General features: G+C 49.8%; 10 protein-coding genes, 1 long non-coding RNA gene, 1 other non-coding gene and 3 pseudogenes across 46 annotated transcripts; 9 read left to right on the top strand and 6 right to left on the bottom strand.

Annotated features, from left to right (window-relative positions):
- The first annotated feature begins 6,302 nt into the window (after positions 1 to 6,302).
- On the top strand, positions 6,303 to 7,356 carry LOC109691848 (phosphoethanolamine/phosphocholine phosphatase-like; annotated as a pseudogene).
- Positions 7,357 to 16,289: 8,933 nt separating this feature from the next.
- Positions 16,290 to 21,255, top strand: LOC141417886 (cell adhesion molecule CEACAM21-like; annotated as a pseudogene).
- Positions 21,256 to 26,794: 5,539 nt separating this feature from the next.
- On the top strand, positions 26,795 to 41,950 carry LOC109691847 (cell adhesion molecule CEACAM6-like). Its single transcript, XM_074057325.1, has 6 exons — positions 26,795 to 26,979; positions 27,856 to 28,215; positions 34,779 to 35,057; positions 35,553 to 35,807; positions 38,275 to 38,392; positions 40,610 to 41,950. Exons 1-6 carry the CDS (start codon positions 26,916 to 26,918, stop codon positions 40,617 to 40,619), a joined length of 1,086 nt encoding a protein of 361 aa, XP_073913426.1. The 5' UTR covers positions 26,795 to 26,915; the 3' UTR covers positions 40,620 to 41,950.
- Positions 41,951 to 43,799: 1,849 nt separating this feature from the next.
- Positions 43,800 to 43,872, bottom strand: Trnav-aac (transfer RNA valine (anticodon AAC)). The gene has a single exon. It is a non-coding gene; the product is annotated as a tRNA-Val (tRNA).
- A 19,460-nt stretch (positions 43,873 to 63,332) lies between these two features.
- Ceacam1 (CEA cell adhesion molecule 1) lies at positions 63,333 to 82,190 on the top strand. Of its 5 annotated transcripts, none has more exons than XM_020172112.2 (9): positions 63,346 to 63,659; positions 64,502 to 64,861; positions 68,350 to 68,628; positions 69,128 to 69,382; positions 70,746 to 71,024; positions 76,820 to 76,946; positions 77,739 to 77,791; positions 78,437 to 78,468; positions 80,100 to 82,190. In XM_020172112.2, the coding sequence occupies exons 1-9, from the start codon at positions 63,596 to 63,598 to the stop codon at positions 80,217 to 80,219; spliced, it is 1,569 nt and encodes a 522-aa protein (XP_020027701.1). In that variant the 5' UTR covers positions 63,346 to 63,595; the 3' UTR covers positions 80,220 to 82,190. The 5 variants fall into 5 exon arrangements, 4 of the variants coding, with proteins under 4 accessions (XP_020027705.1, XP_020027701.1, XP_073913425.1 ...); XR_012442530.1 differs by lacking the exon at positions 80,100 to 82,190 and adding an exon at positions 77,897 to 78,080 and having other exon boundaries at positions 63,349 to 63,659; positions 78,437 to 78,452; XM_020172114.2 differs by lacking the exon at positions 77,739 to 77,791 and having other exon boundaries at positions 63,353 to 63,659.
- A 1,963-nt stretch (positions 82,191 to 84,153) lies between these two features.
- Positions 84,154 to 146,781, bottom strand: LOC109691873 (uncharacterized). 2 transcript variants are annotated; one of them, XR_012442532.1, is made up of 7 exons: positions 145,435 to 146,781; positions 109,794 to 109,983; positions 101,263 to 101,348; positions 100,570 to 100,673; positions 98,080 to 98,213; positions 86,728 to 86,838; positions 84,154 to 84,331 (listed from the first exon to the last, which is right to left on the bottom strand). It is a non-coding gene; the product is annotated as an uncharacterized lncRNA (long non-coding RNA). The 2 variants fall into 2 exon arrangements; XR_012442531.1 differs by lacking the exon at positions 145,435 to 146,781 and adding an exon at positions 124,193 to 124,252.
- Cxcl17 (C-X-C motif chemokine ligand 17) lies at positions 87,653 to 142,648 on the top strand. 2 transcript variants are annotated; one of them, XM_074057327.1, is made up of 4 exons: positions 87,653 to 88,222; positions 140,141 to 140,221; positions 140,860 to 140,958; positions 142,420 to 142,648. In XM_074057327.1, the coding sequence occupies exons 1-4, from the start codon at positions 88,207 to 88,209 to the stop codon at positions 142,515 to 142,517; spliced, it is 294 nt and encodes a 97-aa protein (XP_073913428.1). In that variant the 5' UTR covers positions 87,653 to 88,206; the 3' UTR covers positions 142,518 to 142,648. The 2 variants fall into 2 exon arrangements, with proteins under 2 accessions (XP_073913428.1, XP_073913427.1); XM_074057326.1 differs by lacking the exon at positions 87,653 to 88,222 and adding an exon at positions 129,776 to 129,997.
- On the top strand, positions 144,218 to 144,964 carry LOC141418171 (hormone-sensitive lipase-like; annotated as a pseudogene).
- Positions 146,486 to 162,692, top strand: Lipe (lipase E, hormone sensitive type). Of its 7 annotated transcripts, XM_074057322.1 has the most exons (11): positions 146,943 to 147,050; positions 152,295 to 152,415; positions 154,085 to 154,620; positions 156,750 to 156,840; positions 156,958 to 157,103; positions 157,305 to 157,490; positions 157,619 to 157,913; positions 159,187 to 159,414; positions 159,652 to 159,828; positions 161,468 to 161,868; positions 162,198 to 162,692. In XM_074057322.1, the coding sequence occupies exons 3-11, from the start codon at positions 154,105 to 154,107 to the stop codon at positions 162,405 to 162,407; spliced, it is 2,250 nt and encodes a 749-aa protein (XP_073913423.1). In that variant the 5' UTR covers positions 146,943 to 147,050; positions 152,295 to 152,415; positions 154,085 to 154,104; the 3' UTR covers positions 162,408 to 162,692. The 7 variants fall into 7 exon arrangements, with proteins under 7 accessions (XP_073913421.1, XP_020027671.2, XP_020027667.2 ...); XM_074057320.1 differs by lacking the exons at positions 146,943 to 147,050; positions 152,295 to 152,415 and adding an exon at positions 146,486 to 146,610; XM_020172082.2 differs by lacking the exon at positions 152,295 to 152,415 and having other exon boundaries at positions 146,885 to 147,050; positions 161,444 to 161,868.
- A 10,251-nt stretch (positions 162,693 to 172,943) lies between these two features.
- Cnfn (cornifelin) lies at positions 172,944 to 175,211 on the top strand. 3 transcript variants are annotated; one of them, XM_074057290.1, is made up of 5 exons: positions 172,944 to 173,062; positions 173,668 to 173,789; positions 174,244 to 174,354; positions 174,757 to 174,893; positions 174,988 to 175,211. In XM_074057290.1, the coding sequence occupies exons 2-5, from the start codon at positions 173,753 to 173,755 to the stop codon at positions 175,075 to 175,077; spliced, it is 375 nt and encodes a 124-aa protein (XP_073913391.1). In that variant the 5' UTR covers positions 172,944 to 173,062; positions 173,668 to 173,752; the 3' UTR covers positions 175,078 to 175,211. The 3 variants fall into 3 exon arrangements, with proteins under 3 accessions (XP_073913391.1, XP_020027666.1, XP_020027665.1); XM_020172076.2 differs by having other exon boundaries at positions 172,953 to 173,062; positions 173,607 to 173,789; XM_020172077.2 differs by lacking the exon at positions 173,668 to 173,789 and having other exon boundaries at positions 172,951 to 173,062.
- A 27-nt stretch (positions 175,212 to 175,238) lies between these two features.
- Megf8 (multiple EGF like domains 8) lies at positions 175,239 to 220,857 on the bottom strand. Of its 4 annotated transcripts, XM_074057284.1 has the most exons (43): positions 219,882 to 220,857; positions 213,539 to 213,702; positions 213,156 to 213,362; positions 212,328 to 212,508; positions 212,158 to 212,246; positions 211,205 to 211,620; positions 210,385 to 210,530; positions 210,138 to 210,260; positions 208,659 to 208,813; positions 208,255 to 208,374; positions 207,750 to 207,894; positions 207,504 to 207,667; positions 206,306 to 206,506; positions 205,768 to 205,968; positions 205,024 to 205,260; positions 203,776 to 203,894; positions 203,563 to 203,694; positions 203,357 to 203,470; positions 202,818 to 203,066; positions 202,167 to 202,366; positions 201,628 to 201,838; positions 201,282 to 201,531; positions 200,525 to 200,657; positions 198,293 to 198,540; positions 198,102 to 198,212; positions 197,847 to 197,965; positions 197,309 to 197,516; positions 196,576 to 196,756; positions 195,936 to 196,099; positions 195,057 to 195,201; positions 193,499 to 193,730; positions 192,341 to 192,464; positions 191,929 to 192,142; positions 191,346 to 191,560; positions 187,458 to 187,665; positions 187,133 to 187,292; positions 186,519 to 186,711; positions 185,755 to 185,925; positions 185,387 to 185,517; positions 184,815 to 184,947; positions 181,634 to 182,461; positions 177,619 to 177,826; positions 175,239 to 176,472 (listed from the first exon to the last, which is right to left on the bottom strand). In XM_074057284.1, exons 1-43 carry the CDS (start codon positions 220,060 to 220,062, stop codon positions 176,288 to 176,290), a joined length of 8,316 nt encoding a protein of 2,771 aa, XP_073913385.1. In that variant the 5' UTR covers positions 220,063 to 220,857; the 3' UTR covers positions 175,239 to 176,287. The 4 variants fall into 4 exon arrangements, with proteins under 4 accessions (XP_073913385.1, XP_020027700.2, XP_073913386.1 ...); XM_020172111.2 differs by lacking the exons at positions 175,239 to 176,472; positions 177,619 to 177,826 and having other exon boundaries at positions 179,613 to 182,461; positions 219,882 to 220,856; XM_074057285.1 differs by lacking the exons at positions 175,239 to 176,472; positions 177,619 to 177,826; positions 205,024 to 205,260 and having other exon boundaries at positions 179,613 to 182,461; positions 219,882 to 220,856.
- A 417-nt stretch (positions 220,858 to 221,274) lies between these two features.
- Tmem145 (transmembrane protein 145) lies at positions 221,275 to 229,790 on the bottom strand. Of its 4 annotated transcripts, none has more exons than XM_020172075.2 (15): positions 229,617 to 229,790; positions 228,812 to 228,886; positions 228,629 to 228,706; positions 228,460 to 228,546; positions 228,262 to 228,363; positions 228,078 to 228,162; positions 227,895 to 227,966; positions 227,718 to 227,786; positions 227,286 to 227,366; positions 227,111 to 227,189; positions 226,885 to 226,978; positions 226,041 to 226,213; positions 224,821 to 224,941; positions 222,534 to 222,740; positions 221,275 to 222,038 (listed from the first exon to the last, which is right to left on the bottom strand). In XM_020172075.2, exons 1-15 carry the CDS (start codon positions 229,734 to 229,736, stop codon positions 221,790 to 221,792), a joined length of 1,692 nt encoding a protein of 563 aa, XP_020027664.1. In that variant the 5' UTR covers positions 229,737 to 229,790; the 3' UTR covers positions 221,275 to 221,789. The 4 variants fall into 4 exon arrangements, with proteins under 4 accessions (XP_020027664.1, XP_073913390.1, XP_073913388.1 ...); XM_074057289.1 differs by having other exon boundaries at positions 221,276 to 221,578; XM_074057287.1 differs by having other exon boundaries at positions 221,937 to 222,038; positions 222,153 to 222,740.
- A 2,853-nt stretch (positions 229,791 to 232,643) lies between these two features.
- Prr19 (proline rich 19) lies at positions 232,644 to 233,869 on the bottom strand. The gene is made up of 2 exons (XM_020172072.2): positions 233,200 to 233,869; positions 232,644 to 233,113 (listed from the first exon to the last, which is right to left on the bottom strand). The coding sequence occupies exons 1-2, from the start codon at positions 233,807 to 233,809 to the stop codon at positions 232,644 to 232,646; spliced, it is 1,080 nt and encodes a 359-aa protein (XP_020027661.2). The 5' UTR covers positions 233,810 to 233,869.
- A 2,637-nt stretch (positions 233,870 to 236,506) lies between these two features.
- Positions 236,507 to 239,939, top strand: Pafah1b3 (platelet activating factor acetylhydrolase 1b catalytic subunit 3). Of its 2 annotated transcripts, XM_074057282.1 has the most exons (6): positions 236,507 to 236,634; positions 236,854 to 237,111; positions 237,291 to 237,380; positions 238,288 to 238,404; positions 238,484 to 238,606; positions 239,614 to 239,939. In XM_074057282.1, exons 2-6 carry the CDS (start codon positions 237,034 to 237,036, stop codon positions 239,899 to 239,901), a joined length of 696 nt encoding a protein of 231 aa, XP_073913383.1. In that variant the 5' UTR covers positions 236,507 to 236,634; positions 236,854 to 237,033; the 3' UTR covers positions 239,902 to 239,939. The 2 variants fall into 2 exon arrangements, with proteins under 2 accessions (XP_073913383.1, XP_020027663.1); XM_020172074.2 differs by lacking the exon at positions 236,507 to 236,634 and having other exon boundaries at positions 236,733 to 237,111.
- A 995-nt stretch (positions 239,940 to 240,934) lies between these two features.
- Positions 240,935 to 267,901, bottom strand: Cic (capicua transcriptional repressor). Of its 14 annotated transcripts, none has more exons than XM_020172102.2 (21): positions 267,765 to 267,901; positions 261,852 to 264,650; positions 250,217 to 250,366; positions 249,906 to 250,140; positions 249,690 to 249,819; positions 249,403 to 249,585; positions 249,157 to 249,322; positions 248,128 to 248,330; positions 247,813 to 248,038; positions 247,300 to 247,403; positions 245,819 to 247,058; positions 245,536 to 245,723; positions 244,538 to 244,659; positions 244,280 to 244,446; positions 243,887 to 244,177; positions 243,462 to 243,787; positions 242,923 to 243,170; positions 242,669 to 242,823; positions 242,455 to 242,586; positions 242,105 to 242,236; positions 240,935 to 241,943 (listed from the first exon to the last, which is right to left on the bottom strand). In XM_020172102.2, the coding sequence occupies exons 2-21, from the start codon at positions 264,637 to 264,639 to the stop codon at positions 241,576 to 241,578; spliced, it is 7,554 nt and encodes a 2,517-aa protein (XP_020027691.1). In that variant the 5' UTR covers positions 264,640 to 264,650; positions 267,765 to 267,901; the 3' UTR covers positions 240,935 to 241,575. The 14 variants fall into 14 exon arrangements, with proteins under 14 accessions (XP_020027691.1, XP_020027690.1, XP_020027694.1 ...); XM_020172101.2 differs by lacking the exon at positions 267,765 to 267,901 and adding an exon at positions 266,980 to 267,103; XM_020172105.2 differs by lacking the exon at positions 267,765 to 267,901 and adding an exon at positions 266,980 to 267,103 and having other exon boundaries at positions 242,669 to 242,820.
- Positions 267,902 to 280,174: the final 12,273 nt, after the last annotated feature.

The raw sequence follows: 280,174 nt of genomic DNA, 5'->3' as shown, positions 1-280,174 counted from the left end.
TATAATGTAGGGGATGAACTTCTCTCTACTCTAGTCCATCACTCTGTGTTTGTATGTTTATGACAGTACCATCCTGCTTTGATTCCCATAGCTTTGCAGTGCATCTGAAATCAGCAAGTGTGAGACATCCATCTGTGCTCTCCTTTCTCATGCTGTTTTAGCTATTTGTGGTCCCTTGACATTCCATAGGAACTTTAGGATGGCTTTTTTGATTTCTGCTCTCTCCAAAAAGTATCAGTGAAGTTTTGAGAAGGATAGCACTGCATCCTAGCAATAATGAGTCCTTCAATCTATGAACATGGGGGCCTTTCCATTCGTTAATGTTGGCTTTTTTTTTTTTCACCAATGTTATGGAATTTTTAGACTATGAATGTTCTGCCTACTTGGTTAACTTGATTCCTAAATATTTTATTATCTTTGAAACCATGATAAATGGAATGGTTTCTTAATGTCATTTTGAGATGGTTAGTGTACAGAAATGCAAATGATTTGGGGTGTGATTTTACACACTGAAATTTCACTGAATTAGTAGTAACAATTGTTTTGTGGGTGTTTAGGTGCTTAATGTATAAAATCATGCTGTATGTATATAGACACAGTTTTTCTTTCTTTTAAAAAATTTTAAAGAGTGATGTGAAAATGTATTTCTTTTCTTTGTCTAATTGTTCTGATTAGGACTTCCAGCCTTGCCTTAAATAAAAGCAGCACCTTGCCTTGTTCCTGGACTTAGAGTAAAAGTTTTCAGCATTTCACCACTGAGTATTAAGATACTCACACATGCCCTTTCTTATGTTGAGGTAATTTCCCTGATTCCTGAGAGTGCCAATCTTTTGCTAAATCCACAACTGCTTTCCCCTAGAGAGATTCCTTCACTGTGACATTTAATCCCCAGGCCAGGAAGTAAAAATCTCATTGGATTGAGAAATCCTGTAGATTGGAACTTCTCCAGCTACTAAGGTCATGAGAACTAGTCCAGACTGCCTTTGTTCCCTAATAAATTAATTAACAAAGAGTAAATGTCTTCCAACCTATGTAAATTTTCCCTGGCCCTAGAGTCGGGCAGGGCTGCCAAGCCAGCTTTCCTCAATATACAAGGAAGTTATAAGGAGCAGGGTCTGATATTGTATAAATGCACAAAAGTTTTAGATGAAGGTCACACCAAAGTTTACAGGACAGAAATTCTACCTGACAGTAAAGCTATAGGACACACAAGCTGAGAAGTGGCTCTGTTAAGGCAATGGTGTAGTCTGTGATCAGAAGACTTCCAGATTCTTTGTGATCCATGTAGAAGAATCCATGGTAGGACACATGGGTACAAATGGAGTTTATTAAAAGTTAGGGAAGGGAAATACAAAAGGGAGTGTAGTGGGCCCAGGTGGAATCTGGAGGCAGAAAGAGCATGCTTCTCTTTCCCAGGTGCTTTTAAAACTTAATTTATGGGAAGCAAGGAACCAGGTGATTCCCATCCAATAATCAATGAATGGGGCAGGGCATGGGTGGTCCCTGGGCCAGGTGAGGGTGGTCCAAGCCATCTCTGAGCCAGGGTGTGGACAGCCTGCATACACATCTGTAATTGAATAGAAGGCTCAGAGAAAGAGAGGAATATTCAATCTGAAATATATTAAGTCATATTTTTCCATGAGATCTGAACTTTCCCTAACTCTAGCCTGCCTCAGTTCCTGGTGTGGATCCTACAGAGATGTCAGGGGTCACCATAAGGGGACCTGAGGTCAGAGGGAGATTCAGTCCTCTCCTCAGAAATCATCACCTGAACAATGACACACAACCTCTTCAAGAGTCGGGTCCATCCTCTGCCACCTCACACAGCTCACTGTGGCCCTGAGAGCTGCCTGAGATTCTGAAGAAGAGGCCCAGGCCTCAGGCCACTCTCAGTCAGTCCTCTCTTCTGTGTGTCCACAGAGTCAGTGACATGGCCCTCCATTCCAGCCACCAACACCACAATCACAGAGTAGGAATCCATGGTACTGACCTGCCTCTCAGACAACACTGGAATCTCCATTCGGTGGATCTTTAATGACCAGAGTCTATGGCTCACAGAGAGGATGACATTGTCTCAGGACAACAGCTTTCTCAGCATAGACCCCATCAGGAGGGAGGACACCAGGGAGTATCAGTGTGAGGTCTCCAACCCCATCAGTTCCAGCAAGAGTGACCCCCTTGCACTGGCCACGAGCTATGAGTGACCCTCAACCCCCCCATAAGTTAAACCCTAAGTCAAATTTTTCTCCTTATCAAAGCAGTGGCTGTGATTCTCTTTATAAAGTTACTGTGACTGATCAGTGACGTATGTGGAGAGTGGATTCTGAGAAGCCTACAAGAACTGGACATAAGCAAGGTGAGATGCAGCTCAGCTGCTTTTCCTAAGATGTTTATCTGTAGGATGAGATTGGCACAGCCCCAGCCACAGAAGAGGAAAATGCAGAACAGCTGCTTCTCCTAAGTTGATTACATTCAGAGAAGCAGGAATGCAGATTTCTCCTGTTACAATGTCACACCCCTCCCTGAGAACCACTGCCCCACCCTGTTTCCCACTGTATATAAAAGACTCACTGAAGGAGGACAGGGGTGGGGGAAGTTGGGGGTTGGGGGGCTGACTTGTACTGAGTCAACAAATGCTCAAAATCTTGACCTGATGTCATTGTTGTTGGCTTATGGTCCTAATCAACACTGGTCTCACTTTTCGTTGGTTTCCCTATTGTGAGGGTGAATTGCGCTGTTACGGGGCTATGATCATACATGGGGCAGGTGGTCCAATGACCCTGTCTAGAGAGTCAGCAGCTCTTGCCCTTCCCTAAGTGTGGGCTGCTCCTGCTTCTGACCTGAGCAGAGGCAGTAGATTGGAGGACGGCCATGCAGATGGTAACAGCACAGATGAAATGCTCTACCCACAATCACCCATCCATGCAAGCCTGGGCAGACTCAGTCTGCAGCACTCAGTGGGTTGTGGGCCCCTGGATGCCCATCAGCTGCCTCCTCCCTCCTCCAGCAATAGGAGCCACTCCCCAAGTCTGCCTGCCAGAACCCTCCCCGCCATGTTCTTTCACTGTCTGACCCTGCAGGAAGGTCCGACCTCCCTGCAAGGAGACCCAGCTCCCCACAGACAGTGCATCCTGCTGAGGTGGGGAGGGAGGATCACACTCCCAGTCTCCTGGGTTCTGACTCTGGGATGACCATGAAGCCCAGAGCCTGCTCCTTTGGGCCCTGATGGAATCTGGGACATGGTGGCTGTCACACCTCTTCTGGCCCTTTCATTGATGGCTCTGCTTGAAACACCTGGGAGGACCTGGCTCCCCATGTACAAGGTCTAATCTGGAAGGTTTTATGGCAGTCCTTCCCTGACCCATGTACACAGATCCTAAGTGATAGAGCCTTTAGGGACCCAGGGCTCATGGTCATTTCCTCCAGTGGCCACACATAGGCATCTGTGTGCTGAGTGTCCATCCACCATGCCCGGACACTTCCTTCTTCTCAGTTAACCAGGCCCTGGCTTTGGTTCCAAGTCACCAGTACATGTCCTCACACTCTCCCCATGAGGTTCCTCCCTGGGGTCCCTGGTGCCTGTCCCAGGAGCTTCACCCTGAGCAGATCTGAATACTGCCTGAGGATGGGGCTGGGCAGGGAAAGCAGCTGCATTTGTCTCAGGGATGACCAGGGTCACAGGGCTCAAGGAGGGGCGTGTGCGCCCCTAGTGGTCACTTCCTGCCAAGTGCAAAGGGGCCAGGAGAGAGAGGACAGGGGAGGGACAAAGGGCACCTTCAGATGATGGAACTGAAGGTGTAAGAGGAGGGGGCTGAAGTGGGGGAGTGGTGGGAGGGTTAGGGAGCAGCCGGGTGAGGGACACTCAGGAGAAGCTGGGGAGGGGCACAGCAGGACTCCAATCTGTAATCCACTGACATTTGTGGCTGGTCATTCTTGAAATGGGGCTGTCTGTGTGTTGTGGGGTGCTTAGCACCATTTGGGCACTGCACCCACTAAGTGCCAGTAGGACTCCCCGCCCAGGTGTGATAACCAGGTGTCTCCACACACTGCCAAATGCACCTACAGTTAAAGGCCCATGGCTGGGACTCCCTGGTCTACACTGACCTCCAGTAACGACTCAGCAGATGAAATCCTTCCCCTCTTGGCAGAAGACCAGGGTAGGAGGGGTAGAGGCTGGCGTTTCCCACACCTGTGAAGATGGCTTGTCACTCATCAGTCACTTGCAGTCCCAGGAGAGGCCCATTTAGAGGGGATGGTCATGTGGCAGCTGCACCTCAACAGCGTGGGGAGGGGGCGGTTTCAAGGGTCTGGAACACACTGGTGACCCCTGCTGGGTTACATTACAAAATATAAAAAAAAATGTGGACATGGGGAATTCTGTAGACGGGGAAGAGGAAGTGCATGATGTGACCCCACCCATGGCCCCAGACAGTCCCCGGGGCGTCCTCGCCACCTTAGGGGGCATGTGAGCCATGAATGCAGAGTCAGTTCTCTCTGTGGGAAGAAATGTCTTCTTAAGAGGAAAAGCCCAGGGCTGGCAGAGTAGATCAAGTGGTAGAATACCTGCCTAGCAAGCATGAGGTCCTGAGTTCAAACCCCAGTGCCACCAGAAAAAGAAAAAAAAAAAAAAGGAAAAGCTCAACACAGGAGTTTCCCTTCACTTCAGAATTGCATATATTGGATCATTCCTTAACTGGGAATCTACTCTAAAATCCAATTTAGTGGCTGGACACAGTTAGCATAATGGTCCCCTCTCTCCAGGAACAATCAGCACCTGATGTCCGGCTCTGCTCCCACTCTGAACTACAGGGCCTTTGCTGCTCCCTCACTGAGAGGAGGTGGGAGGGCTGTTTTTAGGGTCCTCACTCTTCCCTGTCACCTCTCAGACTCTCAGAAATTCTATTGCCAGTTCTTGGCTTTGTTGGTTATATTAGTGAAGACCATTCCTTATTGTTTTTGTGGTGGTGGCAGTTGTGGTATTGGTGATGGTGGAGGGAGTTGTGCTGGAGCAGGGAGTTGGTGATATGACAGTGGTTGTGGTGGTGGTGGCAGTTTTAGTGGTGGTGTGGTGATGGTAATTGTGGTGGCCGTGGTGGTGGCATGCTGGTGGTATTGGTGATGGCTGTGGTGGTTGTGATGGAAATGGTGGCGGTGGTGGTTGTGATGGTGATGGTGGTGGTGGTGGTGGCGGTGGTGGTTGTGATGGTGATGGTGGTGGTGATGGTGGTGGCTGTGGTGGTCAGGATTGAGCCCACGGCCTCAGGCATGCTAAACAAGCATTCTGTCACCCTGACTCCTTAATATTTTGAGACAGACACTGGCTTAGTTGCCCAGGCTGTGCAGGGGAGGTCCATGCAGGTGGAGGAACTCAGCATGCACATGTCCCAAGGCCGGGCAGCAGGTCAGTTAAGACAAGAGGGCCCCTGAGGTCTCTGACTCCCAGTCCTTGAGCTGTCTATGACCAAACACTGCGGCTTAGTTCACTTGAGAAATTCTGGGCTCTTCCACACCCAATGCAGGTGCTCCACATTCCCTGAGGGCCATCTTCTCTCTGTTATCTGCATAACCAAGTCACCATCACAAGTAACAACTCTGACCCCATTGAAGACCACTGGCACTACCCACAAGGCTGGAGTCTGCAGTCTTCTGGAAAGGGCGTGGAGGAAGTTGATCCCCAGCATTCCCCAGGTGCAAGTGAATCCCAGTCCTCGCGTGAGCCTCCCATGGTGGGATGGTAATCCAGCTCCTTTGTCTGACCTTCACCACTACTCCTCACCTCTCGCATTGGCATCTTGGGTAGAGCGGCTGGACTGACATCTTGGAACCCTTAGGAGTTGGGCCTCTGGCCTAGGACTCTGGTTACATCAAGTCTTATATTGGGGGTGCTGCGGAGGGTCCCGCAGCACCTGCAGCATTGCTACAACTCCGACTCCTGCACCCCGCCATTTAAAGAGGGGATGGGAGGAGGACAGGTGGAAGAGGTGTCGCAGACGCACATCATCCACCGTCCCTCGGACCTTTGGGACTGGAGGGACTCAGGAGCTGGAGCCCAGAAATCCGGGAGTGGATAAGACACCCCCCCCCCATTCTCTTAAGCATCCCTTTCTCCATCCTGTGTCCAATAACTTAATCAGCGGAGCGCCCCACTCCTCACACTCCCCCCTCAGCCGGGACAGATCTTTGCCGCTGCCGCCTCTACCCTGCAGGAGAAGCTCAGAGTCTCTGTCCCCTTCTCTCAGAAGGGCTCTTGCAGACCACCCAGAATTTGAAAACTCAGGACAAAGTTGCTGGAGAATCTCGGGATGGCCGTGCAGGGCGCGCCACGTTTTCTCCCTACCTTGGACGTGGACGAGATCCTTGTAGAAGAAGACAGCGATGACTCGATCGCGCGTGCTGGGTCACCTACCGCGATGGCTTCGTCAGCGAGTACTTAGCGCGTTCTGAGTACCTGGGTAAGCAGGGCGTGCGACCGCGGGACCTGCGCGCCGTCTACGAGGCCATCCCCCTGTGGCCGGACATGGACGACTTGCAGTTTGAGGCCAAACAGGCTCCTGCTTCGAGGTCGGTCTCGTTTCAGATGCCAACACCTTCGGTGTGCAGAGCTCCCTGTGTGCCGTGGGTCACCTCGGCCTGTTCCGCGGTATCCTTAGCATCCAGTGGGCGCCCGATGCCAGGGAATTGCTGATGCTGCGACCGTCCCCCACACACAGCTGCGCGCCGCTGCCCGCCACCATGTGCAAGGGCAAGGTGCTCAGCGCCTACCTGCGCGCGCGGGCCCGCGACCGGGTGCACTTCCAATGCCAATTCTACATGGGTGGCAGCGCCAACGACTTTTGTCCCCTGGGGCTACTGGCAGGCGGCGACGTGGTCTTCCCGCACCGCGGCTATCCCATGCACTACCCCATCCTGCAGGTGCAGAAGGCCGGCTGCTTGCGCGCCAGCCTGCTGCGCTGGGAAAGAGCCCGGGACGCGCGCCCGCATCCGCAGCAGGTGCTGAAGCTGCGCTGCGAACGGCCGCCTGCAGGGGGCGCTCGGGCCGACGAGCGGAGGACCAGGCATGGGGTGGGGGGCCGGAGGAGGGCGGGAAAGAGAAACCTAGTTTTGCTGTTCCCTATTCCCTTTCGCTTCGCCTTGTCCCTTCGGAGATTTCTGGATTTCGTTCATTTGGAGGCTGGGAGCGGGGTTCGGAGCCGTTCCCTATCTATGCATTTAACCCGGCTCGGCTGCCTCCCCAGTTCCACCGCGATCAGTTCTGGATTCTGGTGCGCTTACCTTGGAAGGCAGCAGAACGAGGAGGAAGGGGCTCCTTGGCAGGTGAAAGAAGGATCATCTCCCATTGCTTTACTGCTGCCTTGAGCTGCGGGACCTCCCCTCCCCCACTCTTCCCTGGTCCTAACGCCCAGAGAGGAGGCAGCACTGCTCCCAACCCAGACAGAGCACATCCCTGCAGCAGCTGCTCATACAGAGGGCTCCCACGACAGGCCAAGTGCCCTCAATGCCACCCTGCACCAGGGTGTGGAATCTGAAGTCTGAGGCCCTAGACGATGGTAATGAGTTTGACAGGGACATCTAAGGGGAACCTGCAGTTCCAAACTCAGAAGCCTGGACCTACAAAACAGGAATACACCCTCCCATTTCTTGTTAAATCCCAAATCCCCACAGCACGAACTCCCACCCCCTAGATTATCAAGGTCTCTCATTTTCTGGACAGCTCCCCATCACCAGACAACTTGCAGACACATGGGGTGGCTGACAGTAGTCCCTGCCTACTTCCCTTGCTCAGCTGGGGCCATCCTGGGGTATAACTGACAATCAGGAGTCAGCACCTTATATCTTATAGCTGAACAGGAGGACAGAACTCTGTCTCCAGCTTCCCTAGGGACAGGGGAGAACTGAGGACCACTCTGAAGACCTGGAGGTGTCACACAGAGCTGCACAAGATGATGGGGACAAAGTGCTGGTGAAAAACTGAGGGTCTCAGACAGAGAGGAGGCTGCAGCTGGGAGCTTAGGATCAGAACTGAGGCACCTCAGCTGGAAGCACTGAAAGGGGAAGTTCTCGAATGTTGGCCAGATGAGGCTAGATTCTCACAGGAGTCATTTGCTCACAGGCTCAGCCTGCAGGGCTCAGCAGACTGAGCCCCATCAACAAGCCACACCCACCTACAGGAATGGTGGCCACTTGGATAACCGGCCTGTACAACTTACCTGTCTTCCTCCACTCTCTGTCTATACTGCATAGACTGATAGGGGACAAGACAGAAAAGCGTCCAGGACATAGCCCGTGCTCCCAGATCATGTGGCCTGGGAAGAGCTTCTGTCCTGGGAGGAGGCTCAGCTCAGAGGCAGGAAGGACAGCAGAGCTGACCCTGAGCAGCCCTGCTTGGGAACTGTACTGGAGTTGAGCTCTTCTCCAGAGAGAGAGGACAGAACAGGTGGCAGATACCATGGAGCTGCTCTTGACCACTCCCCAGAGTCCACATCCCCTGGCAGGGGCTCCTGCTCACAGTGAGGGGATGATTCCCTGGGAGTGGGCAGGAGGAGGGGAGCACAGAGACTTAATGAGGTTCCCTGGGGAGGACAAGACCTTGAGAGGGGACACAGGGCTTCTGTTGTAGTCTGAGGGGAGAGAACACACAAGAGGGACAGAAGCTCAGCCACAGGAAGCTTTCTGAACTGCTATTGGTAAGGGGGAGGAAAAGCTCAGTTGTTCCCTATTCCAAATTAATCTTCATTGGCCATGCATTTTGAAAATTGATGTTGACAACTACTTCAGGTGACTTCCATAAAACCACAACTGGAGCATTAAAATTTCTCCTTAGCACCCAACCTCAGAAATTGGCAAATAACACTTGAACACACAGCACCTTGGGAACGCTAGTTCATCACCCACAGGAACGTGAGCCTGTTCCAGGCACTGGGCTGCAACAAAGATCAGAGCAGGCCTTGTCCTCACACAGCTCTCCTGGTGGGAATAAGAAGACAGAAGCAGGAACATCCAGAAGGTGAGGTCAGGGAGTGACAAGAGCCACAAGGACAGAGCAGGGAGAGGTGAGAAAGTGAAGACCCAGGGTCTCCAGAGGAGGAGGGTCAGCTGAGTGTCAGCAGGAGCATGAGGGCAGTGAGGAGTGAGCTGTGCAGACATCTGGGAAGAGTGTTCCATACAGAGGAAGTGACAAGTTCGGGGCAGTGAAGGAATGCAGGTCATTCCTCAATCAAGTAGGAGCCGTATGCACGTGCGCGCACACACACACACACACCTCAGTCCCACAAAGAAAAAGAAAAAGACATCTGCTTGGAACCCAGGCTCCATCTTCCTTCAATATGAATATCTCAATATTGATGGATTTCTCTCCCCTCCTCTTAGTTTCACCTTTAACTTTCTGGAACTGGCCCACCATTGAAACGGTGCCAGCCAATGCTGCTGAAGGAAGTGACGTTCTTCTACGAGGCCACAATCTGCCAAAGAAACTCTACAACATTCGCTGGTCCAAAAGAGAAGAAAAAGTAACAAGCCATCAAATTGCAGAATATGTGACAGCCACTCAAAAAAGCAAATGTGGGCCTGCGTACAGTGGCTAAGAGACAATATACCTCAATGGGTCCCTGATATTCAGGAACGTCACCCAGGAGGACACAGGCGCCTACAAACCTATAACCTAGACCTTCAGAGTGAGGAAGCATGTGGACAATTCCATGCACACCATGAGTGATTCTCTGTGACCTCTAGGTGCTGGGTGGAGTTAATTCCACTTGACACACAGGTCTGCCAGGCCTGCACTGTGCTATCTCCCCTCTGCATTATGTCCCCTGCTTGGGGTTTGAGCATTGAGGACAGGACACACATGGTAAAGACAAATTTCAAAAGATGAGAAACCTGAATCCACCCTGCAGAGGGGATGGTCTGATGGGTAGCTCAGTCCTCAGGGCCTTCCCTATGACTGTGGTCCAGAAGAGCACCTCATATGACTCATGTAGTGCCTGGGATCCCCCTGGGATCCTCACAGACAAGTTCATCCACAGGAAGCCCCTGTTCCAGGCTTCTGACTAGATTTTGGCCTCCTGGGAAGGACTGTCTGGTGGCAATCAATTATCCACTGTTCCAAGTCATGGCTCCTGGAGCTGGTGATCAGCTGAGGCTCAGCCCCAAAGCCACATCTGGAAAGTCACAAAGCAGAATCTTTCATCTAAGACTTGGTGTAGTGAGCGCAGAGGGACGCTACCCAGGTCGTTACTCCACTGCCCTGGGGACCATGGAGATTCGGTAAGGGGGTCAGTGTCTCAAAATGGAAAATTGGGAGAAAGATGTTCCTGGCAGCACCTCTTCCAGAAGGGACCATGACCAGGGCACTGCCCTGTAATCATGTGAGGACGGAGGCTGTTTGTTGGGGCTGCTCCTCTGCCAAGCTTCGGGTCAGATACTGACTGTTTTCAGGATAATCCACAGAACAGCTGGCAGCTGAATACCATTTTCCCACGCCGCTGAAGGAAAACTGAAAGGCAGGGTGACACGGTCACCAAATCAGGGTCACACGAACAGGTGACAGGGCAGTCACACAGCACCTGTCACAGCCACAGCTCCTGCTCTGCTCATCCAAGGGAGACTTCTTAGGGTTCTGTGGACCCTGTGGTCACCCATTGGTTCAAATCCCTTCTTCTTACCCTAAGTTCAGAGGAGTGAGGAAAATGGGGAGCTAGTCAGTTTTTATTCTGCACAAAGCCACCTGCCTCCACTTTCAGCTCAGTGCTGGGAACATTCATCCCCATATTTGCTAAACCACAGCTCCCCTGCTCACTGGACTTCAAGTCTAGCATTTGTTTTCTGAAATGTTGGTGTCACTCCCACAGTAGTGTAAAGAAAAGGATTTTGTTTCCCCTCCCCACAATTCAGTCTGCCACCAGTGCAGAGTCCAGCATTGAACAAGGTTTCCATGGCCCCTTGATGGAGGAGGAAGCAGTGAAGAGTTGATCCTCATTAGTCCTTATCCTACACACACATGGGTCTCAGATTAGACAAGGTGACTGCTCTTGCATTCATTGCTTATTGAGACTGTGACAAATTGCCACAACTCAGTGACATAAAACTATAAAAATCACCATGTCCACAGGGAACAGTCCATTCCTCGCCTTTTCCAGCCTCTAGCAGCACCTGCTTTCCTGGGCTGGAGCCCCTTCCTTCACCATGAAGCCAGCATGGAGGCATCCTGGAGATCCCGTGCTCTGACCCATCCTCACACCTGCTGCTCCTTCCTCGACTCTCCTGCTTCCCTCTCACTTCTAAGGAAAGGACTCTGCAATTGCTTTGTACCTGCAGCATATGGGAGGGACCTGTTCACCTCTTCCTGTGACATTGGAACAGAGGTTGGGCATTGTTAGATAATTGTTAAAATACTGTTACTGATAAGGCTTGTGTAAGCACGTTTTTGGAAGGTGCTTTGTCCCACTAGAAGACCAGTCACCATGACTACCACTTCAGTACAGGCTGGGGGAGTAAGCACTTCAGTCCCAAGAGAAGAGCCATGATTGGTGCAAACACAATCCTTCATTTGCATAATGGGCTGTACAATTATTGGTGCAAATATGAGGAGACTGCTGTGATTGGTGCAGACACCACTGTCCCCTCCCTTTTCTGGCTATATAAGCAGGCTGCTCACTCACTTTTTGAGCAACTGGGAGGGATTCTTCTCCCTTTGCTGCTTCTTTTCCTGCCTGTTGTAACATCAGGTCCCAATAAAGACTTTCCAGTGTTTGACCACGTTTGCTAAACTGGTAACAGGAAGAAAAAGCAGAGAAGCAGCAGAGCTGCCAAGCTGAGTGGTTCGGACAAAACTGATCAGCGCCATAGAGGTAACTACGGTCTGGCAGCAGAATATCTGTGGGCACTGGAGAAGGGAAAACTGATGACTGATTGGGACCCTATGGCAGACAGACCCCTCCACCACAGGGGCTGTAGAACTTAAGACCCTGAAAGCTGTGGGGTCCCCTAGCTGCCAGGGCCCTTAGACCTGAACTCTGAGGCCCAAACCCTGTGCCACCACCCTATCTATGAAAGGCCAAGGGCTGACTGCCACTGTCCACTGTCATCTGTGCCACCACCTGTAAATACCGACAAGGACCCAGAACAACGAGAGGAGCGTCTTATCTGCCCACGATTGCTCTCTGGGTAGAGCAAGAGAACCCGACCAGCTGGTTTGTGATATACCCATCTGTGAAACTTCAAGAACCTCCCAACCTCATGAACCTTAGTGTAATCCGTAGAGTGTCCTTCCCCATGTCACATGTTCACAGGCTCTGGGGAAGAGGGTGTGGATATCTTTGAAGGGAATTGCTCTGTCCACCACATTTCTCAATGTCATTTTGTCATCCTCTTTCACTAACAACTAGATGGAGTCATCCGGACTTGATGTCAGCTCCTGTAATGATGCCCACAGCACGTTCCCGCAACTGAGAAGGAAGCAGGGGCACACAATGCCCCAACACCCTTCCCGCTCCACCTTCTCAGTGGTTCTAAGGCTCAGCTGTCAGGATTGCAGGTGTGACTCAAGCGGTAGAGCACCTGCTTTATAAGTGCAAAGCCCCGAGTTCAAACTCCAGTCTCACCAAAACAAACAGACAACAAACACTGGGAGATCCCAGTTCACCTGTCCTTAGATAGCTGGCGGTCGTCAGCACCATGGACAGTGTCTCAGGGCCTCTGGTTCCCAGGTCTGCAGCCGGGAGGAGGCAGTGAGGAGGGACTGCAGGAAAAGCCATCCTTTTCTCCCCTACCCAAGAAAGATGCTGTGAGGCTTTTTACAGGGAAGATCAGAGCCTCCTCTGATTCAATCTTGTGCGTCTTCTGCACATGGAGGGACAATAAGGTTGTTGACACAGCCATTGTACCTTCACACCTGGCCACTCTGAGTGTGGCCTGGGGGAGGCTGAGAGTCTGCTGCAGACTCATGGTGAGTGTTTCTGTCCCACAGACTCACTCACAGGGGCTGGGTGTGTGGCTCAGGGGTAGAGCGCTTGCCTATCATAGCGCTTGCCACCAGCAGTGTCAAATAAACAAGCAAACAAATCCCTACCACTCATCTACCACTTATCTCTGTCTGCCACACTGAGGGAATTTCTCAAGATCAAGTTCTGGCCCCAGTGCCTGACCTTGGAACAACCTTAGCACCCTGTGAGCACGAATCCTGCTCCCTGGGCCCCAGCTGTGCCTTGGGTTCAGTCCATTCAGGGTCCCTGCAGGTTTCATACTCACACCTCCCAGTCACCCTGTGTCAGGGTCACCTGTGTGCTCAGGAGGCTTTCCCTCCCTTGGATGGGAGCTTATCCCTCCACACATCCCTGGTCTGAGCAGTCACGAGGGGACTCTGCACCCTGTCCTGGCACCCACTGTCTGTCCTGGGTCCCCCTCATCATCAACTCTGGGCATAGGCTCAGCTTCGACAGGTGGAGGTGAGGCTCTGTCTTCCCAGGCGCCCTTCTATTTCCTACCACATGAACCTGCTCACCCATGCGACCCTTCCCTCAACGGGTACCTTGTGCTCTGGGTCCCTGGACACTTGTCTCCACATCATGCAAACTTCAGAACAGTGACACCCGCTTGCCCCCACCCAAGGCATGTAACTGACCAGAATCACCAGGGAAGACACTGAGGTTCCACACACCTGAGGCCTCAGTGTGCAGGAGCATCCTAGTCCCTTTCTTGCCTCCCTAGAGATCTGTGGTCCCCACAGGCTTCCTGGGACCCCCAGTCCCTTCTGCAGACCACCTCAGATCCACACTGAGCCCCTGCAGGAAGAAGCACTGGGGGAATCAGCAGGCACTAGAACATTCCACCATCAAGAACCCCTCTGAGGCCTCCCCTCCTCATGTCTGTGACAGGGACAGACACACAACACATCTCACAACCTGGCTTCCAAGGTCAATCCCAGGCTGCTTTGCTCCCTAACTTCCTTGCTGCTCTTTCTCCAGGAAGGCAGGTTCCAGCTGCTGGGTCATTGCTGGGGTGGCCTCTCCTCCTTCCAGGAGCCCAAGCCTACTATCAGTCTGCTTTGAGAACAAAACCCTGAGCCCCTCGGAGACACCTCACACCTCACCTGACACACCCCATCCTGCACAAGTCACACTGTGCTTCCTGGTCCTCAACTTTCCCCTGAGTGTATCCAGGGAGAGGGGCTCATGGCTGAGGCCAGATTGCAGAGTGATTAAACAGTAGTTAAAGAAAGGAAGAGGCAGAGCAGTCCCTGCATCACTGCTCTGCATGGTTGTCACCCTGTGTCAACCCAGGGAAATAAAATAGGAAAATAAAAAAGGAAATAAAAAGAAAACCCCACACTTCCAGCAAGCATTTCTTTCTGATCACCTTTTTTTCCTGTGGGCAACACCAAACCCACATGGTTACCCCAGATGTAAGGCTCCAACATCTGGGTGTGGATAGGTGAACAAACCTCAAACACCATCACTTGTTAATTTACAAACACTCCACTTTCTGCAGATGGTATTTCATTGCCACCAAACAAGACACCAAATGCTGTCAGCAAGACAGTCAGGGAAGGTGGGAACACCTCCCTCATTCCTTTACATCTCAGGTGAAAATAAACAGAAACAAACGTAAGGATAACTCAGAAGGTGAAAGAGTCCTGTGAATTCCTGATAATTCAGTCACTCTGGCCCAAATTGCCCATTAGAGATGCTCCCAAGGCCATGGAGAAGATGGACTCCTTGCATCCTTCCTGACACCTCTTCTGTCCAGGTAAGGATGCAAGTCAGAGCACAGAGAGACACAGTACACTGAGTCACGTGAACCTGGCATCATCTGCTTTTGGTGTGGGAGCTCAGACATCCTTAGCAAATCCTGTCATAACCTCACCCAGGATAGTTGATTGCAAGCTGATGGGAGCCAATGACCCTTCTGTCCCCATCCTGGGACACCTCTTGAGTCCCCTGCATAGGGAGGATAGTGTGAGTCACAGCCCACTAAGAGCTAGATTATGCATGGCTGGGGGAGGGGTGCTCAACATGATCTCTCCCAACTTGGATGGCTCTGACAGGAAACGCAGAGCAAAAGGACCCTGATTTCAAGCAGAATCCAGAGCAATTCCTGTGCTTCTGGGGGGGTGGGGAGGTTATGAGGTGTGATGATGCCTCTGACCTGGTCCTCTGTAAGGGAGTCCCCGATGGGGTCTGAGAGGATCCACGCGTTCCCAGATACAGTGAGGCCCAGACGCCCTGGGGATGGAGAGGATGGAGAAGCCCCAGAGCAGGAGGAGGAGGCTGAGAGCCCCTCACCAGCCCTGGTTTCAGGACTCAGATGGCTCTGAGGTCACTGGGGTGGGGGAGGGGTGGAGCGCTGTGGCTCACGTGAGGACACAGGGACATTCATCCTGCCCCTCTCCTCTTCACATTCACTCCAGCCAAGCCCTGGAGTCCCCAGTACTGCAGACACAGCTTGGCCCAACACAGACCACAGGCCTGGGTTTATGACAACCAATGAGAAGCTCAGAAAAGAGTTTAGTTGGGATGTTGAAAATTACAGACAGATCGTGACTCACTGTTAAAATTATGTGTGAATTTGATAAATGCTTAAGGATGAAGTTGCATAAATTCCTTTTCCTGTGTCGGCTGTCTGCACTTTCCTCACTGTCCACCAGAGGGCGGCAGCCTGGGCTGCTGACCTTTTATCAGTGCCCACAGTCCAGCAGGGCCTGACCCTCTCCAGCTAGGCCTCAGCCTACATCCCCCTTGTTCTCCAGTCCTCACCTCCATGGCCTCTGTCCACTCCACCCTGAAGGCCATCCTGTGCAGGCAGCTCTGCTCCCTGTATCCTTAGTCCTTCCCAGGGGAATGTCCAATAGTTCAGGTCTCAGTCAAAGGGGCCCTTAAGAAGCGGGGGGGAGGTTTCTCCATAGGACCAGCACAGGCCCTGGTGTCCCCACACTGTCCCTCCCGCCCCTCTCTCAGCCGTAATTAACTGCCTCCCTTCTTAAGCCTTGCTTCTCACAGTGTGGTCGGTGCAGGGTGGTGGGGGGTGGGGGTGGGGGGTGGGAGGGCAGGGGCTGAAACCTAAGGCAAAGGAAAGGAGAGGACAGGAGGCAGGACTGAGAAGGGAGGGGACAGAGAGGTATCCTGGACACAGACCCCGCCTCCACACCATGTGAACCTGGGCAGTGCTCCCGCCCTAGGTGGAGGCTCAGCTCAGAGGGAGGAAAGACAGCAGAGGTGACCCCCGAGCAGCCCTGCTTTGGTTCTGAAGCTGAAACTGTTCACCACATAGGGGGGACAGAGAAGGCAGCAGACATCATGGAGACCCCCTCAGCCCCTTCCCACAGAGGGCATGTCCCCTGGCAGGGGCTCCTGCTCACAGGTGAGGGGATGATTCCCTGGGAGTGGGTAGAAGGAGAAGAGCACAGACACTGGCTGGGGTCTTCTGGAGGTGTTCAAGACCCTGAGAAGGGACACAGGGCTTCTGTTTCAAGCCTGAGTTGACAGGAAAGAAAGAGGGACAAAGGCTCAGGCACAGGAAATTCTCACTGGACTGGAATTGTTAAGGAGAAGGAAAAGCTTGAGTTTTCCCTATTCCAAGTTAATCTTCACTGGCCACTACATTTTGAAAATTGATGTTGACAACTACCTCAGGTGACTCTCAAAGAAAAACAGCACTGGGCATTAATCCTGTCCTTAGCCACCAATCTCAGAAGTTGGAAAATAACCCCTGGACATGCAGAGTTCTGGGAACATGGTTCATTCACCCACAGGAACCTGAGCCTGTTCCAGGCACTGGGTTACAACAAAGATCAGACCAGGCCCTGTCCTCATGGAGCTCCCAGGATGCCCTGAGTGTGAGCAGAGATGTGAGGACAGCGAGGGGTGAGCTGTGCAGACACCTGAAAAGAGTATCCACAAAGAGGAAGTGACACATTCAGGAGCAGTGAAGGAATGGAGGGTTGAAGATGCTAGTGTGTGTACACACACAGACACACAGACACACAGACACACAGACACACCCCAGTGCTAGGGATGCAGACACCTTCTCAGGATGCAGGGCTTCATCTTTCACTCCAATACTATAAAGGTCTTGACATTGATGAATTTTTCTTTCCTCCTTCCTAGCCTCCCTTTTAACCTTCTGGAACCCACTGACCACTGCTTAACTCACTATTGAATCGGTGCCAGCCCATGCTGCTAAAGGGAGTGACGTTCTTCTACGTGTCCGCAATCGACCAGAGAACGTTAGAAGTTATAGCTGGCACAAAGGGGCAGCAGGATTGGACAGCCATCAAATTGCAGTACGTATAATGGACCCTCACAGAATCGCCCCAGGGCCCAAATACAGTGGTCGGGAGACGAGATACCCCAATGGATCCCTGCTTGTCCAGAACGTCAAGCAGGAGGACGCAGGATTCTACGCCCTATGAGCCTTAACGAGGGCTCTCTGGGCTCAACAAGCATCTGGAGAGCTCCGTGTGTACTGAGTGGTTCTCTGTGACCTCTGGGTGGTGAGGACTGTCACTGTGCCTACTTCTCCCCTTCCTGCATTATATCCCACGTTGGGGTCTGAACATCAGGGGCAGGATGCACACATTGGAACAAACACCTATAGATCCAAATTACTTTCTGACATTGACTGCAGAGAGAACGATGGTCTGATGGGTAACTCAGTGCAGGGAGCTCATCCCAGCCCACCCCCCACATCCCTCCCCATGAATGTGCCCCTGAGAATGACCCCCCTAGGCCCTTATGCTCTCCATGCTAAGTCAGTGCCCTGCAATCCTCACAGACAAGCTCAGTTCTGGGAAGCCCTGCCCCACTCTTTGGTCTCAGGCTCCTGAATCCAGATGACCATGGGGCCTGTGGGTTGGGTCTTGACCCCCTAGGCAGAGCTCACAGGGGGCAAAGACTGATTACTTGCCAAGTCCCAAGATTCCTAGATTGTGCCCTAGGTAGGGCTGAGCTCCCTAACACCATATCTGAGCAAAGCAGAGCACAGAGAGCCCTTGGCCTGAGATTCATCAAGGACAGAACACACGGACAGATGCTGCAGGCCACTAACTCCCCCAGGGTTCAAAAAATAATAGATGCCAACTATTTGAGTGCTCCTCAAACTTTCGGTCAGGTGTCACAACTCTTCTAAGGTTAACTTACACATAACCTGAAGCCGATAATCACTTATCCTGCTTCATTGAGGGGAAACTTAGGAACAATGCCACAGAGTCACTGATTGAAGGTCACACAGCCCATGCTTGCAAATCAGAGTCAAACCAGGTCTGTCTGCCACCATAGCCCCATCCTCCCCTCCACCCTCAAGGCATCATTAGGTGTCCAAGGACCCCAAGAAGGGTTGTTGGTTCTGCTCTTCCACAGCTCCATAGTGGGAGGAAAAGGCTTAAGTTCCTCCCTCCCCCTCTGTACCCTGTACACATCACAACACAAATTTAACCAATTTCAGTGTCTCTTGAAGGAGGGGGAATGAACAAATAATCCCAATCCCTTCAGAGACTGGGATGTGGTTCAAATTCTTAGGAACTCTGGCCATACAGGATCCATGACCCCTCACCCCACAGGAGCCCAAGACCCATGTGACAGACCTTTCACTGTTTTCTAGAGTAATATTCCTGCCAGCAACAGATCAGACCGTTGGGTAGTAAGAATAACATCCACTCATGCTTCTTGAAGTTCTATTTCAGATTTTCCCAATGTATGTGGTCCAGGAGGCCACATTTCATTTAACAGTCTTGAGGTGGAGGTGTAGCTCACTGGTAGAGCTCCTGTCTTGCAAGTGTCCCAACTGTTCCACATTCTCCCCAGCCTTGGCTGTTTAATGTTGAGGTCATTGCTGTTTTCATAGCAGCCATCCTGATTGATGCAGAGGCAGATCACTATGGCTCTGATCTCACTCCCTAGCAATTAACGATGTTGAGATCTTTCCCTGTATGTCACCATTTGTTTGTATATATTCCTTGGAAAAAAAATCGATTTTAGCCATTCACCTATTTTTAGTTGTGTTGTTTTGGTTTTATAGTCCTTGAGTTGCAGGAATATTCTGTATATCAACCCTCTATCACATATAGGACTTGCAAATGTTTTCTCTTATTTTGTAGCTTGTCTTTCACTCTATTTGATGAACAGAAAACTTTGATTTTAATGAAAACCATTTTATCTTTTTCTTTTTTTTGCATGTGCAATCATATCCACAATTTCTTCTCAATTTCACTGTCATAGAGTTTTTCCTCTGTATTTTCTTCTAAGAGTTTTATAATTTTAGGCCTTATGTTTAGATCTGTGATTTAGTTTGGATTAATTTTTATATGTGGGGTGTAACTTCAGTCTTTGAATGTGGATAGCCAGTTTTCCAACAGCATTTGTCCTTTCCCTCATTAAATAGTCTTGGTGCCCTCATTAAAATCCTTTGATCATCAAAGCAAGCATTTATTTGGGGAGCTCTAGTCTGCTAGACTTTTCTACATGTCTATATTTGTGTCAGCGCAATAGTATTTTGACTTCCTACAGCCTTGCAGTGCCTTTGAAACCAGCGAGTGTGAGACCTCCGTCTGTGTTCTCCTTTTTCATATTGTTTTGTCTATTCACAGCCCCTTGACATTCCTATGGAAGTTTAGGATGGATTTTTCTATTTCTGCAAGAAAAAAGTCATCTTTAGATCTTTAGATTGCTTTGGTTAGTCCTGGCATCTTAGCAATAACCAGTATTTCAATCCACGACCATAGAGTACCTTTCATCTGTTTGTGTCTGCCTGCTCTTCTTTCAACAATGTTATGTAGTCTTTAGATTATGAGTATGTTTGCCTCCTTAATTTAAGTTTATTCCTAAAGGTTTTATTCTTCTTGATAAGCAGAATTGTTTCTTCATTTCATTTTGTCATTGTTGCTAGTGTATAGAAGTACAAATGATTTTTAGGGTGTTAGCTTTGTATACTGAAACTGCTAAATTTATTAGTTCTAGTAATTATTTGGTAGGATTTCTGGGTGTTCTACAGAAAATCATGTTGTGTGTGTACAGAGAGAGTTTTTCTTCTTTTTACCACTTTAGATAATTTTTACTTTTTTTCTTCATCTAATTGTCTGACTGGGACTTCCAGTCTTATGTTGAATAAAAGTGGTGAAAGCAGCACCTTGTCTTGTTCCTGGTCTTAGAGTAAAAGCTTTCAGTGTTTCACCACTGAGTAGTATGACAACACTGTCAGCTTCTCACATATGACCTTTCTTGGTGTTGATATGACTTCCCTGGATGCCTGGGGATGCCAGTCTTTTGTTAAAAATGTGAGCACTTCTCTCTATGGTGTTTCCTTCACTGTGACCAATTCACAGGCCAGGAAGTGAAAGTCCTATAAGATTGAGAAATCCTTAGATTGGAACCTCTCCAGCTACTAAAGTTATGAGAACTAGTTGAGCTGCCTTTGTTCCCTAATAATTGATTTAACAAAGAGGGAACGTCTTCCTCATTTATGTAAATCTTCCCTCACCCCAGAGACGACAGGGCTGCCAAGCAAGCTGTCATTTAACATACACAGAAGGACATGTGAGGCACAGGGTTTAATATTTTATAACATCACAAAAGGTTTATAAAAGGATCACACAGAAGGTTCTAGGAAAGAAATTCTACCTGACAATGCTGAACACATGAGCTGAGAAACAGTTCCTGGTGTGGATTCCAAAGAGAGATCCAGGGGACCAGTCAGGGGTCACTGAGTGATCTGAGTGGATGCCTGAGAAACAGTTCCTGGTGTGGATTCCAAAGAGAGATCCAGGGGACCAGTCAGGGGTCACTGAGTGATCTGAGTGGATGCCGCAGCCTCTCCCCACAGATGTCACTTCAACAAAGACACACAACTTCCTCAGAGGGCTGGGCCCATCCTCTGCCACCTTACATAGCTCACTGTGTCCCTGAGAGCTGCCTGAGATCTCTGAGGAAGGAGCGTGGTCCAGGCCTCAGAACACACTCAATCAGTCTCCTCCTGTTTGTCCACAGAGCCAGTGACATGGCCTTCCATCCAAGCCACCAACAGCACAGTCACAAAATAGGAATCCGTGGTCCTGACCTGCCTCTCAGCTGACACTGGAATCTCCATTCGATAGACCTTCAATGGCCAGAGCCGGCTGCTCACAGAGAAGATGATGCCATCTCAGGACAACAGAAACCTCAGCATAGACCCCGTCAGGAGAGAGGACGCTGGGGGTATCAGTGTGAGGTCTCCAATTTGGCCTTTTCCAGCAAGAGTGACCCCTTTTTACTGGCCAGTAGCTGTGAGTGATTCAGCCCCTCCTATGAGTTAAACCCTAAATCAGGTTTTTCTCCTTTTCCAATCAGTGGTTGTGATTCTCTGACTTTATAAAGCTTTTGTGAATAATCGGTGAAATGAGGTAGAAAGTCCTGGTATCCAAATGTGTATTGAATCAATAAATGCAAATAGCCTTGAACTGGTATTGCCATTATTGTTGGCTTAAGGTCTTATTCAACCAGGTCCCAAACAACACCAAGTTGGTTTGAGTTGAGCCATGTCTAATGGGGTAATCTGTGATCCCACGGGGGGGGGGGGGCTGTGATCATGTGTGGGGCAGGTGAACCAGTGATCCTCACTAGGTGTCAGCAGCTCTTGTTCTCCCCCAGCTGGAAGTCGGTGGAAGCTGCATCTGAAAGCAAAGGAGCAGACTGCAGGACGGCCATGTGAGTGGTAACAACACAGATGACATGCATGCACACAGTGCGTCTGTCCTCATGGTCCTGGGCAGAGTTGGGAGGGGAAGGGTTTGGACAGCACAGGTGTCAAGCTGACACCTTGGATCAGGGGAGACCAATGAGTGAAGGGACAGTGTTGAGGGAGGTTCCCACTCACAGCTGCAGATCCCACGAAACCTCAGCCTACATGAGAGTGTCTTCTTGAAGGCTGGTGTGAATAAGAGACACAAGACTTCTATGGCAAGAGGGACACTCGGAGCCTAACACAGTAAGAAGCCCCGAAAGCACACGTTCTCTCCTGCTTTGGGACCTCACCGTCACCCTACAGGGATGCTCCCAGGCATACCTGCTAATGGCTGAATCATATCAAGGTGAACTTCAAAGCCCCAAACATGTCTACCCTGCATACCTGCACCAGCCCCTATAGGCCTCGCCCTCCTAGACCAGCAAACCACACACACACACACACACACCCCTCAGGGGACCTGCAGGATCTGGACAGTGCCAGGCAGGCATCAGAAGCAAACACAATGACTTACACCATATCCTCGGCTATCAGCTCGGAGCCCTCTGTGAGGGCCCCATGGATCCTCACAGACAATCTCAACACTGGAAGTCCCTGCACCAAACCTCTGTCTCTGATTTCTGACTCCAGATGACCCGGAGAAACTTGGGGCCAGAGTTGGAATTTGGCCTCCTATTTGGGCTGACAAGGAGCCGTGATTTCCTGCCTGTCTGAATCTTGTAGCTCTGGGAACTGGTCACCAGCGGGTGCACTGCCCTGAGAGCCACTTCTGGGCAAGAACATCTGGGCCTCCCCTCTCCTGAGACTCGGTGTGACAGCACAGGTGGACAGCTGCCCCAGGCCATTAGCCAAATGTCCTGATGAGATGTGAGCCTCCACAGGAAGGCCAGTGTCCCAGAGGGGAGGAGGTGCTGTTGATGTGAGGCTCCTCTAGACCAAGCTCAGTGACTGTGAGCTCATTCCTTTTTGTCCTGGTGAGTGTGGGAGAGGTTGGAATCGAATCCAAGGCCTCAGCTATGCTAGGCAAGTGTTGTCTTCCTACCCCACAACACTTATTTTAATATTTTGAGACATCCCAGGCTGTTCTTCACCTTGCAATCCTTTGCCTCAGCCCTCTGAGTAACTGGGATTACAGGTGTGCACACCATGCATTGTGGTCTGACCTCTAATTTTGTCCTTTGCCCATCCTAAGATTGTCACAAATCCGAGAGGAGCCCCTCTCTGTGTGTGATTTTGAGGAACATGTTCTCAGGGACAGTTTCCTTCAGTGCTCTACCTGGGGCCATCACTGTGACCAGCAGCATCTGGATACTTTGGAAGGGCTCTGCGGAGTCTGAGATGGAAATGTGTCTCTCCACATCTATTGTCCCAGCCACACAGGCGGGCCTGAGGCTCAGCAGTGCCCTGGTCCCTGTTCTGCCCACAGAATCCCATGGTGGAAGCTGCACTGAAGGACCCCTCCCAGGTAGGTGTCCCATCCTCTGTGTGTCACCAGAGTCCTAGATTCCCATGACTTCAGAACCACTTCTGGTTCTGAACATTTTTGGACATTTGGGACAAAGATAATTAAAAGTTACCCGCAATCCTCCATGTAGTAGTGTCATGGATCAATAGTTGGATTGAAAATCACCAGTGCTCTGGGAGAGGAAACCCGGACTCAGTGTCTCATCCCAGTTACAGGACACACTCGGCCTCTCACTCTGCCACTTGTCATTGTGATATCACAGAGCACACGGCCCAGAGAAATGTACATTGTAAGGAACCTTAGTAGATAGCAGAAGATGACATAGAAGATGATGTTGATCTCTCAGCTGTGGGAGATATTTCAAATCTCAGGACGCCGACCCTCTCCAACATGGATAACGAGAGTATCACATGGCGTAGAACTGGGGGTTGTTATTGACAGGAAAAAAATCCACGACATCAACAGGAAAAAAAATCTTCCCTCCCTTCTTAAATAGAGGAAATAATTTAAGGAAAGACCAAAATATTCCAGTGATCAAGGTTAATGGTGCGGTTTGCATAGGTTTCAGGTGACCCCGGGGTCCACTGGGAATGAAGGCTTGGGGTACACTCTGGTGGATTGAGAAGTGGATAACTTGAGTGCTGAGGTCCAGTGATGGGTCCTCAGGTCACTGGAGGCACACTGTCAGAAAGGAACGTGGAAGCCGGCTTCTCTCTTCTGCTGCCGATGCATACGTCCCTCCTTGGTTGTTCCTTCACACACTTTCACCATGACTACCCATGTCACGAGGTGATATAAAAAAGTTCACGCTCTTGGAGCCTGCACTATGCTGTTTGTGCTTTTACCCCCACAACTCTGAGTAAAGGAAACCTCTTTTTCTTTAAAAAAAAAATTAACTCAAATCAGCGAGATAACAATGCTACAAAAACTCTTGGAACAAAACATAAATCTTCATGACCTTGAATTTGGTAATGGATTCCCAAAGATATCACAAAAGTATAAACCACAGAAGAAAAATAGGGAAGCTTTATTTTATCAAGATTAGAAACTTTTGTGTATCAGAGGATATTACCAAGAAAGTAAAAAAAAAAAAATCCTTCCAAATGGGAGAAGTGTTTGAAAATCATATTTGTTTCATGTTTGTTTTTGTGGGACTGGGGTTTGAACACAAGGCTTTGTGCTTAGAAAGCAGGTTTTCTCAAAGCAGGCGCTCTACCACTTGAGCCACACCTCCAGTCCATTTTGCTCTGGCTATTTTGGAGATGGGGTCTCGAGAACTATTTGCCTGAGGTGGCCTTGAACTGTGATCCTCCCCATCTCTGCCTCCCTTGTAGCGAGGATTACAGGTGTGAGCCACCAGCGCCCAGCTGAGTTTGGTGTTTATGATGCATAACAAAGTGTACAACTCAGCAACAACAGAAGAACCTAACTTTTAAATGGGCAGAGGACTTGAACAGCCTTGTCTGCAAAGAAGATGTACAAATGGACTGTAAGTAGAGGAATAGACGCTCAGTGTCACAGATCACAATGGAAATTCGAATCAAAGTGACAGTGAGCTCTCCTGCACACCACAGCGTTTGTGTAACAGTTTTTAACAAAAGTTACTAACGAGCCTGGGAAGGTGTGGAAAATCGGCCTCCGTGCTTCATTTGGGGAACAGGAAACGCTGCAGGCACTGTGGGAAACACTTAGGCAGTGCCTAGCAGGGCCTCAGGGTGACCTGTGCCCAGTGTCCCACTGCTGGGTACAAACTCAGTAACAAGTGACATTTGCAGTCCAGTGTCACTGCAGCCACCTTCACAACATACAATCTGTGCAACACCCCTGTGTCCATCAACACATACCCAGATAATCAAACGGATATCTCCATATTAACCAGCCATGAGAAAATAAAGTTCCAATGCATGCTACATGTGCTAAATAAATGTGCTAAAATAAATGACATTCATTGTATAATTCCACTTAATAGCCAGAATATACAAATACATAGACAGGAAGTAGATTCCAGGTTACTGGCAGCTGGGGGAGGGGGTCATGAGGAGTTACTGCTTAATAACTATGGAGCTTTTGTTCTGGTGATAAGAAATTCTAGAAATAATAGTAATTGTTGTACACTTCAATGTAATTAATAGCATTTATTCATATACTTAAGTGGCTAAAATAGCATATTTCATGCTATATATTTTATACATCTAGTATATTTTAAATAATTGTTCACAATGTTTAGGGAAGAAGTATGGAATACACTCACCCTAGTCAGATAATCTTCGGATCCATCCTGAAAATCCAAGGACGCAGAGTCTCAACAGCCAACTGTGGGCTCTACCCCAGGCTGCTGCTCTCTCCCTGAAGTCTCAGGAGACACTTCCCTGGACTTTTTCCTGAAGCCTCGGGGACACATGGCTCCTCCTGAGGCCACTAATCCCCTGGGTCCACAGTTCTCCTGCCTCTGGGTCAGGGGCCCCAGGACAATGCCTGTACTGTCCGTAGCTCACTTTGCACCGGATGGAGTCAGGCAGCCTGGGGGCCTGCAGAGAACAGGACTCAGAATGACCATCTCTGCAGTGGTCACAGCCCACTTGTGCCCATCTTTTGGAGTCCGATCACCATCCCATCTGCAGTCAGACTCTGGCCGCAGGTCTCTTCATGACCTCCAGGGGGCGACGTCAGAGCACACAGGCAACACTCAGCATTTAAACCCCTGAGACATGAACTTGGCTTTGACTCAGCAGGGGGAGATGCAGCCTGACTTCCATCCCTTGCTCCAACAGACTCTACTGGGTCCCTCCCACGTGTGTGCCCTGTCCTGCCCGTTCATTCCTGGGCCTTCGGGGACTCTGCTCTGCCAGGTGTCCCTGTGCAGCCCCCTCCCTCCTGGCATCACCCATGAGGAAAGCAGGGTGACCCCAGAAGAGTCAGCTGGGCAGAGGACAGAGTCCACTCAGAACAGTCAGAGAGGTCACGGACAGAACTGAATCACAGCTCAGCCCACACAGAGAGAGGAAGACTCCCCCCGGACAACTCCCCCTGAGGACATGGAGCCGATGGCCACCCAAATTCTCACCAACCACCACAGTCCTCTCTTCCAGGACACACAGGTAATCTGAAGGTACACACCCAGCACCTGGAGCTCCTTCTGAGGCAACTGCTCTTAGGTCTCTGTCCCTAGATCCTCCACCAGACCAGAATGGTGACACAGACATAAAGGACAGGTCCCCCTCAACAGTCATCATTCAGCTGGCCCCTTTCCTGCCCCCAGAGCCTCATCTGTCACCTTCCTGCTTGGGTCAATTCTACCTTTCCAGTGCATTTCTTCCAGAACATGGGGAAGACCAGGTGCCCAGCTGGGTTTTTGTGTCACAAAAGGAAACATTCCCTGAGATTGGACACCCATGGGGCTCCCTGTGTAGTGCTAATGCCCCAAGACCAGGACAGAGCAGAGTTCACTGTTGGGGTGAGGAAGACAGGGGAACCCATCAGTATTACTTCTCATAGTGTGATCAGGTGACAGAAACCTAACAAAAAGGAAGGGGAAGGACAGGAGGCAGGACTGACGACAGAGGGGACAGAAGGGATTCCTGGGCACAACCCATCTCAGTCCATGTGATCTGGGAAGAGCTTCTATCTTGGGGGGATCAGCTCAGCAGGAGAAAGGTCAGGAGAGCTGTCCCCTTGGGCGGTCCTGCTTGGGAACTGTACTGGAGTTGAGCTCTTCTCCAGAGAGGGAGAGCAGGTGGCAGACACCATGGAGCCACCCTTGGCCACTCCCCACAGAGTCCACATCCCCTGGCAAGGGCTCCTGCTCACAGGTGAGGTGATGATTTCCTGAGAGTGGGCAGGAGTGGGGGGGCAAATACTCACTGGAGTTTTCTTGGAAGGACAAGACCATGAGAGGAGACACAGGGCTTTTGTTTATAGCCTGAAGGAAGAAGACGCAAAGAGGGACAAAGGCTCAGCCACAGGAAACTCTTAGTGAGCTGGAATTAGCAAGGGGGGAAGGAGTTGGTGTCAATTAGTCATCACTGGCCACTATATTTTGAAAGTTGATGTCAGCAACTATGTTAGGGTGACTCTCCAAAGAAAAAAACAACTGGGACATTAAACATTGTCCTTAGCCACCGATCTCAGAAACAAAAACAAAACACAACAAAAAAAACTGTATATGCAGGGCCCTGGGAACTCTAGTTCCTCACCCACAGGAACCTGAGCCTGCTCCAGGCACTGGGTTACAACAAAGATCAGAGCAGGCCTGGTTCCCACACAGCTCTCCTTCTAGTGGCAGAGAACCATGCAGCAAGGACATCCAGAAGGTGAGGTCAGGGAGTGACAAGAGCCACAGGGACAGAGCAGGGAGAGGTGAGAAAGTGAAGACCCAGGGTGTCATGGAAGGCATCTCCCCAGGGTGCATGAGTGTGAGCAGGGATGTGAGGGAGAAGAAGGGTGAACGGTGCAGACATCTGGGAAGAGTGTTCCACACAGAGGAAGTGACAAGGTTAGGGGCAGTGAAGGAATGGAGGTCACGCTGCTGACCAGTGCCCTAGGAGACACTCATGCTCCACACACACACACAGCAAGCACACGTACTCTGCCAGACTGGGGGAGAGACACCTGATCAGGGCCCAATGCAGAGGTCCATCCAATATGGAGGTCACAATACTAATGGATTTCTCTCTCTTCCCTCTTAGTCTCACTTTTAACCTTCTGGAACTTGCCCACCACTGCCCAAGTCACCATTGAATCAGTGCCAGCTGATGCTGCAGAAGGCAGTGACGTTCTTCTACGTGTCCACAATTCTCCAGAGAACCTTCGAGCATATTACTGGTACAAAGGGAAACGTGCAGTCGAGAGCCAGCTAATTGCACTGTATGTGATAGCCACTCAACACACTCGGCCAGGGTCTGTGTACAGCGGTAGAGAGAAGATATACCCCGATGCATCCCTGCTGTTCCAGAATGTCACCAAGAAGGACACGGGATTCTACACCCTACGAACCTTAACTATGGATCTTCATGAAGAACTTGCATCTGTGCAGCTCCATGTGTACGGTGAGTGATTCTCTTTGACCTCTGGGTGCTGGGTTGGGTTAATTCCACTCCACACATACAAGTCTGCCAGACCTGCACTGTTACAACCTCTCCTCTATACTGTGTCCCCTGGTTGGGGTTTGAGCATTGAGTGCAGGACGCACACAGTGGAGACAAACTTCAACAGATCAGAATTCTCAAGTGAATCCACCCTGCAGAGAGGATTGTCTGACAGGGCCCCTATGGCCCTTGCCACCAATGTGGCCCTGAGAAAGACCAAGTAGCACTCTGGCAGGGCTTGGCTGAGGAGGCCTGCATGGATCCTCACAGACAATCTCAACACTGGAAGTCCCTGCACCAAACCTGTCTCTGACTCCTGATTCCAGATGACCCGGGGAAACTTGGGGTCAGGGTTGGAATTTGGCCTCCTATTTGGGCTGACAAGGAGCTGTGATTTCCGGCCTGTCTGAATCTTGTAGCTCTGGGAAGTGGGCACCAGGAGGTGCACTGCCCTGAGAGCCACATCTGGGCAAGAACATCTGGGCCTCCCCTCTCCTGAGACTCGGTGTGACAGCACAGGTGGACAGCTGCCCCAGGCCATTAGCCAAATGTCCTGATGAACTGTGAGCCTCCACAGGAAGGCCAGTGTCCCAGAGGGGAGGAGGTGCTGTTGATGTGGGGCTCCTCTGGACTAAGCTCAGTGACTGTGATCATTTCTAGGGTAATTCGCAGGCAGTGTGCTAGCCAGATACTATTTGCCATGTGTCCTGTGGAAGGGAAACTGAGGCACAGAAATAAAGTCGCTGAATGAGGGTCTCACAGAGCAATGGTGGCAGGTCAGAGGCCCAGGGTGTCTGTGTCCAGACACAGCCGCCCCCTCCTCCCTGGAGGCCACATTAGGGTCTGGGCCCAGAGAGGAGCTGGTGGCTCAGGTGCTTTCATCTCAGAGTTTAGCAGCTTGGAGGGAGGAGGAGTCTGGGCTGGGGAGGGAGAGCAGACAGACAATTAGTCGAATGTCGGGGCCTTTCCACTCAGGCAACAGAGCCACACTCTTCCTGGGTGGACTTGATGGTGTTTCCCGGAGCTCTGGCTGTCACTCCCCTGGAGGGCAGAGAAGAGGATTTTGTTTTCTCACTCCCCACTGTGCCCTGCAACCAGCGCAGGGCCCAATGTATAGCCAACTCTCAACTGTCTCTTGATGCAGGAGGGAAGGAATGAACAGTGAGTGAGTGGATAGATGGATGGATAAATGGATGGATGGATAAATGGATGGATGGATGGATGGATGGCTGAGAACCTCTTCAGAGACTAGAGCCTCCATGCAGAGTCCTAGAAGGTTCTGCCTATACTTTGCGCCCTGTCACTCCTGGAAGCTGAGATCCTTGTTCCATCCCTCTGACCATTTGCTTTTATGGCTACCCCAAGAGTCACATCACACGATGACCCTTGGCAACTGAGCTGGGGGAGGGTTCACGGTTGGGCTAGTTCAGTCTTGAGTCTATGGCCTCTTAGGCTCTTAGCCTTTGCAGTCACTGTAACCTCTATTGCTGTCGTGTGTGTTTTGGGTTCTCTCTGATGCCTCCCTGCCCCTCATCTTCCTTCCCTCTCATTCAGGTGAGACTGCCCTTGCCCAGCCCAACTTGCTGCCCCCTTACCTTCCCCAGGCTAATGGCTGACTGTCCTGTCCCCTTCCTGCTAACACCTTGGGCCAAGCCTACCTTCCAGGACAATAGTAAAGGGCACAGAAATCAGTCAGAGAAGCTGCCCATGTGAGGCTCCAATGTCCCTCACTGTGTAGGAGCCTCTGCTGTGTCCCTGTCCAGGGCTCTTTCCTCCATGCCAGTGACACCTGGAGGTGGCCATGAGGCAGGGATGAGCAGCTCCTCTGTCCAATCTGAAGAACGGAACTGCAGGCCCCAGAGCGCCAGGCCCCTCCATGGTTTTACTACTGACTTCATCCTGGTCCCAGCGTGGGGCTCGCAGTCCTCCACGGGTTCCTGGGAAGAAGCCTCCCCAAGGGGGAAGTGGTTCCACTGGTGCCGTCTGATGGGCTTATTGCATATCCCACACCACCTCTGTCCCCTAGTGACACCATTGTCACAAGATGGGACCTCCCACAAGGTGAGATGTACCAACCACCATCATTACAATCAGTCCCTGCCTCATTTGGAAGAATTTGATACAACTCTAGCTGCAATTCCCAGGGTCAAAAAGAGAAGAAAGAAAGCATTTCACACACCTGTGTCGGGCTCCTCCCACCTTGCCTGACTCCACAGCAGTTGGGGACCTGGACCTTCCTCTAATTTACTAACATGACCTATAACACTTCTCTAAATGTGACATTTTCCTCTTTTCATTTAGCCACATCAGAGAGGTCCCCTCTGACCAGTTCTGTCCCCCCACAGGACTTACAGTTCTCTCTACGCAGAGAGCTGATTTCAAATAAACTTTAATACTTGCCTTTGATTATAATGTGACCCACGGGGCCTCAGAGCTCACAGTGAGACCTTGGGTGCTCTCGGGAGAAATAGTCCTTTAAAAAATTGGTCTTGGCAAAGGAGCTAAAAATATACGATGGAGAAAAGACAGCCTCTTCAACAAAAACTGCTGGGAAAACTGGTTAGCAGTCTGCAAAAAACTGAAACTAGATCCATGTATATCACCCTATACCAAGATTAACTCAAAATGGATCAAGGATCTTAATATCAGACCACAAACTCTAAAGTTGATACAGGAAAGAGTAGGAAATACTCTGGAGTTAGTAGGTATAGGCAAGAACTTTCTCAACGAAACCCCAGCAGCACAGCAACTAAGAGATAGCATAGGTAAATGGGACCTCATAAAACTAAAAAGCTTCTGATCATCAAAAGAAATGGTCTCTAAACTGAAGAGATCACCCTCAGAGTGGGAGAAAATATTTGCCAACTACACATCAGACAAAGGACTGATAACCAGAATATATAGGGAACTTAAAAAACTAAATTCTCCCAAAACTAATGAACCAATAAAGAAATGGGCAAGTGAACTAAACAGAACTTTCTCAAAAGAAGAAATTCAAATGGCCAAAAATAACATGAAAAAATGCTCACCATCTCTAGCAATAAAGGAAATGCAAATTAAAACCAAGCTAAGATTCCACCTCACCCCTGTTAGAATAGCCATCATCAGCAACACCACCAACAACAGGTGTTGGCGAGGAAGCGGGGGAAAAAGGAACCCTCTTACACTGTTGGTGGGAATGTAAACTAGTACAACCACTCTGGAAAAAAAATTGGAGGCTTCTTAAAAATCTAAACATTGATCTACCATTTGATCCAGTAATACCACTCTTGGGGATATACCCAAAAGACTGTGACACAGGTTACTCCAGAGGCACCTGCACACCCATGTTTATTGCGGCACTATTCACAATAGCCAAGTTATGGAAACAGCCAAGATGCCCCACCACTGACGAATGGATTAAGAAAATGTGGTATCTATACACAATGGAATTTTATGCAGCCATGAAGAAGAACGAAATGTTATCATTCGCTGGTAAATGGATGGAATTGGAGACCATCATTCTGAGTGAGGTTAGCCTGGCCCAAAAGACCAAAAATTGTATGTTCTCCCTCATATGTGGACATTAGATCAAGGGCAAACACAACAATGGGATTGGACTTTGAGCACATGATAAAAGCAGAGCACACAAGGGAGGGGTGAGGATAGGTAAGACACCTAAAAAATTAGCTAGCATTTGTTGCCCTCAACGCAGAGAAACTAAATCAGATACCTTAAAAGCAATTGAGGCCAATAGGAGAAGGGGACCAGGAACTAAGAAAAGATTAGATCAAAAAGAATTAACCTAGAAGGTAACACACACGCACAGGAAATCAATGTGAGTCAATGCCCTGTATAGCTATCCTTATCTCAACCAGCAAAAACCCTTGTCCCTTCCTATTATTGCTTATACTCTCTCTACAACAAAATTAGAGATAAGGGCAAAATAGTTTCTGTCGGGTATTGAGGGGGTGGGGGGAGAGGGAGGGGGTGGGGGCCGGGGGAGAAATGACCCAAGCTTTGTATGCACATATAAATAATAAAACAATAAAAAAATTGGTCTTGGATCATATGTGTTAATGATATATTGAAGTTTGTTTTTCTTTGTTCTTTTCTTCATACTGAAGAAATTTACCTTCTCAAGTTTCTACCCCAGATCTGTAATCCTAGCTGATCAGAAGAATCACGGTTTGAAGGCAGCCTGGGCATCAGGATCAGCGTTTGAGGAAGTTGGTGCTTTCCACATCCCGCCAGTTAGTTCTGTGTTTGAGAACATCCCCTCAGATGGCAGGGGTGCACTGCCATGGGGCTTCCCCTGAGTCTCTAGCCTCTTCTTGGGCAACTGTGTCTGTGCTGCGGTGGCTTGCTGTGGGATCTGACCTAGAAGATGGCTGGACCAGGGTTCCAACTGGAACATGAAGGAGCAAGAGCTTCAAGCTGTAAAGCATTAACTCCTTCCCAGGCCCTCAGCCTGAAGCAGGGCCTTGTGCCCTGGTGTCTGGGCTGCAGCCTTTGGTGCTGGCATGCAGTCACCATGCCACAGCAATTTGAATTTCTTCTTTCCAGTTGTGAAGGGTGCAGGGGCAGGTGTTCCACTGTCTTGGGACTCTGGATCCCTTCGCTAGTGACGTTTTTCATCACTCATTTAGTTAGGAAGCCTATGAGCAACTGTATATTGTTCTAGGTGTTAGACTTCTGGAACTGTGTACCAGCTTGAAGCTGGCAGACACAACCCAGTTGTGGACAAACAGAAGAGGGTGGGCACTTTATGATTTAACCCAAGACTCTTCTGCCTCTGTCATTGGTTCTCATGAAGAGTCCCCTGAAATGACAGAAAAAAAGCAATCAATTCCAGAAAATTCAGAGACAATGGAGGTGCCGGGTGCCCCTCTCAGGACCTGACATGGGAAGCCAAGGAGCAGATCTGGTAATTACCTAAGGAATTTGTAGAGTCCTGGCCAGTCCCAGGTTGGCAGAGTCTTCCATGTCAACACCAACGTCACCTGAAGGGTTTTGAAAGTGAATTTGTACCCACTTTGGAGCAGAAACTGAAACAGGATCTTTAGAGTTGGGTGGCTGTGGCTCACATCTATAACCCTAGCTGATCAGAAAGGTTTGAAAGCAGCCTGGGCAAATAGTTTGAGAGACCCTAACGTGAAAAAAAAAAAAATTAAAAAAAAAAACACGCGAAAAAAAAGGATGGATTGGCTCAAGGTGTAGGCCCTTAGTTCAAACCCCAGTATCACAAAAAAGTCCTTGAGGAAGCTGGGCTTGCCCACTCAGTCTTGCAACTCCAGGGCTCTGAAGATGCCTTGAAACCACTCACCACAGGCCACTCCATATCGGGCTGTGTGCTGATGCCAGGCATGAAGCTTCATTCAGAAATCAGAATCACCGCACAGCTTTGAAAGTGAATAGCCAAGCACTCACAGTCCAAATACATCAAAGAGACAGAAAGGAAGGAACGCAGGCATCCAAGGCCTGCAGGAGAGAATGGTGCCTGTCACTGCAGCCCTGGGTCATCAGAGAGAGCTGCAGAAATACCCCGTCCCCACCCCCACCCCCGCCAGTGATTGTTTGGGCACTAGAGAAACTGACAGTGACTGGTTGCCAAATGATGAGGAGCTGGGAGAAGTGAAAGCAGGGGACCTTCCTGTACAGAATATGTGCAGGCCTCACACTTGCTAGGCAGGCGCTCTATCACTTGAACCACTCCCCCGGCTCTGTTTTGTGTTGGGTATTTTTGAGATAGGGTCTCTCGAGCTATTTGCCTGGGCTGGCTTAAAACCTTGATCCTCTGATCTGCCTCCTGAGTAGCTAAGATTATAGGGCCTCACCTGCACAACAGGAGAGGAGGACAATAAAGACCAAGGAATGAAAAGATTCTTCTCTAAAGCCTGTCTGTGCCCCTCACTCTTACCTAGACGATTCTTTGGAGTCATACTTTGAATTTTAGGGGTCCCTGGCTTATGTCAGTCACCACCAAACACTTGAGCAGAACTCTCCAACCTTGTGGCCCCAGCATGACCACTAAGCCAAATACTGGACTTGCTGCAGGTCTCCTGTGTGTGACTTCTACTTACACACCTCATCCTCAGGCCAGACACTGGGGACTTCTTGGGGTTTGAGAACAGTGGGAAATACATCATGAAAGCAAAGTCAAAGAGGACACAACCCAGGCTGAGCAGGGGAAGTCTGGGCAAGTGGAGGAACTGAGAACCCACAGGTCCTGAGGCTAGGGAAGCAGTGAGCCAGTGAGGACCAGGAGAGCCACCAAGGGTTTCTGACTTTGGGTCCTTGATCTGTCTATAACCAAACTCTGTAGTTTAGTTCACACATGCAAAAGTCTATGCTTTTCCACAAAAGCACAGGTGGCCCCGATTCTTTGAGCACTTGGGTCCTCAGGCGTCTGCTGTAGTACTCTTGGCTGGGACTCAGGTTGGCTGGGAGGTGAGAGAGGCTGGCACTGATAGAAAAAAAGGACTTTGCAGCAATCACAGTGATTTCAGTGATCACAGGACATCTTTTATTTGTTCTCTACACAGCGGAGTTAGACAAACCCTTCATCACAAGCGACAACTCCAGCCCCATGGAGGGCAAGGACTCTGTAGCACTAACGTGTGAGCCTGAGACTCCAGACACAACCTACCTGTGGTGGATAAATGGCCGCAGAGCTCCAGACAGTGACAGGCTAGAGCTGTCCAAGGACAACAGGACGCTCACTTTACTCAGAGTCACAAGAAATGACACTGGAAACTATGAGTGTGGAACCTGGAACCCAGTGAGCGCCAACCAAAGTGACCCTGTCACCCTGAATGTTCTCTGTGAGTAACTCTATTTCCCCATGGCCCTGGCTGCCAGCCTCAATACACAGGGCCAGAGACAACGCCACTCAGTCCCTCTGAGGTCCCAGTACACAGTCCCTCATCCCTGGGCACCTAGACTGACCATATTGTCCTGCCCCAGGCCTATCCAGGCAGCCCAGCCCTAAGCCAAAGGGGTAGAGGGTTGCTCCTGCCTAGAGAGGCTGGGGTCACCATCTGTGATAGAGAAACTGGAGAGGTCTTAGATTTGTCATCAGTGAATGGAGGAGGATCAGTTGGGGTATTTTTCTGTGAGTGCTGTGCTGGGATGAATCCCAGGGCCTCGTGCGTGCTGGTTAAGTGCCCTATCACTGAGCTGTATTCCCAGCTCTGATTGAGACTTTTTAAAAACAAGGTTGGTGACATGGCTCAGAGAGATGTTGTGGCCTTCTGCAGCTCAGGAGCTTCCTTTTCCCTCTGATGACATCACATGTGGCTTCTTTCTCTTTCCTCCAGATGGCCCAGACTCCCCCATCACATCCCCTCCAGTCTCACATTTCCATCCAGGGGACAACGTCAGCCTCTCCTGCCATGCAGCCTCTAACCCACCTGCACAGTATTCCTGGCTTTTCAATAAGAGGCCCCAGTCATTCACACAAGAGCTCTTTATCCCCAGTGTCACTGCAAATAATAGCGGATCCTACACCTGCCTCGTCCACAACTCTGCCACTGGCCTCAGTAGGACCACAGTCAAGAATATTCTAGTCCTTGGTAAGTGGATCCCTGGAACATGAGTGCCAAGCTCTGGGGTAGAGGCCTGGGTTTTCTGGAAAGAACAGGAAGAAGTTAGTTCTTAGCCTGTGACCAAAGACACAAGCAAATCCCAGGCCTCCCCTGAGCCTCCAGCTCCATCCCAAAGCCTCTCTCCTCTCCTTGCTTCTCTCATTTCTCATGGCAGATCTGGGGTCCAGCCTGGAATGTGGGAAGGGGATTCTCCAAGACCCATAGAGCCCCCAGCTCCAGGCTTGCAGGGGTGCCAGGAGGATGGAAGAAGTGCCCTTAAAGTCAAGTAACTTCCTTCTGTCACTACCTCACTGTTTCTTTTGTAACCTCTGTGTTTTCTTTTACCTCCTTCTTCATCTTCAACTAATACCCAGAGCTTTGGAACATACTCAGACTGCTTTTCCCCAAATGAGAGGAGGAAACCCCATCATATGGGGGACAAGCAGCTCAGAGCTCTGTTCCTGTCCCACCAGGTGAAGGCTCTGCTCTGATTCCATGTGAAATGGGTTGGTTTGGGGTGAAGAAATGTCCCCAAGAGGTCTGCTCATGAATCTGGTTAAATTGTGAGCCCAATCAATGCCAGAGCTCCCCTGGCTCAGGTGTAGGGAAAGGAGGAAACTGAGTCTCATAGACGATGCCTCTGAGCTGTGTCCTGACTCTGAGGTCCCAGCTGTACAGCGCTCTGGACACCAGCACATGTGAGCTGCCTGGACAACCATGAGGAAACACTTCTGTTGAGAACAGGGAGCTTCACTATGGAATCCCTGCGTGGGAGGGAAGGCAGTGCCGAGGTGAATATTGATAGAAGGTGGGATGAGCAGCCAGTGCCGAGGTGAATATTGATAGAAGGTGGGATGAGCAGCCATTGTCAGCACTGTGTCCACCTTTCTAGAGATTTCCTTCATCGTGATATTCTCTTGGTAGGGACAGGAAATCCATTTCCTTGCTAACTGACAAATCATTTAGAGTATACCTTCACCATGCCTTCAGGTCAGGATGACTGACATGGGCCGTCCTCAACCCCTAATAAATGATTAAACAGGAAGCAAATGTTTCACTGACCCCACAGATGGCTACTGTTCATAGTCCATCCTTCCCATGAAACATGGGAGCATAGACCAGAAATGGGGACTTAATCTTTTATAAAGTATCTCCCCAAAAAACTTGTGTTGAAACACAACAGTGATCTGAAGTGCCCAGTGCAAGGTGAGTGGATCCTGAGGGCTCTACCACCATGAACAGAGCCCTGCTGCTGACCCAGGAGTGGGCCAGTTAGCGAGCATGTAGGTTCATCATGAAGGGATGAGGTTCTCCCCTTCCCTCCTCTCTCTCACACAAGTCCTCCTCGTGGGATGTCTTCCCAATCTGTGATGCAGCAAGAGGCCCTCAGGAGATGCAGCCCTTGATCTCGGACTTCCCAAACTCCAGTCCTATGACATTCTGTTATAGCAGCACAGAATGAACTCAGACCATCATAAAATTCTAGAATATGAAGACATGTGAACACGTGAGGAAAATTTCCCCTGATGAGGATGTGGGACCCATGGACTGAGAAGAGATTTCCCATATGAATCCTACAGAGACATCTAAGGGACCATTCCGGGGTCACCCTGGGTGATCTGAGGTCAGATGAGGTGCATTCTTCCTTACAGATCATCACCCACACAAGACACCCAACCTTGCAATGAGTAGGGCCATCTAAGGGTCACCTTTCACAGCTCACTGTGGCACCTAGAACTGGAGGAATGTCTGAGAAAGGAGCCAGGCCCTGGCCCCACTCAACCCCTGAGCCTCAGTTTCCTCATCTGTGAAATTATAACACAAAGCCTGGCTCTTCAAGTTGTTGTGGGGACGTTTATTGGACCAATGGCATTAAAGTCCTTATCACAGGGCCTGCAGGGTCACGGCGCAGGCAGTGCTATCGCTGGTAACACTTCCATGAACTTGGTGTTAGCTGGTGAGTCAGGCAGACCTGGGTGAGCATGTTACTGTATCACTGACCAGTGGGTGACCTGGGTTGTTTATTTACACACATGGTGTCAGATCCTAATCTGCACAATGGAGTGACATCCGCTGTTCCTGATGGGGACGGAAGGATGAGATGAGATGTAGGGAAAGTGACTTCCAATCGCTTACTATCTTGAGCCTGGTGCTGACCAGTTAGGACCTGTCCTCCAGGACTGTCATAGGAGGGAGAAGAGAAAGCAGAGGAAGAGGCACTAACAGGAACGTGACAGAGTGTGGTACAGGTTGCAGGAGGGGGAACATGAGAGTTAGAGCAAGTTCAGGTTTCAAAACAGAAAATGAAGCAACTGCCGACAGCCGCAGAGTCGGAGGACATGGTGATGACAACACTCTCGGACCTTTAGTGACAAATTTTCTGGTCCCTTTCCTGCAAGGTACCTTGTGGCTCTTCTGGACACAGTTCTCCCTTTTTCTTTTCTCTCTACGGCAGCAGGAAAGGCTTCAGGCCTCTCTGTGAGGACCATCGCAGCCATTGTGACCGGAGCTGTGCTCGGTGTGGTTCTGGTGGTTGCAGTGACCTGTTTCCTGCTCCTCAGAAGGACTGGCAGGTATTGAGGGCTCTCCCCACTTGACCCCACCTGGGGTTGACCAGAGTGGAGACCTTGGGTTCTGGACCTGGCTCCTGTCCCCCAACCTCCCATGGAAGCTTTCCCCTGTTCCACCAGCTCCTCCTCACCAGCTGTTGGCCCTGGGCTGCTCCTCAACTGCTTCCTCCTCTGTAAATGACACAACTAGGGACCCAGCCGGCCTAGTTCCTCACATAGCAAGCCTGCAGTGCTACCTGGGGAGGGCTTGCTCAGCAAACACCCCCTCCTCTGTGTATTTCACCCACCAGCTGGGGAGGGGTCACAGCCCAGGAGGTGGTACTGACTAGGGTCACACAGGGTGAGTGGAGGGCCCTGGACAGGCTGGGTGGGGTCAGTGCCCCCATGGCTGCTGAGTTACACACACCTTCCAATATGTGATGTGGGAGTGCCCAGGCCCAGCCAGGATTGTGGGTTCTGAATGTCTTGTCTCTTGCCAAGAAGCTCAGAGAGCTAAGACTCACACCTTAGCACCTTCTTGCCTGAGCAGAGGGTCTGACCACAGCAGGGACACCAAGGTCAGGGAGAATCCTGATGCATGTGGCTCCCCCAGGGTCCCACGCACAAGTCTGGCCCTCTCTCCCTCCCAGACCTGGACCCTTCCACTAAGTCAAACCCTCAGGTTGCCTTCTTTCCTGGGCCCTCAGTCCCTTTCCTGGGTCCTGTGTCAGTGTGTCCTGCGTCTGCATCTGCATCTGCCTGAGGAATCAGGACCTTCCCCTCTGTCCCAGGACAGAAGTCAATTCTTAAGGCCTTTCCTCTGCTCCCTGCTTCTGGAAGACCGCCCCCCTCCATCAACAGACTGATGGGGAGACATCTGCAAATGTCCCCTTGGACGTGGGGTGGCCATTTTGTCCCCCTCAGACTCCAGAACTATGACGTCTCCCTGCACCCTCATAAATACACCTGGCCTTTCCTAGGACTCACGTCTAGCATAGTCTCAGAGAGCACCAGCCCTCTGTGTCCACCCCTGGTGAATCCCCTTGAGCCCTGATGTCCCCAGAGCTCCCAGGCCTGTCCCACACTGTCCACTCTAGCAGTCACCTCTCTGCCCCAGGGCCTTGACCCTTTCCTTGGAGCATCATAAAGGGATCTCATAAAACACTCAGCACAGTGAACCCCAACGGACAGGTCAACCCAGACCTGTGGGATCCAGGTCATGGTCACCTCCTCAGCCTCACTTGCCCACTTGGCCCCTGACATGGCTGAAGGGTCTCTCCCAGGGAGATGCTTAACTCCCCTGAGGCTCTTAGAGTTGAGGACCCCCCCATATCCTCCTGCAGGAGGAGCCTAGCCCTCCTCACACCCTCCTGCTAATTCCTGTCTCTGCCTCCAGGTCATTGTACCTTGGACAAATCAGCCTGTTAAGCCTGTCACCTCCCTTTTCACTCAGGGTCCCAGCTGTGCAGGCTGAAGGCAGGGCACTGTCACCCCAGCACAGCACAGACCCATTTCTCCTAGGGCCAGGAATGGCTAGCCAAATTGGGGCCTGTCTTTAGGGGCAGGACCACCCTTGCCTTGCCCTGGGACCATGCTGCATGTCTCTGTCCATCTGAGGGACTCTTGGAGTTCAGTAGATGCAGAGTTGTGCTGGGAGCATCAGTTGGGGGTCCTGTGATAATGAGGGTGCAGGATAGGTACAGGCAGGATGGGCTGTCCATCTGAGAATGGAGGCTGGTGCTCAGGAGGCAGAGCTGGTCACTCCTGAGGGGACATGAGGAAGACACAGGGGAGTAAGTTCTACCAGTCAGAGACCAGAAATTTCCAGGCCCAGCCTGGTACCTGCTCCCTGGGGTCTCAGCCTCAATGGCCCTCCTTCCTTCTCATCTGCTATCTGTCCTCTCCCAAACACAGGCCCCTCTCCCTGGCCCTGGGGCAGCCCTTCCCATGTGTGAGGTGAGTGTGGGAGATGACTATTCTGTTCCCACAGGTCCAAGATGGACCACCTGTGGGACCTAGGACCTGCTATACCCTATACCTGGCTGAGCTTTGAAATTCAGGAAACAGCAGTGAAAGGGGGATGAGGGGATGGTGAGCAGAAAACAGAGGGACCTGGGGACTGGAGCCCTGAGCACAGCCAGGCCAGGGCAGAAAGCAGCTGTAGGTGTAGCAGGCCTGGAGACTCTGGACCCTGTTCTGAGAAGGGCACAGGGCTCAGATGCCTCTCTATTCACTTTACAGGAATTACTGAAATGTGACATGAACATTTACGATGGGATCATCCATGTGGCTTCTTACTTTCCTCCAGAAACTGCTGCTTATGGGTCTGGCCCTGGGTGGTAGCCCAGAGGTGGAGACTGAGCCTTGGGGAGACTATGACTTGGAAAGGGAGGGGAGGAGGTCCATCCTGGGTTTATAGAGACCCAGACAGACTGACCAGGATTCTGGATGGGCCAGACCAAAGCCACCTGTCCCCCTGAGATGAGAAGGAGGGATTCCAGGGAGAGTGAACGGCCCACTAGTGGTCACTTGGAAGAGCTGAATAAAGAGACCCTTCCCTCACTGGCTCTTTCTGTTCTCATGGGAACTTCTCTGAGCAGAAAATCACCTGAAATTCCAGGCTGGCTCTCTCCTGTGTCACGCAGGGGAGGAATTATCTCTAAGTTGTTCCCACAGTCTCTCTTCCCAGGACTGTGGGAAGAGCTGGGAGGTAGGAGCCAGGGTGAAGGCTGGGGTCTATGTACAGGGAGGAGTAAAATTTACAAGACTCCTGCAGCCAGCAGAGCTCAGGGGTCCCCACACTCCAGGTGCCCCTCACACCTCACCTGACCCACCCCACCGTGCCCTAGTCACACCTGTGCTCCCCAGTCCTCAACATTCCCCTGAGCGTAGCCAGGAAGAAGTGCTCACAGCAAGTTTCAGGCTCATGGCAGAAGTGGCAGAGATGCCATCAGCTTCTTTTTGTCCCTGCTCAAGTGGGCTCTGCATGGTTATGAACAAGGACATACTAAGAAAACCTCACAACTTTAGGTGAATATTTCTTTCTGATCACCTCTTTAACCTGTAGGCAACACGACTACCCCAGATAGGGCAGTGTTCATTTTACTCCAGGGAAAAGGAGCATGAAGTCTCTTCAGCTGAAACAAAACAGCAACGCCCACAAAGCCATCAAAGATCAACTCATTCCAACTACACGCAGCTCTTCCAGAGGACAGGAGCAATAAAGAATGTCATTCACAGGTTGCTCCAGAGGCACCTGCACACCCATGTTTATTGCAGCACTATTCACAATAGCCAAGTTATGGAAGCAGCCAAGATGCCCCACCACTGACGAATGGATTAAGAAAATGTGGTATCTATACACAATGGAATTCTATGCAGCCATGAAGAAGAACGAAATGTTATCATTCGCTGGTAAATGATGGAATTGGAGAACATCATTCTGAGTGAGGTTAGCCTGGCCCAAAAGACCAAAAATCGTATGTTCTCCCTCATATGTGGACATTAGATCAAGGGCAAACACAACAAGGGGATTGGACTTTGAGCACATGATAAAAGCGAGAGCACACAAGGGAGGGGTGAGGATAGGTAAGACACCTAAAAAACTAGCTAGCATTTGTTGCCCTTAACGCAGAGAAACTAAAGCAGATACCTTAAAGCAACTGAGGCCAATAGGAAAAGGGGAACAGGTACTAGAGAAAAGGTTAGATCAAAAAGAATTAACCTAGAAGGTAACACCCATGCACAGGAAATCAATGTGAGTCAATGCCCTGTATAGCTATCCTTATCTCAACCAGCAAAAACCCTTGTCCCTTCCTGTTATTGCTTATACTCTCTCTACAACAAAATTAGAAATAAGGGCAAAATAGTTTCTGCTGGGTATTGAGGGGGTGGGGGGGAGAGTGAGGGGGTGGAGTGGGTGGTAAGGGAGGGGGTGGGGGCAGGGGGGAGAAATGACCCAAGCCTTGTATGCACATATGAATAATACAAGAAAAAAGAAAAAAGAATGTCATTAACTCTTTTATGTGGACTTAGCCTCTTCCTGTCACAGCCACTCCAGGGAAGAATGAGGAAGTAAAACTGCAGGTCCATCTCAGAACAAAGAGGGAAATCCCTAAATAAAATGAATTCCATAATTAATGTCTTGACTGGTTCCCCAAGAATGCAGAAGAATTTAACACCTGAACATCAGTCATTGCCTTTGAGGAAACTAACAGGTTAACTAGAAAAATATAATTATCAGAAGAGAAACCAAAAGTCCTTTGATTCATGTCCACTTGTGATTTAGATAATAGAGAAATCAATGACAAACTATGAAAAGAAGGGAACGCCTTCTAAAAACCATTAAATAAAATTTGTGGGAGGTCATTGATTTGGACTAGACCCCTATATAGGCCTAACAGAACAATCCAATATGGAGTCACTTATGGTAAACGAAACTAATGAATTTAGGAGGATTCCCTCATCACCAATGGCTGAGTTTCTGTTGGTTTCGGTAACTGAGCATTAGACCGCATGGCATTGGTGAGGCACAGCCAAGGCAAAGCCCTTGAGCTCCACACCTCACTTCTGTCTCCATACCTCACTTCCGTTTCCTACCCATGAATTCTGCTGGACCACACTTCAGGCCCAGAATTCATTGAACCTGTTCTGGTTCTGATGGCTGCCCAATTCTAGAAGCATAATAAAAGCCAGTGACTATCTTTAATCAAATCTATTGTAATCCTTTCTTTTGACAAAACCTACAGCAAACATCAGACTTCCTAGGAATCACTAAAAGACTATCTGATATCTACATTTGACTCCAAGCTGCTGGGCTCAACCTCTTACAGAAGCTGTCTCTTGGCCACCGTATGAGGATAGCACAAGGGCAGGAGGGGACCCATCTGACATCCAGACACTGTAGAAGCTGAGGTCAGACTCACAGCAAGACTCTGAGTGGGGTTAGAGATTCCTGAGGAAACCAGGGGCTAAAGGAAAACAGGTTCCAGGCTTTGACCTGGGGCCCATCCTTATGGGAAGCCAGTGTTCTGGACCTTTTCTTTGGGTGACTCTGAATTGACCGTGGGTGTGTGACTGCATGTACACACGAGGTTCCCTGAATACACCAGAGTTAAAGGGGCCAACGAGGGGACACTCTTGTTGTGGCTGTTTGGAAGAAAGTGAGGACAACTGCTGAGCCTCCTATGGGGTGGGCAGAACCAACCTGATCACTCCCTCTACAGTCCATCTATCAGCTTCTCCAAGTCTCATGGCCATGACTAAGGTAAATGGGGGACTAGGACTTGCTCCCCTTCTAGTGGATGGAGCTGCAAGATCAGTGGCACAGGTATAGATGATGACTATCCAACACAGGGACAAAGAGAAGTGGTCCAACCTACAACATGAACCATTTACTATAAGTACAAGAGCTGCGCCTCAAATTTCTTTTTGGCAGCACTGGGGTTTGAACTCAGGGCCTCATACTTGTTAGGCAGGTGCTCTACCACTGGAGCTACTCTGCCAGTCTTTTTTTGTGATGGTTTTTTTCAAGATAGGATCCTTGAATTATTTGCCAGGGGTTGAGCTTTGGGCTGTGATCCTCCTGATCTCTGTCTCCTGGGTAGCTAGGATTACAGGTGTGAGCCACCAGTGCCCGGCTTCCTCCTGGAGTTCTTGCACTTTAATATATGTTTGTTGAATGAGTCTCAGACTCTCTCACCCTGAGATTGCACTTGTGTCTGGGTGCCATCACACAAATGAACACACACACACCCACACACACACTCTCTCTCATCTCAAGGGACCTGCTGTATCCTAGACAGCACCAGGCAGGTACCAGAAGCGTACAGAAAATGACCTGGGTGATGCCCAGGGTGCACACCCCAGAAAGCTCTGGGATGACTAGATGGGGTTGGAGTTCAAAAGGGCTGGGACCTGCTGGAGGTTGGGGCAGCAGGGAGCTGGGTCCTGATGCCCAAGGAGGAAGGAGCACAATTTCCAACCCAGTGCACATCTCTGCAGCAGCTGCTCATACAAAGTCCCCAAGGCCAGACTGATGTTGCCCTCCAATGTCGCCTTGCAGCAGAGTGTAGAATCTGAAGTCTGTGGCCCAAGACAATGGCAATGGCACTGACAGGGACATCCAAGGGGAACCTGCGGTTCCAAACATTGAAGCCTGGGCCCACAAAACAGGAACACACCTTCCCATTTCCTGTTAAATCCCAAGTTCCCACAGCACGAACTCCCACCCCCTAGATTATCAAGGTCTCTCATTTCTGTGACCTCCAAGGTGACCTGCAGACACACAGGGTGGCTGAAGGAAGTCCCTGCTTCCTTCCCTTACTCAGCTGGGGCCACCTCCTGGGGGATGACTGAAAATCAGGAGTCAGGAGATGAGAGCTGGCCCACAGCTGATCAAAACGTCTGGCCACTCACTGACCATGCAGGGGACAGGGTTGAGCTGTTGGCCACTTTGAACCGAGGAGTGTCCAGAGAGGCAGGCAGTCACACCGATCTGCACAGGGTGATGGGGGACAAAGTGCTGGCGAGGACTGAGGGCCTCAGATGTGAGGGGACGCTGCAGCTGGGAGCTCAGGAACAGAACTGAAGGCAGGATGAAGCAGGATTCTCAAAGGGCCCTCTCCGCCCACACACTCAGCCTGCAGGGCTCAGCTGCCCACTCCGCTCTCCAGGAATGGTGGCTGCTCCTTACACCCACCTGCCAGAACCCACCTGCACTCCTTCACTATCTGACCTGCAGGAAGGTCCCAGATCCTCGTTTGCCCTGCAAGGAGGCCATGTGGAGACCCAGCTCCCCACAGACAACCAGCAGTGTGTCCAGCTGAGGTGGGAAGGGAAGACCACACACACACAGCCTCCTGGGTCCTGTCTGGGGGGTGACTGTGAAGCCCAGCACACACCTGCTCGCTCAGGCCCTGATGGAATCTGGGACACAGTGGCCGTCTCATCCCTCCGACCCTCCCAGGTAAGGGCACTGCTTAAGTACTTGGGAAGACCTGGCTCCCACTGTACAAGGAGCTGTCTGGAATGTTCCACAGCAGTCCTGAACGGTCCAGGTACACAGATCCTAAATGACAAAGCCTTTAGGGACACAGGCTTATGGCCTTTTCTCACAGTGGCTACACAGAAGCAGGAGCATCTGTGTGTTTAGTGTCCAGCCACTGGGCCTAGAATCTTCCTCCTCCCCAGTGACCTGGGCCCTGGTGTTGGTTCCATGTCGCCTGTCTACGTCCTCATACCCTCCCCACAAGGTTCTTCCCTGGGGTCCCTGGTGCCTGTCCCAGGAGCTTCACCCTGAGCAGATCTGAATACTGCCTGAGGATGGGGCTGGGCAGGGAAAGCAGCTGCTTTTGTCTCAGGGATGACCAGGGTCACAGGGCTCAAGGAGGGGCGTGTGCGCCCCCTAGTGGTCGCTTCCTGCCAAGTGCAAAGGGGCCAGGAGAGGGGCCAGGAAGAGAGGGCTGACCTCCTGAAGGTGAACAGGAGAGGGCCGAGACTGGGGAGTGGTGGGAGGGATGGGAAGTAGCTGGGGAGGGGGGGTTGCTCCAAATGAAGCTCGAGAGAGGCACGTAGCAATCCAATCTCCTCTCCACTGACATTTGTGGCTGGACGTCCTTGCTGCGGGACTGTCTGTGTGTTGTGGGGTGCTTGGTACCTTTTGGGCACTCTACCAACTAAAGACTGGTAGGATTTCTTCCCCCAGGGGTAATAGTCAATAATGTCTCCACACATTTCCAAATGTTCCCTACCTGTCAAAGTGCCCACGAAGGCAGAGTCAATTCTCTCCGTAGGAAGAAATGTCTTTTTTGTAGGAAAAGTGCAGCCGGGCACTGGTGGTTCATGCCTGTAATCCCAGCTACTTGGAGGCTGAGATCAAGAGGATGGCAGTTCAAGGCCACCCTGGGCAAATAGTTCATGTGACACCCATCTCCAAAATAATTAGACCAAAAATGGACTGGCAGTGTGGCTCAAGCAGTAGAGCATGTGATTTGCAAACACGAAGCCCTGAGTGCATACCCCAGTCCCACCAAAAAAAATAAAATAAAATAAAAAAGAGAAGAAGTACAACATGAGAGTTTCCTTTCCTTTATGGTCAGAATTGCAGACTTTTGGATCATTCTGTAAGTGGGAATCCACCCCAAATAGGTCTAGTGACTGGGCAGATTTGTGTCACCCACAACCAACAACCAGGAGGCTAGTAGAGCCTGATGCCTGACCCTAGGCTCTGCTCTGAACCACAAGGGCCTTTGCTGCTCCCTCACTAGGTAGGGATAGGAGAGAGATGGCCTTACCTTTCCCCATCACCTCTGACTCTGGAAATTTTGTTACATTCTGGATTTGATACTTGCTCCATTCCTTTCTGTTGTGTGTAGGTTGTGTGTGAGGTTGTGCGTAGATCAAACCCAGGACCTAATTTGGCCAGGGTAGTCTCAAACTGTACTCCTCCAGATCTCAGCCTCCCAAGTAGCTAGGATTATATGTGTGAGCTACTATCGCCCAGCCACACTTGCTAGACAAGTGCTACCACCCTACCCCATTTCCTTTATTTTAGTATTTTGAAACAGGGTCTCACTTATTTCCCAAGGCTGTCCTCGACCATGCAATTCTCTTGCAAAATGTGGCATTCACAAGGATTCTAGAAGGATGAAACATGCATCCCAGTTATTAGTGCTGTTTTCTTCAAAGAGCATCTATTTCACAGTGAAGCAGTGTCTCTTCACCATCCACCGTGCTGTGGCCTGCTGGGAATTACTCTGTTCTTCCCTTTTAAATCCAGGACATGACAGAGGTGGCTTAGGGGCCTCTCCCCAGCCCACCACGGCCTGGCTGTGGGTGCAGGAGAGCAAGGAGTCTATTTCCCTGGTCCTCCAGTGAGTGGGGATGCTCCCCAGGATGTCTCAGCCCACAAGGTACCTGACTGGTGAGAGTGGGTCTGGCATTCTGAGTGTCCTGCACTCTTTCAGTGACTGGATCCCAACCAGAGCCAGACCTCTGCCTTCTTTGCCTTGGTCCACATTCACAGACTTAGGGAGCCCCCACAGGAAAGGAGCCCCCTGTGCTCAGCTCTCATAGGCACTGCCTGGGCACCCAAGCGCCTGAACTCTGGGTCTCCTTCCCAGACCATGTAATCACCTCCCAAGATGCCCCCAACTGGGACCATCCTGGCATGATTTGTCCACCCCTTGGTGACACCCATGAGGCAAGTCTTCACTGTTGGAACATCCCATGATGTGACTGTTTTTGTCTGCTGAAAGCAGTGTGGGTTCAGGGACCGTCACCCCCACCACCCCGCTCTGCAAGGCTTCCTCCCTTGGAGGGGTACTCAGACCCCTGTGCCAGGGACACTGAGCTGAAACCTCAGGCCACGGGGAAATGAGACACCAGGTGTGACCAGGCACCACTTTGTTGAGAGCCCATGGTGAAACTAGGAGGAGGCACAGGAGCGTGGAAGGCGTGAGCGATGGATCCCCGAGCAGAAGTGGGCAGCTCCCTCCCTGTGCCCAGGCTGGGCCTCTGAACAGATTCCTCCTTCCTGCAGGAAGAGACCAACCGGGCCTGACATACACCAATCCCTGTCTACCACAGGCTGCTGCAGGGACAGCACCAGCCCAGGGCCACATCTTCAGCCGGGAGCTTGTGGAACACCCACGGCCTTACCCTCCCTCCAGTCCTGTTAGAAATAGCTTTAAGATATCGGGGTGTCACAAGACAGATGATGCAACTCAGAAGTCAACAGGCAAGGCAAAATTTACTTCTGCAGAAGGGTGCACACCAGGAGGTCTGGGAGGTGTGCACAGGGGGCGGGAGGTCCACAAGAGTTTTATCCGATGCCATGCTGTCCCTCCCCCGCTCCTGGACTGGGCAGGTTTGGGGCTCACAGTCTACATGGTTGGCTAATTAAGAAGGGGCCAGGTTAGGAGGGGGCTTTGGGAACAAAGAAGTTTAAAAGTTCAGAGAAGCAATAACTGGTTTTGGTTATCAGCTCCGGAACCAGGGCATCTAGCTGAATTCTTGCCCTGGCCCAGCTGAGGATAACAACCCTTTGTTCTTAACAGAAAGTTTTATCACATTGAGCAGAGTCATGGTGGTTACTGATTAAATCCTTTGGCAGAAAAGATCCAGCCTAAGCTGATTCTCACAGTCCACAGCAGGACACACCGACACCTTTGTGACCCACTGCTTACCGTCCACGCTGGCTCCTGAGTCAGGCTTTCCAGGCTCGGCTGGATCCCAGCTGCCTTCGCCAGCTGAGCCCCACTGCTGCCTGCACGGGTTGCGCACATACCAGGCCACCTCCTCCAGCTCCAGCTCACAGGTGGCACAAGCCCCCAGTCCCCGGAGGATAACAAGGAGAGATAAAGGGGTAGGGACACACATAACCCCATCAGCAAACCTTGCCCCCAGACCTCAGGAGCCCATCAGCAGAGGACTCACTGCCTCCATCGTGTGTGTGTTGCGACAGCTGGATAACCATATGCATGAGATGAATTTTGGGGAACTCCTCACTCACTGCATTCAAAAATAACTCAAAGTAGACAGGGAGTCAAATGTAAGTGCTGAATTCATTTTCTTAAAATCCTTTTCGAAGAATACATAGTGGTAAACTTTCATGACCTTGGATTTGTCCATGGATTCTTAGATGAACAACAAAAAGAAACTGATAAATTGTCTTTTATGAAGATTAAAAATTTTCAGACTGGAGGTATGGCTCAAGTGGTAGAGCATCTGCTTTGTGAACCCAAAGCCCTGAGTTCAAACCCCAGTCCCACCAAAAAAAATCCAAAAAAGATTAAAATTTTTCTATCAATGTATATGATCAAGAAAGTGAGAAAACCACCAACAGAATGGGAAAATGTTTGCAAATCATATATATGAAAAAGGTTTCATGTACATGATCTATAAAAAAGAAACTACCAGCCAGGTGCTGGTGGCTCACACCTGTAATCCCAGCTACTCAGGAGGCAGAGATCAGAAGGATCTCGGTTCGAAGCCAGCACAGGGCAAATAGTTTGTGAGACCCTATCTAAAAAAAAAAAAAACTCATCACAAAAAAGCACTAGTAGAGTGGTTCGAGGTGTAGGCTGTGAGTTCAAGTCCCAGGACCACAGAAAACTACTATAATTGAGCAGCAAAAAGACAAACGGCTTAATTTTAAAATGGGCAAAGCACAAGGGGAATGAAAATCAAAACTGCATTAAGACTCCAACCCACCCCAGTAGGAATGGCTGTCACCAAGAAAACAACCAGCCAATGTTGGTGAGGATGTGGGAAAGGAAGCCAGTCCACTGTTGGTAGGAATGGGAACCAGTGCAGCTGTTCCAGAAATCAGTATGGAGGCTCCTCGAAAAGTAATAAAACTGCCATAAGATCCAGCTATACCACTTCTGGGTGCATATCCAAAAGAATCAAAGTCAGCTTACAATAGAGACACCCGAACACCCACGCATATTGCAGCACGACTCACAAAAGCCAGGTTATGGAGTCAGTCTAGATGCCCATCAACAGACGGATAGATAATATACACCTAACACAGTTCTATTCAGCAGAAGGAAGAACAAAATTAGGACTGGGAGCATGGCTCAAGTGGGGCAAGACCCTGAGTTCAAATCCCAGTGTGAAGGAGGAAGAAGAAGAGAAGGAAGAGAAGGAGAAAATTATGCCATTTGCGGGAAAATGGGTGGAAGTGGAGATCATTGAGTTAAGCAAAAAAGGCCAGACTCAGAAAGGCGAGTGTCACATGTTTAGGGGCAGGGAGGACATGAAAGTAAAAGAGTGGCTCTTAGGAATGTGGAAGGAGATGAGCAAGGCGAGGGATAACAGAGGTCACGGGGGCGTAAGTATGACCAAAGAACACCATATGAATGTATGAATGTGCCATAACGAAACCCACACTTTGTACCATGAGTATATGCTGATTAAAAAATAAAAATTAGATATGTCTCCAAAGAGGATGTGCAAATAGTCAATAAATGCAGGAAAAAGGTGCTCAATGCCATTAATCATTACAGAAACATAAATGAAAGTCACCGTGAGATCCCACTCCACACCTACAAGGGTTGCTATAACAGTTTTTAACAAAAGTTATTAACGAGCACGGGGGAGGATGTGGAGAAATCGGCCTCTGTGCTTCACTTGGGGAACAGGAAATGCTGCAGGCGCTGTGGGAAACACTTGGGCAGTGCCTAGCAGAGCCTCAGAGTGACCACATGCCTAGCGTCCCGCTGCTGGGTACAAACTCAGTAACAAGTGACCCTTGCAGTCCAGTGTCACTGCAGCCTTCGTCATAACATAACAGGCACGGTGTGAGACACTCAAGTGTCCCACACCACATGAGGAGATAGCAAATGTCACCCGTGTGTACACTCCAGTATTAATCGGCCATAAAAATAAAGTTATGACCCATGTTATAACATGGGTAAGAATTGTGCTTAATGAAATAAGCAAAAATGCAAAAAAAAAAAAAAGCATTCATTCCACTTAAGTAAAATATCCAGAAAATACAAATCCATGGACAGGAAGTAGATTCCAGGAACCTGAGACTGGGTGGGAGATCGTGATGAGGTATTGCTAATGGCTGTAGAGTTTTTGTTCAAGTGATGAAAATTTCTAGAAATAGTGGTAGGGGCACAATGTTTGAATGGAATTAATAGAATTGATTTATACATTTCACATTATACATTTTAAAGACTTTGGGGAAGATGTGTAGAGCACACCCACCCTAGTCAGCTGGTCTCTGAATCCCTTGTGAAAGATCCAAGGGTGTAGGCTCCCCAGCCGAGTGCAGACGCAGCCCAGGCTGCCCTCAAGAGACACTTTCCTGAGCTGTCCTTAACTAACTCGGGGTTACATGGCTTCTCCTGGAGCCGCTCATCTACAGTTCTCCTGACTCTGGACCAGGGGTCCCAGGACACCTCCCGTCCTCTCCCTGCACTGGATGGAGTTGGGAAGCCTAGGTATATGCAGGTAACAAGACATGGGGTGATGGGCCCTGCACCCTAAAAGTGAGAGCCCCCCCATGCTCAGCGTCAGGGCGCTCACACCCTGACAGCTTAGTCAGCACCCCATCTGCAGTTCTCCTCATGACCTCCAGGGGGCGACGTCCGAGCACACAGGCAACACTCAGCATTTAAACCCCTGAGACATGAACTTGGCTTTGACTCAGCAGGGGGAGATGCAGCCTGACTTCCATCCCTTGCTCCAACAGACTCTACCGGGTCCCTCCCACGTGTGTGCCCTGTCCTGCCCGTTCATTCCTGGGCCTCGGAGACCCTGCTCTGCCAGATGTCCCTGTGCAGCCCCCTCTCTCCTGAGCATCACCTATGGGGAAAGCAGGGTGACCCTAGAAGAGTCAGCTGGGCAGAGGACAGAGGCCACCCAGAACAGTTAGGGATGTCATGGGCAAGCACCCAGAGATGGAGAAGCTCCCTGATACCTTATCCTAGGATAATTGGTCCATGGCCAACGGACCTCCACCACTACGGTCCTCTCTGGGACACACAGGTCACCTGCCACTACTTCTGAGACAACTGATCCTGGGTCTCTGTCTCTGGATCAGGGGCCAGGCTGGTGACACAGATGGAGGGGTGGGTTGCCCTTGCTATTCATCACTCACATGGCCCCTTTCTATCTCCAAGAGTCTCATCTAGCGTCTTCCTGCTGGGAGTAAATCCCACCTCCCAGAGCATTTGCGAATAGAGGGAAGACCAGATATCCAGTTGGATTTCTATGTCACAAAAGGAAACATTCCCCTAGGTTTGGGGACTTGTGTTTGTTGACAGCCCCAAGATGAGGACATAGCAGGTTCAGCAGTAAGGTGAGCTGGTCATACTATCAAAGACAGGGAACCCACTGGCCTTGCTTTCTACAGCGTGATCTGGGGGATTGAAAATTAACAAAAAGGAAGGCAGGGAGGGATAGGACTGAGAGGGGAGGGGACAAAGGCGTCCTGAATACAGACCCTACTCCCATTCCATGTGACACTGAGGAGACCTTCTGCCCTGGGTGGAGGCTCAGCTCCGAGGGAGGAAGGACAGCAGAGCTGACACCTAGCGCAGTCCTGCTTGGGAGTGAATCTAGAGCAGAAGCTCTGCTCCACAGAGGGAGACAGCGCAGACGGCACACACCATGGAGACCCCCTCCGCGCCTCCCAGCAAAATGGGCGACACCTGGCAGAGGCTCCTGCTCCCGACAGGGGATGATTCCCTGGGAGTGGGGAGGAGGAGGGGATCACAGTCACTGGCAGGTGCCTACTGGGAATGATAAGACCCTGAGAGCAGACACCAACCTCTGTATGGAGCCCTGAGGGGAGAGGACACAAAAGAGGGACAGAGGCTCAGTCACAAGAAACTCAGTGAACTAGAACAGTAAAGGATGAGAAGCTCTGTTATTCCTTCTTCCAAGTTAATCATTGCAGACCACTATAATTTGAAAATGAACATTAACAATGATATCAGGGTGACTTTTTAAAGAGAACACCACTGGGGCATTAAACATTGTCCTTAGCCACCAACCTCAGAAGTTGGCAAATAAACCCTGGACATGAAGGACCATGGGGACACTGGCTCATTCAGCCACAGGAACCTGAGCCTGCTCCAGGCACTGGGTTACAACAAAGATCAGAGCAGGTCTTGTCCTCACACAGCTCTCCTTCTAGTGGCAGGAGCACAGCGCAGCAAGGACATCCAGAAGATGAGGTCAGGGAGTGACAAGAGCCACAGGGACAGAGCAGGGAGAGGTGAGAAAGTGAAGGTCGAGGGTCTCCAAAAGAGGGGGTCAGGCAAGGCATCTCTCCAGGGTGCCCTGAGTGTGAGCAGGGACGTGAGGGCATTGAGGGGTGAGCCGTGCAGACACCTGGGAAGAGTTCAGGGGCAGTGAAAGAATGGAGGTCATGCTGCTGACCTCCCTTTAGGAGACCTGAGTGCGCGCGCACACACACACACACACACACACACATAGACAGACAGACAGACACAGACACTGAAGCTTGAAGACACTTGCCCAGGGCCCAAAGCTTCACTTACCCTCTCTACAAAGGTCCCGATATTGATGGGTTTCTCTCTCCTCGCAGCCTCCCTTTTGGCCTTCTGGGGCCTGTGCACCGCCGCCCAACTCACCATTGAATCAGTGCCATTCAATGCCGTTGAGGGGAAGGATGTCCTTCTACTTGTCCACAACACTCGAGAGAATCTTCTAGTCTATCGCTGGTTCAAAGGGGAAAGGGCAGTTAAAAGCTTTGGAATTGCAACCTATGCAATGACCACTCAGGTAAACACGCCAGGGCCAGCACACAGTGGCCAAGAGACAGTGTACCCCAATGGATCCCTGCTCTTCCAGACGTCACTCAAAATGACTCGGGATTTTACACCCTACAAACCATGAACCCAGATCTTGGGAGTGAAGAAGCATCCGGACAGCTCCATGTGTACTGTGAGTGATTCCCTGTGACCTCTGGGTGCTGGTGGGGTTAATGCCACTTCACTCAGGGCAGTCATGCCCAGCTGTCCCTTCCTTCTGCTCTGCGTTGTGTCCCTACATTGGGGTTTGAGCATTGAGTGCAGGATACACATGCAGTGGAGACAAACTTCAAAAGATGGGAATCTTTCACCTGAATCCTGCTGATGGGTAGCTCAGTCTCTGCCTAACCCCCAAGACCCCACCATGAACCTGGCCCTGAGAAGGCCCCTGTAGAACCAGGTCAGGGCCTTGCTGAGGGCCCCGTGGGATCCTCAGAGCAGCTCAGCCCCAGAAAGTGTCTGTCCCAGGCTTCGGACTCCAGGCGATCCTGGTGAGCTTGTGGCCAGTGATGGGTTTTGGTCTCCTGACCAGGACTGACTGGGAACCACAGTTGTCAGGCTGTCCAGATCTCATAGCTCCCAGAACTGGTCATCAGCAGGGAACAGAACCAAAAGACACATCTGAGCCAGGGCAGAGTCCCATCTTTACCTGAGACTCGGTGTGGGCAGCAGAGATGGACAAATTCCCAAGGCCATTAGCCAACTGTCCTGGGGGACTTAAGAGACTCCACAGGGAGGTCAGCATCTCCAGTTGGAAGAAGAAGAAGAGACCTCATCCACTGGAGTTCAGGCTGAGGGACACACTCCTGGGGACACACTCCTGGTGACACAGTGCAGCATATGCTGTCATTTTCAGCAGCTCTCCATACCAAGTTCAGGTCAGGTGATTGTGAATGTTTTAAGGTGTTTCATAGACAATGTGGCAAGCAGATATCAAAGACAAACCTGCTTGCAGAGTCCTACAAGGTTCTGTCCACAGCTGCTCCCTGTCTCTCCTGGAGGCTGGGATTCTTTATTATATTTTATTTTATGATTCATATGTGCATACAAGGCTTGGGTCATTTCTCCCCCCTGCCCCCCCTCCCTTACCACTCACTCCTCCCCCTCCCTCTCCCCCCACACCCCCTCAATACCCAGCAGAAACTATTTTGCCCTTATTTCTAATTTTGTTGTAGAGAGAGTATAAGCAATAATAGGAAGGAGCAAGGGTTTTTGCTGGTTGAGATAAGGATAGCTATACAGGGAGTTGACTCGCATTGATTTCCTGTGCATGTGTGTTACCTTCTAGATTAATTCTTTTTGATCTAACCTTTTCTCTAGTTCCTGGTCCCCTTTTCCTATTGGCCTCAGTTGCTTTTAAGGTATCTGCTTTAGTTTCTCTGCTTTAAAGGCAACAAATGCTAGCTAGTTTTTTAGGTGTCTTACCTATCCTCACCCCTCCCTTGTGTGCTCTCGCTTTTATCATGTGCTCAAAGTCCAATCCCATTGTTGTGTTTGCCCTTGATCTAATGTCCACATATGAGGGAGAACATACGATTTTTGGTCTTTTGGGCCAGGCTAACCTCACTCAGAATGATGTTCTCCAATTCCATCCATTTACCTGTGAATGATAACATTTCGTTCTTCTTCATGGCTGCATAAAATTCCATTGTGTATAAACACCAATTTTCTTAATCCATTGGTCAGAAATGGGGCATCTTGGCTGTTTCCATAACTTGGCTATTATGAAAAGTGCTGCAATAAACATGGGTGTGCAGGTGCCTCTGGAGTAACCTGTGTCAGTCTTTTGGGTATATCCCCAAGGGTGGTATTGCTGGACCAAATGGTAGATCAATGTCTAGCTTTTTAAGTAGCCTCCAAATTTTTTTCCAGAGTGGTTGTACTAGTTTACATTCCCACCAGCAGTGTAAGAGAGTTCCTTTTTCCTGCATCCTCACCAACACCTGTTGATCGTTGTGTTGCTGATGATGGCTATTCTAACAGGGGTGAGGTGCAATCTTAGCGTGGTTTTAATTTGCATCTCCTTTATTGCTAGAGATGGTGAGCATTTTTTCATGTGTTTTTTTGGCCATTTGAATTTCTTCTTTTGAGAAAGTTCTGTTTAGTTCACTTGCCCATTTCTTTATTGGTTCATTAGTTTTGGGAGAATTTAGTTTTTTAAGTTCCTTATATATTCTGGTTATCAGTCCTTTGTCTGATGTGTAGTTGGCAAATATTTTCTCCCACTCTGTGGGTGGTCTTTTCAGTTTAGAGACCATTTCTTTTGATGAACAGAAGCTTTTTAGTTTTATGAGGTCCCATTTATCTATGCTATCTCATAGTTGCTGTGCTGCTGGGGTTCCGTTGAGAAAGTTCTTACCTATACCTATTAACTCCAGAGTATTTCCTACTCTTTCCTGTATCAACTTTAGAGTTTGTGGTCTGATATTAAGATCCTTGATCCATTTTGAGTTAATACTGGTATAGGGTGATATACATGGATCTAGTTTCAGTTTTTTGCAGACTGCTAACCAGTTTTCCCAGCAGTTTTTGTTGAAGAGGCTGCTTTTTCTCAATTGTATATTTTTAGCTCCTTTGTCAAAGACAAGTTGGTTATAGTTGTGTGGCTTCATATCTGGGTCCTCTATTCTGGTCCACTGGTCTTCATGTCTGTTTTTGTGCCAGTACCATGCTGTTTTTATCGTTATTGCTTTGTAATATAGTTTGAAGTCAGGTATTGTGATACCTCCAGCATTGTTCTTTTGACTGAGTATTGCCTTGGCTATTCGTGGCCTCTTGTGTTTCCATATAAATTTCATGGTAGATTTTTCAATCTCTTTAATGAATGTCATTGGAATTTTGATGGGAATTGCATTAAACATGTAGATTACTTTTGGGAGTATAGACATTTTTACTATGTTGATTCTACTAATCCATGAACATGGGAGATCTCTCCACTTTCTATAGTCTTCCTCAATCTCTTTCTTCAGAATGTATAGTTTTCCTTGTAGAGGTCTTTCACATCTTTTGTTAGGTTTACACCTAGGTATTTGATTTTTTTTGAGGCTATTGTAAATGGAATTGTTTTCATACATTCTTTTTCAGTTTGCTCATTGTTAATGTATAGAAATGCTAATGATTTTTTTATGTTTTTTTATGTTATATCCTGCTACCTTGCTGTAGCTATTGATGGTGTCTATGAGCTTCTGAGTAGAGTTTTTTGGGTCTTTAAGGTATAGGATCATGTCGTCTGCAAATAGGGATATTTTGACAGTTTCTTTACCTATTTGTATTCCTTTTATTCCTTCTTCTTGCCTAATTGCTCTGGCTAGGAATTCCAGTACTATGTTGAATAGGAGTGGAGATAGTGGGCATCCTTGTCTAGTTCCTGATTTTAGAGGGAATGGTTTCAGTTTTTCTCCTTTAAGTATAATGCTGGCTGTAGGTTTGTCATATATAGCTTTTATAATGTTGAGGTACTTTCCTTCTATTCCTAGTTTTCTTAGAGCTTTTATCATGAAATGGTGTTGGATCTTATCAAAGGCTTTTTCTGCATCTATTGAGATGATCAAGTGGTTTTTGTCTTTGCTTCTGTTAATGTGGTTTATTACGTTTATTGATTTTCGTATGTTGAACCACCCCTGCATTCCTGGGATGAAGCCTACTTGGTCATGGTGAATAATCTTTTTGATGTGTTGCTGAATTCGGTTTGCCATTATTTTGTTGAGGGTTTTTGCATCAATGTTCATTAAGGAGATTGGCCTATAGTTCTCCTTTTTGGAGGTGTCTTTGCCTGGTTTGGGATAAGTGTAATACTGGCTTCATAAAATGTGTTATGCAGTTTTCCTTCCCCTTATATTTCATGGAACAGTTTAAGGAGGGTTGGTATCAGTTCTTCTTTAAAGGTCTGATAGAATTCAGCAGAGAATCCATCAGGTCCTGGATTTTTCTTTTTGGGGAGACTCTTGATTGCTGCTTCAATTTCATTTTGTGTTATAGATCTATTCAGGTGATTAATTTCCTCTTGGTTCAGTTTTGGATGATCATATGTATCTAGAAATCTGTCCATTTCTTTAAGATTTTCAAATTTGTTTGAATATAGGTTCTCAAAGTAGTCTCTGATGATTTCCTGGACTTCCATGGTGTTTGTTGTTATCTCCACTTTTGCATTCCTGATTCTACTAATTTGGGTTTTTTCTCTCCTCATTTTAGTCAGGTTTGCCAGGGGTCTATCAATCTTGTTTATTTTTTCAAAGAACCAACTTTTTGTTTCATTAATTCTTTGTATGGTTTTTTTGGTTTCTATTTCACTGATTTCAGCTCTTATTTTTATTATTTCTCTCCTTCTATTTGTTTTGGGATTTGCTTGTTCTTGTTTTTCTAGGAGTTTGAGATGTATCATTAGGTCATTGATTTGAGATCTTTCAGTCTTTTTAATATATGCACTCATGGCTATAAACTTTCCTCGCAGGACTGCCTTTGCTGTGTCCCATAGGTTTCAGTAGGTTATGTTTTCATTTTCATTGAGTTCCAGGAACTTTTTAATTTCCTCTTTTATTTCATTGATGATCCATTCTTCATTAAGTAATGAGTTATTTAGTTTCTAGCTGTTTGCATGTTTTTTGTCTTTACTTTTGTTGTTGAGTTCTACTTTTACTGCATTGTGGTCAGATAGTATGCACGGTATAATTTCTATTTTCTTATATTTGCTGAGGCTTGCTTTGTGCCCTAGGATATGATCTATTTTAGAGAATGTTCCATGGGCTGCTGAGAAGAATGTATATTGTGTAGAAGTTGGATGAAATGTTCTGTAGACATCTAGTAGGTCCATTTGATCTATGGTATGTTTTAGATCTAGGATTTCTTTATTGATGTTTTGTTTGGATGACCTATCTATTGATGATAATGGGGTGTTAAAGTCTCCCACAACCACTGTGTTGGCGCTTATATATGCCTTTAGGTCCTTCAGGGTATGTTTGATGAAATTGGGTGCATTGACATTGGGTGCATATAGGTTGATAATTGTTATTTCCTTTTGGTCTATTTCCCCTTTTATTAGTATGGAATGTTCTTCTTTATCTCGTTTGATCAATGTAGGTTTGAAGTCTACTTTGTCAGAGATAAGTATTGCTACTCCTGCCTGTTTTCAGGGGCCATTGGCTTGGTAAATCTTCTTCCAGAGGCTGGGATTCTTGTTCCATCCCTCTGACCACCTGCTCCTAAGGACCCTCCAGGAGCCACATCACATAGTGACCCAGAGTAACTGGGATGTGGGAAGGTTCCAAGGTTTGGCTGAAACCCTTTCCCTCTTGACAGAAGAACTCAGTGTGAGAGGGGTAGAGACTGGCATCTTCCACACCTGTGAAAATGGCTTGTCACTTGCAGTCTCAGGAGCGACATGTTCACAGGTGATGGTCTCATGGCCACTGAACTTCAACAGCAGGAGGGAGTGGGCTTTCCAAGGGTCTGTAACAAACACTGGACGATAACCACTGGGTTACGTTACATGAACCCACCACCATGACCCTGGACAGTCCCTGGAATGGCCTCATCACATTAGGAGGTGTTCGAGTCCTGAAGGCAGAGTCAGTTTTCTCCGTAGGAAGAAATATCTTTTGAAGAGGAAAAGTGCAGCACATAAAAATGTCCCTTTATGTTTAATATTGCATGCTTTTATATCATTCCTGAAGTAAGACCATCCACAACAGACCTAGTGACTAGACAGAGTTGGGGTCATGCCCCCCCCGACCATGGTCTGGCAATACTTGCTGCCCAGCTCTGGGTTACACCGAGAACCCACAGGACCTTCACAGCTTCCTCCCTGGGGGAGGAAATAGGGGTGTTTTCATGGTCCTGCGTTTTCCCTCTCACCTCTCAGATTCTGTGCAGTTCTGCCGCCCACTTTTGAATTTGATATTTGTATTAGTGAAGTCTGTTCGTTTTTGTTATGGTGATGGTGATGATGGTGACAGCAAAGGTGTGCTCAGACCCCTGCACCAGGGACACTGGGCAGAGGCCTCCGGCAATGGGAAATGGGAGAGAAGGTGGTGACCAGGTGCCATGTCCTTGACAGCCCAAGGAGGTGCCGGGAGTGTGGAGGCCATGGGAAATGGAGCCCCTGATGAGAAGTCGGCAGCTCCAACCCTGTGATCATACCCAACCTCTGAACAGATTCCTCCCTCCTGCAGTGACAGTGTCTGAAAGGATAAGTACAGCCATCCCTGTCTAGCATGACCTGCTTAGGGACAGCACCAGCCCAGGGCCATGTCCTCAGATGATGAGCAGAGAGCACACAAGGAACACCCAGGGCCTTCCCCTACCTCCAGTCCACAGCAGCAGACACCTGTGTCGCCCACTCGTCTCTGAGGATGCCCATCCGCCACCCCTTGGCTCTTTCCAGGCCCAGCTGGGCCCCAGCTACATTCACCCTGCTGATTCCTCCTGCTGCCCATATGGTCATGAATCTGCCAGGCCACCAGCTCCAATTCATAGGTGAGCCAAGCCCTGGACCCCAGAGGATAAATCAGAAAATAAATGTATACTATAGCCAATAGAGATGCAGCTCCAATGAGAAATAAAGGGGAGGAGCATCAAAACCATTGAAAGCCACTATGCTACATTAAACATGAGATAAACCACAATAGCCAACAGTCTTGAAAAAAAAAAAAAGAACACAAGTGGAGACTCTCTTACTTGGACACTTTCAACAATGCCACAGTAATCAGAATGCTGTGGATTTGGGTTCACGTACAGACCATCTACATACAAAGGATTAGAATTGAAAGTCCAGAAATAAACCCTCACCATTTTTAGTCATTACCTTTGACAAGTGGGTCTGGAGAATTTAATGGGTGGATAAGAAAGTTTGCAATTAATGGTCCTGAGGCAGGCTAAAATTAGGGAAGTAAATTACACTTCAGATTGGCCATGCCCTGGCTCAGGGACCGCCCTCACCTGGCAGGGGAACTGCCTGTGCCTTCCCCACTCACTGATTATGGGATGGGAATCTCCTGGTTCCTCACTGCCTCCTGATCCCACCTGGGCCCCACCATACTCCCCTTTTGTATTTCCTTCCCTAACTTTTAATTAACTCCATTTATACCCACGTGTCCTGCCATGGATTCTTCCATACAGGACACAAAGAATTTGGAAGTCTTCTGATCACAGACTCCACCGCCACTGCCAACAGTTCTGGGGTCGCTGGGTAACGAAATACAAAGGAATGCATTTTTGGAACTTATTCTGATTATATTTAAAAAATTAACTCAAAACAAATCAATGTGTGAAATGTAAGTGCTACACCCGTCAAAAATAAAAACAAAAACCGTGTAGGAGGTGTAGCTCAAGTGGTATAGTGACTGCCTAGCAAGTGCGAAGTCTAGACTTTCAAACCCCAATACCGCAAAAAAAAAAACCAAAAACGTTTAGAACAAAACATAAGGGTAAATCTTCATTACCTTGAATTTAGCAATGGATTGCAAAAAAACAAACAATAAAAGAAAAATAGTAATGGCTAATAAGTACAGTAATAACTTGTATTTTATCAAGATTAATAACATTTGTATATCAAAGGATATCAAAGTAAGTAGGAGAAAATACTTGGGAACCGTACATGTGGTGTGGTTTCACATCCAGAATATACAAGAACTGTACGACTCATCAACAAAAGACAATCTAATTTTTAAATGGGCAGAGGACTTGAAGTTGTCTTAGAGAAGATGTACGAATGACCACTAAGCAGAGGGAAAGACACTCAGTGTCACTGGCCATGATGGAATTGCAAACCAAAGTGACAGTGAGCTCTCCTGCACACCACAGCGTTTGTGTAGCAGTTTTTAACAAAAGTTCCTAACGAGCCTGGGAGGGTGTGGAGAATCGGCCTCTGTGCTTCACTTGGGGAACAGAAAACGCTGCAGGTGCTGTGGGAAACACTTAGGCAGTGCCTAGCAGAGCCTCAGAGTGATCTGTGCCCAGCACCCCGCTGCTGGGTACAAACTCAGTAACAAGTGACCCTTGCAGTCCAGTGTCACTGCAGCCTCGTTCACGACATGCAATCTGTGCAACAGTCCCGTGTCCATCAACAGATGAATATGTGGATAAACCTGGCGCATCAATACACTGGAAAGGCAAGCAACCACAGAAAATAAAGTCCCCTGCATGCCACAGCGCAGGTAAGCCTGAAATATTTTTAAGAAAGAAACCAATTGGCACGTGTTTGCATAATTTCATTTTCATGCAATGCCTAGAATAGGCAAATTCATAGAGACAGGAAGTAGCTTAGAGGTTTGCAGAGACTGGGGGTCATGAGTAGTTTGAGTTTTAGTTCAGGTGAAGAGTAGTAGTACTACAGGTGAATGAAGCTAGTGATATTTCTTTGTATACTTCAAATAATAATAGCACTTTTGTTATAAATATTTTACAACAATTCTTAAAGTCCTTAGGGAAGATTTATAAAACATCCACTCTGGTCAGATAATCTTAATACCAATTTGCAGACCCCTCAGGACATTTTGGGCAAAGAGATCCAAGGATTTAGAGACAAGAGACTGACTTGCCAAGAGCTCATGGTGCCCCTAAAGCCAGCACCCTCTCCCTTAAGTCTCAAGAGACTTCCCTTTGAAACCTCAGGAGCAGGTGAGTCTTCTTGAGTCTGCTCAACCCTGGGTCCACAGTTCTCCCGACTCCAGACCAGAAGTCCGGGGGTCCACTCTCATCCTCTGCTAGACTCGCCCAGCACCGGATGGAGTCAGGCACCCTGGGGAGCCACAGTAAACAGGACCCAGGATGATGGGCCCTGCAGTCTGCAGGTCAGATCCCATCCTTGACCAGGAGTCAGGGCAGCTCACACCAGTTGGAGCCTGGCCACTGACTGCAGGTCTCCTGATGACCTCCAGGGGGCGACGTCAGAGCACACAGGCAACACTCAGCAAAGTAAATCCCTGAGACATGAACTTGGCTTTAACTCAGCAAGGGGAGATGCAGCCTGACTTCCATCCCTTGCTCCAACAGACTCTACTGGGTCCCTCCCACGTGTGTGCCCTGTCCTGCCTGTTCATTCCTGGGCCCTGGGGACTCTGCTCCGCCAGGTATCCCTGTGCAGCCCCCTCCCTCCTGGCATCACCCACGAGGAAAGCAGGGTGACCCCAGAAGAGTCAGTTGGGCAGAGGACAGAGTCCACTCAGAACAGTCAGAGAGGTCACGGACAGAACTGAATCACAGCTCAGCCCACACAGAGAGAGGAAGACTCCCCCCGGACAACTCCCCATGAGGACATGGAGCCGATGGCCACCCAAATTCTCACCAACCACCACAGTCCTCTCTTCCAGGACACACAGGTAATCTGAAGGTACACACCCAGCACCTGGAGCTCCTTCTGAGGCAACTGCTCTTAGGTCTCTGTCCCTAGATCCTCCACCAGACCAGAATGGTGACATGAAGATAGAGGACAGGTCCCCCTCAACAGTCATCATTCAGCTGGCCCCTTTCCTGCCCCCAGAGCCTCATCTGTCACCTTCCTGCTTGGGTCAATTCTACCTTTCCAGTGCTTTAGAGAACACAGGGATGACTGACTGTTCAGGTTACAAAGGAAAACACTCCCCTGGATTTGGGGACCACAGCTCCTCTGTGGAACTCACAGTCCCACAGACAGCATGCAACTGAGTTTCACACTGGTTATTCTCTCAGGAGACAGGAAAATCCACCAGTCTTGCGTCTCAAAAGTGTGCTCTGAGATACTGAAACAGAGCATAGAGGAAAGGAAGAACCAGAGGCGGGACCGAAGCTTACTGGACGCAGGCCCCGCCCCCAGCCCACGTGATTCTGGGAAGAACTCCTGCCCTGGGAGGAGGCTCAGCTCAGAGGGAGGAAGAAGAGCGGAGCTGACACCCTGAGCAGCTGAGGGAGCGGTTCTGAAGTCAAAGCTCTGCTCCACAGAAGACAGTTAGCAGACACCATGGAACCACCCTCAGCCCCTCCTTGCAGAGTGAGCGTCCCCTGGCAGGGGCTCCTGCTCTCAGGTGAGGGGACAATTCCCTGGGAGTGAGTGGGAGGAGGGGATCACAGAGACTGGCTGGGGTATCCTGGGGAGGACAAAACCCTGAGGAGGGAACAAGGACTTCTGTTTGGAGCCTGAGGGGAGAGGACACAAAAGAGGGGCAGAAGACCAGCCACAGGACATTCAGTGAGCTGGAATTGGTGACCAGGGAAGGGAACCTCGGTTCTTCCTTATTCCAAGTTAATCTTCACTGGCCACTGCATTTTGAAAATTGTTACTAACAACTATGGCAGAGTGACTGTCCAAATAAAAACACCCCAGGGGCGTTAACCATGGTTCATAGTCACCAACTTCAGAAATTGGCAGATAAACCCTGTTCATGCAGGGCCCTGGGAACGTGGCTCATTCAGCCCCAGACTGGGCTGCAACAAAGACCAGAGCAGGCCCTGTCCTCACACAGCTCTCCTTCTAGTGGCAGGAGAACCATGCAGCAAGCACACCCAGAAGGTGAGGTCAGGGAGTGACAAGAGCCACAGGGACAGAGCAGGGAGAGGTGAGAAAGTGAAGACCCAGGGTCTCCAGAGGAGGAGGGTCAGCTGAGTGTGAGCAGGGATGTGAATGCAGTGAGGGGTGAGCCATGCAGACATCTGGGAAGAGTGTTCCACACAGAGGAAGTGACAAGGTCAGGGGCAGTGAAGGAATGAGGTCACGCTGCTGACCTCGACCCTTTAGGAGAGGAGAGTACACACACACACACCCACACACACACACACACCCAGGCTAGGGATGCTCAAGACCCAGGCTCCATCTTTCCAAGCATACTTAGGTCTTAATATTGATGGATTTCTCTCTCTTCCCTCCTAGTCTCACTTTTAACCTTCTGGAACCTGCCCACCACTGCCCAACTCACCATTGAATCAGTGCCAGCCAATGCTGTAGAAGGCAGTGATGTTCTTCTACTTGCCCACAATTTGCCAGAGAACCTTCAAGGTTATTACTGGTACAAAGGGGAAAGTGCCATGGACAACCAGCAAATTGCACTGTATGTGATAGCCACTCAAGAAACTAGGCCAGGGTCTGTGTACAGCGGTAGAGAGAAGATATACCCCAATGGATCCCTGCTGTTCCAGAATGTCACCCAAAATGACACGGGATTCTACACCCTACAAACCTTAAATATAAGTCTTCATAAAGAACTTGCATCTGTGCAGCTCCACGTGTACGGTGAGTGATTCTCTGTGACCTCTGGGTGCTGGGTGGGGTTGATTCCACTCCACACATACAAGTCCTCCACGCCTGCACTGTGCCGACCTCCTCCTGCATCGTGTCCCCTAGTTGGGGTTTGAGCATTGAGTGCAGGACACACACAGTGGAGACAAACTTCAATAGATCAGAATTCTCACCTGAATCCACCCTGCAGAGAGGACGGTCTGATGGGTAACTCAGTCTGTCCCAGGCCCTGTCATCAATGTGGCCCTGAAAAGACTCTGTAGGACTCAGGCAGGGTCTGGCTAAGGACCCCCTGGAATCCTCACACACAAACTCAGCCCTGGGAAGTCCCTGCACCAAGCCCCTGTCTCTGACTCCTGACTCCAGGTGACCTGGGGAAACTTGAGGCCAGGGTTGGAATTTGGCCTCCTATTTGGGCTGACGAGAGCCACATCTGGGCAAGGATATTTGGGCATCCCCCTCTCCTGAGACTCGGTGTGACAGCACAGGTGGACAGCTGCCCCAGGCCATTAGCCAAATGTCCTGATGAGCTGTGAGCCTCCACAGGAAGGCCAGTGTCCCAGAGGGGAGGAGATGCTATTGATGTGAGGCTCCTCTAGACCAAGCTCAGTGACTGTGATCATTTCTAGGGTAATTCACAGGCAGTGTGCTAGCCAGATACCATTTGCCATGTGTCCTGTGGAAAGGAAACTGAGGCACAGAAATACAGTTGCTGAATCAGGGTCTCACAGACCATGGGTGACAGATCAGAGGCCCAGGGTGTCTATCTCCAGCCACAGCCTCCCCCTCCTCCCTGGAGGCCGCATTAGGGGTCTGGGCCCAGAGAGGAGCAGGTGGCTCAGGTGCTTTCATCTCAGGCTTCAGCAGCTTGGAGGGAGGAGGAGTCTGGGCTGGGGAAGGAGAGCAGATGGACAATTAGTCAGTTTTTACTCTGGACTAAATCAGCTGTTTCAACAGAATGTCAGGGCCTTTCTGCTCAGGCAGCCGAGACACTCCCTCCCTGGGTGGACTTGCAGTGGTGTTTCCTGGTGCTCTGGCTGTCACTCCCCCTGGAGGGTAAAGGAGAGAACTTTGCTGTCTCACTCCCCACTGTGCCCTGCACCAGCACAGGCTAACATGCAGCCAACTGTCAATTGTTTTGTTATGTAGGAGAGAAGTGGATGGCTAGCTGGCTGGCTGGATGGCTAGAACCTCTGGCTCTGCAGAGACTAGAGCCTGCATGCAGAGTCCTAGAGTTCTGCCCACACTTGCTCCTGTCACTACCAGAGGCTGAGACCCTTGTTCCATCCCTCAGCCACCTGCTCCTAAGGCCACCCCAGGGGCCACATCACATGGTGACCCTGGAATTGGGAAGGTTCTCAGAAATTCACTAGAGGCAGCCTGGAGGCTCTTGGTCCCTGTAACTGCAATGGCTCTCTCTGAAACTTCCTTGTCCCTTCTCTTCCTCATTCCAGGTGGGACTTGTGCCTGCCCCGCTTGCTGCTCCCTTACCTTCCCCAGACTAATGGCTGACTGAGCTGTTCCTTCCTGCTTAATACCTGAGGCCAGACCCACCATCCTGGGCAATAAATGGGCTCAGAAATAGAAATTAGTCAGAGCAGCTGCCTATGTGAGACTCCATCACCAGCCAGTGTCCTACAAGTTCAAGGAGTCTCCACTGTGTCCTCATCCAGGCCCCCTTTTCCCATGCTGCTGACATATGGAAAAGGCCAAGGCCAAGAGACAGGGTCAAGTAATTCCTTCTTGCTCTGACTCCGTCCTGGTCCCAGTGTGGGACTCGCAATCCTCCAGGGGTTCCTGGGAGCCTCCCCAAGGGGAAGGTGCCTCTGTCAGTGTTGTCTGATGAACTTACTGTGTATCACACACGGGTGTGCCCTAGTGACACCAGTGGCACAAGTTGGGACCTCCCACAAGGTGAGATGTGTCAGTCACTGTCATTTCAATTAGACACTCCCTGATTTGCAGGAATATGATAAATCTCTAGGTGTGATTTCTGGAGTGAAAAGAAAAGGAAGAATGTATTTCACACACCTGTGACAGGCTCCACAGCATTTGGGGACCTGGACTTTCTCTAATTTACTAATATGACATATAGCACTTCTCCAAATTTGAATTTTCCATTTATTTGTCCTTTTATTTACCAATACTTCAGACTTCCCCTCTCACCCTTCTGTCTTCCAGCAAGTCTTACAGCTCTCTCTACACAGAGAGCTGCTGATTTCAATCAACCTTCTATCTTGGATCCTAATGTGATCTGCAGGACTTAGGTCAGACTGAGACGTCTCATGCTCTGTAAAGATATATTTCCTCAGCCAGGTGCTGGTGGCTCATGCCTGTAATCCTAGCTACTTGGGAGGCAGAGATCAGGAGGATCACAGTTTGAGGACAGCTGTGGCAAATAGTTCATGAGACCCTATCTCAAAAAAACCCATCACAAAAAAGGGCTGGTGGGGTGGCTCCAGGTGGAGCCCTGAGTTCAAACCCCAGTGCCAAAAAGAAGGAAGGAAGGAAAGAAGGAAGAAGGAAGGAAGGAAGGAAGGAAGGCTGGCTCCTCACTTATAAGGGAAATTTCATTGAGAAAAAGAAATATTCCTCTCCACTGGCCTTAGATACAGGGTATTAACAACAATTTTCTCATTCAAAAGAAATTTAGCATCACAAATTTCTATCCCAGATCTGTCAAATACACATGGGGCATGAGGTCCTGATTTGCAGCATTTCATTCTCCCCAAGTTTGGCCAGCCAGTTTTGCATTTGCAAACATCCGCCTGCATTGCAGGCAGAGCCTCAGGGCCGTCACCTGCCCTCTGTAGTGGGACCAAAGATCAAGGAGTGAACGTGATCCCTGTTCCCACACCTGTCTGTCCCCTTCACCCTTTTCTAGGTCATTCCTTGGTCTCGTGCTTTACCTTTTAGGGGTTCCTGGCCCATGTCAGTCATATCAAACACCTGAGCAGAATTGTGCAACCTGTGGCCCCAGCCTGATCACAGCCAAATGCTGGGGTTGCTCCTGGTCTGTTTGTATGACTTCTACCCACACACCTGGTCCACATGCCAGGCCATGGGGCCTCCTAGGAGTTTACACACCTGGAAGTCCATCAAGACCCTTCTGTACAACAGCCTTGAAAAACAAGGTCTCAGAGGACACAGTCCAGGCTGAGCAGGGGAGGTCTGTGCAGCTGGAGGGACTCAGAACCCTCAGGTCCCAATGGCAGGCAGGCAGCGGGTCAGTGAGGACCAGGAGATGCCCTATGAGTGGTGTATCTTAGTTCGCACCTGAGAGAGTGTGCTCTTCTCACACACAGCTCAGGTGGCCCCATGTTCTCTGAGCACCCAGGTCCTCAGACATCAACAAGAAACCACCAGGTTCTTTAAGGACTCAGGTTGGCTGGGAAGTGAGAGAGACTAATTCTGATAGAAAAAGGGCTTTTGAGGCATCACAGGTACCACACAGGGCAATCTTCTTTCTGTTATCTGCACAGCGGAGTTACCCAAACCCTTCATCACAAGCAACAACTCCAGCCCCTTGGAGGGTGAGGACTCTGTAGCATTAATGTGTGAGCCTGAGACTCAGGACACAACCTACCTGTGGTGGATAAATGGTCACAGCCTTCTAGAGAGTGACAGGCTGAAGCTGTCTGAGAGCAACAGGACGCTCACTTTACTCAATGTCACAAGGAATGACACAGGACCTTTCGAGTGTGGAACCTGGAATCCAGTGAGTGCCAATCGAAGTGACCCTGTCACCCTGAATGTTCTCTGTGAGTAACTGTATTTCTCTATGGCCCTGACTGCCAGCCCCAATACACAGGGCCATAGGCCCAGCCACTCAGTCCCTCTCAGGGCCAAGTACACAGTCCCTCACCCCTGGGCACCCAGGTCAGACATGCTGACTTGCCCCAGGCCCATCCAGACAGCCCAGCCTTGAGGAAAGGAAGGTGGGAATAGCTGCTCCTGGCTGGAGAGGCTTGGGTTACTTCTGTGACAGACAAAGCATGTCTGAGACCCAGGCTCAGTGAACAGAGCGGGAGGCGGTAGAGCTGAGACATTTTAATCTGTGTATTTTGCTGGGATGAATCCCAGGGCCTCGTGCGTGCTGGTTAAGTGCCCTATCACTGAGCTGTATTCCCAGCTCTGATTGAGACTTTTTAAAAACAAGGTTGGTGACATGGCTCAGAGAGATGTTGTCGCCTTCTGCAGATCAGCAGCTTCTTTTTCCCTCTGATGACATCACATGTGGCTTTATTCTGTTTGCTCCAGATGGCCCGGACTCCCCCATCATATCCCCCTCAGACTCATATTTCGGTGCAGGGACCAACCTCAACCTCTCCTGCCAAGCGGCCTCTAACCCAACAGCACAATATTCTTGGCTTTTCAATGAGTGGCCCCAGTCATCCACACAAGAGCTCTTTATCCCCAACATCACTACAAATAATAGCGGATCCTACACCTGCCTCGTCCACAACTCTGCCACTGGCGTCAATAGGACCACAGTCAAGAACATTACAGTCCTTGGTAAGTGGATCCCTGGAACAGTAGCACCAAGCCCTGGAGTGGAGTCTTTTGGTTTTGTGCAAAGAGCAAGAAGAAGCTCACCCCAGCCTGTGTCCACAGTCATTAGCAAATCCCAGGCCTCCCCTGAGCCTCCAGCTCCATCCTTGAGCCTTTCTCCTTTCCCTGCTTCTCTCGTTTCTCATGGCAGATCTGGGGTCCTTCCTGGACTATGGAGAGGTAGTTCTTCCAACCCCACAAAGCCCCAGATTACGAAAGGGCTTCTCAGGGAGAGAGAGGAAGGGACCTTAAGGTCAGGTAGCTTCTCTGTGTTACTAACCCGTTCTGTCATCTCGCTGTTGTCATTTACCTCCTTTATCTCTACGAGGAGCACAATTTGAAGCACGCTCATACTGCTTTTCCTCAAATGTAAGGAGGAAACCCCTCAGATAGAACTCTGCTCCTGCCTCTGCCTCTCGCCCACTTGGTGACGGGCTCTGCTCTTGAGTCCCTCTCGAGTGGGAGGAGTCGGCTGGAGAATGTACCTGAGAGCCCTGTTGTGAATCTGGCAAAATTGTGAAGCCAACCAGTGCTAGAGCCTCCATGGGTCAGGTGCGGGGAAATGAGAAAAGAGCCAGCCTTGGCCATGTCTCTTGAGCTGTGTCCTGGCTCTGAAAGTCCAGCTGTATAAGAATGTAGACCTGTGATGCACCATGGAGAACCATGAGTGACAGCCACTTGGGGAACAGGAAGCTTTATGGTGGAGTCCCTGCGACAGGAGAAAGGGTAGTGCTGGAGTGTATGTTTTCAGGGAGGGTAATAGTGCTGGCCTTTTGTCAATACTGTGACCATTCACTTCTACAGATTTCCTTCATTGTGATATTTCATCTACAGGCCAGGAAATAAAAGTCCTCTTCAAACAGAAATTATTTAGTTTGGAATTTCTCCAGATGTTAAGGTCATGAAGACTAGCTAGGCCATCTTAATTTCCTGACAAAGGATTTAATGAAAAGGGAACACCTTCCCTGCTACTTTATTATGGAGGATTCTTGGTTTTTTAATAGTCACAGAAATCACTAGCAAAGAGTTGCACAAAAGTCAATGGAAAATTTTCTGATGAGGAGGTATTGGCACTTGGCACATGTAGGCTAAGAAGAGGCTCCTGCTGTGGAATCTGCAGACACAGACGGGGTCCAGTCAGGAGTCACCCTGTGTGATCTAGGGTCAACAGTAGTTACGAATCATTTCCTGAATCATACCACCTCTGCAGAGAATCAGGCCAACTCCTGTGGTTCCTCCACCTTCCATTGTGGGACCAAGGGCTGGCTAAGACCTCTGAGTTAAGACTACTCTCTCTCATTTGGCCCTCCTCTCTGTTTGTCTTCAGAGTTGGTGACAAAGCCTTCCATCAACACCACCACCAACACCACAGTCACAGAGCAGGGATCCGTGGTCCTGATCTGTGTGTCATATGACACTGGAATCTCCATTCGGTGGATCTTCAATAACCAGAGTCTGCGGCTCACGGAGAGGATGACACTGTCCGAGGGCAACAGCACCCTCAGCATAGACCCTGTCAGGAGAGAGGACGATGGGGAGTACCAGTGTGAGGTCTACAACATGGTCAGTTCCAGAAGGAGTGACTCCATCAGGCTGGCTGTGATCTGTGAGTGGTCCATCCTGTCCTCCTATATATTACTGGGGGATTTCTTTTCTAATGGTGTTCAAAATGGATAAAAGCCACAGGGAAAAGAATGTCAATTAAGAGACCAATATACAGCTAAGAATGGTGGCACAGGCCTGAAATACTTGGAAGCTACTTGGAAGGAGGAGGCAGGAGGATTGTGGTTTGAGGTCACCCCAGGCAAAATGACCGAGACCCTATCTCAAATAAATGAATAAATGGATTTCAAAAAATAGACTGGGGGTGTGGCTCAAGAATTAGAGCACTTGCCTAGCAAGCATGAGGCCCCAGTTCAAGCCCCAGTGCACACACACACACACACACACACACACACACTACACCACACCACACCACACTAATAAAGCCAGATATAGTGGTACATCCCTATAATCTCAGCATTCAAAAGGCTGAGGTAGGAGGATCATGAGTTCAAGGTCAGGCTGGGGTTCACAGTGAATTCCATGGATATGCAGGGCTGACTGTATTGAGTTTTTTCTATTCTCAGTAGTCTGGCTGGCATTTACTGTGTAACTTTGCGCAAGATTCTTTTTGTTTTTCTCTTAACATTTGGTTTTTGGTATGAGGTTAAAATATGTATAACATAAGATTTGCCAAAATGGTCTAAAGTATACATTCTTTAGTGGCACCAAGTAGAGTCACATTGTTGTTTAACCATCACCACCATCCAGTTCTAAAACCTTTTATCTTACCACACTAAACCTTTATCCCCCATTAATCATTAACTCCTGTTCCACCCCCACCAGCCCCTTGTAACCTCCATTCTCCTTTCTGTCTCTATGAATTTCACCTTTAGACCTCTCAGATACATGGAATCATGTGGCATTTGTCCCTTTGGTCTGGTTTACTTCATTTAGCATAACATCTTCCAGGTTCATCCAGGTTGTAGCATATATGAAATTTTTGTTCCTTTACTTTTTACTCTTTAAGACAATAATATTCTATTGTATGACTGTCATTTTGCTATTCATTCATTCACTCATCAATGGATTTTTGGGTTGTTTCTGCCTTTTGGCTATTGTGAATAAGCCTGCTATGAAGATATGCAAATATCCATTCAAATCTTTCTTTGCTTTCTTCTGGGTACATACCTAGAATTATCGGGTCAAACTGACAGTTCTTGTTTAGTTTTTTGAGGAACTGCTATGCCGTGTTTCACAGTGGCTATCCCATTTTACAGTCCCACTTCGCAATGTGTAAGAATTCCAATTTCAGCTGTGCGCATATTTCATGCCTGTAATCCTAGCTACTCAGGGGGCAGAGATCAGGAGGATCTCAGTTCAAAGCCAGCCCTGGGCAAATAGTTCAAGAGACCCTATTTTGAAAATACCCAACATAAAAAAGGGCTGATGGAGTGGCTCCAGTGGTAGAGTGCCTGCCTAGCAAGCCTGAGGCCCTGAGTTCAAACCCTAGCACTGCCAAATGAGTTCCAATTTCTCTACATCCTCAAAAGCACTTGTTTTCTGGTTTTTGTTGTTTTGTGATAGCCACCATTATGGATGTGAAGTGGAGTTTCACTGTAGTTTGATTTGCATTTCCCTTACGGTTAGTGATGTCCATTGTCTTGTCACTGTGCTTATTACCATTTGTATACCTTTTTTTTCTTTTTGTTTTAGGCAATACTGGGGTTTGAACTCAGGGTCTCACTCTTGCTACATCAGCACTCTATCACTTGAGCCAAGTCCCCAGCCCTCTATTTTTATCTTTTTTGGAGAAATGGCTATTCAAGTCCTTTCCTTATTTTTTAATTTGGGTGTTTGCGTTTCTAGTTGTTACTGTTGTTGGGTTGTGGAAGTTCTTTATGTGCTCTGGACATTAACCCCTTATCAAGTACACTATTTGCAAATATTTTTTCCCTCTTCCTCGAATATATTTCCCTGTTTTCCATTCTGGATTTTCTTTTATTTTTATTTATTTGTTTTTTTTTTATGGTACTGGGACTTGATCTCAGAGCCTTCACCTTGAGCCACTCCACCGGCCCATTTTTGTGAAGGATTTTTCGAGATTGGGTCTCGCTATTTGCCTGGGCTGGCTTTGAACTGTGATCCTGTTGATCTCTGCCTCCTGAGTAGCTAGGATTACAGGTGTGAGCCACCAGCACCTGGCTCTAAACTTTCTTGATAATGTCCTTCATATGTTATTATTAATTGTTTTAAATTAACATCATAATTACTATCTGCATTTTGGAGATACAATATGATATTTTGATATCTGTATACACTGTGGAATGATTAACCAAGCCAATTAACATATTCGTTATCTCTCTTATCTACCATTTTTATAGTAATACACTTGAAATTTACTGTTATTTTTGCCCTCTTTTTTTTTTTTTTTTTTTTTTTTTTTTAGTGGCATTGGAGTTTGAACTCAGGGCCTCACGCTTGCTAAGCAGACGCTCTACCATTTGAGCCACTCTGTCAGCCATACTCTGTTATTTTTGACATATACATTCATCGACTATAACCATCCTGCTGCAATAGATCTCAAAACTTTATTCCTAGCTGGGCATCGGTGGCTCACTCCTGTATCCTAGCTACTTGGGAGACTGAGATTGGGAGGATCCAGGTTCAAGGCCAACCCTGGGCAAATAGTTCTCCAGACCCCCATCTCCAAAATAACCAGAGCAAAATGGACTGGAGGTGTGGCTCAAGCAGTAGAGCGCCTGCTTTGCCAGCACAAAGACCTGAGTTCAAACTCCAGTCTGACACACACACACAAAAAAACCTTATTCCTCTTGTTTGTTTGAAACTTTGTACCCTGACCAACTCCCCTTTCTCTCCCTCTCCCACAGTCAGCACTCTGTCTCTAGCAACCATCGTGTACTTCTGTAAATTCAGCTTTTTAGATTCTACATGTAAGTGTGATCATGCAGTATTTCTCTTCCTATTCCTGGTTCATTTCACTTAGCATAATATCCTCCAGGTTCGCCCACACGGTCACAATTTCCTTCTTTTTTAAGGATGAACATCTGACTTCTATTGTGCATGCATCCCACCTTTTTACCATTCATCCATTGATGGACACTTAGTTTCCATACTGGCTACAGTGAATAAGGCTGCAACCAACATGGTAATCTAGTTATCTCTAACAGATTATTTCAATCCTGGATATATCCAGGAGTGGAATTACTGGATGAGGTGGTTGATAATGTTTTTAATTTTCATAAGGTCCAACTTATCTGTTTTGTTGTTGTTGCCTGTGCTTTTGGTATCATAGCCAAGAAATCATTGCCAAACCTAAAGAAGCCCTATGTTTTCCTCTAAAAGTTTTATAGTGTAGCTCCTACATTTAGGTCTTTGAGCCACTTCTGGTTAATCCTTGTATATGTTAAGTAAAAGTTCGGCTTTATTCTTTTGCGTCAATATCCAATTTTCCCAACATGGTTTGCAGAAGACTATCCTTTCCCCTGCTGAACAGTCTTAGCACCCTTGTTGAAAATCATTTGGCCACGGGGGTGCAAACAGGTAAGAAGGAATAATGTTCTGCAGGACAGCAGGGTACCTGGGCTTGACAACAATTAGTTCTATATTTCAAAATAGCTAATTGGGCTGGTGATGTGGCTTAGGCAGTAGTGTGCCTGCCTAGAAAGCTCAAGACCCTAAGTTGAAATCCCAGTACCACCACACACAAAAAAAGCTAGCAGAGATGATTTTGAATTTTTCCAACACAAAGAAATGATAAATGAAGTGATGGATATGGCCAACTGACCTTGTCTGATTGTTATACATTATAATAATAGTATGAATTAAAACATCATACTATACCCATTTAAACACATGCATTTATTATGTATCAATTACACTTTTTAAATTTAAGTCATTTACTGGGGGCTGGGTGAAGTGGCTTTAAGTGGTAGAGCTTCTGCCTGGAAGTGTGAAGCCCTGATTCCAAACCCTACTACTACCAAAGAATCCTTATTATTCTGAAGAATTGATAGTAAAGTCTCCAGTTTCACTTCTGGTTTTAGTAATTTGAATCATCTCTTTTTCTCAGCTAATCTAGTAGAAAGTTGTCAATGCAGTTAATTTATTTTGAACAACCAATTTTTTGTTTCATTGATTTTCTTTACTGTTTTATTTATCTTCCCTGTAATCTCTGTTTCCCTCCTTCTGCTAGCTTTGGATCATTTGGTTTTTTTTCCATATCTTTAAGTTGTAAAGATAGATTGTTGGATTTGAGTTCTTTTTTTTCAGGAAAGGGGGTAATTGGGGTTGGAACTCAGGGTCTATACCTTGAGCCACAACACAAGTCCTTTTGTGTGTGTTAGGTATTGTTGAGATAGGGTCTCATGAACTATTTGCCCTAGCTGGCTTTGAACCGTAATCCTCCTGACCTCTGCCTCATGAGTAGCTAGGATTATAGGCATGAGCTACTGGTGCCCAGCAAGTTCTTCTTTTTTAAAATATAACCATTTACACTTACAAGTTACTTGTCCAAGATTCTTAACTTTGAGCCTCACATTCCTCAACTGAAAATTACAATGAGAATACTTGCTTCATGGTATTGTTTTAAAGATTTTAATGTAACACTCAATTTATACTTTAACAAAATGCTGAAGGAAATATTTCATAAATGTTAGCTGCTGTTATTACCATTATCAGCCTGGAAGTCAGGTAGCCAGATCACCTATTGGCCATATAAATTTAAGTGTTTAAATCTCAGATTTTTCATCTGTAAGATGGAAAAATGTCCACCTGACAGGGTTGTTGTATAGACCAAATATGATACATGTCACACATAGAAAGGACTTAGCATAGGACCTGGCACAGAGTAAGTACTCCATAATAGTAGCCACCATTAGCATTAATCACCAGCCTTGAGTTGACTGGTAAAGGCTAGGCCCTCATTGGTTGCAGCTAAAATAAAGAAGAAATCAATGCAAAAGGTGTGTAAATGGGGGAGGGGAAAAGAGGAAGAATTGTACAAAAGATAAAACCACTGGGACGTGGTATTAACTAAAGGTGGGAGAGGAAAAATGCAGTTAAGTGCAAACTTTCAAGCCTGGTGGTTCAGTTTTCATCTGAGATGAAGCCACGATGGCATTAGGCATGCAAGATATTAATTGGGGAAAACGCCTGTGAGGAAAAGTAGGACAGAAGTGGAAGAAGCCTGGGAGAGCCCTGAGGCCACAGTGCAGATCCAAACCTTGTGAAGGCAAAAGAGAGGGAAAGAAGGTTTAGGTTGCAGTGCAGTTCTAAGAGTTTCTGCAATGTTGGTGGTGAGTTCTTGAGCCAAGCTCACTGATCAGAAGAAAACATGTCTTCCAGAACTGGGCTTGCTTTCATACCTGCTGGGAGTAAAGGGAATTGTGGTTTCTATGCAAAGGAGGTATTGAATTTAGAGTGCACTAGCCTGGGCCTTCTGTCAAGTCCTTGCCACAGGAGACCCGAAAGGCACATATATTCATGGCTGTCAGAACTGGGATGCTGAGAAAAGGATGAAACCATGAAAAAACAGGAAATTATAACACAAAAATAGCAATCATCTTTTCTCACATTTCCAAAGCCTGCAAATGACTACATAAAGGCCAGAATGGAATTGAGGCAAACACAGAGAATGAGGGAAAAATTGTGAGGATACACTCTGCTGGTCACCTCACACCTCATCTCACCTAATCAGCCTTCCCACAGAAAATACGTTCCTTAAAGAAGCTAGTACAAACTACTTCATGCTGAGAGTTGTTTCCCAGGGCCTCCTCACTAAAAAATAAATAAATAAATACGTTCACCTTCATTTCTTCTCTTTTCTTTCCATGACAGATGACCCAACAACAGCAAGTTCTGGCCTCTCAGCTGGGGCCATTGCTGGCATTGTGGTTGGAGTTGTGGCCGGGGTGGCTCTGATAGTGGCCCTGGCACATTTCCTGTTTTTCAGGAAAACTAGCGGGTATGATGGCCTTTCCTCTTCTTCTGTTTTCTCCAATGCTAACTGGCATGCTCGGGAGAGGGAAAGGACTTCCTAACCTCCATTTCTGGACTGGATCTCCTCCTTCCTTTTCCTAAACTCCTGCTTCTCAGCACTAATTCCTCTGGGTCTTCAGGCTCCCTGCCTTCGTGCTCCCAGTACCCCAGTACCTCACTGTGTCTTGGACATGGTTATTCCACACCCATCTATTTTAGAGCAACAATGCAATTATGCTTCTCTGTCCCCCAGTCAGGAAGCCAAGGTTTAAGAAGGAAAACAAATGAGAAAAATGAAAAGAGCAGTAAGAGAAAGCTGTTGACCACAGCAGCAGGAGGGAGGGAGGGACAGGGCAGGAAGAGAAGCTACAAAAAAAAGAAACATCAAAGTCCTTTTAGACAATAAATAAAATGAAGAGGGAAAAAAACAAAATCTTCCTGTGGAATACATCGAAGTGTTAAGGTGCAGAAGCAGTCAAAAAGAAGACACCTGTAGGGATGGAGATGTAGCACAGTGATAGAGTGCTTGCCCAGGCTGGATCCCCTACACTAGAGGAAAAATATAAACCAAACAAGGACATCCACCTAACAGAAAAGGAGCAAACACTAGAAGGGATCACGATGAGAATGAAGAATTAGGTACTGAGAGGAAAGGCATGAATGAACATCAAGGACATCAAGGAGTGCTGAGGCATTTTGCTGACAGTGTCCTTCCTGACTCAGGGATCAAAGGTCCTGTGCTTGGGAATAGCAGTCACAGTGTCTGATATTTATTTAGGGCAAGCAACCAGCGCGATCTCACAGAGCACAAACCCTCAGCCTCCAACCACAGTAAGTAAAGCCACTCATCCAGTGAGAAAGGGTATGTTCCACCATGTGCCCTGCCCTGGCAGCGAATCCTGGATTCATAAACCACTCCCTCCTGATTTCTTACAGAGGGGATCTCCACTTCCTAAACCAAAGTGGGCATGGGTCCTTGCACCCTTCCTAGCCACAGAAGAGTCCCCTGAGACAGCCTCATTCCACCTAGGCTAGGCAGGCCTGAGTGAACCACCAGGAGCCGTTTCCTCATCCTTACTCCTCCCCTCCTGCCTGTTATGGCCGTGGGCATTCTCCCTTGGTGAGACCTTCCTTGTCTTTTGGGTGCTCTGGGCGCTGTGGGCCTCAATGCCCCTATTGCCATTCATTAGAGCATGTTGCTGAAAAAAACATCTGCTCAAGAAATCAAGGCCTTGTGAACTAGTAGAAACCTTCAGAGGTGGACTGAGGTCTCTGGTGGCTCTATCCCTGCCTCTCCTTGGTACCAATGTGCTGGGTCTGGACTGCAAATTCAGAGGGAAGCAAATTCCTTACGTGATCATGGGCCTCCTTCCCCAACCACCACTACCTGCTACCTCCTTGAGCTAGATATCACAAGGCCTTAAATCAGCTTTGCATTTCCATGGGTTGGTGACAACTCTTCTTTTGCTTCTCCAGGTCTGGGCACTTCTGACAACTCTCCTAACAAGGTAAGCACAGCCGATTTCACTGGCTCATTTTGTCATGGAAAAGTCTCTAGAGAGAATGGATTATACTTGAAGACACAAATGTGAGGTCAAGTTCTCACATTGGATCTGAGTTCTCCAATGTAGCAACAAGCAACATGTAGTCACTCCCATGAGTCTACCCTCATAGCAAGAATGTATAAGTTCAGATTGTCCCCATCCCATGCTTAAATCCTAGCTGAGACTCTTTGTAATGTGGCAATTTTTTTTTTTTTGGTGGCACTGGGGTTTGAACTCAGGCTCTCACACTTGCTAGGCAAGCATTCTACCACTTGAGCCACTCTGCCAGCCCTGTAACATAACCTCTTTATCCTCTTTTATCACCTATAAAATGGACATTCTGCTTACTTCAAAAAGAGGTTGAAGGGAATTAAATGAGTAGCATACTTAAAGTACCCAGTACAGTGCCTAAAACAAAGAGGGCAGGACACATTCTCCTTAGGCTACTTCAATCTGACTCTGCTTACCTTCAAAGGTCAATTTGCTGGGGTTTTCTTTTATTTTATTAAAAAGTTACTTTACAAAATTTTTCCCATCTTAACCTTTCAACAGAGTTGGTGGAGTGGCTCAAGTGGTTAGCAAGTATGAGCCTAGCAAGTGTGAGCCCCTGAGTTCAAGCCTCAGTGCCACCAACAAAAATGGGGCGGGGAGCGGGGGAAGAAAACCAATTAACTTTTCAATAGAGTATACATATATACTAAAAGTGCTTAAATAATTAGGTATGCTTTCACAACGTGTGTGAACTTTCACAAGTTGATCACACTCATAAGGAGTACCCAAATCAAGATTACATGAGTTGGGTGTGGTGGTACACACCTGTAATCCCACCACTTGGGAGGCAGAGGCAGGAGGACCATGAGGTCAGCCTGGGCTATGTAGCAAGACCCTGTGTCAAAAAAAAAAGAACTCTTCTAGTCACTTCTTTATGAATATCCTTATGTGCATCTGACTTTTTTCATTCAGTGTTGTTCTGTGGGATTCATACACTGTCATATATAGTTGTGGTTTGTTTATTCTCATTGCTGTATTATTGTATTCCATGATAACAGCACCATAGTCTGTCTCTTCTCGTGACCATTTATCAGGATGTCAACACTCTGAGAATGAGTAACAAAACATCCTTTTCCAAAGCTATGTGTTTTTTTTTTATCACAGAAAACATTTATTTTATACTTATTGAAACAGTGCTTTTAAAGTTAAACAGATTTTTATCACACCTATCTTGTGCAGACTAAAGAATGTATGAAACAAATTGGTTAAGTTCATATAACTTCATACTCTTCTGAATCACTTTTCAAATCACAGTCAAGGATGTCTGCATTTTCCCATACATGGCCCTCGGTGTCAAGAGAACTGGTGATGCAGCATTTCTTGAAAGAGTGCTCCAACCCTGCCTTCTGTCTAATGGCAGTGGGAAGCTTTGGATAAAACGCTGCTTGATGTCTTAATGACAATCCTGCTCAACACATGAATCGGTCACACCAGACAAAGCTATGTGTTTCAAAGGACTGGCAGCACAGTGATGCTGGATCACACCAGCCAAGGAGAGGTCTGCCCTTGATACTGATTTAACTGATCACGCTCTGACTTTTTAGGTGGATGAAGTTTCATATTCTTCCCTGATCTTCAATACCCGGGAACCCAAACAACCAATTCCAGCCTTGTCAGTCTCAACAGCTGCAGAAACAGTTTATTTAGAAGTGAAAAGGAAATAATGCAACCTGCCCTGCTTGCTGCATTATGGTGTATTCGAAGTCTCTCATCCCCACCCCTACTGGGAGATAATCTTTACCCTCAGAGGAAAGGTGAAGGAGATCCGCCACCCTCCACCTGCCCAATGGGACACCTCCAGGCTGCAGCCCTTCCCTTCAATGTCAATATATAAAAAGGTGCATTCGGAGTAACGGAGCTGACTTTTGGACAGTTACCAGAAGCTACCTGCTCTCCCTCTCTCCCAACCTAGACTGGTTTTGAATTTACCTATTCAGGGCATACTCATTCCTTACCTCCCTCCCATGTCCTATCAAAGTCTATAACTTGAGCTGGGCACCGCTGGCTCACACCTGTAATCCTAGCTACTCAGGAGGCAGAGATTAGGAAGTATTTGCCCTGGGCAAATACTTCTGGAGACCCTAATTTGAAAAAACCCTTCACAAGAAAGGGGCTGGTGGAGTGGCTCAAGGTATAGGCTCTGAGTTCAAGCCCCAGTACTGTAACAAACAAACAAACAAAAAAACCCTTGAGGGTTATGTCCTTTTCCAGTTACGTGCATGTGCCAGAAAAAAAGAACATAAAAGCAGTAATGGATTTTCCATTCTCTCCAAAGCCCAGTGTGAATCCATCACACACAGGAAAATTAAGTCTATCTAATAGTGCATGGGAAAGTCTACACTGTCAGGTTGCCCACTTGTGGCATCAGGGTATAAGCACCTTACTGCTTGGCCAGAATACAGCCTAAGTCCTTTGGCAAGCCTGTGCCCAGAGAACCCACTGAAGCAACTAGGAAAAGTATTTGCATAGGCAATCCCTAATGCAAAAGTGCATGCTCATCTTTGACATCTGTTATTTATTCTTGGAAGTGACCAGAAAAGGAGAGATTACAGCCTTGAGGGAAGCCAGCTTTTCATAGACACAGTCTGCTGGGAACTTGGGAAAGGATAAGAGAGATACCCTTCATAGATTTCTGTTAAAGAACATTGAGCTGGATGTGGTAACTTACATATGTAGGCAGGAGGATTGTGAACTTAAGGCCAGCCTGAGCTACATAGCAAGAAATACATACACACACACACACACACACTTACACTTGGAGGTATTGGGCTTTTCCACTTTTCTGAGACATTCCACCATTTTAATTTTTGTAACTGCTTGCTTATTCGAAAGGGTTATTTTACTTAGTTTAGCTGTGTGAGCCAATCTGTGTAAGGTGAAAGCCACCAAAATACCCCAGGTCTCCTTGGCCAGGGGCCTCTCAAGGCTTTTTGTCAACAACAGCTCCAAATAGACAATAACAAGAGGCTTTCCTTATCTGTGTCAGAAATGGACCTAACTCAGTTTCTGGGCATCTTGGACCAGTCACCAGCTATCCTGTCCCATGCTGCTGCCTCTGCATTTTCTACCCGTCTGCCCCCGTGGTCTCACTAAACCTTGGCCTCTGCTAGGAGGTCCCTCCCTGCTAGATCCTTGCAGGAAGACAAGTGGAAGTGCTCTAAAGGGAATGCAATAGCTCCTATCGATGGCCTAGAAAGCTGTACTGGTGCTAATGCCCTCAAGAACTGAGTAAGAGTGAAGGCATAAGTGGGGGCTAGCCTAGGCTTTCTGAACAGCCCCTAAAACCTGTCTTTTCTCCAGTGGGTCTATGAGTCCCAGTGTGTCCTAGAATAAAAAAAGGACAAGAGAAGGAATGCCTTCTGCTACAGAGATGGAATGTCTTTGGGGCTGTTAAGCAATGGTTTTATTTGATATTGACTCATGCTATAACCTAACAGGCCTCTTCCAAGAGAATTCTTTGGGAGTTCTCCTACTCAGGTACCTCTTTCAGGGATTTTTATCCCTGACACAGAATGTATATACTTTCCCTCCTCTGTGCTGTGCTCAGTTATTTAATTTTGCCTGGCTAAGGGCACTTGGGAATTATTTGTAAAATTCGCTCTATATTTATAATAAAAAGTACATATCAGACATCATTATGGTGCTTCGTGGCTGATACTGCTTTAGACAACATCTTCTTTACAGGCAGAAGAAAACTTCCATGGGGAGTTAGAGTAAGCATATTCCTAAGTCTACAAGTATCTGATTTAGTGATCAGAGATGTGGTAAACTCATTTGCAGATCAGTTAACAAAGTGAGTATATCTGAGCAATAGGCCACGGTTCCTACCTTCCTGCAAAAGAACTGCTTATCCCCCTCAAGGAGAGAAGACAGATTGAGGAGGAAAAGCTGGCCACCAGCGCTGGCGCAGTTGCTCAAGAGGTAAGAGCACCTGCCTGGCAAGTGTGAGCCCCTGAGTTCAAACCCCCCCCCAGTACTGCCAATAAATAAATAAATAGCCAGGCACTTTATTCTAGCTACTCAGGATGCAGAGATCTGGAGGATCGCTGTTAGAAGCCAACCTGGGCAAATACTTCACGAGACACTATCTTGGAAAAAAACCAACACAAAACAGGGCTGGTGGAGTGGCTCAAGTGGTACAGCACCTGCCTAGCAAGCATGAGGCCCTGAGTTCAAACCCTAGTACCACAAAGAAAAAAAATATCTCTAGCCTCTTCACAAGGGTTTCCACAGGTTCCATCATATAGAACTCTCCCTAGCACCATTTGTCTCTTCCTTAACAGTTTCTTTCTTCTGCCCTCTTGCAGAGGTGACCTGAACAACCTTGATGTGTTAATTCCACCATGTATTAACCTATTATCTCATTTTCCTCACTTACAATCAATGGAAGTGCACGTGCTGTTTTTCCCTTCCCTCATCCCCTGTTCCTACACACCCAAGACCACCAGAACCAGTGTAAAGACAGTATTCATTGCTTGGCCAAATTCAAATTATTCTCACCGTCCTTCCTCACACTTTAATTTTACATCACTTAAGACCACAGACAACTTTTTCTTTCTGGGGTCCTCTCCTTCCATCTCCCACCTAAGTGTTGCCCCCCAACACCAGAGTTAACACTCAGATGCTTCATGTCTCACTCCACTCATCCTCTCCCCAGCTTCAAGGACCTCTCTACAGATAGTTCCTACATCTACATGTCTAGCCCCTGTTACTTCTCAGAACTTGTGACACCCACATGCAAATATCAAAAATCTCTTCTCAGTTACTCCTTATTTAACCCGGCTCTCTCCCTCAGCTCACTCATTCATCTCAGTGGCCACTGAAGTTTCCCCCAGTCACTGCTCTGCTGTTTCTCAGATTCACTGAATTATCAAGGTCCATTATGGTTTTTTTTTTTTTTTGGCTTTGTTTTGTTTTAACATCTATCAGTTGTGTTGTCCTGTATTCCCACAATCTAACTGACCCAGGCCTTCAACACCTGTGGGAAGTACTGTTTAACTTCTTTCTCTGGTCTTCTACTGAAATCTTTCACACAACTACCTATCACCTTCCTAAAAACGAGTTCACTCTCCTACTCAAGAATCTGCAGTGACCTATTAGTTCAAAATTCTTCCTTTTTTGGGGGGTACTGGAGCTTGAACTCAGGGCCTCACACTTGCTAGGCGGGTGCTCTACCACTTGAGCCATTCCGCCAATACTTATTTCAATTTTTAAAGATAAAATAAGGTGTGGCTAATTCAATCTATCAGATACAAAGCATGAGTACTCATATTCTATGGTGGCAAAATAAATTACCACAAATTTAGCACAAACTTAATAGTGCTCATTTTTTAGTTTCCAGAATTCAGTTCTTTGCAATCAGAGGTTGAGGTCCATTGATCTGATGGCCAGTAGGGACCACTCTCTACTACTAGATGACACTCCAAGGGCCCATGACCCCCTCCAGTTCAGCAGTGGTGAACCTCCCTCCCACACTTCTAATAGCTCTGATTTCCTCTTCTGAAACCAGCCAGAGAAAACGCTCTGCTTTTGAAAGGCTTTTGTGATTAGATGAGGCCCACTCAGATCAATCAAGAGGGGACTCTTGATTAACTCAACTGATTTGTAACCTTTATTATATCTCCAAAATCCTGATTGCCAGGCAAGGTGACATAACCATGGACATGAGGCAATGTTGTGTCTGATTCAGTTCCAGGAGTCAAAGGTGGTCTTGGAATTCTGCATACCACAGTGCCACATGAAGCTGTTCTTGCTCTTGCTCCTCTAGGTGCTTGTTCTGCAGAAGAGACAAAGAAGCCAAACAAACACGGCTGGTGTAACTTAACATGAGATAAAAGACTATTATTAGTCTGTTGTAGCTGCTGGACTGGATGAATTAAACAGTGGAATTTTTTTTTTTCAGTGCTGGGGATGGAACCCAGAGCCTTGCAAAAATGCTAGGCAAGTGCTCTACCACTGAACCACACACCTCCAATCCCAGCCCTAACAACTGAAATTGATTTCTCACAGTTCTGGAGGTCCAAGGTCAAAGTATCAGTAGATTTGGTTTCTTCACTTCTTTCTTTTCAGACAAGTTTTTTTTTTTTTTTTTTCAGTACTGGGGCTTGAACTCAGGTCCTACACCTTGAGCCACTCCACCAGCCCTTTATTGTCTCATGAACTAGCTGCCGGGTTGGCTTCAAACCACGATCCCCCTGATCTCTGCCTCCTGAGTAGCTAGAATTACAGGCGTGAGCCACCAGCACCTGGCTTCAGAGAAGTCTTAATCAAATTTATTTTTAACTGATACACAAAAACATAAGGATTCTACATATTAATGGGTGCCATCTGATGTTTTGACACATGCATGCATTATGTGATGTTTAAACATATCCATGTCCTCAAACGTTATCATTTCTTTGTGGTAAAAACATTCAAAATCCTTTAGTCTAGCTTTTTTTGCTTTCTAGCTTCTTCAGATGTGTAAAATTATCATTATTCACATTCTATTGTACAGATGGCTGCCTGCTGGTGAGTCCTTGGGTGGTCTCTTCCCTGCACATGCACACCTCGTGTTTCTGTGTGTGTCTAAATTTCTTCTTCTTATAAGGACACCAGTCCAAATGGATTAGGGCCGACCCTGAGGGCCTTGTTTAACTTTATCACTTTTAACTGTCTATTTCCAAATACAGCCACATTCTGATGAACTGAGGAGTAAAGTTTCAACATAAGAATTTTTAGGAGCCAGGCATGGTGGTGCATAGCTAAAATCCCAGCACTCAGGAGGCTGAGGCAGGAGGAACTCAAGTTGAAAGTCAGTATGGGCTACATAGTAAGAGAGATCCTGTCTCAAAAAAATAAAATAAAATAAAAGGGGGAGGGACACAATTCAACCCATGATAGACAAAAATAGAAACAAGAAAGCAAGGACTCCTTTCCTTCCAGACTGTAAATGTGTGAGCCACAGATATACTCACAGTACTCTAGCCTTTAGCAATATTCACATACACTGATAGTAGCTAGCATTTAAGTTAGTCCCCGAAAAAGTAAAATTATTGGAAGTTGAAAGGCATCTCAAGAAATGAAATAAAAATCAGCCAGGGTCTTTTATAAACTTCTGGTGAATTATTCACTTGGCAAACATTATGGACTTATTATATGTCAAACACCAAACTAAGTGTTGAGAACATGAACAGAACCTGATTCAAACAACCCTATTATTAGAGAGACAGAGAGAGAGATAAAGAAACAGAAAGAAAGAAAAAGAGAGAGGAAAGAAAGAAAGAGGAAGCTGCACACCAGTGGCCTCACACCTGTAATCCTACCTACTCAGGAGGCAGGGATCAGGAGGATCGTGATTTGAAGCCAACCAAAGCAAATGGTTCGTGAGACCCTATCTCAAAAAAAGCCATTACAAAAATTAGGGCTGGCAGAGTGGTTCAAGGTGAAGGCCCTGAGTTCAAGCACCAGTACCACAAAAAGAAAGAAAGAAAAACGAAGGAAAGGACAAAGGAGGTAACCAAAGAACAAAGGAAGAAAAAGAAAAGGAAAAAATACAAATAAATGAATAAAAATAAAACAAGAAAAAGGAAAAGAAATGAAGAGCAGGCGTGAAGTAATTGCAGAAACTTGATCATTGACTAGATATTTCATGACATTAAGTATTCATTTTTTGAGTGTAACAATGATACTGTGATTACATTTTCTAAAGAGCCCTTATATTTTAGTAGTACAGCTGAAATATCTATGGATGAAACAATTTGGTGTCTAGGATTTACTATAAAATGATCCAGGTTTGGAGAGAGGGATACAAAGTGGAAGTAGAGTTGAAATAAAATTGGCCTGAAATGTACGAGTACATGTAAAATCATTGGCTCTACTTTTGTAACTATTAGAAATATTCCAAGAAAATAAAAAGTCCTTGCTCTCTAGAAGCTTATAACACAAGCAGAAAGGCTTTCCAATAAATAGAATGCAACACAGTTAAACGAAATAAATGTGAAGTGCCATGCGAGCTCCAAGGACAGAGAGTGCCCCAGGACAGGCGGACATGTCACCAAAGAGTCCCTCTCTGACCAGAGTCTTTAAGCAAGAGCATCCCAGGCCAAAGGGCAGAGAAGCAGGTAGAAGCCATGAAGTCAGGTGGGAAGTGGCAGAGCTTCCGCCCCTTCTGGATGACTTACTTGCACCCACCTTAGTTAAGTGTACAGGTTCCATAGCCAGACCACCTGTCCTGCTCCTGAGTCCCAGCTGGGAAACCTCAGTCAGGCTCTGTGCAATGTCTCTGCACCTCAGATTCTTTACCTATAAAACAGAGATCATAACCATATATACTTCCCAAGGCTGGTGTCATGAGTCAAGAAGTTAATTCATGTGTAAGCGCTTAGAAGCTATTTGGCAAGCAATAATGTTAGTTATTAGCAGTGGTAGTGGTATCTGAGCCCGTGACACAGAACCACACGTTTTGAAAATCTCAACGAATTTCCATTTGCTATGAATCTGGTTTTTTTTTTAAGGCTGCAAACTTATAGAGACTAGATCTAATTTATCTCTATAGTCCCAAAATAGCGTAAGGACGTGCCCATAATAGGCTTTGACTGGGCAATTCTTTCAGGTGGCAGTGGAGGGCCCACCAACAGCCTCTGTGTGACCTCTTTATTTCCAGGTTATACCCTCCATTTCTGCAAATTTTTTTGCGTACTGGGGTTTGAACTCAGGGCCTCATACTTGCTAGACAGGTGCTCTACCACTTGAGCCACTCTGCCACAGTCCTTTTTTTATGTTGGGTATTTTCAAAATATGGTCTCTGAACTATTTGCCCAGACTGACTCCGAACCTGAATTCTCCTGATCGCTGCCTTCTGAGTAGCTAGGATTGTAGGCGTGAGCCACCAGTGCCCGGCTCATTTCTGCAATTCTTGGGCTTCAGTTAGCTCCCATCTGTGTTCTGCCTTCTCCCTTACTCTGCACTGGGATGCTCACTCACTAGCTATGCTCTCTGCTCCCTTCCCTGGCAGGTTTGCCTATCCCCATGGGTATTATATTGGCTAAACAACATCTGTATCACTTATTGTACAATTAATGAAGGCTGAAAGAAGGCTGGATTTCTAGACCATTGGCCCTATCCATACCCTTTCGGGAGAAGTAGAAAGCTATGGAAAAGAAAAAAAAAACAGATAAGATTCAGCCCCAGCTCTGAGGACATCCTGCAGACATTTTTGTGCAATCAGCTAATACTTCTCTGTGGCATTCTAGAGTTCAGAACCAGTTAGGAAGGAGAAACAGACATGGTGAGCAGGGGCCCAGCTTGCTGTGAATATTTGCTTTGCAAATTTCAGAGTTTCTTTTCTCCCCACTAGCAGACATCCTCACTTCAAAAGCAGACTTAGAGAGACAGCACTTGAAGACTCAGAGTCTGAGAACAGAGAAGATACAAAACCACAGACAATCTAAAGTTGAAGTAGGGGCTCAGAGGAAGTTCCCCTCTGTACAAAATGCCCTCTGCCCTGAGCTGGGACATGGGCTGGCATATAAATCTGGTCTCCCCAAGAGTGGGAATTACCAGTAAATCATTAACCAACTTTATCCAGGAGCAGAAGAAAACAGAAACCTCTGAAGACCTCTCCCCCTACCCATTCTCCTGAAGTTATCTCTGAGAAGATGATTCACAGCTATGCCCTCACCTCCAGGTATAAGTGTTCTTTACTATGAAAAAATAAATGTGGGGGAGGGGATCAAAAAGCAGAAATAGGACACTGGAGAAAACAGACTGAAAGGGCAGCCTGGCATGCCTTGTTTAAAGGTCAAAGTCTCGTGAAGCATGCCAGGCCCCTTCCCTGCCTGGGCTGTGCGTGACCTGATGTTAGTTAGCCTTGCTCCATATTTGGAGCCCCACCAGAACCCAGCATTTTCCCTGCTTGGTGCTACAGCAAGGAAGAAAAGGGGAGTTGGGTACCAGAAAGCCAGTAAGTATGGAGGAGTATGCACCCTAAAAATACTAAAGTGTGATTATAAGGAAACGGATTTTCTTTGTTTTGCTTTTCTTTTCCCTTCTCTTCTTTTCCAGTACTAGGGTTTGAACTCAGGGCTTCGCACTGAGCCACACCCCCAAGCCTGAAATTGTCTTTCTTATAGCTCTCAGACTGGTCTTGAAAGTAACTTTACATAAGTGACCAAAACATTTTGAGTAATGACAGAACTTTTGGAATTAAGTGTATATTTATTTCCAGGAAAACTACTTTTAGGAAGCCCATATTTATCTGGTTATGGTATATTGTAAAACGAATCCTATCCCCATTCCTATAACTCACAAGTCTCACAACTTTATTATATTAACTTACATAGGACTGAGAAACAGTCCAATATCAGAAGGAGCTGGAGGAGGCCAACTCCCTCAGTAGGGGCTTTCCTGGCAGACCCCATCCACCAGCCTTGTTGGGTGCAAGGGAGTGGTGTTGGCATGAAAATGGACAGAAACACTCAAAGTTCTCCCACTTCCATTTGAACCCAAGGAGAGCACTACTGCTTTTGTTTATTTATTTATTTATTTATTGGTGGCACTGGGGTTTGAACTCAGGGCCTCACACTTGCTAGGCAGGGGCTCTACCACTTGAGTCACTCCACCAGCCTTTCTTTGTGATGGGTTTTGGTTTTTTGGTTTTTGTTTTTTGAGATAGGGTTTCTCCAACTATTTGCCCAGAGCTGGCTTTGAATCTCAGTTCTCCAATGCTCCTGATCTCTGCCTCCCGAGCAGCTAGGATTACAAGCGTGAGCCCCGTGCCCGGCTAGGCAAAGTAATTTCATTAATGCCAATTCTTCAAAGAGCCAGATGGAAAAGTGCTTATAGTTAAATTAGCAAATCAAGAGCAAGAGGTATGAGTGCTTAGTGTGTCTGTGAGCATATTACGTAAAGCTGAGCAACCTTTGTTCTTTTTGGGAAATTATTTTTATTACTGTATATTACTGTACAAAGTGAAGGGCTTCATTGTGACATTTCCATAGATGCATATGACCCACTTTGATCTTATTCACCTCCTCTATTACTTGTTCTTATCCCTACTTCCCCACCCAATTTTTTTTTTTAATTTTCTTGCTATTTCTTAGGTTTTGGACTCAGGGCATTGCACTTACTAGGCAGGCATACTACCTCTTGCTAAGAGCACTAGCACTCTTGTATTTTTGGCAATATTGGGGTTTGAACTCAGGGCCTACACCTTGAGCCACTCCCCAGCCCTTTTTTGTGATGGGTTTTTTAAGTTAGGGTCTCACGAACTATTTGCCCAGGCTGGTTTCGAACTGTGATCCTCCTGATCTCTAGCTCCTGATTAGCTAGGATTACAGGCACAAGTCACTGTACTTGTCCCACCACCCCCTTTTTTCTTTTTTATAAATCTAGATTTCACATATGAGACAGAACATTCAGTCTTTGTCTTTCCAAGTCTGGTTTATTTTGCTTAACATTGAGATATCCAGTTCCACCTATTTTCCTATAAATGACATAATTTCATTCTTCTTTATGGCTGAATATTCCATTGTATACACAAACACATATACATATACACAAATATATATATACATATACACACACATACATATATATATATATGTCATATTTCTTTCTCCATTCCTTTGTTGATGGGCACCTAGGTTGATTCTATAATTTGGCTATTATGACTAGTGCTGCAACAAACATTGGTGCACCAACCTCTGTTCTGTTCTTAAGAATATTAAGGCCATATGACCCAGCAATTGCACTTCTAGGTATATACCTAAAAGAATTGAAAACGCATGTCCCTACAAAAACTTGTCCACAGCAGGTGTAGCAGTGCAGGACTGTACTTGAGAGGCTGAGGCAGGAGGATCAGGAGTTTGAGGCCAGCTTAGGCTGCATAGAGAGTTCCAGGCCAGCCTGTGCTACAATGTGAGACCTTGTCTCAAAAAATAAATAAATAGGGATAGTAGAATGGCTCAGGTAATAGAGTACCACCTGCCTAGCAAGCATGAGGCCCTGAATTCAAACCCCAGCACTGCCAAAAAAAAAAAAAAAAGGAAATAAGTAAATAAATAAATGCTTATTCACAAAATTATTTGTAATAGCTGAAAGTGGAAACAACTCAAATGTCCATCAGCTGATGAATAGATGAACAGGAGCCAGGAGCTGTTGGTTCACCCTGTAATCCTAGCTACTTGGAAGGCTGAGATCTGGAGGCTCACAGTTAAAGTCCTGCCCAGACAAGTAGTTCTGGAGACCCCATCTCCAAAATAATCAGAGCAAAATGGAACAGAGATGTGGCTCAATCAGTAGAGCACCAACTTTGCAAGTGTGAAACCGAGTTCAAACCCTGTCCCACCAAAAAGAAAAAAAGAAAAAGATGAACAAAATATGGTATATCCATACAATGAATATTATTTGGCAATAAAAGATAATCCAGGTGTGGTGGCACACTTGTGACCCTAGCATTTGGGAGGCTGAGGCAAAAGGATGGAGAATTTGAGAACAGCCCCTGGGGCTACATAGTGATGCTCTGTCTCAAAAAAAAGGGAGGGAGGGAGGGAGGAAGGAAGGAGGACTGATACATGACATTGACATGGATGATCATTATTCTAGATGAAAGAATACAGTCACAGTTGGGCACCAGTGGTTCACACCTGTCATCACAGCTACTCCGGAGACAGAGATCAGGAGGGTGGAGGTTCGAAGCCAACTCCGGCAACTAGTTCTCAAGACCCTATCTCAATAAAACCCATCATAAAAAAGGGCTGGTGGAGTGGCTCAAGGTGTAAACCCTGAGTTCAAACTCCAGAACTGCAAAAAAATACAGTCACCAAGAACACATGTCATATGATTCCATTTATATGAAATACCAGAATGGGCCAATCCTTAGAGACAGAATGTAGATTGTAGCCTCCAGGAGCTGGAGGGAGAAACACGGAAAGCAGGGTGGAATGGACTGGAATGAAGAATGAGTACTGATGGGTATGAGGGTTCATGCTGGGTGAGGAAAATGTTCTGAAGCTGACAGTGATGATAGTTACACAACTCTGCGTATACTACAAACCATCCAATTATACATGTTGTGGAATATGAATGAAATCTCAATAAGGCTGTTCTAAAAAGGAAAAATAATCTGAAAGTCCGTATAAGAGCTCTGCCAGTCAGTTGGAGTTTAGATTTAGCTATAATCCCACAAAACCATTAAGACCCATATCAAGCCAACCCTGGCAAATAGTTCACAAGACCCTATCTTGAAAAAACCCATCACAAAAAAAGGGCTGGCTCAAGGTATAGGCCTTGAATTCAAATCCCAGTACCTAAAAAAAAAGTGTGGCCTGGGTTTGGGGTATTAGCACAGGATCACAAAAGTGATGTTTAAAGCACACAGTGCAAGAATGGAGGTGGAATCCAGATGCTGGTGACTCATGTCTGCAATCCTAGCTACTTGGGAGGCTAAAATCAGGAGGATCTAGGTTTAAGGCCAGCCTGGACAAATAATTTGAGAGACCCATCTCCAAAATAACCCGGTCAAAATAGACTGGAAGTATGGTTCAAGTGTTAAAGCACCTGCTTTGTAAGCACAAAGCCCTGAGTTCAAACTTGAGTCCCACCAAAAAAAAAAAAAAAAAAAAAAAAAAAAACGGCTGAGATGAGCAGGATTGGCAAGGATGAAACAGAGAAGACTGAGGTCTTTTAAATTTGTAACAAGACAGGGCTGGTGGAGTGGCTCAAGTGGTAAAGCACCTGCCTAGCAAGTGTGAGGCCCTGAATTCAAACCCCAATGCTGCCAAAAAAAAAAAAGTTGCTAAAATTGGACCATATGGACAATAGAAACCCACTAAAACGATTTCATAATGAATAACAGGATCAGAATTTTATTTCATAAGACTACTAGCTGTACTGTGGACAATGAATTCATGAAATTAAATTGAAGGCAGGAAAAGAAGTCAGACACCATTGCAGTGATCTAGAAAAGGAAATCCTGATTTAATAGTATGAGAAGATTGAAAAAAGGAGTGGTCAGGCCAGAGAGCTATTTAGTGGTAGCACTGTCTAGCCTGACTGACTAGATGAGAGAGTGAAAAAGGAAGTATCCAAGGATCATGGCCAGGTTTCTGGCATGAATCACTAGGGTACCATCCACTGACATAAAAAATTCTTTTAAGGAATCAGGTTGGCTGGGCGCCTATGGCTCACGCTTATAATCCTAGCCTCAGGAGGCTGATCTCTATCAGGAGGATCATGGTTCAAAGCCAGTCCCATACAAACAGTTAGAGACTATCTCAAAAACACCCAACATGAAAAAGGGCTGGCAGAGTGGCACAAGTGGTAGAGTGCCTGCCTAGCAGCATGAGGCCCTGAGTTTAAACCCTGGTATTGCCCCCTTCCCCCCAAAGAAAGCATTGGTTGGAGGTGGGAGAAATTCAGTTTTCAGTCATGTTGCATATTCAAAAGCAGATGTCCAACTGAGAGTTGGGATTCACCTCTCAAGAGAGATGAGCCATTCGTCAAATACGGATTTAAGCTGAGATCACAGAGGGCTCAGTGAGCATACAAAGTAGAAAGATGACAGAGGACAGAATCTCAAAGACCACTGACATTTAAGGGATGGGAACATAAGGAAAGGTGGCAACCAGAACTGAGAGATGCAAGAGGAGCCCACACAGTGGGGGTCAGAGCAGCAACTCCAGAGGGAGCAATGGCACAGGGTCAAGTGCTCTGTGACATCAGGTGAAATGAAAGTGAGAAGCTTTACTGTATTTTGAGGCAGCTCACCATTGGGGATCTTGGTAAGAACAGTTTCTGATGCACAACAGGGGAAAAAAATCTACTCTAGAAGGCTGAGGAGTCGATGGCGATAAGGAAGTGGAGATGGTGACTACAAATCCTTTGAAGAAGTTTGTCTATAAAAGGGAAAAGAGTGATGGGGGCAAGCCAGTACGATAAATAGAGTTCAAAAAAAGGGGTATTTCTAGCAGGCACCAGTGGCTTACACCTTTAATCCTAGCTGCTCAGGAGGCAGAGATCAAGAGGATCGCTGTTTGAAGCCAGCCCCAGGCAAACAGTTTTCTCGAACTTATCTCAAAAATACCCCACACAAAAAAGGGCTGATGGAGTGGCTCAAGTGGTAAACTGCCTGCCTAGCAAGTGTGAGACCTTGGGCTCAAACCCTAGTGCCCCGTGAGAAAGATTTAAGTATATTTCAATATTAAAGTTTGAAATAGATGCAGGGGTTTGTAGTTTCTATTATAATTGTGATCTTTCTTAAATACTTCCCCTCCTTTTTTTGTAAGAAATCAGAAAGGAAAGTTCTATAGGAAGACATGCTAGTACACGGGATTTCAGCCAGAGGAGCAGCTTCATACAGCCTCAATTTACTAACATCTCCAAGACGGTGCCTCTAACACCTCCACTAAACTCTGCTCACCAGCAGCTCTGTTCTCTACTAAATGGCACACATAGGATTAAAACAAGATTCATGGGCTAGGGTGTGGCTCAAGGAGTATAGTACCTGCCTAGCAAGCACAAGTCCCTGAGTTCAAAACCCAGTATCAAGCAGACAAACAAAAAGTCTCCTGATTTTGTTTATCTACATTTTATTTGTTTTATTTTTAACTAGGGGTTGAACCAAGGACTCAGCATGCCAGGAAAGCACTCTACCACTTGAGCCATGCCCCCAAACCCTTTTGTTTGTTTTGTTTGTTGTCTTTGAGGTAGGTCTCCCTAACTTTGCCCAGCCAACCTCAAACTTTCAATCCTCCTGCCTGCCTCTGTCTCTTCAGTAGATGGGATTATAGGCATGTGCTGTCACACCTGGCTTAAAACTATTGATTTCTTGTCATTTTTTGAACAGATTACATTCTTCTAAAATGGACCTTTCTGCTGGGCACCAATGGCTCACGCCTGTAATCCTAGCTACTCAAGAGGCAGAGATCTTGGGGCTCGTAGTTCAAAGCCAGGCTGGGCAAATAGTTCTAAGAGACCCTATCCCGAAAAACTCTTCACAAAAATAGGGCTGGTGTAGTGGCTCAAGGTAAAGGCCCTGAGTTCAAGCCCCAGTACTGCAAAAAAAAAAAAAAAAGAAAAAAGAAAAAAACAAATGGATAAGCAAATGGGTTTTCCTCTATCCTCTCCTCCTCCTTCTTCTTTTCTTCTTCTTCTCCTTCTTCTTTTTGTTATGTTTTGTTTTGTTTTTTGAAACGGGTCTATGTAGCCCAGGCTGGCCAGGAACTAGGCAGCCTCCTGCCTCCACCTCTCTCCTTAGTGCTGGCATTACAGGTGTGCTGCTTCTTCCTTTAGCAGCACTGCAACCTCCAGAGCTACTTCTGTGGCAGTGCCTTTTCCTTATTGGTTCAGGGAAGCTGGAGTTTCAGAGATGGGAGAGGCTTTCAAGAATTGGTCCAGCAGCAAGTACTGAGGTTTGAACTCAGGGCCTTCACCTTGAGCCACTCCACCAGCCCTATTTTTTGATGCATTTTTTCCAGATAGGGTCTTGCAAACTGTTTGCTAGGGCTGGCTTCGAACCTCAATCCTCCTGATCTCTGCCACCTAAGTAGCTAGGATTACAGGCATGAGCCACTGGCACCTGGCTATCCTACTTTATTAAGCTGCTTGATATTTCATCCAATTCACTCAGCAAATGATTCTGAGGTTAAAGAGCTTTCAGCAGATTGCTTTCCCACAGCTACTGAGCTGCACCCTCCTTCCCTAAATCAGGAGCTCTGAAGAAGTAGAACTGAGAAAAACAAGGAAAATTGGGGACCTTAGTGAGGAACAAGGTGGGCCTGAGTACAGTATTAGGGTAGAAGGCTAAGGGTAACATCAAATTCCTATGTGCCTGAAATCTTGCAAAAAAAGAAGAGATCAGATAAAAGGAGTTCAGAAGATTTAAAATGAGGGAGTTGGGGGGGAGAGATGGGGGCTTGGAAGATTAAGCATCATTTTTGGGTTTTGTTTTGTTTTGTTTTGGCAGCAGTGGGGTTTGAAGTCAAGGCTTCATGCTAGGCAGTGCTCTACCATTTGAGCCACTCCACCAGCCCTATCTTGTGCTGGGTATTTTCATTAGGGTCTCATGAACTATTTGCCGGCGCTGGCTTTGAACTGAAATCCTTCTGATCTCTGCCTTATGAGTAGCTAGGATTACAGGTGTGAGTCACAGGTGCCCAGCTATAAGAATCGTTTTTAGAGTGTGCCTCATGTTCATGTAGGCCAGGTGTATTTCTAAAATTCAGAACCTCAGTGTTAATCAGGACTCTGTGTGTGTGTGTGTGTGTGTGTGTGTGTGTGTGTGTGTGTGTGTGTGTGTGTGTGTGTTTATACAAACAGATTCGTTATAAGGAATGGTCTCACATGGTCAGGGGGCTAATGAGTCTCAAGATCTTCAAAGTGAGTCAGCTCACCTGCATCATGAAGAGCTGGAAGTAGAGTTCCAGTCTGAAGGCTGCAGGCTCAAAACCCAGCAAGACCTGATGTTTCAGCTTGAGTCTGAAGTCAGGCAAAAAATCAATACATATGCAGGCCTTCAGACAGGAGAAACTCTTACTCAGGGGAGAGTCGCCCTAAGCCTTCCACTGATTGGATGAGCCCTGCCCACATGAGGGATATCAATCTATTTTGCTCAGTGTAACCATTTAAACCTTTTTTTTTTTTTTGCGGTGCTGGGGTTTGAACTCAGGGCCTACACCTTGAGCCACTCCATCAGACCTTTTTTTGTGAAGTTTTTTCAAGATATGGTCTCATGAACTATTTGCCCGGGCTGGCTTCAAGCCCTAATCCTCCTGGTCCTGCCTCCTGAGTAGCTAGGATTACAGGCATGAGCCACTGCACCTGGCTCCCATTTAAATCTTAATCTCACTCAAAAGTAGCTACTCAGGAGGCAGATATCAGGAAGCTCAAAGCTGGCCAGGCAGATGGTTTGAAAGATCCTGTCTTGAAAATACCCAACACCGTGGTACAGTGGCTCAAGAGGTAGAGTGCCTGCCTAACAAGCATGAAGTCCTGAGTTCAAACCCCAGCACCACCAAAAACAAACAAACAAAAAAACCCTGAAGAAATACCCACAATAATGTTTGACCAAAATTTGGGCACTTCATGTCCTGGTCACATTTACACATAAGTACAGTTCAGCCAGCTCATTCATTCAAGATTTACAAAGCCCTGAGCATTTGACATGGTGTATTTCATGGGTATTTGTATACTATAAAATACCCACAGTTAAATTATGTGTGATTACTTCCTTACTTCTAGTGGGAGTAAGAACAATAGCTCACATCCAATACTAAGAAGGCAGCAGGAAGTACTATGAGGGTTTAAAGACTGTTTAGAGGGGAGACGATTTCTTCACAGGGTTTCAGGAAAAGAGTATTCCAGCAGGGAATGGAAGGGTGATGGTAACAGCATAGTACAGGATGGTATTCCTAATGAAGAAATTAAACAAACTACACGGCACACATGTACTTTGAGTATAGTTTAAAGTGTGTGAGAAGGAATGAAGGCTGTTCGTACAATGGTGGGTGTCAAAAGGAATCCAGAACTTTCCAATCCCCCGACACATCTTTCTAAGAACCTACAAATTGTGGGCAGAACCTCTCTGAAACTGTTTCAGTTCAACTTCTTGAATTTCTGAGAAGTAACCTACTTCCCATTCCACTAACTTCTCCCATCTTCTTAGGCCTTAGATGTGCCCCGCACCCCTGTGAGGCTGTTGATTTAAAAGGCATTGAGAGGCACTGGTGGTTCACGCCAGTACGCATAGCTACTCAGGAGGCAGAGATCAGGAGGATTGCTGTTTGAAGCCAGCCCAGGCAAACAGTTCATGAAACCCTATTTCAAAAAAACCCATCACAAAAAAGGGCTGGTGGAGTGGCTCAAAGTGTTGGCCCTGAGTTCAAACCCCAATACCACAAAAAAATAAAATAAAATAAAAGGTGTCTGGGGGATGATCCAAGTACCTAATCAACACAACGTATTTCATGAAACACATTTCCAGTACAACATTAAATTTCAAATTCATGAAACAAATATCTATCATTCTCTTCTGTGAGTAATCCACTCCAGTAAGTGCAAGGAATACAAAAATAAATCAAAGTACATTTTCTGCCCTGAAGGAACCCTCTGCCAACCCTCCTCATAAGATGGAGAGGGTTGCTGGACAGGGTGGCTCACATCTATAATCCCACCTACTCAGGAGGCACAGAATGGGAGAATGGCAGTTGAAGGCCAGTTCAGACAAAAAGTTATTGAGGCCTCCATCTCACAAGCAAGCTTGGCATAATGGGCCACACATCCCAAATCTGGGCAAAAGGCATGAGACCCCATCTGAAAAATAACTAAACCAAAAAGGGCTAGTGGCCTGGTTCAGATGGCAGAGTGCCTGCTTAGCAAGCTGGTGGCCCTGATTCCAAACCTCAGTACTGTCTCCCTCACACACACAAAAAAAGATGGAAAGCGTCTGGGGTATCTTGAGAATGGCTATATAAATATATCTTCCATCAGTTCCATTCTGTGAGGCATTTTTACTTGATTTGTGAGCAAAGGAAAAAGGATACCCACCTTAGCTTCAAACAGCACCCAGCCACAGCTAGCACCAGTCACAGCATGACAGCTAGGCTGCACGTAGTTTTGGGAGATGGAACAGAAATCCCAGAGAAGGAAGCTCCTGTCACGGCTGACTCAACCCACTGCACCTGTAGGCAATTTAGCCCTAGTGTCAGTTTATTTCCCCCAATTCATAGAGATTCAATCTGTCCTGCACTGTCACAATGAAAATGTCCCCTAAAGCAAATTTGATTATGCCAATGTCCTAAATTAAAATCTACATGTGGTTCTCTATGACCTTGAAGATAAAATCCAAACTTGCTTTTTAATTGCTGTATATTAATCAGTGCATATTAATTGTTCATTATCACATTCACATACATGCACACAATTGGCTTTGATCATGTTCAGTCCTCCCTTGCTCTCTCATCCCCCTCTCTCCTCCCCTTTTCCCTCTCCCTTAAACCTGTCTAGTATCCTCCCTCTAGTTCATGTCCTCATTTTTGCTTTTCTTCCCTCTAAACTTCCACAAATGAGAGAAAATAAACTTGTCTTTGTGGAGCTGGCTTATCTCACTTAACACAAGAACCACCAGTTCCATACATTTTCTAGGAAATTACATAATTTCATTCTTACTGGCTGAGTAAAACTCCATTGTGTATGTAAGCCACATTTTCTTTATCCATTCGTCCATTACTGGCACCTAGGCTAATTCCGTAATTTGGCTGCCGTGAATAGTGCTGTGATAAATGTGTACACATGTATTCTATAGTAAGCTGACTAGTTCTTTTGGGTGTATATCCAGGTATGGTATGGCTGGATCACATGGGAATTCTATTTTGAATTTTTTGAGAAAACTTTATACTGATTTCCATAGTCACTAGATTAATTTACATTCCCATCAGCACCCAGCTATAAAGAATTTCTAGAGGAGACACATATGAAAGAGCTAAAGGCTTTTTTCTTTTTTTTTTGGTGGTGCTGGGGTTTGAACTCAGGGCTTTGTGCTTGCTAGGCAGGTGCTCTAACACTTGAGCTACACCTCCATCCCACTAAATGCTTATTAAGAAAATGAACCCCAGTGCCTCAAAAAAAAAGAAAATGAACAAATGCATGTTTGAACTAATGAATGAATGAGTGGTATCAAACATTTACTGGAATCAATCCATGAGACACGCGGAAAAGTTAATTAAATCAATATTTAAAAAACAGATGTGACCAGGCACCAGTGGCTCATGCTTGTCATCCTAGCTACTCAGGAGGCAGCGATCAGGTGGATCATGGTTCAAAGACAGCCTGAGCAAATAGTTTGGGAGAAGCTATCTCAAAAAAACCCATCACAAAAAAAGGACTGGTGGAGTTCCCAGTACAGCAAATAAGTGAATAAATTAAAACCAGATGTGTTTGAAGCCTTTCTGAGCTACATAAAAGCCGGGAATATATCTGGGGGCATGGGTTTGGGTAGAGTGCCTGCCAAGCAAGCACAAGGACCTGAGTTCAAACCCCAATTCTGAAAAAAAAAAGGTGGGTACAGAGCTTCAAGTCTATAATCCCAGCACCTGGGAGGCTGATGTGGGAGGATGCAAATTTAAGTCTGGTCCTGGGTTCAGAGTGAGACTGTCTCAGAAAAGGAAAAAAAGTCAATATTTATTACACTCCTATAATGTAAATAGCATCTCACAAGACACTAACAAAAACCACTTTTATGTTGTTTCCAGAGGAGTGTGCAAAATTAGATATGAATTCAGATAAATAATAAGGTGTGACAACACTGCAATAGGTGCAGGTAAGTCATAAAAGGGCCCAGGATGGCCAGGCTTCATCCATCACCTGGTGTCTAGCATTGCTCTCCTACTGCAGTAGTTAGGTTGGCTTAGATAAGAATGAATCCTCTCTACTTACTTCAGCCAAGATGACTGTAATTTTTAAGTGGGAACTAGTAACAAGCATAAGTAAAAAAGAGAAACAAAAGAATCTTTCACAAAGGCAGACATTTTCCACCTCGAATAACTGAAGCCTAACTGCAGTGATCCTCAGTGTGGAGACTACCGGCCTAGGGCTGACTTCCTCAGACTTTAGATTCAGCCCCTCAGGCCCCTAATCTGCTCCCAACAGGCCAGGCCTATAGACTTCTCACTCCAGGTTTCTAGACCTCAGTAAATGTTTGTAAACTCAGCATGTTTGCACAAACCCCTGGCTTAACTCAGCAGGTCCTGACCTCTGGCAGAAGAGAACCTTCCCCTTTCTGACTTCTATATTGGCTCCAGAACTTCAGCCTGACCTAAGCATACTCTGTAGCAACCCCACCTACAAACTACTCATATTTTAAGGCCTTGGAATTTCTTCTGCTGCCCAAAACTCACGTTTTCTTTCTGTTTTTGTTTGTTTGTTTTGTGATGCTGGGGATCAAACCTAGGGCCTCTTGCATGCTAAGTAAGCATTTACCACTAGACCCCAAGACCCAGTGCGTCTTAAAAAAAAAAATTCTTTGTTTTTAATATACACCTCAGTCTTTAGGGTTTCTTAATGGTTGTCACAAAAGGCAACATCTGAATTGGGCTCCAACAGCAAGTTCCATCTTCCCAAGGTGTTCCTCCCATCCACTCTTGCTGGAATAGAAAACAGTTTCATTTCTGGTGTCAAAACCCTTTAACCATCTCCTATGCCAGTGGGAGTGCAAATCATCATAACAGCTTATGGGAAAGAATTTGGTAATATTTATCAAGAGCCCAAGTAACTCCATTGACTAAATTAACTATTAGCTTTCAGAAATACAGCCTAGAGAAATAATTAGAAATGTAAAACAAACTTAATGCAACAACCATGCAATATTTACAAGAGGAAAAATGGAAACAAACCAGATGAAATAGTATGGCTATATAGCCCAGGCACAGCATGGGAAATTAAGTAAACTATGAATCATCTACTATAAGTTGAGCACCTTTAATTTAAAAAATTGGAAATCTGAAATGCTCCAAAATCCCAGACTTTTTAAGTGCCAATGTGATGCCAAAAGTAAAAGATTTTACACTTGACCTTATGAAAGATCACAGACAGAACATAGGGCACAACAGATTCTCAGCATGAAGACCCTCTCAGCCCCCTTCAGCTGCAATAGAGCTTTTCCACACATGCTCACATTTCCCCATGCAAACCACAGCAGGTACCCCATGGTGCCCCACATGGAGCTAGACCCACCTGCATTACTCCTGGTGTGTTTTTCTTAATCTCTCTTCCATAAAGACATTGTTGAAAATGTCAAAAATGCCTACAGATAGGCACCCCTGTGGGTAACAGTGAAAGGAAAAGAAGTATTTGTGTTAATCTAGAGCATAGAAAGTTAAGCTGTTAAAGAAACTGGACAGCCACGTAAGTGTGAAACATGTCACAGGAGAGTATGGTATGGGAATAATCAACAGATCCTTTTAGATATTTTAAATGTTTGGGGGGACTTTTTTGGTGGGACTAGGACTTGAATTCAGGGCTATGCACTTGCAAATCAGGCACTGTACTACTTAAGCCACACCTCCAATCCAGAATAATCATCAGATATGGCCTGAAGAAACACAAACTAGAAACTCTATGCTTAAAGTGATGAACCGAAGTTAATGAAAAATAGAAAAACACTAAATGAAGCTAAAACTGAAGGTTTCAATTGTGTATTTGAAAGGGTGATTCCTCAGCATGATAGTGACTGCAAGTCCTTACTGGTGTGCTAATCACAAATATTATCACAGTGAGTTGAAAATTGAAGGAAACTATGATTACTCAACAAACTGGTTGCAAAAATTTAAGGAAATACACAGCATTAAACTTTTCTTTTTTTTCTTTTTTTTTTTTGCAGTGCTGGGGTTTGAACTTAGGACCTCTCACGAGGCAGGTGTTCTACCACTTGAATCACTCCACCATCCTTTTTTGTGGTAGTTATTTTGAGACAGGCTGGCCTGGACCACAGTCCTATTTGTGCTTCCCAGTGTAGCGGGGATGGCAGGCATATGCCACCATGCCCAGCCCATTGGTTGAAATAGGGTCTCAAGAACTTTTTGCCCAGGCTGTCCTCAAACAGCAATCCTCTCAATCTTCACCTCCCAAATAGCTAGGATTACAGGCATAAACTACCACACCTGGCATGCAGTATTAAACTTTAAAAGATCTGTGATGACAAGTTTGTACAATTTTGTATTGGTACAACAGCTACTCTATTGATTATAAAGCATCAGAGAAATTCATTGACAAGTTTGCCAAAGTCATTGTTGATGAAAATCTGATACCACCATTCCTCTGTGTTCTGGCCATCATGATTAACTGGCTGCTCTGCCACGCCCTGTCTGCATGATGGACTTATACTCTGAAACCCTTCTTCTCTTTGTGTGTCACTTTGCTTCTGTGGACTGACATCTAAGAATAAAAAACCTGTGTGTACAAGAATGAAGATGTAATGAGTTGATGGGGTTTTCTCTCTTTATACATTTATACTTCACTATGTCTTATGAAAAGCCCATGAAGGAATCATTTATCCTGCAGCTCTACACGTGAGAAAAAATAGATGATGCTTGTCTTTTTTGAGTCTGGCTTATTTCACTTAACATGATGATGGGTTTTGTTCTTTATTACTGAAGGAAGCATCATTGTGTATGTGTGTGTCATTCTCTTTACACATTCATCTGATGATGGGCAGAGGACAAGTAGGCTGATTCCAGGATTTGGCTATTGTAAGTAGTGCTGCAATTAACATGGTGTGCAAGTGAAAACATAAAAAAGAAAGTAAATCTGGTACTAGGACAAGTGGATAATGACTGATGAAATGATGAAATGTCACTGTTTGTCATTATTGTTCCAGAAAGACATTGACTACAGCTAATTCCCATAGGAATTAAGGCTGTTGGGATTCACTAATAAGTGAAAACTTCTGTGACAGCCTTTATCACCCAAAAGCTTGTGTCCTTGCTGTCTTAAGGGAAAGAATTCTTACCAATCCATCTTTTTAAAAATTTATTTCTTTATATATATTTTTGCAATACTGAAGTTTGAACTCAAGTCCTCACTCTTGCTAGGCAGGCGCTCTACCACCTGAGTTGCTCCACGAGGCCCCAATCTATCATTAATGCTAACAAAAATACGTGGGTCACCAGAGAGAGCTTTTCTGACTGACTAGTGCTCACTGCAGGGAAGGTGGTCTAGAGAATACTGCAAGACTTCATTACTCTTTGGTAACTGTTCCACTCATCATCCAGCTGAAATTCTCATCAAAAAGAATGCTTATGGGACTGGAGGTGTGGTTCAAGCAGTATACCTGCCTAGCCTGAGTTCAAACTCCAGAACCACCAAAAAAATAAAAAATAACTAATGTTTATGTCATGAACTTTCTCCCAAATGTGACTTCATGAATCCAGCTCTGTGACTGGACTATCCGTACTCAATGAGAGTAAGTATACAAACACTGTCTTGAGCAGCACACTAGCAACAGTGAACAGAGGATGCCATACACGCTGTCTTTCCAATGATTGGACAACCTCTGGTCTTCGTCTATGCTTAGTGATGCTAATGAATAAAGAGGTCTTTCATTTTAAAGATTTAGTATGTCAGGTGGGAAGAAAATTATGTCTGTCCTCCTTACATATGAAAAAAGTATACCTTCGGAGTCTGTCAGGAGGCTGGAAGAAGTAGTTATCAAAGTTTTTGTCACCAGTAATGAGGCTCCTGGGCTAGGAGTGCAGCTCAGTGGTAGAGCACTTACCTCACATGTGTAAGGCCCTGGATTCCATCCCCAGCACCACACACACACACACACACACACACACACACACACACACACAATTATGGGGTTCCAACTGTTCATTCCTTGACCAATGATGAAATAGATGAAATAGTTCTGAATCAAGGTGATTGTGATAATAGTGACAATGAAGATGACATTAACACTATATGAAAAGTAGCTAGAAGATGACATGGTGAAAATGTATGATCAGTTTGTTGAATGACTAGAGTAGCAAGCAGTCATAAAAGAACAAGTAATCATGTCAGTTTATAAAATAAGAGAGAATGCTTGTGGCTCACACCTGTAATCCTAGCTATTCCAGAGGCAGAGATCAGGAGGATCATGGTTCAAGGCCAGCCTGGGCAAATAATTCTCAAGATCCTATTTCGAAAAACCCTTTACAAAAAAAAAAAAAAGGACTAGCAGAGTAGCTCAAGGTGTAGGCCCCAGGTTCAAATCTCAGTACCACAAAAAAAAAAAAAGTCCCTCCAGCATAATGCCACCTTATCCCTAGAGGACCTACTTCTGATACAGTCCATCACTGTATCTTTTTATTTTTGGCAGTACTGGGGTTTGTAGTCAGGGCCTACACCATGAGCCAGCCCTATTTTTCTGAACGGTTTTTTCCCATAGGGTCTCGCAAACTATTTGCCCAGGCTGGCTTCAAACCTCAGTCCTCCTGATCTCTGCCTCCTGAGTAGCTAGGATTACAGGCGTGAGCCACCAGCACCTAGTCCTCATTGTATCTTAAAAGAAAAACAGAAGCCAAAACCGAACATAATAGGTAGAGACTGACAGCGGCCTGTTTGCTGTCACCGGTGTTTAGCAGAGAATACAGGCTTTTCAGATGACACTACTATGCTGTTTACTTACCTTAAAAGCATTGTTTGTTCACGCTGTTGACGGTGTGCCATATTTTTACTGCTAGGTACTTACATGTGGACAAGTATAAGAAAATGATTGATTATCAGTAGTGTATAAACTCAGGGTCAGGAATGGTGAAGCAGGCACCAGTGGCTCACGCCTACAATCCTAGCTATTTGGGAGGCTGAGATCAAGAGGATCATGGTTCCAGCTCAATGGGGCAAATAGTTCTCAAGACCCCATGTCCAAAATAACCAGAGCAAAATGGACCAGAGGTGTGGCTCAAGTGGTAGAGCATCTGCTTTGTAAGTGTGAAGCTCTGAGTTTAAACCCCAATCCCACCAAAAAAACAAAAGAATGATAGCAATACCAAACAACCACAGACCTTCCACATGGGTGACAGATAGTGACATTTGCTTTCTGACAGTTCAATATAAACACTTTGTTTCATGCACAAAATTAATAAAGGGCTGGCAGAGTTGCTCAAGTGGTAGAGCACCTGCCTAGCAAGCATGAGGCACTAAGTTCAATCCCTTGTACCAGAAAAAAAAAAATAATTAAAATTAAAAATATTTGCATAGCCAGGCATGGTGGCTCATGCCTGCAATCCCAGCTACTCAGGAGGTAGAAATCAGGAGGGTCACAGCTCAAAGCCAGCTCCAGCAAATAGTTCTTGAGACCCTATCTTGAAAAAACCCATCATAAAAATAGGGCTGGTAGAGTGGCTCAATATGTAGGCCCTAAGTTCAAACCCCAGTACCACAAAAAAAAATTTTTTTTAAGTAGCAGGCTATTTGTATAATGCATATGTGAAATGCAAATGAATTTCTTGGACTCTGTCCCATCCCCAAAATACCTTATCATGTATATGCAAACATTCCAAAATAAAAAAAATCAGAAGCATTTTGGGTCCCAAGTATTTCAGATAGGGATACTCAGTCCATAATATAATGTTATACAGTCACTTTAAAAATGTTTGTTGTGCTGGTTGAGTGGCTCAAGCAGTAAGAGTACCTGCTCAGCAAGCATGAGCCCCTGAGCTCAAATCCCAGTACCACCAAAAATTAAAAAAAAAAAAAAAAGTTTATTGCCAGTAGGGTGCAAGGGGCTCACACCTGTAATCTAGCTACTCAGGAGGCAGAGATCAGGAGGATCACAGTTCGAAGCCAGCCTGAGCAAATAGTTCATGAGACCCTATCTGGAAAATAACCATCACAAAACAGGGCTGGTGGAAGTGGCTCAAGCGGTAGAATGCCTGCTGAGCAAGCATGAGGCTCTGAGTTTAAATCCCAGTACCGCAAAAAAAAAAAAAAAAAAAAAAGTTTGTTAACTCAGTACCACTACCACCACAAAAACAATGGTTTCTTAAAAGGGGCCAAGGGTGTAGCTCAGTGGTACATATTGCCTAGCAAGTATGAGGCCCTGGGTTCAGGCCATTCAGTTCAAACACCAAATACAAAGTTTGTAAAAAAAATAATAATAATTAATTAATAATATGAGAAAATTCTCATAACTAGTGAAAAATCAGTATACTAAGTTATATACAGGCCAGGCACTGGTGGCTCACACCTGTCATCCTAACTACTTAGGAGGCAGAGATCAGGAGGATGGCGGTTGATGCCAGCCCAGGCAAATAGTTCACAAGATCCTATCTCATGATAGGGTAGAAGGGCTGAAGGTGAAGGCCCTGAGTTCAAGCCCCAGTACTGCAAAATAATCATCATCATCATCATCTTGTATCTTAGAACCACAGACCATTTAGCTAGAGAAACCTCTACAACCACATGGTCTAAACTTCTTACTTAAAAGTGAGGGATCCAAGGCAGGGAGAAATTAAGAGAATAAGTCATCAGATCAAGGTCATAATACCAATGTCATTCTACTCTTCAAAAACGTTCCAATAAATTCCAAGCTCCTTAGTGTAGCATAAGCCCATCGAAACCTGGTGTCAACCTACCTATTAAACTTCATCTGTCCTTGCTCTCCCCAAAGCCCCTGGGTTCTGACCTCACTGGTTTCTCTGGACCCCTAAACTCATGCCATTGGTCTCCTTGTGATGTTTTCCTGGAGGGCCCCTCCCCTATCCTCTCCCCATCCACTCGTGCAGGGTTCACTGGTTCAGGAAGGCTTCCCAGAGCAGCTTAGCCCCTAGGGCAGCTCTCCTGCCTCCAAACTGCCAAAGCTCTTGCTGCCTTTGATACATGTTGGCCAATGGTATGCTACATGCACTCCCAGTATTGTGATTTACCTGTTTACCTGCCATATTACAGCTCACCCCATCTAGAGTGTAACATCCTCAAAAGGAAGGGACTGTGGTTTCTATTTCTCTACGGTCCCCAGCTGCACCTAACTGTGACTGTGAACATCTACTAAGCCCTGAAGTATGTAACTTGCTGTTCTAGGAGTTTTGTGCATGTTAATTCATACGATTCTCACAAATTTCCCACAGATGAAAAACTGAGGTGCAAAGAAGATGAATACACTGTCCAGGTCACACAACTAAAAAGTGGCACATGATGGGAATTCTTAGACACAAACCATAATGCCTGTAACTCAACCAGTGCCTTGAAGGGAGCAGATATGCCAGAACTGCTCACTGACTGACCGGCCCATTCCCAGGACAAGGCAGAGAGCCAAGGTACACACAACAAGGAAAACAACAAGCTTGACGCTTGCTTCCTGTGAAGCCCATGACTGGGTTTCCCCAGATCCTTGCAGGGTCTTCTTAGCTTCCTGGCACTGACCTTTCACTCCAGGCCAGTTTAGGCAGCAGCCCCACTCTGCTGCACAGTCAGCTGATCTGGGATCCCTGACTAAATGTGTAAGATGTTAGGAGTAAAAAGCCAGATTCTCTGAAGCAAGAGTCAGAAAAATTATTCTTGAGCAACTAGTTTGTAATGAGGGAGGCCCAGTTTCAGCTATTGTTTTTCTTTCGGGGCCTGTCGGGCAACTCTGGAATCAAAGGAACAAGACTTTTGCTAATAAACCCTATCTAACAGAGCTGGACTGGAAGAAGCCCTGGCACCTTGCAAAGCCCAGGTCAGTGGCAGGACTCATCTCTCTCCTGCCTTGCCCTGTCCTAGGGCCACGTTTTCCACATGCCACGCACGCATCAGCTTGTCTTAGAAGGCAGGCTTCTCTACGCTGGTGGCAATAGCTACCATGACTGAGTGACAACTGTTTGTCAAGCACTATACCAGGTGCTTTAACTGTCTTTCTCAGTTAATCCTTGTCAACATACCATGGACTACACAGTCAAGTGCCATAATTAGGGGACACAGGCTCCAGGGCCAAACTACCCATCTTCTGAATTCTAACTCTGCCACCTATGGTTGAGAATTAACCAGATAAATAAGTGTCAAATGCTCAATACGTGTTAGCTATTATTATCACTGCTATGTGGGTGTCAACTCCATTTCAGATATAGAGCAACTGAGGCTTAGAGAGTTTAAGTCAATCATCCAAGGTCACATACTCGGTAAAGGACAAAGCTGATTTAAGTCCAGATCTAGTCTGCCTAACTCCAAAGGCCCTGAACACACAGTGGTTGGACTATCCCCCACCCCCACCTCCAAGGCTGAAGTGTACTTAGGGAGCAGCTGGTCAGAGTTACAACAGGACTCAGGTTATAACCAAGTTCCCAGGGTTGTCCTGGAGAAGCGGAAATGCGTAGGTCCCAGGGCCAACATGAAGAATGTGAGGACTGGAAAATCATTATTCTACCCTCAGCAATTTTGTCCAAATGATATCAGGCTAAAATGAACACCAAAGGCACTATTGAAGGAGGAAAGAAGTCACAAAAGGGCATCACTAAGCTTAGAATGGAGAAGTCCCAGCCATGCTGCATAGGTACCTTGGTGCAGTAGAGGGGACATGAGATTAGTGTGTAAGCCTCAGACAAAACTTGGTTAGTCTGAGCATGTCTTGTGCATCTTTCTCCCTGCCCCACCCTGAGCTACTGCCCAACATCCTTATCTAAACACAGTAAAGTAATTGTAGGTCCATAGAGACAATCTGCAAGGCCCAAATTGCCCTGCCTCTCCTACTAATGCCATCTTACTGCTAATGTTCTTCAGAACAGCTATTAGATCTGGTTTTAAACCCCCACCTCTGCCCCCACCCAGGAACCACTCCTTGCTTTCTCCGGGAGAGCTCATGAACACTTGCATCTTGTGGAGATAAGGGACAAAGCGAAAGACAATGACAGATGCCATCCCTACTGTGTTTCCTGGCACAGAATTTCCTAAGGAGCCCAGTTCCTCCTTTCCATGATCACTGTGCTCCTGAAAGGGAGTGTGAGAGAGGCACCAACTGTCTTCCTGTTCCGTTCTCCTTGATTGGCCTCTGCAGCGTCTCATCTCCCTGTCTGGTTTTGGGAGACCCCAAAGACTTACTAGTGGTATGTAGGCACTAATAGCTTAGAACTAAGTGAATTGGCCCCCACAAAGCCTTGTTCAAGAATATGCAAGCTCCCTGGGTGCCAGTGGCTCACACCTGCAAGCCTAGTTACTCAGGAGGCAGAGAAGAGGAAGATCACTGTTCAAAGCCAGCTTAGGCAACTAGCTTAGGCAGATAGTTCACAGGACCTTGTCTTGAAAATACCCAACACAAAACAGGGCTGGTAGAGTGGCTCAAGTGGTAGAGCACCTGCCTAAGTACCACCAAAAAAGAAAGAAAAGAAAGCAAGAAAGAAAATACAAACTTTTGACTAGGGGGTAGCTCAAGTGGTAAGGTCCCAAGTTCAAATTCAAGTACTGCAAAAAAAAAAAAAAAAAGAAAAGACAAACTATTAGGACCTGAGGACAAGGATCTTATTTCATTTATCTTTACAAATTCAGCAGCTGGTTGGTATACAACAAATAGCATATACCTATGTCATATACCTACCAGCTACTTAATTTTTTTTCCAAAACATTTCCTATGTCTATTACTGAACCAACCTACTAATCCAAAGCATTAAAAACAAAGATAAAACAGACTCCCAATAAAACATGTCCAGCTGCCCAGTGATGATATTTTCAAATTGATATGATAAATGATGATGACCTTGATATGATTAAAAAAAAAACATGTGTACCATATTGTGTACAATTCTTTACAGACCCACCTTGGTTATTCTCCAGTGTCTCCTCTGGGAGCTGTACCTGATTGTATTACCAGTTTTCAGGAATCACTTCATCCTGAAGACTTGTGAGAGGACATGATAAAGGCTGGTGGGTAGCTCAGTAGTAGAACACACTCTTAGCGTCTGTGAGGCCCTGGGTTCAATCTCCAGTGATGGAAAAAAGAGGAGGCACCTGCAGCAGAGAAGGAAGTAAGGAACAAAGTCAAGTGCGCACAACACAATGGAAAAGTGGAAAAGAGGAAGAGTAGAGAAGAATGGAACTATTTTTTGGGGGGAGGAGAGCTGAGGATTGAACAAACCCAGGGCCTTGCACATCCTTAGCAAGCACTATACCCCTGAGCTACACCCCCAGCCCTAGTGACACTATTTTTAAAGGTCAAAATGCCTAAATATCAGTTAGAAACAAAACACTAATCTGACCAGTTTCCTGTTTTCAACTTGTCTCTGATCTTCCCAGAATAGGATTATACCCCTATCTCAGAAACTCTTTTCTTTTTTTCTTTGTTTTTGGCAGTACTGGTGTTTGAACTCAGGGCCTTCCGCTTGCTAAGCAGGCACTCTACCACCTGATCCACTCCACCATTCCTTCTCAGAAATGCTCCAAGCTGGGCACTGGTTGCTCCTAGCTACTCAGGAGGCAGAGATCAGGAAGATCACAATTGGAAACCAGTCTTGGGCAAATAGTTCCAAAGACCCAATCTTAAAAATACCCAACACAAAAAAAGGGGCTGGTGGAGTGGCTCAAGTGGTGGAACACCTGCCTAGCAAGCATGAGGCCCTGAATTCAAGCCCCAATACTGTCAAAAAAAAAAAAAAACAGTAATAAATACAAAACAAATTTTAAAAAGAAACTCTCCAATCCTCTTGTCGAACTCACAAATCCAAGGGTGGTAGCTGGTGATGACTAAATAGTCAACACCCAGTTTCTGCGACCTGACCTCACAGTGTTCAGGAAGGTTTGGGTTTCACCCTTCACCTTCACCTTCCCAACCCCTCATGTGACACACCCAAGAATAAAGAAAGGTGGATTAAGGAAAGTGCTAACATTTTATCATCCTCTGACAGCACAATTACCAGCAGGTTACACACAAAACGCAGAAATATAGAGTAAACCTGGCTCCTGAATCATTTCCTGTCAGCATCAACTTCAACTGATTCCACACTCTGATGCATATGTGCACACCCACACAACAGCAATACACTTGTACACACTCATTACATGCACCCTAAACGCCTAAGTGGCTGTGACATAAAAGACTTTAGGACACTGAATGGATTCACATATGTGTTATAGGAGCTCCCCAAACAATATTAACCAGCATAAGAATATAACCCCCTTCCGTGAATTTGATCAAAGCACATTATATGCATATATGCATATCACAATGAAACCCCTTTGTACAATTAATAGGTACCAATTAAAAAATCAAAAGAAGAACCTGAGCACTGGTGGCTCATGCCTGTAATCCTAGCAAGGCAGGAGGCAGAGATCAGGAGGATTGCAGTTCGAAACCAGTCCTGGGCAAATAGTTTGAGAGACCATATCTTCACAAAACCCAACAAAAAAGGACTGGTGGAATGATTCAAGTGGTAAGAGTGCCTGTCTAGCAAGTGTGAGACCCTGAGTTCAAAGTCCCCAAAAAATAAACAAAAAAATATAACTCCCACCTCACAGTAAATGAGTGCTGGGAGCTAGCATGCACACTTCTCTCTGTGCCCTGTGTGTTCCACTGGATTCAAGGGGAAAGGGAAAATATCAGATACCATGATGGCTGTGAAAAGAATTTCCTACTATTTGTTTCAAGGGAACCACAGGCAGGAAACAGTCAGGAAATTTACCAAAACAGTCATCACCTACTCCAGACTGTTAATATGATATTCAGGAGTAGGCCACATAAGAAGCTGGCGATCAGAAAGGAAAGTCACAACAGTACCAAACTGAGCACTGGCAGCGAACCTGCCAGTGGGGCTCCTGGCTTTGGAGGCCGCCCTCTGCATAACACAGCAGGCATCTTCAGCCCAGTGAAACGCAGAGCTGTCAGTGAAGAGACATGATTTCAGCTCATAACCTGCTTGTTTGAGGGGGAGGAGGAAGGTAGCCACATGTGACAAAAAAAGAAGCATTCGGTGCTCTGCCGCACCTGCCCCTGCCTCCCTGCTGCTAACCACAGAATTGGAACTTGAAAGCAAGAAGGAACATGAAAGATGAACTCGCTCAAAGCCAGCAATTTACAGATGAGAAAACTCAGTCTGGTGTGGCAAGTGACTTTGTCAGAACAACAAAGGAAGTTGGTAGCTCAGCTGTCACAGACCTCCCCTCACTTCTGGATCTCCCTGAAGCCAGAGTGTACGAACATCTCAGAAAGTAAACTGCCGTCCTCATCCAAAAGTGGGGACTCTTCCCTACTGGGCCATCCCTTCAAACTGCTAGTGGGTGAGGTAGAAGGAGAAAGAGTCCTATTTCCTCTTGCCTCTTAACACTGCCTAGCTCTGAAAAGAGAGGACATGAAAGACAGCTGCTGCAGGTGACAGGATCTCCACCTCACACCTCAGGCTTCATGGACTCACTATTCTCCACCCAACTCCCTCTGCAGCTCCCACTCTGAGAATCAGCTAAACGTCACGTGGAGCTCCACCTCTGCTGTAGAGGGTCCAGTGAAGTAGAGTGACCTGAGAGGAGACTCAACTGACTGCCCCTCTCCAGTGCTCATCCCCCACTGAGCACCAACCCACTCAGAGGTTCCATCTCCTCCCCCCACCCAACCCCACCCAGGTGGTAAGCCCCCCTGGGGACAGGGAGAGAAGTGAAACCCATCCCTGAGGGGAATGGGTGGGGACAGGGTATGAGAGGGACAGAAACAAATGAAGGGTGAAAGGAAAATGTGAATCAGAGACGTTGTCTCAAAATGGTTCCTCTCACTGGTAGAGTGGCTCAAATGGTAGAGCGCCTGCCTAGCAAGCATGAGGCCCTGAGTTCAAGTCCCAGTACCACAGAAAGCAAAAAAAGAAAAAAAAAGTCTTCTCTCACATTAAGGCCTGTGGGATTTCATCCACTCTCAGTCCTCCCAACCTGAGCCTTGAAAGAGCTCAGAGAAAGAAAGAGACCTCACAGAGGAGTAAGACCCCCTCAGTTGTGGGGGCCAGAGAAGCCAAGATTCCCCTGCCTTCCAAAATGCAGTCAGCCAGCCAATCTGTAGGCCTCAACCATCAGTGTTGAGAACTTTTGCTTTCCTGACCCAAGGTGAGGTCTACAGATCTTACCCTCACTTCCTACAATCTTTCTGCTGTTGACCTGGAGTCTACCTGAGCAGCATTCTATGTCTTAAGACAAAATGAAAAAAACAAACAAAGGTAGAATTACTGAGCTATGCAGAACTTCTAAGGGTTAAAAGACCCCCAGGAGCTTACCTTCAAATTCTGGCTCTAGCACACAGGCTACAAGGCCCTCAGCTAATGAGTATACCTTAGTTCCCTCTTCTGTAAAATGGGTCTTATCAAAGTACCCACCCGCCATTGTGAGGATCAAATGAGGTAATAGTGGTTTAGTACATGGCCTGGAAGTCAAAGGCATGCAATATTTGTTGGCTATTAGTATTTTACATTGTAATATAGACAATATTACAATTTTCCTGCCAAGAAATTGAATAGGCCAAGTAATTTTATTTTTGTTTATTTTTTTAGTATACTGGGTTTTGAACTCAGGGTCTTGCCTTTGCTAGGCAGGCACTCTACTGCTTGTGCCATGTCCTCAGCCCTTTTTGCTTTACTTATTTTTCTAATAGGGTCTCACACCATGATTCTCCTATTTAACGTTTCCTGAGTAGCTGGGTTTAGGGGCACGTGCCACAATGCCCAGTTTTTATTGGTTAAGATGGGATCTTGCAAACTTTTCTGCCCAGGCTGGCTTTGAACCTCAATCCTACCAATCTCTGCCTCTTGAGTAACTAGGATTGCAGATCTGACCCACCACATCCAGCTTAGGCCAAGCAATTTTAAGCTGTCAGAAGTCTTCCCAGCAGATTTTAGACCTACTAACCAACTTTTAGTTTCATCATTCTTAGTGACCTCTTTACCCTTCTGGTCTCACTCCTCCCCTTCTGACACATGAACACAGTGTTCTCAATAGAACTTTTCATTTGTACTGTGCTTTTCATGGTTTGTAATGAGTGTCAACATTTTTATAGAAGGTATTTTAACCTGCCCCCAAAGTCTTTCCTTTTTCTGCCTCTCTCCTTCTTGATTCAAAGGCCCTCAGTTTCCAAGAGTTCCTAGTAACTAATATGTGACCCCCAGGCTAAGAATATCTGACCAAAACCCTGAAAAATCACTGTGGATCAATAGAAAAAAGGCTGGACCAAGATCACACAGCCATGTGCCTTGTGATAGAGGAGGCTAATCCTACAATTCTTGCAGAGCCAGAGACCTTCTGGGCTCACCCTCTTCTCCTCCTTGCCCTCCACTGCTCCTAGCTCCCTCAGCCTCCTGGAGCTTCAGCTGAGTTCTTCCCACTGCCCATGTGATAGCTCCACAAGGATAGCCCACAGGTGTCTAAACATACCCCAAACATAGTTTAGCATCTCTTTATCCCAGGGCTAAAGACATCTGAGCCACCCCAGAGCCTGAATCAGAGCCACCTTCAGGCCCTACCCCACCACCTCCTCTTCCCCTCTGGTCAGTCAAACACCTGCCAATTTTCAAGTGACCCTTGCTGCACTCTGCTCTTCATACCCTCTGTTCTCCCAGCTCAGGTCAGTCTCTCAGGGGAACTCTCCACAGATACAGTTCCTTCAACAAACCAGCTACCAGGACCAGCATGTGTCCTGAAACCCAGATCTGATCAGCCCACTTTCCACTTAAAGCCCCTTCTGATACTACACTCACAAGGTTCAGACTCCTAAATCTGAGCATCAAGACTTTCATGATCTGGTGAGACTCTACCCTTCCCGCTACCAAAGAGACTCAGAATATAAGAGCTAGCCAAAAATATCTACCCACTCTACTTGCCTAAAAGATCACTGACAGCATCATCCTCAAAAGGAGACATGAGACCTAAGAGTTGGTCCCCTCTTAGATGGACATTAGCCAAATTGATTTTATCTGTGGGTAGATCCTTGGGGCCAGAAGGGATAATACAGATTTTTTTCCTGCATTACTGGGGTTTGAACTCAGGGCCTCACGCTTGCTAAGGAAGTGCTCTACCACTTGAGCCACTCCACCAGCCCTTTTTTGTAATGGGTATTTTCAAGATAGGGTCTCCCAAACTATTTGCCTACAGCTGGCTTCAAACCATTATCCTCCTGATCTCTGCCTCCCAAGTAGCTAGGATTACAGGTGTGAGCCACTGGCACCCAGTGGGATCATACAGATTTCATTGAGGAAGAACAAAGAAACTGCACCACTAGAGCCTTCAAGCTTCAGGGATTGAGTTCATCTAGTCACATCTCATTTTGTAGAAGGCACAGGTAAGGCCTAGAGAGACAAATCTACTTATTCAAGATCACAGCTCAGTCACCAGCATCAGGACCCAGGTCCTAGCCCACAATTCTGTTCCTTCTGCCAATAAACTTCGAAGATTCTCTCATGTACAACTGTCTAGGATTCCCACAAGTTTCCCTTTTTGCTGAACACAGCTCAGGACTCCCTCCTCCCCACCCCCACAAGCCTGTAGGCTTTAAGATGACCTAAAAGGAACAGAACAGGAAGGCATGAGCTTTGGAACGGGTTCAGGTTGGAACTCCAGGGGCCAAACACAAGGCCTTTTGACTATAGAAAAAAATAGGCCCATTGTTTCAGTGGGTGGAACCAAACCATACCAGGAGCTGGGAAAGCAGTTTCTTTGTGCCCAGAGATGAGGACTTGGCCCTATATTAGGGTGGGTAGGAGGGAGAGGAGAAAGGAACATGCACTTTAAGAAAACAGAGGTGATTGCAAACAGTTCTTACCCCTGAGTTTGGTTTGATTGGGTTTTTTTCTTCACTTAGTGCTCTATATGGCTTAAGTCCCCCAGGATCTAGGAGGGCTGGGAAAAGGTGTGGCTTCCTGGAGTTTAGAGGCTCAAGAAGAGATTTAGGTGGTTCCATTATGAGGCTATTCGAGAAAAAAGCCACTGTATCATTTCCCTAAGTGCTAATGAAAGAACAAAATAAAAACCTCAAAGCAAAGCACCCCCACACACACATACATCCAAGGAAACAAATCCTCCTCCAGCAAAATATAAGGCACCTATCAGGGGATTGGAGCCCTGCTCCCCTCAGTACTGCAAGAAACAGTAGAATGTTATAAACAGTAAAAACTGAGCCTTAAACAATAAAGATTTCATGAGAACTTTCTCCCCTACCACCAAGTCTGGAGGTCACTTGATATTGATTCCAGGTTGCCAGAGTGTCCCCGTTCACCCCATAAAAAGTTGCTGACCAGCCAGGTGCAGTGGCTCACATCTGTAATCTCAGATACTCAGGAGGTGAAGATTGGGAGGATGGTGGTTCAAAGCCAGCCCAAGCAAAAAATTAACTAGACCCCATCTCAATCAACAAGCTGGGCATGGTGGTACATCCCTGTGTGCCTATGATCCCAGTTATTCAGGAGGCTGTAGGTAGGAGGACAATCATCTGAGGCTGCCCTGGGCAAAAGTGCAAGACTGTAGCTGAAATAACTAAAATAAATGAAGCAAAACAAGAAGAAAAAGGAGGAAGAGAAGGAGGAAAGAAGAAAGAGCTGGGGGACCAAAGGACAATATCTAGCTTACCGTCAGGACAAGGTCCTCCCTTCCTGCTTTACACAAGCTATCCTTCTTCCTGCCTTTGCATAAATTGTGCCTTTACCTGTAACGTCCTTCCTTCCTTTGGCCTGCCTTTAGCAAATTCATCCGTAAGCTCAAACAGCACGCTGTCTTGGAGTTCTGCAAGGGGCTCACGAGGTACACTGAACACAACTCTGTGACACAACGGCATGATGATCTTTTTAATTTTTTTTGCTGGGGATTGAACCCAGGGCCTCATTTAATTTTTTTATCTTTGAAAATTAAGATATATAATGTAAAAAGAAGATAACTATTTCCCATAGTCTACTTTCTACCTATAATCTAGACTTAATCATTTTTCAACATTTTGGCTTATTTCTGCAGTCTCTTTTTCTGTGGGACAGTCTGTAGCCTCCTGGAACACAAAGACTACCTACATCTTTTTTCCCAGTCCTCACACTTCTGGAGGTCTGAGTGCAAAATGGGTCTCGCTAGGCCAAATCAAGGCATTAGCAGGACAGTAATCCTCCCAGAGGTTTGAGAGGTGAATCTGCCTCCTTGCCTGATGAAGCTTCTAGGCTCATTCCTTGGCTCATGGCCCTCTTCCATTTTCAAAGCCAGCAACAGCCAGTGGATTACTTTAAGATATACTCTCACACCCCATCATCTGTCCCAGACTCTCCTGCCTCCCTCTTTCACTCACAAAGACCCTTGTGATTATTTTGGGCCCATCCAGATAATCCAGATTGATCTCCCATCCCAAGATCCTAACTTCATCACATCTACAAAGTCCTTTTTGCCAAACAAAATAACATTCACAGATTCCAGGTGATGTGAGATGGACATTTTAAGGAGGCTATTATCCTGCCTAACACAGAAACTTTTTATAAACTTCAACCATTACAAAAATTCACTTTACCTTCCTTTTCTGTCTTTCACCTGTCTGTCTGATAAAGAAGCAAGAAGATTAACTCTGAGGCAAAACACACTAGCCATGCCTGGATGTCTTGAACCTGTCACTTCATCTCCTTCAGCCTCATTTCTCATCTGAAACACAAGGCTAACTCTTAACTGCAACAGAAAATGACAGTAAAAACGTTAAGACAAGTAGGGTACTAAACACAGTGCCTAATGCACAATGATCCTCAGTAAGTGTCCTTTCGTGCATTCCTCTCACCATCCCATTTTCTCTCCCCTTTGGCCATTTTTCTCTCTTGTCTTCAGATGCTTATTCAGTCTAACCTACCATTTAGCAGAGAGAGCCGATTCTCCTGTGATTCTGCTTTAGCGTTCTTGTGACAGTCTACTATTTACCCAAGGCAACCCTCTATATTTATAGGAAGAGAACTGTTTTTAAAAAAGAAGTGCTTTTTATGTTCAAATAAAACTTACACATGCTTCCTCCATACCAGTACCAACTATGCTCGGGACATTCATTCATTTCCTTATTAAAGTCTTCTTTGGTCATTCTCTTTACATGTTTTGAATAAAGACAGTACAGACACAAAAATCAGGAGCTGGGCCACAATAAGGAATTCCCTTAGCAAGGAGAAAGCTATTTGCAGAACATTCCCTGAGGCCTGTTTCTAGCTTGGCCTTCAGCGAAGCCATTTGACTCTAGGATACTTTCCTAGACCTCCAGAAGATGATAACTGTGATAGAAGCCACAACTGGTCCAGCTACCCCTGCTGTTGGGTAAAGTATTTTCATAGAATGTTGTGCATCTTTCCACTCCTGGAACTTAAGCATCCCCCTGCCATTTTCATCTCCAACAGACCTACCAGGGTCCTGGCTGCAAAATACCACCCCATCCTAGATAACCAGGATGGTACCTTTGCCTATTCCCATAATTACAATCATTCACACTTAGTCAGCATCATTGCATGCCAGTTACTATCCTAAGGGCTTTACAGATAGCCATAGTCCTCAAAAAAATTCTGTGAATGTTATCATCCCCACTTTACAATTTAAAATGGCTGAGGCAGGAGGTTAAGGGATGTACCCAATGTGACATAACTCTGTAATTTAACTTCATCCCCCATCAATTTGGGCAGCTATCCCAAGAGTTCTGAGATCTGTGAACAAAATCCACCTTCCGGGATGATTTTTGTCTCCTCTACTTTTGGGTTTGACAGTCAGCATTTTGTTTTCTGTCCTACCCTTTACCTGGGCACGTGTTCCCTAACACCACACTCACAATTTCACAGCCTTCATAAAACATGGTTTCTATGAACCTCACTGCCTTTTAGGAAAAGGCAGGGCCAGGTTCCCAGTTCTCATAAAAAGTCATTTTTACTGATCTGTCAACTATTTGCACAGCCATGCTCTGGCCACAAAAGGGGTCCAGGGAAAGAGAATATAATAAGGAAGTAGAAAGAGGGAGCGTCCCTGGAACAGTCACAAAAGGGAGGAGATTCTAAATCCAGAAACAGTAATAAAACACACCCAGTGCTTGTGTCCTTTGTACAATGCCAGCCCCACCTGTCTCTTTCCATGCCTGTTGGCATCCAACTTCCTTCTCAGCAGTCCCTCCTGGCCTCACTTTCATAGGCCAATAGTAGAGGTCTAGAAGCTGGGACCAGCCTGAGTGAACACTGAGCTGGAGGGGTGGTAGAGGCAGGCAAAAGGAAAGGAGGAAAGACTCTGACTCACCTATGTACACATCCCTGGGCAGGGAAGGGATTAATGAAGGTTTAAGGAGTTGCACTTCCTCCATGCTGTCTGACTGACAGCACAGGAGTGGGTGTGGAAAGCATCACAATCCTCTCCCATTTAGATACTCACTGTCCCTCCTTTCTGCTGACTGTAACCCCTCTGTTGGGTTACATTCCTCTCTCTATGGGTCACTTGTTTACTGAATTGTATTTCAGGAAAAGAAATTTCAGTTGGATTCCTTAAAGACCCAAGCATTCCATTCAGTTCAAGAGTGTCTGTCATCTTATCTTAGTGATGATCAGGCATAAAAAAAAATTTTAAAAGCTTACACCATTCGGGGGGAACACTGAACTATAAAAAGTACAAAGGAAAGAGCTCACTTTGTGCTGGAGACCTGTATATTTGCACCTCACATATAGCTCACTCTAGTCCGATCTTCCAAGAAGTCAATTAATGAGCTGGCAGAGTGACTCAAGTGGTAGAGCACCTGACTAGCAAGTGTGAGGCCCTGAGTTCAAAACTCTGTAACACCAAAAAAAAAAAGAAAAAAGCAAATTAACTTGTCCCTTAGAACTGGTAAAAAGTAGAACCAGGATTTAGATTCATGTTATTTCTGAATCTAATGTTCATGTTTTCACTTACCCGAATTCAAAGAAAGGAAAGATGATGGCTTTTAACGGAAATAATTATAAAAGGCCTGACCTGAAGTGGATCTTTAGGAAGGTGAACAGGAAGGCAAGAATATTGTAGGGAAAAGGAAAAGAATTACAAGTTCAGACATGAGAAAATAAAATGTGGGTCAGGCCCAACTGTGCAGGTCAAGAGAGTAGAATGGGGTCATGCCATGCCTTGAATGGCAGCCTAAGGAATTTGAACTTCATCTTACAGATGACAGGAGTAAGTGGAAAGCTTTGTAGAAGCTTTGGCTAGACAGCATTTTCAGAAAGATAATAATATTAGATAAGATAACATAGAGAAGTGGTTTCTAACTTGGGCAATTCATTAAAATTACCTAGAAGCTTGCTTACTTGCTTGCTTTTTAAAATATTCAGTCTTGAAATAATTTCATATCCTCAAAAAAGTCATAGTGCCCGTGTACTTTTCACTCAACTTTCCCAAATACTAAAATTTCAGAGCTCTACAACACGATCATCAAAATCAATACATTATCATTGATACCTGACAAGGAGCTGTCTATAGCCCTTGCTCAAAATCTGTCTACCTTCCCACTAATGTCCCTTTTCCTGAACCAGGATCCAACCTAGGATCACACATCGCATTTAGTTGTTTTGTCTCTCTTAGTCTCCTTTGAGGCTTCCCAGCCCCCACAGTTTAGGAGATGGATCCCAGGACCTCCTGCATGGTAGGCAAGTGTGGTACCACTGAGCTACATCCCCAGGCTCCTTAGTCACCTTTTGTGTGTGTGTGGTACTAGGGTTTGAACTTAGGGCCTACCTACACCTTGAGCCACTTCACCAGCCTTTTTTTCTGATGAGTTTTTTTGAGATTGGGTCTCATGAACTATTTGCCCAGGCTGGCTTTGAACCATGATCCTCCTGATCTCTGCCAACTAGGATTACAAATGTGAGCCACTGGCCCTGGCCTTAGTCATCTTTAATCTGGGATGGCTCCTCAAACGGTTCCTCTTTTATCTCATGACCTCAACATTGTTTGTTTTCGTTGTTTCACTATACAGACCAGGCTGTCCTGAAACTTCAGATTCTCTTGTCTCAGCTTCCCAAGTGATTACAGGCATGCACAACCATACCTACTGACCTTAACATTTTTGAAGCTGGACTTATCTAATAAACTCTCACAATTAAACTCAAGATATGCATTCTTGGCAGGAATAACTCAGAAGTGATTCTGTACCTTCTCAGTCCACCATAGGAGGAGGCCCAGGACATCCCTCATTGCTGGTCATGTTAACCTTGAGCACTTGGTTAAAGTTCCTCCACCATAAAATGGCTATTTTACTTGGAAGCATTCTTTTGCGTGTGTGTGTGTTGGACTGGGGTTTGAACTCAGGGCTTCATCCTTGCAAAGCACGTGCTCTATTGTTTGAGCCACACCTCCAGTTCATTTTGCTCTGGTTATTTTGGAGACAGGGTCTTGTGAACTATTTACCCAGGCTGACCTAGAACCATGATCCTCTTGATCTCAGTCTATCACGTAGCTGGGATTACAAGCATGAGTCACCAGTGCCCATTTTGGAAGTGTTCTTAAACTACCAATGTCTAGGCCAAAGCTTAGACCTTAGACCAATCAATGAGAATCTTTTGGGGTCAGGCACAGGCTTCTTTTCTTTTTTCCTCTCCTTATTTTTGGCAGTATTGGGAGATTGAACTCAGGGTCTCACACTTACTAGGCAGGTGCTCAGCCACTCTGCCACGCCATTTTTGTGTTGGGTATTTTTGAAATACACAAAGTTTCAAAAGGTATTTGTCTGGGCTGCCTCCAGGGCAGGTGTTAAAAGCCCTGGATTCTATCCAGCATCCAGGCCTAGAAACCAACAGTGAAGATTAGAATCCTGGTGATCAGCAAGAAAGCCATTCCTTGGGGCTCTCGTTTTCAAAGAACATCCAGTTCCAGGCACATCTGGACTTTGGCATGGACTCATGGTAGGAGAAAGGAAGCAAAAATCCCCTGATTAGGAAAGTGATAGGTTAGCAGACTGCTGTCCAATAAAAAAAAAAAAAGAAAAGGCAGGATGCTTAAGTGCCAGCCTTCCTGATCTATTTTCTTTTCTTTTTTTTTTTCTCCTGATCTATTTTCTATCTAAACCTCAAGGAAACCTTTGCTGCAGTGAAAGCATAGACCATATAATTTTACTATCCTAAGCCTGACACGAGCTCCCAATTGTCACTGACAAGGAGAGAATAATAAATATCCAACTACACATGCCAACAAGCACACTTCTGGGTTGAATTAATAATCCACAGAATCCAGGTCAGACGTACACGCTTCCCTTAAACAATTCTGCCCTCACCACTTGGTCTTTCATCCTGAATCTCTTTTCAAGCAAGAGGGTAAGGACCTGCTATAAATTTATGAAATAGGAAAGTGTACACATCTCCTGTAACTGGACTGTTGAAGTAACAAGATACTATCTTCAACTTCCTTACATTATTATCTTGCAGTTGCCATAAAGAATTTCATCAGAACTCCAATTTGACCAAAATCCAGAGGGAGGAAGTACTCTGACCAGGGTTGACCCTAAGGTCTTCACATGGTCTGGCAATGCTCATACAGAAAGAGCAACTAGGAGGCAATAATTTTCTAACACTCAGAAAGTACTAAAAGAAGCTGAGCACCAGTGACTCATGCCTGTAATCCCAGCTACTTGGGAGGCTGAGAATGGGAGGGTTGCAGTTCGAGGCCAGCCCAGGCAAATAGCTCTCAAGACCCCATCTCCAAAATAACCAGAGCAAAATGGACTAGAGGTGTGGCTCAAAAGGTAGAGCACCTGCTTTGCAAGCATGAAGCCCTGAGTTCAAATCCCAGTCCCACCAAAAAAAGTACTAAAAGAGAATTAATTGTTATCCCTCAAAAATCACATAGCCAATAACCTTCAAGCATCTCTATGGAGTCTTACTGAGAAGGTTGGCACAGAATTGCTAATGCATGGGTGAAATAATTCATAAAACAATGAAGTCAAATGGGTCAGGAAGGCTAGGAACGTTTTCACAAAAAGCAGCAGGATTCAGGTCAGGCCTTTGAATGGTTAGATCATAGGGAAACGGAGATAAAGAGAGGCATAGCAAAAGGCACCTAGGTATTGGGTACCATTGTGGACACTGACCTTTTTTTTGGTGGTACTGGGGTTTGAACTCAGGGCCTCAATGCTTGCTAGGCTTGTGCTCTGTCACTTGGGCCACTCCACCAGCCCTTTTCTGTGATGGGTTTTTTTCAAGGTAGGGTCTCGTGAACTATTTGGCCCATATGGTGTCAAACTGCGATCCTCCTGATCTCTGCCTCCCGTGTAGCTAGGATGACAGGCATGAGCCACTGGGGTGCAGCTGTGGATGCAGATTTTGAAGGCAATCTCAATCTCAAGAATGAGAGTGGTTTGAATGTCATTTCTCTTATGCATCTCAGGAATGGCGATCCTCAGGAAGCTGAAGTGATTTGCCGAGACTGGTAGTGGGTCTGCAATTAGAAACTGGGTATGTCTAACTCCACGGCCCAGGCCATTGCCACCATACAGGAGGACTGAATGCAGTATGTTTAGGAAACAGGAAGAAGCAGGGATAGCTACTGCAGAAAGATATTGTTAAGTAACAGGGAAGTTGGGTAAGCTTGCTAAAAGTGGGACCATATGTTGTGGGGCCATTAAAAACAAGACAGAGACATTTGAACTTGATCTTGTGATAACAAAAGATACTTTGAAGGGTTTGAGTGAGGGAGTAACCAAAGTGACACCTTGAGCAAAGACCGAAGAGGATGGTGAGAATGGAAGTTCTGAGTTCCTAAACAAAAGAGATACCACTAATAATGAAGCATACTCAGGGGGTGGAGGCAAGAAGATCACACACTGGGCAACACAGCCAGACAAAACAAACAGACAAAAAAGCCAGAAGCCAGCGGCTCACGCCTGTAATCCTTGCCACTTGGGAGGCAGAAACCAGGAGGATGGCAGTTCGAAGTCAGCTGAGACAAATGGTTTATGAGATGCTACACAAAAATCCCCAACACAAAAAAGGGCTGGCAGAGTGGCTCAAATGGTAGCGCGCCTAGAGCATCTGCCTAGTAAGCATGAGGCCCTGAGTTCAAATCCCAGTATCACAAAAAAAAGAGAGAGAGGAAAAGAGAAAGAAAAAGAGACAAAGGCAGAATCTCAAGTCCCACCAGAAGAACCAGAATCTGTACACATAACCATTAAAGTTTAAGAAGCACTTCTCTAAAATCCCTTCCAGTTCTAAAACATCAGTTATTTCATACTCATCTCAAGTCTGTAACTTTACAAGAGAATGTTTTAAAAGTTTACCTGTTCTTATTTGCGTGCCTTTCCTTTTGCTTAGTCCTAACAGCCCCTCTTAGATTTGCCCACTTCCTGGTAGAGTTCTTAGAAAACACCAGTGAGGCAGGTCTGCCACCTTGTGACCATGGTCAGTAAATACACCTAATTCTACCATTCTCACTAGTAAAGGAGGGGAAGGGTTAAATCCAAGTCACAGACAGATGAGAGAATCACAACACACAATGACTGCAAGTGACTCAGAAACAGCTCAGCTAGCATCACAGAGCAGTGTCACATTCCAAAGGGCAGTTTTTATTATAATATTCAATAATGTGCTTCCAAGCCAAGCTCTGACTTTATAACACTGTGACAGAGCCAGGTGCTGGTGGCTTACGCCTGTAATCCTAACTACTTGGGAGGCTGAGATCTGGAGGATCACAGTTCAAGGCTAGCCCAGGAGACTCCATCTCTAAAATAACCAGAGCAAAAAGGCCTGGAGGTGTGGTTCAAGTGGCAGAGCACCTGCTTTGCAAGCTCAAAGCCCCAAGTTCAATCCCCAGTCCCATAAAAAAAAAAAAAGACTCACTGTGACAGATATTTTCAGATATCCAGCTCAGGCCTCAACTCTGCCATTATCTGTGCGATTTTCCAGGAGACTTCCTTTACTGTAACAATCCTTTTTCATCTTGAGCCAAAATGTGTCTGATACATCCTCAGCAATCCTAGTCCTGCTCTCCAGAGACACCAAAGTAAGCCTAATACCTTACATATAACAACATAACAACCACCATGCTCGCCCCCTCCCATTTTCCCTCAGCCATTTCTCAAATGACATAACCTGAAGTCCCTATGACTCTCCTGTCATTTTCCTATGGGCTTGTGAAGTGTGAAACCACGGTGGAAACTTTGAACTCTAGGAGTGTTCTAACCAGAGCAGAAGAGCCACAAACTACCATTTCCCCATGCTACGGTGGAAACTTTGAACTCTAGGAGTGTTCTAACCAGAGCAGAAGAGCCACAAACTACCATTTCCCCATGCTGGCACCATGCTTATTCTTAGAAAGCTGGACTCCACAGCAGCTGATGAAGGTATACCTGTGCCTGTGTAGTGTAGGTACTTTGGTAGTTTGAACTCAGGGTCTCACATTTGCTAGGCAGGCACTCAACCACTTGAGCCACTCCACCAGCCCTTTTTTTTGTGCTGGATATTTACAAGATCAGGTCTCCAGAACTATTTGCCTAGGCTGACTTCGAACCTCAATTCTCCTGATCGCTGTGTTCCAAGTAACTAGTATTACAGGCGTGAGCCATGGACACCCAGCTCAGTTTTATTTTTAAAGAAGTATTTATGGGTACCTGTTGTGCACTGTGCATGGAGTGACAAAGAGGAATCAGACCTGCCCCTCTGCTCTAGGATGTGGAGGAAACTCATGTCAAAGCCAGACCACTACAGTTCAGTGAGAAATAGAACAGATGTAAAACAATGTATTTGTTGACCCGTTTCATCAATCCCTATGAAAAACCTTCCACTCTTGGTTTTCTGGGCTCAGTTCCCCTCATTTCAAGCTCAAGGGGAAAAAAAAGATAATGTAAATGTCTCAGATGGTCTTTTTCACAGTCACAGGTGGATTAGGCATTTTCCCCTGACTATTCAAGTGGATGCAGGCTCCCACTTCATTCTGGATGTGCTCGTTCTCCTTCCAGGGCTCAGTACATTTGCGTAAGCAGTAGCTAGGTGACTTCATACCGACAGAAAATCTAGAAAGTTAGGAAACTTGTGTTTTACTCCTGTGGTTTTGCGGCTAACAGACTGATGGTGGTGAAGTAATCATATAACTTCCCTATATTTCCACTTCTGCCAAGTTAGAGCATGTGGAGCAGATCTCCAGATGTCTGTGGATTGTGAGAGCATCAAACATTAACTCTTCTCGGCATCTGCCATTGAGCATATTCCAGGCACACATCAGGTACTCCAAGATCAATGTATTTGTGTGAGTAAATGACTGTCAGCAGAGCCAGATGAAGCACGGAATCAATCAGCAGATGTTTTATAATTCTGCCAAGTATACTGCAGAAGGGGGGAAAGCAGATATCCACGGCAGAATGGTGTTTTCTTCCTACTTCCCCCTTTCTCCTTCCTCTGCCTTTGCAAGTCAGGTACTGGGCTGGGTTTGAACTCAGGGCCTCATGCTTGCTAGGTAGGTGCTTAACCACTTGAGCCACTCTGCCAGCCCCAAAAGACTCTTTTTTTTTTTTTTCATTTTTCTTTTATTATTCATATGTGCATACAAGGCTTGGTTCATTTCTCCCCCCTGCCCCCACCCCCTCCCTTACCACCCACTCCACCCCCTCCCACTCCCCCCCCTCAATACCCAGCAGAAACTATTTTGCCCTTATCTCTAATTTTGTTGTAGAGAGAGTATAAGCAATAATAGGAAGGAACAAGGGGTTTTGCTGGTTGAGATAAGGATAGCTATACAGGGCATTGACTCACATTGATTTCCTGTGCATGGGTGTTACCTTTTAGGTTAATTCTTTTTGATCTAACCTTTTCCAAAAGACTCTTGATACAATGTTCCTGGGAAGGACTATAAGAAGTCCTCAGCTGGGCACTGGTAGCTCATACCTGTAATCCTAGCTACTCAGGAGGATACTGGTACCAAGCCAGTCTGGGCAAATAGCTTGCAAGACCCTGTCTTGAAAATACCCAGCACAAAAAAAGGGCTGTTGGAATGGCTCAAGTGGGAGAGTACCTGCCTAGAAAGCATAAGGCCTTGAGTTAAAACCCCAGTACTGAAAAAAAAAGTCTTCAATATTGTAAGAGAAAAGTCTATTTGTTCTAAGGGTGGGTTTTTTTCTCCTTTCTTTTCTTAAGGGTGTTTTGTATCAATGAACGTGCGGGACCCAAAGCTCTCTTCTATGATACATCCCACCCATGTTCGTGAAGAAAGAAACCAGACAGTGAACTAGAAGGCAGCCAGGATGTGCCTTCATTCTGAAGGCATGGGGAAACATGCTGAAGGACCCAGAGGAGGGTCTGATTTGGTGCTCCCTGATTCTGCAGTAGCCTCAGCAGAACCTATGACCAGCTTGGTTGGGAGAGAAAAGCAGGCATACCACACTCCTTGTACACGTGCGGCCATTTATCAGAAAGATTTTCTTTCTTCCTTTTTTTTGGTGGTCATCGGGTTTGAACTCAGAGTCTCATGCTTGCCAGGCAGGTGCTTTACTCTTGAGCTACTCCGCCAGCCCAAGATTTTCTTTCTTCTAATGAGTTGCACATCAGGGCATATTAAAGGGTTACGAAGTTATCATTCAATTCAACAAATATTTGTAGAGCACTCCCACAGTGCCAGGCCATACATGAGTCCAAAAAATACAAAACTGAACAATGAACCCCCGCCCTGAAAGATCCCATTCAGTCAGCTCCATACTACAACACTCTGCACTGCCCTCCTGTCTTGCCCTCCACTAATCCATGTTCTACCCAACCTGGGAGACATAAGCTCAAGTTCCACCAAATGTGGTGGTTCACACCAGTAATCTCAGAACTCAGGGCAGGGGGTGGCGGGGGGGAACTCAGGCAGGAGGATCTGAGTTCAAGCCCAGCTGGGCTACATAGCAAGACCCTGTCAAGCAAAGTTCCACCTAATCCAGAGTCCCTCTCAGTACCAGTGAGCTTCCGCCATCTTTGAAAATTGTCTCCACTTATATGTCAAGGTTTATGTCATCTAAGTGCATATCATTCCCCCTGGTTAGACTTCAGCCTCTTGAAAACAAAGACAATTTTAAGAATTTTCCCAAAAGAAGCCACATCAGTGGTTTGTATCAGGCCAAGCCCAGATCAAGACCAAGTCTTCAACCTGAGGACAGTTTTCACTGCCTAGCACATCTCTCCAGCACAGTAATAGGCCACAATAATTTGAAAACTGAGATGATAAGAATGGCTGAACAAAAAATCTAAAAAGATTTGACTCAACCGTACCTCATCCCTTGTTTTAGGGGACGAAAGTCATTACCATCTTTTCTCACTCCTAGCTAGAGGCTTCCAAGAAGGACTTCCTTGTTAACTGGCCCTTCAGCCTCCACAAATATCACCCAGCATTCAAGTTCAGCCTCTCTTCTTTCTTTTGACACATTCCTAAAGTCTCTGAAATGGGCACCAAGTTTAGTAAGTGCTGATGTTCCATACCTATTATAGTTTGGTCTTGAATGCCCCCCAAAGGCTTATGAGCTACAGGCTGGGTCACCAGCCTATGGCACTACTTATAGGTGGTAGAACCTTTACTGGTAGAAGGAAGTTAGGTCATTGGGAAGGGGAGGTGTCCTTGAAGGAGATATTGGGACCCTGTCCCATTCCTGTGTCTTCCGTGCATTCTGACTGCAATGAACTGGGCAGTTTTTTCTACCATGTACTTCTGCCTCACCACAAGCCCCAAAACAACAGGGCAAACCAACCATGGACTGAAACCTCCAAAACTGTGAGCCAAAACAAACTTTTCCTCCTTGTGAGCTGATTATCTCAGGGATTTTGTGAGTGACGGAAAGCCAGCTAACACAATGACCCTTGCTGTTTACTATAAGTATTATTAACTTTCTTCTTTTGCTGGGAGCAGTTCCAAACAAGGTCTGGAGCCCCAGCAACCTGGGAAAACACTTTTTAAGGGCTCCTTCCCTTCTGGAACCTTCTGGCGCCTATGTTTTTCAAACCCATTTGGAGCTGAAGCCCTGAAGGTATTCCACCAACCCAGTTTCCACAAGGAAGCATGGTTTTACCTGGGGGCAGTGTTTGGGGCAAAGGAGAACTGCCTAGGTTTTTGTTTGTTTGTTTTGGTAGCACTGGGGGTTTGAACTCAAAGCCTCACACTTGCTAGGCAGGAGCTTTTACCACCTGAGCCATTCCACCAGCCCTTTCTTGTGATGGGTTTTCTCAAGATAGGGTCTCCATGAACTATTTGCCTGGGGCTGGCCTCAAACAGCAATCCTCCTGCTTAGCTAGGATTTACAAGTGTTAGCCACCAGCAGCTGGCCTACCTAGTTTTTGTTGCTATTGTTGTTGGTTTGATTTTGAGACAAGTTGTCACTATGTAGCCCAGGCTGGCCTTGAACTTGCAATCCTCCTGCCTCCACCTCCTGAGTGCTAGGATTACAGATATGTGCCACCATGCCCAGAACTCTTCTTGATCCTGCTCTGCTTCCACCTTACATGGCTACAGAATTGGAGGGGACTGCAGACAAAATGAGGATAGAGCACTACCCAGACAACACTATTATTGCTGATACTTTGCCAAGGATAGAAATGAGGACAGAGGAGAAATAGATATGTCATCCTCTCTTCTGCCAACCCTTAGCAACCACTTTCTTGTCACAGTCACTGAAAGACAGAAGAAATTCAAATGAGAAAAAAAGTCTAAAGAAAGAAATCATAACTCATTATGGGGTAGGAAGGCAAGAAGGAGGATGGCAGGGAACAAATCCTGCTGCCAAGTTATCAGTCACCTCTTATGCTCTTAAGAATGTAGCACTTTGTTTGTTTTGCATGACCAGTTTTACCTCCCAAATTCCTGTAAAGCACTTGGTCCAACCTGTTACCTAACAAAGCCAACGTCATCTTACCTGTTCTTACACTCTAATGGGAACCTTGGCCTGTGATTAGCCACCAAGCCGAGTACCCCACCTGAGGCATTGGAAGCCTCTAACTGAGGCTGCTCCATACACTCTTCAAGCAACTGTCAACAGTGCCCAAAGCCACAATGAAGGTTCTACTCTTTTCCTTTCTCCTGTTGCTGCTACTCATGCTTGTGTCAACTGTCTCTAGCAGCCCAAATCCAGGTAAGTGAGGTTAATTTTCTATGAAAGGGAAAAGAGGGGCAGAAAATGTAGCAAAACAGACCACACATGCATCAAAATGTAATGCCTTTAGCTGCAAGAATTTAGGGCAAGTTAGCCTTTCTCAGTGCCAGTTTTCTCATTTATAAAAAAGAGAAACAGGCCAGGTGTGGTGGCTTAAGTCTGTAATCCTAGCTATCTGGGAGACAGAGATCAGGAGGATCGTGGTTCAAGGCAGCCTGAAAAAAGTTCTCAAGACCCTATCTCAAACAATGGCTGGGCACAGTAGTTCATGTCTGTCATCCCCAGCTACATGGGGAAGCACAAATAGGAAGATCGAAGTCAGGGCCAGCCTGGGCATAAAATGAGACCCTATTAACTAAAGCAAAAGAACTGGGGGCATGGCTCAAGTGATAGAGCGCCTGCCTAGCAAGCATGAAGCCCTGAGTTCATTTCCCAGCACAGTCCCTTCCATAATGAGGAAACAGTACTTACACCCAAAGAGTTAAAAGAGATAGTGTATTTGGCAGTGTCTACAACTGTAGTTTGCAAAATATACACAAAGGGCCAGGGATGTGGTTCGGTGGTACAGCACTTGTCTAGCAGTGTGAGGCCCTGGGTTCAACTCCCAGCACCACAAGGAAATACACACACACACAGGAAGCTCAACAAAGATTTTCCCCTTCCTTTCCCAAAGAGCAATGAATTTCCACAAGGCCCAACTAGGTTGTGGTGATGGGAAGCTACTGAAGGCAAATGTATGTACACACAAGGTAAAAAAGTTTTTAAAAAGCTACATACATATGTAATATATATATATATGTAATATATTTGGCAGTACTGGTCTTTGAACTCAGGGCTTCATGCTTGCTAGGCAGGCATTCTATCACTTGAGTCACACTGACAGCCCTTTTGTGTGATGAGTTTTTTCAAGATACAGTCTGGAGAACTATTTGCCAGGGCTGGCTTTAAACCATGATCCTCCTGATCTCTACCTTCTGAGTAGCTGGGATTATAGTTGTGAGCCACGGGTGCTCAGCTCGCAACTATATTCTTGATAGTGCACCAGACATGCCAAATGGTAATGTAATGAAGTAGACATACTCATACTGGGTAGTGTCCATATGGAAGCTTTAACCATACCAAGCCCTGTGGTAACAACTCACTTTTTGGGAAGCAGATCTTTGGTAAGCGGTTCCAAACTTGCTTCAGTTTTCACTGCAGCCAAATGGCCCAGGCCTTTGCAAAACAACTGCACAGAATAAAGCCTACCCACATGTATTTTTCTACTTCAGTTCATCATCCCCCAGGGGCTACTTTGAGGTGAAATAGCTTGTTGCGCACTCAGTATCAACTTGGTCGTAAAATCAGAAGTTCAAATTTCTCCTACTTTTTTTTTTGGCAGAACTGGGATTTGAACTCATGGCCTCATGCTTGCTAAGCAGCCTCTCCTACTTTTTTTGTTTGTTGAGAGAATCTCGAGCTGTAGCCCATTCTGGCCTTGAATACAATCCTTCTGTCTTAGCCTCCCAAATGCTAGGATTACAGGTATGTTCCCAGCTCCAAGTTCTCCTCCTTGGTAGAAAGTACCCTCTGGAAGCTGCTGAGTCCCACATCTCTAAGGCCCAGACCACCACTCTGGAAGAAAAGGCTTTTCCATGACTGTGACAGACACCAACGCCAGAGTCCTCAGCCTGGATTCAAAGCTTTATCCCCTACCTGCCATTCCAGTCTACCCCCCATATCCACTAACAAATATTATATGTTCCACCCACACTGGACTGCTATTTCTTGAACAGAGCCTCTGTTTTCCTACCAGATCAACTTTGCTCACACATCCAGTTCAAATACCACCTCTTCCCCACAGCCTCTCAATCTCTCCCACAAGCAAACATGAGCTCAGCCCTAACTGGACTCTCCTTTTTTATTTATCACAGTCTGCCTCATACTGAAAACATGTGTGCCTTTCCACCCCTGCCCTTCTAGACTGTAGCCTCCTTGGTGGCCCAGACTGGTGTACTGTATCCATATCTGCCACACTATTCAGACATATTTAATAAATATTAGCTAAGTTCTCAGATTTTGAAGTTCAAAATGATGCCATTTTAAGACTCTACACCAGGGTTTGATAGCAACTCACCTGACATTTGGGAGCCGCTTGGTGCATTGTAAGATGGTCAGCAGAAACCACCTGGCCTCTGTTCACTAGATGCCAATAGTAGACCCCTATCTCCTCACCCTGCCCCCAAGTCAAGAAAGCTAAAGATAGGCTGTGTGCAGTGGCTCACGCCTGCAATTCTAGCTATTCGGGAGGCAGAGATCAGGAGATCGAGGTTAGAAGCCAGCCTCAGCAAATAGTTCAAGAGACCCTATTTCAAAACTGCCCAACACACACACACACACACACACACACACACACACACAAAAGGACTGGTGAAGTGGCTCAAGTGGTAGAACACCCACCTAGTAAACATGAGGCCCTGAGTTTAAACCCCAGTACTGCCAGGAAAAAAAAAAGGGACAAAGAAAGAAAAAAGAAAAGAAAGAAAGCTAAAAATAGCTCCAGACATGCCAAGTGTGCCCAGGGGGACAACTCCCAGTGGAGAACCATAGTTCTATACCAATAGCTCTCAAACCTGGCTACACACTTAGACTCACCCAGACATCTAGACCCAGCCTTGAAGTCAGGGGGACCTAGATCCAAACCCTAACTCTACAAGTGATCTAACTTTTTTGATCCTCAAGTTTATTATCTTAAAATGAATAAAATACCACTTATCACAGACTTGAGAACAGCAAATGATCCAGTTGGGCGCCAATGGCTCACATCTGTAATCCCAGCTACTTGGGAGGTTGAGATTGGGAGGATCACAGTTCAAGGCCAGCTGGAGAAAATAGTTCAGAAGATCCCATCTCCAAAATAACCACGGCGAAATGGACTAGTGTGTGGCTCAAGTGGTAGAGCGCCTACTTTGCAAGTGTGAAACCCTGAGTGCAAACCCTAGTCCCACCAAAACAAAACAAAACAAAACAAAAAAGAGTAAATGATCTATAACGGGCACCTAGAACGGGTTCAATAGATGGACCAAGTGCAACTTGTCAAACAGTTCCCAAAGTACTAGGGCAAGGAACTTGTGACAGCACGCTGCCATCAGGTGGCCCTGTCACAAATTGCATGGGATAGGCAGTGGCCGTGGGCAAGCTTGCTTCCCAGCAAAGCAGTCTCACCATGCCCACTAAGTCTGAGCCAATTCGTGACCAGAAGGAAAGACACCCTCCACCCTCCAAAGCAATTCTCAAGATAAAATCTGATCTTTATCTCTTAAAATAAACATAGCCGTGCTCAATACGCTTTTCAGTGGGAAATGGGCAAAAAAGAAATGGATGAAAATAAATGATAACATTATGAAGTGAATCACTTATAATAATAAATTAGCCATTACTTATAATATTACTTAATCATAAAATTACTTATAACAATAGCTGGTATGTGTTAGGAACTCCTACACTGCAGGTATTGTTCTAAGCACTACACAGATACGGTATGATCTCATTTTGAAATCTATTGTTTGCCAGGCACCATGGCTCACACCTGTAATCCTAGCTACTCAGGAGGCAGAGATTAGGAGGATCATGGTTCAAAGCCAGCCTCGGCAAAACAGTTCACAAGACCCTCTCTGGAAAAAACCCATCACAAAAAAAAGGGCTGATGGAGTGGCTCAAGATGTAGGCCCTGAGTTAAAACCCCAGTACTGAAAAACAAACAAACAAACAAACAAAAAATATATATAATTTATTCTAACTTGCTATTTTTCATACTTTCAGAAATATTGTAAATACTCAAAGTTCCAGTATATTCTTCGTGAAGTTTTTTTCAATAACATCTTACATAACCAGAATGCAATAATGTTGACTAATTCGCAAACATTCCCATTTTGCTGATCATCCATCCCATGAATGTCCTTTTTCTAGTGCAGATTCCAATCCAGGATTCCACACTGAAGAAAACTGTGATATCTCCTTAGTCTTCTCCACTCCGGGGTAGTTTCTCAGTATTTCCTTGTCTTTCGTGACCTTAATACTAAATAGAGAACTGGTTTTATCCTGTAGAATGTACCTGATTTGGTCTGTCTGAAGCTTGGTCATGGTTAAGTTCAAGTTATGCATTTGGGCAAGAATACCACAGAAGTGATGTGTTCTCAGTATGACACATCAAGAGGCCTAGGATGTCACTCTCTCCTTACTGGTGATGTTAACTGGTTAAGGTAGTATCGGCCAGTTTTCTCTACTGTAAATTTCTTATTTTCTCCTTATAATTAATAAGTATCCCGTGCAGAGATACTTTGAGACCAGGCAAAACCCTGCTTCTTCTCATCATATTTTACCCATTAACTTTTATAATCCATTAATAATTCTTTTTTTGGTGATACTGGGGTTTGAACTCAGGTTTTCACGCTTGTTAGGCAGGTGCTCTACCAGCCCTTTTTTGTGATGGGTATTTTCAAGATAAGATCCCGTAAAATATTTGCCCAGGATGGCTTTGAACATTCATCCTCCTGAACTCTGCCTTCTGAGTGGCTAGAATGACAGGCATGAGCCACAGGCACGTGGTTCATTAATGATTCTTACCTATAACTATTATACCCTGGTATTAGTCAAATGGTGATTTTCTATTTCTTTCTTTTTTTTTGGTGGTTTAGGGTTTGAACTTATATGGCCTGATGCTTACCAGGCAGGCATTCTACCACTTGAGCCATGCCCCTAGCCCAGTTTTCTATTTTATTTTTCCATGCTGGGGTTTGAACTCAGGGCCTACATCTTGAGTCACTCCACCAGTCCTTTTTTGAGATGGGTTTTTCTCGAGATAGGGTTTTGCGAACTATTTGCCCAAGCTGGCTTCAAACCATGATCCCCCTGAATCTCTGCCTCCTGAGTAGCGACTGAGTACATTCGTGAGCACCGGCACCCAGCCCAGTTTTCTATTTATTGACTAGAATTCTACTCTAAGAGAGACTCCTCCTTTTTCATTTATCTACATCGGTATGGACTTATAATCCATTCTTCTCATTATTTATTATGCTGCTCATATTGTTCCTAAGCTGGCCACTGGATGTTCCTTCAAGTTGGTTTCTGTGATGTTGTAATATCACTATAGTTTTCTTCTGAGTAGTTCCTTACTTTCTGACACTACAAGATGTTCCAGGCTCATACTAGAGTTTTCTGCTCCAGCCCTGGAATCAGCCACTTCTCCAGGGATTCCTGGTTCCTTTCTTGGGAGAATAAAAAACCACTGGAGCTGGACTCACTTTGCTAAATCGATGCCATTGCTACTCCAACCTCTGGTGGATAGAGCTGAGAAATACACGCACAGGAACAGGAACAGAACTATTTCTGCACATCATGCAGAAAAAGTTCAGCAACTTGTGCAACTTAGCAGAGCAAAGATGCAGAAGAACTGGGAAATCACAATAATGACAGCTGTACTGTAAGTCCTAACAAGTGGAAGTAATTTCTTTCCACATACCTGTCAGCACAAAGTCACAAGCCTAAGATTCCAGCATAAGAACTAGCTTTAAATAATAACCAGAAGTCCACAGCAACAAACACTGTGAGCACTGGGCACTCACAGTAGTTCATTTGTTCCTCACGATTCTGCAAGGCAGATATTACTATCCTCATTTTCCAAATCAGGAAATCAAAGATCAAACAAGCAAGTGAATTGTCCGAGACTGCATAGTTAAGTGACAGAGCCACTAGGTAACCCCCTGTCTATCTGTATATAAAGATCAGCTAATCAGTCAACTAATCAGATGTCAGTCAACTATTTTATTTACTTATTTATTTCTCAGTACTGGGATTTGAACTCAGGGCCCACACCTTGCACCACTCCACCAACCCTTTTTTGTGAAGGTTTTTTTTTCGAGATAGGGTCCTTTGAACTATTTGTCCCGGCCGGCTTTGAACCATGATCCTCCACCTCCTGAGTAGCTAGGATTATAAGCGTGAGCCACTGGTGCCTGGCTTCAACTAATTTTAGGTGGAACATAAATTTACTGTTTTTTTTTTATTTAATAGCTGTATGTTCATCTTAATGCACCTTAGGAAAAAAATCTAAGCATGCCTCAAATCTGTAATTTTATAGATCATATCACACAAGATAAGGCTGTTTCATAAAATATGAGGTGTATGAGGTGAACAATTGTAGAGGTGGTATAATCTGTAGAAAAAAATCTAAAGACAGTCCACAAACATCTGAGTTTTGGAAGAATAGTACTATAGTCCCTGCAGCTTCATTTCAGGGTCACCTAGGGCTGCAGAAAAAATATCTCACACCTGGGTTTAATCCTAAATGTATCACCCTTACTTCTGTAAACTTGGGCATTTCATTTGTTCTCTCAGGCCTTAGTTTCCCCATCTGAAAATAAAGGAAACAGTGATTTAATTAACATAGCACTTTGAAAAGCAGTTTGATAAAGACACTGAGAAACAAAAAAACTGTTCTTAACCTTTGAACAAATAATTCCACTTTGAGAGCACTCTCCGAGAGAGAGAGAGAGAGAGAGAGAGAGAGAGAGAGAGAGAGAGAGAGTTTTTATTTTCTTTCCCAAGAAAATAATCCAAAATTTGGAAATAGTTATAAGAATGAAGAACTTCATTTTTATGGTCGGTCTAAATATTCAGCAATGGAAGGACAGTTAAATAATGTGGAATGCATTTACTTTTGGGGAGTAATATGCAGTCACTTAAAATGGTTCATGAAGATGTCACAGCAATATGCTTTAAGAGGTAGAGGAAAACCAGGCACTGGTGGCTCACGCCTATAATCCCAGATACTCAGGAGGCAGAGATCAGGAGGATCATGGTTCAAAGCCAGCCCAGGAAAATAGTTTGCAAGACCCTATCTCAAAAGTACCCATCACAAAAAGGGTTGATGGGGAGGCTCAAGTGCTAGAGCACCTGCCTAACAAGTGTGAGGCCCTGAGTTCAAACCCCAGTGCCACCAAAAAAAAAAGAATAAGAAGAAGGGGAAAAAAAGAGAAATCTTCTCACATACTGTTGCTATCAAGAGATAAAGAAAACCAAATACAGGTAATAAAAATGCCAAAATACCAATAGTAATAATGAGTTATTTGTTGTGCTTTCTCCAATGTGGTTGTATTACAGTTAGAATAAAAAAAAAACTTCTCAATTAAAATTCAACCAAATAATCTACAAGATTTCTTCCAGCTCTAGTATTCTTCAGCCTTTCTCTGGAATGAGGAGAGGTCACATAAGAGTAAAATTGTAGAAAAAAATTAGATGGCAGGGGTCATGCCTGTCTAAATTATTGTAACAGTGCTCAAAACAACCCAGAAGAACATCTGAAAACTAGTGCTGGGCAAGTGATGCAACAGCTACCATCTGTGTGGCAGAAAGGGCGAGAGGCTGGGAAATAGGAGGTCCGAATAGAACCAGCTGATCTCCAAGGGCCTTCTTGTGCACCCAATTTACTGAAGAAACACTTACCAAACGCCTCCCTTGTGCCAGGACCTATGAGCTGAATGACTACTGAACTATGGGTTCTGAAACCGACAAACAACAAGGGTTTTATTTTAGCTTGCTTGGACTGTCATAACAAAATACCAGACAGGGTAACTTACACAATGAAAATTTTATTTTCTCACAGTTCTGGAGGCTGGAAATACAGGATCAAAGTATCAGCAGGCCACGCATTGGTGGCTCATGCCTATAATCCTAGCTACTTAGGACACAGAGATCAGGAGGATCATGGTTCGAAGCCAGCCCTGGCAAATAGTTCGGGAGACCCTATCTTGAAAAACCTATCACAAAAAATGGCTAGTGGAGTGGCTCAAGGTGTAGGCCCTGAGTTCAAACCCCATTCTGCAAAAGGTGTCAGCAGGTTTAGTCTGTTCAAGGCCTTTCCCCTTGGCTTCCAAATGGTTGCTGTCTTAGTGTGAGCTGCTATAATAAAGAGCCATCCACAGGTGGCTTAGATACAATAGAAACTTATTTCTCATAGTTTTGTAGACAGCATTTCTGAGATCGGAGTGTCAGCATGATTGAGTTCTGGCAAGGGTTGTCTTCTGGATTGCAGATAGCCAACATCTCCTTGTATCTTGACTTGGTGAAAAAAAGAATGAGAGAATTCTCTGGTGTCCCTATTATAAGGGCACGAATCTCATTCACAAGACTCTACGTTCATGACCTAATTACCTCCAAAAGCCCTACCTCCTAACACTACCACTTTGGGGGTTAGGATTTTAACATATAGATTTTAGGGGCACAAGAACATTCAGTTCATAACTGTTGTCTTGACTTGGGGTATGGCTCAAGTGGTAGAGCACTTGCCTAGCAAGTGTGAGGCCCTGAGTTCAAATTCCAGTACTGCCATAACAGTTGTCTTCTCCTCATATCCTCATATGGTTGTTCCTCTGTGTGTGCATATCCTTGGGGTGTTTTTTTGTTTTGTTATGTTTTTTTGCAGTATTGGGGCTTGAATTCAGGGCCTACACCTTGAGCCATTCCACCAGCCCTTTTTTTTTTTTCTCTCTCTCTTTTTCTTTTTTTTCTTTTTTTGTGATAAGGTTTTTTTTCCGAGATAGGGTCTCACATACTATTTGCCCGGGCTGGCTTCAAACTGAGATCCTCCTGATCCCTGCTTCCTGAGTAGCTAGGATTACAGGCATGGACTGGGGTATTTTGTATGTGTCCAAAGATCATTTTCTTACAAGGACATCAGTCAGATTGGATTAGAGCCCATCAAAACAGCCTAATTTTAACTTAATCACTTCTATAAAGGCCCTATCTCCAAATATAGTCATTCTGAAGTAATGGAAGTTAGGGCTTCACCATGTGAATTTTGGAGGATACAGTTCAGTCCATAACAGATTTCAAGTAATGAACTATAACTGCAATAACTGTTTGAATAAAATGGGAACCACATGAAGGCATAATTGATTTTGACAGGAAATACCAGGAACATAGGAGGTGTCATCTGGGCTCAGTTTCAGCTTGACTACTTCCGGTCTACAAGCCTTCATCTTTGATTATCATAGAAATAGTTTAGAACTGGACATGGTGATGGGTGCTTGTAGTCCCAACTACTCAGGAGGCTGACACAAGAGGATATCTTGAGCCCAGCCTAATTCGAGCTATACAGTAAGACCCTGTCTCCAAACATATATATTATATATCACAATACAGAGACAAGACCCCGGCATGGTGGTGCATGCCTGTAATTCCAGTTTCTTGAGAGGCTGAAGCAGAAGGATCACAAATGCCAGGGCTTGGAAAACTTAGCAAGAGCCTATCTCAACATAAAATCATAAAAAAATTTTTAAAGGCTGAGAGAGTAGCTTGATGGTAAAGTACATTCCTAATATTCACAAGACCCTGGGTTCAATCACCACCGGAAAAAAAATGGAGATAAGATAGAGTCAGATAATAAAGTGGCTTGGATAGAGACTAAAAGGGGAGTATATTTGTTCCAGAGGAACAAATGCAAATACCATCTTCTTAGTAGTTAAACTGGGATTGTGGATTCAAACACAACAACATGGAGGTCAGGTGGAAATTCTGATTTATAGAATAATCTGCTCCTTGCTCTCATCCATTAAGTCATGAGGACTTTAATGTGTAGGGGGAGAGGGTTACAGTCTTGACAACCCACACTCTATCCTCACTTCCATCCAAAAGCCATTCTTTTTCCACTTATCTTCAGCTAAACTTTTCTCTTTTTTTGGTGGTACTGGGGTTTGAACTCAGGGCCTCACACTTGCTAGGTAGGTGCTCTACACTTAAGTCACCCTGCCAGCTCCTTTCTGTGTTGTTTACTTTTGAGATAGGGTCTCTCAAACTATTTACCCGGGCTGGCTTTGAACCACCATCCTCCTGATCTTTGCCTCCTGAGTAGCTAGGATTACAGTGAGCCAATGCTTCTGGCTCCCAGTCAAACTTTTCTTTAGAGCACATTTTGAATCTCAGTTCCTTATCCATTTAAAATTCTCCTCTCTAGAAAAGCCCTAGATCCCCAAAGTGAAAAGGAAGGAGAAATGGAATTGTCCTGGCCTAGGTAGCACTAGGGACCTTTGGGGTGGGTGGAGACTTCCTTTCCAGTGCCTGGAATGACCTGTTTCCTTCCGACAGGGGTCGCAAGAGGCCAAAGGAACCAACGCCAAGTTTCTGGGAGGTGGCTCCCAGTAGGCAGCCAAGAATGTGAGTGCAAAGGTCAGTAATTCAGCATCAACAGGACAACAGTAACAATGCCAACCTGAGCCCAGCTCTGTCCCTTGAGCCCCTGGAACCAGTGCAGATGCTATCTGAGCTGACCCCCCAGCCCACCACACACAGCACCAATGCCTGCTTCCTTCCTGAGTCTGAGGCAAGAACTAGGGTCCTCCTTCTCCAAGGTCTACAAGGTCTAGGTGAGAGCCAGCTGTCCCTTCCCCCTTTATCCTTTTCCCAAAAAAACTCAGGCTGGAGCTGCCTTCCCAAAGGATTTGTACTTTTTCCTGGCCTTTCAAAAACATCCTGGATCCTCTTATCAGCTTTATTATACTCAAAGGAAAGACCAAAGCAGAGTGATAAAATGGCTTGCTCAAGGTAAAGCTAAAATAACATCTTGGTCTTACTCTTCATTCTTTGGTCTCCCCAATGATACCCCCATAGTCTCTCTAACCCTGACACTGGAAGTCCTGGGGCTCATGCAGCTGTATGTCTCCACTGTTTGGGGTTGACCCCTTTCCCATCCCGTTGCAATGTGAAAGAGAAACCAAAAGGCACAGAAGATGACAAGTAAAGCCCTGCCCAACTCCCCATCCTCAAACACACTATCCTCCTGTCTAAGCAGCCACCTGTTATTTCAGATTGGTTCCTGAGAGCCCCTAAAAGAAAACTCATGACAGTGCCCAGGCTGCAGGAGAAGTGTCCCTGTGATCACTCAAAAGGCAATGTGAAGAAAAACAGTAAGTCTTGAGAGAATGACCTTCCTTAAACCAGAGTCACTCCTGTGCAATCACTAGGGAGGAAGCAGAGGTTGAAAACAGACAAGAGAAATGAAATGAACACTAGGAAAACCACACATTTTAACACTCCTTTTCTTTTCTTTTGGCAGCACCAGGAGATTGAAATCAGAGCCTCACACTTTCTAGGCAGGCACTCTATCATTTGCGCCATTCTACCAGCCCTTTTATGTGATGGGTTTTTTCAAGATAGGGTCTCTCAAACTATTTGTGTGAGACTGGCTTCAAATTGCAATCCTCCTGATCTCTGCCTCCTGAGTAGCTAGGATTATAGGCGTCAGCCACCCAGACCAGCTCAGCCCTTTCTATTCAATGTCAATTTGTGGGAAAATAGGAGTCAGAAGAGCAGGGTACAATTATTCTGACACTAGAGATGTTTAGCCAAATTCCTAGATTCCAGAACTTAGTACTTATCAAAGTGGAAGGAGACAAGGCTGTTGGGACCTCATTATTGATTACTGAAGATGACACCTGTATCAATGTCAAACAGAATTTTACTTCTTCCTAATCTAACAGGGGTGTGTGTGTGTGTGTGTGTGTGTGTAAAGCAGGGAAGTTTATTGAGATAGAAAAATAGGAAACAATAGAGCTCCCACAGCTGGGAGATATCCCAAGAGAGGGTTCAATCTAGCAGTTGTTTTTTGGTTTTTGTTTTTTTGGGGGTTTTGGTAGCACAGGGGCTTAAACTCAGGGCCTTACGCTTTCTAAGCAGGAGCTCTACCACTTGAGCCACTCTGCCAGTCCATATTTGTGTTGGGTATTTTTTTGAGATAGGGTCTTGAGAACTATTTGCCCCAGGCTGGCTTCGAACCTCAATTCTCCTGATCTCTGCCTCCTGAGTAGCTAGGATTACAGGTATGAGTTACCTGTATCCAGCTCATTTTTGTTTTTTAAACTATTACATGTTTTTACCTACCAAAAGCTTTGGAAGAATATGAAGCAAACTATTAACAGTGGTTGGCTCTGGAGAGTATGGAGTAAATGTAGAGATGGTAGGAAGTCTTTTATTTTCTACTGGGTTTACTTTTCTTATTTTAATCTTTTCCACAGGATAAGTGTTACTCATATAATTTTAAAAGCTCTCATAAAAACTAAAATTTAAGCCAGGCACCAGTGTCTCATGCCTATAATCCTAGCTACTTGGGAGGCTGAGATCAGGAGGATTGAAGTTTGAGGTGAGCCTGGGCAAATAGTTCTTAAGACCCCATCTCCAAAATAACTAGAGCAAAATGGACTGGAGGTGTGGCTCAAGTGGTAGAGTACCTGCTTTGCAAGCATGAAGCCCTGAGTTCAAACTCCAGGTCTGCTCAAAATAATAATAATAATAACAATAATAATAATAATAATAATAATAAAATTAAAAACTGTTTTAACACTATCCTCCCCCCTTTATTTGCCCTCTAGGACACGGAAGACACCACAGGAAGCCAAACAAACACTCCAAAGCCTGCCAGCAATTTCTCAAACGATGTCAACTAGCAAGCTTTGCTCTGCCCTTATAGAAGTTCTGAGAGCCCACTTTTCCAATTATATACTCAGTCAAGGGGCAGCAGGCACCCCTAGAGTATTTCATATGCTCCCCACTCCCTGTCTGCACCTCCAAATCATTCCAATGCTCTCAAAAGCCATTTTCCCCAACATCATATTGATTATTACTTCTTCTACTGCCTTCTTCTCCTGTCCAGTCTTTTCCTGTGTCCACTCCTCATGCAGGCTTAAGCTTAATTACCTAAGGTCTAAGTTGACCTTAAATACAATCAGGAAAGTAGCAAACAGAAGCCAATAAATGTTTTTTAAACATAATAGGCCAAAATCAATTCTTTCAAATTGGGATCTGACAATTCACATTCAACCCAGAACATTCCTTTTACCCTGTTCTCTCCAAAGTCAAACTAGATTGTACACATACTTCTCTCTTCCACAACCTTCACTTTCCACTCTTTTTTCTTTTTGGTTGTAGTGGGATTTGAACTCAAGGACTTATGCTTGTGAGGCAAATGCTCTCCCACTTGAGCCACTCTGCCAGCCCCACTTTTTACTCTCTCATTCAACAAATCTTTCTGAGGTAAGAGTTAGGTAGAGCAAAGAAAGCAAGTAAAGCAATGAATCCAACATTGTCTCATTAAAAATAGGTTTTTAGGGCTGGCAGAATGGCTCAAGTGGTAAAGCGCCTGCCTAGCAAGTGTGAAGCCCTGAGTTCAAACCCCAGTACCACCAAAAATAAAAATAGGTTTTTCAAAAATTGTCCATTTTTTACCACGTAGGCAACCTTCAGTATGATTACTGTCATTGCCACCAGTCACCATCAATAGTCACTGGTTTTGTGGGTTTCCAGTATAGTACAGAATATATGCAGAACCACAGCTCAAGGCTAGAAAGATGGTGTGGAGGCCCTCAAGTGCCATTCAAGACAGCTTTGAACTATAAAAATTGAAGGACTTTTTTTTTTGTAGTACTGGAATTTGAACTCAGGGCCTCTTCTGTGAGCCACTCCACCAGCCCTTTTTTGTGATGGGTTTTTTCAAGATAGGGTCTCAAGAGCTATTTGCTCAGGCTGGCTTCAAACGGTGATCCTCCTGATCTGCCACCCGCCAGGTTTTTTTTTTGTTTTTTTTTTTTTTATCATGGGTATGAAATGATAAGAGTAACAATGTAAGGAGATTAAACTGGCAACCAGTTTTCTGAATCAATAAAGAGGAAAAAAATTATTATAAGTATAGAAACTGCCTCCCCCTATCCCTTTCCTCAAACATTAGAAGGGGAGACAAAAAAAGGGGGAGAGGGGACCTTCATCCAGAGTCTGGCGTGTGTCCTCCCATATGAAACAGAAGACTAAATTAAGAAGCTTGCCTTATGAGAGGGGTCATTGCATTTTAACTGAGTGCTGAGTTGGGTGGGGTCCTATTTATGACACAAGAGGGCAAGCCCCTCCCTTCTGGGAAGAGAGTGCTGGGCACACAACCTCCTCCTATTTATAATCCCTCCCCTCAAGGTAGGAAGCACAGAGTGCAGCAAGTGGCACAGGTGTTGGGGGAATAGCAGTGATCAACCCAGCTGCCTTAAGGAAGACCAGGGATGCCAGGATGAAAGATTGGAGTCCAAAGAGAAATGCCATGATGAAAGATCTGTGAAGAGGGAAGCCTGGTGGAGGTGCACAAGGATGATGCCTGGAAGATCAACATGTTCCATGACAGAAGCAATGATGGATCCAGTTTCAACGTCAGTAACTAGACCAGAATGGGAACCTGAGGCATACCAGAGACCTATAATCCAGCCAGAGCCTGAGTCAGAAAAGACACCCACAGGCCAACCAAGACCAGAGGCTCAGCAGGGATTCAATACCCAACAGAAGCCTGCATCACAGCAAAGACCCCTCACTCAGCAGAAGCCCATTGTCCAACATGAAGCTAAATATCAGCAGGAACCTATAGCACAACAATCTGCTGTGCACCAGGAATTTCTTGCCCCACAGGAGTCTGTGCCACAGCAATTACCCTCCATCCACAATGTGCACTCAGAACAGCAAGAAGGTGCCTCCCAGCAGGGACCTGGGCCAGGGACAGTGTTTACAACTCAACAGGAACCAGAATTGAGAGAGAGACTTGTAGCCCGTCAGGATCAGTAGACCCATCTCTAGCTCAACAAGAAGTTGGATCCATACCTACAGCCCAAGGTATACCTGGACCCAAAAAGGGACCATCTACCCAGATTAAATCTACATCATCAAAGGGACCTGAACAGTCAGACCTTACAGCCCAACCAACACCTCCAGTCCAGGATGTCAAATCTAAACAGGGATTTTCAACCCAGGGGGGATTTCTAACCAGAATGCACGAAGTGTTCACCCAGCGATCATCCCAAGAGGGGAAGACATTTTTTGAATGGGTCACAGATTTTGATACAGAATCAGATGTGAATTCATCTTCAGAGACAAATCCTCTAGTTGTAGGGGATAGAACAGTGACCCCAGGAGTGAAGCCAGAATTCCCAAAGAAACCTAGTTATGAAGTGATGTCAGGATATGACAGGCTTTCAGGAAGAAAGCCAGCACCCAGAATCACAAAAACAACCAGGACACAGGTGAGTCTGAACCTGGAGGGATGGAGCCTCCCAGGGACAGTTATTCATTCATTCATTTATTCATTCATTCAACAAGATAAGGGGATATTGAAAGTTCAAGGGCAGCCTGGGCTACATAGGGAGACCCTATCTTAAAAACAAAACAAACAAAAAAAAAAAAAAAGAAAAAGAAAGAAATACTAAGAATTTACTGTAAACCAGATCAGCTCAGGTCACCCTCCAACAACCCTGTGAGATAAAGATCAACATCCCCAGTGAACAGATAAGGAGGATGAGGCATAAAGATAAAGAAGGATCTTGCACAAGACCAGGGCAACCAATGCTCAGTGTGGACCTTACCCTCCTGAGTGTCCGTGTAGACAAGCCCAACATCTGGGTCATTCACAACTTCTGCTGCCAGGAGGTCATTTGCTCCCCTGTCAGCAGCTTCCATAGTCACTCAGTTCAGCAAGGCAAAGCGGCCTTGGGAGCTGCATTCTGGGGAAGGAGGAGCCTGGGAGAGCGCAAGGTCAAGGATGGAGGGAAGGAAAGGCTGGGAGCAGCATCAGAGGGTGGCAGGCCCAAGGTTCTGGCTCTTCCTGGGGTTCCTCTGCTGCCCTTGGGGTGCAGGCTCCAGCTGTGGGGCACTGGGCCCTGATCCTCCTTTTCTAGGCTCCTAATCTCTGCCGTGGAGAGGGGGGCAAGCAAGTCTTATCCATGGAATTGGGAGGCTACTTGTTGAAGTATTCTGAGGGAGCAAAACAGTGCACCCCCAATTCTGAAGTTGAAGGCATCCATAAGTCTGGAGGGTGGGTTCTGGTGGTCTCTGTGCTCAGGAACTTGTCCCTTCCAGAAAGTCTGGGCTGTCCCCTCAGAGCAGAGGAGAGAGCAAGACCTCTCGGTGCCAGGGCTGGTTGTGTGCTTTTCAAGGAAGAAGGAGAGGTTCGAGGCGTGCTTTTTCCAGTGCAGAGGGTGAAGAAGACCTCTTTTCTAGGCCTCCACAACCCAGTCCCAAGAAACGCTCATATCATCCCTAAGCAAGTGAGACTGCCTGTCAGCAGGTGCCATGAGGGGCAGTTGGCTGTGTGCGCATGCGCGAGCCTCGAGCGTCTTCTGTTTCCCGCCTTTTCCCTGGCACGCAAGCTCCCGCTACTTCCTTTGCTCTCCTTCCCCACAGTCCAAAACCGGAAGCTTGCGGGCAGGGGTTGAAAATTATCCTTCTCTCCTCGCTTTCTTTCATTCTTAGGGAGGAGGGAGAGGATGGGGAGAAAAGAGCCTGAATAATAGAATTAAAAAAAAAAAAGGGAGGGGGAGCGAAGAAAGAACTGAAGGGGGGAGAGGCGGGGCTTCCTCTTCTAACGGTTCCCAGGTACAGCCACGCCTCCGAGGCTGGCCCCGCCCCGACTTTAAGTAGCCTGAGGTTCTATGCCGCCCCGCGCCCCAGGTAGAGGCTGCAGGGCACCGGCACCGGCTTTCCCCCCACCTCTTCCCGGCGGGAGCACTGGGCAGCGTTCTAGGGAATCCCTCCGTGGGAAGGTGAGTGGGATAGCGAGGCTGAGCACCATCACGGGAAGATTGGGGCTTTCCCTGTTGGGGTGCTCCCGCTCCGGGGGTTCTCTCCATTTGTCCTGTCTGCTGGACGCTTTTTGCCGCCTCCAGGCTGCATTTTTGTTGACCGCGGTCCCTTTAATGCGAGCGGCGGGGAGGGGCCAAGCTTTCAATCCCAGCGGTTGGGGGCGGAACCCAGAGGAAAACAAGCTCGGGATTGGATGATATGGGGGCCGGCGGTGGTGTGTAGTAACGATTGGCTAAAGGGGCGGGGCCTAGCTGCTGGAATTGGGCCCAGCGCCGGCACCGCGGAGAATTGATGGAGTCAGCTGGGTTATCGGGGCCCACTGGGGCCCCGGCCTCGAAGAAGGCCAAAGAGCGGTCGAAGAGCCGCAGTCGTCGGCGGTGGCAAAAAGGCAAGGCCAAAGGTGAGCCGGCAGCGGCCCGGAAGGAACCTTGCACATCCTGTGGGGCACTCGGGACTGAGTGGATTGACCCACTGCCACGAGAAGGGCGGGAGGGGGGGAGCCCGTGGAGTGGCCCATTGCAGCCCTGCGTGGGGACGATCCATTGTGAGAAGGGGGTGATGTGCATAGGGATTACCGGACGCCCCAGTCCCGCCGTCTTGGGAGCAGAGTCCGGAATGCGAGTTTCTTGAACCGGGGTTCCCGCTCGGGTTCCGTATTCGCAGCGTGACCAAGGGCAACTGTTGCTATCAGTGTTTTCTGCCTGGGCAACTGTTCGAGTGGCGATTTTCAGGTCTCCAGCGCTCTTGAGACAATAATGGGGATGGGGTTTAGCAGCTGTTGCCGATAAGAGGAAATTTAGGGGTGCGTCAGGACCAGGTAGGAGGAAGAGGTGCCCTGTAGTGAAGAATGTTGTGGGGCCAGTGCAGCTCCTCACATCTCCCACCTCCCACCCTCAGTTAATCCATCCATTCATTCATTGTCAGCCCACCTGCCTCAGCCCAGCTCCACTGGGGCTTTGCTTCCTGACACCACCACCCCCACCCATTCCAGGACAAGGGAGCTCAGGGTGGGCTTGGGACCTTCAAACCCTCCCTTAGGAGAAGGGAAGACTGTTACCTGGGTTCCCTAGATCTCAGAAGATGAGAAAGACTGCCAGCCCAACAGAGATGTAAGCATCAGGCAAAGGCAGTCTTCGCTCAGTCTGGATGAGGACCTGTGGGAAGTTCCTATGCAGGGAAAAACTCATTCCTCCTGCCCCACCCTTCATCATTAGCACAGAGTAGAACTGTAGTTGGCTCCAGAGCCCATGCACAGGCTCCCACAGGCTCAAATTGGAGTCTGAGAGCACTACCACTCACACAGGACAATGAACCTCACAATAGGACAACATACCCTGAAAGCAGTACAGACCATGGTAAAGAGCCTGGGTATCAAAGACCCATTTCCTCAGGATGTGTACTGTGACACCCTAGGCAACAGGCTTCCTCTTTTCCCTGCCTCCATTTTCTAAGCTCAAAAGGGATTTGGTAAGAGGAATTATCCAACATGTAGGGCTGTTGTAAGGTTCAAAGGAGTGGAGAGGGTTCAGTGCACAACAAGCCCTCAGGAGAGATGGACATGGTTATTGCTGTTAGTCCCCCCAGTGAGCTCCCTAAGAGTGGGGTTGTGTCTACCTTGATTACCCTACAGTGCTAGAGCATAGAATGCCAGAAGCATAGGCACTCAGATATTTATTGGATTAATAAGTGAAGGAATGTGTGAACTATAACACTGGAATATTAATAATCACACTTCCTTTAAGGTTATTCATGAGGAGTCAGAAACAATCTGCTTGGGTAGGGCTCCCTGCACAAGGTCCAGACAGTCCTATTCACAAACGCTTGAACCTACTTACCCCCAAAGGCTCATTCCCCTGAGCTCTGTGATTCTCTTTGTCATTTCCTGAGACCCTCCCTGGTGCCAGGCCTCAGATTAGTGAATCAGTTCCCACCCCTGCCCCAAGGGCATCCAGACTGGCCGGAGCTCTCCTTATTATCAGTTTGATCTTGCCAGTAACTTGATGAGCTAGGGTCATTATTATCACCCTGTTTCCCAGATGAGGCACTGAGCCACCTGGGTTTCCTTACTTGGCCAGTGCAGGCAGAGAAATGACTGCCCTCAGCCTTCTCTGGGCAGGGAGTGTGTGAATTGGCAACCACTGTATGCCTCAACCTTGATTCTGGACCCAGAAAGCTCCAGTTGTAGAATCATTCATCAGACATTCACTGAACCCCTAGTGGTGTCAGGACTGGGCTCTTGGTGGCGAGCAGGACAAACTTATTAATTAAATAAGACGATTGTAAACTGTGATACAACACAGGGAAAATCCTGAGAAAATGAAAGAAGGAGGTTTCCCAAGAAGTTGGTACTGGACCGAAGGATGGGCAGGTATTAACTTGAGCAGGTGGGCAGGGAGGACAGATAAGACAACATGAGCAAAGACCTCAAGGCAATAAGGAAGCAGCACGTGACATTAAAGAGGACTCTTAGGGCAGGAGGGCAGAGGGTAACAGGAAGCCAGGGTGGGCAGGGTAAGGGAGGGGGGCAATGCTGGTTTGGAGTTTTTTGTTTTGTTTTGTTTGAGGGGGGTAGGGGTTGCCAGTAAAGCGGTTTGAATTCAGAGCCTTACAATTGCTAGGCAGGTGCTCTACCACTTGAGCCAGTCCATTAGCCTTTTTTTGTGTGTTGGTTTTTTTTCGAGATAGGGTCTCAAGAACTATTTGCCTGGCTCTGACATCAAACCACAATCTTCTTAATCTTTACCTCCCTAGTAGCTACAATTACAGGCATGAGCCACCAGGGAGCACCGGGTTAGAATTTGGAGCTTTGTCCTCCGAGTAAAGCAGGGAGACGTTGAAGGATTGGGAGTGAGTTCAGCTATATTTTAGAAAGATCCTCTGGCTGCTATGCAGAGAACAGATTGAAATGAGAGGCACACACAGAGCATTACAGTCATCCAGATGAGGACACTACAGTATGGACCAGGGAGGAGGCAGAGAAGGTGGGAGAAGGACCAGGTTGTCAAGGTTCCTAGGGGCCAGAGTAGACGGAACTGGGTGATGGACTAAATTGGGGGGGGGGGGGGAGAAGTGGCCAAGATGACCTAGGGAGTCATCTAGAACAAATGGGGAGAGATCTGTTACACACACACACACACACACACACACACACAAACCTATGTATACATTCACACATATACAAACACCTGCTCACACAAAACTCACCAGCCAAGAGAAAAAGATACATTCAGATGCTAAGGAACATATTTAGACCATTACACAGCATACAAATCACACACCTTCAGACACCAAGAAAAATAAAAGTATATTTGCCCTGCTATGTCCCCATGGACCTAAGTCCAGGCCAGATCTAGCTGTCCAGTAGCTTTTCAGGGCAAAAGCCTGAGGCCCAGTCAGCTGGGCACCCCCCTACTGGGCCCTCTCAGTCCTACCTTTGTCCCATTCATGCCATGTTCACCCATAGTCCCAGTAGGAGTGCCTTTGTCCCAGTGCCCTCTGCCTGGGATTCTTAGCAAGTTCTGGCAACCTCAGCATCCCTTTCTCCTGGCTCCAGGCAGGCAGACTTCAGGGAGCTGCCTGGAGGAGGGCAAGGGGCAGAGCCCTACAATCACTAAAACCTGCGATCTAGCCCCTTCCCTACCACCTTCTTTTGGAGATGTCCTCTCTTCTCACCTTTATAAAGACCCCTACCCTTTTCCATATGTAGGGAGTGGATGGTATCCCAGCACAGTGAACTATGAAGGGTAAGTGGCAGATACAGGGTGCCCAGTGTGGGAAGTGAATGAGACCGGGTTTAGAAAATGGGAAATCACTGTGCCAGATAAAATTGATTTACCAAGTGCACCAGGCACTGCCCAAGAGCTGAATAAAACAGAAGGCCCTGCCCTCTGGGAGCCTAGAATGTAGTGGGGAGACAGCAAACAACATCAGTGGAAAATTGTATGGTGTGTTAGATAGTGACAAGTGCTACACAGAAAAAATAACCCACCTTCTCAGCAAGGCCAAGTAAGCCCACAGAGCAAACTGTGTACATAAAATGTCTCCCTGGGCTGGGGGTACAACTCAGTGGTGAAGTACATCTTTAGCATGCATGAGACCCTGGGTTCCATCCCTAGCATCACAAGAAAGGAGGGAGTGGGGAGGGAACAAATGCCACCCATGAGGTGCTGCTTATAATGCAGCTTGCCCACCCTGAATGGACAGAATGGCCAAGTACAGTTTTCAAATGAAGTCAGACTCATCCAGGATCATCTATCGAATAGCTTGGGCCCGTGTCCCATTGTCCTAGCCACCAAGCTTAACTGCCTCCTAGGCCCTGGTCTGTCCATCTGTCCATTTGTTTTCTGGCTCTGGGAAGGGACAGCCCACTCCCAAACTCCCATCTACCCCCTTTGGCCCCCACTCTACCTCTTCATGTATTTGTGGAACACCTACCATGTGGGTCCTCTTGGGGATGACACAGGGACCAACACAGAGGACTCACCTACAGCCAGACAAATGATGCTGAGGCCTCAGGGCCCCTCATTTACATAGGTCCCTTTCAAAGTCCTATACCAAATTTTCTATTTGTAATTTTGAGTTCTTCCTGAAGAGCCGTAGCCACTTAGCTTATAAGCTGTGTTGCTCCATGCCACCAAGTTCTGTCCTGGAGGAGACAAACAAGAAACATAGTTAAATGTGCAATTGCAAATGCCAGGAAAGAAGAACTAAGCATTGAGGAGAAAATAATGGGTGGGGTGCACATCTTACATGGGGAGAGGTTATAGGGAGCATCCCAAGCTGAGGCCTGAAGGGTGAGAAAGAGTTAGCAAGGAGTATGTGGAATGCACAGGTAAAGTGTCTCTCTGAGCCTCAGTTTGCTCATATGTGACATAGAAGTGACAGTCACAGGCTGGGCTGTCTTAGGGTAAGTGGCAGATACAAGATGCCCACTGTGGGAGCACCAGTCAGTAGGAACTGTGGCTTGGGACCGTAGTTAAACATGGTTGTGCCCTTAATCGGCTTTTGTTCTCCCAGGAGGGAGAAAAAGGGTGGCCACCTCCTGTCTCCCCTAACAGCTGGGGACACCTGTGCCAGGGCCAGTCAGGGAGCGGGAGCTGAGATCATTGGGACTTTGGCTCTCTAATCCACTCTGGGGAGAGGGAGGGTAGCCTGGCTGGGTGAAAGGGGACAGTGAATTTACGGACTGAGGCTGGGACCCCTTGGTTTTGAGAGAGAAAAGGACTGGGGCCTAGACCCCTGGGTCTGAGGGAGAGAAGCTGTGGCCTGAACCTCTGAGTCTGAGAGAAAAAGGTCTGGGGCCTGGACTCCTGGGTCTGAAGGAGGAGGGTTGGAACCTAAAATTCTGGGTCTGATGAAGAAGAGGCTGGGGTCTGAATCCCGGATTGAGGGAAGAAGGACTGGGGCCTGGACTCCCGGCTCTGTGGTAGGAGGGCTGGGCCTGGTCCTGACTCTGAGGTAGGAGGACTGAGGCCTATCCCTGGCTGAGGTAGGAGGGCTGGAGCCTGGATTCATGAGTTCTAAGGAAAAGGAGCCTGAGACAAGGACTCCCAGTTGAACTGGGCTAGGAGCAGGCAGGAGGGGCAGAGAGTTGGGCTCTGTGCTCTGTTTACAGCATACGGTTCTCACTGTCCTTTCTGGATAGGAGGTGGAGCCTGGGCACACTGGCCCCTCCTGCAGTTTATTGCCCCAAGCTGCTACTGGCACTAGCCTCAGACCAGCAGTCTCAGCCCAGAGAGCTCCAGCTCTGAAGAAGCCCGGGAGGGGTGAGTGCCTGGCCAGCTGAGTTATAGGAATGGCCGCTGCTGGCCCCCGGGACCTGGAAGGGAGAAGAGAAACTCTCTTTCCAGGGGAATGGGAGGCCATAAATCCAGAAGTCAGGCAGAGTGCTGGACTTTGGAAGAGAAGGGTTCCTCTGATAGATAGTTGTATCCGCACCAAGGGGGCAAGAGCAACTTGTCTAGGCCCTGGGTAATGGCCATCACGGGGGACCCTGAGCATGGGGAGTCAGGCATAGCTTGAGGCATGTTTGAGGGTCAGAGCTAGAGGCCCAGCCTCCAGAGTCCCAGAAGGGAGCCCAGCATAAGTTGGCACTCTGGACCCAGAGATCTGGGTTAGAATTGGCTCTGCCACTCAGTGCAACTTTCAGCTCCTTACTTAGCCACTCTGAGCCTTAGTTTCCCGCCCGCCCCCCCATAAAGTGGGGATACTAGCAGTAACAGAGACTTGAACTAAGCATTCTGAGTCTCAGAGGGCTCCTGTACTATCTGCACAAATACACAGAAAGCCTCAGCCCAGGGTCTAGTCAACAGCAGTGATGTATACCGCCATTCCGGGCATGCAATCTAAGCAAGTGGACAGGCCTGAAGGCCAAGGGACCACATAGAGGAAAGGTGATGCTGACTGTGGGGGCCACAGAGGAAAGGGGAATGAGTCATTTGTGAAGTAAGGCTGGAATTACAAACTCCTGGGTTCAGAAGGAGAGCTGTGCAGGGGAGCAGGGTCCTGGATGATGGGATTCAGTGGGCTGGAAGAACTCCTTCAAATATTACTGGAGGGGAAGGGTCTTTGGGCCACACCTGGGCCCAAGAAGGAAAGATGGGATGTGGCTTGGACTCTCGGGTCCTGAGAGAAGGATTGGCTGGGTATCCAGACTTTTCAGAACCAAAAAGGAGTCCTGGACCCAGGAGAGTGAACTCTTTTGATGCCTGAATTCAAATGGACAGGAGGAAAAGGAAGGGAAAAGGAGGAGGAAGGGAAGGGGAAAGAAAGGAAAGGAAAGAAGGAAGGGTAGGCCAGCTCCTGGGCATGGGGGAGATGCAACAGCTAGGCACCAGATCCACGAGGCTCAGGCGAATGTCTGGACTCCTCGGTGCGAGAAGGAGGGGAAGGGCAGTGACAGCAGGCTGCCAAGTCCCCATAGAAAGAATAGGGGGACTGGAGGTGTGATTCATGAGGTAGAGCAACTGCTTTTCAAGTGCGAAGCCTTGAGTTCAAACCCCAATACCATCAAAAAAAAGAAAAGAAAAAGAAAGAGTAGGAATTCCTGGGTCCCTGAAGAGAAGGGGTCTGGTCCTGGGCTCCTGGGTCTGAGAGTGGAGGAGACTGAGGGATGGAGCTCCTGAGAAGGGAGAAAGGCATAGGGGACTTGGACTCTTGGGTCCTGAGGAAGGAAGGTGACATAGCCTCAGACTCCTGAATCCTGGAAACAAGGGGGTAACCTCCTGGGTCAGAGTCTGAAGGGGGTGGGGGCTAGGATCAAACCCCTGAACCTGAGGAAGGAGGGGATAGGGCTTGGGCTTCTGGGCCTGAAGTGGGAGGGGACCCAGGTCAAACATTTGAGCCTGAGGGAGGAGAAACAGGGCCTAGATCCTGGGTCCAGCCGAGCAAGGGGTGATCTAGCCCTGCCTTATAGGCCTCCTCACCTGCCCACAGCCTCACGATTATTGCACAGCATGGACCTGCGCACAATGACACAGTCGCTGGTGACTCTGGCAGAGGACAACATGGCCTTCTTCTCAAGCCAAGGCCCTGGAGAGACAGCACGGCGGCTGTTGGGCGTCTTTTCAGGTATACGGGAGCAGGCGCTGGGACTGGAGCCAACCCTGGGCCGCCTGCTGAGCGTGGCACACCTCTTTGACCTGGACACAGAGACTCCAGCCAATGGGTACCGCAGCTTGGTGCACACTGCCCGCTGCTGCCTGGCACACCTGCTACACAAATCCCGCTACGTGGCCTCCAACCGCCGCAGCATCTTCTTCCGCACCAGCCACAACCTGGCTGAACTTGAGGCCTACTTGGCTGCTCTCACCCAGCTCCGTGCTCTGGCCTACTACGCACAGCACCTGCTGGCCATCAACCAGCCAGGGGGGCTCTTCTTCGAGGGCGATGAGAGGCTCACCGCTGAATTTCTGAGCGAGTATGTCACACTCCATAAAGGCTGCTTCTATGGCCGCTGCCTGGGCTTCCAGGTGAGTCCCCTGCCCCACGTCCCTCTGGGCCACAGTGAAGGCACTGGTGGCCCGTAACCTGACCCAGTGGCATGGTAGGATAACCACCATGGCCAGTGTTACTGGATTCAGGAAATAGCTAAGAGAAGTTGTAGGAGCTCAGAGCTAGACTGCAGTCTCAAACTCATGGCCCTGGACTATGTTGTAAGAAATCTTTCTACCAGTATCTCCACCACTCTTTGTCATCAGGACACCCAGTCACACTTTCATGTCACCTGCCTGGCCTTCGAAGTCACTTGAGTTTGGGCTCCCTAGGCAGGTGGTCAGTATTGCTCTCCAAGCTCTGTTGTGCATGACTGCGCCCCCTTGTCCTTGCTGGAGTCCAGGGACGGAGGGAGGGTGCCAGTCCATAGCTGCAGACTGGGACCTGGGCTTTTTTTACTCACACTGCTGTAGAATCACAGGATTTCCAGGCAGCCCTCAGGGGAAGGCCATGAGCCCATCAGAGTTGGTGAAGTGAGGAGGACCTAGTTGTGGTTTCTCTTCTCCCTGAACTAGACATCCTGACCCTATTGTGTCTCGTACCCTCTGTCTATCCCAAACCACCTCAGAGATGCAGCTCATCAACACATGGAAAATGAGACAGGCTTGAAGGTCCTCACACTTGGATAAAAGTGATTTGAGGACTCAGAAAATCGGGGGACTTTGGGGCATCAGACTCAGAACCCCCGTCTGGGGTCACTGCCAGCCTGACAGCCCCTACTGGCCGCATCCCCAGCCAGGAGTATGTGGAGCTGTGTGACCCTATGGTCCCTCCCATCCTCTCTGGTCCTCCTTTCCACCTCAGTGACAAAGGCGCATCTTTTGGCCTTCCCATCCCACCTAGGCTTTCCCTGTGGGCCACTGCTCCCCAGCAGCTCAGTCCTGGTTTTCCTGGGAACCTCTCCTCACCCAAGCTGAGCCCATAAATACTGACTTACTCCAGCAGGACCAGCCAGCAACTCTTCATGTCCTGGCAGTGACATTGGAGTCATAAGAGAGCCCAGGCCGCCTGAACCAGTAGCCCAGTCACAATGGCCAGGAATCTCCATGCTCTCTGGTCTGCTGGGCACCCAGCCAGGAACAGGGGCATGGCCGTATGCCAGCTTCTGTCTGCGGGCCCCAGCTCCACTGTAGTGGAGGACAGCCTCCCCACTCTATGTCAGCCCCCAAAAGGGTAGAGGCCTCCACCTCTTAGTCACTGCTCAGCCCCTGCTCCAGCCAAAAGTCTAGCATGCTGTAGAACCTTGGCTAGTGTTTGCTGAATGAACCAAAAGAGAACCCAGCTGGCCCCTTGCCTTGGCCTCCTGCAGCCTAGTTTTCCCTAATGCTATGTCCCCATTGTCTTCCTAACTGCTTATCCACTCTCTCCTGCCTGCCATGTGTTTCCCCATTCCTCTGTGACAGCCATCTGTCCCCATCTCTAGGCTTTAGTCCCCCATCTGGCTATCTTTCTGCCTCAAGATCTCAGTACCTATCTGGCTATCTCTGACCACATCCCCATTGCCATCTTCCTGCTGCCCCTTAACTGACAACCATGGTCTGCCTGATGTTTTTGTCCTCTCTCTAGCTTTGAGGAAATACCTGTGTCCTTACTTCCAGCTCAAAGCCTCCAGTGGCTCTCCCCCACATGCAATGTAAAATCCAGATTCATGAGCCTGGGCCCTGCATGAGGCCCCCTTGCTTCTCTGACCTCCCCTGCCCTTCTCCCCCACTCACTCTGCTTCAGCCACACATCCCCTCTCCCCCGCCCAGCTGTCTTCGCTACCCATGCCTGGCACTGCCACCTCAGCTTTTGTACTTGATCTGCCTTCTGCTGGCACCCATGCTCTCAAATCCCTCGTGCAGACCTGGCCAAGGAGCCTGACCCCTGCTTATCACTGTGCCCCCCCCCCAACCTACTGTCTTTTCCTTCCAATCACTGGTCATCTCTGGCTATTTATTTGATTAGGATGTCCCTTTCCTTTGTGGACATCAGGCCCAGCACATCGTAGGAGCTCAAGGAATGCTTACTGAGTGAATGTGCCTTCCCCACACATCTCTGCCCTTTATGCCTGCCCTGTCCACATCCCTCTTGTGGGCAGGCAGGTGACACAAGCCTCTCTCCATAGTTCACACCTGCCATCCGGCCGTTCCTGCAAACCATCTCCATTGGGCTGGTGTCCTTCGGGGAGCACTATAAACGTAATGAGGCAGGCCTCGGTGAGTGCCCACTGGCCCAGCCCTGCCCACAGCTTCCCTTCACCTCTCATCCCTCTTTCCCAGCCCTGCTGAACAGCCTGACCTGCAGGTCTCCCTGACACCCCTCCTGACCTCCAGGTGTGACCGCCAGCTCCCTCTTCACCAGTGGCCGCTTCGCCATCGACCCAGAACTACGTGGGACTGAATTTGAGCGGGTCATACAGAACCTGGATGTACACTTCTGGAAAGCCTTCTGGAACATCACCGAGATCGAAGTGCTGTCGGTGAGCACCAGGCCCCGTGAGAGCCCCATCTAGCTACAGATGGGGACACCGAGCCCCAGAGACCCATCTGAAGACAGCCTGTCACTGCAGGGCCCCAGGCCCAGGGACAGCACATGACAGAAAAGACTGTAGAAGGGGAGGTGTGTGGAGTGATCCCCCAGGCCACCCCTCCGCAGCACCCCTTCTGTTTCCTCCCACCAGTCTCTAGCCAACATGGCCTCAACCACGGTGAGGGTAAGCCGCCTGCTCAGTCTGCCACCTGAAGCCTTTGAGATGCCACTGACCTCGGACCCCAAACTTACAGTCACCATCTCCCCTCCCTTGGCCCACACGGGCCCCGGGCCAGTGTTTGTCAGGCTTATCTCCTATGACCTGCGGGAAGGACAGGTAGGACCCCAGCATCAGCCAGGAGCAGGGGTACCCCCAGCCCAGCATCCCCTTCCTCCCTCCGCCTGCAGAGGGACAAGGCCCAAGCAGGCCCACCCCAGCCTTGCCTCCTGCCTCCGCATCCCCAGGACAGCGAGGAGCTCAGCAGCCTGGTGAAGTCCGAGGGCCCGTGGAGCCTGGAACTTCGGCCACGACCCCAACAGGTGCCCCGCTCACGGTTCCTGGTAGTGCACATCCACGGCGGTGGCTTTGTGGCCCAGACCTCCAAATCCCATGAGCCCTACCTCAAGAGCTGGGCCCATGAGCTGGGAGCTCCCATCATCTCCATCGACTACTCTCTGGCCCCAGAGGCCCCGTTCCCCCGTGCCCTGGAAGAGTGCTTCTTCGCCTACTGCTGGGCCGTCAAGCACTGTGCCATGCTTGGTGAGCCCAGGCCCCCACTGCCAGGCTCCTGCTCCCACCTCTTCTCCCCTAGTGAACCAACCTCCCAGCCCATCACAGGGACATGAGTCCCCTCTTCCCTCAAGCCTCTTCCTGCCCCTTGACCCTGCCAACCTTTACCTCCTGCCTCTGCAGCCCTGCCACCCACTCACTTCACTGCTGCCAACCTTCCACTTCAGCTACTTCATCTTCGTCTTGACCTCCACCTAAGCCTCCAGCGCCTCCACTCCGCAGCTGTCCTCCCTCTCTCCTATCCCCCACCCCCTTTATTTGTGTACTGAGGATTGAATGGGCAAGGGCTCTATAACTTGAGTCACAGCCCTAGCTCTCTTGTTTGTATTTTTGTTTTTGAGGTAGGGTCTTGCTCACTTAGCCCAGACTGGCCTCAAACTTAAGCTCCTCCTGTTTCTGCCTCCCAAGTAGTTGGGACTACAGGTATGTACCACCACACCCCACTAATGGTCTCTTCTTTCCTCCCTGGCTGCCTTCTGCCTGCTGTCCCCACACTGCCAGTCTCCTGGCACATGTGTCCACGTTCACAGGTCCTCAAACCTCTTCTAATGCCAGCATCTCCAGAGGACACAGGAACAGAGCAGTGTGTGGCCATTCTGGGATGCTGGGTCTTGGGCCAGCCATCTGCACTGTCAGTCTGAACCCTGCCCTTTGGTGTCTCAGCCTGATGCCTCTCCCTTGGGAAACAGGCCCTGAGCTCCCTTCCCCATCACCTGTCCTTGCTGTTGCCTTCCAGCTTCCCCTACTTTCCCAGCATTTTTTGGTATTTGGGGCCTCTCCATGTCCTGTGTCTTCCTGATCCTCTGACCACTCTCTACCACATGGGTCCAAATCTGTATTTTAGAGTTTGCCAGTCTCTAAAATAGCAGTCTTGACCAGGCATGGTGGTGCACAGCTGTAATCCCAGCTACTTAGGATGCAAAGACAGGAGGATAGAGGATTTAAGACTAGCCAGGACATACTTAGCAAGACCCTGTCTCAAAAACAAAATATAAATAAGAGAGGGTGGAGGTGTGACTCAAGTAGTAGCGTGCTTGCCTAGCAGGTGTCAAGGCCCTGGGTTCAATCCCCGGTACCGCAAAATGAATAAAAATAGTTTTGAAATAACAGTCTGCTCGATCTTGCAGAACCCCACAGCCTCTCTTTGAGAGCCCAGTTCTTCTAGCCCAGAACTTGAGTCTCCTTCCTCCCAAGTCTCCTGCCCCTGCCAGGCTGTGACCAAGCCCTTCTCCCCCAAAACTAGGTTCAACAGGGGAGCGGATATGCCTTGCAGGGGACAGTGCAGGTGGGAACCTCTGCCTCACCGTGTCCCTTCGGGCAGCAGCCTTCGGGGTGCGGGTACCAGATGGCATCATGGCGGCCTACCCAGTCACAACGTTGCAGTCCACTGCCTCTCCCTCCCGCCTTCTGAGCATCATGGACCCACTGCTGCCCCTCAGCGTGCTCTCCAAATGTGTCAGCGCCTACTCAGGTGAGGCCCACATGCTGGGCAGGGGAGCCAGGGTGCCTGGACACCTTGGGTGTGTCAGGGACATGCACTGGGCCCAGTCCTCAAGCCTGAGGGAGGAGGGGCTGGGCAGGGGAATCTGAGACTTGTACCTTTTGAAGAAGTCAGCCATCCCTGGGAGCACAGATGCCTGTGGTTGTGGCTGTTGGGACTGGGCCTAAAAAGGGAGAAGACCAGCTCAGCTCCCACTACATCCTGCAGGTTCAGAGACAGAAGACTACTCGGACCCAGACCAGAAGGCACTGGGCATGATGGGGCTGGTGCGACGTGACACATCCCTGCTCCTCAGAGACCTCCGCCTGGGTGCCTCCTCCTGGCTCAACTCCTTCCTGGAGCTGAGTGGGCGCAAGTCGCAGAAGTCCTCAGTTTCTATAGCAGGTGAGTGACGGCCTGTCCCCAAGGCACCCAGACAAGGTGGCCTGGAGAGATGGCCTGGCATAGCACAAGTCCCAGGGGAGGAAAAAGACTGAGCCCTGGGGCACACGAAGCAGAAAACATCTTCCTGGCTGGCTCTACCCTATAATCATCCCTGTTCCTACCACAAGGCCTCAGTATACCACAACAGTCCACATGCTAGAAATTTCAGGACTTGTGGTCCCCTGGGGTCATCTCAGAGTCCCAGGAACTGCTTGCCAAACAGCTTTCCCCTTCCCTGTATCCTGGGAAATGACCCAGAGATGTGGCAATCATACTGATTTTCAACCCCAAGAACTCCACCCAAGTCCCATGGGACCTGAGGCGGGTCCAGCCCTTCCACAGATTTGACAGAGGCACAAAGGGCTTGTATCTGAAAGTGGCCAGGTGGGGAGATCAGCTGATTGGACAGACCTAGGGAAGTAGGCATTCCCAGCTGTGGGTAGTGGCAGAATACTCAGGCAGCAAAAATCATTTCTGTCCAGGGAGCCACGTTTTCCCACCGTAACACATGCAATTCAACTCATTTTATATCTCTAAGCAGATCCACAGGATTTGTTGTTGTTGTTTGTTTTTTGTGGTAGTGGGGTTTGAACTCAGAGCCTATACCTTGAGCCACTCCACCAGCCCTAACTCCTCCCTAGTAGCTAGGATTACAGGCCTGAGCCACCAGCACTGGGCAGTATTTTTTTTTCTTTTTTGGCAATACTAAGGATTGAACCCAGGGACTTGCAATGGCTCTCCCATTTGAGTCACACCCCCAACTTTTTTGTTTGCATTTTGTCTTCGAGACAGGGTCTTGCTAGCTTTGCCCAGACTGTCCTAGAACTTGTGATCTTGCCTCTGCCTCTCAAGTAGTTGGGATTAAGTATTTTCTGAATAATAAGAATTACAGAAGCTGGGCTCTAGTGGTTCATGCCTATAATCCTAGTTAATTGGGAAGCTGAGATCAGGAGGATTGTGGTTTGAGGCCAGCCTGGGCAAATAGTCCATGAGACCCCATCTCCAAAATAACCAGAGCAAAATGGACTGGAGGTGTGGCTCAAGCAGTTGAGCGCCTGCTTTGCAAGCATAAAGCCATGAGTTCAAACCACTTCCACCAAAAAAATAAATAAATAAAAATAATTACACATTCAGGATTGGGGGCATGGCTGTACTGGGCTGGTACAGTGGCTCAAGTGGTAACAGGACCTGCTTAGCAAGCATGAGGCCCTGAGTGCCACCAAAAAAAAAACAAAACAAAACAAAAAATTATCCCAATCAAGCATATTTTATTTTAAATTAAGTTTTCAGTTATGAGATTTTCAGGCAGATGCAAAAAAAAAATAATTAGAAGGCAGTTGAGCCACAAGAACCATTGAGCACTGGAGGATTCCCTGTATGAGAAAGATGGCGGGTGCAGCCCCTGGAAGCACACACTCCAGTCTAGCTCCTCACCACTTATCAGTTACTTCCCCGTCACTTGGGTGATACAGCTGATACAGCGCCTGTTCCCCAGGCCTGGGTACCTCCTGTGACCTTCCCTTTCTGCCATCCATACACCCCACCAGCAGTCAGGCTCATTCGTGGTCCCATTCAGCCCCTAAGTCTGTCCCTCCCACAGAGCCTATGCGGAGGAGCGTGTCTGAAGCTGCCCTGGCCCAGCCAGAGGGCCCGCAGGGCACAGACTCCCTCAAGGCCCTAAAGGACTTGAGCCTGAAGGGCAGCTCCGAGACGTCGGACACCCCTGACATGTCACTGTCCGTGGAGACACTTGGCCCCTCCACTCCCTCCGATGTCAACTTCTTTCTGCGACCTGAGGATTCACAGGAGACACAGTTGCTGAACACCAAGGACAGAGGCCCGGCTGTGAGCTTGTTCCCAGAAGGTTTCCAACCACGGCGCTCCAGCCAAGGGGCCATCCGCATCCCCCTCTACTCCTCTCCCATCGTCAAGAATCCCTTCATGTCACCTCTGCTGGCGCCTGACAGCATGCTGAAGACCCTGCCACCCCTGCATATCGTGGTGAGTGAGGGGCAGGGATGGTGAAGCTAGGAGGCACGAGGGCTGCAGCGCAGGGGCCCCTGGGAAGAGGGAGTTGGCCAGGCCTGAGGGGACAGGTGTGCCACCAGGAAAGGCAGTACCTGGGGCCAGGAGGACAGAGGGAGTCCAGGCTGCCGTTGTCATTTGAAATTTTGTTGAACACCAAGGGGTGGAGGCAGCGGGCTTGGAGAGCAGGGCGGGAACCGGACAAAGGCCAGGGCATCCAGTTAAACTCATTCTCTCCTTCCCACACGGCCACCTCTTCCTCCATTCTGTCCCCGGCCTCTGTCCACCCTCATCGCGCCCTCCAGGCGTGCGCTCTGGACCCCATGCTGGACGACTCGGTCATGTTCGCGCGCCGACTGCGCAGCCTGGGCCAGCCGGTGACGCTGCGCGTGGTGGAGGACCTGCCGCACGGCTTCCTGAGCCTGGCGTCGCTGTGCCGGGAGACGCGGCAGGCCGCGGGGCAGTGCGTGGAGCGCATCCGCCTCATCCTCACGCCGCCCGCCGCGCCGCGCTGAGCCGCCGGCCCGCGCGGGGACGGGGGGCTTGCGGGGGCGACACTAAAGACCTCTTGCTCGCATGTGCGCTGGCCTCCGTGATGAATGCGCTCCAGGCTCGTCCGGGTGGGCGGGAGGGGGCGGGCTGTGCCTTAAGTCGGGACAGGGAAGGGGGCGGGGCCGGGGGGGCGCGCTCACCGCCCACGGAGACCGTGGCGCCTGCACTCCGCCACTGTCTTCTATGCTGCTGCGACCGACCAGCTGCGGCAGGTCGGCTTGTCTTCTGTAAATAAAAGTATTTAAGTAGTTTGTCTGTTCACGTGGCGGGGCACTTGCCCAGCAGGGGGCAGCATCGGACTCGAGCTATTGGGAACTGGAAACCCGGGGCGCGCCGACCTGGGTTCTTGGGGAAAGGGGCCATACTAACTGAGACCACCTCCCCCTCAACAAATCCAGGTATGGTGCCCGAGGATGCTGGGTTCAGCTCCTCTCCTTGAAGTCCCCACTCTCCTACTTCCAGTGAAAGGTCACTTCCTTTCATCAAGGAAAAAAAATGTCTTGGGTCCCAAAGGTGCCAGTGACCCAAACTATCCACAGAACTGGAGAAAGTTAGCAGGAAACCACAAACAAACTGGTCGCCCCAAATCCTGAAAGTGCAGGTTCTGCCCATCTGTGACAGTCCCTCCACCAACTCTGGAGGCCTGGCCCCTTGTAGGTCCTGGGGTTAGAGTGAAATGGTTCAAACCCCGGGCCTGCTCTCAGAACCTTCTGGTCCTGGGTTCAGTGGTTCTGTGGGGTGGCTGTCAGGAGCGCTTCACAGAGGAAGTGATCAGCCTTAAAGGAGGAGCACAAACTTGCTAGGCAGAAAAACATGCCAGGCTATGACAGCGTGTAGGGAGTGAGCAAGGCCTCAGTTCCAGTTCAAGTGTAAAGTAAGGAGTGACTACATGAGACTGCAGCAGATCCTACAAGGCCTGGAGTACAATTTCAGCTATGGCTATAGTTCTATGGGAAGCCATAGAAGGACTCAAGCAGAAAAGAGCTAGGGACGGTTCTATGGGAAGCCATAGAAGGACTCAAGCAGAAAAGAGCTAGGGATGGGGTCAATTCCAGGTGCTGAAGGGCAGTGCCTGCTGGGACATTGGGGGGTGAACTGAAAGGGACCATCTGGAGCCCTGGAGGCAAAGAAAGGGGCTAGGGACAAGGGAAGGCAAAGTCAGTATTGGGACAGAGGCCTTGAGGGTAGAGGTGCAGGCAGAGCATCCCATAGCCATAACTGAGGTTGCAAGAATAAGATTTAGGTTAGGGATGAGGTTACAGGAGAGCAAGGTGACAAGGATGATAGTTGGGTCTGACCAGGGGAACAGGTGGACAGTGATGCTATCTGTTCACTGAGAGGAGACATATGTATATGAGGGAGTGGGGGGGGAGGGGTGATGCTCAGAGCTGTTTCTGGATGAGACACTCCAAAGGACCATAGGAGAGCAATGTGGGTGATCGCTTCTGGTTGGAGCCAAGGTACTGGAACCTTTCCAGAAAGAGTGAACAGGTGGGAGTAGAGGAGGGCCAGAACAGAGCCCTGACACCCCTGTGGAGGGGTGAGGAGTGGGAGGCCAGTGCTAGAGAAGGAAGAAGCAAACCAGAAAAGAGAAGGTTGTAAAGTGAAGGGAGTTTCAGTGGAACTTCGTGGTCCATGACAGATGAGGACTGAAATGTTATTCTCAGGCCTCAGCAATGAGCAGATGGCCTAGGGGAACCTTGTCCAGAGCTCTTATAGAACCATGAGAGATGGGAAGCCAGATGTGGTGGGCTGAAGAGGCAGTGGAAGGTAAGGGACTGAGCCACTGGGTACCACAAGTCTGTAGCGGTAAAAGGGATGACAGTTAATTCATGCCCAGGTGTGGTGGTGCACACCTGTAATCCCAGCCATGCAGAAGGCATAGGTAGAAGTGCAGTTTGAGGCAAAAAAACAAGACCCAGATGGGAGCCCATGGCTCACGCCTGTAATCCTAGCTACTCAGGAGGCACAGATCAGGAGGATCGATGCTTGAAGCCAGCCTGGGCAAATAGTTTGAGAAACCCTATCTCAAAAAAACTCTTCACAAAAAAGGGCTGGTGGAGTGGCTCAAGGTGTAGGCCCTGAGTTCAAGCCCCAGTTCTGAAAAAAAAAAAAAAATCCACAAGACCCTAGCTGTAAAAAAAACTAAAGCAAATAAAAGGCCTGGGGGGGTGTTAGAATGCCTGCCTAGCAAGTTTGAGGCCCTGAGTTCAAATCCCAGTACCATTAAAGGAAAAAAATGGTAATTCCTGATTGCTTTGATGCAGGGTTGTGTGTGTTTAGAGGTGATGGAACATGTTTTAGTGGTGTCAGAAAGGGAGAAACCGAAGACACAAAAGCACAAAAGAGCAGTTTTTGTGTGGGGGTGGGAGAAGTCCTCATTCACCTGGTAAGTGTGTCCATCTGTCTGTTCTCTCCCTCCCCCACTCCTTCCTCTCTCTCTCTGTCTCTCTCTCTCTCTCTCCTTTTTCTTTTGGTTTTTTGAGACAATGTCTTACTGTGTAGCAAGCTGGCCTCAAGATTTCCATTCTGTTGGGATTTGAAGCCAGCCCAGGCAAATAGTTTGTGAAACTCTACCTCAAAAATACCCAACACAAAAAAGGGCTAGCAGAGTGGTTTAAGAGGCCCCTGAGTTCAAGCCCCAGTAACTATCCCCCCCAAAACAATACATAAAGATCTCAATTCTCCTGTCCCCACTTTCCAAATGCTGAGATTACAGAGTTCTAAGTCAAGGACCTTTCAATGGGGGATGGAGCCATGGCCCAGAATTCCAAGGACCCAGATCCACACACAGCTCCCCATCTTGCTCCCAGGGACCCCTAGCTCATCTCTGTCAAACCTCCTCTTTTCCGTTCCCATCTCAGTGATAGCAGCCTAAGATGGACAAGCGTTCTGGATCTTGTCCCGTACCTTCATGCCATACCCCATCAACCCCATCTCCTGTTCTTTGCCTCCTGAATCTCAGCCTTTTCCCTTCAGCCTCATCCCTGATCCAGGCTCCACCCTCTCCTGCCAGGCCCAGACCAGAGCCGCCTCCTAGGCTATTTAGGTTTTTGATTTCATTCTTCCAGCTCTGACCCGGCCCACCCCTGCTCTAACCCAGTACATGGCTACTCAACTACCCTTACCACCAGGGGAAATTCCAAGCTCTACGGTCCTGCCTCTGCCCACCTCCTCTCTCCTTCCAGTCTTACAGCGCCCCTCTTGGTGACATGATGGGCCACCTGGCCACCTGCACACAGTAATGCTCCTGCATCACCTTTTCACCTTTGCCTGGCATCTGGTGCTCATCCAAGATCCAGCTCCAATGGCCCCTCCTCTGGAAATCCTTTCCCTACCGGAACAACCCCAAAAATCTGTCGTATTGTCCCTGCCCCTTCACACCCCAGTCTGACCCGGGCTCCTCCAGGGCCATGCCCGGGTCTGACTCATCTCGGTCTCCACCATGGCCCAGAACCAGGCCTGGCACACCGGAAGCCTCGGGAAATGTTTAAGCAATGGGTTGCTGAGGGAGTGAACGGTGAGTGAGCGACTATACACGGGAATCGTGAGTGAGGGAATGAGCGCAGGAAGGGCTGGACAGATGGACGAGCAGGACAGGCAGGGGAAGATGAGAATCAGGCTTCGGGTGGGACGAAAGGATGGATCGTGCATCCCTGGACTCAGTTCTCCAATAAAGCAAAATGCGTTCTGAGCGCTTCCCTTCATCACAAGCCCCTCTGCTTCCCGTCAGAGCTACGTCCAGAACCCCAATACCGGTCATTCTGGAAAGGGCTTTACCCAGCCAGACCCGCAGAACTGGCTGCCTTGCGAGCCCCTCTTGCGCCTCTGCGGAGTCAACTTGGATGTTGACTCGGCAGGTTCTCCATCTATTGGCGGACTGGCAGAGACTGGCGTCTCCCAGACCCTATTGCCGTCCGACTTGGGTTGAGGCTCCGCCCTCCCGGGAAAGCGCCTTGAGTGGACTGCGGATGTTTATTGGCTGGATGACAGTGATTGACGTCATGGGCATCTTATCGCAGCTAGATCCCGGATGCGTGCTTCGCGTGCCAGCCCCGCCTCTGGGAAGACGGAAGGAATCGTGCTGCGGGCAGGAAGGCCATGAGTAGGGTACTCGGCGATGCTCTTCTGAGCTGTTTGCTAACCTGACCTTTGGGTCTTGAGTAGGAACTTGAGCCCAGACTCCTTGATCCGGAAGGAGCAGGGACTTAGAACCCGAGGGAAGGATTGGGGACTTCTGGGTCTGAGGGACGAGACGGCTGGGAACCTCAGAGGTTGGAGCTGAGTTCAGGAAGATCCTGAACTCCTGGATTCCGAGTCACTGGCCTGCCCAGGGATGACAGATTTGGGGTTCAGGATGTTATGAGTCTATTTATGGGATTGGAACCAGCCTTGCCCCCAGGCGTCTGTTCCGAGTCGAGAGGTGGAGCCCTGACTGGAGATCGAGAGGGAAGAAAAGGAACTCAGAAGGGGAGGAGACTTGAGACTGACGTGGAGACAGCAAGGAAAACATAGTATCAGTGGGGAGATAAAAGTAATAAAACAATAATTATAGCTCTCTTGAACTGAATTTACTGTGGCCTGGGTTCTTTGCTAATCATTTTATGTAATTGTTTCATGTCTTCCTCATCTCAGTGCTAAGAGATTGGATTATTATTATTATTATCCCCGTTTTACAAGTGAGAAAATTGAGGTCCAGTGCAGGAGAATCAAGGTATAGATGTAAAAAAGAAGATAACGGACGTAAAGAGACAGGAGAAGCCAAAACACAGATGAAGGCAAAGAGATAAACAGGCAGACAAGGAGATAAACACAGGCCCAGAAAGGTCAGACGAAAGGAGAGAGTCAGAGTTGAGATTCCTGGGAGAGGTGCTGGGTCCTAGGGGAGGCAGGACCAAGGATGGGGACTTCCACATATTTCCTCCCTGACTCCATGATCCCGGCTTGTCCAACCTTTTTCTTGCTATGGGGTTGGGATCAAAAATAGTGATTAGGACAAGGTAGGTATGTCATTAGCCATTAGGAGATGATAAGAAAATGATTCATGGGGGCGCCCCCAACCTGGGAGGGGCCTTTCCCTTGCAGACTTTGTTCTTTGACCTGGACAGATGAGGCCTCAGGGCTGATGGGGACAAGCAAGGCCCTCCCTCTTCCTCCCCATCTCCTCACCTCCGTCACTCAGACCCGTCACTGCATTCTGGTCCATCATGGACACAGGGGGGCCACCCTGGGACAACAACAGCTTCCTGGTGGGCCTTCCTCTCTCTGGATTGCTCTCCTTTACCCTAGATCTTGAACTGATGCCCCGTCCAGGCCCTGACACGTCACAGGAGTTCAGCAAATGCATATGGGATGGATGGACAAACATCCACATCTTTCCATACAGCTTTTCCTCTGTCCCTCCCCCACCATCTCCCTCTGTGTCACCATCACATTTCTCAGCCTCTCCCTGGCCTCACAGTCTCCTCTTACCTCCCCTTTCACTCTTGTGTTTCTCCTAAAGCCACTGAGCCACCATCCCATTGGGAAGAAACTGAGGTTCATTTTGGAAGAAGTCAGCCTCCCAGGGTCACCTGTGGGACATGGAGTTGCCTGGGGGCTGAGAACGGGTTTCTTAAGGCTCCAAACACAGGCATTCTCTCAGCACCTCAGAGTTGGAAATACAAGATCACACTCAATACATGCCCTTCATAGCATGTGTTGAGTGTGATCTATTTTGGGGGTTTTTGGGTTTTTTGGTGATTTATTGATTTTCTTTCCTTTTTTTTTTTTTTTTTTTGCTGTACTGAAGTTTGAACTCAGGGCCTACACCTTGAGCCACTTCACCAGCCCTTTTTTTTTGTGATGGGTAATTTTTTTATCTTTTTTTTTTAGGGGTGCTGATGTTTGAACTCAGGGCCTCACACTTGCTAGGAAGGCACTCTATCATCTGAGCCACTCTGCCAGCCCTGTGATGGGTATTTTTGAGACAGGGTCTCGTAAACTATTTGCCCAGGCTGGCTTCGAACCACAATCCTCCTGATCTCTGCCTCCTGAGTAGCTAGGATTACAGGCATAAGCCACCAGCGCCCAGCTATTGGGTTTTTTGTTTTCTTGTTTTGGTGGTACTGGGGTTTGAACTCAGGTCTTCATGCTTGCAAAGTAGGCGCTCTGCCAGTGGAAGCCACACATCCCAGCCCGTGATCTGCTTTTGTACCCACATAATCAGGTACACACAGATCGCAATTATAATTGCATCTGAGCACAAACAAAAATGAAAGCACACAATCCTAGAATTGTGTGCAACGATAGAAATATCCACATGCAAAACAGACACCCCAGCTACTCAGTGATATGCCCAGCCACTGATAAGCCAGTGATCCAGTCCCTGCTAAAAAGAGCATGAGCAAAGGTGCATGGTTTTGTTTACTACTGTATCCCCAGTACCTAGCAGAACACATCATAACCATCGCCATCACAAGCAAAATGTTTCCTACAGAGTACAGTGGCTTACATCTGTAATCTCACCTACTCAGGAGGCAGAGATTCAGAGGATCAGGGTTCAAGGCCAGCCCAGACAAAAAGTTAGTGAGACCCCCCCCAACCCCATCTCAACTAATATGCTAGGTGTGGTGGTACACACCTGTCATCCCAGTACACAGGAGAGGTAAATAGGAGGACTGAAGTCCAGGCTGGCCCGAGCATAAAAGTGAGACCCTATTGGAAAAAATAACTAAAGCAGAAAGGTTGAGCGAATTTGGCTCAAGTGGTAGAACACCTGTCTAGCAAAGGCAGGCCCCTGAGCTCAAAACCTCAGTGCTGTCAAAAAAAAAGTGTGCCTTTTAGCCAGGTGCTAGTGGTTCACGCCTGTAATCCTAGCTATTCAGGAAGCAGAAATCAGGAGGATCACGGTTCAAAGCAGCCTGGGAAAATAGTTTTCGAGACCCTATCTTGAAAAACCCATCACAAAAAAGGGCTGGTGCAGTGGCTCAAAGTATAGGCCCTGAGTTCAAACCCCTATACGGTAAAATAAATAAATAATTTAATTAATTAAATAAATTTAATATTAGCCACAATTCTAAACTCTTCACATGAATTAATTCAACTCACTTAACATTCTCAACAACTCTATTTGTAACAACCCATTTTACAGATGGGAAAATTGTGGTGCAGAGAAATTTGGTGACTTGCCCAAGGTTTTGGAGTCAGTAAGAAGCAGTAAGGATTCGAACCCAAGATTTCTGGCTCCAAAGCATATCACATACAGGTCCCCATCCGTAAATAATTGCTGCCTTCATCCAGTCAAAGCCACATTAATAGAACATTCCTAAACAGGCATCCAACACGATACACAAGTAGAAACATCCTTCACGCGTGTCACACTGCAGACCACAGAAGAAGAGACGGATGTGACAGTCCCCACAGTCACACAACCACACACAGAGATACAACATAACTAAACCAGACACAGTGACACACCCAAAGCTCCCTGTGTCCCTCCTGTTCTTCTAGGCAGGCCCTCAAGGAAACAGTAGGTTTAGAATGGAAAAGGGGGCCATACTTGTCTGCTTAGCCAGACCGGTTCCACCAGGGCCAGTGGATGGGATGGCACAACCTGCCTTATGAAATTCAAGTTGGGCAACTGGGCTTAGAGGTGGATGTCTGGATTCTGGGGAGAGAGGGGCTGGAAGCTTGGACTCTAGGGTGCTGAGGGAGCAGCGGGCTGGACACCTCCCCCCCAACCCAATGTTAGGGACAGGAGGAAGGGGACTGGAACCTGGACTCCTGAGTTTTGGGGAAACAAGACCACAACCCTGAATTCCTCTCTGTTTAAAAATAGGGTTCCAGATTTGGCAAATAAAAATATAAGAAGGCCAGGCACCGGTGGCTCACGCCTGTAATCCTAGCTGCTCTGGAGGATCAAGATTCAAAGCCAGCCACGGCAAATAGTTTGAGAGACTAGCTCAAAAAACAACTTGTCACAAAAATAGGTCTGGTGAGTGGCTCAAGGTGTAGGCCCTGAGTTTAACCCCCAGTACCATTTAAAAAAAAAAATTACAAGAAGTACATTCAATTTGAATTTCAGATAATTAATTAATTATTTTTACAGGCTGGGGATGGAACCCAAGGTCTCACACGTGCTAGAGCTTCCTTTCCAGCCCTCTTTTTTTTTGTTGGGGAGGGGTACTGGGGTTTGAACTCAGGGCTTGATAATTGCTAGGCAGGCACTCTACCACTTGAGCCACTCCACCAGTCCTTTATTGTGTTGGGGTTTTTTGAGATAGGGTCTCTCAAACTATGTGCATGGGACTAGCTTCAAATTGCAATCCTCCTGATCTCTGCCTCCTGAGTAGCTAGGATTACAGGCATGAGCCACCAGCAGCTGGCTCCATTTTTCATTTTGACACAGGGCCTAACTAAGTTGCCCAGGCTGTCCTTGAACTTGCAAACCTCTTGCCTCAGTTTCCAAAGTGCTGGTATAAGTATATACCACCATGCCCGGCCCCCAAATGTCTTTTTAGTGTAAGTGTGTTCATGGAACATACTAACGCTAAAAATATATTCATTATTTATCTGAAATTCCATTTGAACCAAGCATCCTATATACTATCTGACAATCCCATTTGAAGGAGACAAAACCCAGATGCCCAGTGGCTGGGACAGGGCACTCCTCAGTCCATCAGGCCTGCTTCTTCCTGCTCCCTGTTCTCCTCAGCCCCAAGAAGGCAACCTCAAAGCAGCCCTGGTTTTGTTATCTACATGAGTAGCTGTATCTAACTGGGGCCCCCAGGCTGTATCAGGAGCAGAAACTTAGTTAGATTATCATCTTGGAAGCCCTGGGGTCCTCAGATCTGACTGGCCGGTGAGTCACCTGCAGCCTATAGTCTTGCCAGCTGGGGGGAAGGCTTCCGGTGGCTGCCTCCATGGGGCAAACCTGGAGAGCGGGAGAGATGAGAGAAAACCTGAGAGACTCCAGGACACACAGACACAGAGCTGAGGAGTAGAAAAACCAAGAGAAATGGGGAGATGGATCCAGAGATCTGCAGAGACGAAGGGATGAGGAAAAACGAGACAAAGATACAGAAATGAGGGGAAGGCTGTCACATACGCAGGCTACCACACAAGTGACAGACATGCACAGGCAAGATGAAGAGCACTGCCCCCATAGGTCTGGGGACAGAGAGAGCCAGCCACCTGGATGGTGCCAGAGACCAAGGCGTGGGTCCTGGTGTGTTGGGCGTTGGGGAGGAAAGCTGTGATCCCAGGCCAGCAGGTGAACCACTGCTGTCACCCCATATCCATACCCAGTGGAGTGATGACACCACCTTCTCTACAGGTGACACCCAAATTTTCTGTGCCTCCTACATTTTTGGGGTGACACCCGTGCTGGGGACCTCACCCAGCTCTAATGCCGCTTCCCCATTGAGTCACCTCCAACCCCGTCAGGCCTGTTGGGGGGAAACTTTGGTGAATCAGGCATCCAATCCCCAGCTCCTTCCCTGGAGTCCAGCAGTTCAGACTCTGAGGACCCAGGGATGCACAGCCTAGCCTAGGTGACTCAGGGGTCAAGGCCCCAGTCTCCTCCTTCAGACTCAGGCGTCCAGACCCTACTCCTCCTTCCTCAGGCCCAGAATTCCAGAGACCCTCAGCCCTCCTCTCTCAGACCCAGGGGCCAGACCCCAGCCCTCCTCCCTCAGACCCTGGGGTCCAGGCCATCTTCTTCCCATCTTCTGTTTTATCAAGCCCCAGACACATCCCTGACCTTCAGTTCACTTCTCAGTCCTAGCATCTTCCCTTCCCAATTCGGAGTAGAGCGATTCCCCACTGGAATTGCTCCCCAGAACACACTGCACACACGGCCTGATCCTGGAGAAGTGGCCAGGTCTAAGCCTGAGGAGGGAGTCTCTAAGGGCGCTCCGCTCTGTGCTCCCTCCTGCACCACCCTACCTGCCCGTCCTCTCCTCTCCCCTTTCCTGATCCTCTGCTGCACTGACTCCACCTGCCCTCCTCCTCTTTCCCTCTCTGGGCTTCTCCTCTCCCAGTCCTGGCTTCCCTTTTGGTTATTTCTTCCCAGATCTTTAAGCCTCTTGGTCTCTCGGCATCTTTCGTCATCTCTGTTTTCCTGTCTCTCTTTGTCTCCGAATCTCCTTCTCACTCCCTCCCTCCCATTCGCCACTTCCCTGCCTCTCTGCTGTCTCCTTGTCCCCTACTCCCTCCCCATCTCTGTTTCACCCTCTTTAGGTCTCAGCAGGAGGACCCAGCCGCACCCCTCACCTTCCCTCTATCCCCACCTGTCTGTCTCTATCTCTTCCAACTCCAGTTTCTCTCTCCATCCCCATGTCCTCATCCTGACCCCCTGATCCCCCCACCCCCCACCCAACCGGCACACACACACTATTTCCTCGTCCTGGGAGGTGAGGCTAGGGAGAAGTGGGGGTTGGGGAATGGAAAGGGAGGGCGGGAAATCCCAGTGGGGGGAAGAGGGTCAGCCAGACCGGCTTGGCTCCCTGAGCACCTCTGTCAGAGCCCCGCCCTCAGCCCAGTGGCCTGGCCCATATAAGCAGCTCCTAGCCTGAGATTGAGAACTCAGTGCCGTGTCACCCACATCTGTCTCCACCACCACACCGTGGGCCTGCAGGTAGGAGCACCTCCCTTCCTAAAGCCTTCTGCTTTGATGCCGGGCACCTCCTCTCTGTTTTCCCTCCACTCCACCCCACTCACATCTGTTTCACCTCTTTGACAGTCTGTCTTTTCAGAGTCCTGAGTCCTGCCTTCTCAACCTGAGTGGCACTGGATTGATTTTGGCAAGCCCGAGGCTCAGCATCCCCTCTTTTAGCCTCCTTAGCTTGGACCACTAGACGTGTGGCATTTCTCTTCACCTCTCGGAGCCTTGCTGTTCCTTCTGTGAAATGGGCTAACAGAGGAGTCAAAGTGCTGGGTGCTTGTGGCATTACTGGCAGCATGCACCTCTGTGGGCACCTGGCTCTGAGCTCTCTCTCCTTGTCTCTGCTTATTTCTGTCTCTTGCTCTCTTTCTCTCTCTCTCCAGCTCTGCCTATGCTCTGAGGGATTCCTCTGGGGTGTGTCGGGCAGCTTTAAAGAGATGGGCGAGTTTCTCGCCCCCACCCTACCCATCCCAGATTGATTCCAGCCAGCAGGCTGACTTGGCCTCTTTCTCCCCAGCTCCCCTCCCCCAGACAGCCCAGTGTCCCAGTGCCCCAGTCCCTTACCCTCCCCTCCCCAGTATCCAGCGTCCCTTGGACAGACTCCGCCGCTGTTACTGCAGCCACCTCCGTCGTCCACACCGCCACCTCCTCAGGGCCAGCGAAATGCAGTATGAGATGCACGACACCGTGAAAGGCAAAGGTGGGACAGCTGGATGGACCAGCGGCCCTCCCGGGACCCGGAACCTGTCTGCCTCCCTCCCCTGGGCACCCTGGCTTTGAAGAGAAATGGCACCTGTTTCCACCCCAGAGACCCCTGAAATGCTGGAACCCAGCATCCCAAGCCCAGATGTGCAGGAGGAGGCAGCATGTCCAGGCCCTGCCCAGATGTGATGCTCACCTTCCTCCAACCTGCAGGAGTCCCCCAACCCCAACCCCAGCGCAACCAGATGTGGATTTAGCAGCGGCAACAGGGACAGACTGGGGTGTTAATCCCCAGATGTGGCAGAAGCGAAAGGGGAGGTGGAGTGGTGTCCTTCAGTGGGCAGCCTGGTGGCCCTGCCCAGACTGCTAGGCAGAGGAAAGAGTGGCAGGAGCACTGGGACCCAAGAGGCCCTGCCAGGCTGCTTGATGACCCTCTCCTTTCACCTCCGCAGCCATGTCCTACCCAGTGACCAGTCAGCCCCAATGCGCCAGCACCTGCTACCAGACCCAGCTCAGTGACTGGCACACGGGCCTCACGGACTGCTGCAACGACATGCCCGTCTGTGAGTGATAGGAGAGGGGCGGTAGGGAGAGAAGATCACCTCCACCCCGTCCTTGACCCTCCCTACGAATCCTACCTCACTTCCCTTCTTTGGATACTCAATTCCCATTCTCTAACCCTCTTCCCTGCCTGGGACCCCAACTGACCCCAACCCTGACCTCACACTTTCCAACACGCGACCTCCCCTTTCCTCGCTGTGACCCCCTTCCTCCACCCTGATTCTCCTGGGCTTGGGACCTCTTCTTCATTTCCTCCACCGCGGCCTTCCGCCTGGGACCCTCACCAAATCGGGCCACACTCCCCTCTCCCAGCCACGCCCCTCTGCCAGCCACGCTCCCCGCGGCGGATGAGGCCGCAGGCGCCCTCGGCCCGGCGCCTGAGCTTCACGTCCTTCTCCGCCCAGGTCTGTGCGGCACTTTCGCCCCGCTGTGCCTCGCCTGTCGCATCTCCGACGACTTCGGCGAGTGCTGCTGCACGCCCTACCTGCCCGGAGGCCTGCACTCTTTACGCACCGGCATGCGCGAGCGCTACCGCATCCAGGTGCGCGCCGCCGGGGACCGCAGGGGCAAGGGGCTGGGGAGTGGCCTCCTGGGACTCCAAGCGGGGCTCCTGACCTCTCTCTCCCACCCTCTAGGGCTCCATCGGGCACGACTGGGCGGCCCTCACCTTTTGTCTGCCCTGCGCCCTCTGTCAAATGGCGCGGGAACTGAAGATACGAGAGTAAAGACATTCCCGCCGTCTTCCTCCTCCTAGTCCGCTGGTCACGCCTGGCCCCCCGGGACCTCTCCTGGGAGAGCCTGCCCCGCCGCCCCTGTCCCACCGCCAAAAATACACCCACAATAAAAACCTGAAAACCAACCCCGCCTACTGCCTTTTTGTCCCAAGGAAGGAATCTGGGTGGAGAGGGAGGTTTAATGAGAGAGATGGGGACACATGAAAAATGCCTAGGTGTGGATGGAGGTGTCCCGTGTTTGATGGGACTGACAGTCCTCATCCATTCAAGTAAAACCTCCAAAGGTCAAATGCCCTCTTTGAAGTTCTGTCCACATGCAAAATTAGAAAGATAGTCTCAGCAGAGCTCAGAAACTAAAGTGGACCGCCCTTCCCTGCTCTTTCAATTCCCGTGGACTTTTGGACTACACACACTTCTAACAGGTTTGGGGGACTTTTGTCTCCAAAGCGGAGAACTGCCTAGCTTAAGCCTATCTGGAGTTAAAAAGGACTCCTTAAGGATCATCCAGTCCAATTAACCCATTTTATGAAGTTAAGCATTAAGATCAGACTTCTCAGGACCGGATAGTAGTGAACTTGCCTAGTGTGTGCCAGGTCCTGGGCTTGATCACCAGAAGTGAAAAGGGGAAAAAATATAGATAGATAGATAGATAGATAGATAGATAGATAGATAGATCAGATGTGCCTCGTCTGGCCACAATCACCCAACTGTGAGGGGCCCACCAGTTTGCATCACCCTTCTCCTATATCATTGTTCCTAAATCAGCCTTTCAGTAAGATGATCCTTTAGGACAATAGTCCACTAGGTCCTCCATCTTCTGATCAGCTAGCTCTTTTGCCTCTCAGCTGACTGACTTCCAGTGGAGCCTTTGTAACAGTAACAGTTGTTGCAAATGCAACTAGCAGATTAGAGAAAACTCAGGTATCAAAACGGAACAGACCTGGAATACCATCTTGATTCTTGCCACTTACTACCTGAGTTACATTAGGAATTCATAAACCTTTCTGTGCCGGTTTTCTTCTCTGTGGATAACAGTCTTTTTTGTGTGTTTGGGGGGGGCTGGGGTTTGAACTCAGGGCCTCATGCTTGCTAGAAAGGTACTCTACCACTTCCACCAGCCCTATTTTGTGTTAGGTATTTTTGAGATAGGGTCTTGAGAACTACTTGCCCAGGGTTGGCTTTGAACCACAGTCCTTCGATCTCAGTTTCCTGAGTAGATAGGATTACAGACGTGAGCCACCAGCGCCTGATGACAACAGTCCTTAGTATGCCAAAAACCGACTGGAATAGCCAGGCATAGTGGTACGCATCTGTAATTCCAGTATTTAGGAGGCTGAGACAGGAGGATGGAGAGTTCGAGGACAGCTTGGACTACATAGCAAGACCCTGTGAAAAGAAAACGGAAGGGAAGGGAAGGGAAGGGGGAAGGAGAGAGAAAAGGAAGGAAGGAAGGAAGTTAGGAAGGAAGGAGAAAAAAGAAAAGAAAAAGGAAGAAGAGAGAGGGAGGGAGGGAGAGAAAACAAAAGAGCTACTATGAGAATAAGTGATGGGACAGACAGGGCAAAGTGTGACCTCAGTAACTCATTGCTGTTATGTTACTATTGTATTATGTAGAATATAACTATTCCAATATCAATATTACTATTATTTGCTATTATTCTTGTTTCTTCATCTTTCTATATGGATCTGTGCATATAATCGACAAGTGACATCATTGCTTAGAATAGCTAAGAGCCACCTCAAATTTAACAATGTCCCAAACCTAGCTCCTGATGCCCCCCCCCCACCTGGCCTCCTTCTGCATTCTTTCCCATCTCAGGAAATAGCAAGATCCATCTGTTATGTCCTCAGCACCTGAAACAGGGTGGGGCCCACTACAGGTGATCCCAGGCAGACAACACTGGCTTAGAAAAGGGAAGTAACTTTATAGGTGACGCCTTATTATGTCATTCGCTCACATGGCACCCAAGCTGTTGGCAAATTCTGTTGGCTCTGCTTCCAGAACATCTCCATAATCTCACCACCTCTCCATGCTTTGCTGCTCCCTGGATCCAGCCACCCTCCTCTTCAACCCTAAGAAGAACAGTGGCTTCCCCACTGGGTTTTTCCACAGAAGAATCCTGTGAACAACTAACTCAGAGCCCATCCTCCAGGGCTCAGAATCCCCCCCTGGCTCCATCCCCCACAAAATGAGAGCTAGAGTCCTCAGTGCGGCCCGAGGACCACCTACAGGATCCATCACTTAATCGTCTGTGATCTAGTCTTCTGCCCATCTCCCCCTTACTCCCTCTATCTCAATCACATGATCTGTTGTTTCTCTAAGATGCTGGTCACACTTCTACCACAGGGCCTTTGCACTGGCTGTTGTCTCACCTTGGAACTCCCTCACTTCTGTTCATGTCATCTATTGAAAGAGGCCGTCCCTTTCCATTTTACCTTAAACAGCAAGGGCCAACTCCCTTCCTTTGTCGCCTTTTCTGGTCACTTTCCAATATAATGCCTTATTTATTACCAGACACCCCACTGGCTTACCAATTCCAGGAAGGCAGGAAACTTGTTTACTGCTGTGTCCCCAGCACTTGGAACCGCACAGAGCCTTCTGTCGGTGATCCCAGGCACATGATATTGGCTTAGAAAGGGAAGTGTCTTTGGAGATGATGTGTGAGGCAAGGGAAAGCCAAAGTCCAATTTGCTTCTTAATTAGCCCTGAGTTCTTAGGCGAGAGACTTAATTTCCAAATCTGCAAAATGGGAGAACAAGACACCCCCATAGTGACGCTGGGAAGATTTGAAGGCTCATGTCAAGCACCTAGCAGTGTCTGAGGGCTACAGGCCCTTGGTAAAATGCCCCCTTTTCCTGAAGTTCTTAAGAGTGTTGGCAGCCACCCTCAGACTAGAACCCAGGCTTCTAGTCTCCTGTGCCCAGGCTTTCTTTCCCCACCATGAGCCTCTTGCATTCACCAGCATCCAGACTGAAGCAAGAGGTGAGAGCAGCCCGGCACAACCCACTGCTCTCCAGCTCCCCAGTTGGTCAACTCTTATTCTCAGCAGCAATCAGTTTGAACACCCTGCTTCTTGTGCCTGCTCTGCATGTCCCCTTGTGACAGTTCCCAGCCACAGCAACCTGCACTGAGTGAAGGGCTCTTCCCCAGGAAGAACAGCCTGGTGGTCAGACAGCTGGGGTTCGAACAGCAGCTGTCACTTGACAGCCAAATGATGACTACAACCCTTTGTTTCTAACCTACAAAATGAGATGACATAGTTCCCACTTCATGGTTGTTGGTCTTTCCAAGAAATGAAACACACAGCAGTAATGTGCTGAGCACACTGATAACATATGGTGCTCAATAAATGCCAAATTCATAGCCACATCTCAGAGGGTAGCTACTGTCAGCTCCCAAGGCAAAACTCATACAGGACCAGAGTCATCCATGAAAATGTCCTCGATTGCTCAGTCTGAAAACGGTGAGCAAAGCCCATGCTGCTCAAGGGCCACACTGGAGAGTTCCAGCCTTGCTCTCAAGTTCAACACCTTGCGTATCCTTAGCTGAACTTGGGACCTGGTGTACAGAGAACATTGCTGAGCACTCCCAGTAAGAAAGACACAATGAGTCAAGGCCAAAGGAGGACAGAGACCTCCAGCTCCCACCCAACCCTCTTATCCAGGGGTGGAGGGAGATAAGGCAGCTCCCATGTCGCTCTCAATTTTGACCTTGAGAGTGTACAGTTAAGTCCACCTTATGCACTGATTTGACCAGTCAAAAAATAAAATTTCAAAAACAAAAATTCTAAATTCCTGCACATGCATTACACAGTTCTGCGGATCTAGAATTCTGCCTGTCCTGTTATCATCAGTTGTGTTTAGCTGAGTGATCTGCTGAGTGTTCCCCTGCCCTTAATTTTGTGAAAATGGAGTATGCCTGCCAAAAAGCAAATGGTGCCCCAAAAGCAAGGTATGGTTACCCAAACCAAAAAGGGCATGTAATATGCCCAATTTAAGTGATAAAGTGAAAATCTGAGGTTGCTGAAAAGTGGTGGTTTTAGCAGAAGTTGGGCATCTGCAGTACTGAACCCTGCATCCTGAGCATGCGTGGTTTTCCCTACACAGCATCTGCTTCAAACCAGAAACCTGCCGATGCCAAGGGTCTATAGCACTTAAGAGAGCTCATGGTCCTAGTGCCTCATCTTGGTCTCCAGGCTCTCTGGTTTGAACTCTTTCATCTTACACCAGGGCCCGGAGTAAAACCCATGCCTGGCGTCCAGGCAGTCTGATTCCCTTCTAAGCCAAACTAGAGATCCCTATAGGAAGACAAGGCCTTACTGGAACAGTTCTGCAGTTCCTCATCTCTGGGAAGCAGGAGATCCTGTGGCTACATACCCTTACCACTTAGGAGGAGCAGCCACCTGCCAGGCCTGGGGCACATGGCTTGGAGGTAGCACCAGGACAAGAGCACTTACCCGACGCTTGGGTGCTTGCTCAGAAGCCCATTCTTCCTCTTCCCCCAAGCAGACTGCACTCAACACACCTGGGTCTTCCCCACACTCTTTATTAGTTGCTTCAGCTGCTCCCCTCCCGTTGTTCATCTGTGGCCCCTTCTGCATCTGACACGCACACACTGGGGGACAGGGGACTTCAACTAGGCCCCCCAGCAAAGGGAGGATGCAGGACACAGCCCAGCCCCCAAGATCAAAGTAGCAGCTGGGAGCTGGGAGTCTTGGGAAAGTAAGAGTCCCAAGTTTAGGAAGATGGTTAGGACTGGATCCTCAATAGGTAGAGGAGCGCAGAAGTCCACGACGGTGGCGCGGGTGGAGGTGGCCCCTGGGGAAAGTCCTGAAGTCTCAAGGCAGCACTGAAGAGAACTGTGGGGTGATGACCCCACATGTCTCTCCAACCTCGGTCCCCTACTCCCACTGATCTTCATGCCCACCTGGGGGACATCTCAGACAGAGGTTTGCTCTCATCAGAGGTTTCCACCCCACAGGTCCCAGTTCTGTCTTCACCAGGGTCAGGTAGTGCCAACCTCTGAGCTTTGTCCCTCCAATCCAGGGGTGGCAACAAGTTCCTGCTCTTGCTCACCTCTTCCCAGTAACTGCCCTCAGCAGCGCTACCAACTCCCTGCACTCAATTCCTGTTGAAATACTTCAGGTAGTTTCTGTATTAACCCCAGTTGGACTTGACTGAAAAATGCTCAAAGCGCATATCCACACTGTATTCCTCATCCTCCCCAGTGGAAGCCCCAGCCGGCCCCATCTTAATAACCCCGCAGCCCATGCTATAAAGTTAGGTCATCCTGGATGCTGCCCCTTCCTTACCCTGACAGCTGCACTATCCCTACATCCTTCTACACTCATCCCGCATCTGACCCTGACTCCACCTCATGGCCACCACCCACCATTGTCCTTGACCCCTGCTGCCTCTCCTGCTTCCTCTAGCATTCTCCACATCTTAGCTGAATGACTTCATAAAAAGGTATGGATCCCATCATTCTCCCCAACAAAACCATCTAACAGCTTCCCATTGTCCTCAGAATAAAACCCAAAACCCTACCTGGGGCCCAGAAGGTCCTGCCTGTCCCCATTCTCATCTCCTCACACTTGCTGTTGGTTGAAATGGCCAGTCTTGTACCCACTCAGGATCTTTGTCCTGTAGCACCCTCTGCTTGGAGCTCTGGGTTTCCCATAGCTCTTTCCATGGCCATGGCCACGGCCATGTCTTCTGGGTTTCTCAGTCTACCTTCTCTGAATGCCCAATCAACTTTATTCCCAGGTCCCTCACTTCCACATCCTGTTGAGGTCTCACAGCCCTTCTTCTCTGAAACCACCCTGCACGTGCATGCACACATGACCTGATTGTCTCCCCTCATGACAATCTAAGTCCCAGGAGATCAAGGAACCTCCTTTCTCACTTCCTACTTTGCTCTGTGCCTACAACAGTGTCTGGCATGAAACAGCTGCTCAATAAATAAGTTGCCAAATGCAGAACACAGTGGACTCCTGGGTGGGAGGAGAGCTAGTAGCCTCTGAGGAGACAGTGTCCAGGGGCCCATAGCCCAGGGCAGCCCCGCCAGGTGACTTGACTGCTGCTGTGGTAGAGGCCCATCGGCAGATCAGAGGGACATGCTGGTGAGGTTGTCCTGGCTCAACAATCCCTTCCGGCCTGCACCAGCCCCATGCCCACTTCCCCCTGCCCCGCCACCTCCCCCACAGTACTCATGCAGCCTATGCCTCAGTGTGACAAGGGCTGACCCCAGGCAGGCACCATTGGGCGCATGGGGCCCCCCAGGTAGCTGGAGCAGCAGTGTGGCCACGCCAGCCATGCCATCTTCTGTGGGCTCAAGGGTGATGGGCCCAGCTCGCAGGCCAGCAGTGGTGGCAGGGATGGCTGGTGGGCAACAACCCCCTCCCATGGGTCCCCAAGGCCCCCCTGCCCCTGTCAGCAACAAGGGTGCCAAAAAGGGTTCAGAGCGACGGAAGGCAGGTGGTGGGAGCCCAGTTGGCTTCCAGGCAGGAGCTGGGGCAGTAGGGTCTGGCGGGAAGCAGACAGTGACCTTGGCAAAGGGGCGGCTGGCCATCTTGGTCATCTCCTGCAGGTGCCGGCGCTGTTCCTGTCGCTGGTCCAGGGCCTGCTTGGCCTTCCAGAGGAGCACGCAGAGAGAGAGGAAGAGGAAGAAGCAGGAGAAGAAGACGGAGAAGAAGACAAACAGATCAATGTGGGCCTGGTCCTGCCGGAAGAACAGCAGGCCCTGCGAGTCTGCAGAACCATTGGCACCAGGCCCGCTTGGGTCGCCCACACCCAGCAGCAGCAGGTAGAAGCGGCTCGACTTGAGGGCATGGTGCTCGTGTGGGTAGGTGATGACCAGCCGGTCTCGCACACTGCGGACCACCAGCACTGCTGATGGCTCAGTCACTGTCACATAGGTAATTAGGCCCCGCGGCCAGACCTCCCTAACACGAGGCTCTGTGGATATGCCTGGCCCACTCCCAGCCCCAGGTCCTCCTGAATCCCCTGCCGCCCGGGCCCCGCCATCAGCAGGAGGCGGGGGAGGTGGTGGGGGTGGGGGTGGCTGGATATGCACTGTGTGAACACCTGTGTCAGGGGCCACACGGACCACAAAGGTATCATAGGAAGTGGAGACGTAGAGATCTACAGCTCCGAAGGTCACATCCAGTGTCAGGCGAATGTCTACATTGGTGAACTTAGGCTGCACACCAAAGAGGACAGTGCGGCCAGGGCCCAGTGCCCGGCGTTTGGGCTCGTGGAAGCAGTTGGTCTGGGAAGTGGGGTCTAGGCAGCATTCCTGCTCCACCGAGATGAGGCGGTAGCACTGCTGGCCGCCCAGCGGGCTCCCATGGAACGACTCCCGGCACTTGGCACACTGTAGGCAGAGCAGGGGCACACACAGCCATCAGGCAGGGCATGGGTGGAGCTGTCCACCAAGCAGGACAGGCCCATACCACCTGACACCAAGCAGTCACTGTCCTGAGCTCTCACTAGCGCCCAGTCATGTCCTTGTGACACCTGTCCAGAACGTCTCTGCCAATGTGGATACTGCCAGGAACTGACACTCTGCACCTGGGCTCACCCCAGTAACTGGCAGCCTGATACCGAGGCCTTTGGTACCATGGGGCATGGCAATGAAGAGCTCTGTCAGATTCTGGCTCCTCCTCCTAACCAGCTGTGTGCCCTCAAACTAGTGACCTGACCTCAATGAGCCCGAGATTCTCCTGTGTACAGGAGGAACTGAGGCATGCTCAGGGTCTGCTGAAATCACAGGAACAGCACTGACTTGGCCACCCTCACCTGCCTGCCTGTCTGTTTCTGGACTGTTAGGCACATTCCTACCTCAGGACCTTTGCACTGACATGTTCTTTACCTGAATGGCCTGGTTCCTATATGTCCACTTGTCTGACACCCTCACTTCCACATGGAGCACCACCTTCTCACCAAGGCTTTCCTCAGTCACTGTATCTACCCTTTCTACTCCCCGGCCATGCTTCTGCTTCCTTTTCCTTCTTGCCTCTCATCACTGACACACTGTTCCTGACTACTCTTCTGCTCACTGCCTGAATCCTCTGTGGGAGTGTAACTCTAGGAGGGCAGATGATTTGTCTGCCTTGTTCCCTGCTGGGTCCCTGTGTCTCATGCACTGCTTGATCATGTAACAGTTGCTCAATAAATATGTACCGAGGGGATGCATGGATGGAGGGCAGCTCTCATGATTCCTGTACTTAGTGGCAACCACTCACATCCGTCCCAGCTCCAAACCCAGCTGACTCCAAACCCAAGCTGGGGCAGGACAGTCCATGTCTCTGAGCTTAATTTCAGCTCATGTCTGCACCTCACCAAGACCTCTGCACAGTTTTGGTTTCTTTTCCCTCCCCCGTGATTATTAACAGACAACACATACTGCATTGGAACTGCTAGAGGCAGAGTCTGCAGTTTTAATTTCTTGGGCCCTCTGGTAGAGGGCAACAGAACTTTTCAGTAATGTTTAGTGTTTTTTTTCCTCTTTGCTGGGGTCTCACATATCTAGACACATATTCTACCAATGAGCCACACCCAACCTACCAACAAGTTTATTTATTTATTTATTTTTGCAGTACTGGGGTTTAAACTCAGGGCCTCACACTTGCTGGGCAGGCACTCTACCACTTGAGCTACTCCACCAGTCCTTTTTTGTGATGGGTTTTCTCAAGATAGGGTCTAGCAAACTATTTACTCAGGCTGGCTTTGATCAGTAAGGCATGTAAAACTATGCATTTTGGGTGCAGATGCAACTATGCCTATAGACTGTTTCTGTAGATGGGAAAAGGAGACTGAGATAAGCATGAGATTTCTCTTCCCCCTGCCCTGGAGACAGTAAGTGTTCCGTGTCTTCTAAGGACTAGCAAGGGATGCCCTCCCCATGGGAGAAGTCTGCAGCATGGCAGCTGACCAGGTGAGCAGTGCAGATGCTCCTGGTGCTTCTCTGAAGAAAACAGGGGAACTGGACTTGAATTTAAATCTCGGTATTATAATGGATGTGAGATCCTGTTAGCTCCAGTTCACCAGATGGGAAAACCTGCCTGAAAATAAAGCCAACATAGCGGAGAGCAGAGTCAAGATACAGGGAAAGAGATTGCTAATGTTACTATGTGAACACCTGAAACCAGCCATTCCTGAAGGCACATCCCAGACCTTTGTTTTGGCTTTTTTGCAACAGGGTCTCACTATGTAGACCAAGCTGGCCTCAAACTTTTTTTTTTTTTTTTTGAGTCGGGGGGAGGGGGGGGGGACAGGCAATACTGAGTTTTGAACTCAGGGCCTTATGCTTGCAAAGTATGCAGTTAAGTCACACCCCCAGTCCTGATAGCCTCAAACTCTTTATCCTCTTGCCTCAGTCTCTAGAATAGCTGTGACTACAGGCACGCACTACTGTGCCTAGTCACCTCAGTTTCAAGAGTCAATCATTTTCTTTCTCTTAAGCTACTATGAGTTCCTAGCCTTGTAGACTTGCAAGCTGTGACTCTGTCAGTCTGAGAGCACCCCTCCAACACACACACCAGCTCCAGGATCTATATCTTGGTCCTCACCATCACTGAAACTGATTGGAGCTCAGTAACAGTCTATTCAGTTGACCCTGACCCCAAGACCACAGATTCACAACCAATGGTCCTGCCCAGGCCCAGCTACTCAACCCAGCTCTGAGTATAGACACCTCAGTCCAGAACTCGCTTCTCCAGTCGCACCTGGTATTTGTAGCAGTCCCGGCGGTCACTGGGGGAGCTGCCCTGGCATGTGCCCGTCTCTGTGTTGTTCTGACATGGGCAGCCTGTCCCGTCCTGCTCATTACAAGTGTCTGCATGGCCATTACACTGGCATCTGAGGACAGGAAGAAGATGGGGGGGCAGATAATGGAACTCCCATGACCTCTAAGGCTCACAGAGGTCAAGCCATTTTCAAGACCAAGAGCTGCTAGGTGGCAATCAGGATTGGAACCCGGTTTGGACCGACTCTAAGCTCCCCAAATATTTGGATGGAAGGGCATGGAATGGGGCGTGGAGTGTTGGCTCGAGCTTGCTTCCTTCCAGCCTTCTCTGCACTCACCATCTCCACTGAGGTTGTTGTGTGGCCTGGATTTCAATCCTGGACTGAGGGTAAGGGTTTCTGAGCTGGGCCCCACTCACTTCTCAACCCCTGTCTTGGCCTGGGGCCCCCTGGGGATGTCACCCACTTCTGACTGAAAGCAGAGGATGGGGGAGGGGTTGGAATCCCAGCTACTCCTAGTGAGAAGGGCAAGGGTCCAGCCCCTTCCTCTCACTTGGTGCACTTCCCATCCAGGAGGAAGTAGCCATGGAGGCAGCTCTCGCATTTGTCCCCATAGCTGTTGTTCTGGCAGTTCACACATACGGCATCATCTTCACTAGGACCCTCTGTCACCCAGTTTTCAATCTGATCAAGGAAAGCCAGGGTGATCACTGAAAGGCATGAACCAGCCCCTCCTCCCTCAGACCCAGGGATCCAGGCCCAGTCCTCCTCCCTGAGACCCAGGAGTGCAGCCCCAGCCCTCCTCCCTCAGACCTATAGGTCCAGACCCAGCCCTCCTCCCTCAGACCCAGCGGTCCAGATCCCCAGCTCCCTCTGATCCAGATCCCCAGATCTAGGAGTCCCGGACCCAGCCTCTTTCACCTCCTCTGGATCCAGTGAGTACTTCTCTGGCTCTCTCCTGGCCATTTCCAGCTCCTTCCTGGAGACGCAGACGTGGCTGTTGCCACGACAGAAGGCATGGCAGGGCCGGCAGGTGCCGCCCCCCAGAGCTGACCCCACAAACAGCGGTAGGCACTGCTCACAGTGGCTGCCCTGAGAACCCAGGACACAGTTGTGAGAAGGGCTGGGGAATGCAGGGGCACTTGGCAAGGATCATCCAGCCTCAGATTTAGGTCCCACTTCTCTGCTCATTTCAAACTCCAAGTCCTAAGCTCAAAAGTCCCTCCCTCCTTGTGCAGCCCTCACTGTCCACTACTACAGAATCCCCAAAGTCTTCTCACATGGCTGGGACAGGGCTCAGCCATCATTTCCCTTCTCAGCCAACGACACAATAAAGCTCAAGATGCCCAAACATGAGGCCCTGGGTTCCACCCAGCCCCACAAAAATAAAGTTAAAAAAAATGGAAGCCAGGCACCAGTGGCTCACGCCTGTAATCCTAGCTACTCGGGAGGCAGAGATGAAGAGGATCACAGTTCGAAGCCAGTCCAGGGCAATTAATTCTGTGAGACCCTATCTCAAAAACACCTAACTTAAAAAAGGGCTGGTGGAGTGGCTCAAGGGGTAGGCCCTGAGTTCAAGCCCCAGTACCGAAAAAAAAAAAAATGGAAACCATGCCTGAGCACAGGCTTGAGGCAAGCAAGGGCTGGGTGCTGGGGTCAGGGGTCTGAGGTGCAGGGTGGCCCACCTTGGTGTGGTTGCGGCAGAGCAGGCAGTGGTCCCGAGCCCCGACACCCGCACATTCGCTATGGCGGTTGCAGCGACATTCAGTGGAGCAGTTGCGTCCAACGAAGCCGAAGTGGCAGCGGCAGTGATCAGGTTCGACACATGAGCCATTCACGCAGCCCTGGGCACACACTGGGCGGCATAGGCCTGTCACGCTGCGGGAAACGTGTGATGGGCAGGGCTGGTGGCCTGGGCAGGTGGCTTAGCTTCTACCCACCCACTGTTCCACCCACTTTTCAACTAGTCACTTATCCCAGAAGAGCTGCCTGTCACTTCTGTTCCATCACTCTTGCCCTATGGAATGCAACCCACACCTTCTCCAGAGGCAGGTCCACAGTCCTTCCTCATCTCGGGGCCCCTCTGAAACTCATTTTTCCCTGGTCTCTCTCACCATCCTGTCTGCCCCATGACCGAGCTCACCGCCCTTCCCTTTCCTGCATCAATTCCACCAGCCCTGAGCTTCTGACTCCCTTTCCTCCCCTTAGGCTTTGCTCTGGACCTTCCCCATCATCACTGCTCCCCCACATGCTCTCCCACTGGTCTGCCTTGTACCTCCTCCCTCCCTCCCAGACTCACTTGTCCATAGTGTAGCCCGTCTTGCAGCTGCACTCATAGCCGTGGGGCTGGTCATGGCAGTTCTGGGTCTCATTGCAGTCGTGGTGCCCATTTGCACACTCGTCCTCAGGGGGGCAGGACAGAAAAGCCCAGGATGCCCCAGGGCGTCCACATGTCAGCCCTGACTCCAGGAATACAGGGCTTCACCAGAGGGCCTCTGTACCACCTGCCCCCCAGCCACCCAGACCTTCGTCCCCCCTTCCTCTGAGCCCCACTTTGGAGATAGCCCTAGTGCTCCCATGATTTCTGAGCTAGCCCCACCACCTGGCTCCTGAACCCTTCTCACCGTCACGAGGGCCACTGAGTCCACCCTCCATGCAGCGGCCGCCTCCATCCTGGCCCCCCCAGGCACACCAGCCACAGTGGGGGCGCCGCAGGCACAGGGCACACTGGGTAGCCTGAGCACATCCCAGGGAGCAGCTCTCGGGCCCCCGCAGCAGCCGCCCACAGCCTCCAGCCATACATCTCAGGGGCAGGTAGGAGGGGCTCAGACACTGTCCAGGAGGGGAAACAGAGTGAGGAAGAGAGAGGAAGAGAAAGGTCAAATATATTGTGGCAATTTCCCAAGACAGTACCCTCCTCTCTGAGGCCCTGCCTCCTGGGCCCCAGTTACCCCAGAATACTAGCTAGACCATCACTCGCTCCCTCTCAAGGCTTTGTAACTAGACATTAAGACCAGAAGTTAGGCCAGGGAGGTCCTAAAGTGGGAAGATCATGCAGACTTGGATTGGAGAGACATTTGGATGAGACGACGACAAGCAAATGCAGAGGACATGGAAGGGCAGGAAAATAGGTACAGGTAAGCAGACATGAGACCTTATATCACCAGGATGGGGGAACAAGAGAGAGGGGCAACTTTCCACATCAGTCTGAGGCCCCTGTGAGGCACAGCTATGCTTCCATATCCCAAAGGTAGTACTGCACTGGTGTAGTGGCTTAATTTTCCCTACCCGGTCAGAATGCTTCTCTTTCAGCTAAAGACAGGCAGTGGCTGGGGTGGGGGGTTGGGGCGAGGGACACCAAAGAATGTCAGGACAGGGTTACAAGCCACAGCCTCTTAGAGTAAATGCAGAGTTGGCTGTTGGGAAAAGGGCTTCTCCCAAACCAGGCAGGAGGTTGGGTGAGGGGCCACACAGCAGTTCACAGCCATCACTTATGTGTTGGGATCTAAGACCCAGACCACATGCACAGTGAGGTTCAGGTCCTTGGGAATAAGAGCATTTTATTTACTACTTGGCATTAAGTAAAGTATAAGAGGGAAAAGATTCATGTGGGCTGGTTGCCCAAAAGCACTTAGGAAGACATAAAGCAACCGTGCAATCCTGAAATAGAAACTCTGATTGCTGTGGCTGGAGCTCTGAGCCCACTAAGGGCTACACTGCCAGATGCCAAGTCTCTGTCAGCCAGTCTGACCCTCCCAGGTCTGCAGCATGTAATAAATACTGTGTGCTTTTTCTTGGATTTGTTTTGATTTTTGAGGCGGGGGTCTTATTGCGTGACATCCAACTGTCAATCCTCCTGCTTCAGCCACCTGAGTGCTGGGACCATAGGCATGCACCACTACTACCAGCAATGTCTTTTTCTTGCTTAAAAAAAAAAACTTGAAGAAAAACCTCTCTCCTAGGCTGGACATCCAATCTAAATGCAGATGGTAGAGCAATCTGGGAAGGGGCAGAGCACCCAGAGTTTTCAGTCCTGAATGACACTTTCTGCTATGACCTGCCTAGTGACAAATGTGCCGATGCCCAACACCAACAAACTGCATTTCTAGTGCTGCTAGGAGATGTGTGAACCTAAGTTCCAAGAGCAGGATCCGAGCTTGTCTGTTGACAGACTGAACAGCCTAGCAAGTGCCCAAGGAAGATGCTCAAGGCCAAATAATGAAGGAGGCAGACCAGGGAGAAGGGTGCTCAGATGTTTGAGCCCACACAAAAAACAATGCCAGGGGCTGGGAGTGGTGGCTCAACACAATCCTAGCTCCCAAGCAGAGACTGGAGGAGCTCTGTGCCTCAGGCAAAAGTCTGAAATCTATCCAATCAAAGCAAAAAAGGAGGTGGGGGGGGTGCTTGGCTGAAGTGGTAGAATACAAACCCTAGTACAGACAAGAACAAGGCTTATGATACCAATCTGGCAGCCCTTTTGAGTCAAACTACAACAGGTCTCAAAAGATCTAGCAGAAGTCGCCTCACAGTCTCACGCTTAGTGCTGGCTGTCTGGTCCCAGTAGACAGACTGTGCCCTCCAGCTTACTGGTCCCACCACATTCTCCTGCCTCCTCCCCTGGCTATTCCATTTCCTCACTTGCCTGGGCTCTATAGGCATCTGAGCCTGATAGGCATGGAGGGCTAGGTAAGGCTCTGGTTTTGCTTTCCTTTCCTGGAAATCCTCACAAAAAACAAATCAGTGGCTGGTGTGGTGGCACACACACCTGTAATCCCAACTACTCAGGAGGTGGAGCATTGAGGTTAGAGGCCAGCCAAATAAACTAAAAGCTTGAGGCCCTGAGTTCAATCCCCTATAAAACACACACACACACACACACACACAGCCAAACCATGAAAATTCTCAAGAATATCTGGGGAGGGCCTGTATTGCCAGAAGGACCCCAGTTTGATAACAAAAGGCATCTGTTTGTTGCAAACCAAAACCACCAAGGCCTCTGCATTCTGCCACACAGAGCCCCGTGTAGAACCATCACAGGGATTCTTAGCCTGTCACAGACAGGGGGAAGGTTCCAGTGGGCAGTGCTTGGGGCAGCTAGATCTAGCCCTCCCAGACCCTCCCACTACTGTTCATTACCATAGTAGCAGCCACTACTGAGTCCTTGCTGAATGCAGGTAGTTTCATGCCCTAAGCAAATTCTCCCACTTAACTGGTACAACCTCCCTGTAGGATGGAGTCTGTTATATGACTCCCACTCATCAGACATTCATGGAGGCTTAAGAGAGGGGAAGTCACTTACCAAAGTAAAACAGTTAGGAAATGATGGGCCATTTGATCACAGGGCAAATGAGCCAACATGCCACTCCTAAGCAGGGCTTCTAGCTCTAGATGCCTTTGACCCTCTGCGCCCTGCCCTCCTGGAGTATGCTGGAAACACTGCTAATTTCTTTTTTCTTTTCTATAGTCACCTCTCAAAATGGAAGTTCTAATGGCAAGTGTCCTATTTCCCTGTACTGTTGGCTACCTGGTGAGGGGCAGTGGCTGGATGGATCACAGGCCATGGGCCATGGTTGGGTGAGAAGGCATTATGCCACTGGGTCCTGCACAATCCAGGTGTGAATGAGTGGACCTGAGTAGGTATCAGGGCCATTTTTTGCTAGATGTAACAGCAGAAGTAGATCTGTTTTGTCTTTCTCTTAAGGAGACGGGGAGGCAAATGTCTTTGCCACTGGGACAGCTAAGTCATGGGAGGTGGACATCCTAGAAACAGATGGAATGTGCAGACTGTCCCAGACATACAGTGCCTGCCCAGGCCAAATCCACCTCCACCAATTACCTCTCCAACCCGCACACATAGATGAGTCCCTGGCCTGCCCGTCCTGTTTGAACCATGCACTCCTAGCCCTCCCTGGGCTTGTCTTATTGGACTAACATTGGACAACTGACTCATGAGCAGGGTCAGTCTCTCCTTGAGACCAGAAACTAACCAATGACAGAGGGGAACAATAGCTTCAGGAATTAGAAAGGTTCACACAGGCTGAGAATCAAGGCCACACTTGCAGCCATGTGTGCTAAAGAAAACTGAAGGACGCAAATGTGTAGAGAATCTGAGATTACAGGCCACATGACCCAAGAGCAACAGAGCAGCAGTACTTCCTGTTCTCACATTTCATCGAACACCCCCAATTCCTTATAACAGCAGCAGCCAGAGGGGGGTTCTGTTGTTCTGTTGCTTACAACCAACAGTTCCCAATGCAGACAGGGCAAGAGATGGAGGAGGGAAGCAGAGAGGGAGGCTGAGGGGACATGGCATTAGGGGCCAAGGAAAGGCTGGGGCAGGGATCCCATTAAAAAGAGCTAGAGATCCAGAGTGTGACCAGAGATGTATAAGATAGAGAGCAGGGAAAGAGATGGAAGGACAAACGGGGGTGGGGCTAGAACTAGAGGGATAGAGGAATGAGGATTGATGGGGAAGAAAGGCCAGGGTCTGGCACTGCAAACCAGGGCAGTACCTGTTGGAGGCTGCTGCTCCAGACACAGTGCTGCCAGCCCCCATCTGCACCTTTGGAGTCCAGGCAGGAGGTACAGTTGGGGAGGAGATAACAAGGGGTGGGGCAGGGCAATGGTGGGGATGATTCCACAGGCATCGGGGACACATTCAGCAGAGAGTGGCTGAAGCACGTCCAGTCATAGGTAGGCTGCACTGAGAGGATGCGGCGGGTCTCCCCTGGGATTGGAGGCACAGGAATTAGTATCCATTGGGCCCCCCAGCCCCTCCTCCCTCAGACCTAAAGTCTAGACCCAACTCTAGACCCTTATCTCTCAGACCCAGGGTCCAGGTCTCCACCCCTCCTCCCTCAGACTCAGAAATTCAGGCCTCATCTCTCCTCCCTCAGCCTCAGGGGTCCAGGCCCCAGCAGTCCTCTTCTCTTAGACCCAGGAATCCAGACCCTAACCTTCTTCTCTCAGACCCAGAAGTCTAGGCTCCAACCCTCTTCTCCTCAGACCTAGTAGTCCAAGCCCAGTCCTTCTCCCTCAGACTCAGAAATCTTGACCCTTAAACTCTCCTCTCGAGGACCAAGTCCACGGACTCACCAGTCCTTTTGAACTGCCGTGTCCACATGCACTTGCCTTCCCGTGTGCACTGCTCGCAATCAGCAGCCCCACACGCAGCCTCTGAACAGTTCCCTGCCCAGAAAACCTCTCGTTGATTGATCCGACAGTCATTCTCGGAGGTGCATGACCCATTGCGCCCGATGCAGGCACCCTCGGGGCAGTTGGTACACCACTTACAGCGAGGGGCAGGTGCCTGGCAAGGGAAGACAGGCTCAGTAGGGTCTGCAGGGGGAACCCCAGCACCCTCCTGACATAGCTTTTCCCACCCAATCACAGCTGAAGGGCACCGTGGTTCCTGAGACCCTAAGGTAGGCAGGGCAGCAGAAAAGAGTGGAGACCAGGACCTCCCTATCCCTCTACCCACTGCTCCTTGATACCCCCACCCATTCACCTCTCCATCTCCAGGCTGTAGGGTCCGGGGATGGCGGGCCAGGCACTCACTGCAGGTCCGGAGTCGTCTACATTCCTCCGGGGAGCGAGGCATTGGGGAGCAGGGGGTGCCTCCACAGCCCAGCCTGCAGGGCATGAGGCCTGGCTCACTCACACCCAGCCAGGCCCCATCCTTCTGCCTCTTGGACATCATCCTACAACCTCTCCAAACTGTGTCCCTACATGAACCACCAAATCCTGGTCCTTCTCACCCCTTGGTGATAGATGTCCCATGTCCACCTGTCTCCTGGGCTAGAGACATCAGAAAACACCCCATGTTCTCCTGCCCCTACAGTCACTGAGGCCTTTTGCCTCCTGAATCTCTCTGACTGTCCCCTCCTCTGTGCCACCCCTACCCAATTCAGGGCTGTTCTCACCCCAGCCATATCTAGGTCTCCCCTGCCTACTCCCCTCACAACAGTTCCAGAATACCTCTGCTCATGCCGGCCCTGTCTCTTCCAATTCCAATCTTCCATGGCTCCCCGCCACCCACGGTGAAGGTCTACAATCCCTCATCCAAATTCTTGGAGGAGGTCATGTTACATAATTTTCCAGGTTTTAGAAAGCAGCAGTGTTCCTGCTGTTGCACACAGACCCAGGGGTGCTGAGGGCATATCCCATAATCAAACCCACTAATATCCCTGCCACATATGTAATGGCATGTTTCAGGGGACAAAGTCCATGAATAACTTCACATCAGGATCATTAAGCAGTGAAAGTTGATACAAACCATGAGCCTCTTGGCTTCCAGAGATGTTTGGACTCCTGAACTGCAGATGGAGGAACTGTGCGTCTGACCACACCCACCCTTCCAATACAGACGGTCTCTCAAATATGCCAAGCGCAGCCCCACTTTGAGACTTTGCTGATTTAAACTTTACTGGTTATTCAGGGGTCAGTTAGGACACAGCTGCTCTAGAATAAGATCCCAGCAAAGCTCCCCACTGGAGCTGCCCGAGGCCACCCCTGCCTGTGATGATTCACCCACTTTCCTGTATGTGAGCACATACCTCAAACCAGACAGATTAGTCCCAAGGCCTCCCTCTAGGCCTGACCTAACACAGAGCCCCTCTCAGAGGGCACAAGTACTGTGCAGTGGGCTGTCAGTCGATATGGTTACCTGTGTGCCTGGTCCCCAGATAGGCAGGCTCCACGGCACCAGGTGCAGGCCCCAGACTGGTTACAAGCTTCAGGTGAGGGCAGCAGGCGGCAGGGGTCAGGGGGCAGGGTCAGTGCCAGCAGGCGGCCCAAGGCCACTCCCCCAAATCCCCCAGATATGTACAGGCGGCTCCCCACTGCTGCCATGGCATGGGCTACAGACTCTTCCATCGGGGATCCCACAGAGGCCAGGCCTGTTCAGAGATACAGAGCAGAAGTCGCAGGGAAGAGATCCATACAAAGGCAGCCAGACAGGAGGGAGACCCAAAGAGGACAAAAATAGAGTCAAAAGAGGGAAGAGACAGACGCAGGCAGAAAGGAGACACAAAGCAGAATAAACAGGAGAATTACACAGATGGCAAAAAAGAGGAAGAAAAAGCAGACAAAGAGAAATAAACAGTCCCAGCACTTGAGAGGATGAGGCAGGAGGGTCTCAAGTTCAAGGTCAGTCCCGGCTACATAGGAAGACCCTATCAAGGAGGGAAGGAGGGAAGGAGGGGAAGAAGGAAGGAAGGAACGAAGAGGGGCAGTAAGAGCAGAGACAAATATTTTGGAACAAGATGGAGGTTACCAGTTGTAAAGGCTCTAAATACCAGTGAAGCAATCATTTTATTTATTTATTGCAGTGCTCAGGCGTTTCATATGTAAGGCAGGCACTTTTAACTACACCCCAAGCTCTATTGATTTTCTTATTGTTATTTTTGTTTTTGGTGCAGGAATTGAACTGAGGGCCTTAATGCATACTAGGCAGGTGCTTTACCACTGAACTATATCCTCAACCCTTGATTTTTTGAGACAGGGTATAGCCCAGGCTATCCTCAAACTCATAATCCTCTTGCCTCAGCCTCCCGAATGCTGGGATTACAGGCCTGTGCTACTATATCCAGCTCTATCAATCATTATAAAATAGTTAATTTTATGTTACATGAATTTCACTTCAGCTTTTTTAAGTCATTAAAAAGAGAGAGACAGAAACAGAATATTGGAAGGTAGATTAATAAGAAAAGGGAATTAGAAAAAGAGGATCAGAGAGGAAACAGACCCAGAAACACACACACAGTTACTTATAATAATAAATGAAATGAAAACGCAAGATAAGGGCTGGGAGTGTGGCTCAGCAGTAAAGTGCTTGCCTAGCACCCTAGGCTCTAGGTTCCATCCTCAGCACAGCAAAAAAATAAAATAAAGGCAAGCTATAGGCCCATTTCTAAGCCATGAACAGCAAACTTGAAAGGAAGGCAAATCCCCACATATGGCAGTGGCTGTCTCTAAAGTGTGAGGCTATGGGCGGTCTTTTCCCTCCAATTTTATAAATCATGTACAATGAATTTTGTCACTTTTATAATGAGAATAAAAAATGAAGAAAGAAAAGCACTTCTGGGGTCTTTAGCAGAAGACAGGAGCTTTGCAAATGGGTTTGAGGAGGCCTGAGTGACTTCTGCTGAGTTGGGAGTCCTAGGACAGGGACAAGGCTTTCCCTTGATGTCCCCCAGCCTCCCAGGAAAGCAATAGGGACTTACGAGTGAGATCAGGCAGGAGCCAGGTGTTGCAGTTAACCTGGTAGAGCAGAACATCACTGCTGAACTCATCAGGGTCTGAGCGCCCCCCAAGCACCACCATGGTGTCTCCTAGCAAGGCCGCAGCATGGAAAAGTCGGGGGCGGGGCTGTTGAGACATTTGCAGGGATGGACTATCAGAGGCCAGTCCCTTCTTTCACATGCTTCCTCCCAGCCCACCTGCCACCCCTAAACTTTCCTCCCTGCCCCCACCAGCTTGGCCAATCTTCCCCTTCCTCAAGTCTCACTTCCTCCCTCTAAGAAACCTCCTGGACCCCTTGGAGCAGCCCACAGAACCATCTCTCTTCCCCGGAACCCCTAGCTTTCACAACCCATGTTACTCCCATGAACTTGGCCCAAGTCCCTTGAGATGAAAACTTACAATTCTCAGTGTTTCAGCCAGCTGGCTGGGGACACGAGGCTCCCTGTCCCCCAAGAGTGGCTTAGGAATGTGTGTGCAGACTGCGCACAACTGTCCTTGCCAGCCAATGCTCACTGATCCTCCATACCCTATCTCTTTGGCCTTGTAAGGCAAGAGGCACAAGGTGTCTCAGTCCTACTTTTCATAGATGGAGCACCCAGGAAGAGGCAGGAAACTTCCAGGGCCACACAGAGTCAGGGCAGAGCTGAGACAAAACCCAGGCCTCTGACCTCCTACCCAAGGATTCTTTCCTCCAAATCAGAGATGGAAAAAGAGGAAACCTGGGGATGTCAGAGTTCAATGCAAGAGACTGGAAAGGGAGGGAGCAGGAACCCAGCAGGGAACCAGGCCTTGCAGCACTTGGAGAGGGAGGAAACTTGCTCTGCCCCACATAGCCATTTGTTTGGCCCACTTTTCCTGACCTTTGCCCCCTGAGAAGGGGCCAGCAGGCTCCAGGTACGGTCAGGACAGTGCAGGGAGTAGAGTTCTGGGGATGGGGCTGCCAGTTCCACGTGGAAGCGGAAGCCCCCAAACACATAAAGGGAGTCGGTGGCTTCATGGTAGACTGCAGAATGACCATAGAGACCTGGAGGGGCAGGATGACCACAGAGATGATGGGAAGGGCCAACGGCCTGTGTCCCCCTGCCCCACCCCAGCCAACCTCCTGGGCTCCCCTCGGGTTCTGGAGGATGACCATTAGACACTCCAGGAAAGGTCAGAGTAACTAATGGCTGGGAAGTTATGACTGGCTTGTAGGAGTGTGACAGAATGTCTAGGGGACAGTGTTCAAAGCACTTAGAAAGACAGAAAGAAAAGAATCCCTGAAGGGTGGTGATCTTAGAGCTTGGGGGAGGAAGACAGTGGCCACTCTAGGCAGGAGGTGGTTGGTTCCTCATGGAGTCTGGGGAGTAAACAGAGAAACTGAACATTGCCAGAGATGGCTCCCTGGAATTACGGATAGCCTGAGGGGGCGACAGTGAGATAAGAAGGTACAGCAACCAGAATATGGGAGTAGACAGAGAGCCTTTGCAAAGCCCTGGATGGCTTTGGTTGCAGCCCCACCTGTGGGAGGTGTCCCACTCTGGGCTCCGGACACCCAGGTGCCAGTTGCCAGCTGGTACTCCAGCAACTGCTGGTTGAAGCCATTTTCAGGAGAGTAGCCACCCACTAGGAGCAGAGACAGGCCTCGACGTGCAGTCAGGGTGTGGCCAGCAACTGCTGGTAAGTCCACAGTCTGAGGGGCCTGTGGGATGGAGGGCCAAGGTCACCTTGTGAGCAGAAGCAAGACTCAGCCCCACGGTCCCCTCTGAGTGCTAAGGAGTAGTGAGCTCCCTGGGGCTGGTCAGACCCTGGCCTCCCAGGCCTGGCAGCTGTTCAGCAGGTTCTAGTTAGTTCTGCTGGCTCCATCTTAGGCCCTATAAACTTACTGAGTCTTTGGGAAGCCCTTGCTCCTCTGTTCTCACTCTGTGCCTAGGTGGGGTTCTGTCCCAGCCTGGTAAACCAGAGCCATCACAGGCCCTTGGTGAGGAATCTTCTTGGGACTACATCACTGGGGTCAGCCAGTGAAATTCAATTCTTAGACTTTTTTTTTTTTTTTGCAGTCGGGGGGATGGAACCCAGGGCCTTGTGCACATGCTCTACCACTGAACTACCTCCCCAGCTCCCAAATCTGGGACTGCTGCTAGAACCCCAGAAGGTCATTGTTTCCTCTGGTGGCAAAGCTGGCAAGAGCTACTACGGTCATCATTCCTAAGCCTGGCTTGGGGGACAGGGCTGGGGTGGAACATATGCTCACCTTCTCCTGCCGCCACTGCAGGGTGGTAAGGTTAAGGACCCAGAAGTCATGGGTGATGCCCCCAGCTGTGAGCCCTCCCAGCAGATACATGGCACCACGACCAGCGGACACATAGGCAGCTGCATGAAAGGAGCGGGGTGATGGGCCTGGGCCCCCATCCTCAGCTCCCGCCAGCATCTGAGTCCACCGCCGCTCACTTACAGAGTACCTGGGGCCAAGAGGCAAAAATGCAGCCTTGTTGTAAGATCATCCCAACATTCTTTAAGGGGACCCTTCCTGACAGAGGTCCCAGCATCCCTTGGGGTGACTTTCCTATGACAGCCATCTTACCATCCCCTAGGCAACACCACTCAAACAGTACCCCAATGCTGAGTGTCCACAGATAAGCCTCCTATGAAAAGTGTCCCAACATCCTTTGGAGTGTCCCTCACCTCGGAGTTTTCTGTACCCTCCTGATATAACTCAGGTGACAGATCTCAGCAGCCCCTGAAGTAACATCTCTCATTCAAATATCCCACTTCCCCAGAGCAGTTCTCACCTGTATAGGTTTCCCAGCAGCCCCTGGGGCAGACCCAGACCCCCAAACATCCACAATGTGGCATCAGGTCCCTCCACCATAGTGTGCCCAAGGCGGTGCAGGAAGCGGCTAGCAGTGTCCTGAGGGTGGGTGGGAGGACCAGGGATCAGGCTAAGGTCATGACAAAGTCAGGCTTAGGTGGAGGGTTAGGGATGGTCCCCAGGAGTGCAGGTGGGGAAATGGTCCATGAAACAGACCCAGTGGGCCCCAACTCACGGCTGACAGGCGGCTGTCCATGACAGTCTCCCAGACCAGCTGCCCACCATCCAGCTTCGTGGCACAGTCCGGACCCCCGAAGCCCTCAGCACAGATGCATACACCCAGGCTCTGGGGACAGCAGATAAGAGGCTCAGGGGAGCCCTGATCACCACTCCTATCCCACCTGTCTGGCCCTTTCCCATTTGTACCTGGTTACAAATCCCAGACCCTGTGTGTGCATTGCAGTTCTCAGGACACAGAGCCATGCGACAGTGTGGACCAGCCCAGCCCTGAGGACATCGGCAGAGCCCAGCACCTGCAGCTCCATCCTGGGGCACACATTCCTGGGGGACGGGGCAGCTCCCAGGGCCCCCAGACCCACAGCGGGCGGAGCCGACTGAGGCGTTGAAGCCCCAGGACGAAGATCCATTGGCCTCCCAGTGCAGGACGAGCAGCCCTGTGGGGAGAGGCAGAAGGCTTGTCAAAGCCACATTCTGGGCCTTGTTCCCCTAGGGATGGAGAAAACCCAACGTAATGGAGCAGGGAAGCAGGGCACCCAGTTATGTAGAGTCACTACCATGATGAACTTTTCTTCTGCACATCCCTCCCTTGGCCAACTTCAAGTTCTGTCCATTTTAAAGCCTAAATCTCAGGCTAGGACTGTAGCTCAGTGGTAGAGCACATGCCTACCATACATGAGACCCTGGGTTTGATCACAAGCACCACACGAAAGAAAGAAATAAAGCTTACATCTCTCTCCCATTCGCCCATTGCTTGCCACTCCTCAGGTGTCATCCAAGCCAGTATCTCGTATCACCTGGACACCAACTCCATCTCCCAATCTTAAGGCTGCCCTATGCTTCACTCTTCCTGCAGCCCACATCATTCATACAAATATGAACCTAGCCATGGCACAGGCAGACATTGTATCTTCCACAGCTCCCCAATGTTCTTAGAAAGAGTGGCGGTTTCATGAATGGAGGAGCAGAAATTAATTATACAATGTGTTATGATGTGTAAAATATGCCTCAATAAAGTTGTATTTAAAAGGGCATAGCGTGGTGGCACAAGCCTGTGGCCCCAGCTACACAGGAGACAGAGACAGGATTGTGATTAGAGGCCAGATCAGGCAAAGTGACCATGACAAGCTATCTGAAAAACAAACTAAAAACAAAAGGATTCAGGGCATGGCAAGTACTAAGCCCTGAGTTGAATCCCCAGTGACACACACGCGCGCGTGAGCACACACACACACACACACACAAAGAGTTCCCCCTTCTGGGGCCTAGAGGGTCCTACAGACTCTTCAATCTCAAGGTCTCCAACTCTCCCCATCCTGTGTGTCCCAGTCCTAGCCTGGCCCTTTTACCCTGCTCTCAGTACTTTGATATCTGCTATGTCCAGCCTGAAGGAGCAGCCCTCCCTAGGCCCCAGCTTCCTGGCTCCAGCCAAATTCACTTCTGCAAAGAAGCCCTCCCCAGCCTTCAGTCACCCAGGTAAGCCTGGGACCTATCCACTGCCTCAGGGAAAGACCAACTGTTCTGAGTCTACTACATCGTTCCAGGCAGTTTGCCCCTTCAACTCCGAGTGCCCGTGTCCCTTGCACACTGCTGTACCCCAGCATCTAGATCAGGGCAGCTCAGTGTGGGTGCTCAATAAACATGCACTGACTACAATAAAGTCCCTCTGGTTCTGGAGGCTTGATGTGGGATCTGGTGTTCATACAATCCAGCATGCCATCTCTAATCTGCCCCTTTGCCTCCAGCCTCAGAGCTGTTCTGACTCACAACACAAAGAGAAACATTTCCAAAATCTGGTCTGAGTCAGGTGTGGTGGTGCACACTTATAATCCTGGTACTTGGGAGGGGGAGGCAGGGGTACTGGAAGTCTGAGGCCAGCATGGGCTACACAGTGAGCTCAAGGCCAGTCTGAGCTACATAGTGGGACCCTAGCACAAAAAAACAAGCAAGCAAACAAAACAAAAAACCTGGCCTTCATAACAAATTCTTTCTACCGCATCTCCACCCGAGGGACAAAAACCTTTTTTGGTTGAAAATCACAAGGCTAAGGAGATGCCAGGAACCCTCATACCAGTCATGTTCTACATGCCCCAAAGACATGCCCGACTTGTCCCTTCTCTCCAGAACCAGCCCAACCAACAAAATCCTCCCTACTTTCCTCAGATGAGGCCCAGAAATGCAGAGAAGCTGCATCATCCTGTTAAGGGACTGTTACCTTGCAAGTCTATGGCAGTCCCGAGTCTAGAACCTGGGTCCTAAATCCAATCAGATATCTGACAAATGTAGGAGCAAGGGATACACAGCCCAGGGCAAGGCTGGGGCATAGCTCAGTGGTAGAGCACTTGCCTAATAGGAGGGTTCCATCCCCAGCACCACAAAGAAAAAAAGCCCAGAGAGGTCCCAATGCCACAGCCCCCATACCAGACAGGGCCTGCACAGTGAGGGGCCTGTCCCGCCGCTGGCCACAGAAGGCAGCAATGAGACTACGGTCTGACTGAACGACACCAGTGTCCAGGAAGCGTGGGAATCCATCAAAGGCCAGGACGTAGCTCAGCTGGAGGGGTGCAAAGTCAAGAGTTAGGGGACCATAAGAATGAGAAAGAAGGGCACCTGAGGTCCGGAAGGAGGAGGAGAGGGCAGAGCTGGGTGTGGTGGCACATGCCTATAACCCCAGCTACTTAGAAAGGTAAGGCAGGAGGATAATAAGTGTGAGCCCGGACTAGGTTACATAGCAAGACCCTGTGTTAAAAATAAATAAATAAAAGAACACAGGGCAGTCTGGGAAATGGGCTGTTTGTAGTCCAGGGCAAACCATCATGCTGTGGCACGGAGGCTGTCCCTCCCATTCCTATGTTCCAAGCAGATATGGCTAATCCATCAGGCACCCTTGCACTGAGTCTCTTTCTCAACACACAGCTCCTGGCAGCCACCACCAATTGATCAGAGCTAGCACACGAAAGAAAGAAAGTTAAGATTTCTGGTCTGGGGAAGGGGAGTTTGAAGAAAAAGAAAGTGGGAGATGAGAGTCGAGGAAACAGGAGAACTGGGAAATGGTAGGATTTGACAGCTTAGGATCAAAGGGCTGGATGATCTGAGGAACAGAGTTTGACATAGGGGCTGGGTCTATCTGATAAAGAGATCTGGCTTACGAGCTGAACCCTAGTCCCTCAGTGCTCACCGTGCAGGGGGTGCTGCTGTCGGGGGAGAAGGTGAGGGTGAGTGGCGGACAGAGGGTCCCAGGGGCACAGGGCTGTAACAACTCAGTGGCTGAGACAACCCACACACAGTAGGACAGGCCAGACCCAGCTCTCGCAGCCCCACCACCTGGAGGCAGCAGTCCCCCAAACCGGCGGGAGCCCAAAGCCACTGAGGACACATTGGTGAGGAGGGCACGACCTCCACACTCCCGGAAGCAGGAGCCACCAGCCCTGTGCAGATGGAGAAGAGCCAGCATCAGACCAGTCCTACCCCACCCCACCATTTCCCAAGCCCAACCTCCCCAACCCTGCTGGCCCCTGGCTCACCGGGGGTCCCCGTAGTAGCCCGGGGAACAAAGCTGACAGTGGGCACCCTCAGTATGATCCTGACAGAAGCAGAGCCCGCTGAGGTTGTCACAGTGTCCACGGCGTGGATCCCCATGCCCATTGCACTGGCAGGGCCGGCAGCCACCTGAGCCTGTGGCATTGCCATAGCTACCAGGCCGGCACCGTTCGCAGTGATCCCCCCATGTCCAGTCTGTGGAGGTCCCAGCAGATGGGACACAGAGTCAGAGGCAAGGACAGAAAGGAGCCCAGACCAGCTGGCTCTACCAATCCCTGATCTCCTCCCCAGCGGCTGCAAAGGAAGGAAACCAAGGCCTGGGCTAGGGAGAAACAGTAAGTTCCAAAGTGGGAGTGATGCCCAGGTATAGATGGTGGCACTGAAACTCACTTGGGTCAGGAGCAGGGACTAGGGCAAGAGACTCAGTGCTGCCTCAGGGGAGAGTGAAGCCCACTCAGAGAAGGAAGCTGGAGCCCAAGAAGGGAGGAGACCCCTCAAGCATCCTGGGAATTCAGTTGCTCACCCTGACACTCGTCACAGAAGCCAGGCCCCCTCCTACGGCAATGGCTATGGAAGTTGCAGCCACAGTCTCGGGAGCAGCGAGGGGCGGGGGGCCCCGGGGCAGGTGTGGGTAGGGGCAGGTCAGATGTCCAGCCCAGGTCACACACACAGGTAAAGTCTGGCGGGCCACTGCATACACCATGGCCACAGTCTTCCAGGCACCTGGGGAATCATGGCCAGGATGTGCATCCCAAAGCACACCATCATCTCCACCCACAACAATACCATCATAAGTGGCTGCCTGTTTCCACAGTTCTGGGTTGTGTGGGTGACCCTGTCGCCAAGGCAACTCCATCACACGTGGTGATGCTTATCTCCATAGCAACCACATAGCACCACTGTGAAAACCCCCTTTCAACTAGGTCCTCCTCCATCTCTACAGCAATGCCGAAGATTAAGACCCACAGTCTATGAGTGTCATGTTTCCATGGCAACTAGAGTTACCTTGAGGACCCTGCCACTCAATGAGGTCCTAGTCTGTAGGGTGAAAATTTCAGGCTAAATGGGGATACTGATTCCTCAGAGGGAGCCCAGAACCATGGTAGCTTCCTCCCTCCAATTTGAGCCCCATTCCTGGGCAACATCCCAGGAATGCAACCCCTGCCTCACTCACGTGCGATTGCAGTGGATGATGCCATCACCCTGGTAGCCACGCTGGCAATGACATTCGTAGCTGAGAGGCGTGTTTAGGCAGGTCGCCCGAGGGTGACAACGCGCCAGTCCCAGGCGACACTCATCCACATCTGGACAGCGGGCATAAGCCCAGCGGGCAGGGAGGGCCACAGGCAGCCCCAGGCCCTCGCCCACCCACAGGGAGCAGTTCCCCCCTCCCAGGGGCCCTGAGAAGTCCCCCTGTAGGCACCTGCAAGGGGAACAATATAGAGACAGGGAAACAGTGACAGAGACAGGAACAGAATGAAAACAAGATGAACGAGAGAAAACAGAAACAGGGAAAGAATGAAGAAGGAAAAAGAGAAAAGAAAAAAGAGGGACAATAAAAAGAGAGGTAGAGGACAGTGAAGAGAAGGAAGAGAAGCCAGAGGATGGGGGTCAGAGAAACAAAGAGGTCGTTAGAGTCACGAGAAGAGAAAACCACGTTCTCCACGCCACCAGCCAGGCCCCCTCACTGTCCTCCTCCACCATCCCACTCACCGTCCCAGAGTGGGGTTGTCTTCATTGCCACACCAGCCGCACTCGTGGCTCTGCAGACACTCGTGGCAGGTCAGGAAGCCACCACAGCTCCGGCACCGTGGCTCTGAGTGCACACTGCAGGGTGACAGGTGTGGGGACTTCAGAGCCTGGGTACCTCCTTGCCAGTCTGGAACCTCATTCCATGAGCCCTGGCCCCAGGAGCACACCTGTCATCCCAGCCACGGCAGCCCCCATGTGGGTACCGGGCCAGGTAGGCAGCAAACAGGAAGCAGGTGTGGGTGGACTGGCACCAGGCACACTGGCTAGAGTTGGCCAGGCAGTCCTCACAAGTCAGGCGCCTGCAGTGGGGAGCAGGGGTCATGTCATTCCAGTCCTGCTCCCATGCACACCCACCCACCCCTGGGTCCTGCCTGGCTCACTGGCTGCAGAGTGGGGGGCATTCCTCTGGGCTCTTCAGGGCACCCCGACCCCGGCCCCGCCGGCTACATGCTGCATCCCCTTTGCGGCTGGTGCTCTGGTGCCACTCACAGAAGGGGTCCTGGGCAGAGGGTATTAGGCAAGGAGTCAGAGCCCAGTTTAGTCCACTCTCTGAGCCCCCAGTGCCTCACCCATCATCTGCTCAACAAGCAGCTACCTCCCTCACTTGCCCCCACCCCCATCCACAGCTTCCAACCTCTCTGTCCCCAATGGTTGCATCCCTTCACAGACATCTGCATTCTGCCTGCCCAGCACCCACTGTCTGGGGACCCAATGGGCAGATTCAATCCTTACAACTCAGAGGTGACCAGGGGGCCACAATCCCTCCCAACCTCAGTAACTGGTTAGGAGTCTACACAAGAACCGTCCAGAACCACCCAATGAATCAGAATTTGGGGATTTTTAAAAAAAAAATTTTTTTTTTTTTTAGTGGTACTGGGGGTTGAATTCAGAGCCTCACATTTGCTAGGCAGGTGCTCTGTCACTTGAGCCACACCCCCAGCCCTTTTTTGTTTTAAGTACTTTTCAGGTAGGACTCACATTTTCACTGGGGCAAAATGATCTTCTGCCTACAAGTCTCCCAAGTAGCTGGGGTGACAGACAAGTACCACTACACCTGACTTATTGACATGGGGTCTTGAGAACTTTTTGATTAAACTGGCCTCAAACCTTAATCCTCCCAATCTCTGCATCCCAAGTAGCTAGGATTACAGGCATGATTCACCACACTAGGACCCAGAATTCTGGGTCTTCAGTTGAACTTCGGGGTGGGGTGGGACAGAAAAAGACTTTTTCTCCTTGGGGCTGGGTATGTGATGAGTCTGGAGCACTGTGGCTCCATTGTCACTAGAAAAAACCGTACCAGGGAACAAGAGAATACAGAGCTGAGAGAGATGAACATTAAACAGCTGGAGCTAGCAGGCCTAGACCTCCTTCAAGCTAGAGAGGATAAATCCCCTCAGGGGAAAGGGGTTCACATGTATTTTCTGGCTACTGTGACAGGGCATGTCCTGACTCACAGGTACCCATCTTTCAAAACCCATTGCCCCTACTCCCCACCTGGCTCTTGCCTGATCCTTGACCCTAGCTTCATCAGGGACTCTTGGCTGCCCATGCCAGGTCTAGGGTCCCTGTCCCAGTCTCCTGCTCTGTCTGCCTCATCTTGAGATCCCCTGTGACACAGCAGGCACCTGGGTGCAGGCGTGGCAGTCACGATGCTCCTCACAGAGTGGGCAGAGAGCAGGCACTAGCACCAGCAGGGATCCCCCGGCCCCATCATCCTCACAGTGGGCCCCACCCTGGCGCAGGTGGCAGGTGGCACTGCTCAGGCACCAGCCGCAGCCCTGGTCTGCCAGGCAGCCCAGGCAGGACGAATAGGAGGCACAGGCTGAGGAGCGGTAGGGCTCCAGAAAGAAGAAGGAGATCTCCTAGAGGCAAGGCACACAAGGGCCAAGTGTCAGGCTTAAGGGTGGGTTGGGGATTCAGAGCTGAACACTGGAGTTACAGGTTTGGAGACAGGATGAGAACTCAGTATGTAAAGTCAGGATTTAGGAAATTAGCACACCACAGGGGTCAGGTACAAGTCTAGAGACTAGACATCAAAGGATTGAGGGCAGGGGTCAAAGCAGGAGAAGTCAAGTATGGACAGGTATCAGAATACAGGATCTGGGCTAGGCGGTAGCTCAGTGGTAGGGTGCTTGCCCAGCAAGCGCAAGGGCTTGGGTTCCATCCTCAGGACCTCCTAAAAAATAATATGGGATCAGATGAGGGTCTGTGGTCAGAAGTTAAAGGTGATGTCCAGAGTTCAAAAGCCAAGAGTACAGGGATTAGAAGTCAGGATCCAGGAGCAAGAGTTTATGGCCTGAAGTTCCGAAAGCCCAGGGGATCTGAGGCTAGGGTTCAGAGACAGGTCAAAGGGTGGGCTAGGCACTCACACTGCCGCCTGGCACACCAGTCCGATCCCACAGCAAAGTGAGTTCACTGTGCCCAGGGCCTGCTGAGCCATTCAGCTGCCCCTGAATCTCCACTGCGTACTTATGCCCTCGCCCGGGCAGTGGGAAGAGGCGAGTGGATCCTGGGCGCTGCAGTCGTCTTGTCTCCTTCTCCTGCTGAGCAGCCCAGCGCCCCACCTCCTCCTGGGGATAGGGTGAGACATGGCCCTTGGAGCTCTTCACACTCCTTCCTCAGAATCCCAGCTCCCTAGGACCTCACTTCCTACTACAAAGAGAGGCTCAGAGCCTCTTGGACCCTAAGAACCTCCAAGGCATCCCTTAAACCCCCAAAGGCCCACTTCAAAATTTCCCCAAATTCTGTTCACAGTTGAAAACCTCAGTCTCCCTCCTCCTCTAAGGATCCATCCTGTAAGTCTAATTTCTGCCCAGTTTCTCACAAAACCATCACATCATCACAATTTTCCTGTACCACATCCCAACCAAAAAAAAAAAAAACCCCAAATGCCCCAGGCTCCCTTACCATGTTCTCTGTGTCAGGGCCACGGGCCATCCGGGCCAGGACATGTAGGCGCTGGGCCCGGGCCCACACAGCCACATCCCCAGCCCCGGGCCCACCGGGCCCTCCTGGCAGCAGCGGATGGATAAAGCCACGGTAGACAAGGGACACATCTGTCTCTGGGCTGGGTGTCAGGGTGATGGTTGTACTGCGGACAATTGAGACCTGTGCCGCAGGGATAGGGATACATACATGTGAGCACGTCTCTGAACTGCCCCCAAGTTCCCATGCCCACCGACCCCTCGGGTCACATCAGAGCCAAAGAAGACTGGTCAATCCAACCTCCTTCCCTATTTTACCCAATGAGAAACTGAGGCAAGGGGTGGAGTTACGTGGCTGACCCACCATCCTTTTGGGAGAAGAATTAGGACTCAGACGGTAGACAACAGAGTCCCAAAGCCTGCCTCAACCCCCAATCTCCACTCATCCCCAGCTTACACTAAAACCCCAGGAGTGGGTAGGGTTGGAAATGCACTCAAGTAGTGGAGTGCTTAGTTCTTAGTTCTGGAACAATCCCCAGCACCACAAAACAAACAACAACAAAAACACTCCAGGACTGGAATCTTTGGTATCTTGCTCCCTCCCTTCCCATCTTCCCACCTAAGCCCTTCCAAGTCTGTAATCCCAGCATGGGAGGTAGAGGGAGGAGGCTCTTGAGTTTGAAGCCAGCCTTGACAACATAGGGAGACCCTGACTCAAAACAAATACATTCTTGGCTGGGGTGTTGCTCAGTGGCAAATCAGACCTTTACTTATTTATTTAATTTATGTACCGCAGTACTACGGCTTGAACTCAGGGCTTCCCATTTGGAAGTAACTCTATCACTTGAGCCATGCCCTCTGCCCTTTTGCTTTCACTGTTTTTTTGAGCTGTGGTCTTGAGTTTTTGCCTGGGCCAGCTTTGGACTGCAATCTTCCTACCTTCACCTCTAGAATGGCTGGGACTACAGGAGTGTACTACCACCCCTGGTCCAAATCACTCTTGAACGTAAAGACTTTCAGGGTAAACATGAATGATTAGGGTGCATTTTGACTGGGATATAGCTCAATGGTAGAGTGCATACTTAGCAAGCACAAGGCCCTGGGATCCATCCCCAACACCACACACACACACAAAAAAAAGATCCATCAACACCCCACACAGGCCCCTTCCGGCTTCCCACCTTATCAGGCTGGGAGGCGTTAGGTGGCTGCTGAAAGGTGAGCAAGTGTAGGCCAGGCAGGAAACTCTGGGTGACACAGTCCTCCAAGGAGGTGACGAAGACAGGTGCTGGCCCCCACCAGCCCACAGTGCCTGAAATCTGCTCCCCTCGGCAGCGGGCCTGCTCTGGGAGGACAGAGACGTAGGAGCCTAGGGGGTCAGTGGAGGGGGTTCTGCCACCTCTTCCCCACTGCCACTGGACACTCACCAGGCCGAGGGAGGCAGCTCTCATTGTGCACACACCAGCCCAGGGCACCAGGCCCCCGGGGAGGGGCTGTGGGACTGCTGAAGGCCAGGCATGCCTGGCAGTCAACCAGGAGGCGGCCCAGGCCCAAGCAGCTAGCAGCTGGACACTGCAAAGAGGGATTAAAGACAAGGCTCATTGTCCACCAGAGCTTAAGGAATCTGGGATGGGGTGTGGATACAAGGGTCTTAGGGTGAAAGTGGCCAGCAAATTATAGAATGGAGAATCAGAAGCAGGAGATCGAGGACAGGGGCTGGGGGTGCCCAGGGGCAAACACATAAGCTCAAAAGGATGGGACTGGCAGGGGTCAAAATTTCTGGGATTAGCAGTTGGAGGGAGGCCGGCTGAGGATCATGTATGTGAAAACAAGCATCCCAACTGGGAAAATCCTTGAGCATTTGGCTTAGGTAGAGGGAGGCTGAGAGCAGGTCTCTATGTCAGGGACAGAGGGTCCAGGGTGGTCACTCACAGCTCCTGAGGGGGTACCAGGAGGGGGTGCAGCTTGGCAGGCCCCCTGACACCAGCTGCATTCGGGATCTCGGGAGCAGACACTGTGGTCCGTGTACATGGAACAATAGTCCAAGTGGTACTATAAGGAGTTAGGGACAGAAAAGGAAGTTGCTCAGACCTGGGTCTGCCTGCCAATCTCTCATCACTGTGATTGTCCTAGGGAACCCCAACTGCTCAGCACCTTGAGGACACACTCATTCCTTCCCCAGCCTCAGGGACCCTCTATCATAGCTTCCCTCAACCCCAGGGACTTCCTTCCCTCCTCTCCTGGCCCTAGGGCCCTCTTCCCCACTACCTTCCTCACTGGTGGGGACCATGCCACCTCCTCCCCCAACCACCCTCTTCCTGTCCCCCAGTGCTCACATCCAGGGCAGGTGCCTGGAACACGAAGGGAGGCACCTTGTAGGCCATCAAGTCTCCCCGAGGTCGACCACTATATCCCCCAGCCACCAACAGGACACTGCCACCAAGCACAGCTGCCACATGCGAGTACCGACCACTGGGAGGTGCTGCTCGGCCTAGGAGAACACAAACGCTAAACATTAGACCCCCAACCCCCCACCTCTGCCTTCCTGAGCATCCTATTGCTGCCCAAGGAATCTTCAGGCCTACCTGGCTCTGTACTGGCTACAACCCTCACTTCTCAGAGTCCCAACACCCTGCCCAAATCATCTTTCAGACAGCATCTCTGGGTCAGAAAGACATGGGTTCAAATCACGGATCAACTACTGGCTATGTGATATAGGGTAGGAGACCCCACTTCTCTGAGTCTTGGTTTCTTCCTTTATAAATGGAACTGCCCTTCCACCCTCAGAAAGCTAGGAGGATAGGCAAAGCCTCACCTGTTTTTGTCTGTCCAGCACCAGCCTCCCCTCTGGTGACTGCCCCCGGTTTCCCTCTGGAAAACCACCCTTTCTCACACTCAGTCAAGAGATGGGAGTAGAGCTGGCCCTGCCTCTGGCAGAACTGGGACCTAAGCCCAGTCCTCTGAGTCTCAGTGACTAGTTCAAAGACAGGTAAAGACTCAGCCCCTACCATTCCTGGGAAAGAACTCTCCTCCCTCTGGGAATTTTAAGGAAGTACATATAATCTAAGCCAGTGACCATCTACAAAAGGTAAAACAGCTAAAAACTGAAGCTAAACCACCTAAGAATTGGAGAAATGGCTGAGGCTATCAGTGAGCACCTGCATCCAGCTCAACCTGAAGCTTTCACTCACATGAGCCAAGAAATTCTTTGTGCTTACACCAGTTGGACTGGGTTTCTGCTCCATGCAAACAAGACTCCTGACTGACAAGTAAGTGGTCAGTGAATGGTGACTTTCCGGCCCTCTTACTCACCCATATATATGTTCCACAAAGCACAGGGAATTACAATTTAAAATAAAAAGAAAGACAACATGTTGAGCGCTTCGCTGCACAATTCAGGCTTCAGGCATCACCTCAACTTACTTTCACAGCAGCCCGAAGGCATAACCTTATCATAACCCCCACTTCATATACGGGGTGAGTGAGATACAGAGAGACAAAAGGATGGTTTGTGGCAGATGGGTGTTTGGAGCCAGCCGTCTTGGTTCTGCCACTTCCCCACTGTGTCCTTAAAGAAGTCACTGCTTCTTCGGCAGCTAGAGATGCAAAACTTGGGACTGGGATCTAGGTCTCTTGTGGCCGCACCTGCCTCCCAGCTCCACAGTGACACTGCCAGCCCCATCTCGGGCCCAGACTTGCCTCTGGAGAAAACAGAGTGCCTGGCTCACCTGCAAGGACCAAGGCAACTCTGCCTAGACTAACTGTGGGAGGAGGTGGGACCCTCGGGAGCCCTCAGGAAAAGAGGGGCCACTCACCCTCTGGGGTTCCTGGGGGTGCAAGCTCAGCCCCTGACACCCACTGATGGCAGCCAAGGTGGTAGAAGAAGATGCCATCTTCATAGCACTTTTCTTCCTGATAATGGGTGTGTACGTTGCCACCTGGGGAAGGAGGAAAGGGGCACAGCTGGCAAGGCAAGGGGAAGCAGGGACACTGGAGCGGGGAGCCTCAGCTCAGGGTCGGCTCGAGCCCCTGGCACACGGGCAGGATCAGGAGCCTCCTCACCATAGACCACCATGTAGTTGCCCAGGACGCTGGCTGTGTGGAAGGCCCGCTCCCGAGGGCCCTGAAGTCCATCCCGGCCCTTCAGGGTGGTCCACACACGTCGATCCACATGGAAGAGCTCAGTGGAGTTCACACGTACAGAGAATCTACAAGGGGAGAAGCAGGGCAGGGGCTCAGGGCAGGAAGGGCCTCCCTCCCTCCTCTGGGTGCTTGGGACCTATATGATCATCTGGGGTTGAGATCGTCCATGACCAGGTTGATGTCCCTTCCTAACTAAACATTTGCTGTGGGCAGGATCCAGGTCTGACTGATGTTTGGGTTATCTGCAAAATCTAGTCAAGGCTGGACATGAGGCAGGGGCTCCATGAATAAATGGATGGGAATGTGTAGCCAAAGACTGAATCAAGGATCAGACAGTGTGTAGGAGAGTGAGTAAATGAATGAACACATGGATGAATGAATACAGAAAGGAAAAAGTGACTGAATGACTACGGGAGTCTGTTAGTGGCTGAAGTCTTTTTTTTTTTTTTTTTTGATGCCACTGGAGACTAAACTCAGGGCCTTGGACTTGCTAGGCAAGTGCTCTACCACTTGAGCCACACCTCCAACCCTTATGTTTTTAGTTTGTTTTTCAGATAGGGTCTCACACTTTTGCCTAGGCTGGCCTCAGACCACAATCTTCCTATCTCTGCCTCCTGAATAGCCAGGATTACAGGTGTACACCACTATGTCCAGCCCTAAAGACTTCTTAAAGCTAAGCTTCCTGGAGTGTTGGGTCAGCCTGACACTAAGGAACATGGGTGTGGGGAAGGCCACTCACCGGGCAGTGGAAGGCCGGTGTCCACCATGGACCAGCAGGGCACGGGAGGGCGCATGGAACACCATGGAGTGGCCAGTGGCAGCAGGGGGTCTCCCACCTGCTGGAACCACCTGCTCCCAGTAGCCCCCACTGGTACTGTCAAGGCGGAAACGGAAAAGGCCAGAGGAGAAGAGGTCGTGCTGAGTGCGGCCACCGGACACATAGAGCCAGATGTCATCTACCAGAGCAGCCGCATGACCTGCCAGGCCTGGGGGCCCTGAGGAGCTGGAAGTAGCTGGTGCCAGAAGCTTCCAGTAACCCCTGCCCAATGGGCTAAAGGCCCACACATCGTTGGTGAGCGAGCCATCTGCCAGCTCACCACCCATCAGCACCAGAGAGCCATCCCAGGCTATGGCCACATGGGAGTGACGGGCGGCCTGTGTGAAAGAGACAAGGAAACAGAGATGAGGAGGGAAATAGATGGTGACAGAGACAGACAGACAGACAGACAGATGCAGAGACAGAAAGATGAACAGATAGTGAGACAAAGAGAACAGAGATACACAGAGAAAAGGAGTCAGGCACAAAAAGACGGAAATGTGTAAATAAAAACAAAGTGAGAGAAAGAAACACAGTAAGAGAGGAAAGAAGAAACAGAAGTGAAAGAAAAGCAGAGAGGGAGAAATAGATGAATACGTGGACACCAAGATGGAACAAAAGAATAGGAACAAGACAAACACAGAGGCAGACCGAGAGACATGGACACACATGAAAAAAGGCAGGATGCAGAAAGAGAGAAAAAAGAAGCAAGAGAAAAAAGACAAGAAGAGCAAAGGTAGAAACTGGGAGAAGCAGGTTTATCAAGCTGTCGGGGGCTGAAGGCAGTATGGGGCAGAGGGGCTGCTTTGAGGGGACCTTGGCTGGACCTGGCAAGTGACAGGCTCCCCCAGCCAGGGCAGAGGAGAGATACATACCGGGGCAGGACTGAGATCCCAGCATTCCCAGGTGTTGGCAGAGAAGTTGTACAGGACAAGGTCACCCAGGGCCTTGTTGAGGTCCTGGCCTACGGAGGGGTGGATGGTCTCAAGCCCTGGCCACAGGCTGCCATGCCTTCGTACCTCTCACACTCACCCCAGCTGCTCACCTCCAAAAACAGCCAGCAGCCCCGGTGGGGACAGGAAGGCACCGGCTGCTCCAATACGGGCAGAGAAAGCAGGGTCTCCGGCACTCACATTGTGCCACCAGCCAGCCCCCTGGTTCTCCCACAAGTGCAGGTCACAGGCGTGGCCCAGGAAGCCAGGCTCACAGCGGCAAGGTCCCAGGGGCTGAGGAAGAGAGCATAAAGGCAGGGAAAGTGTCAGAGACAGGGCGGGAACACAAGGAGAAACAGCCAGTGGGGAACAAACAGGGCAGAAAGGAATGAGACAGACAAGAAGGGAAAAAACATGAAAAGAAAGAGACAGAGAGGCAAAAGGAAAGACAGATGGTCAGACAGACAAAAAGCAGGAGACAGGGGACACAGACAAAACCAGGAGGCAGAGGTAGACCAACAGAGAAAAGGCAAGACCCACTGAGAAAGCAGGAAAGACAGAAGAGAGATAGGAGACCTCCATGTTTAGCCCAGGCTAAAAGAGCTCAGATCTGAGAAATTAAGGCAGGGAAGACTCAAAGTGAGATGCAGATCCTCAGGTGCAAAGTCAGCAGTGAAAGGACAGAAGTCATGGCCAAACAAGTAGCCAGCTGGGAGGAGGGAGCTGAGCCTAGCAGGAGGGAAGGCAGTGCTCCCAAGGAGGGATGTGGATGAGGCCAAGGCAGGAGGAGAGTCGGTAGGTAGAGGTGGAGAGGACTGGAGTCACAGGTAGGGGTGAGATCTGGAAGGAGAGAGGACTGGGTGGCACTGGGAGGGGGAGGGGTGGTGAGCCAGGAGTAGTAAAAGATCAGGGACCGAGGGGCACACTGGGCACCAGCTCACCGAGGCGCAGGTGCCATGGCTACCGCAGTAAGCCGAGCATTCCTGCAGGCCGCAGTCAGGGCCACCCCAGCCTGGCTCACAGGCACACACCCCTGGGGGCCGGCACTGCCCGTGGCTCCGGCAGCCCCCGGGACAGAGGGAGAAGCGAAAGGAGGCATTGAAACCCAGAAGGTTGTAGTTGGCATCGCTGAAGAGGTGAAGCAGCATCTGCAGAAACAAGGAGGCTGGGCACGGAGGGTAGGCTGGCCCCAGAGCACAGCTCATCCTCAGGGGACCCTTCCCCGTCTGTGTTCTTCTTGGACACCCTCTGACTGACCCTTTCATCTCCCTCTCCTCCATGCCCCCAGGTCCTCCAGCCACAGCCCCACAGCCTGTCCCCAAACCTTGCCCGAGGAGGCTTCGATGGGTGGAGGCCTGGCGCTCCCACTCAGACTGGCCAGCAGCGGGCCCTGCGGGGAGTCCCCGTCATACACAAACAGGTAGTCGTACGCGCACTCTGTGTCCAGGAAGAGCAAGTCCAGCAGGATCCGGTGCTGGGGGCTCGGGGCTGGGGATGAACACAGAAGGGCCACGTTCAAGTGTGCACCTTCCCCTCGCCTCCATTCAGCCAGCCACAGACAGAGCGCCCTGCTTCAGGTAGTGGGAAGGCTCAAAGTGGCTCCTGGGTTTATGGCCCAGGGAAGTCAGCTGTGACAGCCAGAGAGACAGGAGCCCAGAGCAGGGATCCCAGTGCCATCAGACAGAACACCCCCACCATTCAGACCAGGAACCTGACGCGGAAAGAGGAGCCCTTTCTAGAGGTTCCAGAGCTGCACAGCATCCCTGATCCCTTATTTATCCTGTCTGTGCACCAGCCTCAGACTTGCCCTGGCCTAAGGGTCCTGGCCCAGGCCCTAGCAGAGGCAAGAGACTTTCCCAGGCAAAGCTGAACACAGCACTCAAGGAAGTCCTGCTGCCTCCCCCTGAGCAAAGACCCAAATCTTAACAAGAGGATCACAGCTGCTGTCTTTCCACTACAGTGGCTACAGGCACAGGCTCCAAGAGCTAAAGTGCCTGGGCTCAAACCTTGGCTCTGCCACTGAAGAGCTACTAGCTAAGTGACCTCGGGCAACTCATCTACCCTCTCTGACTCAGTTTCCTCACCTGTAAAGTGGGGGTACAATAGCACTGGGGTGAACCTAAACTTCTTCAGTCAGTGCGAGGGGTACAGTTCAGTGCTGGAGTGCTTCCCTAGCAAGTGTAGGCCCTGGGACCCATCCCCAGCACTGCAAAAAAACAAGCTTTTGGTACTGGGGATTAAACTCAGAGCCTCATGCTTGTTAGGCAGGTGTTCTACACTTGAGTCACACGCTCAGTCCTTTTGGCTGTAGCTTATTTTTCACATAAGGTCTGATGCTTTTGCTGAGGGCTGGCCTCAGACCATAATCTTCTTACCTCTGTCTCCCAAGTAGCTGGGATTACAGATGTGTACCACCACACCTGGCTTGATTTTGGAGACAGGGTTTTGATAACTTTTTTCTTGCCTAGGCTGGCCTCAAACCATGATCCTCCTACCTTCACCTCCCAAGTAGCTGGGATTATGGACTTGCACTACCATGCCCAACCTAAGAACCATCTCTTTAGGGCACTTTTGCATTTACAGGTGAGAGTTAAAGCTGGGGCACGGTGACTCACACAAGTGATCACAGCACTAGAGAAGCTGAAATGGAAGTTCAGACAGCCTGAACTACATAATGAGACCGCCTCAAAAATATTTTATGTATGTTATAAAATCGTAACATATTACCATTATATATACATGCGTTATGTGCATATAACAATAATATATTACAATAAAGATGAGAACTAATTTCCTGCCCCTTGTATCTGGGACTTAACTGCTTTAGTGACTTGCTTGACCAATAAAAAGCAGCAGAAGTGACTTTCTGGACTCTGAGGCTAGGAAATAAGAAGCTTCCAGCTCTCACCTGGGCCTCACAGACAGTTCCCTCTCAGAACACAGCTGTCATGCTCTGAAAAGCCAGAGCCACATGGAGAGGCCACACATAGGTGTTCTGGCCTCAGCCCCAGTTGAGCTTCCAGCTGGCAGTCAGCTTCAATGCCCAGCCTTTGAAGGCATTCCTGGGACATCCAGCACAGGTGAGATTCCGCTGACATCTGACCGTGACTGTGTAAGAGGCGATAATGCCCATAAAGTGCTTACAACAGGGCCTAGCACATAGCAGTAAGAGCTTAACACAGTCCCTATTCTTGCTCTGTGCCAGATCCTGATTCCAGAAGTTTCTCTCATCCCACCTCCCACACTAGAGGGCTCCATGAGATCACTGCGGAGCTCAGAGGAGTCATCTGGGCTAAGAAACTAGGAGACCTGGGTTCCAGCTCTGCCCTGTCCCGCTGGAGGACCCTGAACCAGCTCTTCCCCGGTGACCATCAGCACACTCATCTGGATCCTGGAGATGATCCTCTACCACTCTCTTGGGCTGTATGATCGCCGGCCAGTTCCCTGGACAATCTGGGCCTCTCAATTTCCTTGACTGTAAAATGGGGACAATTTTCCCACCGAACATTCAACCAAATGGTGACTCTAACTTGCCTGCCCAGAGCTGGGTGCTTGGTAATGCATCCTGCCCAGACTCTGTCCTTGTCTTCTCGCAGCAGAACCACTGATCCAGCCCCCTTCCAGGCTTGGCCTTCAGTCTTGCCCTAACATGAGTTCCTGAGTTATCTTCCCAACTTGACATCTCACCCTGTCCCTCTGCCAGAATGTTCTACCACCCTAGGAGAAAAATCCAGCTCCCTAACCAGGTGTTTGGATTCTGACCTTATCTGACATTAGCCCACTGTGTGTAGCTTTACGGGGAACTGGGCCTTAGCATAAGCTCCTTCCTCGATCTGGAGCACATCTTTCCTTCCTGCCAATAAAATTCTCCTCCTCTTCCGGGAAGCCCACCCTGATGGCCTCTAGAAGGGTTAGGAAGTCCTAACCCTTATAATGTTCATTCCTCTAGGCCCAGACCATATGTGCCCAAGTGTGTTCTACTGCAGTCTAGGGGGCCCACTGGGCAGGGCCTAGGCCTGGGCCTAATTCCCTCCCTGCCACTGGCCAGCACGAGGCCCGGTGCTGAGCAAGGCTCAGCCAGTGCTGGATGACAAAACTAAGAAATGTACAAAAGTCTACTGAAGCTCGCAGCCCTCACTCAGGCTCCGACCAAAGCCCTGGGACACCCCGTACTGATCCTGCCCTTGGTCTGGGGAATGCACAAGAACCATTCAGACCTCCCAGAATCTCACCAGTCTTGTCCAAATCATGCAGCGCTATTTCTGCACTCACAAGTACATCTTTGTCAAGTGTCTGCTGGAGGCCGCTGCCTCACCATCTGCCTTCCCCAAGTTCCTCCCTAAATTCAAGGTTTCCTGTTTCCACTCAACCCCCACACCATTCCAGAAAGAAATCTGATCTCAAACCACTCCCGCCCCTGCTCAGAAGATGATCTTACACAGGAGGATGTAAGGAAGCTGGGACTAGAGAAAGTCTGAATATGGAATAAAGTAAATGGGTGCATGCCTGTAATCCTAGTACTCAGGACTGGGGAGGCAAGAGGATCTGAGTTTGAGGCCAGCCTGGGCTACATAGTGAGACCCTGTCTGAAAAAAACAAGGACAACAAAAAGTAGGTGGGTTGGCTGCTTTTCTCCTTCCTTCTTTCCATCCTTCCTTCCCTCCTTCCTTTCATCCATCACTTCAGCCACACCCCCAGCCGGCCTTGGACCTCAATCTTACTACCTCCACCTCCTGGGTAGCTGGGATTATAAGCATGCGCCACCACACCTGGCCTGGTTGCTTATTTTTTAACTGATGGAGGGAAATGTCTGTTCTTAGATGTGATAGGCATTGAGAAGGATCAGAGATAAAGATCTTCCCAACACCTCTCTCACACCAATATCCAGTCTGTTGGTCCCCAAATCTCACTTGTGAAACTCCACAAACATCACCCTAAATTCTTGTCTTTCATCCTCCCCTTAGCTCACAGCTCACAACTCATTTTCTCCTGAGAGACCAGTACACCAAATCTCCAGACTGCCCTCCAATCAGCTAAGAGTAATGTCCCACTCCTGTTCAAAATCATTCAGTGCTCCCTCCCCAGTATCCCCAAGAGATTGCCAAGCTGCTCAGTGTGATGTTCAAAACCCATCCTCCCCAGCTTCTGGCTCCCTCCCTCCTCACCTCTGGAGGTGACCAACTAGACCAGAAAAACTCAGACCAGGATCCTGAGATGCACCAGCCTCCCTCATGTCTTCATAGAGGCTGTTACCTTTTCAAACTCAGAAAACTCCTACACATGCTTCAGAACCCCACGTCAGTAGCTCCTCCTCTGTGCCTTCCAGCAGATTCCTCTCACTTACCTAGACCGAACCCTATACCTCTCTGTGCCTCATCCTTGAGCATGGTCTCTGAGCACACTGGCAGCTGAATGTCAGGTCCAGCCCCACCATTCCCCAACCAATCTGAGACTCTTCAAGGTCAGAGAATGATTTATAACCATCCCCCATTAGGTAATTCCATTCCATTCTCATCTCACAGCCTGACAGGAATGGCTTCTAAGTTGGGGACAGGTAGATAGACACATTTACCCCAAGACACATGCCTTCATGCTTTCCCCACAAAGTATCCGGAGAGATCTTCGAAAACATAAACCAGATCATGTACTTACCCTGCTCAATACCCTTCTATAGCTCCCCAGTACCCCCAGTAAAGACCACACTCCACAGTCTGCCAAGGGAAGCCCTGCATGATGTAGGCCTTGTCACACCTCAGGCCTTTGCCCATGACCTCCCACCTCTTCTTGGAGGTCAGTTCCCACATCTATTGCCCTGGGAGGCCTTTCTGGACTTTTCCAACCACTGTCCTGGACTTCTCTTCACCTTTCCTACCGCCTTCGAAATTACAGACTCCTACATCCTTTGGCTCACTGATATCTCTTGCACTCTATGATTTAACACACTGAATTTCTACTTGCTAAGGCCATCCTGCCCTTCTGCCTCCAGGCTTTCGCATGGGCTGTTCTCCTTGCTGGAGTGCCCTTCAGCTCCTTCTTACTCATGCCGTCTCAGCCAGACCCCAGACGAGTGGGTCTTCTCAGGGCTTCCCCAGTCCTTGGGAGTGCATGAGCCTCCCCTATTGACTGGGGGCCCATAAGGGTAGGGCTGGAGCCTTTATACAGACTGTTCTCTCTTTTGTTTTTTTTTGGGGGGGGCGGGGGGCAGGACAGAGGTTTCAACTCAGGGACCCATGCTTGCTAGGCAGGCATGTACACATGAGCCGTGCCCCCAGTCCCTTTTGCTTTAGTTGTTTTTCAGATAGGGTCTTGGTTTTTGCCTGGGTCATACTCAGAACATAAGCCTCCCACCATTCCTCCCTCGTAGCTGGGATCACAGGCGGGCAACACTACGTGCAGCTTGTTGGCTGAGATGGGATCTACCTAACTTTTTGACTGAGCTGGCCTGGAATCTGGATCCTCCCACTCTCCCCTCCTGAGCCTTACAGATGTGCACCAGCACATCCTCTGTCCCCTCTTCCTGGAATGCTCTTCTGCCCCCTCTTGGCTGATTCCTATTGGTCCCTTAGGTCTCCTCACTGACAGCTAATCCAGGAAGCCTCTCGCTCTCCCCTCTGGCAGGTCAAGTCCTCTTGACTCTCCTAGGCCCATGGGTTCCTCCATCACAGACCACCCTGGGTTGTCACTGTCTGTTAATGTTTGTCTCCCCCACTGGACTCCAAGCCGAGTCACCAGGGACTGCTGGGGCTTTCGTCTTCTGCTATGTCTTGGTGACAAATACAAATGTCTGGCACATGAATGACTGAAAAAAATGCTTTTACCAAAGGACTTTAAACATAACCACAATAGCTGGACACCAGTGGCTCACACCTGTAATCCTAGTTACTCAGGAGGAAGAGATCGGGAGGATCATGGTTCGAAGTCAGCCTGAGCAAATAGTTCACGAGACCCTGTCTTGAGAATAACCAGCACAAAAAAAGGGCTGGGGGAGTGGCTCAAGTGGTAGAACACCTGTGAAGGTCTGAGTTCAAACCCCAGCACTACCAAAAAAATAAACCACCACAATAACATTGCCATTTACTGAACATTTACTATGTGTTAGGCATCAAGCATTTAATTTCAATAACCCTGGGAGTTGAATATTATTGCTATTCCCATTTGGAGTATGGGAAGCTGTCTCAGAAAGAAATTCACCTGCTCAAAGTTACAAAGCTGATACGAAGGAGAGGCTGAATTCTACGCCAGGTGATTGGACTGGTAGCCTGATTTTGTTTTGTTTTGCTTTTTAACAATTACTGAGAATACTGCTCACTGACATTCCTGGTTTGTTTGCTCGCTTGTTTTTTGAAACAGGGTCTCACTATGTAGCCCAGGCTGGCATGGAACTGGAGTTCCTCCCTCTGACCCTGGCGTGCTGGAATTACAGATGTGTGCCATCACTCCCGGCTGATGCTCCTGGTTTGCAACTGTCTATCAGAGTTTGCACACATCTCCCCCACAGACTTCCTGCCCTCGCAGGAGGAGGGCCCAGGTTGGTTGCAACCCTGGGCGTCCAACAGTTTAGAATCAAAGCCCCGGCCTACAGCTGGGCTCTGGGAACATGCTGAGTGGATGAATGTGCAAATGAATGAACTAGCAAATAAGCGAGTGACCCACGAGGCCCCACTCACCCTCAATAAGCCACTCGCAGTTGCCATTGACGCTGTAGTTGCCCGCACCATCCGTCACGAAGCCTGGCGCCTCCCGTAGCACCTGCCGCTGCCCCTTGCAGTCCCCCGCCAGGGCCCTGAAGGACAGCGGCCCCAGCACAGCCACGGCCAAGGCCAGAGCCAGAATCCGGCCCGAGGCCATCGCCACCGCCCGCACTGACCCTGAGAGAGGCAGGAGGGGCCGCAGAGACCCGGAGAGGACCCTCTAAAGGCTTGAGGCCCTGTAAATGCGACCTCTACAGGCGTAGCATGGCCTTGTAGACCCAGGAGGTCCCGGAGACGCTGTCCCTGCCAAGAGAACGGCTCTGGAAGCCGAGGGGCGGGCTCTAGAGACCCATGGAAGGCCTTGTATATGAGGTCGTCATAGATGGGGCCAACCCTAGGGACCGTAGGGGTCCCCTATAGACACGGACCCCCATAGGGGGCTGACCCCATAGACGGCTTCCAGCAGTTAGACTCGGACCGCGGCAGGCCAAAACAGACGTTATAGCTGGGTGGGTCCCCAGGGACGAAGGGCTTTACGACCCGGCAGAGGCCTCCATAGAGAGGACGGGCCGGGACCGGCCAGGCCCAGCTGGTCCCTGGGAGACCCCTCCAGGCGGGGGCGGGGCGCGAGCGAGTGCCGGGGGCGGAGTCTGGCTTCAGGGTCTTGGGCCTGGATCCCATAGGCGCACACCCTTTGCTCACCCACCCGCGCCTCCCTCCAGAGCCTGATGGGCCAGACCAGAGAGACTAGGGGACTCCCGGGCCAGAGCGGCCCGGGGGAAGACCCGCTGGTAAGGCAACGGGGCGGGAGCCACGCAGACGCTGTGGAAGAACTGGCGGAGAGGAGGCGAGAAGCTGCAGAACGGCAGGACAGAGCGGCCCTGGGAGGTATGCGGAGCACCCAACCCCACTCCTCGCACGGAGAGCCTTCCGGAAACTTCCCCGCCCATCTGTCCCCAGCCGCATGCGCAGTGACGATCTCCTTGGGCAAGGGGTGGGGGGGCCCGGAGGGAGGGTGATTCGTGCATGCGCAGTGCTAAGATGGTGACCCAAAATGGAGTGAGCAAAGCACGTACCACTGGAGGGCGCCCCTATCTCTGACTGGGAAAGGGAAGGTGAAAATAAAGGAGGGGTGTAATAGAGGGCTCTGCTAGATGATTGATATCTTCTGTGCTCCGAGATTCTGGGTCCGCATAAAAGTCAGGTTGTACAGGCCCTTGCCTCCGGTCCCAAAGTGTCATTTCACAGATGGACACATTGAGATCTTGGGTCTGAAACAAGTTCTTGCTCAACCCCGTCGCTGAGCATCAAGATGTAAAAGAAGCGGTGTTATAGATTAAAAACTCAACGAATCCTCTTTATTTTGGCAAGAAGACAAAATGTCTTTCTGCCAGGGATCCGAGGGAAGGCCCGGAGCGCAGATAGGGGCAGACAGAGCACAGGTCCGAGGTCACAGATCCGAGGGAGGGTTTCAGAGTCGAGACCAGCTTCACAATATCCATCCCGGGAGCAGTGGCTCGGGGTCGCGGAGTCCTGGAGAGTCATAGGCAGGGTCCCGGCGATCATCTCGGGTGTTCCGGAGTCCGGCGGGGTCAGAGGTCTCGGAGGGGACCAGGGGGGCGGAGATCACGGAACAGCGGGAGCCCAGAATCCGGCGCCATTCGGGGCAGGGGCTAAGGGAGGGGACGGGGAGAGCGGCTCCCGCGGGACCGTTTGGCACAAGAGGGCAGAGGGGCGGGACGCAGCGCGCCCCACCTGGGCGCGCGGGGTGGGAAGGGGCGGGAAGACCTAGGATGGCCAAGCCCTGGGGTCGGGACAGTGGGGCGTCCGGAGCCCAGCCGGGGCCCGGTGCTTGGCCCACAGGGTTGGGGCGGGCAGGGGTGCTCAGACCGGGGGTGCGGGGCCCCCGGCCGTGTGCATGCTGAAGTATTCGGTGAAGCCGGTGTGTGGCGCCGCCGTCTGGGGCACAAGCGGCTGGTAGGGCGGCGTCGGGCCATCCCAGCCCGAGTCAGCCGCCTTGGGGAACCGAGCGGGAGGGGGTGGGGAGGCTGCGCCCGACTCGGCCATGGTCACCACGCGGCCCCTCGGGGCCGCCGCCGCCGCTACCGCTGTCTCCTCCACCTGCTTCCCGGCCTGGGAGGGGGGTCACGGTCAGAGGTCGTCTAGGACCCTCGGGGGGCAGATGCGGCCCCGAAGTCCCGTCCCCCTCCCCCTAGAGAACCCCCACCACCCTAAGTATGGACGCACGTGTCAGTCAGGGAAGGAGTGGGTGGCGGGGCGCCTGGGCAGCGGAGCCAGGTACTCAAGGGGAGGCGTCGGGCTGCGCCGGGCAAACTCCCGCGGCGGCCGGGGAGCTGGGGGAGAGCCGCGGAAGGCAGGCGGCGGGGGCACAGCGCGGGGCGTCCGCGGGGGCGTGCGCAATAGCGCCAGGACCCAATCCGGCAGGGTGGGCGCGGGCGCCGGGGGACGGTCGCGGCGCGGTGTTGGGACACGGGGCATACGGAAGGCAGGGGCCGGGCTCAGGCGCCGGGGCGCGGGGGCCGGGGGCGGCGGCGGGGCCGGGAGCGGGGTCAGGTACTCCAGGGGCGGCGCCAGCAGCTCCTCGGGCGCCGGGGCCGCGGGGCTTACGGAGGAGGTGGGCGGGGGGATGGAGAAGAGCTCCGTGAAGTTGGGCACCGAGTCGCTGATGAACGTCACGTTCCCATAGACGTGCTGCGGGAAGGCCTTGTCACTCGACTGGCTCCCTCCGGGTCCCGGTGCCCCGGCCGAGGCGATCTGCGACGTGCGCACGTGGTACGGGAAGTTCTTGTTGGCCGCAGATGGACGGGTCATGATCTGAGGCAAAGAAAGGGTCAGACCCAGGTTGGAGAAGCATCATCTAGGGCCTGGGCTATTGCCATAAATTTAGGAGACCTAAAGATTCCCCTCCACTTGACCTCCTGTCGCCCACTTCCCTGCAGACTGGATTAGGCGCCTCTTCTGGGCTAGGGTTTTGACCTTTCCCCTCAGCACGCCTCTAATATTGCTCATGCTTCCTCCATCAGAACTCTGATCACTGGGGAAATCACTGATTGATTGAGATTCCTGTCCTATTCTGACCGGTATGATAGCCACTAGCCACATGGAGGTTAAATTTAATCAAAATTAAAATTTTAGTTTCTCAGTCACACTACCCTACCCACATTCAAGTGCTCATTAGCCACCCTATTGGAAAACACGGATTACAAAATATTCTCATAAAACAGAAAGTTCATTTGATAGCTCCATGGAGGCAGAGACTTGACTCTTCTCTTCCCTGTTGAATCCCTAGTACCTTTTAGAGCAGTGTCAGGCACAAATAAGCCTTCAATAAATACTAGTTGAATGGGAGGATATCTCTGGTAGGTCACAGGGCATGGGTTAAGTGTGATTCCATCACAACCCCCAAGCAGCTCAGCACAGGTTCTCTCACGTTGTGCTAAATGCATGTAAGAGGAGGTGAAACCTGTGAGCAGTGGGACGCCAGAAACAGCTGTGCTGAGCTAAGCTGCGCATTTTTAGGAAGGAAGCTGGCCGAAGGTGAAGTAACAGCAAGGGTACTGCATTTGGCATCCTGAGCTTGCATAGCACCTCTTGGCGCCCTTTCTAAGTGTGGGATCTGGGGCATGTTGATTAAACAACCTGAGCCTCACTACCAAAAGGGATTATAGTGCCTATCTGGAAAGATGAGAGGGTAGAAATGAAAACCGCTGGTGCAGAGCCTGGTACATGGTGGGTTCTCAGTGTTTCTTTTCTTTCTATCCCTTTCTGACTTCCTGCAGCACTTCAAGATAGGCCAACCAGGGAAGGCAAGTGAGTCTATAGCTAATTCAGGCTCTGAGGCAGAGGATGACAGTCTGACCCTGCTCCTGGGCAGCTGAATGCATTATCTACACAGGCACATTGTGGATCCCTGGGGCTAAAAGCTGGAACCCTCAGTGGGATCTTTTGTGATACCCTTTGCAGCTCTTCCTTATGTGAAACGTGATCTGCCAAAGAAGAGCAGAAGTCAGAGTGTCTGCCCTGCCACCAAAGCCCATGAAGTCCTGGCAGATCATCTGCCCTCTCTGGGTCTTTGCTTCCTCTCTCTGTATAATGGGTGCAATGACTGCTACCATTCTCCCCTGGGGCTGCTCTAACAACTGAACAAGAGATCAAGGATAAATGCACATGGATGTTCCTAGGAAGAAAGGTGGTTCCGGACAGCTGCCCATTGAACAATTGATGGATGGATGAATTAATGAATGAATGAGAACTGTCGCTGAGAAAGTCAGAATAGGGTGTGAACCAGGACCAAGAAAAGACTTGGTGCCGAGACCCTCTTCATGTCTAGATCTAGACCCCAGAAGCCCCAGTCTGGTCTGGTCCCAGCTTCTTCTTCCTGAACAATGGCCTGTGATAGGAGAATGGGGGTGGGGGGAGGGGTAGAGTAGAGACCAAGGAATTGGGAGGGCAGTGGGGAAACAAAATGTGAAAGTCTGAGGGCACAGGGTCAAGAATGGAAATGGGGCCAGGTGTGGTGCTACATGCCTGTAGTCCCAGCACTTGGGAGACTGGGCAGGGAGATTTGCCAGTTCAAGGCCAATCTGGCTCTTTTACTAGGCCCTGTCTCAAAAACAAAACAAAAGAATGGAAATAGGAATGGAGAAGCCAAGAAAGTGTGAGGTTGGGGGAAGAAACCAGGACACATAATGGGAGAGAAAAGAAGAGTTACCCTCTTCTGAGGGACTGAGTAGAGTACCCAGCAGGCTGTCAGTAAGAACCTTCTCAGTGACTAAGGGAAAAATAAAAAGTATGTAGCCTAAGAGCTCAGAAAGGATGTTCAGAAAAGGGAGATGGAGGTGGAATTGTATCCTCCACCCTTCAGCTTCCCACCCACCTGAATGCCCATCCTTACCAAGAACACACCGTGAGCATACAAGTGGATCCCCAACTGGAAGCCATTGACAATCTTCTCCCGGGCCCACTTGGGGATCCCAAAATTGGCAATCAGAGCCATGATGGGAACCGCAAAAAACCTGCAAGGGAGGTATTGGATGGATAGAGACTGCCCTTCCCTCCAACCCTGTCTTACACCCTACCTCCCTTGCCATGTGCACACAAGGCTCCAGGCAAGTCCTAAACTGGAGGGCAACCAGTGTGACCTTAGAAAGCCAGAGGTTGAAAGGACCTGGGAAATGCTAGAGGGCAAGAATAGGTTGAATTTAACTCAGCTCACCCCACCCCAAATTCTGGCATCTGATCGGAACTCAGTAGATGTTCTTGACTGAATTAATAAATCACAGTGATCAAGGACTTACTGCATGCCTGGCCTCTTTCTGAGCATTTCACACATACAACCTCATGTAACTCACAGTGAGTCTGATGAGGCAGGTGTAGGCTCATTCACAGGTGAGAAAACCAACGCAAACAGAAGTTAATGGACTTGTCTGAGATCACACGGTTTATGAGCTTTAAAGCTGGAATCTGAGCCCAGGCAGTGTGGCTCGAAATCTGCCTATTTTACTGTTATGTTGTTAAATGATAAAAACTATAGTTCTTATTGAACATTTTTAGATTGCCCTGTACATACTCAAAATCAACCTTTGCAGGAGATCCTACCAACAACCTTGTTTTATGGTAAGCATTCTCTGAAAGTCTTTTTCTTTCTTTCTTTTGTTTGAACTCAGAGTCTCGTGCTTAGCAAGCTCTTTACCACTTCAGCGATGCCCCCAATCCTTTTGCATTAGTTTGTTTTTCAGGTAGGGTCTTGAGCTTTTGCCTGGTTTAATCTCAGACTTCAGTCCCCCTAAGTAGCTGGAATTATAGGCATCTGCCATCAGGCCTGGCCACTGAAAGTCATTTTTATTTATTTTTTGGTTTTTTTTTAGTTTTTGGCAACACTGGAGTTTGAACTCAGGGCTTTGCATTTGCAAGGCAGGTGCTCTACCACTTGAGCCATGCTTCCAGCCCCCAAACTCATTAACTTTCACATCTTTTTACTTTGGGAGATTAAATTTTTTCAAGGTCATGAAGTAAGGAAGTGGCAAATTCTGGGTGACTTGAAAGCCTGCCTTCCTTACTGCAGAGGGCCTGAGATGGGGAGCAGAAACAGGTTGGGGGTGTACCACATCTCACCAGAGGGTGTAGGCAGCAAAGAAGGGCACATAAAAGGGCTGCTTCTCCGGGAAGTGGCGCAGGGAGACCAGCACTGCATAGCAGAACCACACGTAGGCCGCCACCTGCAGCCCGATGAGCCCATAGCCCGCTGGAGACTCATATGTGTACAGTACCTGGCCTGGATCGAAGAACTGAACCCATGGAAGAGAACTGATCATAGCCCGGCCTCCTGCCCAGGACCCCACCCCTGGGCACCCAGGGAGGAGAGGCACTGGGTGAGGACAGGAACAGCATGGGGGTCAGGATGGAAATAGAAGCACATAGACACAGAGTGAAAAGGATAGGAAACTATTGTGCTACTGTGCACAGCATGAGCTGAACATCCCCATGTGTGAGCCTTTCTGTGAGTAGCTCAGCGAGGGAGGCTTTAATCACCCCACTTTACAAAGCAGAAAACCAAGGCTAAGAGAGAGGCCCTTTGGCCACAGCCACCCAGGTAACATAAGGTCTCAGAGGAGCCCTCAGGGTGGGTCACATACTCCTGATTTTCAGAGAAGACAGATCCAAAAATGGGGTCACCACCCAAGGTCAGCCAGCTAGAAAGAAGGAGTGCTTGAGTGGAACCAGGTCTGCAGGACTCCTGAACTCGTTGACATGGAGCTTAAATATGACAGACAGTGAGAGACAGGGAGGCGGAAGAGAGCTACTCAGAGATAATGAACAGGAGAGGAATCACTGAGAGACAGATGGAAAGGCGGAAACTCTCAGAGTGGGAGAGAGGGAGGGAGGAAGGTGCTCCAAGGGGAAGGACAGCAGACAGGGTAAGGAGGAGGAAGGCCTGGTAGGGGCCGCAGGGACTCACTTCAGCCTCATAGATGAGCAGCACCACGTGGGTGAGGGTGTACAGGGTCATGTACACAGACAACTTCACAGAGCCGGAGTGGCTGATGCGGCCCCTGGCAGCAGGCCATGAGGGGAGATAGCAGGGTGAGGGCCGTCAGGGAGGAGGTGGGGTTCCACTCCCCACCCCCACCCTCCTGCCCTGCTTCCCAACCCAGCCACCCCGCAAGCACTCCCTGCCCGGGCACCGTGTCACTGTGAATCCCTTCCCCAGAAGGATAAGCATGAGCAGGAAGACGAGGAAGCTGGAGGAGAAGAGCAGCTTGGCTGGGAAGGGAGAAGACCACTGCTCAGAAATGGCCCAGAGAGGACACCAGACCTGAGCCCAGGGCTCTGCCTCCCCTGGCACCACTTCATTCTCACCTAAGATCTTTACACTCTCATTGCCAATGCCGTCACTGGCATACTGACCCCAGTAGATGCAGAAAAACAGGAGACTCAGAACTGGAGCGAGGGTGGGCAAAGAGAGGAAAGGCCAGAAACTAGCTTTGGGACATCACTGTCTTCTAACACTGTGATCTATATGAGCCAAACCCTCCACCACCCCTCTCAGGACTCCAGACCATCTACTCCTACCAACCTGCTAGGAGACGCTGAAGTCGAAGACCCTTAGCTCCTCCTCCCCCACACCCAGGGATCTAGGGCCCCAGCCCCTCCTCCCTCATACTCAGGAGTCCAGATCCCATCCCCTTCTCTCCAAGGACTCAGGGGTCTGGGCCCCAGCCCTTCTTCCCTCAGACCCAGACCCAGCCCTCTTTCTTTAGAAGTGAAAAGCTGGATCACTCCAGACCTCACCCTCCACTCCTGCTGCAGCCATGAACATTTTATAAGTCGTATGGAGCAACTGCCGACCTTTCAACAAATCTAGGAAGGTGGCGGGGAAAGGCTGTTCTCACACAGAAGACAGCCAATTTCTCCACCCTGCCTCCCTTATATTTCCTACCCCCCTACACACACATGTGCTGGACTCACATCCAAAGTAACAGGAGAGGAAGAAGATGAGGATAAAGATGAGGAGGAAGGTCACATCTGTCTCCAGGATCCCTGAGATTTGGTGGAAGGAGGAGAGGGCTCTTTGAGTGGGGGTCTCTCAGCAGACACCTGTTCTGAACTCCCATGAAGATCCTGGCTCCTGTTCCCCAGATAGGTGCTCACCAAACTCATCAGCAGAGAAGTGTCGTGTCCAGAAGGACTTGCCATTGGTGAGGACCATTTCATACTCCAACTGCAGCCCATCTCCCTGTGGGGAGTAGGGGGACCTAAGGGAGCTTCTGGGCAGGTAGGGAGTCAGCAGGAAGGCAAAGAGGAGAAGGCCCAGGTGGCTGCCCCAGCCCCTTACCCCACACTTGCTGAGAGCGATGTACCACCACCTTTCACGAACAGAGCGGAAGCTGCGGCCACTGGAGCAGCTCAGGTAGCGGGTTCCCTCCTCTGACACCACCTGGGGAGGAGCCAGAAGGTTGAAGCCTATACTGTACGCCTCCAGGCCCTTGACCTTCAGCACCTGCCCACTCCCCCCCCCCCCCCCCCCCCGCACCTGACAGCCTGACCAGGCATACTGGGTGGTGAGGTTGATGACCTGGTTGTTCTCCGGCCTGATCACTGATTCCTTGGCCAGGCAGTCCTGGAGAAGGCAGGGACAGGGTCACTCCCTGGCCAGCCATGACCTTCTGCCCCTCCCCCTTCACCCTCCTCACATCCCTCACCTTGTCCCTTGCCTTGTACACTGCTGGCCACTGGGATGGGTCGTCGAAATAGAGAAGGATGTTCTGACAGCACTTGGCCTGCAGACCCAGAGGTTTGGGGGTTGGGGGGGTGGTACAGGAGCTGGAGAGGCCTTGCCTTGGAGTGTCCAGCCTGAGCTTGGTGAGTGGCTGGGGGAGACTTACCTCGGGATAACGGAAGCGGAAGTCCAGCCGACCATAATCCGAGAGGAAACAAAATCTTGTCAGGAACACCCAGTCCTGGCAAAGGGACCCAATCAGACCCTATCCTGAGTCCTTTGAGAACTCTCAACTCCATAGACCCCCAACTTTTCTTCCCTGCCCTCAGGTACCTGGCCTCCTAAATACCGCAAGTCGCTTCCAAAATTCTTTCCAGATCCCTTCACGGTGGATCCAGGATTCCTGACACCTTGATTTCCTCTCTCACAGTCCCCCCACCAAATTTCCTCTACTCACCCCCCCACTTCCCAAGCACCCTGAGAAAGACCCTCGAAGGCCAAGTGCACATCCTCGCCCTCTGTCGCGCCCACCTTCCCACCCACCCGCATTCCCCCAGTTACACGCACACACCCCGGCCCCACGGTGGTCCCAGAGAACGCCCGGTGCAGGGGAATCTTCCGAACCGTCCCGGCCCTGAGCGCGCCGGTGGTGTGGTGAACTGACTCTCTGCGGAGTGAGGGGTGCTGTCCCTTTCAGCACCACCTCGGCGCACCCCCGCCCCAACTCCGACTCTCCCACCGCCCCTTCCCCACCCAGCTCTGAGCTCAACGTCCCTAATGCAACCCCCAAGTCTTGCCTCAACCCCACGGCCCTGCAGCCTTGATCCTGGCCCAGTCCTCCCATCGCCCAGGCCCCAGGCCCGCGCTGCTCGCAGGTCCTCCCGGGAGGGGCGGCAGGGGGCGGGGCGCCATCCTCTCCTCTCTGGTCCCCACCGCCCGGCGGCTGCAGGGGAGGGGTCGGGGGGACTCACCTCCTTGGAGCTGAGGTTGCCCCGCACGTACTTGGCCCGGGCACGGGGGGGCAGTGGCAGCAGCAGGAGCAGCAGCGGTGGCAGCAGGCGGCGCAGCGCGGGCGCTCGCGGGGGCTCCATTCCGCCGGCTTCGGCCCGTGCTCCGCTCCGGCTCCCGCTCGGGCCCGCGACACAGGCGAGAGCGCGCGGGCCGGCCAGCGCGCGCCCCCGATTAAAGGGGCCGCTGGGAGCAGCGATCCCCTCCCCTTCCTCCAAGGTGGCCCAAACTGGCCCCTGCCCTCCTCACCTGAGAAAGGACGTCCCTTTCTGATCCTTTGTCACCCAGCCCCACCTCCAATCCTCTCCTCTGGGACATTCTTCCCGTGTCTAAACTGAGCTCACATTCTTCCCAAGCAGGGAGGGCCTCCTCCAGAGCGCCTGGGATGGCTCACAATCCTAGACTGAGCTCCATTCTGCCCTCCTCTACCAATCTAGTCCCCAAACTATTCTTTGATTACCCACTCCTGATCATTGGCAGCCACTTCCAGCTCTCTAGGTCCCTGAGTTGCCACCGCCCCAGATTCAGTACACCTTGTGAAGTGCCCAAGAAGGCACAGACCGAAGCCACTTGTTCTGGGTTAACATCACAGAGGTGGCAAAGCCACAACTTCTGCCAGACCCAACTGCCTGTCACTTCTTAGCAGGGTGTGAAACCTACTAGCTGAGATAGAGGTGTGAGATATCCAGGATCATGAATTCAAAATACCTGGGTTCAAATCCCAGCGTGGCCACTTTCCCACCCTAGGACTTCTGCCAAGCCATTCACCCCTGTGATCTCCCAGTCTAGTCCCTTCTGTGCTGGTATGGGCTCTGGGTTTCCAAGTGGGCAATCCAGGGCCATGGAAAGGTTTTCCAGGGTAGAGTACAAGCTCTTCAGCTTGATTTATCCTGATTAGATTCCAACAAACATTTCCAGCTCATTCCTTACCCTCACTGCAGAAAAACTGCTGCTGCTCAGAATGCCATTTGAAAAAAAAGAACTTTATGCTGGGCCTATAGTCCCAGCTCTGGAAGCTGAAGGAGGATCAAAAGGTCCAGGCCAGCCTGAGCTACATTGTAAGACCCTGTCTCAAAAAAAAAAAAAAAAAAAGCTTTCTAAGATAAGGATTGAAGGAGGAAATGTAAACATGCATATACTCACACAGAAGTTTCAATGTAGAGTGCAGGATTTCTGCTACATGGCCAGTTATTGCCAGATGAATTATAGATCTGCTGCCAGAGGTTTTTTTTGTTTTGTTTTGTTTTTCCCAGTACTCAGGACCTGGTGCTTGCTGGGTAATAAGACCTACCATATGCCCCAGTGCTTTTGCTTTTAGTTTGGTTTTCAGGTAGGGTCTCCTGCTTTTGCAGGGGTCTGCCTTGTCACCTTCCAAATAGCTGGGAATCACAAGTACATGCCACTGAGCCTGGCTTGTTTATTTATTGTTATTTTTTGGTGGTACTGAGGTTTTGAACTTAGGGCCTTGTGCTTGCTATGAAGGCACTCTATCACTTAAGCCACACCTCTAGCTCCAAAGAACTTTTTTTTTGGCATAGGTGCTCTACTGCTTGAGCCACACCTTTAACCCCAGCTTATTTTTAATAGGATCTCATTTTTTCCAAGGGATGGCCTTGAACCTTGACCTTCCTATCTCCACAATAATAACTCGGATTACAGGCATATACCACCACGCCGAAACTTTTGTTTTTTTTTTGCAGTACTGGGGTTTGAATTCAGAGCTTGCAATTGGTAGGCAGGTGCCCACTTAAGCCACACCACCAGCACTTTTTGTTTTGGTTATTTTTCACATAGGGTCTCATTTTATGTCAGGGCTACCCTGGACCAGATCCTCCTATATATACACCTCTTTGGTAGACGAGATGACAAGTGCATACATCCAGCTTTTATTGATTGAAACAGGGTCTCAATCTGGCCTCTGAGGCACCCCCCCCATCACCACCTCCCAAGTAGCCAGAAATGCAATTTTTAAAATGCAAAAACCTGATTTGTGTGTGTGTGTATGTATGTGTGTGGTGCTGGGGTTTGAACTCAGGGTCTACACCATGAGCCACATTGCCAGCCCAATTTTTTTGTGATGGGCTTTTTCAAGATAGGATCTTGAGAACTATTTCCCCAGGCTGGCTTTGAGCCATGATGCTCCTGATCTCTGCCTGTTGAGTAGCTAGGATACAAGTGTGAGCCACCAGCACCCAGAAAAAAAATGATTTTTAACAGTAGACAATTCATTCAAACATCTAAAGTGGGTCAGAATCAGCCCTGATCTGCCTGCCACCAGACCGGGAGTCATTCAAGGGCAGGCCCAAGTGTGCCTCATTCTAGGTCACAGCATGGCCAGGGATAGGTACTGAATGAAGATGATCCTACATAGCCTATGTGTCCTCCTTCATGCCTTTGCATATGCTGTCCCCTTGCCTTAAATGTTATATTCTGCCAACTAATAAGTTGAAAAATACAGGGTCTGTGTCAGCTACTCTACAAAGTCATCAGTCCCTCCTTCAACTCCCCAGCCCTGTATCTCTCTCCGCCAGGTGCAAGCCCTGGAGCTGGGACTGTGTGCCCACCACTGGACTGAGAGTCTCAGTCTCACTCTGGGACCTACCATCACTAGAGCTCAGAGTCAGGTACCTAGTTAGCCACAATGTGTATATGTGTTGGACAAACTGAAGCACTAAGTTTCCCCATCCTGCTGGCCTCTCAGGCCCCAGGAAGGTGACAAGTAATGGCAACTTTTTTTGGGGGGGGCAGTACTCGGACTTGAACTCAGGGCCTTGTGCTTGCTAGGTAAGTGGTCTACTACTTGAGTCATGCCCTCAGTCCTGACAAGTGATAGCACCTTTCCCTCCATCTTGGCCCTAAAATTCAGAGCTAAGGAAAGCTGCATTCCTGGCTCAGGTATTCATTGAAAATCAAGAGGACCCTGAAGAAGGTACTTTATTGAGGTGACTGGGAGTATGGGATATATGCTCCCAGCCCTAGCCTCATTCCCCTCAGTACAGTCTCATGGGGGGAAAGGACCAAGCTTCTGGACTGCTCTGAGCCACCATCCAGGAGAGGCTGGGCAGTGGGGCAGGGGGGCTGGGGCTCCAGTCCAGTGCAGATGTTTGGGGAAACAAGGGTGATGGCTGAGGTAGGGGCTGAGGTGGGCCAACATCCCAGGGCCGGGGAGGGGGTGGTGTGGCAATAAGCCAGATGCTTTTCAGCAGGTCAAAGGCTGTGGGGGGACCCAAAGCTGCCCCAGATGGCGAAGACAACAAGGGCAAGGAGGGTGGCCAGGGACCTCTAGGCAGCGGCAGGCTCACCCTGTGCGCAGTGGGGGTGCTGGAAGTATGAGACATGGTAAAGGCAAGCTCCTTTTTCCCATGTCGGGTCCTCTGCCTCCCCTCTCTTGAGGCCTGCTCAGGGCCATTGATCCAGGAGGGTGTCATCCTTCCTCTCTCAGGGTCCCCAGGCTTGGTCCCTGGCACAGAGGAAAGAAGCATGGGAGACAACTGGGCTAGAACAGAGAGGGGAAAAGGGAGTTCAAGGAACCGGAGGTGGGCTCACCTGGCAAGGGTGCCTGGCAACCTCGCAGTACTAGGGCAAGGTCAGGCACAGAGCCATGGCAGGCCTGTAAGGTTCCCACGATGGCATCCCTGGCCTCCTGTACCAGGTTCCTCCTGGGGAAGGCCTGTGGCAGAATCAGCTGACACTGAAGTTCCCCCAGTAGCTGTCCCAAGTCAGGGAGTTCTGGGGAATTAGGTGGGCCTGGGCCCAAGCATCCAGGCACCTGGTTCTCCTTGTCCCTTGTCTGTGAGGCTGGTTCTTGGATCCTGCCTGAGCCGGAGGAAGGCTTATTGGGGAGCAAGGGGGTGCCTGGTTCCAGGGTGCCACCATTAAGCAGCCTGGCCACGTCCAGGGATTTCACCTCATGGTTGAAGAGACCCCGATGCTCCCGACTCAGCCGGCCCTGGGTTATGACTACAAGTTTGGGGACCACAGGATCCTGGAGGGCCACAGGTGGATCCCGGCTGGACTGAGGAGGATCCTGACGGGCCAATGGCCGATGGCTGCCCACAAGGGCCTTATTCCGCTCTCGCCTGGTCTTCCGACGATGGACACGGCCAGGTTTCTCAGACTGCTGGAAAGGCTGAGAGGTTGGCCTCCGGGGGTCCATGGTGCAGGTAAGTCAGGGTGAGTAGCAAAGTGACAAGAGATGGTTGGGGTGAGGTGGGAGAACTATCTAGACACAAAAAGAGAGAAAGAAAGTGGGTGGAAAGCAATTGGAAAAGGCCTGGCCAGAGGAGGAGTCCTGGATGAGGTCAAGATAGTAATGCTTAATAGGAAGAGATGTCAGGGAATGGAGAGGGCAACTGGGAACAGGGACGCAGGGAAATGAAAGAAGACAGAAAGGGATCATGAGAATGGAGGGATGTGAGGGATTAGGATATGGTTTTTGGACAGAAGAGAAATCCAGAGGTACAGGTGGTACAAAGATGCAGAAAGTGGAGAAAGATGGTAGATAAAGAAAGGCAGGAAAGAGGGCAGCAAGCGAAGCTGGAGAGTCCGAGAAAACCTCCGGGACAGAAAAGAGACAGAAGGGATATCAGGGAGAGAAGGGACTGGTCCTGAGGGCCGGCGCATGGCAGGAGACAGGCTGGGGCAGTTGCGGTAGAGCAAGGGGCAGAATGATGGGGGTGGGGCACGGTTGGTGTGGGCAGTGTGGAGGAGGAGGCACCTCATTCTTTTCTGTCCCAACAAACCCCTCCCCCTACTCACTCCACTTGGCTGTGTAGAACAATGGCTTCTTTTCCGCAAGGACACCAGCCTCGAACCCACCCGCACCACGATCTTCCGGGCCTCGGGCTCGTGTCTGGGCCTCAAGCGCACCACACGCACGTGCACGTACGTACGCACGCACGCACGCACGCGTGTGGTTTGCCACGCCCTTTGGCTTTCAGGCTCCCTACAGAGGCGCGAGGCCTTATAGACCCGCCCCTACCTGCCAGTCTTACTGGTTCTTGGTACCTCCCCGTCCACCAATTGGCTGTGAAGTCCTCTTGGCCCACCTCTTCCTGAATGCTGATTGGCTTAGGCCAAGATGAAAGGCACACGCAGAGGAGCTATAATCACTTACCCACCCCGCTCTAGGCAAAGACTTTGTCCCTGGAGAGTCAGGTGCTGTAGTGTGTGATTCAGAGCTAGGCTCTGGAGCTAGACTACCAAGGTTCAAGTGCTCTAGTGCACATTTGAGTTGCGGGACCTTGGAAAATTTTGTAACCCCCCCAAACCTCAGTTTTCTAATCTGTAAAATGGTGTTGGTCCTAGCATTTCTAGAAGAAGGGACTGAATCAATGTACCTAACTGGAAACAGTGCCTGATGAACAAATGCTTGGAAGCTTTATTTCTTATTTCGCTTTGTTTCAGAACTCTCCCTCCTCTCCAATTTTTCTGTCTACACTGTCCCCTCAGGCTTTAATTTTTAATTTTTTTTTTTTTTGCTCTACCGGAGTTTGAACTCAGAGCCTACACCTTGAGTCATTCCACTAGTCCTTTTTGTGAAGGTTTTTTTTTTTGAGATAGGGTTTCGTGAACCATTTGCCCGAGCTGGCTTCGAACCTCGATGCTCTTGATCTCTGCCTCCGGAGTAGCTAAGATTACAAGTGTGAGCCACAGGTGCCCGGCTAATTTTTTGATATTTTGAGATAGGGTCTCAGCTGTGTAGCCCAGGCTGGCCTCCAACTAGTCATCCTCCAGCCCCAGCCTCCCAAATGCTGGGCTTACAGGTGTGTACCAACACACCTGGCCCTTTCAGATTTTAAAATTAAACTATGCCAGGCTGTTTCCCTGTCCTAATAAATAATAATATAACCTGTGTGTATCTTTTCTTTCTGCTTGCCCAATCTTCGTTATCCCTCAAACCCCATTCATACTTCTAGACAACTCCCAGCCCCCAGAGTCCTTCTCTTCCTCCTCTCTCAGAGGTCCCCTGTACCTCTCTCAGTCACAACTTTGTCTGGATCTGTCTCCTCAACACATGGATAACGCCAGGATTCGAACCATTCATGTAATATTCATTCAGAAAGTACAGTACTTGTTTGAGTAGACACTGTGTGCCAGGTCTGGGTCCAAGAAACTGGAATGAGACAGACGTAAACACAATAAGTAAGACTCATCTCTTAAGTCTCAGTGTCAGTTTTCTGAGAAGGTGGAGTTACAAGACAATGACCAGAACCTTTAGGGGAGAAGGAGACCCCCACTTGGTCCCAGAGAACAGGGCGATCTGAGAAGATACTGAGGTCTGAAGCTAATTTGGAGCAAGGATCCAAAGGGGCATAACCCTAAGTGACCCTGGCTATGGATGGGAATTTCAGAGTCCAGACACACCCAGTTTGAAGTTGTTGGTCACCCTGTGTTTAGAGAGAGGAGCAGAGACCACAGATCTGCAAGATGATCTTCGGGAAAGATGCCAAGCTGGACGAGGGCCCTGCAGGCATCTCCAATTTCCTTTCTCTTTTTCACTTTTTTCTTCCTTCCACTTAGATCTTGTGGTTTCTTGAATGCAAATATGTTGTTTAGATTTTATGCCATTTAAACAAACAAACCTGGTGCTTTGAGTCGGGGAAGCCCACGAGCTAAGTTCCCTTTAGAACTGAGCCTCTGATCTTCTCGTTTTTCCATTTATTTATTTATTTTTTATTTTATTTTTATTGTTTTATTATTCATATGTGCATACAATGCTTGGGTCATTCCATTTTTTTTAATGCCCCCACATTGGTAGAAAATAGGAACGTCCCCTTCCTAACCAGGTGCGTCCAAGCCATCCCTTCAAAGGATCCAAGAATGAACTCGTCCACTCGCTCTCCCACGTGAATGGGCCTCCTCCCTCCTCCCCACACACACAGTAGGTGGCACCTGCCGCCGTTTTCTTCCCTTACAACAAACGGTTTCTTTTCTTAAGGAAGAACGCTAGATTTTCCTGACCCACTCTCGGCTTTTCAGGTACATAGCCCCTCCCCGTGACGCCAATGGGTGGTTTCTCCCTCTCCCCCCCCCGCGCTACGGGTGCCGGATGGTCTCGCCCGCCCCTCCCCCAGTGCCGGGCTGCGCTAGCCGCCGCTGCCGGCGCGAGTGAGTGGCCTCGGCGGGAAGCGCCGGACGAGCCCACTGCGCGGCCGTCGTGGGGGAAGTGAGGCTTCCCAATTCCACCTCCCTCTTAAGGTTTCCGCCCCTGGAGAGGAGGAGGCGCCCTGGATCTGCCTTCGTTCTCAGCGGGAGTGAGAGCGTCCGGACCGTCCATTGTTGCTCCAAGGGGTAGGAGTGGGCGTGGTGGAGCCACCTCCTGCGGGAGCACTCCCAGGTCGACCCCACTCGCTCATCCGTAGGAGCTACGTCCTCGAGATGAGCGGCGAGGAGAATCCAGCCAGCAAACCCACGCCGGTGCAGGACGTGCATGGCGACGGGCGCTGGATGTCCCTGGTGAGCGATCCCGCCCGCGGTGCTTCAGGGGTCTGCAGGGGGTGGGGGACTCAAGAGAACAGCTGGTCCGTGCTGTTCTTGTCACCTGATTGGGAAGCCGAGGGGAGTTGGGGTCGTGCTGCCTGAGGAAGGAGGGCGGGGCGTGTGTGCCATTGACTGCCCTTTGCGCGTGCCTGCAGCACCATCGGTTCGTGGCGGACAGCAAAGACAAGGAGCCCGAAGTCGTCTTCATCGGGGACTCCTTGGTCCAGCTAATGCATCAGTGCGAGGTAGGCCTGTCCCTAGCCTTCTGCCCCACCCCGGCCTGTTCTCTCATGGACACATCTGACCCAGAACCCGGGTCAGGCAGAGTAGGGGGTTCGAGAAGTGGCCCGAGGCAGCACAGGACACTTAGAATCTCCATGACATTCTGCTGAGAAGGAAGCGTGTGCTCTGAGTTAGCAAGACTTAAAATAAGGCTTTCTTGAAAGAAGATTGCCCAAGGTGAGGCTCTTTGTTTGCTTAAGGAGAGCACTGCCCTCTTGGGTTTACCCAGAGCTATAATCGTTTTACCAAAAGTGAAGTTGAGCTGTAACAGTGCTCCACAAAGAGAATCAGTCATAGTATCTTTCCACTAACCAAGGTTCATCGTGATGGCTTTCCTCAAAATAAGGTTCGGGTGTAAGCCTGGCATAGTGGCTACTGGGAAGGTGGAGATCAGGAGGATCACAGTTCAAGGCCAGCCCCAGCAAAAAGTTCAATCAATAAAAGTTGGGTGTGGCGTGGTGCACCCGTCACCTCAGCTTTCAGGGAAGCATAAATTGGAGGATCATAGTTAAGACCCTCCAAGCATAAAGCAAGACCCTCTCTCAAAAATAACCAAAGCAAAAAGGGCTGTGGGTGTGGCTCAAGTGGTTGAGTGCCTGCCTATAGAGTGCAAGGCCCTGAGTTCAAATCCCAGTACTGGAAATAATAACAATAATAAAGTTCAAGTGTAATGCTACTGTCTGCATGCATGGCTTCAGCAGACCAGATTTCCGTCAAGTCTTGCCTCTGTGGGGTTTGGTTTAAAGTAAGACTATAAGGTGAGATTAACTGAACTGCCTGTACAAAGCAAGCCTTTCTGTAGTGGCATTTGGCTTACCACACCTGGATATGTTGAGGATGACCTGTGCCCACACCACCTCTTGCCCACAGATCTGGCGGGAGCTCTTCTCTCCTTTGCATGCACTTAACTTTGGCATTGGTGGTGACAGCACACAGCATGTACTGTGGCGTCTGGAGAATGGGGAACTGGAACACATTCGGCCCAAGGTGAGCAGGGCTTGTGTGGGGAGCTGAAGCACCTTTAGTCCACCTCCTTAACACTGCTTTCTGCCCCCTCTTTCCACAGATTGTAGTGGTCTGGGTGGGCACCAACAACCACGGGCACACAGCAGAGCAGGTGACTGGCGGCATCAAGGCCATTGTGCAACTGGTGAACCAGCGGCAGCCCCAGGCCCGGGTCGTGGTGCTGGTGAGAGGCTGGGAGGGTTGGAAAGGAAGAGTGGCAGTAGTCTGGGAGCACCTATGTGTATCTTGCACAGCTCTGGGCATCTTGGCACAGCACAGTGACTTTACAGGACAAGCTCAAATGGAAGCTTACTACACCTGTAAGAGTGGCTGCGATTGAGTCTGTATTCAGAAACCAATTAGCCCGTTTTGCCCAAGGGGCATGCTGAAGATTCTGAGGATTTTTATAAATATAAACTCAAAAAAACACTTAGGTAGCCCAGATTTTTTTTTTTTTCTAGTACTGGGAATTGAACTCAGGGCCTTGCACATTTAAGCCACACACCCAGCCCACAATTCAACTTTTTTTTTTCAGTTTCACAATGTAAATTTTTTAATAAAACAGTCCTACAGCATTTATTGTCAGCAAAACAGTTATGCCTGACTGAGCATGGTGGCACACATCTGTAATCTCAGCTACTTATGGTAGAGGTAGAAAGACTGGTTTGAGGCCAGCCTGGGCAGAGTTATGAAGACATTGTCTCAAAAACGGACTAAAAGCAAAAGAACTGGGGGTGTGGCTCCAGTGGTGCAAGTCCCTGAGTTTAGTCCCCAGTACTGTAAAAAACAACTGAAAACACTTAAAAGTATTTTAGAATTACAGTTCCAGCAAAGGACACCTAAAAAAAATGTATTGCCTTCTTAAATGTCAACATTTTTATGAGTGATTCTTGGGAAGGAGGCTGGGACCCAGAATGTTTGTGCTGAAGGGGAGCTGGGACATAGTATCAGAAACTGTCCTGCTCTTCCTGCTTTCCCATCCGTAGTGTATTTGGCAGCTGGGAACTTCACGGTTGGGAGTGGATAGTTTGGCACAGAGAAGAGGGAAACCAGATGCCAGTAGAACATCTTAAGAATCTGTGTTTTCGGGTTGGAGGTGTAGCTCAAGTGGTAGAATGCCTGCCTAGCAAGTATGAAGCCCTGCGTTCAAATAAAAAAAAAAATTAAAAGGGTCTTGGTGTTCTTCCTTAGGGCCTGCTTCCAAGGGGCCAGCACCCCAACCCACTTCGAGAGAAGAATCAACAAGTGAACGAGCTGGTACGGGCAGCATTGGCTGGCCACCCACGGGCCCACTTCTTGGATGCTGACCCTGGCTTTGTGCACTCTGACGGCACCATAAGCCATCATGACATGTATGATTATCTCCATCTGAGCCGCCTGGGCTACACACCTGTCTGCCGGGCCCTGCACTCCCTGCTCTTGCGCCTTTTGGCCCAAGACCAGGGTCAGGTAGTCCCTCTGCTGGAACCCACACCCTAGGCATCTCGCCTTCCCATATTAAATTCTCCTTCCTTAGATCTTGCCTCCTGCTTTATGGCTGAGCACGACTGGGTACCACCTCCAGATCTGCACTCTGATCTGTAACCTAGCAGTTCCTCAGTGGTTCTGGTTCTGCCTGACACAGGCATCACTAATCCATCAAGGCACGCTCGTTCTTGCAGTTAGGTAAATTTCTACTATCATAAGTGTGCTTCGGGCAGGTGCTACCAATCATTGAAGGTTTGCCAGCATTACCCTGTTAGGGTCAAGATCAAACAGGAGGGGCTGATGAAGTGGCTCAAGTGGTAGAGCAACTGGCTAGCAAGATGAGGCCCTGAGTTCAAACCCCAGTGCCACCAAAAGATCAAACAAATTCTAGAAACAATGATCCCAGTTAAACCCACCATTTATCCCTCTTCTCAGCCTACACTATTCCCCTAGGTGGAACTTCTAGGTGCTCTGACCCTAGGTTAGATGCCATTTCCAGATCCTTTCCTCACCAAGTAGTGGTGGTCCCGGCAGTGTGCAGGTATGTGTCTCAGGTGAGCACCATGTTGTCCAAAGGCTGACTGGGAGGAGTGACCCCATCCCCAAGTTCCTCCTCCTGGGTGCAGTGGTGGCTCAGGCCATGTGAGTGCAGCAGGGGTCACTGGGGACAGCTCAGTACTCTAGTCTGGCCTCAAGTACGGCCTCTAGGCTAGGACCTGTTTTTTTTTGTTTTTGGCAGTACTGGAGCTTGGACCACTTAAGCCACACATCCAGCTAGGATCTGTGTCTTCAGTAAACCTGAGTCCACAAGTGGTGGGGTGGACCACTTCCTCCAAGATCACAAATGTTCAGGATGGGGGATCATGGTTCCCAGATGGAGAGGCTGCCTCATCTAGACGCAAGGACCTTGGCCCTCAGGAGCCCTGTAATGCTGAAGTGTTGGGATTACTCCCCTACTTTGTGGAAGTGCACTGCTCCATGACTGTCTAGGAACAGGACTGGTACAACACCTTCCTACTTGGGGGCAAGTAAGCAGCCACGCAGGTGTGTTAAACAGCTTTAATCTCGGTCATTTCAGCTTCTCAGCACAGTAAGAAATATTGCACATGATCAACATGTTTTGTTCTGGGGGTGGGGAAAGGGTGGGGAATCACCTTCTTAGAAAGTACAACCCAAGTTGGGCGGGCAGAGGGGGTGGAGAGAACCCTCCCCATGCCTGTGGCAAAGTACAGGAGCCCCCACCCGAAACTAACCTGAGTCCAGCCCCTCTGGGGGAAAAAAGGGGTGCATGAACTCCCTCTGCTCCACAGGCACCTCCCTGGGGCCAAGGCCCACACTACCCTCCAGCTTGCAGCCCTCATATGAGCCATTTTGCATAAAGTCCAAGTGAAAAGCTCTGAAGGTCACATACTCCAGGTTATATACAGGGACTCAGTGGAGGCTGTGCCCCTGTTTCCCCTCAGCTGCCCCCCCCAGCACAGGGAGGGAGTTGAGGGGAGGGAGTATTTACAAGGGGAGCAGGCTTCATTCCGCCCCAAACTAGAAAGGACGAAATTGCTTTATTGGGAAGGAGGTAACCATCTCCCCCCCCCCACACACACACACACACACTCCTGCCACCTACAAACTGTCCGTGTCCTGAAAGAGGGGGGTTACTCTGGGTCCTGGGATCTTCTCAAGGGTCCCTCACCTGCCTGTGGCAGCTGTGGAGGGGCCTGAGGGTGGGGGGGAGGGCTGGGGGGTCCCCTCCCAACCAGGCTGTCCCGGCCCTGGCTCTGGGGGTGGAGGCAGTGGTGGGGCAGCCTGGGCAGTGCCAGAGTCCGAACCAGGTGAGGTGGGGTCAGGGCCCCCAGCAGGGCTGGGAGTGGGGGCAGGAGTAGCAGCGGTGCCAGTCGGGGGTGGTGCAGGGAGGGGGGCCTCAGCTCCAGGGGGCTGCTCCGTGGGAGTGGCTGCCTGCATGATCTTCTGGCGCACCTCACGGATCTTTAACTGCAGACAAACCTTGGATGGGAAGATGTCTGCATAGCGGGCCTGGAAAGCTGCTGTGGCCTGGGCTGGAGACAGAAAGATAGTAGGAAACAAATGGCAATGGTGGTACACACCTCTAATCCCACCACTAAAAACAATGAGGTAGTAAAATCCCAAGTTTGAGGCCAATCTGGGCCTCAAACAGAGATGGCAGGAAAGGCAGGGTGAGATGTCAAGACCAGCTTACCTGATGGGAAGAAGCCATGGTCCTGGAAGAGCTGCATGACCAGAGCCCGGCGCTGGTCCAGGGTACGCCGCAGCGAAGAGTAGGGCACCTTTTCATACTCCAGCTCCCCTAATACATCCTCAGCTTCGGTACCTGCCCAGGTACAGGGAGCATGGGCAAGGCTACAGCAGTAGCTGGGACCTTCTTGCCACTGACAGAATGCCCACCCAATCTGTTTTACATGGGTGAGAGAGAACCCTGCATAAGGTCACACGGTGACTTGGGCCTGCTAGACTGCAAAGTTCATCTTTGACATACTGTCCCACCTGACTGCTCCCACTGAAGGCCCTGGGGCCTCACAGTGCATGCACCTGTGCGGTCAAAGGTGAAGATGTCCCCTTCGCACTTGGCACTCTTGGGGGTGTTGGGCTCCGAGCTGCAGCTGGAGCGTCTTCTCATCTTGCGCTTGGGTGAGGTGGGGTCCTCAGGAGCTGAGTCCAGGTCTGGCCAAACAGAAGCAGGTTCAGCCGAAGTGGCCCCGGTCTGTTCCACGGCCTCTCCCCAGGACCCAAGGCGCCTGCCTACCGGTGGAGTTCTTCCTCTTCTTGCGGTAAGAGCCCAGGATGGCCCGGGGTGAGGTGGCCAGAGACTGCAGTGTGGGCGAGGGCAGCACCTCTTCTGGCCGAAACTCAGGAAGCTCAGCAAAGCGCTCTTCGAAGTCTACCTCTGACAGGACCCTGCTGGAGGGCTGGCAGGGTCACCTCCCCTGCCTCAGCCTTCAGCTGCCCCCTTTTCCACACCATCCCACACACTCCACCAAAGCCCCAGCCCCTGCTCACTTGTCCACAGAGTCAAAGGTCTTCTTCAAGGGCGGGGGCCGCACCTTCACCTTCTTGCCGGTACTAGCCGCTTCTTTGCGCTCAGGTGTGTCACAGGTTGCCCTCCCACTGCTGCCCTCACTGCTGCCACCACTGCTGCCACTGGCTGAAGCTGGAGCTGGGCTAGGAGGAGTGGGAGGCTCCCCACGAGACTCCAGGCCCAGCCCAGGGACACGCCAATCTGAAGATGAGCTGGGGAATTTGCTGGCCTAGAGTGGAGACCAGCAGGAAAAACACTGGGCTCAGACATTGGGCCAGTGGCCACAAAGAGACAAAAGCTGAGACAGCCCAACACACAGACCCTTGGAGAAGACCCAGTTCCATGGCCTCAGGAAGGCCAGGATGCAGACCTGAGATGGAAGGGGATGTAACAGACAGGCAGAAGATATTCGGGCATGGAAGGAAGAACAATAGGACAGAGGAAACTAAGGCAGCAGATGTGGGGTCAAGTTCAGCATGACGGGGAGGAACAATAAACTGTATCCCCTGTAGACACTTACCACAGTCTCAGGGACCTTGGTGCTGGTCCGCTCCTCAGCAGGCAGGGGTGGTGGTGGGCTGCTCCGGGCAGTGGGAGGCCAGGTCTCTGGTGGTGGTGGAGGGACTGGTGGTGTGAGCTGCCCCTCAAGCTCAGACTCAGGGCCAGTTGACTCTCGAGCTGGGCCAGGCTCCAGAGGCTGCCGGGGTGCAGGGCCAGGCCGCACCGGGGCACCTGCCTCAAAGGAGCCCACAGGAATGCTGGCAATGGCCGCCTTTACTTTCTGGGGGGCCTTGGGGCTAGGCCGCTGGGCCTTGGGAGCCACTAAGCTGTAGGTCATAGAGCCTGCTGGTAGGGAGAAGAATATTTTTTGAGCCAGATCTTACTGAAGCCCAATGTCCTGGGTCCCCCAATTCACACAAACCCTGCTCTAGGTCTGACACCCACCTGAGGCACTAGGAAAAGGACTAGTAGGGGCTGGGGTGGCAGTAACAGAGGCTGATGGGCCCTTGGGCAGAATGGTGGCAGCAGGAGGGGTGGTGCTGGTGGCCACAGTGTAGACCAGGCTTGGGGGTGCCTGGGATGGCTGGGCTAGCGGTGCTGAGGTGGGTGCAGGGCTGCCAGGGTAAAACGCCGTTATCACAGGACCTCCAGGGGCTGTACAGGCAGGAGGCAGCTGGGGACTAGGCACAGGCGACATGCCCACTTGGCCAGGAGCCAGGAGTGGGGTTTGGCCTGCTGGGAAAGGAAAGAGAAAAAGAAGTGAAGGACTGAGTTAGGGCCCGGGCTGTTTCAGCCCTACCCTGGCTCCCCAGCACTGCCTGCCAGGCTACCTCTCACCTGACAGCAGGGGCTGCACGAAGGTGGGGCCACTGGGTCCCAGCGAGGTGAAGCCTAGAGCTACGGAGCTTGTGGGCCCATACGAGGTAACCGTTCCAGCCTGGCTGGATGCAGGGCTGGTGCCCAGAGGCAAAGAGTGCCCGCCAGCTGACTGCACATAGGTGATTCTGCCACGGGAGAGGAAAGGAAAAAAGTGAGCCAGCTCCATCCCACTCCTACCCTGGCCTAGCCCCCAAGGGAGGGCTCAGTGGCACTCACCTGGTAGAGGAGGGCAGCAGGACCTTCTGGGGCTGGGAGGTGGTTCCAGGGAGTGTGGCTGGGCTCAGGGGCGGCACCAGGCCGCTAGGTGTGCTCACAGGCACAGGAGTCAGCTGGATGATCTGTGGGCGAAAGCACCCACAGGCTGGGGTGAGCTGAGCCCAGAGGGGGGCAGGGAGGACGAAGACCTAGGAAGGGGACTAAGCAAAAGCAGGGAACTCAGAACTTGAGATCAAGCCAGGGTGGGAAAGCTGACAGCAAGAAGTGGATGCTAGTGGCTCACGCCTCTAATCCTAGCTACTTGGAAGACTGAGATCAGAAGGATCATTACTCGAGGTCAGCCCAGGCAAATAGCTCGAGAGACCCCATCTCCAAAATAACCAGAGCAAAATGGACTGGAGGATTGGTTCAAGTAGTAGAGTGCCTGCTTTGCAAATTGAAAGTACTGAGTTCAAACCCCAGTCCCACTGGGAAAAAAAAAGATAAGGGAGGACACAAAGAACAAGCAGAGCTGGAGGCGTGACTCAAGCAGCAGTAGAGCTTCTGTCTAGCCAAGTGCAAAAATTCCTGAGTTCAGCCAGGCACCAGTGGCTCATGCCTGTAATCTTAGCTACTCAGGAGGCAGAGATCAGGAGGATCTCAGTTTGAAGCCAACCCAGGCAAATAGTTTGTGAGACCATATCTCAAAAAACCCATCACAAAAAAAGGACTGGTGGAGTGGCTCGAGGTATAGGCCTTGAGTTCAAGCCCCAGTACCACAAAAAGGAAAAAATTCCTAAGTTCAAACCCCAGTACCACCAAAAAAAAAAAAAAGAAAAGCCCGAACAAGTGCAGAGAATGAGGACTTGACAGAGAGATCAAGGAAGTCAGCAAGACAGAGCCCCAAAGAAAAACAGAAGAGACTGAAGGAAAGGCAGATACAGGGATACAGGTGTGAGACAGGATGACACCCAGCAGTGTAGAGAAGGGAAAGATGGGGCCAGTGAGGATGCCCTTACCTTGCTGGGTGGCTGGGCACCATTCTGCACAGGTACTGAGAAAGGCTGGCTCACCAGAGGCAGTGGCTGGCTGGCCCCCCCACCCCGCACTGACATGCTAGGGGTGGCCAAGGGCACTAGTACCTTCCCAGGCAGCAGCTGGGCTGAGCCACTTTGGGGCGGGGCCTGCACAGGAGAAACTGACTGCGCTGGAAGTTAAGAGACAAAAAAGCAAAAGGTTAGAAGCATCCAAACAAGCTTGTAGCCCCAATCCTTGTGCTGCCCAGTCCAGGGCAGGACTCACCTTTAGGGGGTGGGGCGGAGGGTACAGACTGCAAGATAGGGATGCCAGGAGTGGGTGCAGTGGCGGCCAGGACCTTGCCGTTGGTGGAGGTGCAGGTGCCCGGTGGGAGAGTAAAACGGATGCTGGTGGTGGGTGCAGGGCCACTGGGAGCTGCTGCCTTGGTTCCCGGGGCTGGTGCGGGTGCAGGGGCCACTTGAAGCTGCTGGGGCAGCGTGGGCAGGATGTACTGCACCTGGGTGATTCCCCCTGCCTTGCCCAGGGCACCTGGTTGTAAAATGCCCAGGGGTACTGGCCCATTGGGGCCACTCCCAGTACCTGCTCCTGAACCGGCAGTGCTCCCACTGCCAGGGGCTCCCTGGGCAATGAACTGAACAGCAGGGGGTGCAGGAGTCCCATAGCCTGGGGTGCCCACCAGCAGGTTGGTGACAGTGGCAGGGGCCTTCCCTACAGTGCCCAATAGGGGCCCAGCCACCAAATGCGGGGCTGGTGAAGAGGCTGCTGTAGACTTCTTGTCCGAATACACTAAGCTGACCCCCACTGGGGAGCCCCCAGGCACCCGAGACCCAGTGCCCATTTCAGTCCTGGCACCTGCTGTGTCATTTGGAGATACCTCAGCCCGGCCAGAGCTGGGGAAGGGCTTAGAGGCAATGGGCACAGGAGTACTGCTGACAGGCCGCACCACATTTGTGACCATGGTGGCAGCAGGGCGGGCCAGGGGAGCTGCTGGGGCCCCATAAGCCAGTGATGGGGCTGGGGCTGAGGGCACTCGGGCTCCACTGCTCTCCCTCTCCTCCTTGTTTGGGGGCACCACCAATGTCTGCAGAGTGTTTCCTCCCCCACTGGGAGGCGCTGCAATGACTGACGGGCCTGGTGGCTCCAGACTGCCAACACTTTCAGGTCTCTTGCGACGGAAGGAGGCAGGATCCGCTGGGAGAAACCGAGTAGCCTTGGAAGGTGTCACTGGGCCCCCAGCCCCAGGATGTGGGGGCCGTAGTAGGCCAACTGTGCCACCCTGACTAGACTCCTGGGCCTTGAAGGTTCCAGAGCCCAATGAGTAGGAGTTAGCTACTGAGGTTGAGGTGGTGGCAGCAGGTGAGGAGGAAGAGGATGGGGTGGGACCATAGCCTTTGCCAAAGGCTGCAGGTGGATCCGGGGGCCCTGGTGGCTCAGGGTCCAGTGTGGGACGGCAGTGGGTAAAAGAGGAGCGGATCACAGGTGAGAACACCTTACGGCCAAAGCCCTGTGTTGAAGGAAAAAAGAAAAAAACACCCAACTCAGGTGCCCGTAGGCTGACACCCACCTGTAGGCTGTCAGCAGCGCAGCCTGTCAACCAGGCCAGTTGAAGAACTCAATTGATCCTGGATATAACCCAATCCCCATGGGCTAAACAGCTTGCCCTGTCCAGACCTAATCTTACCCCGGGTCAAACACAGGAGCATTCTCACCTCCTAGAAGTGTGATGGAACAGCAGCAAGCCTCACCTTGTTGCCTTCTGGGTCCTCCCCAGAACTGTCCCCACTTTCGCTGTCAGTCACCCGTTCCTTGCACTTGAGATCAATGTCAGTGGTGCCAAAACCATCATCAGCTGAGGGAGCAGAGAGAACAGTGTAGGCAAGGGGTTGAGTCAGAGCTACCCATGAGGAAATGGTCTGGAACCTGGGTCTGGTCTCAGCTCTGCCCCAAGTGGACGGTGAGTGCTGACCAGGACAGCCCTGAACTCAGGGCTTTATGCACCTGCCCAATGCAGGACCCTAAGAACACACAGTACAAGCATCTAGTGCTGTGCCTAATGGTGCTCATGTCCTCAGGTTTCCTGCCTGGCTGGGAGCTTCCTTGAGGACAGGGCTATGTTTACTCAGCAGGACCAGAACTGATGGCATACAGTCATGAACAGATATGGAAAAAAAACAGGAGTCCAGCAGCCTGGATTCTGCCCACCTTCAAAGCCTTAGCCTACTGGTTCCCAGAAAGACCCTGGGTCCTTCAATGCTCACCAATGACATCATCATCCCCTTCTTCCTCACAGATGACCATGCGTTCCTCGTCACTGGTCATGTCCTCACTGGTTGCACGCTGGGAACGAGAGGCTCGGGTGGGCAGCAGTGGGGGGCGCCCACTGGCTGCTAAGGTGCCTCCCTCACCAGGAGCTGTGAAGGGGCCTGGAGTGCCATACTGGGTGGAAGGCTTTGAACCAGAGTACGATGTGGGACCAGACACCATCTGCAGGACAGGTAGCAGGGAGGATCAGCTGAATCTGATGCCTTGGGCAACCCTCCCTACCCAACCCCCTGGTGACCCACACCCCAAACCTGAGTCAGTTCTTGTAGTGCCTGGCTGTCTACTTCCCCACCATCCAGGCTGTGTACACCGCTGTGAGAAAAGGCTCGGGGCCGGGCAGAGCCAGGCCCCCCAACTGTGTGTAGCCGTTCTGCTCCACAGGGACCACTCCCTGGAGTCTTGGTGTCAGAGCTCAAGAGTGTCTGGGCTGCAACGGACAGGAGCTCAGACGACACTGTGAAGTAAAAGGGGTGGGGACTGTCATAGAGTCAGGAAGCCTCCCACCAGCACCTGGACTGGCCAAACTATCCAAAGATGTTTCTACCAGGGCTACCGGTGGGAAAAAACACCAGGCAGCAGCCCAGCACTTCCTTCCTGCTGGTTCCTGCCCTCTGGGGCTGCTGGAAGTAAGCCCATTCCCCTACAGCAGGCCTTCTGAGAGTGAGTAAGCCTGGAGATTGATCCATGTGGTGTTGGCTAGCTAATCACTGGCTTGAGCTTCAGTTCTCCCACTTCAGAGAGGCAGTAACACAGCCACCCTCATAGAGTGAAGTATTGTATCCACAGAATCACACCAAAAAAAAAAAAAAAAAAACCCACCCCAGAACACTGCCAGGTACCCAAGCAGCAGCCAATCTGGGGCATGGTGAGATACAGTGGTTCCAACCATGGTGGTGGTAGCCAACCAAACTGAGGTTTAAATACTGGCTGTGCCACTTTCTAGCCTGTGACATTGAGTGATTCTGCCTCTCTTAACCTGTTTCCTCAAATGGAAATGGTGTGTCATTTTGAGTCCAAGGGAACCCAAATTTCATGGTCTCTGGTATGTAGTAAATGCTCAATAAATATCAAATCTTGATAACAAGATTTCTATTTAGCTATCTTATCTGTCTGTATCCTCCTAGCTCCTTCATATAAAGCAGCTGTCAGTTCTTTTATGGATAAAAGTACTCAAAAGCAACATAGCAGAGAGGAGCTACTGGGGTAGGGGTGAGCAAGCAAGGGGATTGCTGGCAGCTCTCAGGGAGATGGAAGGTGGGAGAGCTAAGGAGCTGACTAACCCCCAGGGGCAGCGGCAGTGCCCGTCTCCGACATGCTCCGCTCCCGCGTCTCCTTGTGCCCTCCTGCCAGCCCCAGGCTCGTGGGCTTGGCCTCTGAGCTGGACTTCTTTCGGTCCTTGTTGCACCACTTCCAATCTGGGTGGGCCTTGAAATGGGCCTCCTTCACCTGGCAGGAAAGGGCAGGGCGACCCTTCACTCACCCACCCCATGAGGACACTGGGAGGAGCCATGGAGAGGAGGCATTACCTGGAAGGCCAGGTCGTGATACTTCTGCTTCTCTTTGGGTCCCAGGGCATACCACCATTCGCCCAGAATCTTGCTAACAGTCCGGTTATCCTGATTGGGGTGACGCTGATGGACCAAAGCCCTATGCCGCTTGCTGAAGATCATGAAGGCATTCATGGGCCGCCGGATGTGGTCCTTCTCCCGCTGAGTTAAACAGCCCAGAGCAGGACAGTTAGGACCAGGGAGACAAGCTTGGCCACAGGGTGAGCAGGGGTCGGGTGAGCAGGGGTCAGGTAGAGAGGAAATACCTTGTTAGGGCTTCTTCCATCCTTCTCTGAAGATGAGTCTCGTTCCTTGGGCAGAGCACTTAAGGACTGGGTCCTACGTTTTCCAGGTGGCAGAGGCAACTGCATCTCAGGAGACATGATGGAGAGAAAGCTGTAGGAAGGTCAGGGACAGTGAGAACCATGTCTCCAGCCACCTCCCTTGACCCCTCAACCTGTCCCAGGCCTTGAAGCACTCACGCATCATCATGGTCACTCTCTGTCTCACTATCCAACCGAGGCTCTCCTGGGGGACCAGGGGCCTCCTCCTCAGTGGTGGGAGGAGGACCTTTGCCAGGTTCCACCACCCCCAAAGTGTGTGGCAGTCCAGGTCCTGGGCTTTCAGGGCATGTGGCTCCAGGGGGCCGTCCAGGATCAGCATTTCCAGCCCCTCCTGGTGGCTGCTCATGAGCAACAGCTGCTGACTCAGCAGGTTCTGGGGGCAGAGAGGTCCATCAAAGACTCCAAAGCCACTGCCCCATCCCCATACCTTCCCTGCATCTACCCCTTACCTTTGCTCTGGCTGGAAGCCACTGGGTGGCTGGCAGGTTGTTGGGCCTCACTGGGCTGCACAGAAGGGTCTGGCTGGCTAGGTGCCAAGAAGGGGACTAAGGAGTGCCAGGGGAACACAGCCACAGAGCGAGGTTCCACATTTGTCCACACTGTGGGAAAGAGCTAGGTGAGCCAAGGAGCAGGAGTGCTTGGCCTTTACCTCTAACCTGCATGAGGTGGTTCCACCCCCTTTCTACCCTCTTCCCCAACCCACCAGCCTCTTGGGCACACCCATCAGTAAGAGACGTCACTAAGAAAAAACTTCTCCCTGAAAAGTCTCTACGTTTATAAGAGAAAACAAAGCAGAGAAGGAAAATAGTCCTCATGTTCCAGTCTCTGGATTTATCAAAAAAACACAAGCAGAGAAGGGAAACAGTACTCATGTCCCACTCCTCCCTCCCAATCTCTACCAGCGCTGCCACCAGGGACTAACCCAGAGGAACTGGCTTCTGCCACAAATCAGGTCACTCTCGGCTCCCATGCCCCACAATCTCCAATAGGCTAAGGACCCCCCCCACCTCACATTCCCAGCACCCATGTCACCATATGACACAAGTTTTCACACTGGCCTCACACTCCCTTTTCCTTTCCTGAAGCAGATAGCCCCATCTCCCCTCCCCTCCAACTCTCTATCCATCCCCCAAGGGCCATGGGGTCTCCCCTAGCCCCTTGATGTGTGGCATCCTCCTTGTCTTCCACCCTGCCTGGGTAGGGGCCAGGTGGCTCTTGCAGCTCTCCCCTCTTGCCCCCTAAACAGATTCCACAACCCAGGAGGCCTCCCAGCCTCCCTCCTTCCAACCCCAAGCCTATCTTTAGACAAGTGTCCAGCCTCCTTGACCAGAAAGGAGGCGAGGGTGTGGTAAACTCCTCAGAAAAAAAGGCACAGACAATAGAGCAGAGGAGAGAATTGTTACAAGTCTCTGCCCTGAGAAGGCAAAAGTGCCAGGTGTTTCCTTGAAGCCTCCCACAGGAAGACAATTCCCTCCCCAGGGGGCTGCTGGGGGTCCACTGGATGGCAGGAGGGCAAGCCCTGGGTTGGGACCTACCCCTGTTGGACCTCTGGGACAGGGCCCAGACTAGGAGTGGGCTTCCCCTCTCACTGCAGGCTCCCTCACAGCTCCCAGGGGAAGTGGAACCAGCAGAGCAGCAGAGGAGAGGCCCCTGCTCGGGGAAGAGGGAAGATGGGAAACGCCCCAGCCCTGATCTTCATCATTCCAGGCCTCCCCCTGATCCAGAGCAACCTGACCTGAGGTGACCCCCCCAATGCCTTCAGAAGCTGGTGCTGAGGGAGGAACTGGCCTCTGGGACTCTGAAGAACTGACAAAGCCTTCAAGGAACCGCGGGACAGGCATCAAGAAGACAACACTGAAAGGCACTCAAGACCATGACAACCCTGTCCCCTACTACCCCTGGGGGCCCCTGCAGGATCCTCCAAACACTGTCACAGGGCCCAGGGGCCAGGACCTGCTCCTACCTCCACAAAGATCTTCCTCATCAGTGACTCCTAGCTTTCAGAGAAGTGTGGAAGAAGAGACCCGGCAGACAATGGAGGACAGTCCTCAGGTCGGGTCCTGCCCACTCCCCAGCCCGCTATCCTCCAGATGTCTCGATCTCTCCCTCTTAGCAAACACAAATACTCCAACCCATAGTCCACTGTGAACAACAGTGCTTCGCTCACTCTCACGCCTGGCCTCAGCCCCACTACTCGGTCAAAGCCCCTCCCTCTCCAGTCCACATCTCCCCAGCAGGTCTCGGCTGCTCCTATTCTAATCCAGGGATCCGTCGTCTCCAATCACAACCGACCTATTCTACCCGTCACTTAAACACCTGTCCCCAGGTACTCCCCACTCCATCGTTCTGCTACACTCCCACCTGCCATCACTAACCAACCACTCGGCCCGGCCGGGCTCCAACTTTCCCTGTCACCCTGTACTCTGCCCCATCACCGTTACTCCGCACTTAGAACCCCGACACCTTGACCCCGGCAGTCCCACGACCCAGACACTACTGACCGAACATGCCGAGGCCACGGGAGGCCGCGCCGGACGCCGGCATCAGGGGCCTATGGGCCGAGTACATGGTCCGGCGCGGGGGAACCCGGCAGGGGCTCGCACCTCCTCAGCGGCCGACGCCGCTCCGCCCGCAGCCGGCTTCTTGGCCGTCGCCGCTTGGGCCCGGGGGCAGCGGGAGGCCGTCGCCGCATGCCCCCCCCCCACGCCGCCCCCCTCCGGCCGCCCCAGGCGGGGGTCTCCGCCGGGCGCGCCTGCGCACAGCGCCGCCTGCCTCCCGCCGCCCGGGGGGCGGGGGAGGTCAGCGCGCGACGGCCCCGCCCCGCCCCCCGGCGCGCGCGGGGGCCGTCACGGGGCGCGCGGCACGGGGGCCATCGGCGCCGCCCCCTCCCTTTCCCTCCTCCCTCGCAGAGTCCGGCAGGCGGGGCAGGCGGGGCAGGCGGGGCGGGGCGCGGCGCGCGTGCGCGGGGGCGGCCCCCTCCCTTCCCAGCTCGCTGGCTTGCTCGTTCCCTCCCTCCCTCGAAGCTCCAGCGGGTAACGGCTCTGGCCCCGCGCGCCCCGGCTGCTGCTGCCGCCGCCCCGCCTTTCCGGGCCTTGGGCCCGCGGCTCAGCGCCGGGTCGACCTCAGGCCCCGGGCGGGCAGACGGACCAGCGTGCGTGCGTCCGTGCGCTCCGAGCGAGCCCCGCGCCGAACCACCGCCGCCTCCCCACCCCGCCACTACTACGCGCTCCCCTCCCCCCGCCGCGCCTCCCCCCGCCCCTTCCCCGCTTCCCCCGCGGCCTTCCGCGCAAGCCCGGCCCCCCAATCGTGAGCCCATTGGCTGTCGCCGCCGCGCGCGGGTCAGGCCCCACCGCGCCCGCCCCCATTGGCCGCCCCGGGGGAACGTCAGTCATATGCAAATTAGGGCAGGGCGGGGCGGACTCCGGTTGGCTTCGAGCCGGCCGGGGGCGGGCCCGCAGTAGGAGGGTGGCAAAGAGGGCGCACTGCAGCAAAGGCAGCGAGCCAGGGGGGCGGTTCGGGGCGCCGCGCTGCGGAGGCCCCGGCTTGAGTATGGTACCGGTCCAGTGCGCGCGAGGTACCTGGGCGCGCCCGGCCCCGCTGGGCAGACGAACCGTGCAGGGTGGAGCGAGCCTCCCCTGAGCCCTCCCAGTTCTCATGTGTGCGCGCGCGACACACACGCACACACGCGCACTCACAGACATACTTTCATGCCACACCCATCATCGCTTACACACAGCCACGGGCACCATCACCCGTACTGTCGGCTCACGAAGTTACACCCCACACACCTGCTCACTTAGATGTACTAACTCGCACATTCTTGGTCTTTCCCACCCACACTCATTCTCACCCATCCCCTCGCCCATTTGGTACATGCTCTGTCATATGTTGGGGAGGCATGTATCGAGTGGATGAAGAGGATGGGTGAGAGTGAGTGAAGCATCACACTCCCACCAGCCCACATGAATTACACAGACAACATAACAATCGGGCAGACCTCAGCACAGCCACTGCTTGTCCATTACACACACACACACACACAGCACCCCATCCCCCACAACATTGTGTGTGTGTGTGTGTGTGTGTGTGTGTGTGTGTGTGTGTGTGTGAGAGAGAGAGAGAGACTGGAGTTTGAACTCAGGGCTTTGCACCTCACACACTCTTACACCCATGCACCCACAGTCTATAAACCTACTCTCTTGGGCATTAACTACGGACTTCAGTACACAGGTTCCTTAGGCATAGGGCGCCCTTCCATCATCATCACCCAGCCCCAGCCCCACACTTATCTGCCACTCTGGACTTTTTAACTAGCAGTGTAAAGCAGGGGTCACAGAGCACCACTTGCTACCGCCCCTCCTCCCCTCAGGACACAGAGAAAGAAAGCACACTGGGCCAGTATGTGGTGGAAGACTGTCCACATTTATCTTGTTCATCGCATCCTCATGACCACCTAGGGAGGTCCATTTTACTATGCCCATTGTTCAAGGGAGAAAATGAGGCTACACTGAGTAAATTGTGTATGACCATGCAGACAGGACTGCAACAGCCCAGTACTCCACCTCAAGTGCACTTGCCATTACTCTAAACTTGACCTCAAGGTGAACACAGCAAGGACTTCCAAGCAGAGCCCAAGAACATTATTAAACAATAACACAGAGACTTAGTAAAGAACAGAAAAGTGAGCAGGCAGACACGGAAGCACAGGAAAGGATCTGGAGCCCACAGGCAAAGATGAAGAGGCCCTGAACCAACCCAGAGAACCCTGGGGCCACAGCCAGGTTTACACCTGGGCAGGTAAAAGTTGCACCCGCTCATGGATCAAGACTGGACTTCTACACAGTCTGAGTCTTTGACAACAGCAGGCAGGTAAACCCTTTTCTCAGCCTGCCCATCCAGACAGAGCTGAAGGCATGGACAGGGGGTAAAGCTGGGTAACCTGATCCCAAGGGGAAAGGAAGGTCTGTAGCCTTCTGACTTCCAGAGATGGCAGAGCCAGACACTTGGCTGAGAGCCTGCAGGGGGTACCAGTGGGACTATTAGGTGACTGCCCCCTCCTCTCTACGCAGCCCCAGACTCAGACCCTCCATTACCTCACTGCCCCAGGGACTGCAATGTGAGGCAGAATTCCAGGCTGAAATCAATGTGGCCCACTATCTTCCCACCACTGCCCCCTCCACTCCCCACCGGTGAGTCACCTACTGGCAAGTTAACCCCTTCCCAACTGCAAAGGAGCCCAGGAACCAAGCTCAAAGGAGCCCTGCTTCCCTACTTCTGTTGGGTGAGAAGTAAGAGCTAGGCATCACACAGCAGGGAAAGAGGGCCCCACACATCCGTAAAGATTGCACATCTGGTAGAAAACAGTGCCCATGAAAAAGGATGGGAAGAGGCCCCACTCCAGGCAGGGCACAACCAAGTGGGGGCCCTGCCTGGCAGAGAGGGGCGGGAATCCCGGCGGGAAGGCCCCCCCACCTTGCCCTGGGCGCTGGGCCAACCCTATACTTAGCTTCTATTGTTCAGGGTGGAGGAACCCTGGGTGGGGGTGGATTAGAAGTGGAAGGGAGGGAGCTGATCCTATCCCCAAACAGTTTCCTCTCTCCAGCCATCCCCAACCCTAACTAGGGCCTCCCAAGTTGGAAATGGCTAAGAGGGTTCCCCAAGCCAGGGCCCCAGCCCCTCTGCAAGGAGGTGCCTGGCCATCCTTAACTCAAGGCAGGTACTGGGCAGGACTACAATAGCAGCCACCCTCTGCAGCACCCCTAACCAGCGTCACAAAAGGCTTGGCCCTAAACTAAACAGCACCCACCGTAACACCTCACCCTAGCCTGGGGACAGGGAGCCCAGACAGAGACACCAACAGCCACCCGTGGTGGTGCAGGCTTAGGCCTGCCCAGACGCCTGGGGCAAGCAGCCAGGGATGCTGACAGACCGAGGGACCAGCGGACACGCTCTGAACTCACGGGCCCCATTTATTGAGCCCGGGAGGCACCGCGCCCCCGCTGGCCTCCCGCGACTCCCCACCCTGCTTTCCAGGCCGGCTTCCCGCCTCAGCTCACCACCCCGGTGTCCCCAGCTCCCCTCACCCTCTCTCCACATACACACCCACCCACCCACCCCAGGCGGCGTCGGCGACGGCCAGGGTTGCCTGGGGAACGAGCCCAGGATTGGGCTGGCACGGCTCAGCAGGGATGGGGGGCTAAAAATAGCGTCAGGGTGAGTCAGTGAGAGTGGGGCTGGGGGAGGCAAGGAAGAGGTGTGTGGGGGAGGACCCCGAGGGATTGGGAGGGCAGCACACAGGTGGAGAGCGGGATGGGGCCTTGGGGATATGAAGGTGTAGGGGCGGAAGGGGGTATACAGACGCCGGGACTGGGTCGGCGCGGGCTGAGGGAGGCGCCTCGGCCCGGGCGGAGGAGGGGGCGCCGCCCTGTGCTCCCCTCCTCTCTCAGTGCTCACGAGATTTTCCACTCGCTGCCTGGCCCCTAGCCAGTCCCCACAAAGCCGCTTTGTGCATGGAGGGCGGGCGGGCGCCCGGCGGGCCTGACACCCACGCGGGCCGCGACGGGGCACGGGCCAGCTGGCACCCGAGCTGTCTGCGGGCGGGGGAGCGGGGGCCGTAGGGAGGGACGACGACACCTAGGCGGAGGACATGGCCACGCAGGGGTTAATTGAGCCCGGGGTGGGGGGAAGCGGACCTCGACCAATCGGCGGTCAGCGGGCACGACGGTAGCCAATGGGAAAGACGGAGACTCGACGCCAGGGGTGCGCGGGAACCCGCACCCCGAAGTGCGAACAGGGGAAGGGCGCTGCCCTCTCCTGATGCCCTTCTAGATCCACAAAGCACCCTGTTTCCACATCTACTTCGCGAGCAACAGGCTCGGGCGGGGGGGCGGGAGGGTGCCATCTTGCAGCCAGGAGGTGGCACGGCCGATATTTGAACTCAAGTCTGCCTGACTTCACAATCAGCTTTCAGCTGAAGTAAGGGGATGAAGGTTCCCTGCCCGCGCCCTCATGGGGAGCGGGAACAGGGGACAGGGTGCGGGCGGAGGAGGCGGCGCGGCGGGCTAGGGTCCAGCCGCCTGCGGTGCAGCCGCTGCCGCCGGTGGTAATGGGAGCCAGACGCCGTCGCCGCCGCTAATGCGCCTCCCTCCCGGCCACTAATGGAGCCATTAATGCCTGGGCGCCAGGGGCTCCGGGACGTACCTCCTCCCATGCTGCGCATGCGCGTGCCTGTTGCCCAGCGGTGCGCTACCACCAGGAGGCAGCCTAACCCCTCGCGGTGCAGTGCCTGGTGCTGGGGGAGCCGGGGGACTCTTCCCCCAAGTCACCAACTCTTAACTCCCTGCAACATTACAGAATCGTCCCCATCCCCGCATCTCCAAGCCAAGCTCTTCTTCCTAGTCTAGGGCTTCCCACTTCCTCTCCAGGACAGTCTTTTAGGCTCGCTAACACTTAGGTTCAACCTCTTCCCTTCCCTACTCTAAGCTTTCTTTGCTCTTTACTGGCCCCAGAGAAGAACCTCAGCTTCTTCGCCTGCCACTCAAGCCCGGCCTGGCTGAACCAGTTCTCCATGGTACCCATCCTCCAAGCCTGGGCTGTAGTGTCAGCTTCAGCCTCAGCTAGCCACTCAGAGTGTGAGTTCACGCACCTTCACCCCTCCTGGCCTTTGTGCATACAGCTGCCTTGACCTGGATTGCCCTTTCCTTTCTTTTACTGCTCTGAAATCTGCTTATTCCTCATACTCCCTTCCAAATGAAAAGCCCACATGAACCTCCCTCACAAACCCCATGAGCCACTGAGTTGTCCCTGTTCTCTGGCTTCCACAGACCCAATACATTCTATCCACCTTCCTAGCCACTTGCCACAGGACTCCTGAGTCCTGGACCTGGCAGAGAGATGAGGAAGGAGCTGGTTTCTGGTGATGCTGATGGGGTTCATTGAGAGAAAATGGAAATTATAGTGGACTTGGGAGTTAGAAGGCCCAGGCTCCACCCCCCCCACCCCTTCCACAAGGCCTTATTTTTCCTACCTGCCTAGGTATAGTGGTGGATACTGCCTGGCCTCAGCTGGCACCACATGTGTTCTCTAAAAAGTGGGGGTGATCATGCCCTTTAGCAGGTGGGTGGGCACAGAAGCTACCTTCCTGCTACCCCCCCCCCACAGCCGGATCTCCTAGCTTGGCCCATACAGCCCCCGCCTTCCTGCCTGTTGGAGAACAGGTGCTTGGATGGTGGGTGGGTCTGCAAGATGGAGGCAACATTTCTCAGCAGGTTTCAGGGGCAATAGTGGGCAGTGAATTTGTGAAGAAGGAAGAGGGGGCTCCTGGACCTGGACAACCTCCCAGCCATTCCCAAGAAGGGAATGGGGGACCTGGTGCTGAGCAACTGCACACTGATTTAAAAGATGAGACCATCTCAAGTGCACAGGGTGGGGCTGGGGAAACAAGACTGCTAAAGAGTGGCAGGAGGCCAAGGCAGGTCCAGAGACACAGGACCCAAGACTGGATGCCCAAACAGAAAGCCTGGGCTGAAAACTCTGACAAGGACTAATTCCAGAAAGGGACAAATACAAAGGTATGGAGTCAGACAGGCAGAGGTCCAGAGAGAGACAGAGAACTAGAAACAGAGCAGGAGAGACAGAGGGACCCAGGGAAAAGATGAACAAACAGTGGCTTGAAGAGACCACAAACAGAAACCCAGAGACCATAGTACAGAGGCCCAGCACAGGCAATGCTTGTCAGTAAAGGGAAGCCATGCAGGAAGCTGGGAGAGAGATCATGCCAAGAATGGGACACAGACATCTGGCCTCTTGGGTGGGGGCTACAGGCTCTGGGGAGGGGGTTGTCCTCTCCTGGGGAGCAGACGGGAAGAGTCAGAGGGAGGTGGCAAGGCAGCTGGCTGGCCATGCCATGCACAGAATGTGGAGAATGCCGGCAGCCTGCCCCAGCATGTCCCCCAGCGGAAGCAAATGCCTGGCGGGGGGCAGAAGCAAGAGCAGGCAGGCTGCCCTGGGCCACCCCCTCACACCTGCTGCCCTCTGATGGAGGGTCAGACCCCAGCATGGGAGGGCAAAAGGGACCAGGATCATGGTCTCAGTGTGCCACTGGACATATTCTGCCCTATCTGGGCCTTGAAGGGAGAAGCCCCCAAGGCACCTGCTTCCCAAGGGCTAAGGAGGCCTGTGGGAGAAGAATGAAAGGCAGCTGGCTGGGACCCTGAGGGCAGCAGGATGCCTCAGTCTGAATGTCGTCAGGGAGGCGTTCAGAACTGCCAGGACAGGCACTGGACAAGTTCTGACGGCCAGGTGGCCTCCAGCAAAGGACCTCCCTTCTTGAACCTCAGTTCTACCCCTGGACTACAAGGCTGGTAATCCTTGCTTCACAGCACCAGGTGGATTTGATGATATGGTCCCATGCTTGGGGCTGGCCACACAGTACTGGATCAATAAAGAATGGTTATTGTCCTTCATCATTATTATTCAGAGTACTTGAGAGCCTGGGATCTGGAGCCAGATAGCCTGGGTTCAAATCCTGGTTCTTAGCTGGCTAATCTTGGGCAAGTCACTTAACCTCTCTGGACTGCAATTTCCTCCTCTGTCCAGTGGAACTAATAATCATGCCGACCTCATGGGGTGTTGTGAAGACTCAGTGAGTAAATGTTCAGCAGGGTCATGAACACTGTGCCAGGCACAGCACTGCCAGTGCTCAGTAAGTCATTACTACCCTGACTCCTGTAGCAAGAGTCTTGTGATCTGGAGACAGGGAGACCTGATACAAGGCCCAGTCCTGCCCCTCCCTGGCTGGGTGACCTCAATCAGGACCTTACTTTTCCTTATCTGGAAAATAGTGGCAAGAGTCCCTCCTGGGCCCACCCTGGTAGGTCTCAGCGTCACCTGCAGCAATGCCAACCTTCCCCACACAGCAGTAGTGAGAGTCATGAGAGGAGATACTATGTGGGCAATGATGGCTGAGCAAGTGCTGGGAAGGGGAGTGGCTGGAGCCCCTGGACTATAGTTTCTTCATCTATATAGTCAGCAATCCCCACTGTGCCGATCTCTGTGAAGTTTTGCTCATATCAACTAACAAAGGCAAAAAGTGTTGAGAGGGGTAAACACACAGCTCATGAGCTCAGTATATGAGCATAAGGGGCAGGCAGAGCCCATGTCCCTGTGCCCTGGCTGTGAAGTTCCATCAGGACCAGGCCTAGCTCCTTCCCGAATTGGCCCCTGCCTCAGCCCAAGCCACTGCAGCTCCTTCCCACATCCACAACCTAGACACCTTCTTTCATGGCATCTTGCTTCTGGTCTCAGGGACTTGAATCTACCCTCCAGCTGTAGTTGTCTGCTGAAAACTTTCCCTGACTCCCTACTGCCCTCAGAATAAAGTTACAAGTGTTCTAATGGCCCTCTCCATTCTGACCCCTGCTCACCGATTCAGCTGTACATCCCAACATTTCGCCTACCTTCCACAGCCCTTGACTTTGTAGCTCAATGGCCTATAATTATCTGTTTCTGCCTCAAGGCCTTTGCATAAACTCTTGCCTCTGCCTGAAGGTCCTGCCTGCCTGCCTTGCCAGGTCACATCTACGTGCCCTTCGGGTCTCAGTTCACAGGACCCTGGCCTCTCCTGATTTTGCTGGCTAGATCAGCATCTTCTTGGGGATTCCACAGCCTGCAGGGTTTTGACTCCCCTAACCACTCTAGAATGCCACTGTCTGGGGACAGGTCTGTCTATTCCAGGGACTGTGAGCCATGTGGTAACAGGGCTAACAGTGGATAGATAAATCAGTAAGATGCTAGGGAAGGGGCTGGTGGTCTCCCTTTGAGTTGCTCCAAAGGCCCAGCCAAGCCTGGGCCCCTTGCTCTCCAGCACCATCTCAGAAATGTTACCGTCCCCACCCAAGCTTCAGTCTTCCAACCACACTGGCTTTTGCCCTCCTGGGCTGTGCTCCCTCCATTCCCTCCAGTCTTCCAGACCCATGGTTGTTGGTTCCCACTTATCCTCTAATTCAGCTTTCTGGCCCTGTCCTGAGTGTGGCAGGCTGGATTCATACCTGGGGGAGTGCCTGGTACCCCTGGCTCCCTCCAGTCCTGGTCCTGCCACCACACGGGAAAGAACATATTAGGGCCTCAGTCTTCCCAGCTATTATGAGTCAGCCTGCTTCAGTCTGAATGGCTGGCTCCAGGGCTGACTAGCCACGTGACCTAGGGCAAGTCACTAACCTAGCTTCAATTTTTTTCTTAACGAGAACAATTATGGAACCCTCCTAGTAGTCTTGTTGAGAAGATACACTGAGCTAACATCTGAAAAGGTTTAGAACAGGGCGTGTGTGGTGAGTGATGTATTATGGGGTGGGTGTGAAAAGTTGGCAAGATAACCTCCATGCAGTACTTCTCGCTGCCATGTGCCTGCCCAGTCCCCCAGGACATGGATGCTGTCACCCTGATTATCACTGCTACCCCATCAGCCCCACAGGGGCCTGCTGTGGAGTGTGCACTCAGTAGTTTGCTGATTGATGGAGCCCTCATTCCCCAACAGGTGTTTTCTGAAAATGCCACATCAAGCCTTGAAAGTCTAACCCCTGCCTATCAAGCCTTAAAAGTCCAGTCTCAGCCAGCTACCAGTGGCTCACACCTATAATCCTAGCTACTCAGGAGGCAGAGATCAGGAGGACAGTGGTTTAAAGGCAGCCCAGGCAAATAGTTCCTGTGACCCTAACTCGAAATACCCATCACAAAAAAGGGCTGGTGGAGTGGCTCAAGGTGTAGGCCCTGAGTTCAAACCCCAGAACAACAACAACAACAAAAAAAACAAAAGTCCAGCCTCAGGAGGCTGGGAGCATGGCTCATGTGGTAGAGTATCTGCCTGGTGAGCATAAGGCTGAGTTCAAACCCCAGTACCACCCAAAAACTAAAACAAAAAGCCCAGTCCCTTGCCTGACGTAGATTTCCACTGCAACATCTAGCAAAAAGGAGGCCAGGCCAGCCTTCCCTGGACTCCTTCAAGGTTAGCTCTCTTGAAAGCTTACCCAAAAGGGGCCCCATTCAAAGTGAGCCCTCACCCAACTCACCCACCGGCTGCCGTCTTACCTGTTCCAGGCCGGCCCATGATGACTTCCTTCTTGGGGGCAGGATGGCTAGTATAGCTGCTGGGCACAAGGACTGGCAACAGGGCAGCAGGTGAGGGGTGGAAGGCCACAGGCTGGAAGGGTGAAGAAGCCAGGCCAAAGGTGGGCATCGGCTGGGCCACAGCAGTCGGCGCGGCTGGAGGCACGGTGATAGGCACAGGGGCTGGCAGAGGCGGGTGTGGGCCAGTCTTCCCACTGGCCACCCCAGGGGGCACTGGGGTCTCACGGCAGCCCCGCCCAGGTCCTCCAGCCCGCGCTTCACTGGCAGTGCCCACCTCTCCAGAGAATTTGGAGGGCAGTGGCACATCAGGGTTGCGGACAATGACGGGCGAGTCCCGCTGCACAGCAGGTACCCTGCGCACGGAGGGCCCTGGATCCGAGGTCAGGCCGGCAGGAGGGGGCAACAGCAGCAATGGTGAAGATTGGCGGGAGCGAGAGAAGGGCACAGCGGGCGACACAGCCCGGAAGCTAGCTGGCGTGGAGGGTGTAGGTGTGTGGGACACCGAGTCCACACTAGAGTCTAAGCTGTCACTCTTGGGGAAGTCTGAGGTGGCTCCTCCACCTCCTGCTCCAGGAGCCCCCAATGCTCCTGGGTGGGGCAGTAGCTCAGTCTTCCGCCGCCCGGGGCTGATGGGCACAGTAAAGGTTAGGTTGGTCTGGAAAGTGGGAAGGATGCCGGAGGAATGGCGCTCTCGGGGGGCAGGTGGTGGTGGGTGGGGACCCAGGTCTGGTGGTGTCAGCACACCTGCCTTAGGGGTGCTGGCACTCAGGTGGCGACTGCGAACAGCAGTGCGCTGGATGACAGGTGAAGCATTGATGGGGCTGAAGTTGGCAGGACGGAAGCCAAAGAGTGGTGAGGGCGAGGGTGATGGGGCTGGTGAGAAAGGCGACTGTGTTGAGACTGGTGAAAAGGAAGGCGTGCCTGAGCGCGAACTGCCCAGTGACACCAGCATCACAGCCGCTTCACACTCATCGAACTCAAAGCGAGACAGGTCAGCAGGGGCCACCAGGCGTGGGCGTGAGTCTCCCCGGGCAGCCACACTGCTGGCCTCACTGTCCCTCGATGTCTCATCACCCCAGTCGAATTCTGTGCTACCCTCACGGGCTGCCACACCAGCTGGTCGCCCGGCCCCACCTGGCCCACTGTCTGCCAGGCCCTCCATCTCCTTGGTTCGCATGGACAGGTGGCGTGAACAGTAGCCCCGCCGCTGTGACTCCTTCATGCAGCCATCTCTGGAGCACAGTCGTCGCCACTGCTTGCCATTGAACTTCTTTCGGATTCCATTGGGTGTGCAGACCACGTCACCCTTCTTGTACTTCTGCTGGGCAGCGGTCAAAGGTGTACGGGCCCGGGTTGCTGGTGCAGTCCCCTTCTCCAAGGAGGCCACACTGCTGCTCCGACTGCCACCCTGGCTCCCCTCCTGGCAGGGTGAGGGCTGCTCACCAGGGCGACCAGGGCCAGCAAAGGCTGGAGACTTGGGGGGTGGTGACAGGAGCTGGGGTGGGGGCAGTGGGAGCAGGGCTGGGGTGCCCAGGGCTATTGGGTGCTTCTCCTCACCCTCCTCACAGTGAGCCCCCAGGTTGCTTCCAAAGCTGATTTTAGAGACCTCAGCATCCTCAGGCTGCTTGGGGTCCAGGGCAGCAGGGCAGGTGGGCAGGGTGGCCCCAGGCTCTGTCTGCTCCTCCTCGGGGCCTGTGGGGGGCTTCCTCAGTAGGGTCTCAGGTTCCCAGGGGGGCCGCAGCAGGCGCAGGCTGGAGCGGGCCACCCACACAGCCTCCTCGGGCTCACGGTGTTGTGGCTGCTGGGGCTGTGGTAATGTGCCTGGTGGGCCTGGCTGGGAGCTAGGGCCAGGGCTGAGGCGGATCTTATACGCAGCTGGCTTAGTGGCCACCTCTACCACCACACCCTCACGGTAGGCAGCCACACCAGGCTCCACACAGGTACAGACAGCTGTGCCCACCACCAATGCACCTGGTGGTGGCGTGGCATCCAAAACCACATCCACACCACCACCTGGCACCCCCTCAAAGAAAGTCAAGGCCCGGTCACCAGGGAACTGCACACCCAGGTCCTGGCTTCGACGCACCTGGCGCACTACAGCAGGCAGGAAGAGGCCATCGCCACGCCGAGCCAGCACCCGCTGGGATCGCAGCTGCCGTAGGTCATAGCTACCACTGGTGCCACCAGGGGGCCAGGGGCATGGACCACAAGCCTCAGCTGGCTCATCCTCCAGATCAGCTGAGTGCTCACTGGCTGTGTCAGTGGAGGAAGAGCGAGTGGAGGTGGGTGGCCGTGGAGGCACCCCCAAAGAACTGGCCTCCTCAGGGGTCCGCTCTCGCTCTTCAGAGGCTCCAGTGCCACCACTGCCAGCACCGTGCTCCTCCACGTACTTCTTCTTGGGTGCTCGCGACTTGAATGTGGCTGTCTTGCGGCTAAGTGAAGGCTCCCAGCGACCTGCCTCCCCGTCCCCCTTGGGGTCCTCAGCTGGGCCTGGGGCAGGGTCACTGGGGTGCAGCTCCAGGGGTGGCCCCTCCACCCCAGGGCCCTGCTCAGCCTCTTCCTCCTCACCCTCTTCAGCCTCTTCTGGGCCTGGATGCTGCTGTGGCTGTGTCTCGTCATCCTCCTCCTCTGGCTTGTCACCCTCCCCAGCCCCTCGACGCCTCAGAGCCTTGGCCCTTGTGGCTGGTGGAGACTTGTTGTTGCTGCCAGAACCCGAAAGGCCAGTGCATGCCTTCTTCATTGGCTTCATCTTCCGTCCACCTGGAAGATGGGAAGCAGACAGGACTCAATGGTAGCAACTTAGGAAATGCCCCCCAACCTAGTGTCCCCAAAGACTTCCTACTTGCTGAGTCAACCACCTTCATTCCATGGTCCCCAAGGCTTTCTCCTTGGCTACCCTTAACTCACATGGACTCTGGCCAGCATCCAGACACAGACTGGCACCAGCGTCCCCTAAGCATATACACTCTGGTTCTTTGGGAAACACACATATGCACCTCCTCTCTCTGCAGGGGACACACACAGGCTCTAACTGCCCCAAAGAGATGCCAGGACACTGACATTTCACACCCAGGGAGTACTCACTTTGTCCCCAGCCCTATGCTAAGCTTGCTTCTATCAGCTCATTACATCTTCCAACAGCCCTAAGAGGTGGGGGCTGCCCAGCCCCCTTTATATTTGAGGAAACCAAAGCACAGAGAGACTGAGCTCAAACTTGACCAAGATCATCCAGCCAGGAAGCAACAGATGAAGGTCTGAACCCGGGCACCCTGGCTCCAGAACCTGTGTTCTTAACCACTTTGGTGTGCTGCATGTCACATGATCCACAGGGCATACTTATTTTCACTGACACCATCCAGAGGGCCACACACTGAAATGCACATACATACATAAGCACTAAGCCACAGAAAGGGAGGTGACTGGGCTGTGATGTGAGCCTCTCCCCTCCCCTTCCTTCTGCCCCTCTGGGCAGTCGCGCATGGCCAGGCATTGTGGGAAGGAGTAGGCAGCTGAGAGTCTCCAGGGACGGCTGCCCACTCTGCTCTGCACCCCAGCCCTGCCAGGTACAGCCATCTCCCCAGATCCTGGCAGAGAGCAGGTAGGGGCACGTCTGGGGCAAGAGCTCATACCCAGCACTGCCATAGGGCCGTGCGTGAGCACACGCACGCGCACAAACACAGGCACACACACGTCATCACACAGTGGGACACAGAGCTGCACCCCAGGGTTTCTCTGTTCTACTATATGGGAGCCTGCCCCCACCCCACAGCACCCAGCATGATACCCACAAGCCCAGCCCCCTCTTCTGGCCTGCATGCATCCCCACCCTCACTAGGTTGGCTGGGGCAGGGTGGCTGTCTGCTGGCCCCTCCAGGCTCCCAAATATGCTCTCCAAACCCAGGTGGGGGTAAGTAGGATAAGGTCAAAGAAAGCAGGACAAGCCCAACAGGCCAACCTCACCCACTTCCTGAACAGTCATTACTGCCCGCCCCCTTTCAAGCTGCTCTGAGAAAAGAGAAAAAAACAACTTTACTCTAAAGTGACTTACAGAACCTGAGAGTCCAAAAAGGGACATAGGATGGTTGGGGGACCCAGGTACAGAAGTCAAACCACAATCAGAAGTACCCTGACAGTCTTCAGGCTCCCCCAGGACCTTGACCTCATGTTCTCCCACTCTGGGCTTGCCTCCTCCTGTGCCCCCTACAGTCCCAGGTCTGTCCTTCCTATGATCCAATCCTAGGGTCCTCAAAGGCAGAACCTGCAGAGCCAAGGTCTGGTACCCAAGTGCCCAGGAGTCAGGCAGCCATCACCACCTTCTCCCCACTGACCTGCTGGGCCCTGACATCTGGCCCCAGTCGTGCCCAAAACCAACCTTTGAATACCCTAACCAGGGCAGACGACCACACTGCCTGGCACCCCTAGACCAGACCCTGCTGCCTGGCTGAGCCTCCTCACCCCAGAAGCCAAGCCTCTTTCTTTCCTTTGGGGCCTATTCTTTTCTCATTCACCTCTCTCTGGATAACTCCCCCCCGCCCAGGGTCCTGTGGGCCCTCAACCTCTCTCCTAATCTGAGCAGTAACTCCAGAAATCCAGGCCCTGGCTCTTTGAGGTCTCCTCTGCTCCCATCAACCCTCCTGCCACTCTCTCTCCCATCTTGTCACCACCTCTACCTTTCTCCCCACAGGCCCTAAGCCCCCTTCTCTGTTATCCCCTCCAGGTCACCCCCATTTATCTGTCACATATTCCTTCCAGTCACTCTCCTGTCAGCCATCACTGGACCTGACACCTTCTCTCCCATCACCTCTCCTCTTCACCACCTCCAACTCTGTCCCCTCCCTCTCTGTTACCCTGATCTAGTCCTGTCACCCCTCCATTCCTGTTACCAGTTCTCTGCCCACACCACTCCCCTCCCCCAGTCACCCCTTTTCTGTAACCCCCCCACCACCACTTCCTCCACTCCGACTCCTCTTCCCACCATTCCGCCCACCCTTTTCCCCCTGTACCCCCTTCCCGTCCCTGCCACCTGTCCCCCCCACGGACCCCAAGCCCCAGTACCCCTGCCCGTGTCAGCCCTGGCCCCGCCCCTCACCTCGGGCTCGGCGGGGTTTCGGGGCGGGGGGCCGTGGCCCCGGCTCGGTCCGGTCCGGTCCCTCCCCGCCCCCCCTCCGGCTCTCCCTCTCGATTCTCTCTTTTTTTTTACTCCAACACACAAAATGGTGAATGGACCTGCAACAGCTGGAGCAAACAACCAATCAGCGGCCACAACCCCGCTGACCGGCGCCGGTCTAGGCCAATAGATATTTGCAGCCTGGTTGGCTCCGCCTCTCAAGGACGAGCGACACTCACAGCAACCAATCGCGCCCTTCCGGCCGCGCTAGTGGGCGGGGCCAAAATCAAAGACCGGCCTCCCTCCGGGACCGACACTAACCTGAGCCTACGACCGCCTGATCTGCCTAGGTCCCTGCCCTACAACAAGTGATGGACATCAGCCTTGACCTATTGCAGGCCGTGTTCGTACAGAATGACAATTACAGTACCCAGTCACTATTCACCCTAGAATGGAATCCAGCCTCGGGGAGGAACAGTAGCCAATGAGATCAAAGAAGGCGGGGCTAAGGGACTGACTCTCCAATGAGCAGACCTGGAAGGCGTGGCCTGAGCGTTTGTGGAACGGCTAGTCGCAATTCCTGCTGGGAATAGTAGTGTTCTTACGTCTCCGACCCATAGTCGACAGTACAGAGCAGACTACAACTCCCATGGACAGAGTGCTGGGAGCGCTAAAGAACCCGGGCGAGGGGAAAAAGTCGGAAAGGGCAGTTCTTCCTGAGTCTCGCTGAACACCAGGAACATCTTAGACCCAGGGCCCCGACTCACCCGGATTCCCGGCTCTGGCGTCGCCGGTGGCTCCTCACAGTGGCGGCGGTTGCAGCACGAGGGGGAGGTGCGAGGAGCAGCCAACCGCCACCCGTGAGCCCCGCAGCCAATCAGCAGCGGCCGGGGCGGTGCAATGACCTCACCAGTTCTACTCTCTTACCCATCCCCCACGTGGTTGTTGCTGTCGGTAGCCGGAGTAGGGAAGTTGGAGAGGGAGGGGGGGATGGGAGAAGAACTAGTGATGTCACCTTCCCCCTGCTTGATTGGCTGTCGGGTGGCCAGGACAACGACCAATCAACGGTCTCGAGAAGTCTGGCGCGGCCCCGCGGAAAGCCCTGTTGCCACCGAGAGGAGAATGCACGCCGGTGGGGTGGCGCGCGCTGCAGTGTAGGCAACGCGCGCGGGGACAAGTCATCTTCTCCAAGGCTTTGACATTTAGAACGACTGAGTTTTCTGACAGCCCCTCTCCCCCCAAGCATTTGGTGGCCGGGGACACAAGATGAGGAAATACAGCATTTCACGGGACTTCACACTGCATTCAGTGGAGAGCTACTCTGTGATGTGTTCACACCTGGAGGAGGGAGATTTCTAAAGGTCGTGGAGTGGGTTGTCATAGTGGAGGTGAGGAGGAGAGGATGAGCCTTGGTAGTAATGATGTCTGTTGTCCAAACACGGAGTTTGCACCAGGTGTGAACCTGTCTCTCTCTATATATCCATTCGCTCTTCACATTAGATTTATCCTAGACCAAGAGTACTGGGGTGTGCGCTGGCTCTAGGGAAGGTTTCTTTTGCTTGTAATGGGTTCTCATTACTGTATCCACTCAAGACTCTCACCAATTGTGGGGAAAACACATCTAGTCTATTGTAGGTCATACTGTTCTGTGCCCCACCACTTGTGAAAGAATGTGCTATGGTATATGCCTGGTTGACACAGGGCATGGAAGATTTGCCAGTTGTCCAATGGCGATCACTGGGTGTGGAAGAGATTCACATTATGCAAGGAAGTTCCCACTATCCATAGAGACTGGTCAAAGTGTCACTGTCCACAAGGAGTTCACACTCTGAAGGAATTTTATACTATTAACCTATGTTACTACATTATCTGTACAATCTTATACTATCATATTATTTCTATTTTAGTTCCCTAAAAGATAGTTCCTACTTCCATATTGGGTAGATCTGAAGTTGAGGAAGCGTTTTGGTTTTTTTTTTTTCAGTACTCAGGATCCAACCCAGTGACTTGCACCTGCTACAGACAAGAAAACATTTACAGGGCAGTTTATACTGTGCACATTGGATAGATATTGGGTCTGGGTAAATTTTTACACTAATCAAGAGAGTTTACCAGGCACTGTGGCTCATACCTGCAATCCCAGCTACTCAGGAGGCAGAGATTGGGAGGATGGAGGTTTTAAACTAACAAGACCCCAACTCAGCCACTGAACTGGGAGTGGGTGACCTGTGCTTGTCATCCCAGATACCAGGGAGGCATAAATAGGATCACAGTCCAGGCTAGCCTGGGAAAATATGCAGTACCCCACTGCAAAATAACTAAAGCAAAAAAAAAAAAAAAAAGCTGGGATGTGGCTCAAGTGGTAAAGTGCCTGCCTAGTAAGTTCAAAACCCAGGAATGCCAAAAAATAGAGAGAGCTCAGTCATTTAGGAGATAAGAGGCAGGAGGATCTTGAGTTCAAAACCAGCCCCAGGAAAAAGGTAAGCGAGACCCTGTCTCAAAAGTAAAATAAGGGCTGGTGGAGTTACTCAAATGATAGAGTACCTGTCTAGAAAGCAGAGGCCCTGAGTCCAAACCCCAGCACCGCCAAAAAAAAAACCCAAATAGCCAAAATATGGAGTCAGCCCAGGTGTCCATCTACCAATGAATGAATAAGGAAAATGTGGTATATATACACAATGGAGTATAATTCAGTCATAAAGAAGAATGAAATTGGGCTGGAAGTGTGGCTTAAGTGGTAGAGTGCCTTCCTAGCAAGCATGAGGTCCTAAGTTCAAACCCCAATGCTGCCAAAAAAAGAGAAAAGAATGAAATTATGTTGTTTGCAGGAAAATGGATGGAACTAGAGATCATCTTGTTAACTGAAATAACCTAGACTGAGAAAGACAAATACTGCGTGTTCTCTCATGCAGTATCTAGATTCTTGACTTTAAAAAGTGAACATAGACCTTAAAGAATGAGTAATACAAAAATGAAAATATGAATGACAAGTGTAAAGTGGGAACTCCTTTAGGGTGAGAAGCAGAGGTAGGGGGAGGGCAAAGGGAGAGGGTTAGGGGGGTAAATACGACCTGAGACCTTATATACATGTTAGAGAATATAACAGTTAAACTTGTTTTTAGAAGGGGTGAGGGGGATGAGAAAGTAATGGGAGGGGATGAATTTGATCAAAGTCTATTATATGCATGTATGGAAATATCACAATGAAACCCGTTGTACAATTAATATTCATGAATTTTAAAAAGTGAAAGTAAAAGGCCTGGGGGAGGGGCTGGAGGAGGGGCTCAAGAAGTAGAGCACCTACCTAGCAAGCATGAGCCCTGAGTTCAAAACCCAGTGCCACTAAAAAAAACAAAAGGGCTGAGGGTGTGGGGGCAATGGTAGAAGGGTTTGTATAAGGCCCTGGGTTCAATCTCCATACTGGAAAAAAAAAGTGTTCAGTGAAGCACAAAAATTGCAGGTGACAGAATCCAAGAACCTAGTGATTTACGGGATGAGTTGGGAAAGCTCCCTGTCGGTAGAGACTGGTGAATCTCACAAGCCCTGAGGGGCTTGTGCCTGTGACTGGAGGTGTGGCCAAGGGCAAGAAAGTATCTGTGTGTCCAGGGGACTGACCTTGTCCAGGACGGCGTCCTGCCATGCCAAGTGGTAGGACCTAGCAGAGTTTGGGGAATGAAATGAAATTCTGCATGTGGAAGTGAGAAGAGGACCATAACCCTTTGAAATATCATGGTCCACTGGGCTCACGCCTTTAATCCTAGCTACTCAGGAGGCAGAGATCAATAGGATTATAGTTTGAAGCCAGCCTGGGCAAATAATTCTTGAGACCCTATCTTGAAAAAACCCTTCACAAAAAAGGGCTAGTGGAGTGGCTCAAGGTGTAGGCCCTGAGTTCAAACCCCAGTACCCCCCCCCCAAAAAAAAGGATTGTCTCTAGCTATGTTGTGTTTATGGGCATAGAGTGATCGCCACCACTTATACAAGTTACAGGAGACCTGTCGTGGAGGAAAGGCATGTGCAGGGAGAACTACAAAAAATGTAGTTAATTACACAGTTCATCACAGTTGCTCGGTCATGAGGGGTGAGGGATGATGCAGGACAACTTGGCCTTAGCCAGGCTGCCTGGGGTCAAATCCCATCTGGGCTGCTTCCCAGCTGTGTGATGTTGGGAAGGTCACTTAATCCCTCTGTGCTTTGATTTCCACCGCTTCTAAAAAAGGAGACACTAGAGCTAATATTGTGGTTCAGTGGTAGAGCGCTGGCCTGGCGTGCATGAGTCCCTGGGTTCCCTCCCCAGCACCCAAAAATTAATTAATTAATTAAAAGGGGATAATAAAGAACCTGATGGTATGGTGTTGCTACAAAGATGCAATGAGTTACCATGTGCAAACACTTAGAAGCTTATGCTATTTGCACAGTAGGGTGACAATGATAATGGTGTTGGAATTTGTGTGTGTGTGTGTGTGTGTGTGTGTGTGTGTGTGTGTGTGTGTGTGTGTGTGTGTCAGAACTCAGGGCCTCATGTTTGTTAGGCAGGCACTCTACCACTAAGAGTCACACCTCAGGTGCACCTGAGGTGTGACTTAACATACTGTACATTTCAAAAAGCTAGAACAGGGCAGGGAATGGTAGAGTACCAGCCTTGAAGCCCTGAGTTTAAATCCCCAGTACTGAGAGAAAGAGAGAGGGCAAGAGAGAGAAAGAGAAAGAAAACAGCTGGGCGCTGGTGGCTTATGTCTGTAATCCTAGCTACTTGGGAGGCTGAGATCCAGAGGATCAAGGTTTGAGGTCAGCCTGGGGCAATAGTTCAAGAGACCCCCATCTCCAAAATAATCAGAGCAAAATGGACTGGAACTGTGGCTCAAGCAGTAGAGCATCTGCTTTGCAAGAGAGAAGCCCTGAGTTCAAACCCCAGTCCAACCAAAAACAAACAAAAAAACAAAATGAAATGATAAAATGATAAATGTTGGTCTGGGGGCATGGCTCAAGTGATAAGAGTGCCTGGCTAGCAAGCATGAGGCTGAGTTCAAACCCAAGGTCTGCCAAAAAAAAAAAAAAAAAAAAAATCCAAAACAAAACAACTGTTTAAGGAGATAGTGTTTAACCTGATTTGTACACAATGTATACACATGAAAATATCTCTTGATCTCCCATAAGTATGTTACAATTTTTATGTTTTTATGTATCATTTAAATTAAAAACTAAAAACAGGCTGGGAGTATTGCTCAGTGGTAGGCTGCATGTTAAACACATGCAAGGCCCTGGATTCAATCCCAGCATAAGAAAAATAAATAAATATTATAAATTTAAAAAGAACAGTTTTATACCATGTGTACATGCCTATAATCCCAGCACTTGGGAGGCTGAGGCAGGAGGATTGCAAATTCAAGTTTAGCTTGGAGGGCTGGTGAAGTAGCTCAAGTGGTAGAGCACCTGTCTAGCAAGTGTGAGGCCCTAAATTCAAACCCCAGACCACTAAAAAAAACAATCTAAGATTATAGCCAGGTGAAGGTGGCACACCCTTGTAATCCTGGCTACCTCAGGAGGCAGAGATCAGGAAGATCACAGTTCGAAGCCAACCCAGGCACATAGTTCACAAGACCCTATCTCTAAAAACCCAACACAAACAAAAGGCTGGTGGAGTGGCTCAAGATGTACACTCTGAGTTCAAACCCCATAACTGCAAAAAAGAAAAAAAAAAAAGATCAGCCTGGCTATAATAGCAAAACCCTGGGGGGCAGGGAGAGGGAGAAAGAGAGAGGGGCTAAGAGATATGGAGAAAGAGAGATATAAACAGTTGTCACAATGTAATTGAAGTAACCTTATCCATATTTTGTGTGTGCTCAGGTGGTTATTTTGGGGAAGGATCCAGGGGCCACCATATCTGGAGTATTTATCAATCTATCAGGAGGTGTTATGCTCCAGTGTGAGTAAGAGAATCCATCATGAAATAGAGCTGGTGATGAAATGAGATATTTAACCCAGGGTCTTGCATATAGTAAGTGCTCAGTAAATAGGAATTGCAGTTTTAAAAAATTTTAGGTCATGCTGGGGATGGAACCCAGGGCCTTTTGCATGCTCAGCAAGCGCTCTACCACTGAACCACACCTTAGCCCTTAGAAGTTGTAATTTTTATGTGCCTTTGTTCTGCTCTGGACCCTAGGAAGTCCGTGCCCTTCATGAATTCACTGTCTATTCACCTTTACTCACTGTCTATGACAGGATATGCTACCTGTAAGAGAATAATAGTGCTGGTGGCTCATGCCTGTAATCATAGCTACTCAGGAGGCAGAGATCAGGAGGATCATGGTTGAAAGCCAGCTGAGGCAAACAGTTCACAAGACCCTATCTTGAAAAAAACCATCACAAAAAAGGGCTGGTGAAGTGGCTGAAGGTGTAGACCCTGAGTTCAAACCTCAGAACCACAAAAAAAAAAAAAACAGAATAATAGTGGTGTATGCGTGTGTGTGTGTGTGTGTGTGTGTATGTGGGTGGGTGGGTGTAGAAGAGAGATTGGGTTACTTGGGTTTTTTTTTGGTTTTTTTTTTTGCAGTACTGGGGTTTGAACTCATGGCCTTGTACTTGCTAGGTGGGTGTTCTACCACTTGAGTCACACCCAACCCTAGAGACTGGATTTACTTTCTATACTAGAATTGAAACTTTTTTTTTTGGCAGGGGGAGCAGGCCATACAATTCTATGAACTTTACAAAGAGTTGAAATGGACCATGTGGTTTTACCTGTCTCTGGGAAAGGTTTCCATTAGCCACATCTTTAATGAAACTGACATACCTGGGGGTTTATCGCAGTCATTGGTGAGTGTACATTGTTCATGGTCGACATTGTCCCCCTTGGCGGTTCACTAGGGGAAGTGGCACTATCCATGTGGGAGCATGTTTCCATGAGTTTTTGATTATAGCAGTCACACTGCTTATGGCGTGTCCCTATCTGTATGGTCATCTACTTTGTACGTATGGGGTTTACCCAGGTTATGGGAGTTGACCCCATGATAGAGGAAGCCTTGTTGTTAAAGCAGTTATTTTGCCCATGATGGCTCAAACCAGTGAGGGAATTGTCCGGAGGCACACAGTGTGTTTATGCAGTCTCACTGTTTATATAGAACCTGCCGTGTTTATAGGGGTCTATCTACATTAGGACTTCTTTATGAGGGTTCACACTGTTTATGGGAGTTGCTAATTTGAGGCTCACACCATTATGAGGGTCACACTGCCTGTCATACTGTTTTTGAGTGTCATGTGTATTTGGGACTTCCACTGTCTGTATGAGAGTCATATTGCATATGTGGATTTTCTTGTTTGTTCTGGGCTTGAATGGGGTTTGAACTCAGGGCTTTGACCTTACAAAGCAGGTACTCCACCACTCGAGCCACACTTGCAGCCCATTTTTCTCTGGTTACTTATTTACTTATTTTTTTTTGAGATGGGGTCTTCAAGCTATTTGTCCAGGCTGGCCTCAAATTGTGACCCTCCAGATCTCAGCCTCCCATTTAGCTAGGATTATAGGCATGTACCACAGGGCCTCACTTAGCTCATTTTTTGAGACAAGGTCTCCCTGTATAGCCCAAGGTGGCCTGGAACTCAAGATTTTCCTGCCTTGATCTCCCGAGTGCTAGGATTATAGGTGTGCCAAGCTCACCCATGGATTTATATCAACTGTAGACATTGTGCCATCTGCATGGTCCACACTGCTGTGAGGCTACATTAGCTGTATGTGGTGGACTCAATTTATCTCAGCTTATTCCATGACAGACACTGGTCTAGGCGCCAGTGATAAGGCCATGTAGGAGACAGAGCAAACCATGTCTTTGTGGAACTGACAATTCAGTAGGATAACCACATCCTTTATGGGGTTCTTCTATTTGCAGGGTTCATCCTCTTTAGGGCGTTGCACTGGCATTAACTCTCTGTGAGGGTCTCTCTGTGTGTGGGGTTCCACTTATTGTACTGCATTGAGTATCTGCAAGCTCACTACCCAGAGATGGACTTATTCATTCATTACAGACTGCCAGCCAGTCTCTGGGCATACTTCAGGCAATAAAACAGGTGAAAAGAGGGATGGGGGACAAGAGAGAGTAATGGGGGATAAATCCAATCAAAGTACATTAAATACATGTATGAAATTATCATGATGAAGCTGGGTGAGGGTGGTTTACACCTGTAATCCTAGCTACTTGGGAGGTTGGTTCAAGGACAACCTGGGCAAATAGTTTGAGAGACCGATCTCCAAAAAAAACAGAGCAAAATGGACGGGTGGTAGAAAGCCTACTTTACAAGAGCAAAGCCCCAAGTTCAAACCCCAGTACCACCATCAAAAAAAAAAAAAAGTCATGATGAAATACATTAAAAATATACAAAAAAGTAGTGGAGCACCTGTCTGGCAGGTGTGAAGCCCTAGTTCAATCCCCAGAATTGAAAAAAAAAAAGCTCTCTTGGAGCTTACAAAATAGGGGAGGGATATTCAGGTAATAAGCAAATACACTGGCTGGGCGCTGGTGGCTCACACCTGTAATCCTAGCTACTCAGGAGGAAGAGATCAGGAGGATAGTGGTTCAAAGCCAGCTCAGGCAAATAGTTCTTGAGACCCTATCTCCAAAAAATAAAAAAATTTTTAAAAAATCATAAAACAGGGCTGGCAGAGTGACTCAAGTGGTAGAGGGCCTACCTAGCAAGCATGAAGCCCTGAGTTCAAACCCCAGTATTGTCAAAAAAAAAAAAAAAAGCAATATATTATGAAACTATATGTCAAATGAGGATAAATGCTATGGAGAAAATAGAACAGACAAGGGACATAAGGATCTAGAAAAAGGGTTGCAATTTAAAATCAAGTGGTCATGGGCTGGGGGCTTGGCTCAAATGATATACGTGTTCGCCTAGCAAGCACAGGGCCCTATGTTCATCCTCAGTACCACAAAAAATGAATGAATGAATGAATGAATAAAACAAAATAAAATGGAGGGGTCAGACAGGATCTTACTGAGATGGTTTGTGAGTGAAGGCCTGATGGAGATGAAGGACAGAGCTACACAGATATCTTGGGGAAAAGCCTTTCTGTCAGTTGGAACAGTATAAGCCAAGTCCCTGAGGCATGATTGTGCCTGGCATGTCTGAGTGTCTGGACAGCCGAGTGGCAATGGAGTGGAAATGAAGAGGAAGAGAGGAGATGAGGTGAGGGCTGGGCTTCAAAGGCCATTGCAAGGAGTTAGCTTTTTCTCCCAGCGAGTAGTGGAGGCCACTGGAGGGTTTCTGGCAGGAAAGGAATGTGATCTGATTTACTGGAACGTTTCTGGCTTTTGGAGACAACAGGGAGGTCAACTAGGAGACCTCAGGCCAGGGGGAGGGTGGTGATAATAAAGAGTAGCTGAGCCCGGCTCATGTATGTAATCCTAGCTACTTGGGAGGCTGAGATCAAGAGGATCGCAGTTTGAGGCCAGCCTAGGGAAATAGTTTGAAACTCCATCTACAAAATACTCAGAACAAAATGGACTGCAGGTGTGGCTCAAGTGGTAAAGCACCTGCTTTGCAAATACAAAGTTCACACCCCAGTCCCACCAAAGCTGGGTTGGGGGGTGGGTAGAGTAGCCGATTTCAGCCTGAAGCATGCCCTGTAGCTCAAGCCACTGAGGAGACTGAAGCAGGAGGATCACTTGAGTCCGGGAGTTCCAGGCCAGCCTGGGCAACATAGCCAGACCATTCCCTTCAGATTGGGTGTCAAACAAGAAAAAAGAGACCAGGATGACTCCAAGGTATTCACCTGAGCAGCCCACAAAATACAGCTGTGTTTTCCTGAGATGGCGAAGATTGAGGAGCAGGGACCCGTTTGGGGGAGCTCAGGAAGACCCTGTCTGATTTGGCAAGCTTAAGAAATCCTAGTGGCAACACTGGTGAGACAGATGTGTGAGGTTGGGGCTCTAGGAAGAGTTGCAGGTTGGAAATAGCAACGTAGCTGTGATCGGCTGGGTGATGGTGTCTCTGTCATGGGATGGATGGAGATCATCAAGGATTCAGTGTAGAAGGGGGAGTCCAGGGCCTGGGCTGAGCCCCGGGACCTTACACATCTCAGTCACAGAGATGAGAAAGGTGGTACTGTACAGTGTGGTTCTGTCCTACTGCCTATAAAGGGCAGGGTCACACTAGTGTTAAGGAAAGTACAATGGTCTTAGGGTCTTTTTTTTTTTTTTTTGCCTGGTGCTGGGGATGGAATTTGGGAACTTGCTAAGCAAGCCCTCTACCACTGAGCCACACCCCCAGCCTCTGTTCTTGGGTCTTTTTGTTTCTTTTGTTTGAGAAAGGGTCTCCCTATCTAGCCCAGGCTGACCTGAAACTCATGATCCTCCTGCCTCTGCCTCCTGTATGCTAGGATTACAGGCATGTACCTAGTGATGATGACTCTTTTTCAGGAGTAAGATGCCAAGTCCATGAAATGTTGGGACCTCTGTGGAGACAGGCTTGACAAGCTTAGAATAAATGTTATCTGTGTCCGGAAGGCAAGTTGGAACAAAGACTACCAGGGCCATGGGAGTGGGTTGTCCTCACTGTCTGGGCAGAGTTGTTTACTGATCACTGCAGGTGTGTCATGAGTCTTTGCACCCAGTATCTGTAGAGGCTCTCTATAGTGAAATGATGGGGGTGGGGTGGGGTGGGGAGGCTCTTTCTCATTTGAGTTGAATGGCCTGTGTTGGATGGCCTGTCTTCCAGGATTCACTGTTGATGGTTTCCATCACAAATTCACACTATCTGGGTATTTATTCTAATTATGGTGGGGTTGCCATCATACCATCTGTGAGTCTGGAGCTCAGTGTCTGTGAAGCTAATAAGCTAGGTAAGGGGTTCCACAGCTCTGTGGTGGAGTCATACAGAACCCCCCGAGGGGTTTCAAGACCCATGGACTGGTTTGCAAAACCATGGATGATACAAGGCCTGGGGACATTTTTCACCAGGGACCCCCATTCTCTGCAGGTGGTTCAGACCCTCCTGTAAGGTATGGATGTATTTCACAGAAACAGTGGTATTGAGCTGACCACTGGGTCAAAGTGGGATTATGACACTGATGAGCAATTTCACACTGTCAATGATAGTGTTTGTCACCTATAGTTGGAGTCTTTAGGGTAAGGGGTACTCTCACATTATCTATGAAGTATACAGTTCACTCTGCTAATAATTATTATTAGTTCTTTTATTAACTTATTGGTGCTGGGGAAGCAATACAGGGTCTTGTTCATGTCAAACACAGGCTCTACCCCTGAACTATACCTCCAGCCCAAACACTGGGCAATATTTGGCACATGCAAGATATATATGTGTACACACATACACCCCCCCCCACACACACACTCACATACATACATCTGTGTTTGGTACTGGGGACTGAAACCAGGGCCTTGAGCTCACTAGGCAAGTGCTCTACCACTTGAGCCACATCCCCAAGCCTAGTATTTATTGTGTATTTAGTTTACATCCCTTCTCTCATAGTAATCCTATTATGTGGGATCTATTGATAGCCCTACATGCATTTTATAGAAGAAACTGAGGCTCAAAGAGGTGAGCTCACCTGCCCTGTATCACAGATGGGGTAGCTAAGTCAAGGTTGCAACCCAGATCTCTGCTTTGATAATGGGAAGATGGGTGGGAATTTTTTTTTGTGATTGTGTGTGTGATACTGGGGTTTGAACTCAGGGCCTACACCTTAAGTCACTCCACCAGTTCTTCTTTTTGTGTGTGTTGAGTTGTTTCAAGATATGGTGTCACGAACTATTTGCCTGGCCCTGGCTTTGAATCACGATCCTCCTGATCTCTGCCTCCTGAGTAGCTAAAATTACAAGCATGAGCCACCAGTGCCCAGCATTCTTTTTTTTTGTTGTTGTTTTGTTTGAGGGACTGGGTTTTGAATTCATGGCCTCATACTTGCTAGATAACCACTCTACCATTTGAGCCACTCCACCAGCCAGCCTTGTCTTAGGTTTCTTTTTTTTTTTTTTTTGTGGCACTGGAGTTTGAACTCAGGGCCTATACCTTGAGCCACTCCTTTTTTTCTGATGGGTTTTTTTGAGATAGGGTCTCATGAACTATTTGCCTGAGCCACCAGTGCCTGGTTGTGGGTGGGAGTCTTTGGGGTGGTTACTATTATCTTTGAAAATTTGCATCCTTTTTTTTTTTTTAAGGAGAGAGTAGTGAAGGAGGTAGTGAAGTATAATGGTTAAGGGTTTGGAAGTGGATAGATCTGGGTTCAAATCCCCATCCCAGAACTGTCTGGCTATACATCTGTTGGCTGACTGATTTCCCCTATCAGAGCCTTATTTTCTTCAACCGTAAGTGCGGGTAACAATAGTAACTCCCCTCACTGGGATTTTGTGAGGATTAAATGAGAAGATGGTCTGGACAATGCTTGGCTCAGCGCCTGGCACATTGTGAGCACTCAGAATCGGGAGCTGTTATTCTAACAATGATGATTATTATTGCTGGACCACATTGCTCCCAGAGGGTTACAATATCCGTGGGGGAGCTGCACTGTCCGTAGGCAAGGTTACGTAACTCCCCAAGGCGCTTCCCTAGAGGGCTCGGTCTCCCCAAGGAGGAGGCCTGAGAATTTTCTGTGGTATTGGTGAGGAGATGGTATAAGGCTCACTAGGAACCCAGCAACAGAGGAGGCAGGGCTAGAAGCCTGACCCCTGCAGGCCTTCCCTCCCTCTGACTAGTCTGTCTCTCCAGGGAGGTCTATCTTCTGGGTTTGTCTCCCCCCACACCCCCGGTCCTCTCCTCCTTTGGTAACTTCGAGTCATTTTTGAGACTCTCCCTAGGCGCTGCCAGTGAATACTGGTTCTATTTGCCCTCTACCCCGCTCCGACTGCCTGCCTGTATCCGATCTGCACTCTTGATTTCCTGTTTCTCCAACCTCAGGCTCCATCCATTCCCTCCCAGCTGCTGCAGAGAACAGACTTACTACTTACCCTAGGCTCCGGCCCCAGGTCTTAAGCCCTGTCTTCCTCTCTCCGGGCGACCCCCAGTACCCTTGGGAGCACATTTGTTCATACTTGGGCCGCCCCCTGCATCCTGGTCCCACCTCCGGAACCCCCTGCCCTAGTGGTGGAGGTGGGGGTACCTCCGGCGCGTTCCCAGGACAGCTGCAGTCTTGGGATGGTAGTTGTGGGGGCTCCTGAATGCA

The sequence above is a fragment of the Castor canadensis genome, chromosome 16 (genome assembly GCF_047511655.1).
Source record: "Castor canadensis chromosome 16, mCasCan1.hap1v2, whole genome shotgun sequence".
Taxonomy (NCBI): domain Eukaryota; kingdom Metazoa; phylum Chordata; class Mammalia; order Rodentia; family Castoridae; genus Castor; species Castor canadensis.
The sequence above is the reverse complement of the archived record's forward strand: the minus strand, read 5'-3'. Positions and strand labels throughout refer to the sequence as shown.

Bases quoted from the DNA above. Each gene is read 5' to 3' on its own strand.
- Megf8 (XM_020172111.2), bottom strand. From the start codon at position 220,062: ATGGCCTCGGGCCGGATTCTGGCTCTGGCCTTGGCCGTGGCTGTGCTG. The intron at 198,541-200,524 runs GTATGGGGGCTG...CTCTCCCCACAG, and splicing joins CACTGTGCAGGCCCTGTCTG to GGCTGCTCGTCCTGCACTGG. The intron at 196,757-197,308 runs GTGAGCATATGT...TCCATCCCACAG, and splicing joins TGCAGTGGCGGCAGGAGAAG to GCCCCTCAGACTGTGGACTT.
- Tmem145 (XM_074057287.1), bottom strand. From the start codon at position 229,736: ATGGAGCCCCCGCGAGCGCCCGCGCTGCGCCGCCTGCTGCCACCGCTG. The intron at 228,163-228,261 runs GTAAGGGGCTGG...TACTCCCCACAG, and splicing joins TCGCTCTCAGCAAGTGTGGG to GGAGATGGGCTGCAGTTGGA. The intron at 227,787-227,894 runs GTGAGTCCAGCA...CCACCTTCCTAG, and splicing joins CCTCTCCTGTTACTTTGGAT to ATTTGTTGAAAGGTCGGCAG.
- Pafah1b3 (XM_074057282.1), top strand. From the start codon at position 237,034: ATGAGCGGCGAGGAGAATCCAGCCAGCAAACCCACGCCGGTGCAGGAC. The intron at 237,381-238,287 runs GTAGGCCTGTCC...TCTTGCCCACAG, and splicing joins AGCTAATGCATCAGTGCGAG to ATCTGGCGGGAGCTCTTCTC. The intron at 238,607-239,613 runs GTGAGAGGCTGG...GTTCTTCCTTAG, and splicing joins AGGCCCGGGTCGTGGTGCTG to GGCCTGCTTCCAAGGGGCCA.
- Cic (XM_020172102.2), bottom strand. From the start codon at position 264,639: ATGAAGCCAATGAAGAAGGCATGCACTGGCCTTTCGGGTTCTGGCAGC. The intron at 249,586-249,689 runs GTATTTCCTCTC...TGTTTAACTCAG, and splicing joins ATGGAAGAAGCCCTAACAAG to CGGGAGAAGGACCACATCCG. The intron at 242,237-242,454 runs GTGCATGCACTG...GTACCTGGGCAG, and splicing joins CTTCACCTTTGACCGCACAG to GTACCGAAGCTGAGGATGTA.
- LOC109691847 (XM_074057325.1), top strand. From the start codon at position 26,916: ATGGAGCCACCCTTGGCCACTCCCCACAGAGTCCACATCCCCTGGCAA. The intron at 28,216-34,778 runs GTGAGTGATTCT...TTCTCTACACAG, and splicing joins TGTGCAGCTCCATGTGTACG to CGGAGTTAGACAAACCCTTC. The intron at 35,808-38,274 runs GTAAGTGGATCC...TCTCTACGGCAG, and splicing joins CAAGAATATTCTAGTCCTTG to CAGGAAAGGCTTCAGGCCTC.
- Ceacam1 (XM_020172112.2), top strand. From the start codon at position 63,596: ATGGAACCACCCTCAGCCCCTCCTTGCAGAGTGAGCGTCCCCTGGCAG. The intron at 68,629-69,127 runs GTGAGTAACTGT...TGTTTGCTCCAG, and splicing joins TGTCACCCTGAATGTTCTCT to ATGGCCCGGACTCCCCCATC. The intron at 69,383-70,745 runs GTAAGTGGATCC...GTTTGTCTTCAG, and splicing joins CAAGAACATTACAGTCCTTG to AGTTGGTGACAAAGCCTTCC.
- Prr19 (XM_020172072.2), bottom strand. From the start codon at position 233,809: ATGGACCCCCGGAGGCCAACCTCTCAGCCTTTCCAGCAGTCTGAGAAA. The intron at 233,114-233,199 runs GTGAGCCCACCT...CCTCTGTGCCAG, and splicing joins TTGCCAGGCACCCTTGCCAG to GGACCAAGCCTGGGGACCCT.
- Cxcl17 (XM_074057326.1), top strand. From the start codon at position 129,919: ATGAAGGTTCTACTCTTTTCCTTTCTCCTGTTGCTGCTACTCATGCTT. The intron at 129,998-140,140 runs GTAAGTGAGGTT...TCCTTCCGACAG, and splicing joins CTCTAGCAGCCCAAATCCAG to GGGTCGCAAGAGGCCAAAGG. The intron at 140,222-140,859 runs GTCAGTAATTCA...CTGTTATTTCAG, and splicing joins CCAAGAATGTGAGTGCAAAG to ATTGGTTCCTGAGAGCCCCT.
- Cnfn (XM_074057290.1), top strand. From the start codon at position 173,753: ATGCAGTATGAGATGCACGACACCGTGAAAGGCAAAG. The intron at 174,355-174,756 runs GTGAGTGATAGG...TTCTCCGCCCAG, and splicing joins CTGCAACGACATGCCCGTCT to GTCTGTGCGGCACTTTCGCC. The intron at 174,894-174,987 runs GTGCGCGCCGCC...CCCACCCTCTAG, and splicing joins GCGAGCGCTACCGCATCCAG to GGCTCCATCGGGCACGACTG.
- Lipe (XM_020172082.2), top strand. From the start codon at position 146,942: ATGGAGTCAGCTGGGTTATCGGGGCCCACTGGGGCCCCGGCCTCGAAG. The intron at 157,491-157,618 runs GTAGGACCCCAG...CCGCATCCCCAG, and splicing joins ATGACCTGCGGGAAGGACAG to GACAGCGAGGAGCTCAGCAG. The intron at 159,829-161,443 runs GTGAGTGACGGC...GGTCCCATTCAG, and splicing joins GTCCTCAGTTTCTATAGCAG to CCCCTAAGTCTGTCCCTCCC.